Raw genomic sequence first — 288,358 nt, forward strand, 5'->3', positions numbered from 1 at the left:
TTTTGTAGCTTGTATGTATTTTAGTATTAATATATAGGCTAAAAAAATTTAATGATGATAAAACATACCCGAATATATATGTTATAAATCAGCTTTTAAGAATTGGAGGCCACTTCCAGTTTTTGGCTTAACTCATGTTTGCATAGAGCCTAGCCAGTTGCTTACTATTTTTCTCAGGTTCTTACAACATAATGTTAAATGATTCTTTATAATTTTTTTTTTTTAGCTGAGCTTTCTGAGCTAATCTGAGATCACTCTCAGCTATATTTCTGAGCTTAAAGAATTTTTAACATTGAGTGACAGCTCCGAAATTCTCATAGAATTATTTGCCTGGAAATAAAGCATCTGTATTCATTCTTCTACTGCTGGATAATAAATCACCACAAATATATCCTTAAACAATACACACTTATTATCACACATTTTCCATGGATCAGGAGTCTGGGCATGGTTTTCTGGGTCCTCTGATCTTTAGAATATTCCAGACATTGACTGGGCCCAGAGTATCCACGTGAAGCTCTGTCTTCTCCAGTCCATATAATGGTAGGCAATATTCATTGTGAAGCCATAATTCTCAGGGACGTCTATTTCTTCAAGATCCACAAAGAGTCTCTGGCTTCTGCTTCTGATCTTAGGACCCTCTTTGAAAGTGTTCACCTGGTTAAGTTAGGCCACCACGGATAATCTCCCTTTTTGATCAGCTCAGTGTAAACTAATCAGGCATGTTAATTACACCTGCAAAACCCCTTCAGCTTTGCCGTCTGGATTAAATACTTGAACCTCTTGTACTGCTTCAATTGGCTGTTGGGTTTGTCACTCGGTTCTGACTCAGCTTTTTCTTTTCTCGATAATAATTTAAGTTTGTGCATGTCAGAACACATAAAACTGTACAAGTAAAGACACTGTTACAACCTGTGTGCACTGTTGTGAAACAGCAGGCGAGTCTCAGGTGTGTCTGCTTTATGTGTATGTACCATGGAGCCGTGCAACTGGAGGAAATACACAGCCCCTGGACTTGTGGTACTTTTACATTAGGTGATTTTAACTTTTGTAAGTCTGCGGTGCTTTTTCCCTGCCTTTTTTCAGTAAGGAATGAAATCAGTTGTTAGATATTACTAGGGATACCACTAAGAGGCAAACCTTTATTAACATCCGCTTAATAACTGAAGAGTTTTCCATGGGCACTGATTAAAAAATACCACTTGAAATTCCTTGTCTGCATGAGTCTAGAATTTCTGAAAACTCTGCAATCCCAACAAGATATAAAAATGACTGCTGGGGTTGATCTCTGCTTACATTATACTTGTTGATATGGATTTTAAAAAGTAACCATAAAAAATAAACATATGGTCACAAGTTTCTGCTTTTATTTATAGCATGGGTAGTGATTGAGGTGGGTGTTTTAAGTGAAATTTTGCTTCACTGAAAAGTCTTTTGCTTTAAAAAATAGTTTGAACACCATAGAAGAGTTTGAACAGGATAGTACTGGAAAGGCTGGATCTTCAGTTAGTAAATGAATCTAGGAAATTCAAGAACCTAATCAAGGTAATAATTTAATTCAATTCTTTCTTAAATAGGACTTATAAAGCTTCTGTATACTTTGAACATTTGTAAATCCACCCAATCTGAATAAAGGACTACTGATATTACCTCCTCCATTAAGGTTTTTTGAACCTGACCAAGACCCCAGTGACGCTCTACTACAGAAATATACAATAGCCTTTCTTGTGTCTCTGGATAAGCCTTAAATCTGATATATAAGATCTATCCAGACACATTTTATCAGCCAAGGTTATTTTTTTCAACTGTCAGCTATAGCTTTAGTTATAGGCTGTACGCTGCCTAAAGTCTAGGACACAATTTTTAAGCACTGTATTCCTTGGTCTATGCCTCCTAAGATTTCCTCTCCTGGGATGGGGTCAGGAGAGACCTAAATCTAAATGTCCTAAAGTGTTAGCTTTCTCAAGGGTTTCCCTGACCCCTAATCTTATTGAGATATAATTGAAATGTACCAAACCACACACATCTGGAGAGTATAATTTGATCCATCTCAACAGACATGCACACCACAATCATGATAATGAACATTTCCATCCATCTCAAAGGTTTCCTTTGCTTCTTTGTAATCCCTCCCTACCTCCACCCCCTCCCCCAGAACCACTACTCTGCTTCCTGTTATCACAGATTAATATCTTCTGAAATTAAATGGTATCATCCACTCTGTCCTCTCCCTGTGCCTGGCTCCTATCACTCAGCTACTCATTTTAAAAGTCATCCTTTGAAATAAGTCAGAGAAACAAGTATCATATAATTAATACATATACATGGAACCTAGACAAATGGTATAGATGATCTTATTTGCAAAGCAGAAATAGAGACACGGACATAGAACATATGGATACCAACGGGGAAAGGGGAGGGGGTGAATTGGGAGATTCCAGCTGACGTATCTACACTACTGATATTATATATAAAGTAGATGACTAACTCAAACGTACTGGATAGCACAGGAAACTGTACTCAATGCTCCGTGGTGATCTAAATGGGAAGGAAATCCAATACAGAGGGAGTATGCATAAACATTAAACAAAAGCTAACACAACATTGTGAAGCAACTATACTCCAACAAAAGTTAGAAAGAAAAGATTCATCCTGTGGTGAACATCAATTTTCCATTCCTTTTTGTTGCAGAATAGTATTCCATTGAATAGACATGTCACATTTGTTTATCCATTCATTATTGATGGACATTAGGATTGTTTCCAATTGTTCACTCTTACAAATAAATCTGAATGAGCTTTCATTTACAGGTCTTTATGTGGGCATATGTTTTCATTTCTTTAGGGTGTACAGCTAGGAATGGAATTGGCATATAGTAGGTGTTACATTCGGAGAAGGCAATGGCAACCCACTCAGTACTCTTGCCTGGAGAATCCATGGACAGAGGAGCCTGGTAGGCTGCAGTCCATGGGGTCACTAGGAGTTGGACAGGACTGAGCGACTTCACTTTCACTTTTCACTTTCATGCACTGGAGAAGGAAATGGCAACCCATTCCAGTGTTTTTGCCTGGAGAATCCCAGGGACGGGGCAGCCTGGTGGGCTGCCGTCTATGGGATCACACAGAGTCAGACACGACTGAAGTGACTTAGCAGCAGCAGCAGCAGCAGGTGTTACATTTAATTTTTTAAGAAACTGCCACATTGCTTTCCAGAGGTATTGTACCATTTTGCATTCCCATGAAAAATGTATGAAGGCAGGAGAAGGTGACGACAGAGGATGAGATGGTTGGATGGCATCACCGACTTAATGGACATGAGTTTGAGCAAGCTCCAGGAGTTGGTGATGGATAGGGAGGCCTGGCGTGCTGCAGTCCATGGGGGTTGCAAAGAGTCGGACACAACTGAGCGGCGGAACTGAACTGAACTAATGAAAAATGTATGAGAGTCATAGTTGCTATATACCCTCATCCACATGTGGGACAGTTTTTATAAGATTAGTCTTTCTAATGGGTATGTAGCTGTGTTAACTTACATTTCCTCAGTGACAAATAACGTTAAGGATCTCTGTGTGTCTGTGTGTATATGTGAGGTCCTCAAATCTTTTGCCCATTTCCCCCCTACGTTATCCAGTGTTTTTTTTTTTAATGAGGATGTCTAGGAAAGATTTGGCATTCGAGTTACCCATTTCCTTATGTTGAATACTTTGGCTCAGAAAATGATAAGCTAACCTCTTTGATCTCTGCCAAACTTGAGGAGACTCATACTTTCTGTATAATAAGAATGTGTTCTGGACTACTCGATCCGATCATCTAGTATGTTAGAGGTCCTCTATCTCTATATGTGTATCTTTTCTGCTAGGACACGTGCTGTTCGTTAAAATTTTATGACAATTTGGTCGTTGTTGTTTAGTCACTAAGCTGTGTCTGACTATTTTTTGACCCTCTGGACTGTACCTGACAGGCTCCTCTGTCCCTGGGATTTCTCAGGCAAGAATACTGGAGTGGGCTGCCATTTCTTCCTCCAGGGAATCTTCATGATCCAAAGATTGAACCTACGTCTCTTGCATTGGCAGGTGGATTCTTTACCATAGAGCCACCTGGTACCATCTTTATATCACATATGTTGTAGTAGATACTATTAATGTTATTGGAGACATGAACACTAGAATTAGTGCAGGGGCTTTCAACAGAAAGTCCCCTTGCAACCAATGTAGAATGGAAGAAAGGTTTTTTGTGTGTTTTGTTTTTATGGAAATTTTATTAGGAGATCAGTCCTGGGTGTTCTTTGGAAGGAATGATGCTAAAGCTGAAACTCCTCATGCGAAGAGTTGACTCATTGGACAAGACCCTGATGCTGGGAGCGATTGGGGGCAGGAGGAGAAGGGGACGACAGAGGATGAGATGGCTGGATGGCATCACTGACTCGATGGACATGAGTCTGAGTGAACTCGGGGAGTTGGTGATGAACAGGGAGGCCTGGTGTGCTGCGATTCATGGGGTCGCAAAGAGTCGGACACGACTGAGTGACTGAACTGAACTGAACTGAAGGACAGAATGTCAACTTAGAAAATTTTCTCCAACTGCAACTATTAGTAAATGAGATATTGCCAGCATAAATCTAGAGGGTACTTTTTTTAGGGGGTACTTTTAAAAGTGGCTTCCCTGGTAGCTCAGATGGTGAAGAATCTGCCTGCAATGTGGGGGACCTGGGTTTGATCCTCCATGGGGAAGATCCCCTGGAGAAGGGAATGGCTACCCACTCCAGTATTGTTGCCTGAAGAATTCCATGGACAGAGGAGCCTGGCAGCTACAGTCCATGGGGTCATAGAGAGTCGGACAAGACTGAGTGAATAACATGTTTAAAATACTTTATATTTACACTTAGTTTTTAGAATTATCTATTTAAAACAAGAAAGGTAACTTGAAAAACAATTAAGCTCTCTTTTCTCATTCTCATCCTCAGGGTAGATTCTTTTTTTTTTTTTTACTGTGCTGCATGTTATGTGGACCAACAAGGGATGGAATCACCTGCACCCTTGCATTGGAACCATGGGGTCTTAATCACTGGACCACCAGGCAAGTCCTAGGGGAGAGTCTTTGGACCCTACAGACAGTGACCGATATCTCCTTCCTCTCAATCTTGAATAGCTGCCTCTGAGTTGTACACATAATTGGACTTTGAAATTAATGCGTGAGTGTCTGCTCAGTCATGTCCAACTCTTCCTGACCCCATGGACCGTAGCCCTCCAGGCTCCTCTGTCCATGGGATTTCCCAGGCAAGAACACTGGAGTAGGCTGCCCTTCCCTCCTCCAGGTTTGAAATCAATACTACCTGATAAAATCCAGAGGAAAAAGATGGGAGTCGCATCCAAAATAATAGTGATTATCTATTTTTCCAACTATTGCAGATGTCTGTGTGCGCATGTGTGTGTTGGGTGGGGGGTGGGTTGTTAAAGATTTGCCCTGAATAGTGGAGAGGATTTCTGCTCTCCCAGAGGCCGTGTATTTACTTCTTTTCTCTCTCATTTTCTTTCTTCATCCTCCCTTTCTCTTCCCCAAGGCAAGAACAGTTATTTACTTAATTAGGGAGGAGAGCCTGACAGTCCTAAAGCCAGGTGGGCTCAGCCCTGAGAATCCTTTTTAGACGGCCTCCCCCAGGGCGCTGCGGGTTCACTGTGAGTCCAGGTTCTCATCGGTGAGCTGGCAGGCGTGTCTGCCCTTCCACAGGCCCTGACAGGCCTCTGTTCTCTCAAAACCAGCTTCTTACCCTGTTCCCTGTTCCCGGGTGGAAAAGTCAGCTCGGCTGTTCACATGTGGCTACTTATCTTCAATTCACAGTGGGTGGGGCTCTGCCGGAGGTAGGCGGGGTAGGTCTCAGGAAAATGCTTTTCACTTTAAACCTAGCGTTAGTACTAATATAGTTTAGGATCCACATGTCTTCCGTCTACAGGGGATTTGAGCCATGGCCTTTGAGATTCAAAAAAAAGAAAAGAAAGCTTGGGGTGACGTCTGTGAAAGTGCGGCTCCATTCTGCTCCCCCGGGGAGGCGTGGCCCAGGTCACGTGTCCAGGGCCCGCTCTGTGCTTTTGCTCCACCCTCTCTGATAGGCGGTCAAAACCAGACTCCCTCCTCTCTCCCCTGACGCTTGAATAGTGAGATATCTTGTAAAAAGTCTAGGTGTTACGCAAGCATTTGCTGAGACTTGCAGAAAAACAAAGGAAAGCATAAGTAAAAAGGAAAGAAAGAAAGTAGATTTTAAGGTAGAGAAGGCTGATTCGAAAGCGTTAGAGTTATGAGTTATGGTTTGATAACATGCTGTTAACTTGAGTATCTACCTCAGCAATTTTTCCTAAAGAATGGATAAAGGTGACTCAAGAAAAGGGAGCAGATCTTTAAACCCAATAAATCTGTTTTTTTTTTTTTTCCTAAAGCAGATGCCTTCTGCTTTTATTTACTGAGTTAAAAACACATATCATATTTTTATGGCATGCATTTTTGGCCTCACGCTGTATTTTCTTCCTGTTTAGGATCGTAACCACAGTGGTTCTGCCAACCACAGTCCTTTTCAGGAATGTTGTTGTTGTTTAGCTGCTAAGCTGTGTCCAACTCTTTGCAGCCTCCTAGACTGTAGCATGCCAGGCTCTTCTGTCCTCTACTAGCTCCTGGAGTTTACTCAAATTCATATCCATTGAATCAGTGATGCTTTCTAACCATCTCGTCTTCTGCTGCCCTCTTCTCCTTTGGCCTTCAGTCTTTCCCAGCATCAGGGACTTACTGATCTTGAACTGAGGACTAATCTGTTCAAGCTTAACATAGATCCTAGTTGTTGATGCTTCTACAAAGCCTGAACCTCAGTGAGCAAGAATGATTTCTTAAGTTATTTCAAATAATGTCAAATGAAATTCTAAGTCACCTATAATCCTTGTGCATTTTCTTTAAGTTGTCTTTCTTTCTATACTTGTATTTTTTCAATACTCTGTGCAATGAGTACTTTAAAAATATTTGACACTTGGGGTTAAGCTGTTCACAACTTCAAAGCATGAGCTTGAGCAACCTGCGAGGCAGACTCTGTCTAGGAAGACAGCTTGCTGAGATTAAAAAACAATGATTAAAGAACTATAGAGAATAGATTTATGGACATAGGGAGGGGCAGGAGAGGGTGAGATGTAAGGAAAGAGTTAACAAGGTAACTTACATTACCATATGGAAAATAGATAGCCAATGGGCATTTGCTGTACGGCTCTGGAAACTCAAGCAGAGGCTTTGTATCAACCTAGAGGGGTGGGATGAGGAGGGAGATGGGAGGGAGCTTCAAAGGGGAGGAGATATATGTATACCTATGGCTGATTCATGTGGAGGTTTGACAGAAAACAACAAAATTCTGTAAAGCAATTATCCTTCAATAAAAAATAAATTAAAAAAAAAACTAGGAAACCTGATTCTGCCAAACAGCTTGACAATTGTGAATAATTTATTTAATCTCTGTAGTCATTCATTTACTAGAAGACTCTTGAGAGTCCCTTGGACTGCAAGGAGATCCAACCAGTCCATTCTGAAGGAGATCAGCCCTGGGATTTCTTTGGAAGGAATGATGCTAAAGCTGAAACTCCAGTACTTTGGCCACCTCATGCGAAGAGTTGACTCATTGGAAAACACTCTGATGCTGGAAGGGATTGGGGGCAGGAGGAGAAGGGGATGACAGAGGATAAGATGGCTGGATGGCATCAATGACTTGATGGATGTGAGTCTGAGTGAACTCCAGGAGTTGGTGATGGACAGGGAGGCCTGGCGTGCTGCGATTCATGGGGTTGCAAAGAGTCGGACACGACTGAGCGACTGGGAAAAAAAAAAAAAAAAATGACCCAGTCATTTCAGTCTCTATGATCCTTTCCAATTCAGAATATTTGAATAGATGCTGTTTTAAAATACTCTGGTGTTTCTCATGAAGCCCTTTCACATACACATATCATTTTGTCTTCAAGAGAATCATTAAAGTAGATAAGGCTGGTCTTTGGAGAATAGATAAAGAAGTTGGGTATCCTTTTAACTAAGATGATAACTAAGTGGTAACTAGGATTGTGGGAAATTAGGTGATTGGCAGTGATCACCTGTGTGATAAATGGCAGAACTGGAACAAGAACTCGGGTCTTCTGACTGCAGCAAATACCTGTGTAGGCCACAAAAAGATGCAAGAGAAAGCGTAACTATTTGGAATCACTAATTATCTGCAAGTAATTCTTCTGCTGGTGATAATGCCCTTTACTCAAACCACACTAACTCAAAGTAAAAGTAAATACCAGAAATAAAAGTAATAAAATGGCCAGTGCTTTATTGTAGTATGAGTATGGGGTAATTACAAGGGATTGAAAGAAAACAGCTGAGTTCCGGGTGGGTGAGTTTGAGGCTGCAGTGTGGAGGAAAGTTATGATTCAGTTATGGCCACTCCTTACCAGAAATGTAGTGATAAGGTATAAGCGGTAGGGGACAAAGCCATGAGGAAATGCCAAGAAGTAGGAAACTCTGACTACTTCTTGTTGTTGAGTCATTAAGTCGTGTCCTACTCTTTTGTGACCCCATGGACTGTAACCGGCCAGGCTCCTCTGTTCATGGGATTTCCCAGGCAAGCATACTGGAGTGGGTTGCCATTTCCTTCTCTGAGGGATCTTCCCAACCCAGGGATCAAACCGCATCTCTTGCATTGGCAGGCAGATTCTTTACTGCTGTGCCCCCTGGGAAGCCCTAAGGCTTGGTGAAAGTGAACATGAAGTCGCTCAGTCGTGTCCATGTGACCCCATGGACTGTAGCCTACCAGGCTCCTCCCTCCATGGGATTCTCCAGGCAAGAGTACTGGAGTGAGTTGCCATTTTCCTCCTCCAGGGGATCTTCCCGACCCAGAGATTGAACCTGGGTCTCCCGCATTCCAGGCGGATGCTTTAACCTCTAAGCCACCAGGGAAGCCACAAGGGCTGTATAGTCCATGGAATTCTCCAGGCCAGAATGCTGGAGTTGGGTAGCCTATCCCTTCTCCAGGGGATCTTCCCGACCCAGGGATCAAACTGCATCTCTTGCATTGGCAGGCAGATACTTTACCACTGAGCCCCCTGGGAAGCCCTAAAGCTAGGTAAAGGAGAAGAACTTGGAGACTAAAACTATTTGAAAAATAATAGCATATGAAAAACACAATTATGACCATGCTGAAAAGAATGAAGACTAGGGAGAGATAAAAACTTGGTGATTGGATTACAATAAAAATGTTTGTAACTACCAACTGCATGCCAAAATGTAGGGACTTCCCTGGTGGTCCAGTGGTTAAGACTCTACACTTCCGATGCAGGGCATGTGGGTTCAGTTCCTGGTTGGGGACCTAAGATCCTCCATGCCGAGGGCAACTAAGCCTACACACTGCAATGAAGACCCTGCACAGCCAAAAAAAAAAAAAAGTGATATGAAAAAAAAAATTTAAAAAAAAGTGATATGATTTAGGATGTGATACTTAAAAATTAAGGGGTAAAGGGTATGATGTATGAAACCTACTCCCAAATAGCTCAGAAAAAATACGTGTGCGTGCATGCATGCGTGTGTGTGTGTGTGTGTGTGTGTGTGTGTGTGTAGCTTGAACCAGAATACTTTCTGCTTTCTGCTGCTCTCTGACACAATCATTCTTGATTGGGGAATAAAACCCTTCCCAGTTCCTTAAAGATACGGAAAATCAGCAAAGGTTATAGAGAGAAAGTATTAGCAATGTTTATGTTGTGGTACGTGGCCCCACTCCTGAGAGTGATGAACTAAACTCCTATGTGGTTCAAGGTTTCCCTCAAGACCAACTGAGCTAATGAATGAGCAAGTACTTGGTAAAGACAATGGAACAATAAAAAATGAAAGTATTGCTGAACTGTGGTGATATAACTAACTATCAGGTATACACAGTTATTACTATTAAGCTAAAAGAAAGTCAAAGTTAGCATTGGAAAATAAATCATCAATAAATCATCAGATTTGTTTTTTTAATACTATAAGCGCATAATAGGCAATTTAGCTGCCCTAATCCTAATGGATACAAATCCACTGTTGTTTTCTCTTCACAATGACTCATGAAGTGTGCTTGCCAGAGCTGCTGTAACAAAGTATCACAAACCAGGTGGCTGACACAACAGAAATGTATTGTATCACAGTTTTGTCAAGCCCCAGATCAAAGTTCCAGTAAGGTTAGTTCCTCCTGTGAGGGAAGGATCTATTTCAGGCCTTTCTCCTTGACTTACGGATGCCTGGGTCGGGAAGATCCCCTGGAGGAGGGCATGGCAACCCACTCCAGTATTCTTGCCTGGAGAATCCCATGGAGAGAGAAGCCTGGTGGGCTACGGTCCATAAGGTCCCAAAGGTCAGACATGACTGAAGTGACTTAGCACACACGAAAGTCTTCTCCCTACGTCTCTTCACGTCATCTTTTTCTATGATGTCTGTGCCCAAATTCCCTCTCCTTATAAGAACACCAGTCATATTGGACTAAGGTCCACTCTAGTTATCTCATTTTAACTGGTCCACCTCTGTAAAGACCCTCTCTATATATTCTGGGATACTGGGGGTAAGAACTTCAACACATGAATTTGGGGGCAAAACCCACGATACGAAGAATAGTTTCTTTTGTGAGTATAGGTGCAAAGTCCTTTTCTTAAAGAACAAATTCTTTGATGAGCCATTGATTTTAGTGAAAGATGATTCTTCCTTTTTCACTCTTTCAATTTCAAGGCATGTCTCATTTCCACTGCTAGATCTATCTCACTGAAATGGGGAAAAAGAGAGGAGGTTGACCTCCAGAGTACTGGAAGGACTGATGCTGAAGCTGAAGCTCCAATACTTTGGCCTCCTGATACAAAAAGCCAACTCACTGCAACTCACTGATATTGAGGGTATCAGGAGAAGAGGGTGACAGAGGATGAGGTGGTTGGATGGCATCACCTACTCAATGAACATGAGTTTGAGCAAGCTCCAGGAGATAGTGGAGGACAATGACGTCTGGCATGCTGCAATCTATGGTGTCTCAAAGAGTAGCACGTGACTTAGTAGCTGAACAACAACCACCACCACGATATTACAGGATTGGCGGTGAATTCAAAACCTACCAAATGGTTTTCCAGGCATACCCAATAGGTATTCCAATATACCTATTGGAAAGGTATGTAATAATAGGTGAGAACTCATTTTACTGCTTTGTGTAAGAGTGTAAAAAATGGAAATGGTGTGGTTGTGGCTGAAGTCAGGCTGCTGGCTGAGCTACAAAACACAGTGCAATCAGGAGCCTCCAAGGCTGGGTCCCCATCAGTATAAAAAAGAAAATAAAAAATATTTTCATAACGAACATATCAGCGACAGAACACTTACAAATACGAGATATCAATACGTTCTGTTGGAGAGCACACTCTTTAAGAGACACATGTCATTGAAGAAACCTTTTTTGTGTGTGGCTGGATTATCTAGAAATCTGAGAATTATTCTAGTCATTTATCTTTCACCATTAAACTAAAACTTTTTTCGGTTTTAATAAGAGCGTTTCAGCTAAAATATTCATGGCAGCAACCAGCCTTTTCCATTGTTTGCTGAGTACACCCCCAAAGCTTAAAATATAGTCCTCATTTTCATCTGTCATGTATTAACATGTGCTCTCCGCCTTAACTGCGGGCAATTACTGAAAATGTCTTTGAGGCAGTAAGACAGGTTGTACCTAATTCTCTTCTTCTGACTCTGTAGAGTTTCATGATAAACCCTGGAAGTAAAAAGGGGTGGGAGGAAGGGAAGCCCCCAATCCTTTTTATGAAATCTTCCTCCCATTTTTTTTCAAATAGCAACCAGTTTAATTATAAGTTGTAAGCTTCTCCTGCTGCCAACAATTGCTAAATAATAATGACAGCACTCAGCGCTTCTCAGTGAAGCACACATGAGAGGCTCTGAAATAATCCTCAGAAAGGACTGGAGAGTGTGTGGTGCCAGCTTCACGCCCGTGGCCGTGCGTGGGAGCAGAGGCATGGAAGTCAAATCCTCAGAGTCGACCTTCTGCAGCAGCCTGATGCCAGCCCATGCACTTCTTTATTTAGGAAGGGCTTTCCACTGTGTGTTAGCCACTCAGGCGTGTCTGACTCTTTGCGACCCCATGGACTGTAGCCCACCAGGCTCCTCTGTCCATGGAATTCTCCAGGCAAGAATACTGGAGTGGGTTACCATTTCCTTCTCCAGAGGATCCTCCTGACCCAGGGATTGAACCTGGGTCTCCTGCACTGCAAGTGGGTTCCTTACCTTCTGAGCCACGTATAGTCCATGGAATTATCCAGGCCAGAATACTGGAGTGGGTTACCTTTCCCTTCTCCAGAGGATTTTCCCAACCCAGGGATTGAATCCAGGTCTCCTGCATTGCAGGCAGATTCTTTACCAGCTGAACCTTCCACTCTATAGGGCTTCCAGGATGGCTCAGATGCTAAAGAATCTGCCTGCAATGCAGGAGATTCAGGTTCGATTCCTGGGTCAGGAAGATCTCCTAGAGAAGGAAATGGCTACTCACCGTAGTATTCTTGCCTGGGAATTCCCATGGACAGAGGAACCTGGTCGGCTACACTCCAGGGGGTCACAGAGAGTCGGACACGACTGAGCGAGTAAAGCACACGCTTTCACTGTATAAGAGCTGAAAATGTACCGGTGGGCTTAAACCAACAATAAGCAACAGTAAGGTGGTGACAATCACTGAATCCTAGTTGAGTTGAATTATTGGTACAATAAATATAATGAGAAGGAAAGAATCTAGTATTTCCTGAACCCTTGCTTAGTGACAAGGTCAGCGCTTGGCCAACTTTAAAGTGTGTATGAATCACTCAAGGCATCTTTTTATTTTTTCAAGTCGTTTCTGATGTGTTTCAAGATTATTTTATTTAGTCATTTATTTAGCTGCACTGGGGTCTGTGGGATCCTTAGTTCCCTCGCCAGGGATCGAACCAGCACCCCCTGCAGTGGAAGCCAGGAGTCCTAACTACTGGACCGCCAGGCAAGCTCCAGCTAGGGCATTCTCTTAACAAGCATGTTCAGATTCAGCAGGCCTGGGGCAGGGCCTGAGATTTGCACTTTTACCAGATTCTCAGTGACTGCTACTTTCTGGTCCCCAGACCATAGTGTGTGCAGCAAAAGCCTAGATCCTTCATATTTAGTACCTACAATAAATTTGAGAGACTTAAAAATTAATAAATGAGGAAACCTGAAATTGATTTATAGCAAAGTTCCTATTCTTTCCAGTACTCTAATAATACCCAATAAGAGTAACAAATGCTTTAATTTTTTAAAAATAGTGTCTCAAAAATGCCTGGTCACCTGTGATATTTGTCTCAATTTCAGATCTTCAGGTCCTACCTCAGTCTATCATACTGAAATTTCTAGATGATGTGCCTAGGAAAATGTGTTTTAAACGGATACCTCGCTTGATTCTCACGATCAGGAAAGTTTAGGAAACAATGATTATCTAGGTGACACTGTAGTTTTGCAGCTTACGTGAGGAACTCTGGTATTCTATGGTTATTTCTGAGTTTAAGCAGAACCATACCCGCTGGGGACCTTTAATGCATTTCAACTTCACAGAGAAGGGCTGCCGGGACACACAGAGTGAAACTTGTCGGTTTCATGATGAAAGGGATAGGTTTGAACCTGTATCTTATAACAGGGTGCTAAAGTACAGTATCTAATTATGTCACTCTTAATTGTAAGGTGAAAGCAACAACAGCCACAACGTTTTCTTTGCCTCTTTATCAGGTGAATGATCTTTGCCACCAATCCAATTACAGAGGATCAGTATTCTAAAATAAAAGCTCACTGGGATAATATCTCCCATATCCAAAAGACATGGTTAACTTTTTTAGTAGCAACTCTCAGTGCGATCAGAATAAGGTTGGTTATTTATCTATGCTTTGAAAAGTTTACTTTGCACCAAGGAGATGACCCATAAATATTTCACTATAGCTCTGAGCAGGAAATGAAAGGCCAAAGTAGACTTTTTAAAGTAAACATTGAGTTACTTCTTTTAGATCACTGATAGTATTTCTAACTTAAAGAAAAACAAAACACATTCAATGTATGTTATTCAAAGGCACTTTAGAATCTTGGTATAGTTAATGTACTTATGAAATATAATTTATTAGCTTGATACATTCTGTTACTAATGGAACCTAATAATTTGATAACTGGAAGACCTTAGATTTTCTTACATATTTCTATATTTTCAGGAAAATCTAATTATATATGACCAACTTTCAAATGAAATATTACATTTTCTTTTTAAAATTAACAGGATATTTCAAATATGTCAGAAGACTTGTATACTGAAATCTTCCTATGACACAGTTCACTAAGCATAGAATTTGTTTCAGAGAAGTGCAACCAATATAAATATTAGTCATTTGGAGACACTCCACTTAGATTTGAAACCTAGATTGTGCCAGTTACATAACTTTTCTGAGCCTTCATTTCCTCATCTATGAAATAGGGACATTTCCTTGTTGAGTTGTATTAGACTAGAGGTACATGAAGAGACAATGGCAACCCACTCAGTACTCTTGCCTGGAAAATCTCATGGGCGGAGGAGCCTGGTAGGCTGCAGTCCATGGGGTCGCTAAGAGCTGGGCACGACTGAGCAACTTCACATTCAGTTTACACTTTCATGCATTGGAGAAGGAAATGGCAACCCACTCCAGTATTCTTGCTTGGAGAATCCCAGGGACAGAGGAGCCTAGTGGGCTGCTGTCTATGGGGTCTCACAGAATCGGACACGACTGAAGTAACTTAGCAGCAGCAGCGGCAGATGAAGAGGCAAGCACATGGTAGGTGATTAATGAATGGTAATAATAAAATAAGGCATCATTGCTAAACTACCAGAAGAACTTTTTTAAAGTGATAGGGGCTTCCCTGATGGCTCAGTGGTGAAGAATCTGCCTGCCAGTGCAGAGGACTGGAAGGAAAGTTATGACCAACCTAGACAGCATATTCGGAGAAGGCAATGGCACCCAACTCCAGTACTCTTGCCTGGAAAATCCCATGGACAGAGGAACCTGGTAGGCTTCAGTCCATGGGGTCGCTAAGAGTCAGACACGACTTAGCAACTTCACTTTCGCTTTTCACTTTCATGCATTGGAGAAGGAAATGGCAACCCACTCCAGTGTTCTTGCCTGGACAATCCCAGGGACGGGGGAGCCTGGTGGGCTGCCGTCTCTGGAGTCGCACAGAGTCGGACACAACTGAAGCGACTTAGCAGCAGCAGACAGTATATTAAAAAGCAGAGACATTACTTTGCCAACAAAGGTCCATCTAGTCAAAGCTGTGGTTTATTCCAGTACTCATGTATGGATGTGAGAACTGGATTATAAAGAAAGCTGAGCGCCAAAGAACTGATGCTTTTGAACTGTGGTGTTGGAGAAGACTCTTGGGAGTCCCTTGCACTTCAAGGAGATCCAACCAGTCCATCCTAAAGGAGATCAGTCCTGGGTGTTCATTGGAAGGACTGATGCTGAGGCTGAAATTCCAATACTTTTGCCATCTGACTAGAACTGACTCATTGGAAAAGACCCTGATGCTAGGAAAGATTGAGGGCAGGAGGAGAAGGGGACAACAGAGGATAAGATAGTTGGATGGCATCACCAACTCAATGGACATGAGTTTGAGCAAGCTCTGGGAGTTGGTGATGGACAGGCAGGCCTGGTGTGCTGAAGTCCATGGGGTCGCAAAGAGTCGGACAGGACTGAGCAACTCAACTGAACTGCACTCACTGGGAGGATCCCAAACGCCACAGGGCAGCGGGGCCTGTGCGCCACGACTACTGAGCCTGTACTCTGGAGCCCAGGGGCCGCAACTACTGAGCCTATGTGCTGCAGCTACTGAAGCCCTCGCGCCCTATGGCCCATGCTCCGCGACAAGAGAAGCCACCGCAATGAGAAGCTCGTTCACTGTACCTAGGAAGCAGAGCCCACAATTAGAGAGTAGCTCACCGCAACTAAAGAATAGCCTGTGTAGCAACAAAGACACAGCACACACAAAAGAAAATAAAATTATTTTGTAAAAAGTGATAATAATCTGTCTAGCAAAGTTCCTGCATAGGTATTTCCTCCACTGGATCATAGTGGAGTCACGTGATGTCTGTGTGTGCGTTCTAAGTCACTTCAGCCCGACTCTTGTTGATCGACTCTTTGTGACCCCATGGACTGTAACCTGCCAGGCTCCTCTGTTCATGGGATTTCCCAGGCAACCATATTGGAGTGGGTTGCCATTTCCTTCTCCAGGCGATCTTCCCAACCCAGGGATCTTATGTATATCTGTGTATCTGATGTCCTCTGCATTGGCAGATGGATTTTTTACCACTAGGGCCACCTGGTAATCCCCACATGATGTCTACATTTTACTTATTCAAATTCAACTCGATGTACTTGACAAATAAAGGAAAAAATGGAAAGATGGGGGAAAAACCTCCCAATTTAAAATTGTCTAGGCAATTTCAGCCCTATACTCCACTCAATGAGCATGAATATTCTCGTGTACATTGTAAAATGAGAATGTGAGTCTTTATTGGTTTTGCTTCCAACAGGCCTCTCAAAGCATGAACGTTTCACTGTCCAAAGTATAACTCTAGGAACTTGACATATAGCTTTCAGTACAAAATATTCCTAAAGTGCAGCCAATGCCTGCACTTTATCTGGTGTTCAACTGAAGAAACAATTCTCCATTTCAAAGCTGGAGGGAAGCCGACTTTATCGGAACTGTTGAGAAATACTGTCTGTCTTTGAAGTAACAACTTCCTGAGGCGTTTTCCAGTGTAATGTTTAAAAAATCTTTTGTTTTGAAATAATTTTAGACTTACAGAAGTTGCAAAAAGTTGAAATAATGCTTCAGAAAGATGGTCTCTGCTCTTCACCCAGTTTCTCTGTGTTAACAATTTTCATTTCCATAGCCTAATTATCAAAAGCAGGAGACACAAGTGGGTGTAAGACTCTTCACTAAACGACAAAGCTTATTCAGATTTCACCAGATTTTCTCCATTGTCCTTTTTCTGTCACAGAACCTCATCCGGGCTCCTACCTTTCTTTTATTTTTTCCGTTTTCTTGCTCTCCTCCAAACTAGGATGATTCCTCATTTCTCTTATCTTTTATGACTTTGGTCTGTGACTCCATGAAAGTAAAGTAAATGAATCAAGTCATTTTGAAAAATGTCTTAAGTAGGTATTGATGTCTTAGCTAATTCTGTGTAAATTCCAAACCAGGATATTTTATACAGCGGATTATTTATCAATTTGTCATTACACAAGTGCGTGTAATAGATGCTATTTACTGGAATGAATATAACTACCCAAGTGATAATGAAGTAACAAACTGTGCTTGCTTTTGGATAGTGACTATTTTAGAGTTGGAATCCTTTCAGATACTGGTGGAAGAATTTGTTGATGGTTCTACATTTCTAACACCTCAAATGAATTGGAGATTCAGCAATTCTGACTTTGGGTACTCATTACCCCTGATTTCTAAATAATCTTTCCTGCTTTATTCAAAAGAAAAATGAGGTAAAATGTTTAGTCAAGTAAGAATCATCTCATACAGAAACTTTTCTAAGCAGTGATCATTTTAACAGTAGTAATTCACTGTTTGGTGCCAGTCTATGCAAAAATATCCTTCAATTATAAACATTAAGTGGGCATAAACTGCAAAGATCAATTCCTTTAGGGAGTTTAAAATCTGGTAACAGAAATGGAAAATAATAGTTGAGACCTTCAGTCAGTTCAGTCGCTCAATCATGTCCGACTCTTTGTGACCCCATTAATTGCAGCACGCCAGGCCTCCCTGTCCATCACCAACTCCCAGAGTTCACTCAAACTCATGTCCATAGAGTCGGTGATGCCATCCAGCCATCTCATCCTCTGTCGTCCCCTTCTCCTCCTGCCCCCAATCCCTCCCAGCATCAGAGTCTTTTCCAATGAGTCAACTTTTCGCATGAGGTGGCCAAAGTACTGGAGTTTCAGCTTTAGTATCAGCCCTTCCAAAGAACCGAAGAAGGCAATGGCACCCTACTCCAGTACTCTTGCCTGGAAAATCCCATGGATGGAGGAGCCTGGTGGGCTGCAGTCCATGGGGTCGCTAAGAGTCAGACACCACTGAGCAATTTCACTTTCACTTGTCACTTTCATGCATTGGAGAAGGAAATGGCAACCCACTCCAGTGTTCTTGCCTGGAGAATCCCAGGGACGGGGGAGCCTGGTGGGCTACTGTCTATGGGGTCGCACAGGGTCAGACACGACTGAAGTGACTCAGCAGCAGCAGCAGCAGCTTCCAAAGAACACCCAGGACTGATCTCCTTTAGAATGGATTGGTTGGATCTCCTTGCAGTCCAAGGGACTCTCAAGAGTCTTCTCCAACACCACAGTTCAAAAGCATCAATTCTTTGGCACTCAGCTTTCTTCACAGTCCAACTCTCACATCCATACATGACTACTGGAAAAACCATAGCCTTGACTAGACGGATCTTTGTTGGCAAAGTAATGTCTTTGCTTTTTAATATGCTATCTAGGTTGGTCATAACCCTCCTTCCAAGGAGTAAGCATCTTTTAATTTCATGGCTACAATCACCATCTGCCATGATTTTGGAGCCCAAGAGGTTTAAAAAATTTATAAACAGAAGTCAAAGGACAGTAGTCATCAATCTATATATGTATATGTTAACTAATAAAAAGAGAAATTTTTTTATTGCATTTTTGAATATCATTAGCAAAATATAAGATTTTTTTCCCTCAACTTTTGTAAGGTAGGCATGTATGCATGCTAAGGCACTTGGTTGTGGCCGACCCTTTGTGACCCCATGGACTGTAACCCCCCAGGCTCCTCTTTCCATAGGATTCTCCAGGTGAGAATACTGGACTGTGTCACCATGCCCTCCCCCAGGGGATCTTCCCCATCCAGAGATCAAACCCATGTTTCTCACATCTTCTCCATTGGTAGGCAGTTTATTTACTGCTTGTGTTATGTGGGAAGCCCTTAGTGAGTTATACTGCAAAAAAAAATTGTATATATCTAGGTTGTAAAATGTGATAATTTAATAAATATACATATTTAAAATGATTACCACAATCAAGTTAATTAACACATCTATTGTCTCACATAGTTACGTGTGTGTATGTGTGTGTGTGTGTGTGTGTGTGTGTGTGTATGGTGAGTCTGGAGGACTTCCTGTTTTCAGTTTTTTTTTTTATTTCTATTATTAAGATTTGAAAAAAAAACATTGCTTTATTTAGAGTCTGTTTGTGATTACATATTTTTTTAAACTTTTTATTTTGGGATACATTTATGTTTACAGAAAAGTTGCAAAGATAATCAACAGATTTCTCGCATAACCCTCACCAGTTTCTGCTGTTGTTGGCATGTTACATTACCACTGTACTTTGGTTAAAACTAAGAAACTGGCAGGGATACATTTCTATAAATTTGAGATTTTATTTAGATTTCCCCAGTTTTCCCATTAATATCCTCTTTCTGTTATGGAATACAATTTAGGGAGCCACATGGCATTTAACTGCCATGGTTTTTTAGTCTCTTCCAACCTGTGACACTTCTTTCATCTTGTCTTTTCTGATCTTGTCACTTTTGATAGAAACTGGTTACTGTTTATATCTTGTTTGTAAAACAAGCCTCAGTTTGGGTTTGTCTGAGGCTTTCTTGCCATTACGTTGAGATGACCCATTTGGGGGCAAGAATTCCAGAGAAGTGTTGCTGTGCCTTTCTGAAGGCATCCTCTCAGGACGTGTAACATTCACATGGTCATTCGGTCAAGGTAACAACCGTCAGGCCTCTCCACTGTCAGGTTAGTGTCCCTCCCTTTCCATCTTCTGTTCTTTGGAAGCAAGTCACCTGTGCAGTCCACCTGCAAGAGTGGGGAGATTAACCTCCATCTCCTGTAGGGGTGGTTGTCTCCATATATTATTCGGACTTCTTCTACCAGGAAGGTTTGTCTATACAGGACTTTCAATATCTAATGTTACTAAATTATCTAACTGATGATGAAATAATACTATTCATTATTGCACACTTGTTTTGGATAGATACCTATTTAATAGATCCCTACCCTAGTAGGAAGTCTTCCCTGGTGGCTCAGATGGTAAAGCATCTGCTTACAATGCGGGAGGACCCAGGTTCAATCCCTGGGTCAGGAAGATCCTCTGGAGAAGGAAATGGCAACCCACTCCAGTACTCTTGCCTGGAAAATTCCATGGACAGAGGAGCGTGGTAGGCTACATGGGGTCGCAAAGAGTCAGGCACGACTGAGCAACTTCACTCACTCTACCCTAATATATCTTAGTAGGAGAGAGAGGTTAAAAATAAGTAAGCAAGTTTTCCCTGGTGGCTCGGTGGTTAAATAATCCAACACAGGGGACATGGGATCAATCCCTGGTCCGGGAAGATCCCACATGCCACGGAGCAACTAAGCCAGCATGCCGCAACTACCGGAGCCTGCGTACTCCAGGGCCCGTGGTCTGGCAGGAGAAGCCTCCACAACTGCAGACTGCAGCTAGAGAGTAGCCCCAACTAGAGAAAAGCCTGAGCAATAACGAAGACCCAGCAGAGCCAAAAACAAATCAAACATTTAAAAATCTGTTAAAAAATAAGTAAACAGCACCTGCGGTTCTCTTCCGCTCCCTGCTGCCTCCTGTCTTCAGCATGCCTGTCTTCAGTGGTACTAACGGGGCTCCTCAGGGCATTCTCTCACAAAGCAGGGGCCACCTGGGCAGCTGGATCCACAGTCCAGCAGACAAAAAGTGCTAGCTGGGGTGTGAGGGGCACAGGCCTCACGACTTCAGGAGGCACTCAGGGGGCTTCGGCAATTCTACCCAGAAGACTCACCGGGGCTAGAAGTTGGCCCTGTTCCAGCACTGGTTACGAGTCTTCTGTATTTACATTGCACATCTGGGGCAAGTACACACATTCATAGTTTTGGCTACATCCATCTGTCTGTCATCTTAAGAAGAAAAGGGAAAAACCCAGCATATCTTGAACTGAAAGCATAGTGATTTTCTGTTCATGAAATTTTCTGTAAGCTTGCTGTTTTACAAGGAACTTATGAGAATTGATTTTTAAGGAATCAATTTTTTCTCTGGCTAACTAAACTTTTTAATTCATTAAAAAACAAGCAAACAGCAAATGAAAACATTACATATTGACATAAGTGTTATAAATGATACTCAGTATGTCCTGAGAGAATGGAGTATTTCTGAGGGAGGCAACCTAAGAGAGTGCATTCTGGAATGGTCAAAGGTGTTGACATTTGGCTTCCATGAAAAACCTTTCCAACTATAGAGTGGTCTGGGGACAGGAAATTGTCTATGATGTTCCATGTCAAGTGCCAGCTTGATTGGGCCATAGGGTGCCCAGGGATTTGGTTAAATACTATTTTGAGTATGTCTGGGCTTCCCTGATAGCTCAGTTGGTAAAGAATCCTCCAGGAATGCAGGAGGCCCTGGTTCGATTCTTGGGTTGGGAAGATCCCCTAAGAAGAATAGGCTACCCACTCCAATATTCTTGGGCTTCCCTTGTGGCTCAGCTGGTAATGAATCTGCCTGCAATAAGGAAGACCTGGGTTCGATCCCTGGGTTGGGAAGATCCCCTGGAGAAGGGAAAGGCTACCCACTCCAGTATTCTGGCCTGGAGAATTCCAGGGACTGTATAGTCCATGGGGTCACAAAGAGTCGGACAAGACTGAGTGACTTTCAGTTTCACTTTTCACTGAGTGTGTCTATGAAGATGTGTCTGGATGACATTTACATTCCAATGGGGAGACTGAGTAACGCAGGTGCGAGTGGGTTTCATCCAATCTGTGGACAGCCTGAACAGAAACTGAAGGCTGAATGGGGGAGAATCGACTCTCTCTGACTCACTGTGTTAGAGCTGGGACATCCATCTTCTCTTGGACTTGAAGGCTCTCCTATATCTCCAGCTTGCCGACTGCAGTAAAATACATCTCCAGGACAGAAAGAGGGGTGGGGTGGCCCAAATACAAGGAGAAAAGGTAAACTACCATTAGAAGAAGTAGAAAGGAAAAATGATAAACTGCTGAGAAGCCCTGCCCCAGGGGAGTCTTGAGGACCATGACGAGAATGGGGTTTGAACTTTACTCTAAAGGTTATGGGAAGCCTTTAAAAGATTCTCAGCAGGAAACTGAAATTGCATATTACGTTATTAAAAGATCATTCGAGGACTCACGGGTGGTAAAGGGCAGATGCTCCGAGGCCCCTGATGTAGGCTGAGCTGGAGATGTCTGTGTGTGGTCAGCACTGTGTCGATATGAATGCAGAGAGCCGGAGGGATTCCAGAACCAACAGGCCCCCTGTACCACGGGGGGTACCGATGACTGATTCATGTTGACGTATGGCAGAAACCAACACAAGATTGTAATTATCCTTCAATTAAAAATAAATAAATTGTAGGGACTTCCCTGGATGTCCAGTGGCTAAAACTCTGTGCTCCCAATGCAGCAGGCCTGGGTTTGATCCCTGGTCGGGGAACTAGATCCCACATGCGACAACTAAGAGTTTGAATACCCCAACGAAGATCCCATGGGCGTAACTAAGACTCTATGAGACCAAAAAATAAATTAAAATGTAATAATAAATTTAAAAATAGAGACAAAAGTTAAAGATAACATTCTTATAGAATTTTAGGACGTTAGATTTGTCCTGGGGAAGGGCAGAATCAAACTCTAGAGGAAGGGCACAAAGACGTATGTACAAGGATGTTCACTGCAGCGAAAAATCAGAAATAAGTATCCATAAGTATGGAATTGGTAAAACAGAATATCCGTTAAAAAGAATGCAATATATTTTCATGCAAAGAAAAAGTGTTCAAGAGACACTAAGTGGAAAGAAAAAAAACATGGTGCAGAAGAGTCTCCATAGTACAATTCCACTAAGCTGAATTAGAAATGATTATTATTTATGTCTGTGCTGTGCTGTGCTTGGTCTCACAGTTGTGTCTGTCTCTTTTCGACCCCATGGACTGTACCCTGCCAGGCTCCTCTGTCCATGGGGAGTCTCCAGTCAAGAATACTGGAGTGGATTGCCATGCCCTCCTCCAGAGGATCTTCCCAACCCAGGGATTGAACTCAGGTCTCCTGCATTGCAGGTGCATTCTTTGCCAGCTGAGCTACCAGGGAAGCCCTCACTTATGTCTACCTTACATTAAATATTATAAGAGAAAGTCTGATGAAGTGTATCAATATATGGTAACGGTGTTTAACTGTTGACAGTGGGTATGTCAGTGCAGTGGAGATTGTGAAGGATTTTCACATTATACCTTATGCCTTTCTGTCTTACTACAATATCTCGAACAACGGATGAGAAAAATTAAAAAAAAAAAAACCAGAACAGTACGTTTAGGATTAACAGGTACTTTAATGAAATCTTTGAATCAACTCTATGAAATAAGTCCTATAAATATAAATATTATTTTCCTTTATAAAGAGTGCAGATTACATTCAAACCAGGGAAATGGAGAATATTATTTATTAAATCGAAATTATTAACATTTCACAAAATGACATTGAAAACACATTCACTTCATTCAAGTAACATCAAAAACAAATAAGTATACAAAGTTTTTTTACATCATTTATTAAGGCAATGGTTTTGTGGTTTAGTAAAGGAAGAGATACAGAAATTTATTTGTGAAATAAAACAAAAGCTTTCTTTTTAAGTTGTGCTTTATGAAAAGACTACTAAAGCTTGATCATCTCTGAGCACCAGATTATGGATTATTATGGATGACTACCATTTTCTTCTTAACTCCTTTCTATATTTTTCAAATTGCCATAAAAATCACAAATCACTTTTGCAATTAAAAAAATGTTTCATTGAAGTTAGGTGTCTATAAATTTAACACAGTGTACATGATCAATGTCAATCCGCTTGCACTCTCTCTACAGCATCAGGTAATGCTCTGGTTCCCAATGACCAAGTCTGAAGACTTTATTTACAAACTGGGACTTGGAACACGATCACCCCGGTCCCTACCTCTCTCTATCCAAAATGACAAGGAAACGTTGATTGAGCACACCCTGACAAGCAACTTTTAAAATGCCATTATTAAAATGACTACGCAGGCCTTTCATCGAATTTCTACACAACCACAAAGAAAGGTCAAAGCAAAGAGAAGCTGACTGTTAGAAAAACTCCAGCCTCTTACACCTTCTCTTAGCCACAATCACATGGTATGCGGCAAATATTTTTAGGTAACACTGAGAAAGCTTGAAACTGCAGCCTTGGTGTGTAATGTGATGTGCAAAAAAAAAGAGAGAGAGAAGACAGTTTTCTCATGACAATTGAAAAACTTACGCAAAGGGTGTGAGTCCTTGGATGAATGTTATTTAGTAAACACTGTCCACAGGCACATTGTACAACTGCATACCATAATTCTAGTTTGCTTCCAACCATCTGAAGCCTTTCTATGCTTTTTGGTGTTGGAGAAGACTCTTGAGAGTCCCTTGGACTGCAAGAAGATCCAACCAGTCCATTCGGGAGGCCTGGCGTGCTGTGATTCACGGAGTCGCAAAGAGACGGACACAACTGAGCGACTGAACTGAACTGAACTAAGCCCTGTAAATTATTTCTGACTCATTAACCTTTCACCCTGGGGGCAACTCACAAGCTTCATAAAGTGTGAATATTTTTCTTAAATCTCTTTTCTAGCCAATGCATTCATTTGTTTTTTAGCCTCTGAACATAAATCTCGACAATGAAAATCAACTAAATAATACTTGCTTCCCTCTCTTATATCTTCCTTTCTCTAAAACTATCCCATTTATAATTAAAAGCACATAACCAAAGACCAATTCTACATTATTTGTTTACAACTGGGGATCTTAAGATGAGGAAGGGGTTGGGAGCAGGATCATGTAAACACTACTAGGCCAGAGTTCCCTAAGCCTGGCCCAGCTGACACTTGAGGCTGATAATTCTTTATCATAAAGGGCTGTCCTGTGTATTGTAGGATATTCAACCATATCTCTGGTCTCTATCCACTAGACGCCAGTAATGCAGAGTTGGAACTTCCCAGATGTGACCACCAAAACTTTCTCCAACATACTGCCAAATAGTTTCTAGGGGACAAAACCATTGTCCCCACTTGAGAGCCACTGCACTGCACTAGGTCAAAGACTACAAAATCAAGGCCTTTGGCTCTCGCCAAGTCAAATTGTTTCTTGGCCCTATCGTTAACCTCTACTTACCTAGTCACCACCGGCATAAAATACAGACACTCATAAACGCCCTCACACGCTTCACGGCAAAGCCTTTGAACGTTGTCTGGAGTTCTTCCTCTGATTCATACGTGGCCGGTTTGGTTAGGAGGCGAGAAGCAGGCGCTGGTAATTTTCCCAGGCTTCCCCAATGTGGACTTTCATGCCTGTCACTTTTTTTTGGACTGTGCTGGATCTTTGCTTAGTCTCTAGTTGCTGTGCACAAGCTTCTCTGCGTGGTGGTGTCTCTTACTGTGGAGCACAAACTCTAGGCACGTGGGCTTGAGTAGTTGTGGCCTGAGGGTTCAGTAGCTGTGGTGTTCAGGCCTCATTGTCCTGTGGCACGTGGAATCTTCCTGGACCAGGGGTCGAACCTGTGTCCCCTGCATTGGCAGACAGATTCTTAACCACTGGACCACCAGGGAAGTCCACGTGCTCATCACTTTTAATGTCTGTAAATTCATAATGTCTTGACTCCAGAAGCTCGTGAATGACCCCAGTTTCTTTATCCATTATCCACACTCTGCAAAACCCATGGTCCCCCGTGAATACTGTTTCAAACATAATTTTAATTAAATGTTTATTCTGCTTTGCAATTGTTTTTTTTATTTGGCACTTGAATACACAGTTATGCTGCAGCTGCTGCTAAGTCGCTTCAGTCGTGTCCGACTCTGTGCGACCCCATAGACGGCAGCCCACCAGGCTCCCCCGTCCCTGGGGTTCTCCAGGCAAGAACACTGGAGTGGGTTGCTATTTCCTTCTCCCATGCATGAAAGTGAAAAGCGAAAGGGAAATTGCTCGGTTGTGTCCAACTCCTAGTGACCCCATGGACTGCAGCCTACCACACTCCTCTGTCCATGGGATTTTCCAGGCAAGAGCACTGGAGTGGGTTGCCATTGCCTTCTCCAAAATACACAGTTATGATTCATGCTCAAAATGTTTATTTCTGGAAATTATCTTAGAGCCAATGAATTAAAACTGGGGGAAGGGATTTATTGATTAAAAAAAAAGCTTTCCCTAATTCATCCCACAACAAAGTAACACATATTAGCTTAAGTAAATTTTATTTTGGGTTTTTCTTTTTAATGAGGCAGATGATTCAAACTTCTCTTATTGATGTTGAATTGATATGAAACAATTGCAATTTACTTAGTTGCAATTTCACTTCTCACTTTAAACAACTCTTTTTCTCAGTGATTGTCAGTACATAAAAGGACATTTGCTTATAAACAATGCAGCTTTAATACATAACAGGGCCTTGTTTATTCTTATTTAATGCCATGCTTTTGCACATACATGAATAGCACTAAATATATCTATGCACTTAGTGAAAACAGCCATATAAAAGTAACTGGAGAATTTCATTTTATATGAAATTCTAGAGGATGCAAAGTACAATGTTGACCAGCAGATGGCAAGTTGGGAAGGGATGGAAAAAAGAATACAAACTGTCCAAGGAAGCACCAAGAAAAATGGGCAGAAGAAAATGTTTCTTTGGTGGAAGAAACATTCTCATTGAATTCTTCTCTATGGAAAACTCTGGAAAGTGGATTTACCATTACTAGAAGCATAATCTTGAGTAAGCATCTTAGTCTCTGCTGGCCTGTTTCATCTTTGGTAAAATGAAAATGATGATACCCTCCCTCCAAGGCGTAGTGAATTTTATGCTATTATGCTGTTAGGCTTGTACCTGACACACAAGTGTTTTATAAGCATCGTTTTCTATGCTGCTTCCCTCCTTTGTTCCCAGCACTGCCTAAATAATTGAGGTCCAGTGCAACATGGAAATGAGGGCTCCCTTGTTCAAAAATTAAGAATTTCAAGACAGCAACAGCAGAACATTAAACCAAGTGATGGGCCCTTCTAAGAGTGGGGCTCTGTGTTATTATAAAGGTTGTACACTCACAAAGTGAGCCCAGCTCGCTCCCCTAGGCTTTTAAGTTTCCGTTTGTCTTTTCTTCTACTAAATTAAAAGTCACTCTTCCAGTTTCACAATTGAGAGGGATATATATTCAACTAACCAAAGAGGGCTTGATTACGGGTGTTGTTTTTCAATGCTGGTTCACAGTTGGTCAAGCTGTTGAGTGTTAAGTGAGCCTAGAGCTCTTATAAAGGAACTATTTTAATCTGGCATAGTATTTCTCTGGTTTGCATCGTTCTCAACATGGAGAAATTAAAACAAAATACTTTAGATGTTCAGGCTTCCTAGGTGGCTCAGTGGTAAAGAATCTGCCTGCCAATGCAGGAAGACATAGAGGACACAGGTTTGATCCCTGGGTCAGGAAGATCCCTTGGAGAAGGAAATGGCAACCTACTCCAGAATTCTTGCCTGGAGAATCCTACGGACAGAGGAGCCTGGTGGGCTCCTTTTAATAGGGTCTCAAAGAGTCAGAAACGACTGAGCTACTGAGCACACGTGTGCATTAGTTGCCTACAAGTAAGTAACTGGAGCCTTGATGATAGCCAAAGAGGCACTAAGCGGCCAAGAGCCACTCGACTCAAAAGCACGATATCTAGACTTAAGAAACGGTAACCACAAAGAAGGCAGCATAGTCTTAAATTGGTATATTTGATCGTATCCTGGAGACTTATAGGAAACTGGTCCAGATGTCTAAGAGTAAAACCCCCAAAAGGAAGACTGGGTCTTAATACTAAAACCACTGAGCCCCAGCTCTGCCCTTTATTCCTTCTTCTTTACAGATGCATCAGCATGTCCTTTAATGGGTTTCTCAAAGTTTTCACCTCCTATTTATAAGAGAGACTCCTGTAAAAAAAATCAAAGTAATTGTGTGAATATACATACATATGTACACACACACACACATACATAGAAATTTTCTCTACTGGAAGAAACACACACAGGAACACGAGGCATCTCAACAAAACGCACAGAGAATGCACATTTGTTGAGCACCTGCTATTGTTCCATGACCCAGCTGTTTTACATTCATTGGAATATTAAAGCATATGTTAGTTTTCACTTATTCGTTTAATCTCAATACACTCAAGACTTTTTTTTTAATGATGAAGAAGCAGGCTCAGAACAGTTATTTAACCTGCCCAATGTCACAGTTAGCAAGCTGGAGGGTCTGTATTTAAGATTGTGTGCGTGTGTGTGAGTCGCTCAGTCGTATTCCACTCTTTGTGACTCCATGGCCTTCAGCCCGCCAGGCTCCTCTGTACATGGGATTCTCCAAGTAAGAATACTAGAGTGGTTTACCATTCCTTTCTCCAGGGGATCTTCCCGACCCAGGGATTGAACACAGGTCTCCTGCATTGTAGGCAGATTCTTTACTGTCTCAGACACCAGGGACGCATTTAAGATTTTACCAGATGCCAAAGCTCGTGTATTAAATTCCTATTCCACATGATTAAAAATTCAGGTATACAAACTAACGGTATTTTTTTAAACATTTTATTTTGTACCACAGTATAGCCATTTAGGGCTTCTAACGTGGTGATAGTGGTCAAAAGCTATGGTTTTTCTAGTCAAACCTATGGTTTTTCCACTAGTCATGTATGGATGTGAGAGTTGGACTACAAAAAGCTGGCAATTCAGTCAGTTGAGTTGCTCAGTTGTGTCTGAATCTTTGTGACCCCACAGGTTGCAGCACGCCAGGCCTCCCTGTCCATCACCAACTCCTGGAGTTCACTCAAACTCATGTCCATTGAGTCGGTGATGCCATCCAACCATCTCATCCTCTGTCATCCACTTTTCCTCCTGCCTTCCATCTTTCCCAGCATCAGGGTCTTTTCAAATGAGTCAGTTCTTCTAGTCAGGTGGCCAAAGTATTGGAGTTTCAGCTTCAGCATCAGTCCTTCCAATGAATATTCAGGACTGATTTCCTTTAGGGTGGACTGGTTGGATCTCTTTGCAGTCCAAGGGACTCTCAAGAGTCTTCTCCAACACCACAGTTTAAAAGCATCAGTTCTTCGGTGCTCAGCTTTCTTTATAGTCCAACTCTCACATCCATACATGACTACTGGAAAAACCATAGCTTTGACTAGATGGACGTTTGTTGGCAAAGTAATGTCTCTGCTTTTGAATATGCTGTCTAGGTGGGTCATAATTTTTCTTCCAAGGAGCAAGCGTCTTTTAATGTCATACCTGCAGTCACCATCTGCAGTAATTTTGGAGCCCCCCAAAATAAAGTCTGTCACTGTTTCCACTGTTTCCGCATCTATCTGCCATGAAGTGATAGGACCAGATGCCATGATCTTAGTTTTTTTAATAAAAGCTGAGCGCTGATTAATTGATGTTTTTTAACCATGGTGTTGGAGAAGACTCTTGAGAGTTCCTTTGACTTCAAGGAGATCAAACCAGTCAATCCTAAGGGATATCAATCCTGAATATTCATTGGAAGGACTGATGCTGAAGCTAACACTCCAATACTATGGCCACCTGATGGGAAGAGCTGACTCACTGGAAAAGACCCTGATGCTGGGAAACACGGAAGGTAGGAGGAGACGGGGACGACAGAAGATGAGATGGTTGGATGGCATCACTGACTCTATGGACATGAGTTTGAGCAAGCTCTGGGAGTGGTGAAGGACAGGGAAGCCTGGCGTGCTGCAGTCCATGGGGTGGCAAAAAGAGTGGGACTCGACTGACCAAACTGAACTGAACTGAGTGGTACAGAACCTGCCTGCCCATGCACAAGACCTAAGAGATGTGGGTTTGATCCCTGGGTTGGGAAGATCCCCTGGAGAAGGAACTGGCAAACCGACTCCAGTATTCTTGCCTGGAGGATCACATGGACAGAGGAGCCTGGCCAGCTACAGTTCATAGGGCGGCAAAGAGTCAGCTGGCTGAAGGGACTTAGCACACAGGCACATAGACAATTACCAATGTTGCAACAGTTTCAGGTGAACAGTGAAGCAACTCAGCCACACCTATACACGAATTCTCCCCCAAACTCTCCTCCCATCCAGGCTGCCACTTAACAGTGAGCAGAGTTCCCTGTGTTATACTGTAGGTCCTTGTTAAGTTTTCCACTTTAAATACAGCAGTGTCACAGTATCTTTGAGTCAAACAACAAAACGCAAATATTAACATACTAGCTAATCATGTTAGTTGGAGAAGGAAATGGCAACCCACTCCAGTATTCTTGCCCGGAGAATCCCATGGACAGAGGAGCCTGGTGGGCTACAGTCCACGGGATTGCGCAGAGCCGTACACGATTGAGCAACTAACACAATCATATTAGTTTACAAGGTCGCCTGGCTCTCACCAAAATTTCCATCTATTCCCCCACCCCCATCAGCATAAAATTTCAGCATCTCCAGGTTAGCATTTCTAACAGTTGACCGGGAGAACAAGCTGCCTTCGACATAAAAATAAACATTTAAAACTTGTGATAAGAAAGTAACTCCGAAGACCAAAAGGGGGAAAAAAAAAAAAGAGCTGTTCGGGATGGTAAATCCTCCTTCAAGGCTACGCAGGAGAGAAGTCCCAGACGCCGGTCAGGAGGATTTGCAGCCCCGGTGGCCGTCCGGGCTGCTGCTGCTAAGTCACTTTAGTCGTGTCCGACTCTGTGCGACCTCATAGACGGCAGCCCACCAGGCTCCCCCGTCCCTGGGATTCTCCAGGCAAGAACCCTGGAGTAGGTTGCCATTTCCTTCTCCAATGCATGAAAGTGAAAAGTGGAAGTGAAGTCGCTCAGTCGTGTCTGACTCTTAGCGACCCCATGAACTGCAGCCTACTAGGACCCTCCATCCATGGGATTTTCCAGGCAAGAGTACTGGAGTGGGGTGCCATTGCCGTCCCGGTAGCCCGCGGCTAAGCGCACACTGCGCAGGTGCGAGCCCCGCTGTTCCCGCGGAGCGCGGGCAGCCGCGGCCGGAAGCTGTCTTTCGGTGGGCGGTCGCCGGGGGGGAATGGAGAAGCGGGGGGTGGAGCCTGAGGAGGCAGGCGGCGGCGACGAGGAAGCGGACGAGACTCGGGCCATGGAGCGGGCGGAGGCGGGGGCGCCCGGCGGCTGGCCCGGGGCGCTGGAGCCTGACGAGCTCGACGACCTCCCTTGGTGTAAATGAGCAGGCGGGGCGGGGCGACGAGGGCGGGCGCCCCGGGCGGCGGCGGCGGCTGCCGCCGTTGGAGAGCGACCGTCCCCTTCCCGCCCGCGTCCCGCCGTCTTCCCGGCTCCGCCGAGAGAGCGGCCCATCGCCGCCTGGTGTTCTGAGGCCAAGGTCCCCGAGAGGGGCGGCTTGGCCCAGAAGGGGAAGGTCAGGCGCGTCCAGTGGGGTAATGGAGGCTGCGCTCGTCTCCCTTCAAGCAGCCCCGCGAAAGCGGAAGGGGCCTCGGGTGTCTCAGGGTTGCGGAAGCGGGAACCTTGTCGCCCACTTGGCAGAGGTTGCGGCCCGGCCTCAGCGGAAGGGACCGCCCGGCTCGGAACCGAACCCGGCCGGGCCTGCAAGTGGCCGCCTCTGCTGACCCGCTTCCAGCCTCGGGGCCCAGCCCCCGTGGTTTGGGGCCAAGGCTCTCTCCTTCCCAGCCTCCCCGCCCTTCGTTTTTAAAAAGGTTTAAAATTTTTAAATACTTTTAGGTTTACAGAGAGATGCACAAATAACTTTTACCGACTTTAATGTCTTACGTCACCGTGATACATTTGTTAAAGTAAGGTTGGCATAGTAATTAATACTCTTAACGGAAGGACAAGCTTTATTCAGATTTTACGAGGGTTGATTTTTTTTTCCATTTAATTTGTTTCTGTTCCAAACTCCAAACCAGGATACCACATGGCATTTTAGCCTGCCACGTTTTTAACTGCTGTTAATAGCTGAAATCTGTCTTATCCCTCTGCCCCCTCCACCAAGATGTGAACTACTTTTTAAAATTCAGGAAATATTTACTCATTTAGCAAGTATTTAAATATTTAAATAGCAAATATTTAAATTTAGCAAGTATTTGTTGGTAGTCTAGGTATCGGCTATTCAGCATTGAACCGAATAATCCTGATCTCATGGGAGCTAAATATAGTCCACTGGGACCCAGAGATTCTGTCTTCTGTTTTGTGTTTCAGGTTATTTTTTTAAGGACACGCCACTTAGAATAATTTTTTGTTGTTTAGTCGCTAAGTCACGTCTGACTCTTTTATGACTGCATGGAATGGACTGTAGCCCACCGGGCTCCTCTGTCCATGGAATTCTCCAGTCAAGAATACTGGAGTGGGTTGCCATTTACTCCTCCAGGGGATCTTTCCCACCCGGGGTTTGATCCATGTCTCCTGCTGCTGCTGCTAAGTCACTTCAGTCTCCTGCATTGGCAGGTTAAATCTTACAAGGAGCCACCAGGGAAGGATAATTTTTAAGTTGGTTGGAAGATTTGTGTTTATAAACTTTTCAGCCCTTTCCAACTTACTGTAAATTTTCCTATAAACTTGAAAGTCCTAGGATTAACTCTTGCATCTTCCGTTATTGATAAAAGGTTTTTTTCCCTTAAAATTTATTACTATCCTGAGAAAAATGCAATACACAAAGAACTAGTAAACAGGACTGAGGACTCTATTGTGGGTGGAGTTTCTCTCATATCCTTGTAAGTTTTAGATTCTTTGACACATGTAATAAATCCAGGAAAAAAAACTTAAAAATCACTCTATATTCTTTCTTGGTTGCCATGTTTTAAGGGAGTGGCAGTTGCTCAGAGACGATAAACAAGCTGAATGTGTTTTTTTCATTTGGTTGCTTATTGTGCCACAGTACATGATGAGCTGGAACCAGCAGGAAGTTCTTCATGTAGAGTCATAGTACACGTGGATCTGGATTGCTTTTACGCACAAGTAGAAATGATCTCCAATCCAGAACTAAAGGACAAACCTTTAGGTAATTCTGGACTTTGATACTATTTTCATTGTATGATATGATTTGTTATTATTTATTCTGATTTATTAATCATATTAATGTTGGAAGCAGTTCTGTGATGCTTCATAGACAGTAATCTTTATTTCACTACTGGATGTAAACTTTATGAGCCTCATTTTCTAAATGGCAAATGTGAGAGAAGTAGTATAATTAATCAAATAGGAAGACCACAATAAACTTCTAGTCTTTTTCTCAATGTTTGAAATTTTACAGCCATTTTATCTCAAGAATAACCTTTAAAAAATTTTAATAGGCATTTTCAACTATTCTCCCACTTTTGAAATTAACTATTGAATTGTGTAACAAAATATTTGGATTTTGTGTGACAAAATAATTGGATTTTGAACAACCCAAAATATTAAGGCATGCATAGTACAAGCTTTTCATGAAAACATAAGTATGTTTTAAAATAAAAGGCAAAGACATTTTACATTGGGGAGTTAGTATTGTGTTGGCTTATTTTAATATTTTATTTTTACATTAGAAAAGTAAATTTCTAAAATTTTATGCATGTAGTAAGGATTTATCTTTGAGTAAAAGCATGCTGGGAGGGATTGGGGGCAGGAGGAGAGGGGATGACAGAGGATGAGATGGCTGGATGGCATCACTGACTCAATGCACATGAGTTTGGGTGAACTCCGGGAGTTGGTGATGGACAGGGAGGCCTGGCGTGCTGCGATTCGTGGGGTCGAAAAGAGTCGGACACGACTGAGCAACTGAACTGAACTAAACTGAAAAGCATAAACAGCAGTTTTGGTCACTTGCTGCTACCCCCTGGTGTCTACTTTGGTTTTGATAAAGCCCAATTCAGCTCAGCTTAGTTTACTAAGGAACAGGATGACTGATGAGTACATTTTGGCTTTCTAAGGTCTAGGGTCTTTAAAATTTCCTAAAGATGTCAAGGAGTTAGGATTAGGGAACCTGAATTTTCTTCATTAGGCATTTCTAATTAGTAGCATTGTAAGATGTTGTGTAAGTAAGTAAGATGCCAGCTTCCCTGTTGGCTCAGTGGTAAAGAATCCACTGCCTGCCAATGTGGGAGAAGTGGGTTTGATCCCTGGGTCTGGAAGATCCCTGGAGAAGGAAATGGCTACCACTCCCAATATTCTTGCCTGGGAAATCCCACGGACAGAGAAATCTGGTGGGCTATAGGCCACAGGGTCCTAAAAGAGGTGGACAGGACTTAATGACTAAACAACAACAACGACAATATTTGCTAATACAAATGAAAGCCTATGTTGTTTTCTCCTAGAAACCGTCAGCATAATATTCCTTATTTCCTGGTAATTATTCATTACTGCATTTTAATTTGTTTAGTCGATAAGTCATATCCGACTCTTTTGTGACCTCATGGACTGTAGCCTGCCAGGCTCCTCTGTCCATGGGATTCAACAGGCAAGAAGACTGGAGTAGGTTGCCTTTTTCAGGAGATCTTCCCAGCCCAGGGATCGAGCGCCAGTCTCCTGCATTGGAGGTGGATTCTTCACTGCTGAGCCACCATTAGCAAATATATGACTACTTAACTTGGGCTGGTGACACAATGGTGAGTCCGTATAATCCTGCCTTAAAAGACTGATTTTTTAGTTAAGGAAGTGACTAATCTGATTTTTTAATATAGTTTACTGATGAATCATGATTTATTACTTTTGACCCCGTGATTCTGTTTTGGGGCATCATCTGACATATCAAAAATAAGTGAAATGTTTCTTTGCCTGTTTATAATATGAGAATTTTAGGAAAAAAGCAAACAGTTTTAGCAATTATAAGTCACTGGTAAATTAGAAATTTTAAGCAGTGTGTAGATGATCATAATTTAATCTTTTTGATAAGGAGGGGGTTCATAATGCCACTTCACTGTCTAATCTTTTCTGTAGGTTACTGTGAAGAAAAGTTCAGTCATTAGAACATTTACTAGGGGAGATTACTAATAACTTTGTAGGTTGGCACTCGGAGAAGGCAATGGCAAGTACTCCAGTACTCTTGCCTGGAAAATCCCATGGATGGAGGAGCCTAGTAGGCTGCAGTCCATGGGGTTGCTAAGAGTCGGACACGACTGAGCGACTTCACTTTCACTTTTCACTTTCATGCATTGGAGAAGGAAATGGCAACCCACTCCAGTGTTCTTGCCTGGAGAATCCCAGGGATGGGGAAGCCTCGTGGGCTGCTGTCTATGGGGTCGCACAGAGTCGGACACAACTGAAGCGACATAGCAGCAGCAGCAGGAGGTTGGCACTTGTAATAGAACATAGCTTTATATTAATTGGGAAGTTATTCAGAAGACAAGTTAGATTTTCTAGTAGTTAATTATAGTCAGTTACTTTCATCCACCTTACTTTTGGTAAAACATGGCCTCAGTTCAGTTCAGTCGCTCAGTCGTGTACAACTCTTTGCGACCCCATGAATCACAGCACGCCAGGCCTCCCTGTCCATCACCAACTCCTGGAGTTCACTCAGACTCACATCCATCGAGTCAGTGATGCCATCCAGCCATCTCATCCTCCGTCATCCCCTTCTCCTCTTGCCCCCAATCCCTCCCAGCATCAGAGTCTTTTCCAACGAGTCAACTCTTCTCATGAGGTGGCCAAAGTACTGGAGTTTCAGCTTTAGCATCATTCCTTCCAAAGAAATCCCAGGGCCGATCTCCTTTAGAATGGACTGGTTGGATCTCCTTGCAGTCCAAGGGACTCTCAAGAGTCTTCTCCAATACCACAGTTCAAAAGCATCAATTCTTCAACGCTCAGCTTTCTTCACAGTCCAACTCTCACATCCAAACATGACCTAGAGTTATATATAAAGTTACATAGAGTTAATTCAATATAATTTGTTTTTTTATTGTTTGAAAAAAATCCTGGAAGGACTTTATTTGTATCTTTTTGCTGAAGACTTCATAGAATTGTTGATTTGTGGTAAAAGTGAAAGTATTATTTGCTCAGTCATATCTGTCTCTTTGTAACTGCATGGACTTTAGCCCGCTAGGCTTCTCTGTCCATGGAATTCTCCAGGCAAGAATACTGGAGTGGGTAGCCATTCTTTTCTCCAGATCATCTTCCCAACCCAGAGTTTGAACCTGGGTCTCCCACATTGCAGGCAGATTCTATGTTATCTGAGCCACCAGGGAAGCCCCTGATTGTTAAAATGTACTTCATAGACCTTTGATGGATGGAGGCTATATTTTTTAACTGAGATAGAGCTTTTTATTCTTATCAAAACATTGTATTATAACTTACAATTATAATATGGAATAAGTAAATTTTAATTTTCAATTTTCTCATAAAATGTTTGTTTTTTATAGGGGTTCAGCAGAAGTATTTGGTGGTTACCTGCAACTATGAAGCTAGGAAACTTGGAGTTAAGAAACTTATGAGTGTCAGAGATGCAAAAGAAAAGTGTCCACAGCTAGTATTAGTTAATGGAGAAGACCTGACTCGCTACAGAGAGATGTCATACAAGGTTACAGGTACAGATTTTGGGCAATATACTTTCAGCATTAAATTTTATATAGGATGCCTGTTAGCTACATGATTGTTCAGTAAGTGTAAAGTGCATAAGTCAGTTTTCTTATTTGGGGGCTTTCTCATTTAAAAAAAAATTATATGAGAATGACTTAATATGTCATGAGTAAATGGTGAAAGAAACGTATAGTTGGAAGGAATTGAACTCAGTCATGGGTCATGTTTATATAAATATGAGAAAATGTAAAAAAATTTAAAGTGAGAAAATGGAAGAAGATAAACCAAAGAAAACCAGATACTTAAATTTAAATGCAAGCTTGAATGAACTATGAAGAAATATGCTGTACTCTAATGTACTAATGGTAGTTGAGAGAGACCTCTGTAATGTTTAACATAATTAAAAAACAATTTGTTAGGAACTGTTAGCAAAGACAATGAGTATATTAGATTTTTTTTTTAGATTTTTATGTATTTGAAATATTTCTAAATATTTCTAATATGAAATATTTAGATATTTCAGTGTGGATAAACTCCCCCTTACTAAGGTTTGGATTTGAATCTTGCTGTTTTAGTAAATTATAGGAAGAATGAAACCATACGTGTACTGGAATATGGCAAATAGATATCATTTTAAAGTGTTTAAGAATCAGCTTTTTACTTGTTTGCTAGTATTTTTTATTTGTTCTTTTGTTATTTGTAGCAGTTTTCAGCTGAAAGGGTTAAATATACTATCCCAGAGCTCTTACAAATTAATAAGAGGAAACAAGCTTAAGCAAAATGGACAAAGGATATGAATAGGCAGTTGACAAAAAGCAAACTTGACAATGTGAAAATGGAATGCTTAAATTCATTCCTAAAAATAAGAATGTGAGAAAAAGTAGAAACAAAGAATTACAGTCTTAAAAAAAGCAATCTAGAAGCATCTTTTGAAATTAAAGATACATACTGTGTTCTTTAACCCAAAAATATAACTGCTAGGGATTTATCAAATAGAAATAAAATGATAACACATATGTACAAAAATGTCTCATAGCATGATTCATAAATGCTAAAAATATGGAATGAAAACATGTTCATCAGGATGAAAATGGCTAAATGAATTTAAGACTTCTCTATAATGGAATATTACATGGCCATTAAAAATAGCTCATTGGTATCATTTCATTTGATTCATAGAGGTATGCCTTGTTGAGTGGGTAAAAAGCAAGATGCAAAAACCTGTATCAGGTTTTTCCATATGTGTAAAACAGTGACCCAAACACCTTCCCCCACATATGTGTATGTGTCTATGTACGCTTAGGAAGAGAAAGAAGAGAGGGTTTGTACTAGGTATTACTGGGTAACTTCTGGAGGGGCAGCTAAGCTAAGTCACTTCAGTCGTGTCCGACTGTGCGACCCCATAGATGGCAGCCCACCAGGCTCCCCCATCCCTGGGATTCTCCAGGCAAGAACACTGGAGTGGGTTGCCATTTCCTTCTCCCTGGAGGGGCAGGGTGGTGCTGAAACAGGGGGATGAGGGAAGAAGGGATAGCCAAGCAAAAAAGACAAGACTGTGCTCCCAAAATACCACTTGTGTATCTGTGCACAATTGTATGTATATATCTGAATATTCAGAAAATAATTTTTTATGTACATAGAAGAGATGATGTAATACATACAGTTGTACATCTTTGTTTTTGGTGATCTTTCACATCATCCATATAGCTCTTTCTCATTCTTTTTAATGCCTGCACAATATTCTATTTTGTCCCAAACTTATTTAACCATTCCTTTACTGATTTGAAGACAGTATGTCTCATTTTACACCTGTTGTCCGTATGTAATCATTAATTGCATCTCCTTTAATTCAAAAGATATCTCATTTTGGATGATAAATTATGTAGTTTCTCTTATGCTGCTGCTGCTGCTAAGTCGCTTCAGTCGTGTCCAACTCTGTGCAACCCCAGAGATGGCAGCCCACCAGGCTCCCCCGTCCCTGGGATTGTCCAGGCAAGAACACTGGAGTGGGTTGCCATTTCCTTCTCCAAGTTACTCTTATAGTGAGGGGTTATTAGGCTCTTACCAACTTTTTGCTCCTAAAAAATATCAATATGTGCTTCAGTAGACATTTTCATATAGAAATTTTCATATACTTTGGTGAAGATATCCTTAGGTTTCGTGAAGATAACCTAAGTTCCTAAAGGGTAACTGCTTGATCGAAGATAATTTGCGTTAGGAAGTTTGAATACTGCTATGTGGTGTACTTCAGGTTTTCCTAGCACGTTGCTAGTATGTATGAGAGTATTAGATATTCATAAAGATTTTGCCTGATAGTCGAAAAAAATAGTAAATCATTGTTTTGATTTGCATTTCTCTATGAGAAGTTTGAGCATTTTTTTTGGTGTACTTTTGATCATTTATATACATGTTTTGTCTTTTTTGCTTTATAATGTCAGACTCATTGGTCTAAATGATTTCTGTACCACTGCAGCTCTTCACAGTGAAAAGTATACTAGAAAATCAATGCATAAATCTCAGTTTTTACACTGATTCTTAATTTATAAATTAGTATCTTGAAAGAATTAAAAATGCACTAATATAATAACAAGAAATATTCTAAGCATGATTTATACATTGATAAAAAGTTATTTTGTTGATTTTTTTCATGATATTTTTAGAGTTGAAATAGGAATGTAGCCTAATAGTCCTATACTGAATTTATCTCAGACCTATGTATGACATATAACCTTATTTACTTCATACCTTTATTCTACAGTATTCCATTTTTTTTCTCTAATTACAAACTCCTTTCTTTGGCCTTGTGTAATCATAAGGTTTAATAAATGCATCTTGTTTATGAAATTGACATATTGACAGCAAAAAAGATTAACTTCACAAATGGATAAGTGATTTATTCCTGTGACCTGGTAATAGAAATAATATAATCAATCCATGTTCAGCAGTTACCAGCTTTGTACATGATTCTGTATTTAACTTGCTTTTCTGCTTGGTAGTTAAAATTTGTCCTTTATTTTTCTTATTGTAGTATTGTTTTGATAAGCTTTTATTTTTTACTTGTTACTGCTAGGCATCAGATATATACTTTTGGGAGAAAAAAGGCAGAAATTGGTGAGGGAAATTCAAAAGAATTCTTTTATATGGGCAGACACATTGTCAGTTTTTCCCTCGGTTTTCTCTCAGTAGGTTGGAAGTGATTTTTGATGGTCACTAGATCATACTGTTTCTTTATTAACTGTTTTACCCTGCTGTTATCAGTGTTAGCACTAATAAAACAGAGCTTTCATATTATAGGACTTTAAGAACATAAGCCTTTTTGTATAATAAGTGACTAATAAGTTGTTTTCTGCCACCCAGCTGGTATCAGTAGATGATTCAGAGGGAAGTGAAAATTCTTCTTAATGGTTTCAAAGTTAAGTTTTAATCCTAAAAATGAGACCTGATAGTCTTTTTGAACTTATTTCAAATCTTGGTTCAGTTCAATTTAGGAAACATTTGACATAAGGACTGGCATTGCGCTAGAGGCTGGACATACATGTGAGTCACGATCCATCTCTGTCCTTATGGGATGAGTTGGAGGGTGACTAGTCAAAATATTGCATTGTGGTATATTTTGTATTAAGTAACTTTTCTTTTTGACTTAGTATTCATTGGAAATTTAAGTTTTATTTTGTTTTGCCTTTTTAAAATTCTAGTGAAAAATATAGCTTGAGTATATTATTACTTTACTTTTCTAAGCAGACTTTATGACCTACTGCTTCAAGATCATAATTAACTATTTTCATTGACATTTAATGTACTACAGATAAATTATTGGTATAGGAGATTGTGCTAAATATATTGCTATGAGTATCTGCCCAGGGAATGTTATTTTTGGACTTATTTTATTGGAAAATACTGCTTTTGTGCAGAATATGGCACAGAAAAAAAAATCCCAGTTAACTGACTTTATTCAAGATATTGTGTAATTGTGAATATACGTACAACCTTTATTTTGTTATTTTTTAAGCATAAAAGAGTTAAATCTATTCTAGTTATAACTTCAGTTACATCTGTGCTCCAATATTATTTTAATTTAGAGTTGTTGGAAGAATTTAGTCCAGTTGTTGAGAGACTTGGGTTTGATGAAAATTTTGTGGATCTAACAGAAATGGTTGAGAAGAGACTCGAGCAGCTTCAAAGTGATGAGCTCTCAGCACTGACTGTGTCGGGTCATGTATACAATAATCAACGTAAGTGGGTTCTTATGCACTCTATTTAGTAAATTAAAGTACCTGCATTTCTCAATGTTCAGTCAGTTCCGTGAGTTGACTGTGTCTTTCGAAAGTTTTATGGCTTTTGTTGCCATAGTTCAGCCATCTAAGGTGATTAAAATTAGATATTGTTATTCCATATTAAACAGGCAGAAAAAGGTATTTTGATGGCCTACAGCTCAGTGCTTTGTGCGCTTTTCATTTCTCTGACACAGTCCTGTGTAAACCATTTTTAAATGTCATACCTCTTTTAGGCCATCCTTAAGTTACAGGAGTTGGCTTCTTGGAGTAATTTTTGGTTTTCCTAAAACCATCTTAAGCAAAATTCTAGGTAGACTAAATTTGCCATTGTTGCCTCTTTGCTTGTTCGCTTCTATTCTCCCAGGGCACCAAGAGCCTCCCACGTTAGCCCTTGTGGGAGTTTATCCTGGCCTACCTACCGTCCTTTGCATGCTCATATTTAATCAGTTCAAATTCATCTCCTTCACAATTAAAGTGCCAATGACTGATGATATTCCCAGGGCAGTATTGTGTTTGAAAATAAGCTGTAGTCAGCTCCACTGAATATCTCCTTGGGCTGTCAAACATCTAGTGACTGCTGGTGACTTCTAGACCCTACCACGTAGAAGGCAAGCTCCTGTGTTCCTGTATAAGATTTGTCCTGACCTACTTGCTCCTGGGTCTCAGCCCGCCTGTGCTTCCTCTTACTCCCCTTTTCGAGAGCTGATGTGATCAATCTCCAGTCATGCTCCACCTGTCTGATATTAAAGAAGAAAAGAGGTGGAGCTTCAGTTCTCTTTTATAAGCAAATACGAAGCTTTCACGTGTCCTTTGTACTTGTGCTCTTTTGTCACTTACAAGGTCTTGGGTAACAAGAAGGTTCCAGGTGTGTTTCTGTATAATTTTTACAGCAAACTTGGAGTCTACTAGTTAGAACATATTATAGAGACCTAGGTTTTATGGCCTACAAAGTAATTCTTCATGATTCTTTTCTCTTTCGCATAAGATTTTGTTAATTTTTTTTTAACCTACAGAGAAGTTGATGGAACAGTGCAGTGAGAACAGTCATTATGCCCTTCCTTGTAGATACTCCTTTTGTATCATTTTACACATTTGCTTTATCTTACTGTTTATTGATCTGCTGATAGATCATTGAGCATTTGAAAGCAAGTTGTAGACATCATGGCACTTCAGACATAAATACTCCTGAGGATCAGGATATAACTCTAGTGTCATTTTCACGTCTAAGGAAGTTTGTTTCTATATGGCAATTTCCCTCTACTTTTAATAAAAGATGTCTTAAACTGTATACAAATCCAAAATTGTTTTTAGTAGCACATACCACTAGTGTGAAAACTTTAAATTCAAATCTTTGAATCTGAAATGTTAGCTGTATCATTAATGTAACATTTTTACTTTTATGCTTACTTCCCGGTAAACATGAGTAAAAGTTCTGGTAGTGCCAGTAGGAATTTTTTATGAGAGATCAATTTTTGTAATCTGTTAATCATTCAGCACTCTCAGTATGTATTTGCTATCACAGGCCCTTGGAATTCACTTGTGATAGTTATTTTACAGAATTGCTGTGAAGAGCCAAAAGAGATTAGTTAAGTGTGCAGCAGTGTGGTGGTGTTGAGGGGTAGGATTGGATATAGATTAAGCCCTTTATCTTTTAAAAACTCATTTGTTAAAAAACAAATAACGTTTTGATGATGACTTTTAACAACATCGGCTGTTTTCTATAGCTGTAAACCCACGTGACACGTTGCACATCAGACTCCTTGTTGGATCTCAGATTGTGGCCGAGATGCGGGAAGCCATGTACCAACAGCTGGGTCTCACTGGCTGTGCTGGAGTGGCATCTAATAAATTACTGGCAAAATTAGTTTCTGGCATCTTTAAACCAAATCAACAAACAGTCTTACTACCTGAAAGTTCTCAAGAGCTCATTCATAGTTTGAACCACATAAAGGAAATGCCTGGTAAGACAAATATATTTGAAAAACATATATTGGTTTTACTATATTTCTTTTAAGTTTAAATATTACAGTTATGCATAATTAATTCTTGTAGAGTCTGTGTTCTTGGCTCTTGTGTGTGTTAGTTGCTCAGTCAGGTCCAACTCTTTGCAACCCCGTGGAGTCCCACCAGGCTCCTCTGTCCCTGGGATTCTCCAGGCAAGGACACTGGAGTGGATTGCTATGCCCTTTTCCAAGAGATCTTCCCAACCCAGGGATTGAACCCGTCACTCCTGCACTGCGGGAGCCATCAGGGAAGTGTACTTGGCTCTTGGTGAAAACCAAAAGCCCCCCCAAAAACCTGACGTTTTCTGGAGAGGATCTTTATTAGGAATTTATATATATGAAAGTACTTTTCTAATTTTCCCTGCTTTTATATTGTTTGAATATGATCATGAAAGTTATAACCTGGAAACATATGGTCCTTTATTTTTAGTACCTGGTTCATACTTTAATACTGTACCTCCATCTAGAGAATGGAATTGGTCTTTCACTAACTCTATTTTGGGATTGTATATAAAATATTAGGGCCACAAAGGACCTTCGAAAGCAGCTAGGTCCAGTTTTTATTTTAAAGGTGAGGAAACTGATTTTCTTGAGGGGTTCAATGACCTATTCATATCATTGGGCAAATTTGTATTTCTGAAGATCAAATGCTTACATTTTTATAGACTATCAGTAATATGTGTATTAAAATTCATTTCTGTGGCATTAAATTTTAAGTTTGATCTCAACAAAAATACCAATGGTATCCAAAATTATGATATCAAAAGATGTGGTTGATATGTTTACAGTATTTTAACTAGCTAATTTTAAAGAGCAAAGCTACTGTAACACTACATGCACCTCTTTTCGCTTTAGGTATTGGCTATAAAACGACCAAACGTCTGGAAGCACTGGGCATCAGTAGTGTGCGTGATCTTCAGACCTTTCCATCCAAGATATTAGAAAAGGAATTAGGAATTTCAGTTGCTCAGCGTATCCAGAAGCTCAGTTTTGGAGAGGATGACTCTCCTGTGACTCCCTCAGGACCACCTCAGGTATGTGACGATGTTACTTATTTTAATGGAGTACTGGTGGTCACATTATTTGAGATAAAGATTTCCAGTTTTACTACTGTATTCTTACCGTTCCAATTTGCTTATTAGGTTAGTACGTGATCGTTTTCCTGTGAGAAGGCTATTATATTAAATTAATAAATATTCTTAAATTGAATCTAAGAATTAGTATTTAAATCTCAAGTTAGCCACTTTGACTATTGCTTAATTTTAATAGCCTGTATTGTATATAGGAGGCAAAATAATTTGTAAAAATATTGTTTTCAGAGTAGTCTAATGATTTAGGAAGTGGAGAAAGTTTATAATCACCCAGGTAACAGTGATTTTTTTTTCCTGTGAGATAATAATATATATATATTATCCCATAGTCATCATAAACCTTTCATGTAGGTAGTATTAACGTTTGTTCATACTTTTTCCTCCCTCCCTTACTCCCTTTTCCTCCCATAATTTTTTTTAAGATGAAGATACTGTATTTTAGAAAGGGTAAGTAACTTGCCCAAGATTAAACTGAGATTCAAGTCCTAGGAAATTAAGAGCCTCACTGTAATTACACATTAAAGCTTGGCATTGGTACTAGAGCTTTGTAATTTTCTTGATTTCCAATGCACTTTCTAGTGGAGTACAACTTGCAGATAAAAGATTTAGTATAAAAGTGAGCTAAATGGCTCAAATCAAGCATAAGAGGTAAAGAAAGTGTTGATTATTTATTTGACATATACACTGATAATTGGATATGCTTATTTGGGTTTATATTAATACTTATTTGTGCTTCTTTGGTAGTCCTTTAGTGAGGAAGATTCATTTAAAAAATGTTCATCAGAAGTTGAAGCTAAAACTAAGATTGAAGAACTACTTGCTAGTCTTTTGAACAGGTGATTTTTCCGTTTTACCATATCATCTTACAGATTCTGTGTATAGTACATGGAAATACTATATATTTACTATATATACTATGTATAGTGTATACTTGATGTTCTTTCTTGGAATTTGCAGATTAACTGGAGACTAAACATGTAAAGATCATCTCTCTGAACCTCTCCACATTATAAAGTATTACAAAGATAGTGACACATGTCCTTAACTAAATGTAATTCATCTACTTCCACTGGTCTTAATATTAGTAACATTGTGGTTTACTGTGGCTCTTAAGCTGCTGATCATACCTAAGGGAGTTTTGTGGGTATCTCTGGAATCGCTACACTTACAAATTTGTGATGATTGAGGATAGCAAATTGATGGAGAAAGCAGAAGAACCCTTTTATCTCCTGTGCCTCAGACTATAGAGTCAGACGAAGGAATAACTTAATGGGACTCTGTGTGAGCAGTGAGGGTGACTGTGTGTATGCTCAGGGTTACTGGCCTTTAAATACATGAAGAGTGTTAATTGGAATTATGAGTATACAAATAGCATAGCATAAACTAAAAGACATTTCGTTTTCTGATTCTCCTTTGCCGTCATATATCTATTTCTCAATACTCCATAGGAGAGTGTTACTTCCTTTCCTCCCATTTCTTTGATTTCTCAAAATGGGATGTTAGGGGTCTAACAGCTTTGGGTAAGTGTGCTTCCGTAATGATATTAGGATGGCCTCTGTGACTAAAAAAAATCGTTTTTGGATGACTAACTCTCAGAAAACGGATAAAGTGAAATGTCCTTCAACTTTGCTGCCACATGCATTGCAGTTCTTGTGTCTTGAGCAAGGCCATGCAACTCATCATTTGCTGCACGCAGCTGGCTGACTGTATGACGCAGCTTCAGGGATATGACTCAGGCCGAGCCTTTGAGAATGCTGGTGAAACTGGGTCATCTGCTTTGCTTCAGCTAAACAAGACTATTATGAAATGCCAAGCCACTGGAAACAGTTCTAGACAAAGGGAAACCACAAGAATTATACATTTTATAGGTTCCCTTATTTGAAGAATCAACCCAGAAATGAGTCTAGATGCCCTAAACCTATGAAACACTATTGACCGTATCTCCTTATCTTTGCTTAGCATGCCCTCTTCTATACAGTGGCTTCTTATTTCAGTGACTGAGGTATATAATGCCATCTAGCTGGCAAAAAAAAGTATCTGAGTATGCGTGACTGTTCTTGAGCATATGATTATTAATACGACAGATATGTAAGAGGTATAAAATCATACGTTGTTTAATCCTTTCTCCAGGCACTGGCCTTAAGATTCCTTAGAGTATAACCCCTTTTTTGTATGTCTTAATTAGTTACAGGAGCCAAATTATACTCTTTGAATTGCATATTAACTTAACAGAACAAGTTTAACTGGAAGATGTTTAAACTAGTAACATGTTTATAGGAACCAGTTGAGATATTTTATTATCTTAATAAAACAGCAGTCAAGAAGTTTTGTGATTAAGCAATAAGGAAAAAAATGCTTACTACAAAAATCTAAATATTCTAATTCAGAATCAATTTGATTATGCTTAATACTATTTGTATTTCATGTTTGTGATCTTTTAGTGCATTGGCATACATATAGAAAGGTAAATGTTATTCTTTGATGACATTTATTTTCTGTTAGTGATTAGATTTTCTACTTTTTAAGCAAATTTTCCATGGCATTAAAACTTTTGTTTTCAACAACAAAACCAAGATCATTTGGTGGATCACTTTTTAAGATTCGTGGACGAGTGTTTCCTTTCCTAAATATGTAATTGACCCTTCACGTTATTGTTCTAATATGCCATATAATGATGATATTACTGACTCCCTTGGATATATTTGAGAAGTGCTTTTTGACAAATAATTTCATTAAATATTTGTTTTCTCTTTGTAGTCTTTTTAATGTGTAAAAATTTTGTCATTTTTCATATATTTGCTTCTGTCAGTAAATGATTCTCAGTTTCTTAAATTTCCTGCTGATTTTAACATGTTACTTTTAGTTATGATTTGGATTTGGATAATAAAATGGCTTGTTACAGTTGTATCTTATTTCTGCTTTTTTCCTGATAGCACTCAATTCTGTGTGAGGCCTGAGAGCCTTACATTTAAAATTTCAAGAATTTTATTATGAAGACTTTATGAAATTTACTTGAGCTATTCAGGGACCTTTATTGCCTACTGCCTGATTATCAACTATATTTATAATTGTTACAGTTACTCAGTCTGGCACCTTTAAATAAATGAGGTATAGTCAATAATCCAAAAAAAAAAAAACCAACTTTTTCTAATTCCTTGTTTCCGGTTTCTCTTTATTTTTAGAGTCTGCCAAGATGGAAGGAAGCCACATACAATAAGGTTAATAATCCGTCGGTATTCATCTGAGAAGCACTACAACCGTGAGAGTCGTCAGTGCCCAATTCCATCCCACATAATTCAGAAGTTAGGAGCAGGTAATGGATAATTTAATTGGCATTCTGATCATTTAATTGGCAGGTTGAACTCTTAAAAAAACAAACTTTGAGTTAGAAAAATGACCCAAAAATGGGTAATCCTCACATGGAGTTAGTGAGCTATTAAGTACCTTTTTTCTACACGAAATTTTCATTAGAAAACTTTTCTTGTTTCAATAGATAATAAAAGTAAATGCCCTGTTGAGAATGCTTCCCAACTCCAAAGAAAACACCAAACTATGATAATTAACTATATGGCATGAGATAATTTCTTTATGAGCATTTAGATTGTTTCCATTTTTTGGCTGTTCTAAAAAACTGGGCTGTGGACATTTGGGTGCAAGTCATCAGGCAGATATATGCTTTTGTTCATCTTAGGTAGATTACAAAGCATGGAATTTCTGGGTTGTATGGTAGTTGAACTCTTAAGAAACTGCCAGATTTTTTTCCAGTAAGTATAACAAGGTAGATATTCAGCAACAGTATAGAGGCTTTCAGTTTTTTTCATATTCTCATTTATGTTTTATACTACCATTTTCTTGACTCATTCTCATGACTATGTAGTAGTCTTTCATTGTTTTTTCTTCTTTTATGGATATTACTTTTGATATCATATCTAAAAATTCTTTGCCTAATGAAAAGATTATAAATGTTTCCTATGCTTTTTTTTTTCAGAAATTTTATACTTTTAAGATTTATATTTAAATCCACTTTGAATCAATTTTTATGTGTTGTGTAAAATTAGAGTTTTAGTTTATTCTTTTGCATGTGAGTATCCACTTGTTCCATAGGATTTGTTAACAGACTGTTCTTTCCCTATTAAATTGCCGTGGCATCTTTGTCAAAAACTAACTGACCATAATAAATGTAAGGGTTTCTTTTTTGCCTTTCTTATCCCATTGATCTGTATGTTTATCCTTATTCCAGTTCCACCCTGTCTTGATACTTGTACGTTTTGAAATTAGGTGGTGTAAGTTCTTCAGCTTTGTTCTTTTATGAAGTTGTTTTGGCTATTCATGGTCCTTGGCTTTGTGGAAATATTTTTTTTTTAAAGGAATTTTATTTCTTTGCTTGTTATGAGTTTATTCTGATTTTCTATTCATTTTGAGTCAGTTTTGGTAATTTGTATCTTCTCAGAATGTATGCATTTCATCCAGGTTGTCTAAATTGTTATCATGAATTGTTAATATTCCCTTGTAATTCTTCTCATTTTTATAGGGTCTACAGTGATATCCTCTCTTTCATTCTTGATTTTGATGATTTTTTTTTCCTTTGTTATTCTAGTAGGGTTTATCAGTTTTGTTCATCTTTTCAAAGATTCAACTTTTGGTGTCATTAATTTCTCAGTTTTCTTTCTACTTTGTATTTCATTTATTTCTACTCTGATCTTTGTTATTTCCTTCTTTCTGCTTGCTTTAGGTTTAATATGCCTTTTCCTCCTGGGTTCTTAAGATGGGCAGCTTACTTTATTTATTTTATATTTACCTGTTTTCTAATAATTCAGGTTTAAAGTTACACATTTCCTTTTAAGCAGTGCTTTCTTTAGCTGTATTCCATAAGTTGTGTTGTGTTTCTTATTCATTAAGCTCAGAATAGTTTCTAATATCTGTTGTGATTTCCTCTTTGACCCCTAAACTTATTTAGAAATTTGCTGTTTAATTTACAAATATTTGATTATGTTTCATATAACCTTTTATTGTTGATTTCCAATTTGTCTTTATGTTGACCAGAGAAGATACTTTGAGTAATTTCAGTCCTCTTATGTTTATTGAGCCTTCTTTTGTTGCCTTGCTTATGGTCTGTCCTGGAGCGTGTTCCAGGATTTGCATTTGAAAAGAAGAGTTGAGCAACACTGTCATACCATTCTACTGAACTAAAATTTGTGGCCTCTTCCTCTAAAATAGCATTTTTTGAATGACAGTTCGTCTGGGTATGTAATTTTTGATTGGTTTCTTTGCATACTTTGAGTATGGTATTCCATTGCTTTGTGTTCCATTATTTTTGATGAAGAGGCAGCTGTTAAATAGTTTAATCAGGAGAGATTCCTGTTACTAGTTTCAATCAAGAAAGCATAACCACACAGAAATTTGAACACTGAAGGTTTCAAAAATTACTAAACTATGATAGGGAATAACTATCAAGATACAAAGATACCCTTAAGAGGTACCCTGGGGCTAAGGAAAAGTAGCCAAGGAAGAGCAGACTTGGAAAGAGAGTCTTCCTTCCCTCCAGGAGAAGATGTGGTTGCGGAACACTGGATGGTGAAGAAATCCTTTGAGTTACCTGGCCCAGAGCTGCTCCGTAGTTACTGGGCCAAGAGAAACCACCCCCTGACCCCCAGAGGAGCTGCAGCTGGTTGGTGGGCACATGGGCAGCCTTGGGATGATGGGAGTTTTCTCCCTGGCAGGGCAGCGCATGAGCTGGGGTACACAGGCGTCTGTGTTGGGAGGGCTTCTGTTGATAGTCCTCCAGGATGTGGGCAAGCTGAGATCAGTAGGTGTTCATACTGAAGAGATCTTCATTTTTCTGCTAGTACAAAGGTGGAGGGCATGGTGCCTGCATAGGAAGAGCTGGAGGAAACAACCCGCATAGGCAGGGCAAGCCTGTTAGGTGGGTGTGTGGAAGGACTCCAGGTGAGCCACAGGCCTGCTGTGTGCAGTGTTTGCGTTGGTAGTGCCATGGGAACACGGTCACCAGGCTTGACTGGGGCTGGGGTTGCTGAGGGACTGGGCCTTCCACTCACATGTGGTGTGGCAGAGCACTAGTAGATATTTCCACACGTATGTACTGTGCACAGACCAGGTTACAGAAGCAAGAAAAAGTAAAAAACAGTATACTGGAACAGGAAGAGAAGCCCCCTTTCTAATGTAGTGATCCTCCAGTTCTCTCCACTGACAAAGCTTAAGGATTATGTTTAATGTAAAAAGAGTTTCAGAGTCTACCCCATTATCACAGCAGGCAGTAAGTGTAATTTGGAGTTGAGAGGCAGTAAATTGTTACCAGGCATTGTCGTAGCCTTGTTCTCCTTTATATGACGAGTCACTTACCTCTTTTAGCAGTTTGACTATATGTGTGTTAGTCCCTCAGTCATGCCTGACTCTTTGTGACTCCATGGACTGAGTCTGCCAGACTTCTCTGTCCATGAAATTCTCCAGGCAAGAATGCTGGAGTGGGTAGCCATTCGCTTCTCCAGTGGTTTTTGTGTTTATCTTACTTGGAATTTATTGAGGTTCTTGATTCTGTAGACTAAATTTTTAAATGAAATTTGGGAAGTTTGGGGCTCTTGTTTCTTCAAATATTCTTTCCTTTTTCTTTCTCTTCCTTCTGAGACTCTCATTGCACATGTGCTTGATATTGTCCTATAGGCGTGTTAGCCGCAGGAAACAGGGATTCAATCCTTGGGTTGGGAAGATACCTGAAAGAGGGTGTGGAAACCCACTTTAGCATTCTTGCCTGGCAAATTCCTTGGACAGAAGAGCCTGGTGGGCTACAGTCCGTGGGGTAATGAGTGGGACAAGACTAAAGTGACTTAGTATGCATGCAGGCACACTGATAGTCCAGTAGTTAAGAATCCATCTGCCATTGCAGGGGACATGGGCTCGATCCCTAGTCTGAGCGGATCCCACATGTCATGAGGCCACTAAGCCCGTGCGCCCCAACTCCTGCATGCCCTAGAGCTGGCGGTCTGCAACAAGAGAAGCCACAGCAGTGAGAAGCCCGGACACCACCACTCGAGAGTAGCTTCCCACAACCAGAGGAAGCCCAAGCACAGCACTGAAGACCCAGTGCACCCGAAAATTTGAAAATGAAATTTAAAAAACTCATGAGAAAAATAATAGCAACTTTGAAGTCTTTGCTAAATCATACTTAAAGTCAGTTTCTATTGACCGGTCTCCCCACCTGAGTATGAATTACACTGCTGTTTTTTTGTATGTATTGTAATATCTTGTTGACGATTGGACATTTTAGATAATGTAAAACTCTCAATTTGGATTTTTTCCCCTGTGGGTGTGTTTTTTTCCTTTTCTTTGTTTGTAACTTGTCTGGACTTAAGCTGCATAATCTACCTCTCCTGTGATGGGTTGCCCTGATTTCTCTGCTTAGGTTCTTTTTGAAATTAAAAACATTTATTTTGGCTTCCTAGGAGGTTACCCTGTTGTCTGCATAGTTTGGTTAGGAAATAGTTGGTCAAAAGTTTGCTCAAATACCACAGGCTGGAAGGCTTTCATCTGTACAGGGAGATGTGCTTGGGTTGGAGGGCACTTTTGAGACGTAGGCTCTTTTCAGGACTGCCTCGGCTTTTGTCTTCCACTCCTCCCTCTTGCATCTCCCTGGTATGCTTGTCTATTCTAGGCAGAGACACGTGGCGCGCTTAGGCCTTCTCTGCTCTCAGTCAGCTGTGGTTCTCTCGTTTCCGATCTCCTGGTTGAATGTTATGTCTGGGCCACTGGTCATCACTCACCCTAGCCACAGTTGCTGTCCCAGCTCAAGAGCCACGTGATCTCATTGGTTTCCTGGCCAGTTTGCTCATTTTTCTGGCGTCATTGCCGGTTGCGGGCTCTTGCCCTCTTCCTCCAATCAGGTCAGTCTTTGCTGGCAGCAAAGCTGCTGGCTTTGATGGCCAGCCGCCTCCTGGTGAGACTGCTACCCAGCTGCCCTGTGAGTGGGGGATACAGACGACTCCAGCTGAGAAGCCCGCTGTCCCCGCTTTCGTACCTGAGTTCTGGCAGTTTTTCATAAGTCAGTGCTTCTCAATTTTTTCACCTTTGGTTCATTCCAGAATTTCAAAATGATTATTTTTGACCATTTTGTTCAGTTTTAATTTTATGCGGAGATTTTCCAACCTCTACATTCTCCCACAACTAAAAGTTCAACATTTCAAATCCTCTGGAAAGTTTTATTTGGCATTTGGTGTTAATGTTGAGAAGTCCCAGTTCAGTATGTAATGTCACGGTGTCCCAATGATATCTATCTAGGATTTTAATTTCTGAATCTAGGCAATATAAATTAGATTAAGCTCTTAACATTAATTTATGACATAGTATGTTTATTGTCTTCTTACACATTTTATTTAGGAAATTATGATGTGATGACCCCAATGGTTGATATCCTTATGAAACTTTTTCGAAATATGGTGAATGTGAAGGTGCCATTTCATCTTACCCTACTAAGTGTGTGCTTCTGCAACCTTAAATCCCTAAATACTGCGAAGAAAGGGACTATGGATTATTACTTAACACCTTCATTATCAACAACTTCACACGCTGGAAAGCGCAGTTTTGTAAGTACACTGTTACTGGATTTGTCTAGTTAAATTACAAATATAAATTTGTGTTTAACTGATATAATTTAGAGATTTTTTGGGGGATGAGATTTGAATGACTTATATATATTAGTAGTATCTGTCATATTATGGTTACTAGCCTTAAGTATATTGTAGTGTAGTCTAAAAATAAAACATAAGCATCACTGGATAAAAGAGAAAACCTTGATAGAGGTACTCTGTTTTGGAACTGTTAAAACATTTTTTAACAGTATATAGGAATATGACGGTGAGCACATATGAAAATGTTTTCAAATAACTAGAAATCGAATCTTGTTGTCAATTTATACACAAGCTACCAGCAGTTCCCCCACACCAATGTTTTTGTTCAAGTATTTAAATTTTCTTGGTTTTGAAATTATATTGAATTCTGGTAGCAATATTGATAGAGTATGAATGCTCACTTTATAATTGTAGGAATTAAGAGTATGGTAATAGAGAGGCAGAGGTCAGTCATAATTTCAAATGATTAAAGAAAATGCTATATAGATGGCCATTCTATAACTTTTGTTTACCAAATGTGGGATGCTTTATAAAATAATCTTTTACTAAATTATTTATGCCTACCATTAACTCTTAATTTAAATGTTTTTGTTATTTTCTTTTATTGTTAATATAATTTTAGTAGTATTTCTTATTACATTTAAGCCTATAGTGAGAACAGAATAGTGTTACGGAAATACTGAATTAGTGCCCTCTTCAAAGTACTTTTTTTCAGTGACGCTTTTTATTAACAGAAATTTTGAAAGATGTTTACTTTTTAAAATTAGTCCGTAGAATGAGGATTAAAGGTCTTTAATTCACGGTAGTGTTAGAGGGGTAAACGTAAGTGCAAGTACCTTGTTCACGTCTGGCACACAATAGGCGCTCAGTCAGTGCTCTGGCCCAAATCTCTTCTGCTCTTACTTTTTTGAAATTACTGTTGTGTTAATGTTTCTTGAATTATATTTGACTATCTATACACTTTTTATGGTGCTTAAAACTAGAGGGAGAATTATACACATTAAAATGGAGGATGTTTTAAAATTTTTATTTCAGGTACATATAAAAGAATGTTACATTTTATAAATGATATCGGATTTTTACTGTAGAAGTATTTTTTTTCTTTCTGTTAAATGTTACACTTCAAAGTAGAGAATTTTAGAAAACCAGTCCTTGATCCTATCTGTGCACATACGTGTTTTAGATTGAGTCATTGGTGAGTCATCATTTGCATAGGCCACCATTCTGTTATCCTCACAATTGGAAGTTTGAATACATGATTGTTAAGGTCCTTTCCAGGTCTCCAGATACATACCTACCTTCTGGCTCAGTGCTGTCTAGGAAGGAAGCCCTCTTCCTGGAATAGTGAGCAAAGGTCCACAGAGCAGTGTGACTAATCGTGGTAGATTAATCATTTCTAGTTATTTGGAACTGGCCGGAAGGACTGAAGTTATGGAGCAGGATAGAAGCATGTTGGTCCCATAATAGCTACAGTTAGACTTCAGCAGCATGAATATTTAAAAGATACCAGACACCTAAATTACTCTGTTATCCTTATGTTCTAGAAAATGAAAGACTGTCATATGGAGGATTTTTCTAAAGACAAGGAAACAAATCGGGATTTTCTACCAACTGGAAGGATTGAAAGTACAAGAACTGGGGAGTCTCCACCAGATCCCATAAATTCTTCTAAAGAAAAAGACAGTAATGAATTTCCCGTCTCCTTACTTCCCGAGGATATTGACCAAGAAGTCTTCAAGCAGCTTCCTGTAGATATTCAAGAAGAAATCCTTTCTGGAAAATCCCGAGAAAAAGTTCAAGGAAAAGGAAGTTTGAGTTGTCCATTACGTGCTTCTAGAGGAGTGTTGTCTTTCTTTTCTACGAAACAAAAGCAGGATAGTTCCTTAAATCCTAAAGATCATGTACCCAAAAGCAAACAGGTCTCCTCTGTATCTCCCTGTGAACCAGGAACATCAGGCGGGAGCAGTTCCTCGTATGTGTCTAGCCAAAAAGAGTATTCACATTATTTAGACAGTAGCTTAAAAGATGAACGAATGAGTCAAGGACCTAAAGAATCTCAAAGATTCCACTTTTCAAATACAAACCCTGCTGTATCTGTTTTCCATTCATTTCCAAATTTGCAGAGTGAACAACTTTTGTCCAAAAACCGCACTACAGACAGCCATAAGCAACCAGTGGCAACAGTCTCTCGTCATGAAGGACTTAAAGAAAATAGAGAGCAAGAGTCTCCCGATGAGAAAATTACTTTTCCTTCTGACATTGATCCTGAAGTTTTCTATGAACTGCCTGAAGAGGTACAAAAAGAACTGTTGGCTGATTGGAAGAGAACGGGATCAGATTTCCACACTACATAAATGAGCGCGCTCCAAAAAAGGGAAAGACCGTTGTTCCCAGATTAACAGTTTATTAAGCTCTCCTAAATTAAACACTAATACTTTCAATAATGTAGAAATGTAATATGAAATGTTCCAGATAAAGCAAACATAGTTATGGGAAGAAATTCTGGCATAAAGCATAAAAATATAACAGAAATAATGTAAAATATTACCTTCCTCTCATTCATAACATGTTTTATATTGCTTTTCAATAAAAAGAATATCATGATCAGCATTAGTTTATTTTCCATACATCATGGAAACACTGGGAGGAAGATATATATGACTGTGTATAAAAAATAAGAGTAGCTAAATCATTGCTATGCTAGAGCAAAGAACAGGGCTTTTTCCAATGAAGTACAGAGTTGCTCAAGAAATTTACCTCTTTAGGAAATAGCCATAAAAAATTCTATTGCCAGCTAAGCTGCTAAAAATGTATAGGTCTTGGTACTATGTACCATTTGATAAGTTGATTTTTAAAAAAATACCAAAGCAGTGTATATTCAATTAATGCTCCTTAGTATACCTAGAACCTACCACAATGCCTGGCACATGGAGGATGCTCAGTAAATATTGAAAGAAAGTTGTATGGCACAGGCCCCATGAGGAATTGGGTGGTGGAATATATATGTTGTAAAGAACTAGAAGGAACTCTCCATACGGGTTGATTAAGGGAAGGATGACACCAGAACTTCAAAGTGATCTGTCTTTAGGACTGTCAGATAATATAAGTCCACTTCCTCTGGCCCATCTGTAAGGTTTAAAAAAAGCAAGGGATTGGATGTGTTTGAATCTTCTCTACAATTTTGTAGATGAAGATTGAGAGATGAGATAAGATACACACGGTGACTACACTGATGGTGTCCGCTGTTCCCCATTGTCCCTTTTTACCTTCCAGATTAAAAACTGGATATAAGATTGTGGGCATTTTATAATTTGCAAGGCATAGAGGACACCAAAGTATGGCTCAGCACTGGTTTGGAGCAGTTCTGTGATTATGTAGGTTAACATCATATCAGTGTTAATCCACTGATTGAGATTTATTATGAGCATTTATTATCACATTTAGATTTGTTATGGGCATCTGAGTATTATTCATTTTCAAATATAGGTAAGCATTCTTTCTAGATGTCACCAAGTTCCATTAGTCAAAGTATGCATTTGTAATTATTGCAAAGTAAAGTGTTGCACTAATTGTTAATTATGAAAGCTATGTATTGGAGACAACAATTTTCAGTTATTGAGTAGGGAAAGGTATTGACAGTTAATACGAATGTTGAGGTGGTGCAAATACTCGATAACTTTATGGTAAACATTCTGCGTCAACAAAAAATGTGTGGTTATTTGTTTTTTGGCTTTATTTTGTTAATAGCTAACTACTACAAAATTCAAGAGGTGGGGAGTTGTCACCAACCAACAAATGCCTGAAAATGTGCTTTTGGCTTCAGTAGGGAGTTGAGAAAACTGTTAGCTGAGGCTGGAAGAATGATGAGGAAGTTGCTTTATTAAAAAGCTTTTATGAAACATTTGATAAAACAGCTACCTATGGAATCTTGGAAAACAAAACATACCTAATGAAAGGTCATCTCCAGGCAGAATCTCTGAAGCGCCACCTGGTGGCTTTCAGCTATATGGGTTAAAGTACTACATGCAGGAAAAGAGTGGCGCTTTAGAGACAGGAGAGATGGGTAGGCTGCAAGCAGAAATTAAAGGAAACACAGAGAACCAGAACTACTAAAGTGGAAAACTTGCCATCTTACTCTCCAGCCACCCTGGTTAACAAGGTGGCAAAGTGAGCGGTGAGCATATGTCAAACGTCAAGATTAACGGTCTCACTTCTGCACCTCTTGTATTCATGCTCCTTTACCACGTGACTTTGCAGTTTCACTAAAAAGGCAGGTTTTATTTCCTTATAGATTATGAGTTTAGCCAGGTGACATGCTTTGCCAGTGGGATGTTAGGATTGAAAAAGCACGTGAGGTTTTTTCCACTTCTTTCCTTGCTCCTTTGCCTTCGTTGTGAGAACAGCTCCATCCCCCACTGGAGGATGGAGACTCAGGAAGCAGAGCGACGCCACTCCAGTTGTTCCAGCCCAGGCCATCCTTTCTCAGATGACCCACAGCCAGTGCCAGACTTGGGATAAATAAAGTTAATTGTATGCCTCTGAGGTGTTGTGATTGTCTGTTATACATCATTATTGTGGCAATTGATATATGATAATTTACAGTAGTCAGAAGTAGTACAGAAGTCACCTTAATTTATGAAGAAGATAAAGTATGTGAAGAAAGCGTTAGTGAAAAAAAATGGCAGTGGAAAACATTTTATTCAGTTAAATCCCAAAACAACCTTCAAGTGGAGGACAAAGTTGCTCAAAGGACAAAGTTTGTTCAACAAAGTTGAAAGCAACTTATTAAAACAATTATTATAGACTGCCATTTTTTAAAAAGGATTTTTGATATTTGTCAAAGCTATAAACCCTAAATCAAAGTTCATTCTGAAGAAACTCATATAACTGAAAAAACTCCCAGATTTTATGTCCAAAGAAGTTCAGTTCAGTCACTCAGTCGTGTCCAACTCTTTGCGACCCCATGAATCGCAGCACGCCAGGCCTCCCTGTCTATCACTAACTCCCGGAGTTTACTCAAACTCATGTCCATCGAGTCGGTGATACCATCCAGCCATCTCATCCTCTGTCATCCCCTTCTCCTCCTGTCCCCTATCCCTCCCAGCATCAGGGTCTTTTCCAATGAGTCGACTCCGCATGAGGTGGACAAAGTACTGGAGTTTCAGCATCATTCCTTCCAATGAACACCCAGGACTGGTCTCCTTTAGGATGGACTGGTTGGATCTCCTTGCAGTCCAAGGGACTCGCAAGAGTCTTCTCCAGCACCACAGTTCAAAAGCATCAATTCTTCTGCGATTAGCTTTCTTCACAGTCCAACTCTCACATCCATACATGACCACTGGAAAAACCATAGCCTTGACTAGACAGATCTTTGTTGGTAAAGTAATATCTCTGCTTTTTAATATGCTATCTAGGTTGGTCATAATTTTCCTTCCAAGAAGCAAGCATCTTTTAATTTCATGGCTGCAATCACCATCTGCAATGATTTTGGAGCCCCCCAAAATAAAGTCTGACACTGTTTCCACTGTTTCCCCATCTGTTTGCCATGAAGTGATGGGACCAGATGCCATGATCTTAGTTTTCTGAATGTTGAGCTTTAAGCCAACTTTTTCACTCTCCTCTTTCATCAAAAGGCTTTTTAGTTCCTCTTCACTTTCTGCTGTAAGGGTGGTGTCATCTGCATATCTGAGGTTATTGATATTTCTCCTGGCAATCTTGATTCCAGCTTGTGCTCCTTCCAGCCCAGCGTTTCTCATGATGTACTCTGCATAGAAGTTAAATAAGCAGGGTGACAATATACAGCCTTGACGTATCACTGTATGTGCCACTTGAACCTGTGTAGTGAAGGTGTACAATATAGTGTCTGCAGGTATCATCTAGAAGCTGACAAAACTGAGAAATTATTTTTTCTTGCACCCTGTCAAACTTTAAAATATGGACTTCATAAAAATTTAAGCAAAATTATAATAAATATCTTTTGATAAAACTTCAGGTTTATCTATCCCAGTTCTTCCTATGATGGTGATAATAGGAGGGACCTTGATTTGGACAGATACTGATTTTAATACTCATCTATTTGATCAAAATGTAAATTTATTTCAATGTACTTATTTTTATAGAATTTAAAATTGTAAATTTATTCTGTTAAGTATCTCAAGACATGAAAGACATCTAGGATGAAACTCATTTTCGTTGATAGTGGATGCAATTTTATATTTCACAGAGTCTTGGTACTTTTTCTGGCTTGTGAGATTAACTGCATACACTGGTATTGTTTGCTTTCTGATGTTGCAGAGAGCTCACGTTAGTGAAACGTCAGCTCTGCTATATTGTTTTTGCTTTCATTATTTGCATTTTCAGTCCTTAGTTTCTTTGTAGAAATCTTTTAAACTCATTTCTCCATTTTCCAAGGATTTTTTTTTTCATTAAAACTCAATTTAAACGTACCCATAGAAAACCCAATTTTCAAAATATACTGAAAGCCAACAGTCACTTTCAGAACTTCCACATTGTGGAACTTATTCTTACTCCTCAGACTGTCATGTATGATGTATGTGTCTCAGGACTCTTTCATAAATGGCTAGGTGTGACACTGGAGTCAAAGTACACAGTATATATTAGTAATTAGCGATTTGCTTTTTTGAAAAATGTAAATAGAAGTGGTACTGTTTTATTTCTGCACTCCAGTGGAACCCCCACCCCCACCCCTTTTGCTTTTTCTACCTCAGGTGCTGGAATATCTTTAAATACCAAACAGGGCCATGTGTTCCACTCTTGGCTAATGAGATGTGAGCATCTTTGAATGAGGGGGTTTCCAAAAAAGCTACCGTAACAGGGTGAAATCAAGTAAAATGTCTTAGCTTTTACCCTTCTTTGTCCTGCCCGTAACACTGGGGCAGAAAGGAGCTGCAAGCAAAGCAGAATTGATGTAAAGAGCCTCTCCGGTCTCAATTACCATTAGTTTTGTACTGTGCATTCCCAGACTTCTTGTATGCGAGCAGTAAACTTCTCAACAGTATGTTCTCTGAAAGTCCTTTTTTTCTTTTTGCAGCCAAATATTTTCTTAATTGATATTATCATGTTCTGGTTCATTAACATATGTCCAGCATCATGGTTAGATAAGATCCAAGCTATGAAGGTGCATAGGGAATAAGCATTTATTCGATTCAATATAAACATTTTATTTTGGTAATTCCAGTAATGTCTGAGTATCTGAGATTATTAGGAGAGTTGCATGATTAGATTATTTAAAAGATTTAAAAATCAGTTTAGAATTATTTTTATTTTTCATATTATTTGGATGACAGTATTACCTTCAAACTTGTGTTATATGGGATTTTTGTTACTACAGATGACACCTTTCCTAATACTACTTCATAAGGCCTTTCTTAGAGCAAAACTTTTAATTTTGATGAAGATTAATTTATTACTTTTCCTTACATGAATCATACTTTTGGTATCCAGTGTAAGAACTCTGCCTAGCTGTAGGTTATGAAGATTTTTCTCCTAAAAGTTTTATAATTGAATGTTTTACATTTAAGCCCTTGTTCCATGTTAATTTTTGTATAAAGTGCAAGGTTAGGTCTTTGGATGTCAGTTACTTCAACACCATTTGCTGAAAGGTTGTCCTTCCTCCACTGAATTGCTTTCGCACCTTTGCCAACTATCAGATGGGGGCTTCCCAGGTGGCTCAGTGGTAAAGAATCCACCTGCCAATGCAATGGCACCCCACTCCAGTACTCTTGCCTGGAAAATCCCATGGATGGAGGAGCCTGGTGGGCTGCAGTCCATGGGGTCGCTAGAGTTGGACACGACTGAGTGACTTCACTTTCACTTTTCACTTCATGCATTGGAGAAGGAAATGGCAACCCACTCCAGTGTTCTTGCCTGGAGAATCCCAGGGACGGGGGAGCCTGCTGGGCTGCCATCTGTGGGGTCGCACAGAGTTGGACACGACTGAAGTGATGCAGCAGCAGCAGCAGCCAATGCAGGAGATGCAGGAGACACAGATTCGATCCCTGGCTCGGGAAGATCCCTTGGAGGAGGAAAAGACAACCCGCTATGGTATTTTCGCCTGAAAAATCTCATGGACAGAGGAACCTGGCGGGCTCCAGTCCATGGGGTCACAAAGAGTTGGACACGACTGAGCATGCATGCACAGCCATCAAATGTGCTTTAAAGTACTCCCGAGGATACACTAATGACGTTTGCCGTTTTCACCTCTTTTTACCCATTCTGGTCTTGCTTTCTGAAGGACCATGGATCCTTTAGAACGATCTGTATTGGCAGGCAGTCTCCTAGTTGTGTCACGGAGGGCTGGTGGAAGTGTGCACTCAGCTTCCCACCAGGCCCAGCTCTCACCACCCTGCTGAACGGAGACACTGACCGAGCCATAAGAGGGCAGAACAGCCCCCTTCCTGGCAGGAATGGGCCCTGATATGCATTATGTTGCTTCCAATTACAAATACAAGCTCAGCTCTGCACTTGGTCCCGAGGACACCGGGGCAGGACGGGGACGTGCAGTGCTGACCGGCCCTACGACCCACACCTGGTTTCGCCACCTAGGAGCAGAGGCCCAGATTCCCACTGAGCCCTGCTGACTGCAGCCAGGGTGCACCGGTTTCCTTAAGTGGTGCAGATGACCACAATTTTGGTGGTTTGGAGGAACAGATATTCTCCGTTGCGGCGGCTGGAAGTCTGAAATCCAGGCGTCTGCAGGGTCGAGCTCAGTCTGAAGGCTCTAGGGGAGAATCCTTGTTTCCTCTCAGCCTCTGCAGTTCCGGGTGTCCCTCGGCTTGTGGTCGCAGCATGTCATCCCCGCCTCTGTCTCCACACAGCCTCCTCTTCTTCACACGGCTCTCCCATGTGCAACTCTTCCTGCACTTGGGGTTGAATTGAGAGCCCACCCAGATGATCTAGGGTGACCTCATTCTGAGGTTCTTAATTACATCTGCCGCGATCGTTTTTCCAAATATGGCCACAGGGCTCCAGGGATTTGACAAGGACATACTTTTTGGGGTCACCAGTCCACTCACCACAGAGGGGAGGCCATCGCAGCTGGGTGGGGTGGGCGGCTTGGCATTTGCGGGGCGGCGATGACACTGGGGATCAGGGAGGCTGACTGGTGAGCAGTCCTTCCTTGAACTAGCTGGTTAATTCATGGTGCTGCCAGGCGGGGCTGGAAGCTCATTTTGCCACTGGCTCTCACTGCCACCACCCCAGCCGGGATACCAAGGCTCCGAACCTGCCTCTGGCGGTGAAGGTGGACAGGGAGCTCCTGCCTAACCTTGCAGACACCAGGAGGCGGGGCAGCTGAGGTTTTTAGGTTGCTGTTTGGCTACAGTTCTATGGACCAGCCTTCTGTGTGTGGACACTCCTACGTGAGGAGCAGGGGAACAGGCTCTTTCCTAAAGCCTCCCCCACCTCTTCTGATTTCTACCTGCCATTCAGCAGTGCCAGGTTGGAGTCCTCTGCAGCGCCCCGTCTTGAATATACAGATGGTAATAAGGGAACCCAGAGAACTCTCTGCTAGGACATTCCTCAGGTGTCCAGGTTCTTGTCCAGTTTGCCACCTTCTTTCCATCTAAGCTGGAGTCTTCCTATGCTTGTCTGGTGAGTGCACGGTCTTCTAGTTTTAGGAGGGAAGACTTGGGAGGAATGGGCTACTACATTCTGGCTAGACCAGAAATTGATTCATGATTCAGCTCCTGATGCCAGATTGTTGTTATTGTTTGGTCACTGTTGGGGTCCTTTAATGAACCGGGACCTGGCAGTCCGGAGGCAACGATAACAAAGTGAAAGAGACAAAGAGGCTGATACTCCCTGGTTTACGCAGAAAACCAACAAAGTCCTTGACACAGCACTTAAGTCTCTCACGAAGGCACCGGGTGCCCTCTCGAGGTGGGGTGAAGGCACAGGGCACTTTCTCGAGAGAGTCTTAGAAGCCCGGGCAGGAGAGTGAGCAAGACGGGTCTCTGCGCTCCAAGGAATCAGCCGAAGAGAGCGAGCGAGCGAGAGAGAGAGAAAGACACAGGGACCCAAGCTCTGATGGAGCAAAGGTGCTTTAATGATTTTTCTGTGAGTATATATAGTCTGTAGTACAAGAAGTTTCTTTCGTCAATGATAAAGATCAGAAAACCAAATGTACAGTAACCGTTACCAAGGGAACAAGGGATGATGATGATCACAAGGTCAGGAGACAATCCATATCTCAAGAAAGGGGATCAAGACTAAGCAGTTTTGTCGTAAAGAGAATGTTTACCAAAGGAGATTCAAGCCTGTCTCACACAATGACCCCAGTTCCCGGGAGCAGTGTGCTGTTCCGCTTAAAAAGAAACAAAGGACTTGTGAGAAACAGCACGTAGGAATCCTCCTGTTAACATTCCCCAACAGGTCACTAAGAGGTGTCCGAGACTTTTGTGACCCCATGAATAGCATCCTGCCAGGCTTTTCTGTCCATAGGATTTCCCAGGCAAGAAAACTGGAGTGGGTTGCTGTGCAATCCTCCAGGGGATCTACCTGACCCAGGGATCAAACCTGCATCTCCTGTATTGGTAGGCGGATTCTTTACCACTGATTCATTAGGGAAGCCTGCACATTCCAGACATCAACTGTCAGACATTCTAGCGGACTTCTTGTCAATTTTTATGTTCATGTTTCCTACAGTTGACGATTTAAACAGTAGGTAAAACAATTTAAAATATATTTTAATCTTTAATTAGTGCTGACTTCTGATTGTATATGCTTTCTTTTTGATGCTTTTTGCAGAGAATTTTCCAGGGGAAAAAGAAAAAGATAAAAGTGCATTAAGAACCCTTGTTATTTAACATTATTCTTATATGAGATTAAAAACTATATTTAATGCTGTTGTCTTGTACAACTGTGTGGTCTTATTTTCACGAAGTACCTTCAGTAATTTGTTCAAGAATACTGTTTAGAAGAGTGTCACGGTATTTATGCATATTGACTTAGAAGCAAAAGGCTGTAACTGCCACACGTGATTTTAAATGGCCTCATTTCTTCTTTAGGAATGATGAATGCCCATTATGATGATATCCACGTCTTGATGGAATTTTTTTGTGTCTTTATTCCATCTTCTACATTGATCATGAAGCTTACTAAATTGGAAGGCATGGTTGCTTCAATTATTGATGGGGCCAATTTTCCTCTCATTTCTGTCTGAACAAACATCACTAATTTGGAATATGCTGGATTCCTGTAAACAAAGGAAGAGTTAAAAAATATAAAGAATTTTTATCTATTGAATTTACAAGTTTATAAGAAGCAGGATTCTTAGTTACCATTGATTGCCAACACTGCTTATGACAGGGGAAATAGTGACTGAAGAAGGAAAAAACATGTGGAATGATTTACACACTCAAAATTATTTTACATAAAAATATTAAGTAGTCAGACTATATCTTAAAGTCTTCAGTTTTAGTTATCATTTCTTCTTGTCATTTTATCAACTTTTTAAAATTATAAAACTAATGTATGCTTATGAAAATTTAAACAGTAGAGCATTTTCATAATTCCTCTTCATTCTGTTCCCCAGAGACAGTCACTATTTATAGTGTTGACTGTATCTTTTCAGATTATCACCTATGGATATATGAAGATAACACGTGTGTACATATATGTTTATGTACCCTATATACATGCACATGTACATTCTTACTTTTGCAAAAATGAGACATATTTATTTTTCTGGAACTAGTTTCATTTTCCTCTTAGTACGGTACCATGCACCTCTGTGTCTATACAGATCAGCCTATTGTTTTTAATGATTGCATATGATATTTCATATTCTATTAACCAGTCCTCTATTGACTATCATGGAGTTATTTCTTACTTTTTGCCACAATAAATAAAGCTGCAATAAAACACCTTGTAATATATCCATTTGCACCTCTAGAAATATTGAGTTTCTAGGTCAATGTTTTTGTGTATTTAACATTTTGAAATGTTATCTCCAAACTACCTTCCAAGAAGACCATAGTAGTTTATATTTTAACCCAGTGAACTTCAAACTAGAGGATATGAAGACTTGCCAAGGGGTATGAGAGGCTGAATAACATTTAAGGGAATAAATTTTCAAATCTCTGACTCCCATGTACCTTTTCCTTAAACTGATCTGAGAATATATCTCTGACGGACATTCCAGCTTTTGTTCTACCAGCCTGATCACACCAGCCTTCTTTATAGAACCTTCTGCTTTATAGAACCAAGGGATGTCTGTCATCTCCCCCAAATAAGACTGAATAGTACTAAGGTGTTTTACCCTGGCATATAAACATGAGTTGCTAAAGGAAAAATTCAATCAATTGGAAGTGAGTTGAGAAAGTGAATGACGGATGACAGTAATAAAACCTTACCATGTCAATTCTTTGCTTTCAATAAAATTTAAGGATCTAATTGAATTGTCAGCTGATAAGTCATTAAAAACGATTTTTGATTATAGGTCACTATGTAACATGGAATATAACTCAGAAGAATGTCAAGGGATTGCGTGATGGCCCTAGAGTTCTACTCTCCATTTTAACCCACCCGTTCATGTGAACAAAGTTTCCTACAGTTACATTCATAAAAATGCAAAGTAGAAGTAGACCTGATGTCGTTCTATCTGATGGGATATCTAGAGTAGGCCTTTTGTCCCACGTTTTTTACAGGTAAGTGAGTGTAAGTGATAGAAGCATTTACTCTCGAACCAGAATGCATAGTTTGAAGCTGAGCTTTGCTGTTACCTAGGTGAAACCTTGAGAAAGTTACTTATTTCTCTGGGTTTCATTTTCTTTTCTGCAAAATGGGGATAGTAAGACGACTACTTTATGGGGTTCTTGTGAGGATCAAATAGTTGACATTTGGTATCTGTAAATTTTAACAGTGTCTGACACACAGTAAATGCTAAGTTTTGCTACTAAGAAGTGTTTCCAGTAACAATCTGCTTTTACATTTAACAATTATGTAATACATTTTTATTTTGATCAATGGGTAATAATAACAATTTAAACCAGTACAAATAAACTTATTTTAACATTTAGATACTTCAGTTCAGTTCAGTTACTCAGTCATGTCTGACTCTTTGTGACCCCATGAACTGTGGCATGCCAGGCTTCCCTGTCCATCACCAACTCCTGGAGTTTACCCTAACTTATGTCCATTGAGTCGGTGATGACATCCAACCATCTCATCCTCTGTTGTCCATTCTCCTCCTGCCCTCAATCTTTCCCAGCATCAGGGTCTTTTCAAATGAGTCAGGTCTTGGCATCAGGTGGCCAAAGTATTGGAGTTTCAGCTTCAACATCATTCCTTCCAGTGAACACCCAAGACTGATCTCCTTTAGGATGGACTGGTTGGATCTCCTTGAAGTTCATGGGACTCTCAAGAGTCTTCTCCAACACCACAGTTCAAAAGCATCAATTCTTCAGCACTCAGCTTTCTTTATAGTCCAGCTCTCATGTCCATATATGACTACTGGAAAAACCATAGCCTTGAATAGACGGACCTTTGTTGGCAAAGTAATGTCTCTGCTTTTCAATATGCTGTCTAGGTTAGTCATAACTTTCCTTCCAAGGAGTAAGTGTCTTTTAATTTCATGGCTGCAATCACCATCTGCAGTGATTTTGGAGCCCCCCAAAATAAAGTCTGACTGTTTCCACTGTTTCCCTATCTATTTCCCATGAAGTGATGGGACCAGATGCCATGATCTTCGTTTTCTGAATGTTGAGCTTTAAGCCAACTTTTTCACTCTCCTCTTTCACCTTCACCAAGAGGCTTTTGAGTTCCTCTTCACTTTCTGCCATAAGGGTGGTGTCATCTGCATATCTGAGATTATTGATATTTCACCCGGCAATCTTGATTCCAGCTTGTGCTTCCTCCAGCCTAGCGTTTCTCATGATGTACTCTGCATACAAGTTAAATAAGCAGGGTGACAATATACAGCCTTGACGTACTCCTTTTCCAATTTGGAACCAGTCTGTTGTTCCATGTCCAGTTCTAACTGTTGCCTCCTCACCTGCATACAGGTTTCTCAAGAGGCAGATCAGGTGGTCTGGTATTCCCATCTCCCTCAGAATTTTCCACAGTTTATTGTGATCCACACAGTCAAAGGCTTTGGCATAGTCAATAAAGCAGAAGTAGATGTTTTTCTGGAATTCTCTTGCTTTTTCAATCATCCAACAGATGTTGGCAATTTGATCTCAGGTTCCTCTGCCTTTTCTAAAACCAGCTTGAACATCTGGAAGTTCACGGTTCACATATTGCTGAAGCCTGGCTTGGAGAATTTTGAGCATTTCTTTACTAGCCTGTGAGATGAGTGCAATTGTGCGGTAGTTTGAGCATTCTTTGGCATTGTCTTTCTTTGGGATTGGAATGAAAACTGACCTTTTCTAGTCCTGTGGCAACTGCGGAGTTTTCCAAATTTGCTGGCATATTGAGTGCAGCACTTTCACAGCATCATCTTTTAGGATTTGAAATAGCTCAACTGGAATTCCATCACCTCCATTAGCTTTGTTCATAGTGATGGTTTCTAAGGCCCACTTGACTTCACATTCCAGAATATCTGGCTCTAGGTCAGTGATCACACCATCGTGATTATCTGGGTCGTGAAGATCTTTTTTGTACAGTTCTTCTGTGTATTCTTGCCACCTCTTCTTAATATCTTCTGCTTCTTTTAGGTCTTTGCTGTTTCTGTCCTTATTGTGCCCATATTTGCATGAAATGTTCCCATGGTATCTCTAATTTTCTCGAAGAGGTCTCTAGTCTTTCCCATTCTATTGTTTCCCTCTTTCTTTGCATTGATCGCTGAGGAAGGCTTTCTTATCTCTCCTTGCTATTCTTTGGAACTCTACATTCAAATGGGTATATCTTTACTTTTCTCCTTTGCTTTTCACTTGTCTTCTTCTCACAGCTATTTGTAAGGCCTCCTCAGACAGCCATTTTGCTTTTTTGCATTTCTTTTTCTTGAGGACGGTCTTGATCCCTGTCTCCTGTACAATGTCACGAACCTCAGTCCATAGTTCATCAGGCACTCTGTCTATCAGATCTAGTCCCTTAAATCTATTTCTCACTTCCACTGTATAATCATAAGGGATTTGATTTAGGTCATACCTAAATGGTCTAGTGGTTTTCCCTACTTCCTTCAATTTAAGTCTGAATTTGGGAATAAGGAGTTCATGATCCGAGCCACAGTCAGCTCCCGGTCATGTTTTTGCTGACTGTATAGAGCTTCTCCATCTTTGGCTGCAAAGAATACAATCAATCTGATTTCAGTGTTGACCATCTGGTGATGTCCATGTGTAGAGTCTTCTCTTGTGTTGTTGGAAGAGGGTGTTTGCTTTGACCAGTGCAGCCTCTTGGCAAAACTCTATTAGCCTTTGCCCTGCTTCATTCTGTACTCCAAGGCCAAATTTGACTTCCTACTTTTGCATTCCAGTCCCCTATAATGAGGGAGAAGGCAATGGCACCCCACTCCAGTACTGCTGCCTGGAAAATCCCATGGATGGAGGAGCCTGGTAGGCTGCAGTCCATGGGGTCAGGAAGAGTCAGACATGACTGAGCGACTTCACTTTCACTTTCCACTTTCATGCATTGGAGAAGGAAATGGCAACCCACTCCAGTGTTCTTGCCTGGCGAATCCCATGGATGGAGAAGCCTGGTGGGCTGCTGTCTCTGGGGTCGCACAGAGTCGGACATGACTGAAGCGACTTAGCAGCAGCAGCCCCTATAATGAAAAGGACATTGTTTTTGGGCTTTAGTTCTAAAAGGTCTTATAGGTCCTCATAGAACTGTTCAACTTCAGCTTCTTCAGCGTTAGATACTTAGGGTCACAGAAATTAAAAGAAATTTTAAAAATTAGGTACTTATTCTTATAGAGGTATGATAGAAAGTAAACAGTGATTGATAAAAGAACCCACAGCATAAACACTGATTGATAAAAGAACCTGAAGCATAAAATATATTTTATTTGGATAAAATTATGCAAGGGAAAAAGAGTAAAAATATCAGATCAAGGAGAAAAGAAATGATATAATATTTCTGACTGTTAAAGGTTATATGTATTTTGAAACTGATAATGTAGTGGTAGGTTTCAAGTTGTTACAGTATTTAGGTTCTGATGAATGCACTTAGAAGTGTGATACAAACATTTTTTTAAAGTGTCAAGATTTATAGTATGCTGGAAATTTCACCCTCTTGATATAATGCTATGCAAAATTTTAATATCAACTTAAAAATGTGCAAGGCAATATACGATTTTACAAAATTCTCTTAGAGGGGTTTGAAGACCACTGCTCCAACCAACCATATGAGCATCTATTTTCTTAAACCTTTTTCTATGCAGAGTTTAGACTATTTTTACATTGTCTCAAATGGCTGGACTCATTAGCAATTTGTATGGCCTTAAATCTCTATGTGAATTTACTAGGGCTTTACACACTTAACAAAGCTTTTCCAAGATTTACTGGAGAGTATGTTTACTGTAGATAATATGCTTTATAAATTTACTACAGGACTTGAGCTGCACAAAAGGAAAAGGTACAGAAGAATCACTTTTTTGTCAGCATCCTTCTCCAGCAGGTTGCTAGGCAGAGTTCCCACTCTGGGTAGAATATCTAAATTAGTGTTTTTCTGTCTCTCTTTTTTTTTTTTTTTTTTTTGCAGTGGAAAGGGAATGGTGACAAGGTGCAAGAAGGGGACTTTGCCTGTGAAGCACACTTTAGGTTGTGTAACTTCCCAACCAGGATCCCGACTAGCAGCTGATTCACCTACCTGATATGGAGTAATAATCTTTCCCTTGTTTTATCCTTTCCTGCTGTGGAGAATACAGTCTTGGCTATATAATCAAAATTGATAGATGGGGAGAAAGACTACACTGTCATCATCATCATCATCTGAACCAATGATCCTGTCCATCAATGTAAATATTTGTGGATTTCTTTTAGTTCTCTAATTCAGTAGAAAACATTAAGGAATATGGGTCTAAACATTAAGGAATATGGGCCTAAGTGTCATTTTATTTTGACTTCCTTCACATACGTATTTTTCTCCTACTGAGTGGTTTACATCTGACCAATATAAAGTTTTACATGTCGTTTTATGTGTCAGTATCTTATTTAATATAAAGTCATTTAGTAAATATGTAAGGAAATTGTAGAATGCTATATAGTGAATTAATATATATATGCATTTACAGAATATGTGTATTGGATGTCACCATCTTATCCAGTGGCTGGCCACCTGTGGGCAGAGGCTCATCTCTAATTTCTCCAGCTCTTCCCTCTCTGAATTTACCTACTGGGTGGCTTATTCTGCAGGTATCTGTTCATAGTAAGTAGTCCATTGGAAAGAATATATTCAAAGTAAAGCATGATTCATTGCTGATAAATGTAACTATTATAATTCTAGAGAAATTTATTTTTCATTTGCAAAAGTCCTTTAATAATTCACAGAAGTGACGAATGGAGAAACATAAAACATCAGGTCAAGGTTCACTGGAGGGCTGATGATGTCTGTGAACACATGACTAGTGCCAGAAAACTGTAAATTATACTTTAAGGGAATTATCTATTCTGATTCTACTTAAGATGAAAAATACTTGAAAAACTATTTTAAAAAATGTATTTAGGGGCATTTTTCCCCCCAACAGGATATACCAGAAAATATTTCTGGTGAGTTAGTTAGCAAGTTACAAACTGAACTAAAAAATGGTTAAACAATAAATATATGGAAATAACACTTACTCTTGCACAGGTAAACATATATAGCCACATGCATGGTTATAACCTCGGATGTAACTTGAGGATGGAGGATATGCTGGAAAATCCACACTAGTAGCTAAGTGATCAAAAGAAAAATTAAAATGAAACCTATGCCACAAAGATAAACAATTCTGTTTCCAGTAGCATATTTTCAAAAATGCATGACATAGCATTTGATTTAACACTGACATTAATTAACATAGGTATATATGTTTTCACACTTGAGTGTGTACACAGGCCAAAAATGAAAAAGTATCATACTACAAGTACTAGCATGAAAAAGTATCACTACTCTCCTCTCACACTTTTTCAGGCTAGTACTTCTAAAGACGCTGCTACCTTTTACATACAAGAAGAACTGTTACAAGTATAATTTATTTACTTTCTGAGGTCTGAAGCAGAAATTACAAAGAAACAGACTAATCTACTAGGATAAATTTTTTTGGTTTATCATTTTTAAAATAAAATATTTGATGTGTTATTTAGCCTGTCAATGGAGGCAGTTTAAATGCTCTTTTCTGCCAATTCCCTGTAGCTAACTTCAATGTATGATTAAAAATCAGTAGATTTTGTTTTAGGAATTATGCAGTGTAACTGCAAAACTGCATGTGAAGGTAGAAGGGAGGAGATCTGATTATCTTCACGTTTATGATAATTATAGATACTCTTCCTAAAAGCATTTTAAAATATGTATTTCTTTAGTCTGTGCAACTGAATCCTGCTCATCAGAGAATTTTCCTATATGATTTTAATATACATAATCACTTCAGTAGGAAATACAACATTAAGCTCTAGTTAGGAGACAAAATGTGGGAAATGTGTATGCATTTCCCATTTTCACTATCTGTTCCATCATATTAATAGAGCCAGTTGCGTTGGCAAAATGGTACTGCCAAAATTGATATTAACATCTTTTTTCTCTGTTTAAAATATGGAGATTATATTTGTCTTTATTTTTTTTAATTTTGTTACATTCCACAAACAAGTATGGGTCTTTTGTGAGGCACACAGTATGGTAGTTAGCACAGATTCTGGAAAATCAGAAAGACTTGAGCTGCTGCTTAGCTATGTAACTTGATTTCTGTGAACTTCAGTTTCCTTACTGGTGAGAAAATGCATGCAAAACATTTAGCTAAAAGCAAAGTACACAGTAAGCTAAACAACAGTGGAAACATTAAGAAGAAAACTATCAGTGTTCATCAAAAACTCATTCAAAGAAAATCACTTAAAAGCAAATTCAGTAGTGATCACTGAATGACTGATTATAACTATTCATGGATTTTATCTTCTATACTTCTTTTTGACCTTCCTTCTGACCATCAAAAATGAGACACAAATAGAATGGTTTCAAGATAGACAATAAGAGATCAATAAGAGATCTCTGATTCAAATGGACAGTATTTTGTGTTATAGGCAGTGAATAAGTGTTTATGTGCCCTCATTTGAAAATGAGATGACTAATGACAGTTGTATGAAAATATATGAGACAAATATGTGAAAGTGATGAACATCAGTCCCCAGTGGTATATACGGTCAACAGAGCTAATTGTGCGCGTGAGTGCTATTAGCAGAGCTATTACTCAGACTTGTACTCTGAAAATTAGAGTCCTACAAGCGGAAAAGAGTAATTAGCAACAGTTAACTGTCCCTGTCCCCAAGTAGTTACAGTAGGGGCAACTATTCACATAGGAATAGCGAGATTAAATTGAATTGCAGAGGAAAAAAACAGGCTCTAGGCTACTACTGTCCTACCAAAGTCCCTTCTCCGTAAATTATCTTGAGTTCTAGGAGTCCAAAGATCTCTGGAGTGTAAACTGGCATGTTTTAAGTGAATAATGCAAATAGGAAGTGGCTACACATTTGCATTTTACAGAGTGACACATTTTTGGCTGGGGGTGGGGGATAGGATAAGGACTGGAGAAATAAATGGCAACCCACTTCAGTATTCTTGCCTGGGAAATCCCACGGACAGAGGAGCCTGGTTGGCTACAGTCCATGGGATCATGAAGAGTTGGACACAACTTAGTGACTGAGCAACAAGCAATGGATAAGAGTATGTTAAAACTTTCAGTTTTTAAAAGAAATGTAAGCACATTTATGAAAAGAGCTATCTAGTGGAATTTTCTTCAGGATTTTTATCAGTTTTTAGATATACCCATTCTACATATTCAAATATAGAAGTATATATCCAAAGATCCATTTTGTTTCTTGGTAGTTTTGTGATGTACGCTGTGAAGGTTTAGCCTGCAAGTATCTATCTATATTCAGTGCTGCAGGGTATATGCTTCAAAAAGGCCAGGAGATGCCAGAGTCATTGACTATGATATAAATGGCACCTCCAGAATTAGGTTAAAAACTTCAGGCTTACCTACAGTACACATGTATTTATTGGACTCACCAAATAAATATGAGTAATTAATTGAAAATATTCTTTCAAACTGTGAGTTAAAAGAAAAAAAATTATTAATGACTCATAGTAATTCCCAAGTGTGGGCAAAATATTTCAACTTACAGCTGATAACATCCATATTCCCTTCATAGTGCTTCACAGAGACTAAGTTGATAAAGTCTCGGGGGGAAATTGAGCCCATGGCAAAACTTTCTGTAATGGTATGACACAGGAATGTATCCTGAAACAAATCAAATCATAAAAATTGCAACAATTATTTAATATCTGTTCTTTGTACTGTTCCCCAAAGAATTTCACTAAGTTTGGCCTGTTTTTGGAAAAAGCATGGCTTTGAGGTTTTAAGAATTTATCACCAAGTCAGCTTGCATTTTCAGTGTTAAAGAAATATTAGATGTGTAATTATAAGTGCAAGGCAACAAAAGCAAAAATAAAAGAGTGGGACTACATTAAACTAAAATGCCTCTGCACAGCAAAGGAAACCATTAACAAAATGAAAAGGCGACCCACAGAGTGGGAGAAAATATTTGCATATCATATATCTAACAAGGGGTTAATATAAATTACAAATACAATAAATTTAGAAAAGAATCTGGATATTATCTAATATTTGAATTTTTAGATGAAGAAATTGAAGCCTAACATTGGGGTCGTACAGAGTCGGACATGACTGAAGCGACTTAGCGATTAAGTTACATGTAGAACTAGAGAGATGTACAGAACTAGAACCTGGGTTTCCAGATTTCCAGTACAATGGTGTGTCTGCTACTCCACACTGACTAGGTAATATATTCAGAATAATATATTGACGTAGCAGCCTGTGGTGTAAAGCCTAGAATTAAAGACCAGTATATGTGCTGCTTTGACATCTGTTAAAATTGAGTCTTGAATGGCCAAACTGCAAGATCCTCTCTTCATTCTGTTCCCATAGGTAAGAGCCCTTAGTCCAACAATTCTCCTTATCAGCAGGATAAGACACAGTTCCTACTTACACCTGAGTAGTGGGTTTCAGTTCCCTGCTACCCTGTAGAGTTAGTCCAACAACCAATCAGATCCTCCTGCAAGAATCAGGGGTTACCTCAGCTTCTTGATACTACAAAACCTGCTGTGCACAACTCCTGGTTATTAACTCTGTTACTGAGTGCAACCCCCCTGTCACACTGCGGGGCATGGTGTGTCCTGGAGAGCCTAGCTGAGCTACTCCACGTACTGCTGCCTCAGCATCCATTTTGTTTGGCCAAGCAGCCTGCAGGGGCTTAAACTAACACCAGCTCTCTCACGTAAGCATAGCTTAGATAATAGCCTGAAGAGTCACAAGCAAATTTAAGTTCCTGATATGACTTCCCCAACAGCCCTTCTGATCAGCAGTCTCCCACACTTCCCAGGGCCTTCCCCTTGTGAGCCCCTTAAATCAGACCACCTGTGTAGTTTACTAAAATCCTGCCATGTTTGGTTCCAAATGATCAATCTGGCCTTAGCCTAGGAACCCCAAAGCACTCTACCCACAGACCCTAATAAAGGCACACGTCCACCTGTCTGCACCCTACCTTGACCTCCCCACACAGGGCCCTTAACGTGTGCTACGCACTTCCTCCAGGACTGTAATAAACTTCTCTATTTCAATTTCTTTTGTGGTCATTTGTTGAACCTGGCTCACCACTGGCATCCTGTGCCCCACCAACAAATGTTAATTTAACAAAGTCTTAACAGTCTTCCTTTCCTGGGCTGTGATTAGTCTTAATAAACTGCTGTAGATCTTATTTGTCTAAGTGCTGGTGTCAAAGTGTTTGTTTGACCAACGCCATAACCCTAGAGCAGGAATCCCTTCCTCACCAATGGAGTGAATGAGTCAATTAAAATGCACCCTTGCAAAATGAATGCTACAAACATTCATAAGAAGGCAGAAAAAGTCTTCTCATTGTGTAATGTGATTCAGAGATATTATGGTATACTGAAAAAGACATCAAATCTGAATCAGGAGATCAGTATAAGTCCTGGTTCTACCATACACTGTCTGTGTTGACCTTGGGCAAATCTAAATTTCTCTGGCCACCTGATGCAAAGAACTGACTCATTTGAAAAGACCCTGATGCTGGGAAAGATTGAAGGCAGGAGAAGGGGATGACAGAGGATGAGATGGTTGGGTGTCATCACTGACTCAATGGACATGAGTTTGAGTAAACTCCGGGAGTTGGTGATGGACAGGGAGGCCTGGTGTGCTGCAGTCCATGGGGTCGCAAAGAGTCAGACACGACTGAGTGACTGAACTGAACTGAAATTTCTCTGAATATGTTTTCAAGTCTTTTGATGCCAAATCTACTATACTTTCCATTATTGTAGCTGACTTGCAGCAAAAACAGAAATATCTGAAATGCTAACGAAACTGTATAATTAGTATCATACAATTATGAATGAAACAATACAATGTTTGCATTTTCATTTGTGATAGACCAAGTTCAAATCCCAAGAGGGTCACAGAACTGTGTTCTCTGTGGACAAGAACTCCAGAGCTTTTCTTCAAGATGAAACTACTTTACCTTCCCGGGCTTTTCTGCAACCTCATCCTCATCCCAGATTTTAAAATCAGTTTAACAGAAGGAGGTGCAGGTAACCTACAGAGTTCTAAATAACTGGTAAAGTGATGGCAGGTATGTGGGACATTTGTTTGATGAGTGAAATGGGCTTGGGGACTTAAAGAACCAGACTCAGTAATCTGGAATTTTACAAATGCAACTGTTTGTAAAAATCATAAAAGTTTGCATTCCGCCAACATTCTTCACCTTTACCATTTCCTTCTATTAAAATTATTATTAGCCAAAATATAGAAGTCATTTTTTAAAAACAGCCTGCTGCTGCTAAGTCACTTCAGTAGTATCTGACTCTGTGTGACCTCATAGATGGCAGCCCACCAGGCTCCCCCATCCCTGGGATTCTCCAGGCAAGAACACTGGAGTAGGTTGCCATTTCCTTCTCTAATGCATGAAAGTGAAAAGTGAAAGTGAAGTCGCTCAGTCATGTCTGACTCTTCGCAACCCCATGGACTGCAGCCTACCAGGCTCCTCCATCCAAGGGATTTTCCAGGCAAGAGTACTGGAGTGGGTTGCCATTGCCTTCTCTGAAAAACAGCCTGCTAAGGTGTAATTTACGTATCGTGACGTCTAACAGTCTTCGTAAGTACCAGAGTGACACGGTACTGCAGCAGAGTTCGGAGTCCCTCAGCCGACTCCCGTCTTCTGTTTCTCCCCCTTTCCGCTGCATCTCAGTCTCTCTCGTTTCACCCATTTCCTCTCCTCCTGAGCTCTCAGTGTGGCCTCGCCTCACCCTGCTCCTCTGCCCTTCTAAGCCCCATTTGCCTCTTGCATTCTGTCTTCCTTTCTCTCACCTCTAGGACTATAACTTCCTACTCCATCACCTCTATTTTTCTTTTCTCTGTTTTTATTCTTCCCCTTCATCTCTGAGATAATGTATTTGAAAGTGTTTCTAAAACCACAACCATCATAACGTAATTTCACACATGCGTTTAAAAAGTTACATGCTATTTGTTCTTAAGTCCTTAACAGTATCTACAATGTTATCTAGTGTGTTATGACTACGATAAATCTACTGACTTCCATCAACAAGGCATGCTTAATTTTTTTTCCCCTTGATAGAGGAGGAAAATCCATGAGTTCAGTCCTATCAATAACCAAAGGCACACATCTGCAGGAGAGCTGACCAGTTTCAGAATGTGGTATGCACTAAAAATAGAATAAAGCTAACTGGAATTGAACTCTCAATTAATAAAGAAAAAAGTTTTAAGCTTTTTATAAAGATTTCAACTTGATTTGAATATATAAAATACAGATGTAATAAACTGAAATCACTAAGATATAAAAGCTAAAACTGCATTAATACAGTAAAAGTCCAACATTAAACAATAAATTACCAAATCAATCTTTAGTACCATGTTGTACATTTTCAATGATTTGTCCCATGTGACTCTGTTTTCAGGTTTGAAGAGGAAATCAGATAGTTTAGATGTCGATTCTGGAATCATTGCTTCAACACGATATCTATGGTTAACAAAATAAAGAAAATTCAAAATTTAATTGAATTTAGCCTAAGTTGAAAATATGGTATCACAGTATAAAGCACACTAATTTAACAAATAATATAAAGAAAATTTGAAGGTAATATTAGCGATTTAAAATACTAATATTCAATTGTAAGTTGTTGCTTAGTTGCTAAGTCATGTCTGACTCTTTTGTGACCCCATGGACTGTAGCCGGTCAAACTCCTCTGTCCATGGAATTCTCCAGGCAAGAATACTGGAGCAGGTTGCCATTCCCTTCTCCAGGGGATCTTCCTGACCCAGAGATCAAGCCTGTGTCTCCTGCATTGGGAGGCAGATTCTTTACCACTGAGCCACCAGGGAAGCCAGTAACAGTTTTATTTAAATATGCATTGCAATAGTTAATATAAATTATTTAAAAATTCATTTTTCAACAAATTTTGTTTGTACTGTTTCTATAGTTGTCTTTTTTTTTTTTTTTTAATTATTTGGCTGCACCGTGTCTTAGGCGCAGAACCCAGGTGGGCCTTTGTTGCTGTGTGCGGGCTCCCCTCTGGGTCTGGCTTGTCTCCAGACTGCACATGCTCAGTAGTCAAGGGGAGTGGGTGTAGTTGCCCTATGGCTTGTGGGATCTCAGTTCCCCAAGCAGGGATTGAATCATGTCCCCTGTATAGGGCGGTGGATGCTTAACCACTGGACCATCAGGGAAGTCCCTATTGTTGTCTTTTTAAAAGGACTACTTTCATTTACAATTTTTCTAAATTCTTTCTCAAAAACTTTTACATGCTCTATTTATCATAAGCCTTAAGTAACTGATGAGATGCTTATGTGGTTGTGCAGCATCTTGTGGCCTTAATTCTTAAGAATGTAATATGATATAAGCAGAGGTCAGAAAACTTTTCAGTAAAGAGCCAGATGGTAAATAATCTGGCTTTGCTTCATGACATAGAACATAGACTTCATGTTCCATGTTGCAATTATTCAACTTTATTAGTGCAGCAGTGAAACAGCCATAGACAATATATAATAAATGGGTCTGTCTGTATTATAATTAAACTGTCAGTTTTCACTCCAATCCCAAAGAAAGGCAGTGCCAACGAATGTTCAAACCATACAACTGCACTCATTTCATGTGCTAGCAAGGTAATGCTCAAAACCCCTCAAACTAGGCTTCAACAGTACATGAACTGAGAACTTCAGATTTACAAGCTGGATTTAGAAAATGCAGGGTTTCGAAAACCAGAGATCAAATTGCCAACATCTGTTGTATCAAAGAAAAAGCAAGGGAATTCCAGAAAAACATTTATTTCTGCTTCACTGCTGTTGCTGCTAAGTCGCTGCAGTCGTGTCTGACTCTGTGCGACCCTATAGACAGCAGCCCACCAGGCTCCCCCGTCCCTGGGATTCTCCAGGCAAGAACACTGGAGTGGGTTGCCATTTCCTTCTCCAATTTTCTGCTTCACTGACTTCTGCTAAAGGCTTTGACTGTGTGGATCACAGCAAACTGTGGAAAATTCTTAAAGTGATGGGGATACCAGACTACCTTACCTGTCTCCTGAGAAATCTGTATTCAGGACAAGAAGCAACAGTTAGAACTGGACATGAAACAATGGACCGCTTTAAAGTTGGGAAAGGAATAGGCAAGGCTGTATGTATATTGTCACCCTGCTTATTTAACTTCTATGCAGAGTACATCATGTGAATTGCTGGGCTGGATGACTCATAAGCTCTAATCAAGATTGCTGGGAGAAATATCAACAACCTCAGATATGCAGATGATACCACTCTAGAGGAAATCAACCCTGATTATTCATTGGAAGGATTGATGCTGAAGCTGAAGTTCCAATACTTGGGCAACCTGATGGGAAGAACTGACTCACTAGAAAAGACCCTGATGCTGGGAAAGATTGAAAGCAGGAGAAGGGGGTGACAGAGGATGAGATGGTTGAATGCACTCAGTGACTCAATGGACATGAGTTTGAGCAAGCTCAGGGAGATGGTGAAGGACTGGGAAGCTTCTCGTGCTGCAGTCCATGGGGTCGGAAAGAGTCGGACACCGCTGAGCCACTGAACAACAACCCTCCCCCCTGCCCCCGCCACCAAAAGAAACTCAGTCAAATTTGGTTTTCTAAATAACACATAAACAACTCTTAAAAATATGGTTTAAAAAAGTCTGCACAATTTCCCTTAGTGTATTTGAATTTGAAACAACAGGTTCCTAAAAAATATCCTTAAAAAGCAGCTTACAGAAAAAATTATAAGAGAATCTGCCTGCCAATGCAAGAGAACTCAGAAGACATAAGTTCGATCCCTGGGTTGGGAAGATCCCCTGGAGGAGGAAATGGCAACCCACTTCAGTATTCTTGCCAGGAAAATTCCATGGACAGGGTAGCCCAGAGGGTTACAGTTCATGGGTTGCAAAGAGTCGGATACAACTGTGCAACTAAACACGCACACATGTGTACACACACACATACACAATATCCTTAAAAGCACTTACAGAAAAAATTATATATATTTGCAAGAGAAATATATTGGGGAAATAAACTTTATCTTTAAGTGGTTCACTTAATGGAAAGGTGAAATGTTGAAAAGACCACAAAATACTCTAAGAAAAAACCAATCTATTTTTACAGTTATTAGTTCTTGAAGTGGAAATTCCTAGTTTTGTGAAGTATTCACTAGAAGTGATTTTTTTTTCTGTCTTCAAGTTTGAAAATTCGATGGTACATATTACTCTATTTTTATTAATCCACGTTTCAACCAAGTGACTTTATAAGTAATTTCTATTTCCTGTTCACTATCAAATAATGTCTTATAGCTAATGAAGTAGCACTGAATTCTTGGAGAAGGCACTGGCAACTCACTCCAGTACTCTTGCCTGGAAAATCCCATGGATGGAGGAGCCTGGTAGGCTGCAGTCCATGGGGTCGCTAAGAGTTGGGCACGACTAAGCAACTTCACTTTCACTTTTCACTTTCATGCACTGGAGAAGGAAATGGCAACCCACTCCAGTGTTCTTGCCTGGAGAATCCCAGGGATGGGGGAGCCTGGTGGGCTGCCATCTATGGGGTTGCAGAGTCGGACACGACTGAAGCAACTTAGCAGCAGTAGCAGCAGCACTGAATTCTAGATAGATCAATGTCATTGAATTCAAAACCATGATTATAAATAGGAAATTGTACTCACAGATTTCCATGGAATTTTTTAGAAGCCTTGCTGGAAACAGTTATTTTTTTCTCAAAGAGGAATAAAAAATCCACAAATAAATTAGCTGTCAGATACAGAAAGAAATGAAATATAAAAAACAAACAAAAAAATGAAAGTAAAAACCTTTTTTGGTTTGTAAAAGAAAATATTAAAAAAAAAGTCTTTGCAATGATTTATTTTCCATTAAAAAACAAACTCTTGAAATATATTTGTTTTCTTACTGAATTCTTAACCACTTTCCAGCCTGATGTATCTTGATAGTAACCTAAAATTTCTTGAGCAGTTTGTTGGGCAAGTGCCTTATAGTCCATCTACCTGCAAATATGCAAAGTATTAAAAGCAAATGACTGGTGAGAAAGAAATCATACAAAGATTTTTTTAAATGCTCTATTTCATTTTAATACTATTTCTAAATGTCTGTCACATAGCAATGAACAATAATTCTGTTTTCAATGCATGCATGCATGGATCTCTTCTTTTTTATTCAGTATTTCAAATGAGAAAATGTGATACATCACAAAGAGCAGGCTTTAGCTTTGGAGTCAGAGACTGGAGTCAAATCCTGTCTCTGCCACTGACAAATTGTAAACCACATTATTTAATATTTCTCTTTCCCCATTTTATCAAACTGTAAAACTGGGATAATACCTAAGTCAGTATAACTGATGTGAGGATTAACTGAAACAGTACACTAAACATCTTACCCCTTTCCCTGGCACATATTATTTCTAACAGCTCAGTCTTGCTTCCTTTCTCCTGTGAAGCAACGTAATCTGCTGATCAGGGGTTACTGGGGCTTCGTCTCTTTCACAGTGAGTGGCAGTGGCGCTGAGGACCTGAGCCCGGCTTCCTCTGTAAAGTCAACGTCTTCCTGTTTCCTTCTCTCCCTCTTAGCGCCAATCACATTGAGCTTCCTGGTTGTTCCTCAGATACAATCAGCAACTTCCTACCTCAGGGTCTTTGTACTTGCTGTTCCCTGTGCTTGTAACGTTCTTCCTCAGTGTGCCCACAACTGACTCCTCCTCATTGGTGTCTTGGCTTAAATATTCTCTTCAGAGAGGATCAAGTTCATATCAATTCAGATCAAACAGACGTATTAAACTCTTGCTAAGGGCTAAATATTGTGGTATCTGTGGCAAAAGCAGTTGAGTATGATCCTGTTCCTGCTTTGAATGAGCTCAGGAAGGTGGTGTCTCATTGGTCCTTTGGCCTATCACCCATAAGGGAAGCTGGCTGGTGTGGTGGAAAGAATGACAACACAGAACTGGATTCAAATCTTGGCTTTGCCATTTACCACCAGCTTTATAATTTAGGGTAAACTGCTTAGCCTTTGGACTTCGATTTTCATTTCTATAGACAGGGGATAGTAATACCTGTCTCATGGGGTTATTATGAGGATTAAGTGATTTAATATATGTAGAAGTGACTGAAACAGTGTCAGGCCCTTCTTGGTGATCAAAGGTTAGTTTTTGCTTTTTCTTTAAATGGACATATTTAAATCTAGCTAAAAACAAACAAACAACCAAAAACTCTCCTAAAAGCTGCCTGAATAAACCTCAGAGTTTAATTATCAGCATATGTCTTCCTGCTCTCACCTAAATGCCTTTAGGTTGGATCATAAATCTACTTTTTTCTTGTTTTAGTTCTTCGGCAAGGTGTAGCACCTAATTGACATATATATTTGAAAAATGTTTGGTAAACTGTTATAATTCCTTCTTCTTAGGAGACTCTTGGTTTCTTTACCTTTCCTAGTAGATCTAAGCCAGAATTTTAATAACTACTGGGACTCTTCTCCAAATCCTGATGGATATCTCCATATCTTTTAACCTGTGAAGGAACAAAAGTGGAAGCAGAATTATTTTGATCCATGAATTAGAAAATATATTTGATAATTTCCTTAATATTTTTTCAGTGTCTTTGATTTGTACTTTATGTACTCATTCGGAAACATGTACTATATGTTTCCTCAATGTAAGAAAAAGGTAGTAAGAACATAAAGATAATGTTTATGAAAAGAATCTTTGAGAAATTACCTTTTAAAAGGATAGGTTTAAAAGACACTTAAGTGTGAAATGTGGATTAAAATGTCTAAGTTTTTAAGCTCATGCCACTAACAATCCTTGGTTGGTCCCTGACCTGGGCTTCTCCCAGCGTTTTTAACACAGTCCTTTATTTCCTACCAACAACATACTTGATACTGAAGGATCAGGAAATTGCAGATTTTTTGCAACATATCACTAGAATATAAACTTTCTGCAAGGACTTTGTCTTATTCATTTTCAAATCGCTAGCACTGCTTACTGCCACAACAAACATGTGCTTAACTGAACCACTCAACTAAATTTTATAGCTTCTGGACCTTTTCGTTTGCCAAGAAAAAAAAAAAAGGTATGGTTAAGCCTAGTGGGCTAGAGAGGGTGACGAGATGAAAAGAGCCAACGGCAAGACTCCAGTTGGACAGTATTACCTGGTGATGTAACACTGGTTGTGCAGGAACATGTTCAGATGGGATAATGATCAAGGATATCTTCACCCACAGGGTCAGTGGAAAATAAACACAAACCAATATTGAGATGGCATCTTTTTCTGATAACACCACTCGGTTGAAACTGGTTTCTTCGCACCTCACATCCTGTCCCAGCCTTGTAAACAGGTTCCCATATGTTGTTAAGTGGCTCTTTACATCTGTTTGTATAATCTCCCTCTTTCTGGGCTGCCTGAGTGGGTCCCCAATCCGTGCTGGGTCACTGCCATTCTTCCCTGGGAATCAAGGTCCCCAAGGACTTTGTTAAGTGTCATCGCGGGCCCAACTCCCTCCTCCAATTCCGCGTCTGCTTTGAACTCGAGGGGGCTGGTGGGGAGACCAGGGAAGCCGGGTTCACGGAAGGGAAGGGGAAGGCGCAGAGGGAGGGAGGGAAGAACGTGGTCTGGGGAGCGGCCCCCCGGGCCCAGTGGCTGTTTTATCCTGGGAGCGGGTTTCTGAAAGCAGGGAGGCCGAGCGTGTGGGGAGGACTGGAATGGAGGGGCTAGCTCTCAAAAGACTGAAACGGAAGCCGCCAGGGTTCCAGGTCCCCCTTTCTGCCCAGTCCCCTCTTGAAGCCTCGGGAAACTGGCCGAAGGAAGCTCAGCCTGTCATCCGTGGAGACCGGCCGCACGGAGCCGTAACCAAGACCGGGAGGACGTAGCGCGTGCCGGTCAACAACGCCGAGGTAGCCTGGGATCTCCGCACCCCGGAAGACCCGGAAGGAAAAACTACACTTCCCAGCGGCGACCGCGACCCAGCCCCGTTCTCTCCGTCCCGCCCCCTCGCCCCGCCCTCTTCCGAGCACCACGCATGCGCACCGCAAGTCAGCGCCATGTTGGGTCAGTTTGAAAGCTAGCGCGGGCGTAGCCCTGGGATGTGACGGCGCAGGTAGATGCGAGCAAGCTGAGGCGGAGGCGGGGCGGCTACCCGGTCGGGATGCTTTGTCGCGTCTCCCATCCGGTGACAGCCCAAGGCTTTCAGTGGAGAGTTGTGGACGTGTGCGCTTTTCTCGTTTTTTTAAATTTTTTTGGGCCTTCGTCGGTGAGTTCGGCCCGAACGGTGGGTGTATTTCCGAGGGGCGTCCCATTCCTTGACAGCCTGAGAGAGGGGAGGGCTAAGGGAAAGATGGCGGGGTGGGAGAGGGACGGCGTTTCCCGAGGCAAGGCGTGGGCTGACAGGCCGGGTGGGAAGCGAGCAGCTTCAAGAGGAGGGGCTCGGAATGGGATGGAGGGGGCCTGACCTAGCCCTCGGGCGCTTCCGGAGGCTGAAGCGGGCGGGGAGGGAGGCTCTCGGGCTTCGGGGGCCGCCGCCTCGCAAAGACTCAGCCCGCCCAGTCCTGTTGTCTGATAACGGTTTAGAGAAGCTGTGTCTGTGACCGCGGCGTTGGGTGGGCTGGCGGGGGATGCTGGAATCCCCGAGGGAGGTGGGTCCTAGTTCATTCAGGGGGCAGGCTTTGAACCCGAAGATGCCCCTCAGCAGGGGCGCCAGCGATCTTCGCTTTCCAGGGTCATTAAGTCTTGTTTTTGCGGCAACCACAAACACGTTCATTTTCCTAACATAAATCACAGAGCCGTTGAGTCGTCTGTTTATTATTTCCTGTGAGCTATTACCATATTGGTTGGTTAACGCTGTACGTTCTGCGTTTGAATCAGAGGTAGTTGAAACCACTGGCCACTCGTTTCAGCATTATATTCGTCGGAATGATGGATTTCCTTTTGGAGCGGCATGCTGAAGTGTTTACGGAAGAAACGGTAAGAGACAGCGAATTTGCTTCAAAATAATTCTGTGGCGAACGTGAGGAGAAGTGGGTGGATAAAGAGTGTGGTTGTGTTGGTTATTGATGCAGAATGAGGGTGCCCAGGAGTTGACTTAAATTTTCTTCTTCTGTGTACTTTTGGAAACTGCCCAGTAATAATTCAGTCGTGGGTTTTCTTTTTGCTTCTTGTGAATTAAGATAAATGTTATTACCCACTTACTGAGAACTGTAACTTAACAGCTTTCCCTTTTAGGGTTTTGTTTTTGTTTTTAAGATTTTGTAAAATAAAATATAAAATTGGTAACCTGTGCTGTGTTGGAGTAAGGGAAGAAGTGTTTGGTCAGGTTTGTCATCCAAGCAATATTTACTTGAGAAGATTTAAAATCATTAGAAAGGTGAAGAAAGGGCAAAGCTGACTTGGTCTAGCCATATCAGAACATTCAGGGAAATAACAATTATCTTACATTCTACTGATGCTTCGGTTGACTACTGTCAGCTCTGACCTTTTTCTCTTCTTAAACTGAAGACTTTCTCACTGTTCTAAAATCAAATTTGACAGCTATTGAAATTACATTAAATATTGTTATAACTTAAACATTCCCAAAATTATAACCCCCGATTGAGGGCGGGAGGAGAAGGGGACGACAGAGGATGATGGTTGGATGAATTTGAGTAAACTCAAGGAGTTGATGATGGAAGGTGAAGCCTGGCCTGCTGCAGTCCGTGGGATAGCAAAGAGTCGGACATGACTGAGTGAGTGAACTGAACTGAAACATGTTATAATACCATAGCATATGATAAGTCCTAGACATTAAGCTTTCATTTTTACTTCAGAAAATCCATGATTTGATTCTTAAAAAGAATGTCATATTATTTACTGAAGTTGTCCCTGTTCATTTGTTGCTGTTGCTGCTGCTAAGTCGCGTCAGTCGTGTCCGACTCTGTGTGACCGCATAGACGGCAGCCCACCAGACTTCCCCGTCCCTGGGATTCTCCAGGCAAGAACACTGGAGTGGGTTGCCATTTCCTTCTCCAATGCATGAAAGTGAAAAGTGAAAGTGAAGTCGCTCAGTTGTGTCCGACTTTTAGCCCTAGGGACCCCATGGACTGCAGCCCACCAGGCTCCTCCGTCCATGGGATTTTCCAGGCAAGAGTACTGGAGTGGGGTGCCAATTGCCTTCTCCGGTTCATTCTGTTACTTCTTAGGTTTTCAAATATACTGTTGTTGCTATATTAATGTAGACTGAAATTCTCTCAATTTTAATAATGGAAAAAAAGATGAGTGCATTGAGGCAATTTTTCCATACTGTTAAGTCTCCTTCGAGAGGAGGGCTGAATCTGTTTTACATGAGAATTGAAAATAGGGTAGTATCAAAAAACGAATGTCAGAAAAGGATTGTTAAAACTGCATTATTTTAGGAAAAGAACATTTTGCCAGCTTATTTCATGGTAAGACTTGCAGTTTATTTATTGATGAATATTGTAAATTGTTTGCTCAAATCTTTGGGGAAAAGGTTGCCTAAAGTTACATATTGGCATTTAAAATGTTGAAAGTGGATAATTAGTCTCCATTTTTCCTTCTTGTTTCAACTATGTCATTTGATGCCTTTTAAAAATTTATCAGGCTCCTACTGTGTGTAGTGTATGGTGGGCTTATGAGTTCAACAGTATTTTGTATAGGGGAATGTTATGTATTATGATGTCATAGAGTGTATGAGCATAAGAAAAGACTACGTCAGTAGTTTACAGGACTTTAAAAAAAGTGAGTATTCTTCCCTTGACACTTTCTATATAGTCTTAGATGATTTTTTAAAAAATGTATTTGTTTTTAGTTGGAGGATAATTACAATATTGTGTTGGTTTCTGCCATATCAACATGAATCAGCCATACATATGTCCCCTCCTTCTTAAATCCCCTCCCACCTTCCACCCCACCCCATCCCATACCTCTAGGTTATCACAGAGCAGCAGATCTGAGCTCCCTGCATCATTCATCAGATAATTTTTGTATATATAATTCCTAGCATATATTAGGTGCTCAATACATGGAGAAGGAAATGGCAGCCCACTCCAGTATTCTTGACTGGAGAATCCCATAGACGGAGGAGTTTGGTGGGCTACAGTGCATGGGTCCCAAAGAGTCGGACACGACTGAGCGACTTCACTTCACATGTTTTCTAAATCGACGATGAAAGAATTTACAGTAATTAAAATGGAAAATATATAATGTGCATTGCCTAAAAATAATGTATAGATAATGAGTTTTGTTTTGTAATGTTGTAAAAAGTTTATACAAATTTAGTAGTTTCTCTGTGTGTGGCCTATTATTTTAATTGGAACTTTAATCTTTTCTTTTTGTATTATAGTTGCTTTTAGGAGAAATGAATAGAAATCACCAATTTTGAGGAAGCCATGGCAAAATCAGATACAAAACACAGAGTTTGTTCTCGGCAATCTTCAGTATCTTCTCTGTTAAGCTGCAACCTGAGTGGCAGTAATTCCTCTAACTCTGGCTCTTTTCAGTATAAGGATAAACTGTACAGTTCTGCATCTCAGGCTCTACAGGCCTATATTGATGATTTTGATCTAAGCCAAATGTGTCTTGGTGCAAGCACTGGAAAGATTAACATTGATAAATGTTCTGCTAATATGCCGGAATTCTCCAACTACATTTGTAAACCAAACAATGGTATGCTTTTATCCTTTGTTTTCTTTTTACCTATTAATTTAAAGAATTTTGAGAGATGTATAGTAGTCTTAGAAAATTAGATGCTTTATTTTGTTCTTTTGGAATAAAAAATGACTTGTAATGTTGAGATCTGTATATATTTCTTAAATGATTCTGTGATTTTTGGTTCTCTGGAGTTTTGGGGTAAAGATCCTCTTTTAACTTTGGAGTAGAAGCTCATAAAATGCAACTAGTAATAGCAGATGGCTGATTCTAAACCCTTAAGCCATTCTGTTACAGTGTAATGGACAGAGCATTGACTTGGTGGTTCTAGCTTTCATTACCTAGCTTAATGACTTTAAGCAAATCTCAGCCTTTCAGAATTTATACTTGATCAGTTCAGTTGAGAGGATAGGGCTGTATTAGTCTTCTTATCTGTATTCTGTGGGGCAGTAACATTCACAGGATGTTAAGGATTTTTCCTTGGTCAGAGGTCCATTGGGGCTTCCCTGGTGGATCAGTTGGTAAAGATTCCACCTGCAATGCGCGAGACTTGGGTTCCATCCCTTGCTTGAGAAGATCCCCTGGAAGAGGACATGGCAACCCACTCCACTGTTCTTGCCTAGAGAATCCCCGTGGACAGAGGAGCCTGGCAGGCTGCAGTCCATGGGGTTGCTAAGAGTCGGACACAACTGAGTGACTAAGCACAGCACAGCACGGTATCGAGGTCCGTGAAGACAAGTTTGGAAAATGCATCTGTTGATAACCCAGTTAACACTTGACTGACCCCTAGGGTGAAAAAAGTTTACATCAACTGTTAGAAAAAAGTGGGCAGTATATTCCAGAAGAGGAGAATTAGAACAGCTGTTCTGTGCGTGTGAATGCTATTTCAGGGTTAGCAAGCAAGAAAGCAAATTATTTTTTCACCTAGTTGAATGACTTGTTTTTTTTCCTGTGTTGAAGCCAGTTGAGTGACCAGTATTCATGTGAGTGTATTAGTGCATTGGGTGTGTCTAGATGAAGAAACTGTAAATTAAAGAATATGAAAATATTTAGGAGGCTGGAAAGCAAAAAGTGTAGCAAGTAGTTAAATTGAAGACATATGAAGGAAAAAAATCATATCCAGTTACATCAACCTATACCTTTCAGGCTTTTAATCAAAGCTTGAGTAAAGATTAAGGAAAAACAGCAAACATGATTCTTAATTCTTAATTCTCATTTACTGTTGAATGTTATGAAGTATTTTTATATGTGATACAGGAAGATAAACAGAATTCTTCTTTGTTTTTCAGCTTTTGAAAATCTTGATGACAAAAGACATTTATCCTTATCCTATAGAGGACAAACTCTTAATGACATAGACTCCATTAGTCTAACAACTGATGATCTATTAAAGCTTCCAGCAGATGGATCATTTTCTTTCACTTATTTTGGATCAGGTCACGGAAGTAGCAAGAAAAACAGGAAACATATTGGAAGACTGAGTTCATCTGACAGAGAAAAGAAGCAGAATTTTCAAGAACCAGCTGCTCTCCAGGGCAAGGATAACTTAGTTACCCCACTTGTATACACAAATATAAAAGGAAGGCAATGTGGTAGGCTAAAAAACCCAAAACTCATGAATAAGGCTAATAAAAGCGTTTCTGTACCATCTTTATCTTTTTCCAAAAAATTATCTTTTAGGGAGAGTTCAGAACACAATCTTGAAAAGAATTACCCAAGATGGCTCACTAGCCAGAAGTCTGACCTTAATATTTCAGGGATAACTAGTATACCGGACTTCAAGTACCCAGTCTGGCTCTACAATCAAGACTTGTTACCTGATACAGATAGTCAAAGAATACATCAAATGTCTAAAGAAGATCAATGTTCTCCGAGGCATAGTTACCAGGCACAAAGAACTTCTCGGCTAATGAATAAATTAGATTGTTTTGAATATTCTTTTGAACCTTCATGCATTTCACATTCCTTGAGTGAGGATAAAGGATTACTGAATGAATATAAATGTGGTCCTGAACCTAGCCGTTGTCTGTGTGAGAATCTGCTTCTTCCAGGATCCAAAAAGCCATTCAGTGGTAATTGTTTTGTTTTTTGTGTTTTTACTGTTTTTAAGAACCAAAGAAAGTGCTGTAAATTTGATGTAGTATCTAGGATCTGTTATATTCTTGATGGAATGCTCAAGTGATATTTTTGTTTTGAACTCTTATCACCTTTATTTATGTAGTATTCTGTGACTAGAAAAATGTCTTATTTTTTTCTTTGTGTCACAACAAATGTTACATTTTAACATAGCTTGCTATTGTGGATATGTTTATATTCCAAATAATGTAAATTCTTGTTGCCTTTATAAGATTTTACTATGCTTTGCATTTATTTCTTTTCTTGAATAATTAATGTAATCTTTTAAATTAGGTGACAAAATTGAATTGCTTATCCTGAAGGCCAAGAGAAATCTAGAGCATTGTACTGAAGAGTTACCAAAGACTATGAAAAAGGATGACAGTCCTTGTTCATTAGATAAACTTGAAGCGGAAAGATCATGGGAAAATATTCCTGTTACTTTGTAAGTTAAAATGCAGCATTCAGTTTTCCAAATGAAGAATGCCATGTGCACATCTGGTTTCATCTTTAAGTAACTTAATGATAATTAACAATGGTAGTATCATGGTATTTTTATAGAGCATAACTTTCAGTGTTGTTTGCTTTAGATCGCATTTTTCATTAGTTACCACAAGAAGGTGGTAACTTTAGGTACCTTATATAACTTTTGTTTTTGTTACATGATCCTTTCGTTGCACTATCAAATATTGATATATGTTTAATAGGGATTAGAACCAAAAGCAACTCTTTTGCAAATGGAGAAGGCTATTAAAATTTTACTACTTTCTTTTTTCACTTTTAAGTTTTATCTCCCTCTATATTCTCTATATTTTAGAATATTCATTTCTCTTCATTTACATTTTAATATTTTTCAATCATTATTTTCCATAAATGATGGTAGAATTTTTGTATAGTAAATGTTTGAAGTTTCTAAGAGTGTTTTCATTTGTGTGCTAAACCTCTCTGTGATATAGTTGCTCAGAATAATTTAAAAAGTGTTTACCCATGAATGTGAGCGTAGAGGAAGAATCTAGGAAAGCTTCTTTTCTCAGTGATATTAATTCCATGTCAGAAATGCATTCTTTGTAATCCTAAATCCTGTCCTAGGCTCTGATAATTTAATATCTTCAATTGTCTAAACCTTCATTCTGTTCAGAGTTTATTTTCTGACTCCTTTAATTACTTCTCAGTTGAGCATCTTATTTTCTTAAATGTGGACGTTGACTGTAATTGCAGTTTAGAATCTTGATTCTGTCATTTCCTTGCTGAGATTTTGTACAGGTTGCTTCTACTTTGGGGTTCTGAGGATTCAGTTGACTAGAAAATAAATATAAGGTACTTAGGACAGTTTCTGATTTATGACGCTCCCTTGTAAATTGTAATAGTGGTGGTGATCATCCAGAATATTTTTTGTTTGTTCAGCTTCATTTCTCAACTGTTGGTTCATTAATGTGTTTAAAAAAAAACACACAAAAAAACTAGGATTAATAATTAGTTCACTTAATTCTTACAGTTCTCTTATTTTTCATATTTACTAATTTCTTATTTTCTTATCAGTTGGTTGTATTGTGTCTGTATTTGTAAAATCCTATAGGGTGAGCAAATATCAGAGGTGTTTAAATTGAGTAAAATTTTTGAATATACTAAATGTATTTTGTAATTAGATACTATGACTTCTGACTTGTATAATTATCATTAATGGTTTGCCCTAGTTCACTTTCATGCATTGGAGAAGGAAATGGCAACCCACTCCAGTGTTCTTGCCTGGAGAATCCCAGACGCGGGGGAGCCTGGTGGGCTGCTGTCTATGGGGTCGCACAGAGTCGGATACGACTGAAGCGACTTAGCAGCAGCAGCAGTACCATCATATTATGATGGATATGTTTTACATAAAATTATTGATGGTGTGATAAGATATAGATCTGACTTCATTGTGATATTGATAAATTATTAATCTGTCATTAAAAACAAAATTGACTAGGTAATAGTGTGCTAAAAGAATAACCACAGCCAGAAAATTGTTTTTGTTTTTTTGGTTTAACTTTCTGTAATAGAAAATGTCAAACACATACAAAAGTAGAGGAATAGTATGATAAATCCATATGTCCAGCACTCATTTTTTTATAATCAGATAAATGCTTTTTTGATGATAGTTGGTGGATGTACAAACTCTTTGGTAAAGAATGGGAGGAAAAACTACTTGGGAACAAGAAAAAGTTCGTAGTAAATTACAAATCAGATGAGTGAATAATGAAGAACTGCTAATTACTGAGAAAAAAATTTGCATTATGATGTTTAAGTGTTTTAAGAGTCTTAGATATGTGACACTTGAGTTAGAAACACATACTGATATATAAATGAGAGAGATAGAATGAGTTTATTCTCTGCAGCTAATGGAATTTTGTTTTGAGAAAATATTTACTTTTGCTAGGGATGTACTTTTCTTCCCCTTGAACAGTAAGAAAAAAACTTTTATTTATTGAACTTCTTTTAAATGTCCCAGGTATGGAGAGTTAAATTTATGTAGTGTATGAGATAAGAAGGACTGCAAATGTAGAAACTGAAGTGAAGGTAAAGTTTTGTGAAGTTATACAATGATTGGGATTGGGATTTGAACTCAGGAATTTTAATTTCAGAATTAATCCTTCTCCCACTTTAATCTGTCCTTAGTGCCAGTTTTAGAGAAGTCTTTCCTGTTGCTTTGATGTAGGAGCATGTAGTTCCATCTTAATAGAAACCTATAAATTTGTGGGGGCTTTGTGTATTAATATTGAGTGACCAAAAATGTTTAGTTGGAAAAATGTACTGCTTGTTTCAAACAAATGCGCTTTTGGAGGATACCTATATTTGAAGGCTCATTTATTTAAATAAAGACTAGTGTCTTCAGTTTCTTTATCTTTTTTCTTAAAGCTTTACAGGAGAAGCAAGGAGATAGGGCGTGATGAAGGAAGAAGTTTAGGGAGAAGATGAAGGAATTATCAAGCAACATCCATAGGAATCCTATCTATAATGGTTACTTCATGGTGACCATTTAAAATGATCACGGTCAGTTATATACTGTCTAATTTTTATCAATTGGGAACTTATATACTGTCTTGTATCCTTAAATCCTAGCAAATCTCCTGTTCCTGTTAACACTGATGATAGTCCTCAAGAAATTCCAAAGACAAAGTATGCTAATGAATTCCTTGAAGATTTTTTAAATGATGATAATCAGGTGGGTGACGTTAAATCTTTTTATCTTATTAAAGGAATATTTATGACTAATTTATAGATATTATTTTCTAAGTTACTTGGATATTATAAAACAAAAAATGGCTCAAATCCTTTCTTCCCCAGCACATATCCATGAGACCATCACTCCTAGAATTACCGATAATTTTAGTATTCTGAAGTAGAGGGACCTGGGATTGAACTCTCTGGGGAGCCTAAATTGTCATTACAGTGATTTCTTTTTTTTTTTTTTCCTGGAAAACATGTAAAACAGCACCTTACAGAGTAAATTATATTTTCCCATAGGGCAGTTGCTTATTGAGAGTTGTGTTTCTAAGATACAGTTATACATCTGTTTAATTTAAAATGAGAAATTTATCACTCAGCTTTATAAAATCAGCACATGTACATCTTGCAAGTAATCCTGAAACAAAGTGTAAATGTTTATATATGTACGTAAGGAATGATTATAATATGATTTATAATTTTAATTCATGGCTGTTGAATATTAAATACACTTTTGAGATACTGACATCTGGAAGATTTGAGAGATTGAACATTCCAGACAAAAATTAGCTAAAAATTTTAATATATATCTTTTCCTTCAGTGACATTTACTATAGAAAGTAGAGGTTGTCAGAATATGTCTGACCTTAGTGCTCTAATAAGATACTATAGTAAATGCTGGGTAAATGAAACTTAATTATCAAATATTTATTTGCCAGATAAATTTGAGTACCAAACACTTTTCTAGGAATTGTATTCCTAATGGTGAATAAGAGAAGAATCCTTGCCTCTTGGATTTTTTATTCCAAGTTGGACAGAGGAGCTATATCAAAATGAAATAGGTAATGGTGACTGAATAACAACAACAAACAGTAATGTATAAGTGCTGTGCTCAGTCATGTCTGACTCTTTGCAGCCCCATGAACTACAGCCCACCGTCTCCTCTGTTCATGGGATTTCTCAGGCAAGAATACTGGAGTGGGTTGCCATTTCCTACTCCAGGGGATCTTCCCAACCCAGGGATTGAACCTGTGTCTCCTGCATTGGCAGATGGATTCTTTACACCATTGTGCCACCTGGGAAGCCCGTGTATAAAGGAGAGTCTTACACATGTTGTTAAGAAAAACTGATTGAGATAGAGAAACGAGGGCAGAGAAATTTTAGCTGGAGTGGGCGGGAACGGCCTCTCTTGTGAGGTGATGTTTGCATCAAAACCTAAAATGTGTGGAATAGAACTGTCTTATGATCCAGCAATCCCACTGCTGGGCATACACACTGAGGAAACCAGAAGGGAAAGAGACACGTGTACCCCATGTTCATCACAGCACTGTTTATAATAGCCAGGACATGGAAGCAACCTAGATGTCCATCAGCAGATGAATGGATAAGAAAGCTGTGGTACATATACACAATGGAATATTACTCAGCCATTAAAAAGAATACATTTGAATCAGTTCTAATGAGGTGGATGAAACTGGAGCCTATTATAGAGAGTGAAGTAAGCCAGAAGGAAAAACACCAATACAGTATACTAACGCATATATATGGAAGTTAGAAAGATGGTAACAATAACCCTGTGTACGAGAGAGCAAAAGAGACACTGATGTATAGAACAGTCTTATGGACTCTGTGGGAGAGGGAGAGGGAGAGGGTGGGAAGATTTGGGAGAATGGCATTGAAACATGTAAAATATCATGTATGAAACGAGATGCCAGTCCAGGTTCAATGCACGATACTGGATGCTTGGGGCTAGTGCACTGGGACGACCCAGAGGGATGGTATGGGGAGGGAGGAGGGAGGAGGGTTCAGGATGGGGAACACATGTATACCTGTGGTGGATTCATTTTGATATTTGGCAAAACTAATACAATTATGTAAAGTTTAAAAATAAAATAAAATTTAAAAAAACCTAAAATGAGTGAGTAAGTCACACATGTACTTGTAGGGAAATAACTTTTCATTTAGAGGGAATCGTTAAGTGCAGAAACCCCAAGGCAGAAAAATGTTCAAGGAAAATCAGAGTCCAGTCAGTGTAGCTCAGTCAGAATGAGCAAGGAAGAATGGTTAAGAGATAAGATGGTAACCAGGAGTCAGATCGTGTAGGTATGTAAGCAATGGAATGAAAATTTTACATTGTAAATGTGATGAAAAGTGCGTGGAGTACTGTGGAGGAATGAAATGATCAGATCTACATTTTAAAATATAAAGTGGCAGTGGTATGGAACATAGACTTGAGAGGAGCTGGGGAAGGACAAGGAACACAGTTAGGAGGCTTTAGCCATCTTCCATAATAGGGACTGTAAAGGCTTGGGTTAGGTGGGAGCGTTAGAAGTGGTCAGAAATAGTTAGACTTGTGATGTGTTCTTAAGGTGACTGGGTAGGGTGGAGACAGAAGATTCAAAGGGTGAGTCCCAGATGTTTGAGCCAAACAACTAAAGCAGTGGGTGGTGCAGTTTACTTAGTTGAAGTGAACCCTGGTAAAGGAACAGATCTGCGTAAATTTTGTAAAGTTTGAGATGGGTGACCATTAAATACTAACCAGCCAATTCCTTTTCTTCTGCCTTTACACACACACCACCTCACTACCACTGTGTTTTTTAATTTTTAAATAGTTTTAAATTTATAGAAGGTTGCAAAAATAATACAGATAGTTCCTGTCACCCTTCTTTCAGCTTCCCTAATGTTAACATCTCACTGACCATAGTGTAATTTTCACATTGGCATAATACTGTTACTAAAACCACAGACCATATTCTGATTTCACCACTTTTCCTGCCAGTGTCCTGTTGCAAGATGTAGCATTGCATTTAGTTGCCGTATCTCCTCAGTCTGCTTCAGTCTTGACAATTCCTCAGTCTTGTCTGTCATGATCTTGATACTTTTGAAGACTTAATGGTCAGTTGGTTTTTTCCTGTAGATTGTTCCTCAGTGGGGTTTATCTGACGTTTTCTCATGATGAGAATGGGGTCATGAATTTTTAGCAAGAATGCAACAGAAATCATGCTGTGCCCTTCTCAGTGCATCATATCAGAGGGGTCATGATGTCATTGATAATATTGATAATGTGTCTTAATTCAGGCTGCTGTAGCAAATATGCCATAGACCAGATGGCTTAACAGCAGACATTTGTTTCTCACGTTTGTGGAGGCTGAGAAGTTCAGATGAAGGTGTCTGGTGAGATCCTGCTTCCTTGTTTTCAGGTGGCCATCTTCTTGTATCCTCATGTGGAGAGAGCAGAGAGGGAACAAGCTTTCTGTGTCTTTTCTGTAAGTGCACTAATCCTGCTCGTGAGAATTCCACCTTCGTGACGTAGTTACTTCATAGAAGCCCCTCCAAGTGCCGTTATGTTGGGATTAATTCAAATTGCACATTTGAATTGTAGGGGGCACACACATTCAGTCCAGAGCAGTATACTGATATGATAATATGTAATTATCGTTGAAATTTATTTTTTATATTTATTTATAGATAATTTATATTTATTATAGATAAAACTATAATAATATGTTAGTACTGGTGATATTAGTCTTGAACATATGGTGCCTACTGGCTTTCTCTAGTAAAATTAGAGTTTCCCCTTGTAATTAATAAATATCTTAGGGGAGATGCTGTGAGACTGTGCAAGTATTAATAGTCTCAAGCTTCCATCCACTGTTTTTAGCATCATTGGTGGATCTTGTTTTTTGTCTGAATTATTAGTTGAAATTCTTGTGTAATGAGCTCTTCCTCCCCATTTATTAAACTGTTTTTATTGGGACTCAGATTTTTTTAAAACTTTTTATTTTATATTGGGGTATAGCTGATTAACAATTTTGTGAAAGTTTCAGGTGAACGGCAAAGGGACTCAGCCATATATATACGTATCCATTCTCCCCCAAATTCCCCTCCCAGCAGAGTTCTATGTGCTGTACAGTAGGTCCTTGTTGGTTATCTATTTTAAATAGATAGTGTGTACATGTCCATCCAAACTCCCTAACTATCCTTTCCCCCCAACATCCTCTCCCTCAACCCCCCTAGCAATCATAAGTTCATTCTCTAAATCTGGGGACTCACAGATACTTAATTCTAGGTTTGAAAGAAAGAAAAGTGAAAGTGAAGTTGCTCAGTCGTGTCCAACTCTTTGTTATCCCATGGACTATAACCTGCCAGGCTCCTTTGTCCGTGGGATTTTCCAAGCAAGAAAATTGGAATGGGTTGCCATTTCCTTCTCCAGGGGATCTTCCCTACCCAGGGATCAAACCTGGATCTCCCACACTGCAGGCAGACTCTTTACTGTCTGAGCTACCAGGGAAGCCTGGTATTATTTTCTAGGTTTACAATATAATAATATTATTTTGCTGCTTAAATTGTTCCAGTTTAGGCCGTAAGAGTTGCTTCAGGTTGGCTCTTGTATCCTTTCGACATGTCCCTATCATTTTTTGAGGACTTCTTTGAGGAGCCATGGTTTCTTTTTATTTGGAAACTGTGTTTAGAAACTAAGATCTAGGCACGAGTTGTGCTTATTGCTCCTGGGTTCTTTATGCTAGATTTTCTCAGCAGGCAGACTTAGAAAACATGTTTACTAACCCACATTCATGTATATATGTTTCTATATCTATTTACATATGTATTAATATATTTTATGTCTAGGTATAAAATCATGAGTTTATACTAATACTAATTCCAGTTCAATACCACAGTATTAGTTTTAGCCCTTTCTGTTCTTTATTTATAACTTCTTTCTCCTCTGGTAAGAATCTTTGCTCTTATTATCTATAATAGATTTACTTGTTTTTTTCAGTCTTAGCATATGCATAGTTTCAGAATTGCTGTAAGAAATAGATTTACTAGCTAAGTTATATTGGAGAAGGCAATGGCGCCCCACTCCAGTACTCTTGCCTGGAAAATCCCATGGATGGAGGAGCCTGGTGGGCTGCGGTCCATGGGGTCACTAGGAGTCGGACACGACTGAGCAACTTCACTTTCACTTTTCACTTTCATGCGTTGGAGAAGGAAATGGCAACCCACTCCAGTGTTCTTGCCTGGAGAATCCCAGGGACAGGGGAGCCTGGTGGGCTGCCGTTTATGGGGTCGCACAGAGTTGGACACGACTGATGCAACTTAGCAACAGCAGCAGCTAAGTTATATTGTTTATGTGTGATTCTCTTTGTCTTTGGGGCTTCCTTAGTAGCTCAGACAGTAAAGCGTCTGCCTGCAATGGAGGAGACCTCGGTTTGATTCCTGGGTCGGGAAAATCGCCTGGAGAAGGAAATGGCAACCCACTCCAGTATTCTTGCCTGGAGAATTCCATGGACAGAGGAGCCTGGTGGGCTGTAGTTCATGGGGTCTCAAAGAGTTGGACACGACTGAGCGACTAACACACACACACTTTTTGTCTTTAGCCCTATGATATCGAAAGTATTCTTTAACAAAGTTACCTTGGTTAATTATTTTCTGCTCAACTCCTTTCAGTGTGGTCATGTTGTTCATTTGTAATATTGTTAGGTCATTTTTTAATTGTGTAAATTGGGTTATTCCCACATTTTGTGTGGTTTAAATGGTTGTTTCTTGAATATGTGAAACAGTACTACAGTTCTAAGAGTCAAAGCTATACCAAAAGACGTACTCAGAGGCATTCACTCCCAGGATTTAATGCCAAGTCTCAGAACAAATTCTGTCAAACGTACTGAACAGCATTTATTAAACATTCATTCATGAATGACACACAACAGTTCATATAATCTGTTTTTTTAGTTTTCTTGTTTTTGGTACTCTGACTACAGTTTTGCCTGAAAAGTTCACTCAAGGCAGACACCAAATTTCAGAGGCAAGCCTTTGTAACTTTTATGGTTAGCATTAGGCAGCTAGAATTTCTTCTAAACCAGTGACTGGATGCAGATCATTTAGCGATAACGCCTCAAGTGCTGTCTCCAGGGTTGTAGGAGTATAAACCAAACTGAATCCTTATGCTGTTTCTTTTTCTTCTTTTTTAAAATTTTGCTAAAGTATTCATAATATTTTGACCATTTTTAAGGGTATAGTATATAGTTCTGTGCAGTAAGTATCTTTACATTGTTGTGTACCCATCAGCTCTATCTGTTGCTAGGACTTTTTCATCTTTACCCACTGAAACTGTACTCATTAAACACTTAACTACCCATGCCTGTTTACCCCCATGCCTGTTTACTACCCTCTGCTGGCACCGTTCTACTTTCTCTTGATAAAGTTGATTATTCTGGAAACCACGTATGTTTTAGTCTGCTGAGGCTGCCATAACAAAATGCCATAGGCTAGGTGGCTTAAACAATAGATACTCAGTTCTCACGGTTTTGGAGGCGAAATTATCTCAGATCAAGATGCTAACTTATTATTTTACTGGTAAAGGCCCTTTCCCTAACTTGCAGACAAACCACCTTCCCACTGTGTCCTCACATGGCCTTTCCTTGGTCTCTTCATCCTATGGTTATCAGGATCCCACCTTTATGACCTCGCTTAACTTAATTACCTCCTTATAGCCCTGTCTCTCAATACAGCCACATTCAGTTAGGTTTCATCATGAATTTCGGGGGTGGGGTGGGGTGGTGGGTGTGGGAAAGGACACAAATTCAATCCATAGCATAGTATAAGATGATCATATTTTTCTTTTTGTTATCGACTTATTTCATTTAGTGTAATGTCCTCAAGGTTCACCCATGTTGTATCAGAATTTCCTTTCTTTCTTAGAATGAAGAGTACACCATTGTGTATTTGAAATGCTAGTTCTTGTTCAGTTGATATGAGCTTCATTTACACAGTTGAAAGTAGCATGTTGGCTTACCTGCTTCTAAGGCCCTTTCACTTGTAAAAATCTATGATTTTAAATGTGGTAAATGAATGTGTTGCAAATGTAAACATGCACCATTCATTGTAAAAGAACAAGGACTACAAAGAATTTGCCAGCATTTTAATGATTGTCTTTAAGTGACTCCGTCTGGGTACTGGGTAAGAGGAGGTTGAGTTACAGTTTTGATTTGGTAAAACACTTTATTGACATGTATTATTTGGATTTTGCATTAATTTTATATTGTGGTGAAATAAGGCAGAATATAACTTTTCCCCTTAAGACTTTGAGTGGTTTATCATTCATGTGTTTTAACTTTAGAGCTGTACCCTTTCTGGAGGGAAACATCATGGACCTGTTGAAGCCCTGAAGCAAATGTTATTTAATCTTCAGGCAGTGCAAGAAAGTTTCAATCAGAATAAAACTGCAGAGCCAAAAGGAGAAATTAAACAAGTAAGCATAAACTTAATTTATGAATTGAAATTTATGAATGTGAATTGAGATCTGTGAAGGATACGATTTCCTCCTAGATCTTTTTGTAGTTTTTCCCTCTAGTTTTATGTTAATAAGCATGGTATATAGTGAACAAACATTTAGAGGCATACTTTAGGACCGTTGCAAAATAAAGTTATATTTTTAGAATTAAAAGTATATATATTTAAGCTTTACTGAAAATTATTTACTAGATTTATTTCCTTGGGAATACAGATGATATTTTTAATGTGTTCTTATTAATCACATATTAAATAGCATTTGTTTGTAATTATATAATATTTTTACTATTTCATTATATTTGGTGTTTTCAATAATAGATCTCAGAGGATGATCTCTCTAAAGTACAGTTGAAGGAAAGTATGGCTCCTATTACTAGGTCACTTCAAAAGTAAGTGTTCTCTGTTAATTTCTGAGTATGTTATGAATACAAATCTGTTTTAGTCATTGCTTTGATTTAAATCAGAAGGTTACAGGATGGAATTAAGTAGCTCTAAGAAGGAAGACATGTACTAGGTATATTTAAGCTTCCTGGAGCATGTTGTTTAATCCTGAGACTTTTCTCTTAAATGTGTGCTATTTTCTATTTAAAATATTCTTATGGCTTAATGAGATAACTGTGGACACTTAAAATACAATAGATGTGAATGGCTTGGAGAAGTTTTCTTTTTCCCTTCTGAGTAACATCAACAGTTTGAGAGAGCGTTGGTGTTGGCATTCTGGACGAACAGCTTGTGCTTGAAACGTGTTGTCCTGTGTTCTCTCTAGAAGAGATAAGTAATCGTATCGTTGTTTGATATGTTTCTGCAGAAATCTAAAGGGAATATAATGCTCTGGATGTAAAGATAGGTCCAGATGCCCTAAGGTGTTAATCTACTTATTTTCTTAGTTACATTATCTTAAAAGCTGGAAAGAATGCAGTTCTTTCCTATAGTCATGGTATTGATAGATGAGAAGGTTATATTTTATGGATTTGGTTGTGTGAATATGCTGCTGCTGCTGCTAAGTCACTTCAGTCGTGTCCGACTCTGTGCGACCCCATAGACGGCAGCCCACTAGGCTCCTCTGTCCCTGGGATTCTCCAGGCAAGAATACTAGAGTATGAATATGAAGTGCCCTCAAAAGATGGAATATGCAGCTTAGTAAACACTAAGATTAAAATTTTTTACTTTGTAACATTATTTTGCTTGACTATAAGTGGGCTAGACAAATACTGACTACCTTTTGTCCTTTCAGAATTGCTTAGGATTCTCTTATGTAAGGAAGCAGTGAAAAAGTGAAACCCTAGACATGTAAATTTGTAATTGTCATGAGAAAGATATGTATATCATTTTTGTTTGCATACTTTAAAAAATATGTATGAATTTCTGCCTCTATTCTGGGAAGAAATAATCCCTCTTTCTTTGTTGCTTGCCATAGTCTTGGCTGTAATGTTTCATATCTAATAGGATTCAGTGAGTAATGATACTAATAACTAACCTTTATTGAACATTTACCAAATATCAGTGTTCTTAGTGCTTTTGTATGTAATTCATGTGATTTTTACAACCCCGTGAGGTAAGTACTATTATTTGTTTCATAATACAGATCAAGTAATAAAGTAACTTGCCCAAAGCTGCCTGGCTAGTAAACAGCACTGGAATTCAAACCAGACAGATTCTACAGTCTGTGTTCCTAATACTACTCTCATTAATGATAGTGGTGCATTATCCTTTTAGTCTCCGTGCAGTGCCTCAATTGATTATCTTGGATAAAGACCTCGTTCTGCTTTAAAATTTAAAGTAGATGACCTCAAGCTTTCCACAGTTCTTAAAAACATTGATATTGAACTTGTGTCACAAGACTTAAGTGTATTTTCTGAGTTAAAGTACATAGCCCAGAAGATGTTTTTCTTGGTGGAAATGAACTCTGAACCATATGTAATTAACCACAAAAATTGATACTGATTGTACAGGTGCTTTTACCATTTTCTATAATTTTTTTTTTATAGTAATAACTTTTTTCTAGCTTAGACCATTAGTAATCTTGTCTGCTGCTGCTGCTGCTAAGACACTTCAGTCGTGTCCGACTCTGTGCGACCCCAGAGACGGCAGCCCACCAGGCTCCCCCGTCCCTGGGATTCTCCAGGCAAGAACACTGGAGTGAGTTGCCATTTCCTTCTCCAATGCATGAAAGTGAAAGTGAAGTCGCTCAGTCATGTCTGACTCTTAGCGACCCCATGGACTGCAGCCTACCAGGCTCCTCCGTCCATGGGATTTTCCAGGCAAGAGTACTGGAGTGGGGTGCCATTGCCTTATCTAGTAATCTTGTCTACAGAAGGCCAATTTTAGAGAGTAAGAGTCCAGTTTTGTTAGATGGGTCTTAGCTGTTGATTGTTTTGGATTAGCTGAAGCAACCTCAATTTGGCTTTTATTTTACATTTTGAAAGAATTATCAGTAAGGCATTTGTAGTATTATGAAGTAAGTTTAGATTTATGAAGAAAGCATGTCATTTCCCCTCTCCCCCTTATTTTCAGTCTTTAGATAAGACTGATTTAGGGACAAGTTAAAATTAATTCAGTCTCAGAATTCCTCTTACTAGACTGCAAAATATTCTGTTTAGGATTATGGTCATCTTTTCATACTTAAAAGGACCCAACTTTTGCCTAAGTTATAGGTTGTATTTTAGGTGCTTTAATTACTTTTCTAGGGTGTTTCTCCCCAATCCTCAAATAACTGGATTTTCTTTCTAACAGTTTGGATTGCTAATCAGTTCATTAAAATATCTTTTTTAGCTTTAGGAAATTCCAAGATCTTAGTATGGGTTCTGTTTACTCCCCTGGACACAGTTTTCTTAGGTTCTCCTATTAGAAATAACAGAGATAAAGGTTCATTGGACCTGAAGTATAAATGGCTGATACAGCTTAAGATATTATTTTTTCCAGAAAGATTTTGCTTTTAGTAGGAATCAGAGTTATATTTGTTTTGTATCCCTATAATACTTAGTTTTGTCTTATACATTTGCATATTAAAATTATCATCTTTAAGCAAATGAAAGAATTGGTTTTTGAGCCAGTACCTTTTCTAGGATCTTTTATTATGTCGTATAAGCTTAGGTTGGTTGTAAAAAATGAGCAGTTGCATATTGTTCTCACGCTATAAAGGTCAGCAATGGTGGATGATTGCAAAATTATCAGTCCTCCAAAAATAATTTGGTTTTGGCCTCAGGACATGTAGTTTTGTATATAAATTGGAGATGAATGTGTAAGAATTCTCAATAATAAAGGTCATGCTGTGAAGACCATGCTTAATGATAGCTGGAAAATTGTCTTGTTTCTCAGATCTCCTTTCCTGCTCAGTTTTCTGGTGTTCGTTCTATACTAGGGATAGACAGAATTAGCTCTCAGACTTGTAAAACATGACCCTAAAGCAAAGATTTTTCTTTATTCTAATGTGCTCGTATGTTACTTAGATCTAGAAAATAGTAGGCAGTTTGTCTTGAAAAGCTTTTTGTTCAGTTCCTGCTGAATACTAAGCTGAATATTGGTCAGTAAACATAGTATTTAAGAGAACAGCCAATGTAGTTGTACTAATAGAAAAGCAAATGCGAGATATCAATAAGTAAATTAAAGTATAGCTGAATTGTCATCATATAATCAGTGTTGCTGAGTTTCTGGGAGTTGATTTGTATGTATTTGAATGGTCATTGGTAGATGCATTGTCACAATGAGAAATGAGTTTTTAAATTTCAGTTTTTAAGGTGAATGATTACTAAGTGTTGTAATATAATCCTTAAGTTGATATTTTCCCCATTAACCTGCTTTTTCACTTTTTGACAGAAGAAAATCAAGAAAAATTTCCTTCTGCAATTTTATCCTTCCCTTCTCCCTTACTTACCTTTGAAATACCAATCACTTTTGATAGTCTAAGTAGATGGCTTTATTCTCAAAAGAGTTAGATGAAAGGAACTGCCAACTGATTGTATAACTGAGGTAGAGCGACTAAACGTTTCATATTTCTACTTAGCTTTTTTATTCCTTTCCATTATTACCCACCCACCCCCCCTTTCCACCTGACATAGTTTTTTAAAGGCATAAAATATACGACATGGGATTAGAAAGGAAACCAGTTATACTGAATTAATTATGAAAATATTTAAATACATTTCTGATTAGTAATATATGCTTCTCTATTGCATTTAAAATAAGACAATACATTTAAAATACAGGTAAGTTAAAATTCATTTTGTAAAAACGTATTATTGTGAAGGTCTTTTGCAAAACTTGAATAAAAGCATTAAACAATTGTGTGGTCTTTTACTTAACCTTTCACATGTTGATCAGCAAACGGTTAAAGAGAATGTTGGAAGACTGATGTCTGGGTCACCACTGAGACTTCACTGTTTGGTGGATGAACAACTAGACTTAAAATTTTCTAATAGTTATCTAGTTATGTCATATGAACTTTTGGACTGAGACAGAAAGAATGAGAGTACCTGTGTTATAGCAGTGGATTTAATAACTTGTAAGTTTGTAACTATTATATAACTTGTAATTTTGGAATAGTCATGAGTATAGAACATACTTGCAATGACTATGTGATATGAAAATATCTCTGACTTCTGTAGCATATGAGATCACTTTAGTCTGTTGCTTACATTCATAATGGAAGGAAATGCTAATTTAGAGATAGCATTTAGTGAAAATAAAGATAATTCCCCCCCATCCCATTGTATAGATCCTTAAAATCTAAAGAATCTGTGGTCCTCCAATTTTGTAAACAATGAGATTGGATTCTAGCCGCTTGTCTTTCTGTCTCTTGAATCACAGCCTGAAAAGAAAAAGGAAGATAAGCCCCAAGTATTATATTTACAGATTATATTCTTCCTCATAAATGTGTGTCTAGGAAGAAGAAAATTCTTTAAGTAGAGAGAGATTACTATAGGATGTAGAAATAATAAAGTCTAGTTTTACCTGTAATTGCTTAGTAACCCTGGGTGAATTATTGTCATTTAGTTAATGAAGATGACAATCTCAAAAATTAACAGAAGCTGTTGAATGGGTGCCAGAATTCAGATTATTACATTTGAGTGTCTGAGAAGTAGAGCATGGGGAAATAGATGTGATATAATATAGTAATTAACACTACTAGTTTTCTCCATCTTACTCTTGGTAAAGTGGAGGATGTATTTTATTTATTATACATCATTACAACTTTTCACTAATTTCTCACCTTAAAGATTACTGCACATCATAATTGTTAACATTATTTCTGTTTTTCTTAGTCTCTTGTTTATCAGAGACATATTTTTGTATGGTTGATTAACTTATATTTTCTGAGTGATCCTCAAGGATCTAAAGGGTAGGGGAGAGGGAAAACTGGAAGAATACTTTCAGAGGAAGACTGGAAAGGGTCCCTGTCTTCTTGGTTTGTCTGAGGAATGATTGGGAAGACTAGGTTGCTGGTATACTAACATTATTCAATGTAATTGTCATTTGTTTTCCCCATGCTCAATAAAAATGAGTTTTCCTCAATTGTAACTGATTCTTTAGTGCTATTTTTAAAATTTTAGCTGCCTTGAATGTATATGTTAAAAATGAATTATGTCCTTTATTCTTAAATGATATACATAGTATATCAAAAGGCATCATCTCACTCTGAAAATCACATGGAAAAGATGTTTTAAGTGTGATACAAATAGTACCTGTTATTGTTTTTTATTAGGCTACTTGGTACACTTAAAAAGAATATCTTTAGATGTCAAACATAAGTTTTTATGTGTTTATAGAATTTTAGGTGAATTATTTTAGCCTTGAGTTACTCAGATTGCAAGGTTTTGTAAAGAAAAATTTTCATAGTTTTGATGCTAAACATATTCCGTAAGTTTATCTCTCATACTGATTTTGAAGTTAATAAACAATGTAATGACCCTTTCTTACTGTCTGCATTACCTATTCAGTCCTTGATGTTGGTTGATAATGTGTTTTATACTTTTTAATGAAGGGCTTTGCACCATTTATCTCGCCTGAGAGACCTGGTTGATGATACCAGTGGGAAACAGTCACCGAAAATATGAAGAGGAAAATAAAAGTTTAACCAATAAATAGTCACCACAGAACAAAATGTATTTTTTTCACATCGCTTAAACTGACAGTTAACTATAAGCCATACGTTATTCTGTGATTGGTTCAAGTATTACATATTTTTTAAAAATCAGACTTGAAAACGTCCGTATATTTTTTTGTGGCCTCTCCTCATTTTGTGCCAAAACACGAGAGGTGAATTGGGAGGACCCATAGTCCTAGTCTGACTTTGGTCTTCAGGCTATCATAAGTCGAATAGTCAAAGATGGATGATTTCTGTTCTTGAAGCTTACATGGACTTACACCTTCTTCAGCATCCTCATGATTTTATCTGATTCTGGATCATTTAGAAGCTTTTCTTGGTTTCTATCCAAAATCTCTTAAGTTAAATAGACTTATAAAGGTAGCATCCAATGTAAGGAGCTTAAGGAATATCAAAATTGTTGATGTATCTTATCTATATGGAAGTATGTTACTTTCAAGTTGCATAAAGCAAACATTTAAGAATATGTTGTATTTGCAAATAACATTAATTGATGCAGTGCTAAAAGGAATATTGTTTTATATTGTGAATTCCAGAAAAACCTCATTTAATTAATGCTTTTATTTTATGTGAGAATATTTGACAGTATTTCACAGTTTTTAAAACATTTTGCGGGGAAGAATTTAACATTTTGATATTTCTTAGATTTAAATTTTGAGGTTAGCTCAAACTAGTTAAAAACCATATTTGACCGATTGCTTTATGAAATTTGGTAACTGAAATGACTATGGAAAATCAGTAACTATATTAAAGCTATTTTGTAAATGCTGAACTTTATTTAAAGCAGTCTGTAGAAGATTTGTCACTAGCTAGAACTAAACAGAGTTCTCTAATTTTGGAACTTCTATCAAGTGAACTTCTGATAAGCAGGAAGCATGTTTACTAACAAAATGAAGAAATAAGTCATAATACGTGGCAAAGTATATTTAAAAAGCCTGATGAAATTAAAGAGTATGTTTGTATGTATACAAATTAACACTACTCAAATTTTGGAGCATTTTTTGCTAGTACCTTTACTGTCAAATAAGAATTTCTAAGCACATTGGGTGAAAGAATTCCTGCCCCCCGCCCCCACCACCTCAATTTAAAACACCACATAAGACCTTTGTTGCAGAAATTACATGTCAAAGACTGTAGAGTGAATCTTGTCTTTTTTCCCTTGCCTAGTGAATCAGAGTCACTACTGTTCTTTTTGCCCAGTTTGAGAGTCACTTGCTAGTAAGTTTGTTTACTCTGGATGTGTTTTTGCCACCTACATTCAATTTTCTGATTATGGTCTTCTGCTTCACAGCGAATAGTTTGCATACAATGAAACAAGACATTACTTTGATGATTGCAATGTGGTTGGCTGTTAAGTGTGGATGGGTTGATTTTAAGTTGGATGAATTGAGCTTTTTAAGTGGATGAATGAATGGATCTGAGCTGAGCATGTTTCAGGGAAATCCAGGATTTGACGAATTCTAAAGGCACAGCACATACCGGATAATTATGTATTACATGTTGATCAGACATGATATATTTAGTGTACATAGAAGGAATCTGCAAAGGGACTGTGCTTAATGACTCTGTAACACTGATTTGGTTAGTGCTTCATTTGCAAAAACATAGCTCCAATACTAAATAACATAAACTTGTTCTAGAATTTTAACTAATATTTTAAGAAACTTGATGATACTTATCCCAAAGTTTTTTTTGTATTAAATATGGAAGTTTTTAGCAAAAAAGAGAAAACTTTACATGATTAATTGTAACCTTTAAAAAATATATCAGTGATTCAATAAGAAAAATGTAAATGATAAGTGTTCAATAAATTATTTAAGGAATTTAATTAAATATTTTAGCATTTATTATTTTGAGATTTCCAAAGGAAAAAAGACAACAGTATTGAGACAACTGAGTTAGGAATTTAAGGCAATTAGATTTTAAAAATAGCATTGTGAACATAAGGCTTTATCAACCTTTTTCTCTTTTAGGTGTATTGAAAAATACTGAATAGAAAAAGTGATAAAACTTTAATGACATTTCAGGTTTTTAGTTGAGTATGAAAAAATTGAACAAACCTAAGTACAAAAATTATCTGAGATCCAGGGATAAAACTGTGATGAATATGTGAAGACTTGAACTTAACTACATTTTCCTTATTATCAGTAGGAACTCTTCAGTTTTTTCTGGGATAATTTAGTTCAGATTCATAGAGATTTCTGACCACATTGAGGAACTCTGTGTTGGGTTCATTTGTGTTATGTGTTTCTCTCTCTAGTTTTGTTATTTCTTGTTGAAGTTTATAAATGTGGGTTTTGGGGGGTATTTTGTATATTTAATATTTGGGATAATGTTAAATCATATGTAATTATACCAAAATATTGCCCGAAGTTAAGTCATGGCAAGATTTTCTTACCCCGATGTTTTGAATATGTGGAATCACTCATAGTTTTGATTTTATGTTTCCTCTTTTTCTGTCCCACTTTTCACAATGTTTAAAAATCTCTTTGGTAGAAGTGCTCTCGGAAGTAAACTTGCCAAGGGGGTGGGCTGAACTGGGGGATTGGGATTGACCTGTGTAATACATTGTGCTGTGCTGTGCTCTGCTCAGTCGCTCAGTCATGTCTGACTCTTTGTGGCTCCATGGACTGTAGCCTGCCAGGCTTCTCTGTCCATGGGGATTCTCCTGACAAGAATATTGGATGGATTGTCATGCCCTCCTCCACGGGATCTTCCCAACCCAGGGATCAAACCCAGGTCTTGTGTACTGCAGGTGGATTCAGTACCTTCAGAGCTACCAGGGAAGCCCAGGAATAGTGGAGTGGGTAGTCTGTCTCGTCTTCAAGGGATCTTCTGACCCAGGAATGGAATGAGAGTCTTCTGCATTGCAGGCAGATTCCTTACCAGCTGAGCTACCAGGGAAACCCATATAATACACTACGATGTATAAAATAGGTAACTAATGAGAACCTACTGTACAGCACAGGGAAACAAACTACTCAGTGCTCTGTGGTGACCTAATGGGAAGGAAATCCAAGAAGAGGGGATACGTACAGTTGATTCACTTTGCTGTTCTGCAGAATCTTATACAACATTGTAAAGCAACTTTTCCAATACTAAAATGGCTAAAAGGCAAGTAGCATGAAAGGGAGCAAAACTGATCTATGGCTAAGATCTTTTTTGAACAACTAGTTTTTTATCTTCCCAGTTTATTCTACATTGTCCTTACTGTAGACCAGACCTGACCAATTCAGTGTCGCAGCCTCTTTACTGAGACTAGTCCACTTGCCTCCTAATACCTGTTTCAACCTTATCCATTCTTCCCCTCATTTTTGGTTCAAAGATATCCTGACTAGTCTTTGCAAGACACTGTTACACATACCACTACTGTAATCTTACTGATTTATTTCAGCAAGTTTGCTGTAGCTAAATTGCTTTACTCAGATTCTGCCAAACTTCATATGTATGTTTTCATTTTCACCTTTGTACATATTGTTTCCATACTTGAAATACTGTGCCATTTCTTTAAAGCTCTGACAGAGCTTATCCTTTATTGCCCAAACACTTTAACCTTCCAAACTCTGGTAGATTGGCTCTCCTTTTTCTTTCCCCATCATGTGTTTAACTGTTAGATTTCTTATTTTAAGTATTGGATGTACCTCTTGTAGCAAGATTTGTATCCCTAGGGGATAAAATGTCTTAAAAAATATTAGAAGATTGATTTTGTTTTGTCTCCTTGATAGTGTCCCTTACATAGTGATGTAATAACCAGAGACATGTTAATCGATTAGTTTAAGGCAGGTTTCCTGTATAAGATTGTAAATTCATGATGGAAACCACATCCTTTATGTGATGTCCTACAAATCCTTTTTAAAATGAGGTAAATTAAACCTATTTTGGAAGACTTTTCTTTTTTGATATTGCAGTTTATCAAGCAAGATTAACATTTATGTATTTTGGATGACTTGGCTGTAAGCTTTCTAACGTCTTGAGCCTTCAAGACTTTTATGGTTTTGGGGTTTTTCTATATTCTGCATTTCATCACGTACATGACCTATGTTACAAATCCGTTCCCCAGACTAAGTCTAGGGAAACTTTCAGTGGCTGGTTTTCACTGTGTTGCTTCTGTGAGCCTGGCTAGACGGGAACCTGTTAGTCTGGGTCCAGTCTAGAAACAAACCACACAGTGGTTTTAAACAGGAGCAACTCAATATACAAAAGTTTTAAACTGGTCAGACCCACTGGAGTTCAGTGTTTGCAGCAGCTGATGAAGCGATGTTTCCCTGGACCAGGCTGCCTGCCTGCCTCCCAGGTTCCGCAGAGTGGGGGGAAAAGTTCTAAATTATGACAAAATAAGTCTTATCTGGTACCCCAGAGCTAAGAGAGAGGACTCAAGTAGGGACAAGCTTGCAAGTACTCAAGGACAAGGGATCTCAGATGGGAGTCTGATCTTGTTGAAGGGGCAGCCCACTGAATGGCAGAGTTTACAGGCTTGCCCAGACCGGAGTCTGTTTGCAGTCACTGGGCAAGAAGGAAGCCACCCTCCAAGATTTAGGGAAGCTGCAGCTAGTGACCAAGTGTGGGCCTGGAGAGAGAGTGAGGGAACCTTCCGCATGCTGGACGGTGCTGGCTGGATGCCAGGAGCAAAAGGGGTTTGTATTGGGAAAGTTGAAAGAAGGTGATCACCGGCCTGGGCCAGGTCTGTGTGGTGCCAGGGAGAACCATGCATTCTGGGACTGTGACTGGGACAGAGAACCACTGGGTTTCTTCATATCCTTCGAGTTAACTGATGCTGGAGCTGCTGGAAAGCTGCGAGTGAGCCCCTTTGGGGTGAATTTGGAGCTGAGAGACTGAATTGATGACTGGCTCGGAAACTTGTCAGGTACTTGAAAGGTTTTGGTGGGAAAAAACATCACAAGGGGAAATCAAAAATTGCTTCACCTGTCCACCTCTGATACCCTGTTTTGCAATATAGCCTGTCCAAACCAATAACCTGGCATAAAGGTAAAATAACAAAAATGTCAGCTCATTTAGGAAACAGGCCCAATAAGAAATCTTGGGTCAATATTTTCAAAATTAATAAATTTGATAATTTTATAGAAAAAAAACTGAACTAGAAATCTGGGACTATTATAAACATTCTGGAATACAAATGAAGATCAGAATTTCAGAGGAGTAGATTGCATTCAATTTTTCATCGTGATAGCCACATAGGTTTTATATGAGTGTTTCTGGAAATGGAGCATTTCTTGCAACTGGAATGCTTTGCATTGTAGTATATTGCTTCAATTAAGCCACGATTTGTTTTTGTCTCCCACATATTACCCTTATTTAATTTTGCCATTCAAGGCAATCTCATATACACATTTTGGTCTTAAAATACTGAAACCAGCAAAAATAATGCTACTTCCATCTTTCAGGCTGTTTTTAATTTCCAAATACTTAGGACACAATTTTATGTTCATAATTGCCTCACTTGTAATAGTGCCATCTGGCTTTCCTTTTATTGTTTAAATGTCTAAATTGTACAGGTGATCCAGAGCCCTACTTAACAAGGTGCTAGAGTATGCATTTATTTTGCACATTGATAAGATTAGCATATATTAGTTTCAGGTGTATGACATGATTGAACGTTTATGTGTAAGTCTAGTTAATATCCACCCATTTTATTTTTTCTTATTGCCATCCATAGCTAATTTTTATACCTCAGCTTTGTTGAGGTATAATTGACAAATTGTAAAGATATTTAAAGTGTATGTTATGTATACACATTGTGAAAAGATTCTCCCATCTTGTTAATATGTTCATCACCAATTACTATCTTTTTTTGGACAGTTAATTTTTAAAAAATATGGCATCGAATGTCCAAGATGTGTAGAATAGGTGCATGAAAAGTCTATGATTCTTCGATGATTTATTATTCCATTCAGCTAGCATGCATTTGACTTCCCTGGTGGCTCAGACGGTAAAGTGCCTACAATGCGGGAGACTCAGGTTCAGTCCCTGGGTTGGGAATATCCTCTGGAGAAGTAAATGGCAACCCACTCCAGTACCCTTGCCTGGAAAATCCCATGGACGGAGGAGCGTGGTAGGCTTCAGTTGATGGGGTCACATAGAGTTGGGCACGACTGAGCGACTTCACTTTCACTTTTCAGCATGCATTTGGCTTTGTGGAGGTGGGAAGGAGGAGAGGAGAGGGTAGGGGTAGGAGAGATGATGGCAAATAAGGTATGACTTATCACGAGGAACTCGATGGAAATATATAAACGGATACAGTTATATACCACCAAGTAAGTATTGTTTCAGAGAAATGAAGCTGGAGTAATAGCTATTAAGGCACAGACGATGGAGCAGCTAAGTGGCCGGAAGGATCAGGAACAAATTCACTTAGGAGGGGATGCTTGAATTGATCTCCAAAATGAACAAGTTTTTCATCAAAGAAATTGGACTGAAGGATGTTTAGACAGAGTAAGACATTCAAAGGGTCTTCCTTGGTGGCTCAGTGGTAAAGAATCTGCCCGCTAATGCAGGGGATGTGAGTTCAATCCCTGGGTCAGGAGATCCCCTGTAAATGGCAGCCCACTCCAGTATTCGTGCCTGGGAAATTCTGTGGACAGAGGAACCTGGCAGGCTACAGTCCATGGGGTTGGAAAAGAGCCGGACATAACGACTAAAAGGCAACAGCAACAAGACGTGCAAAGACTTGAGTTGTTAAAAAAGGCCGGATACAAAATTTTTTATAGAGTTGGGTATACTGTGTGTCATAGTGGAGGAAACCTGTGCTTTAACATCAGGCAGATGTGTTTTATGATTCTACCATTTATTAACTCTTGTGAACAAGCTCCTTGATCCTGCCTGAGGCTTCATTTAAAATTTCCTTTTCATTTGTAACAGCTGCTTCGAAGTTTTGTTTCAAGGATTGAATGATAATGCCTGGCATCTGTGATCTTAGTAAACACTAGCTGCTAATAATGCTAGTACACCTAGGTAAGGGAGGTGCCAGGAATAAGGCATAGGCTGATTCTACCCTTGTGGTTCCCCCTTCTACTCTACATTATTGTTAAGTTGCACAGTTGTGTCCAACTCTGCGACCGCATGGACTGCAGCACTCGAGGCTTCCCTGTCATTAGCCATCTCCCAGAGTTGGAGTCGGTGATGCCATCCAGCCATTTCATCCTTGCTGTCGTCCCCTTCTGCCTTTAATCTTTTTCCAGCATCAGGGTCTTTTCCAATGAGTTGGGTCTTCGCAGCAAGTGCCAAAGTATTGGAGCTTCAGCTTCAGCATCAGTCTTCCCAGTGAATATTCAGGGTTGATTTCCTTTAGGATTGACTGGTTTGATCTCCTTGCTGTCCCAGGGACTCTCAAGAGTCTTCAGCAGCACAGTTGGAAGGCAGTTTTTCAGAGCTCTGCCTCCTTTATGGTGGAGCTATATGCTCTACATTACAGGAAGAATTATTATTGAAAAACGTGTCTGATGATGTACCTCTTAAGCTTTCCAGTGGCTACCTGCTGGAAAAGTAGTTGTGAAGTTCCCACCGTACCCTGAAAAGCCCTAGATGATGTGCCAACACCCCTCCCGTCACTCCTCAAGGCCGAAACCTTTGCTACCACTCTGCTCTGATTCAGCCACGTTGGTTTGGCTGTTAACCAAATAACCACAAATATGCCTCTGTGTCCAGGCCTTTGCAGTGTCCTCCATCTTGTCAGTCTTTACACAAACGCCTCTTAATTCCCTCCCTTACTTCAGGTGTCTGCTCAAATGCCACTTTATCAGACAAGCCTACCCTCCTCCCTGCCCCGCTATTCTACTTTACTCTTTGGTGGTGGTGGTGGTTTAGTCACTTAAGTCATGTCTTTGCAACCCCATGGACTAGCCTGCGAGGCTCCTCTGTCCATGGGATTTCCCAGGCAAGAATACTGGGATGGGTTGCCACTTCCTTCTGGGGATCTTCCTGATCCAGGGATTGAACCCACATCTCTTGTGTATCCTGCTTTGGCAGGTGGATTCTTTATCAACTGAGCCACCAGGGAAACTCAGACCTAATTTTTCTTCACTGAAACGTGAGGGCGGGAACTTTGTATTATTCACTATTTCAGTTCAGTTCAGTCGCTCAGTCGTGTCTCTTTGCGACCCCATGAATCGCAGCACGCCAGGGCTCCCTGTCCATCACCAACTCCCGGAGTTCACTATTTACTCCTCAACAACTAGGATAGTGCCTAGTAGTAATTTAAAGAGCTACGTAAGTAGTTCTCTGAATGAGGACCAGAGAGTGGCTTGGGGACCCTTCTGAGGCAGGTGGTGTGCTCAGCTGAGAATTGGATTTTATTCCCTAGGCAAAAGGGACCTATGTTTTTGATGCAGCCTTGAGTGAATATTAATTTTTGTTAGTCCCTACATTGATTTATGGCTGCAGTCAGACTGAACTGTTTTCCAAATACTAAAACCAACAGTTTTTCTTCCTTCTGATAGTTAAGTCTTTAAAATCTGATACCACAGCATAAATGCATTATGTTAGTAATTTTTCTTAGGAAGTAAAACTATAAAGCAGGCCGTATTTAGTTTTTTTGCTCAGAATTAGTTTTACTGATGTTCCTATGATGTTTTATTGTAAAATAAGTCCCTAGAATATAGGTGTTTTTTTTTTTTTTTAATAATGTTTAGAGGACTATTTATTTGTCTCAGGTTGAAGTACTAGATGCTATTTGATTTACTGAATGATTTATGTGGGATTTTGGATACGAGTATAAGAAGACAATAGAAGCACAAAGAAGTCTCTTGGAGTGGGATTCAGAAGTCCTCATGACAGGAGCCCTGGAAGGACCTTGATAATGCCCCCGACAAATGAACCACTCAGCACTCCTTCAAATCATTTCAGTCTTCATTTTTTTTTAGACCTGAGGGACATATGAAAAATTTTATTTAGATTTATTTCATCATCTTCGGTTAAAGAGGTATCAATTTTCTATTAAAAATGGCCAAAGTTTAGCAAACATTTTCCTACTTTCTGCTGTAGTTCTCATTCATTGTGTGTGTGTTTCTGAGATTTCTTACGAGGGTTTAAACTTTAAATATCTTATTCCCTCCTGCCCCTTCTTAGTTGGGGTGCCTTGAGCAAGTTAGAGCTGTAAGATTGAATTTATAAAGCAGAGCTAGTGGGGCTGCTTCAGAACACAGTTGAAGGGATTGAGAGAATGCCTGTAAAACAGTTCCTTAACACAGTGCCTCACCGTAGGGAAGTGCCCAGTGTAAACTATTATTGCTAAATACAGTTATGTCAGTGCTTGTTTTCAGAATTTCAGCTAGTCATAATTGTTGCCATTTAGCTGTCTGTGTATGGTTATTTTGTAGAAGCCAATCCAAGTCTTAGTAAGGACTGTTTAATTTTTTTTTTCCCCACTAGAGGGCACTGCCTGCTTTGGCAGTAACAACATTAAGAAATTTTGTCATTGGCCTTGTTCAGTCGCTGAGTCGTGTCCAGCTCTTTGTGACCCCATGGACTGCAGCACACCAGGCTTCCCTGTCGTTCACTATTTCCCAGAGATTGCTCAAACTCCTGTCTGTTGAGTCAATGATGCCATCCAAACATCTCATCCTCTGTCATCCCCTTCTGCCCTCAATCTTTGCCAGCATCAGGGTCTTTTCCGATGAGTCCTACTACTCCTTAATCTGGTTTTGAGCTTGTGAAAGTCACTCAGTTGTGTCTGACTCTCTGAAACACCATGGACTATACACAGTCCATGGAATTCTCCAGGTCAGAATACTGGAGTGGGTGGCCTTTCCTGTCTCCAGGGTTTTGAGCTTAGCGCCTGGCATTCATTCTCCGTTACAGCTCTTGAAAGCTGATGGGGTGTGTTAGGAGATGATCTTATCTCCCTCTTCCTTCTCACATCAAGTTACAACCTTTTAGAAAGAAGCATCTCTCCCCATTCTGTAAACCAGATGTATTCTTTAGACTGTAGTCATTATGATTAGGAGCCCTATTCTCTTCTCCCTCTTCAGGAGGCTTCAGTCCAGAAGTGGTTCCTGTTAGACCACTAATGTCCTTTGTGTTCTCTCTCTCCTTAGTTACTGTCCCAACACTCACATAATGGAAAGGTGTTTTAGCTTAGGCACATGTGTTTGCCTTTGTAAAGTGGTGGCCATTAAAAGGAACACCTGGCTTTGGGTTTTCAACAAGATACAGGCTTGACATCTTGAGTTGGGAGTGGAGGTTCAGGGGAAGTACCCTTGTCACTTACCCTTCAGTCCTCTTTCCCATACGTAAAGCAAGTTTAGTTGGTAGACAAAGCCAGTGGCCAGAGCCTCCCCAACAGTCTTAATTTCAAGTCAGAGAAAAGGTGTGAGATGGGGAAGGAGTGTGTGTGTGCTCAGTTGCTTCAGTCATGTCTGACTCTGCGACCCTATGGACTGTGGCCCACAATGCTCTTCTGTCCACGGGATTTTTCAGGGAAGAATACTGGAGTGGGTTGCCGTGCCCACTTCCAGGTAATTTTCCTGACGCAGGGATCAAACCCACGTTTCCTCTGTCTCCTGCATTGCAGGCTGATTCTTTACCCATTCAGCCACTTGGGAAGCCCTGGGGAAGGACAGAAAGCAAAAAAACGCAGAAAGGTGAAATATACACTGAGGAAACCAGAATTGAAAGAGACACGTGTACCCCAATGTTCATCGCAGCACTGTTTTATAATAGCTAGGACATGGAAGCAACCTAGATGTCCATCAGCAGATGAATGGATAAGAAAGCTATGGTACATATACACAATGGAGTATTACTCAGCCATTTAAAAGAATACATTTGAATCAGTTCTAATGAGGTGGATGAAACTGGAGCCTATTATACAGAGTGAAGTAAGCCAGAAAGAAAAACACCAATACAGTATACTAACACATAATATGGAATTTAGAAAGATCGTAACAATAACCCTGTATACGAGACAGCAAAAGAGACACTGATGTATAGAACAGTCTTTTGGACTCTGTGGGAGACGGAGAGGGTGGGATGATTTGGGAGAATGGCATTGAAATACGTACAATATCATATATGAAACGAGTCGCCAGTCCAGGTTTGATGCACAATACTGGATGCTTGGGGCTGGTGCACTGGGACGACCCAGAGGGATGGTATGGGGAGGGAGGAGGGTTCAGGATGGGGAACACATGTATACCTGTGGTGGATTCATTTTGATATTTGGCAAAACCAATACAATATTGTAAAGTTTAAAAATAAAATTAAAATATGAACAAACGTTGATAACACCACTATTTTGAACTCACAGACCTTGCTTAGGTTAATCTTTTCATGGATTAGTAGAAATTTCAGTTTGCTAACTAGTGACCATGCCTACAATGTAACCTTACACACGGGAGGTTATAACCTAGTTTGCTTGTGACTTAGGATTTGTTTTCTGTATACAATGGAATGTCAAATTTGAGGGTCCCGATTTCTATGTCAGGGCTCTACTTGGCCATGGCCACAAAGAGGAACCCCCAAACATGAAAGAGTGAGTAAGGTATACAGGTGAGGGGTGAGGAGAAGAGGGGAGGATCTTCCAGGATGTTCAAAAGGTGGGGGTTTCTGTTGTCCAGTAGGGATAGATGGGGAGCTCCCCTTTGAGTCACGTTTGTAGAGTTCTGAATTGTAAAACTGGAGTCTCTGTATCCTAGTTCTAGATTCTAAAAATGTCTAGATTTTATAGCATGAAATTTTTATAGCATTCTCCATGACCCAGAGTCTCAGATTCACTAACACTGGTTTGCCATCTCCTTCTCCAGGGCATCTTCCTGACCCAGGGATCGAACCCGTGTCTCCTGCATTGGCAGGTGGCTTCTGGTTACCACTGAACCACCAGGGAAGCCTGTTGTCTAGAGTAGGGATGGGCAAATTATGGCTCATTTTTGGAATTTAGCCTGCCGCTGGTTTTCTGTACAGTCCACGATTAAGAATGTATGTTTTTAAATGATTGAATAAAATTTAAAAGATGAATATTTTATGACACATAAAGAATACAGTCTCTGTCAACATTACTAGACCAAGCACTCAATATTTCCAACTTACACAGAAAAGCAAATTAGAAACAATTTTTTTAAATCACAGCATAATTTCTTCAAAAATATAAAAAAATAAAAACGAGGCTGAAGTCACAGTAAGTTTAGAATGGCTTGTTTGTTAGCCAAATAAGGAAAACTGCTTACGGACAGTGGGTTTATTAAATTCTGCTTAATTGAAACACCTGAAGAAATTGTCCAGAGGAGATAAACTTGTTTAATACTATTAACTTCTTAGGGAGAACAATTGACCAAAGAGTTGATGATTTGGGGGAGCAACATTGATAGTTAAAAATTGGTCTAGTGATATTGATAGAGATTCTTTGGTTTTTCTTATCTCTTGATGAGTCCAAAAGGTATTATTGATACTATTAAGTTGCTTTCTTTTTTATTCCAGGGGTCAAAGATGAGTTTAAAGTGTCAAAGAATTAGCCTCTATGAATAGTCTGCATGTTACAAGTAAAAAGGGAATAGTTCAAAGAATTTTAGAAAAACTAATCAGTAAACATGAAGTGGAATCTGCTGAGACATATTACAACTTACAGTGACAAAAACATGCATCAAGCAGAGGAAAAAAGCTTAGTTGTACAAATTGACAAGCGTTGTGAAATGTAAAATGTTCATAGCTTGCCTGTGGTAATATTCGTTAGCAGGTACTTTGCAGAAAATATTTGAGTCTACCACGTGTAACTGAACCAGTAGCGTCAGTGGTGAACTTCATTTGCCCTTGTGGACTTAACCTTTATCAGTTCTGTGAACTTTTATCAGGAATAGAAGCGGATTGTTCTTTCTTGACCTATCACACTTCAATTTGATGACTCAGCAGTGGTAAAGTTTTACTGTGAATTTTTTTTTAAATCTTAGGGCCCAAATCGAAATTTGTTAATTGAGAAGAGCCTGTGTTCCTCTACTGTAAGTACTGAACGGCTTTGGAAATTAGCTTTTGAGACAGTTAAGCTTCTTAATGAGTTCAACCTAAAGTTGCAAGGTAAAACATCAGCTATATGCTTATCTTATATGTGATATCATCATTTTGATGGCAACTAATGTGGTTTGCATTTTAATATCAAATACTGCTCGTGCTTTCAAATGTTAACACAAGAAAGAGTTCTACTCCACAAATTTAATAGACAGATTTTAAGGCAGTAGCATTTTTTGGACCTCTCTGCAAGTACAAAGATTTCCAAAATTTTTTTTGGTACGTTCTTAAAATGTATTTTATTTTCATTTTTTAAAGCTTTCCATTTTGTATTGGGGTATAGCCAATTAACAGTATTGTGATAGTTTCAGGTGAACATCAAAGGGATTCAGCCATATGTATACATGTATCTGTTCTCCCCCAAAGTCCTTTCCTATCCAGGCTGCCACATAACGTTGAGTAAAGTTCCATGTGCTATAAACAGGTCCTTGTTGGTTATCCATTAAAATATAGCAGTGTGCACATGTCCATCCCAAACTCCCTAACTATCCCTTTCCCCTAGTCCTTCCCTACTCCAACCCCTCCAACCATAGGTTCATTCTCTGAGTCTGTTTTGTGAGTTCATTTGTATCATTTCTTCTTAGATTCCACATATAAGGGATGTCATACAGTATTTCTCCTTCTCTGTTTGACTTAAGAGGACTTGGAAATTTAAAAACCTATTTAATTGTACAGCTGAAGAGCTTTCACCTGGTCTTCAATTGAAGGTGATCTCACACGCTAGTAAAGTAATGCTCAAAATTCTCCAAGCCAGGCTTCAGCAATATGTGAACTGTGAACTTCCAGATGTTCAAGTTGGTTTTAGAAAAGGCAGAGGAACCAGAGATCAAATTGCCAACATCCGCTGGATCATCGAAAAAGCAAGAGAGTTCCAGAAAGACATCTATTTCTGCTTTATTGACTATGCCAAAGCCTTTGACTGTGTGGATCACAATAAACTGGAAAATTCTGAAAGAGGTGGGCATACCAGACCACCTGACCTGCCTCTTGAGAAACCTATATGCAGGTCAGGAAGCAACAGTTAGAACTGGACATGGAACAACAGACTGGTTCCAAATAGGAAAAGGAGTACGTCAAGGCTGTATATTGTCACCCTGCTTATTTAACTTATATGCAGAGTACATCATGAAAAACGCCGGGCTGGAGGAAGCACAAGCTGGAATCAAGATTTCCGGGAGAAATCAATAACCTCAGATATGCAGATGACACCATCATTATGGCAGAAAGTGAAGAGGAACTAAAAAGCCTCTTGATGAAAGTGAAAGAGGAGAGTGAAAAAGTTGGCTTAAAGCTCAACATTCAGAAAACGAAGATCATGGCATCTGGTCCCGTCACTTCATGGGAAATAGATGGGGAAACAGTGGAAACAGTGTCAGACTTTATTTTTGGGGGCTCCAAAATCACTGCAGATGGTGATTGCAGCCATGAAATTAAGACACTTACTCCTTGGAAGGAAAGGTATGACCAACCTAGACAGCATCTTCAAAAGCAGAGACATTACTTTGCCAACAAAGGTCCGTCTAGTTAAGACTATGGTTTTTCCAATGGTCATGTATGGATGTGAGAGTTGGACTGTAAAGAAAGCTGAGTGCTGAAGAATTGATGCTTTTGAACTGTGGTGTTGGAGCAGACTCTTGAGAGTCCCTTGGACTGCAAAGAGATCCAACCAGTCCATTCTAAAGGAGATCAGTCTTGGGTGTTCATTGGAAGGACTGATGCTAAAGCTGAAACTCCAATACTTGGCCACCTCATGTAAAGAGTTGACTCATTGGAAAAGACCCTGATGCTGGGAGGGATTGGGGGCAGGAGGAGAAGGGGATGACAGAGGATGAGATAGCTGGATGACATCACCGACTTGATGGACATGAGTTTGAGTGAACTCCAGGAGTTGGTGATGGACAGAGAGGCCTGGCGTGCTGTGATTCATGGGGTCACGAAGAGTCAGACACAACTGAGTGACTGAACTGAATGTATTTTAAAAAGGCAACTAGCAGGAAAAGAACCTAATAGAATTCTCTACTTGCTTTCCAAATGGTGAATATTCTCAATTAAAATAGTGTGCTTGGTATCAGTGTTTGTCAGTAACTATCTATGTGAAAAGACATGTTTAAAGATGAAAGATGTAAAATCTCAAATAGGTCAGCATTAACAAATGAACGTTTGTAATTGATTTTGCTGATAAGGAGCAATGACTTTGGATCCTAATGAAGCAAAATGTTGTAGGAACTGAGTATCAGCAGTCAGTTATTGGTTGTGATAATGGGCCTGCTTATAGGAGCGTTAGAAGGAGTCCTCTTGTTTTTTTTTTTTTTTTAAAATGGTTACATAGGGCTTCCCTGGTAGCTCAGTTGATCAAGAATCTGCCTGCAATGCAGGAGACCCTGGTTTGAGTCCTGGGTAAGGAAGATCCCCTGGAGAAGGGATAGGCTACCCACTCCAGTATTCTGGCCTAGAAAATTCCATGGACGGTAGAGTCCATGGGGTCCCAAAGAGTTGGACATGACTGAGTAACTTCACTTTTCATGAGTTTTGCCTGTTATATTATGAGACCTTAAAGTATTTGTTTTTCCATACAGATTTAACTTGTGAAACTTGGTATTTATCCCAGAAATAATTCAGTCTTTAAATTTCCCTTGGCGAGCAGTACCTGAACCATTGTCCTGTTATATTTTGTTGACCTAGTGTGTTGACATTTTGAAAACATACATTTCTCAAATAATTTGATTGTGATTAGTAGGGCCATCTAGGGATTTTTCTTCTCCTAGTAGGTGAGGATTGGCCCTGTAATTATCTATTCTCTTCAGAAATTTAGCTAACAAATACTTTTGGAACACACAATTGGAACCCTTCTTTTGACAAGTGTGTAATGATAGGTGCTGATTATCTGTTGAACCCTCCTCCTTCTACTTATTATGTAACCATTGATGCCTCTCAGCCCTTCCTGACTTGGATACAGTATCTGTTTGTCTCAGGATTCCTCCTCTCATTCATTGTTCTTTTCTTTATGTTTATTTCAGTATCTTCCTAGAAGTAATATACCTGTAACTTATAAACTGATATATCATTTTAAGATTATGTTGTATTAATTCAGTTTTCTTTCATATAAGTTGATACTGAAGAACATGGTGAAATTTTTTTAACATGAGTCTTGCATGAGAGAAATGTGGCAAAAATCTTTGAATATACATCTTGTTTAAAAGTCTTTTAGAGCCACAAGCAAGATTTGGGTAGAGCCATAAGTAGTATTTGAGCTTCCATGGCTCAGATGGCAAAGAATCTGCCTGCAGTGGTGGGAGACCCAGGTTTGATTCCTGGGTTGGGAACATCCCCTGGAGAAGGGAATGGCACCACTCCAGTATTCTTGCCTGGGAAAGGAGCCTGGTGGGCTGCAGTCAATGGGATGGCAAAGAGTTGGACACGACTGAGCGACTGACACTTTCACTTTCATAAGTAGTATTGCTCACAAATAAAGAGACGGGCGTGTATACTGTGGAATTCTCAAGATAGGTGTATCAGGATTGGTGGGTGGTCTTCCTTCGTCAACTCCATCACTGGGTTGTGAGGAAGGATCATATGTGGCACGTGTCAGTCTCTGGAGACAAAAAGAAGTTGACACCGCCTTTTATGCTGTAAATTTTCATCCTTTAATGCTGACCAATGAGATCTTCATAGTTACATATGTTTCAGAAAACCAGGGTTGTGTGTAACAAGAAATGTTGGGGATTTCTTTGTTTCTAAGGGCTAGGTGGGGACTCTGGAGTCAGACCTGTCTTTGTTTGAGGCTCTACCACATGCTAGCTATATGACCTTGTTTAGTTAACTTCTGTACACTTTGCCTTTCACATCTGTACAGTGGGACTAGTGGTTGTAGCTACCGCCTAGGATTGTTCATAAATATCTCATGGAACAGTAAAATAGATCATAAAGGAAGCCTCAATAAATGTTAACTAGTACATTATTATTCAATACTACTATTGTTATTAGTAGCTAGGTATAGTGTTTCTATGTCTCTTTTGCATTGGAGCAATAGAGTGTTGATCATACTTAACTAAGATCATTGTTATTCCTCATGAGTTTTCTGTTGTCTGCTTCTTGGAGATGTTTACCATGCCCTTCTAAACAGATATATCATTAATAGAAGAAACAAGGTTCCTTGTTTCCTAATATATAATATTAATATATTAATCTTCTTCTTCTTATTACAGTGGGCTTTCCAGGTGGCACTAGTGGTAAAGAACCTACCTGCCAGTGCAGGAGACATGAGAGATGTGAGTTTGATCCCTCAGTTGGGAAGATTCCCCCAGAGAAGGGAATGGCAACCCCCTCCGATATTTTTGCCTGGAGAATTCCATGGACAGAGGAGCCTGGTGGGCTACAGTCCACCGGGTCGCAAAAAGTCAGACATGACTGAAGCAACTTAGCACTCTTATTACAATATAGAAATATATTCTATTATTATTATCAACAGTTTATATTACCTTTTATCTTTTAAGCATCGTTATGACCTTAGAACCTTCTATAGGTGTAATATAGTCTAATTAACCCCAATAGACTATTATTGAAGTTCCAGTTATCACAGTCTGGCCTGTGAGGTCCCTTGAAAGCCTCCTTCGTGTTGACATTCTTGACATCATCACTGCTTTCTGGAAACAGCTGGATATTCAAGACCTTCCTGATTTTTTCCTGCCATAGGACGTATTTATAACCTCCTCCCAAGGAACCAGGAGTTCTTGCTCCTCATAGCAGGGAATTACATTAGAGATCAGAGTCTGGACACTTGAGAAGCAGAAGAGAGTGGGTGGAGGGCAAAAGCACAGCGACTGACGGTGCTGCTGGGCTGCTTTGGTGATGAAGAGCCGGAACCGCTGACAGGAATTCACGTTTGTACTTCTTGTTTAGCTCCTCGTATTTCTATACTGTGGGCTTCCCAGGTGGCGCTAAGTGGTAAAGAACCTGCCTGCCAGTGCAGGAGGCATAATAAGAGACGTGGATTCAGTCCCTGGGTCAGGAAGATCCCCTGGAGGAGAGATGGCAACCCATTCCAGGATTCTTGCCTGGAGAATCCCATGGACAGAGGAGCCTGGTAGGCAATGGTACATAGAATTCCAAAGAGTTGGACATGGCTGAAGCAACTTGGAACACGTGCATTCCTGTACTCTGTTTTTTAAAAAACAGTTCTATAATATGATTTCACTGATCCTTTAGATGTTATCCTATTTAACAACATTGTAGAGGGTAAAGATAAAGGATGACAGATAAAGCCTAGTCACTAGTTGCTGATGGTTTGGGGGAAAGAGATGTGATTATGTTGAATGTAAAGATCATGTAAGAGTTAAGCATTTATTCGTTGAAGCCTACTAAGTGTCAGATCTAGTGGTCAACTTTAATGATGATGCCTCTGCTCTTTATAATCTGGCAGTGGAGCTATTCATGCTACAAATAATTTTACATATAACTGAAATGAGACTGTCAACACATAGGTGTTCTGAGAGCATATAGGAGTGCTTAACCCAGTTGGGGTAGTAGAGTTTAGATAGATGGGAGAAAGGAAAAGGCGCTCGGCAGGTGGATGTAAGGTCCAAAGAACTTGCTGTATTTGGAGACATTATAAGGCCCACACAGACAGGAAATAAAATTGTAGCTACTGAAGACTCATAATGTCTTGGTTTTTAAAAACTTTTTTATTTGTTTGTTTTTGACTGTGCTGGGTCCTCATAGCTGCGTGGACTTTTCTGTAGTTGGGGCGAGCAGTGGCTACTCCAGGTGCAGTGTGCGAGCTGCTCACGGCGGTGACTTCCCTTGTGGAGCATGGGCTCCAGGGTGTGGGGGCTTCAGCAGTTGTGGCTCCTGGGCTCTAGAGCACAGGCACAGTAGTTGCGGCGAACAGGCTTAGTTGCTCTGTGGCATGTGGATCTTCCAGATCAGGGGTCAAACCCATGTCTCCTGCATTGGCAGGCAGATGCTATAGCCCTGGACCACTAGGGAGATCCCCTCTCAGTTTTTAAAGAAATAGTTTATTACATTTTGTTCCAAATCTTTGTGAATTAAAATAAAAAAGGATCAAAGTTTACAGACTGTGTTAGACTAAGGATGCAAAAGAGTTGAGGATGCGCCACTGTAGTGACTGGCAATCATAGTGTCAGTGTTTGTCAGCAAACACGGTCTGCCGTTGTTTAAAACAAGCTCCCCAAGTGAGTGTAGGGTTGCCTCAGAGATGTTGCCTTCCTTACCCGTGGTCTCATGGTAGGTACTTGAATCACTAGTCGGCAGGTCTTTAGAATGAAGCACACATTTTTTGGGGTATGTTTCTTTTTTCCCCAGGTCAGCTGTTATGAAAATGAAAAATTTCAGTTTCTTTCTTCTTTATTTATTTAACTTTTATTGGCATATAGTTGATGTACAGTCTTGTGTTAGTTTCAGGTGTATGGCTATCAGGAATCATGGTGCATGTTTTCCGGTACTCTTCTCAGCCCCTCAGCACACTGTTTGTATAAGACAAGTGCTTGATGCATTATCAGTTGATCTGTTAGTTGGCTGTAATGGTTTCTGGCTGAGGGTGTCCATGGACTGATCCTTGTACACAGTAATTTGCTTCATTCTTAACACTGCGGGTCTTTGGCTTTTGTCTAATAAAAAAAATGCAGTCTGTGGTACACAAGTTCAGGAAACAGTGTCAGAGGCAGAGACCATTCCAGGTGTGTGGTACCAAATGAAATGTAAAGTATGACATGTCTGCAAATTAACCTGGCTTAGAGATCATCTGTCAGAAGGATCACCTAAAACCTCTCTCCAATTTATTTGAAGGATTGATCATAACACATCTCTCTGGAGTAGACAGAAAGCAGATAGGACAGGTGAAATTTGAAGGAAAAGTGATGTGGAAGCACTGTAAGGGAAGTGAGAAACCTAGATGTATGTTTATTTCTCTCTGAAGGGGGAGGACAGGTAACTGCGAATCCCTTTAGTTTTATGGTGAGTGTAAAAGTTTCCAAAACATTTTCTTCTACAGGTCGTTGAATTTTTGTCATAAACTTCTGAAGTGTATTGTTGGAAAGGTCTTATGATCTTACCCATTTACCTGAAGAGTAAGACACAAAGAATTTGTATTTCTTATCCATGGGCACGTGGCTAGTCACCGATGAAGCTGAGACTAGCATAAAACTCTGTTTTCTAGGAAATTTTACCCAACTCCAGACAAAACCTGTTCTCATCACTCTGTTAAACTTGCTCCCTCTTACCCCACACCCTCCTGCCTACTCCTGTTTAGTCTGTTCTCGTAGTCCTTATCACTTTCTAATACAGTATGTATGTCACCTCTTTTTGTTTATTGGTTTATTTGTCCTGACTCCTCTAATAAAATGTAAGCTGCACATCGGGCAGGGAATTACTGTCTGGTGTGCTGATCTATCTCAGGCACTTAAAACACTGCCTGGGCATTGTGAGCATTCAGTCAGTATTCGTTGCATGAATTCATGTGAGCTGTAATAGGTTCTAGAGTTGGACTCAGCTGATTTTGTTGTTCATATCAACACCCAGTGGCCTTCTCTTTTAATGTTGGATTGACACTAAAAATTACAGATAAAGCACTTATTTGGGGGGAACAAACAAACAAAAGCTGAACTGTAGAATATCTTGAATTATGTCAATAGAATCTTGAAAAAATGGGAGTGTTGGGAATCTAGGAATATTATTTCTCAAGATAATTTTACCTCCAATTCAAGTAGGTAGAGCTAGACGGTATTAAGGGTTATTTAATCCAGCCTTAATTTTATGCATATGAGGAAAACTGACTTAGCAAGGCTAAGGAGCTAGGCCAAGATCAGATCATCATGTAGAGCTGCATGAATAGAATGTTTTCGTTTTCTGTACAAGTTCAGAGCTCCTGCCCTGCTCCTTCCCTTTGCTGACACTTATTTTAGGGGCCCGTACCCACCAAACACCTGTAGTGTTTGAGTTCTTGAGAATATTCTGGAATAGGTAGCAGTGGGAGCAATGGGAACATGTATTGAGCCTTTCCCCACAAATATCTGAAATTTACATGTATGGTATTGATTTTGAGGTGACAAAATATTTAAAATGTTTTATCTGTGGGGCTAGTGAGGTGATGTCCCTGTCTTGTTATTGTGTGTGCGTGTGTGCGTGCTCAGTCACTAAGTTGTGTCCAACTCTTTGTGACCCTCTAGGCTCCTCTGTCCATGGTATTTCCCAGGCAAGGATATTGGAGCAGGTAGCCATGTCCTCCCCCAGGGGATCTTTCTGATTCGGGGAACCTGTGTCTCTTGCATCTCCCACACTGGCAGGTGGATTCTTTACCACTGTGCTACCTGGGAAGCTCATCTTGTTATCAGGATACTATACAACATCATTTTCTTGTTGTTTAATTTTCCTGGTGCATTTGTTAGCTGGTGTGAATCATTACTCTGTTGTCTTTGAGGCGAGGGTCTATATCTTCTATGACGCTGGTAACTGTCTCCAGTGTCTGGATATCTGAAAGCTGAGAAATAGATAAGAAACATTTGCATAGTAAGAGCATTGATCCATCTTGTTACTGGTAGACATTTCAAAGGAAGTAATCAAAACTGATTGCCCAACTTCGTCTTATCAGCTTTCTCCACCTGAATCATTATATAATTCAGATAACTTGGAGGTGGTGAAGCTGGGGAAATGTTCTTACTGGAACATAGAAGCACCTCCTTTTCTTATCCACCAACATGGCATAAAGGAAGAACCTACTTGACTCAGACAAACAGCATTTTTTGATTGAATGTGTTCTAGGAAAATAAACTCCAGTCATCTAATGAAGAGTTATATCTTAATATGTATTCATTTGATAGATATTGCAATCAGCAGTTAATTCAGTTCAGTTGCTCAGTCGTGTCTGACTCTTTGAGACCCCATGGACTGCAGCATGCCAGACCTCCCTGTCCATCACCAATTCACAGAGCTTACTCTAACTCATGTCCATCAAGTTGGTGATGCCATCCAACCATTTCATCCTCTGTCATCCCCTTCTCCTTCTGCCTTCAGTCTTTTGCAGCATCAGGGTCTCCTAATGAGTCAGTTCTTTGCACTTCCCAAGTGTATTTTTAGCATGCCCCTAGCAGCAGCAGCCCTTGTGATAGAGATAAACATTCAAAGAATAAACCTAGCGGCATACTTTAGTGGAACTAGGACTAGAGATATAACTTTATAGGGATACAAGTTTGTTTGAGTATGTGGTAAAAAAAAAATAGATTGCCCAAATGTAGAATATTTCAATATGTCAGAAATTTATTATTTGTTTATGCAAGAGTTTGAGATGAGTGTTCTTGGTTGGCAGGTGGGTTTCTTCTACATAGTGAATCAGAGAAGTAGGCTCTTCCCCTTCTAGTGGCTCTGCCCCCTCCCCCTGCCCCCCACCCCAGTGCATAACTGTATCCAGCTGGTCTAGATAGAAGGCTCATTGTATTGGCAATAAGAAAACCTGGGTTTTAGTTATAATTCTGTTATCTTAATGTAAGCAGGTTTTTTACTATGATTTTCTAATTTGTAGAATAAGGACAGTTCTATAAATCATTCAAGGTAATGGATGAAGATGTAGCACTTTGACTTACTAGGAGGGGCAATAGGTGATTTATGAATTCAGATGTACTTCTGCCATTTTAAAATAAGCAAATTATTAAAGTAGTGAGTCTACTTGGCTTATTAAAAAGGATTCATTGGGCATTTATTATGTGCAGGCTCTGTATGAAACATTTATGTTAACTGGCTCAATCTTTTCAAACCTTTATGAGGGCAACATTATTATCTCCATTGTAAAGATGAAGAGGATTTCCCAAGTGGCTCAGTGGTAAAGAATATGCCTGCCAATGCAGGAAACATGGGTTTGATCCCTGGGTTGGGAAGATCCCCTGGAAAAGGAAATGGCAACCCACTCCAGTATTGTTGCCTGCAGAATCCTTTGACTAGAGGAGCCTGATGGGTTATACAGTCCATGGGGTCACAGAAGAGTCAGATACAACTTAGTGACTAAATAACAAACAACAAAAAAATGAAGAGCTTGAGGCACAGTAGGTTAAATAACTCGCCCTGGGTCACACAACTAAGTAGCAGAATTAGGATTCAAACCTTGATGGTCTGGCTCCAGAATTTTCACTCTGAATCATACACTATAAGATTGTGCCCTGGTTTTAGCCACTGGCAGGACTGATACTCATCTAGTATATACTGGTGAGGCCACACCAACTGTATTTCCTTTGAATCTTATTGATCACTCATTGTAAAGCACATCCCCTTTTTAGAGATGTTAAAATGTAGAATTCTAAAAATGTAGAATTTTCTGTTTGACAAATGCACCAGGAAAATTGAACAGGAAAATATGTTTTATGGTACTGTAATAGCACAATGAGAAAATCACCTTGCTAGCGCCACAGATAAATTATTTTGAACATTTTATTATCTCAAAATTCAAATGCCATACATTTAAATTCCAGGTCTTTATGGGAAAAGGCTAATTTGATATGAGTCACTGACAAGTTTTAGATTTGACAAGATATGGTAGGAAAGTCACAAAGTCACTCCCCATCATTTGAGCACAGGTTAACCTTCAGCCTCGTCAGAGTCAGAGCTGCCTGACCCAGATAGGATCTATATTTTTACTACATCCTCTCTTAATAAGCTACTTCTCGGCAGCCAGACATATAAAATAGAATGGAAGTAAGAATGCCTAACAAGTGAAATTGTGTCAGGACTCGAAATCTTAGCTCAAAATTATGTTTTCAGATTGGCCCTGTCTTTTCTTTCTCTCTTAGACAGAGTTACTCTAACTCTGTCCTCCCAAGATCTCGTGCATACTTCTATCATAACTCAGCACATTGTTGGGGGAAACTATTTGCTTTCCTTTTTGTTTTTCCTACTAGATTACACGGTAATAAAAGCCTTCTTAATGTGTAGAGTGGTATACAGCCTGAAATAGAGTAGGCATTCAGTCCTGTTTATTGAAGGTATAAAGGGACAAAGTAGATAATTAAATAGTTAATTCCTCTAGAGAATGGTAGATAAAGAATATAGTATAGGAGACACCTGTAAGTTAATGGTTACTCAAGAAAGTAGGTTTGCTTAACCACAAAACTAAGCAGGCTTGCTTAGCAACAAACCATGCCACAGAAGCACAAGATATGCCTCAAAACAATAAAATAATGGTGGCCTGAGACCCACATTCTGCTCAGTGAGCTCAGTAAGGAGATGACCCCTATGACACGCTCTCTGCACACTTAAAATTCAATAATTTATGGAAAGGTGACAGTTGAAAGACGCTCATTTTACTGAGACCTGAAATAATTTTTCTATGGAGCCCTGATAGTCCTGGCTTGACCACGTAGGGACAAGAAAACTCCTGTGCCCAGCCTGGAGAAGGAGCTGATGATGGAAGCATGTCCACTCAAGAATGAGGGAGGAGGCGGCCTATTCCCCCTGCCCACTTTCCCTTTGATGAAAAGAAGGTAGCCCACCAAGTTCCCGGGGTGGCACCTTCTCACCCAGCTGTGTGTAAGCCTCACAAATGTCCTATTCTAATAAATAATTTATCCTTTAAAAATATTTATTTTTGGCTGTTCTGGGTCTTGGTTGCTGCTCACAGACTTTCTCTAGTCACTTTGCCCTTCGCTGAATTCTTTTTGTGCTGAGACATGAAAGACCAGAGCTCCTTAGAACCCTCAAAACACCACCTACTGGATGCAGATGGTTGATTGTTTTGTGGGTTATAGTAGTAGATTTTTAGCTTACTCAGGCCACAACTCATCACCAGGAAAGATGACGTAAAACGAATTTTAAAGATTTAACTTTAACAGCATTATCCAATAAACAAACCACATAGAACAATCAATCACACTGTCAAGAGACAGGGATTCCTAGATGGCACCGGGGGTTAAGAATCCACCTGCCAGTGCAGCAGACACAAGAGACATGGGTTCAGTCCCTGGGTTTGGAAGCTCCCCTGGAGGAGGAAATGGCAACACAATCCAGTATTCTTGTCTGGCAGGACTGATACGGGTGAAAAAACATTTGTACTCACATCAAACTCTTCAGAGAACCCAATGTTATGAGAGCATCTTTTGATAAAGGGTATCTTTGCTCCTACTCTAAAACTAGGTGTGTGATTTGGGGCAGGTGTCACACCTCTTGGTGCCTAGGTTCCTAATTTACAAAATGGGAATAAATCACCGGAATACCTGACAGGATTGCTGTAAGAATTAAATCCCATGGTGTATGGAAAGCACTTAGTACTGTGCTCGGTACTTAGTGGAAGGGAGGAAATAAACGTTAGTAGCTACTGTTATTATCTGTTGTATGTGTCATCAGTGAGCAAAGAGTAGTGGACCAGAAGTGTTTATTGGTCTCTAATTTGGCAATTCTTTCTATGGGTTTTTTTTTTTTTTTTTCCTAACCAAGATTATTGTTTGAGAAACAGCTTCCTTATTTCATTTCCTTGACTTTCAGCTTTATATAAGCACTTCCTTACTTAAGAATGATCATCCTTCTCAGGGGTTTCTGCATTTGCTGAAGCTGCGTCCCTCCCCTGTTGTTCTTTTTCAGTGGATTGCTTACCCTCTTAGCCAATGGACAACTTAGCATTTGAAACGCATGAAGATGCAAAGCAGAAGGTTGTGTCTGAGGGGAAGGTGAACACCTCCAGAATGGTAAGAATGTACATGGGGATTTACATCTTGAGATTACTTGCCTCAAAACCTTTATGCAGATCTCAGGAAAGAGCCCCTCCTTAGGCCAGTTTTCTTCAAGTGACCTTCTAAAGAAAGGTAGCATGTCCTATTCTGAAAATCTCCTGACCTGCCTTTTCTCTCCTAAACTGTTAACTCCTGTAGCTGTTTAGGGGCCCAGCTTTCCATGAATTGTTGTTCCTGGCATTAATGAGTTATTTATTGTTCAATATAATACCCTCACACAATGTTAAACTGAATATGTTGGTAAATGATTATGCTATACCAAACATATCATTAACTAATTTAAAACATTAAAAATTTTTTTGCACATTAACAAAACTACATTCAAGTATTACAAAATATTGGCAATATTCTCTCTGTTGTATAATAATACGTCCTTGTTGCCTGTCTTACACCAGCAGTTTGTACTCTTATTCCCCAGTCCATTGCTCTTCCCCTGCCTACCCACTGGTAATCATTAATTTGCTCTTTATGTGGTGAGTATGCTTCTTTTTTTGTTACATTCACTAGTTTGTTGTATTTTTTAGATTCCACATATAAGTGATATCATTCAGTATTTGTCTTTCTTTGTCTGGCTTATTTCACTTAGCACAGTGCCCTCCCCGTCCATCCATGTTGCTACAAATGGCGGGAATCTTGTTCCTTTCTTATGACTGAGTAGTATTCCATTGTATATATACCACATCTTCTTTATCCAGCCATCTGTTAATGGACACTTAGGTTGCTTCCATACCTTGGAGATTGTAAATAATGTTGCTATGAACATTGAGGTGCATGTATCCCTTTGATTTAGTGTTTTTGTTTTAAATATATACTTGGGAGTGAAATCTCCAGGTCATGTAGTAGTTCCATCATTAGTTTTTTGAGAAACCTCCGTATTGTTCTCCACAGTGACTACCAACAGTGTACAGGGTTCCCTTTTCCCCACATCCTTGCCAACCTTTGTTATTTGTGTTCTTTTGGATATTTATGAGTGTTAAAGTAAGGCTTCCCTGGTGGCTCAGAGGTTAAAACATCTGCCTCCAATGCAGGAGACCTGGGTTCGATCCCTGGGTCGGGAAGATCCCCTGGAGAAGGAAATGGCAACCCACTCCAGTATTCTTGCCTGGAGAATCCCATGGATGGAGGAGTCTGGTAGGCTACAGTCCGCAGGGTCCCAAAGAGTTGGACATGACTGAGCGACTTCACTTTCACTTTCAAAGTAAGACTATCTATGTTAGAATTATTAGTGATCAAAAATGTACTTGCTCAGAGAGCAAGACCAGGAACTCAGAGAGCAGTGGAAAAGGACTCCTTGCCGTCATTGATGATAATCGTCATTTTAGTGGTCAGAGGAGTAAGGGCAAGTTGGTTCAAAGGTTGGGGTGAGTATTTTCTTGGCAGCTTTCAGTAATGTGGATTGTAACTCAGAAATAATACTGTTGTTTATAGCATATATTTGTGACATGAAACCAGGAAGTAGTAACATAGATATACATGGAAATACTGTGACTTAGAGTTGAGTGATGACTTAGGACCTCATATAGGTAATACACATGATAATATGTATTATTATTGAAGGGAATTTACTGAAGCTATTTAAATGAAGGAGGGAGGGAGAGACAGAGACTTGTCAGGTCAGGCCCATTGATTGGTTACTGATATGTTACTTATTCCGATGCATGTACCTGTACACATAAATGCATTTGTACATTCTGGAACCAAAACATTCTTAGAAAATAGCCCCTTAAAACCTCATTGATTTTCAGGTGAAGAAACTGGTAAATAGGGGCTAATTGACTGACTTGGAAGTACTTAGCTGGGTACTTAATTTCCTAGTACTTAATTTCCTTAATTTATTCTGTGCCCCAGTCCTCAAATGTTTATTTTTATTCTTGTTTATTTGGGTGTCATCTGATGTATGGGCTATGTGTGAATGTCCTACAGTCCTTGCACTTGCCCAGCTGCTAGACTGAAGAGAGAACCCGAGTCAGCAGCAGACACATCAGTGGTGCACTGGACAGGGCGTCTTACAGGTCAGAGGCTGAGGGCCTGGAAGGACACCCGCTGGGTGCTGCCGAGGGCAGGCAGACACAGCCTCGATTTTCCCTGCACAGGGGAGGAGGGGCTGTCAGTTATAAGGGGCATGATGTCAGAAGGGCTCCTGGGTTGCAGGGAGACTGTTGGAATGCATCTCCCCACAGCTCTGGGTTAGCAACCATTGCAAGGGCCACTGTTCCTCCGTGGTGACTGAACATACCGGAGCTGATGTGGTCCAAGGGCTGGAACGATCATTAGTGGGGGTCAGGCCGATCATGCATGTGGTTACTGATTAGTTTCCCTTTAGGAGGGGAGGAAGTCGTGCGCATCAGGGAAGGGTGAGGCAGAGTGGGGCAAGGGCTGTACGGAAAGCAGGAGAGCAGCCATCTTATGGGGCCTGACCATACTGTGAGTGTGTGTGTGTGTGTATGTGTGTGTGTGTGTGTGTGTACTGATTTACACATCTCTCATTTTACTCGGTATGTTTATCCCATAAATGTGCTTTTTTTTTTTTTCATAAAAGGAAATAAACCAAACTCAGACAGTTGGCAATGTTTCTGATGCCTCAAGAGTGGAGAATAATTTCTAATTTCTTCCAGGAAAAGACGAAGCAGTGGTCACTGATGAGCATTTTCCTGGTGTGTCTTTTGGCTTGCACCATTACCACGGTGATCGGAGTCCTGATTGTCTCCTTGGTTTATGTCAACAACCCTCAGCCTCATTCAGAACCCGGAGCCCAATCTCTGCAAACAGCAATTCCCATGGTGCCAAAGGCTGTTGATCCAAAATTTCAGTTTCTTAATCATTTATCTAAATCCAAGGTATGCTGCTAAGTCACTTCAGTCGTGTCTGACTCTGTGCGACCCCATAGACGGCAGCCCACAAGGCTCCCCCGTTCCTGGGATTCTCTAGGCAAGAAGACTGGAGTGGGTTGCCATTTCCTTCTCCAGTGCATGAAAATGAAAAGTAAAAGTGAAGTCGCTCAGTTGTGTCTGCCTCTTAGCGACCCCATGGACTGCAGCCTACCAGGCTCCTCTGTCCATGGGATTTTCCAGGCAAGAGTACTGGAGTGGGGTGCCATTGCCTTCTCTGTGGTATGGATCACATGTATTAAGAAAAAGAATCATCTATTATAAATGATGATTTCAAAGTTTCTTTTTTTTTTTTTTTCTAATTTTATTTTATTTTTAAACTTTACATAATTGTATTAGTTTTGCCAAATATCAAAATGAATCCGCCACAGGTATACATGTGTTCCCCATCCTGAACCCTCCTCCCTCCTCCTTCCCCATACCATCCCTCTGGGTCGTCCCAGTGCACCCATTGCTTGTTTCTAAGCTGTGTTCTCTCTTCATTGGAAAGAAGTAGCCATGGGCTGTTTGGATGAAGGGAAGTGAGGGATGGAAAAGGGGAAAGGTGGGTGGATGTTGGCTCTGGGCTGAACTTTGCTTTAGTAGCTGGTTCTCTGGCTGGAGGGGGGAGGTGCAGGCGGACAGATGGAAAGCCCTGTGTTCTCTTGTCAAGATAGGTGTTCGTTTTTCTGTCTAACAGGGACTGATGGCACTGTTGTCTCCTGGAGCTTGCAGACCTGTTCTTTCTCTTCTTTTCTGGGGGGACCTCCCATATCCACTCACCCCCGTATCCACTCACCCCTGTTTCTTTTTCCCCTGTGCTGCCCTCTCACTCTGGGGGCCATGGTGGCCTCACATTCCTCAGGAAATGACCTCCATGCTGATGGTTCACCTATGACTTTTCAGGTGTTTGAGTTCCCTGGTGGCGCAATCCAGTGGGCCCGGTACAGGAACAATGCCAACGACTACCTCAGCATTGAAGAGGAGGCCTTTGGAAGCAGCTTGAACAGCCAGAGATCACAGATGAGCTTCGGGACCCTGAGAATAAAAAGCAGTGGCCTCCGGGCTCCTCACTGGCACTTCAATGCCAACGAACATGGCTATCTTGTACAGGTGTAACTGGTTTGCCCACATTCTGTGCTTGAGCATTTGTGCTGTGTGTCCTCAGGCTATTATTTAGACCTACTTAAATAATAGGATGATAGACAACATCTAGGCTTTGGCTGAGTACCCAATTAGACCAGTTAGCAGTGCCTTGGAACATTAGACTGTTTGTTTTAATTATTCATGGCATCACTTTGAACTTCATTCTTCAGTATGAAATCATTTTTCATACATTGTTAAGCTCAGATCACTGTTCCATCCTTTGAGCCAAAGCTAAACCTGGTAGCTCTGATCTAATGATCAAAGAGACTACAGTTTCCCTTTAGGGAAAAAAGCAGGGACTGGAATAACGAACTAGTTTGCTGATGTTCAACCTGGAGTCCCTGAGATCAGCCAATGATATGCCCTTTTGTGGCTTTTATTTTTCAGAATTCTTTGGAAGTAAAGTGAAATAGAGCTGGAAGTGAAATGAGTGTACTTCCCTGAATTGCAAATAATTCATTAATTCTGAAATGTATTTATGGCTTCTGTGTTCCAGACACTGGGGAAATTGGAGTGATTAAGCTTTCATAGAACTTTCAGAGTTTGGTCTTACCCTGGTAATCTTGTTAATAGATCAGCCAGTTTTTATGTGTGACATATTTCTGATTGCTAATAAAATTCCTTTTTTATACTTGGACAATTCACTTGATTTTAGAATTTACAAGAAGAGAGATTAGAGCTTCATCTATGAGGTTAAACCCTCCTTAGAAGAATACTTGGACATAACAGTAAATGCACTATGTTATTACTATTATTATTATTAAAATTATATGTAGGCTTTTTCTTACCTGGTAAATACATACACATCTGTTTGCAAACACACAAACATACACAAGCATACACATGCATGTCTGTGCAACCATCTATGAACACACACATGTGCTTGCAGTCTTTGCAAACTAGCATGATCTTAGAGCTCTAAATGTTCAGTGGGGTGGTATTGCCCCAAAGAGGGCAAAAACTGGTTGTTAGCAGGGTGAAAGTATCACTCTTTTCATGTCCACAGCATAGATGTGTGTGTAGTACATGAGCAGTACGTGTATGCCGTATACAGGTCTCATACGCCAGTACCTCTGTAATGGTAACATTTCATAGGGTGGGGATTAGAAAAACAGTCTAGCATGGTACCTTAGAAGGCAGGTAATGAAGAAAGGTTGAAGAGCACTGCTCTAAATTGATGTTGGGATATGCTCTTCCATTTCCATTTCAGGGGACGGCATGGGTAGGGGTGGTTGATGATGGTGCTGTCATTACCACGTACAATGTTACAGCTGGCCAAGTGATCTTCTTCCCGAAAAACACAGTGCACTGGATAAAGAATGTGGGGAGTGAAGACTGTTTTTTCTTGCTCTTCTTTTCTACACATGAGGAACTTCAGACCCTGGATGTTGATGATGTATTTTTTTCTACACCTGAGGATATTGCTTCCAGGTCACTTAAGGTCTGTATCACTGCTGAGAATACTTCCAGGTCACTTAAAGGTGTGAACCACTGCTGAGAACAGATCCTGAGAGCGTGTGCATTCCATGGGCACCAAGAGGGCATGGCTATTTGAGTTTCTAAGGTGGCAGTCAACAAAGTAACAGTTGGGTAACGGGCTCAAGAACATGACTTGCTTCCTATTTAACACATAAACCTCCTTGAGGTTGAATTGCTCTTTATTTTCCCCTGTGAAGGGCTTCTATAGGAAAGTATTTTTTAAAAATACTTTGTTTTAATATTTATTTCTTTGGCTGCATCGGGTCTTAGTTGTGGCATGCAAAGACGTTGCATTACACAGGCTTCTCTAGTTGTGCGTGTGCTCCAGAGCATATGGGCTCAGTAGTTACTCCGTGGCATGTAGTTACTCAGTAGTTACTCTGTGAGTAGTTACTCCGTGGCATGTAGTTACTCAGTAGTTACTCTGTGGTGTGTGGGATCTTAGTGCCTCTCAGTTCAGTTCAGTTCAGTCACTCAGTCGTGTCCGACTCTTTGGGACCCCATGAATTGCAGCATGCCAGGCCTCCCTGTCCATCACCAACTCCTGGATACTCAAACTCATGTCCATTGAGTTGGTGATGCCATTCAGCCATCTCATCCTCTGTCGTCCCCTTCTCCTCCTGCTCCCAATCCCTCCCAACATCAGAGTCTTTTCCAATGAGTCAACTCTTCGCATGAGGTGGCCAGAGTACTGGAGTTTCAGCTTTAGCATCATTCCTTCCAAAGAAATCCCAGGGCTGATCTCCTTCAGAATGGACTGGTTTGATCTCCTTGCAGTTCAAGGGACTCTCAAAAGTCTTCTCCAACACCACAGTTCAAAAGCATTAATTCTTCTGCACTCGGCTTTCTTCACAGTCCAATTCTCACATCCATACATGACCACTGGAAAAACCATAGCCTTGACTAGATGGACCTTTGTTGGCAAAGTAATGTCTCTGCTTTTGAAGATGCTATCTAGGTTGGTCATAACTTTTCCTTCCAAGGAGTAAGTGTCTTTTAATTTCATGGCTGCAGTCACCATCTGCAGTGATTTTGGAGCCCAGAAAAATGAAGTCTGACACTGTTTCCACTGTTTCCCCATCTATTTCCCATGAAGTGATGGGACCAGATGCCATGATCTTCGTTTTCTGAATGTTGAGCTTTAAGCCAACTTTTTCACTCTCCTCTTTCACTTTCATCAAGAGGCTTTTGAGTTCCTCTTCACTTTCTGCCATAAGGGTGGTATCTCTACCAGGGATCAAATTGAGTCTCTTCCAATCCCATTGGAAGGCAAATTCTTAACCCCTGGACCACTAGGGAAGTCCCGGAAACTACTGATATAATGAATTGGTATAAAGGTTATGATAGTAAAAATTACTATAATTTTTCATCTCTGGAAAACCATAAACTCATCTAGGGAGAACTTTGCTACAGATGATGTGATTGTGTTTTCTTAATCTAATGCAGAGGAGCCCACAGTTTTTCCTGAGGAATAGCTGCTTTTGATCTCACTCAGTATCACTGGAGAAACTGCTGATAGTGCTGGGTTTAGAGGGTCACATGTAGATGCTGAAAGTGCAGATCGGTGATCAGAACTGGAGATGGTCCAGGCATGGCAATCTGGAGGGGTTCTGTGGTAAATTTCGGGACTTCAATAGTGGGATTCTGAGATTTATCTTGCATTAGATCTGCTCTAACGTTTTAGGGAGAAGTAGAAGAAATGAGTCGTTAGAGTGAGAGTATTGTTAAGCATGGGAACCAGTGTATATTTTTACAGGAGTTTATATTGAACACAAAATACCAGTGCCAATCCATTGAACACTTGGAACATTTTCATAAAGATCACAAATCTTGGGGTGGTTGAGGTCAGCTGTTTTGACTGGGCCATTGAAAACCACACTGGTGTCAGTGCTACCCTATCCTCAGCTGTCCTCTTCTGTTGCTAAAATTTGTAGAATGTTTCACAAATACCTTTTTTTTTGGACATTTTTTTTTTTTTTTGCAGGTTAACCAACTTTAATGGGATCAAAACATTATACAATGAAATTTATATACATTCACTTTAAAATATAACAACTTTGTTGAGATGTAATCCATGTACTGTAAAATCCATCCTTTTTAAAGTATATAGTTTCAAAGCTTTTAGTGTGTTTTCAGATCTGTGCAACAGTCTCCACTGTCTGGTTTTAGAGTACTTTCATTCCCTCAAAAAGAAATGAAATATCATTCCCTCGTTCCCCATTCTCTCCTACCCCCAGGCCCTGGCAACTACTAGTTGGCCTTCTCTGTGGATTTGCCTGTTCTGTCTATTTCATATAAATGAAAACATATGATATGTGGCCTTTTGTGTCTGGCTTCTTTTGCTTAGCATAAAGTTTTCAGTGTTTAGTCATGTTGTAGCATGTATCAGTACTTTGTTCCTTTTTAAAATTTAAAATATTTATTCAGCTGTGCTGAGTCTTAGTTTACAGATATCTTATATGGTCTCTTAGGCTTCCCTTGTGGCTCAGCTGGTAAAGAATTTGCCTATAATGTGGGAGACCTGGGTTCAATCCCTGTGTTGGGAAGATCCCCTGGAGAAGGAAAAGGCTACCCACTCCAGTATTCTGGCCTGAAGAATTCCATGGACTATACAGTCCATGGGATCGCAAAGAGCTGGACACGACTGAGCGAATTTCACTCACTTTCACTCATTTGGTCTCTTATGTGTTTCAGCCTGAAGGTGGAATTAATTTCATTAGAACATTCCATAAGCAAGAGGAGGATCAGGGGGTCAATCTTCCTCCCAACTTGGCAGAACTGGTTGTCAATGCTAATTACTCACAGTCTCCAGATAACTTTGTGTGGAGGTACTTCTATGACTTGAAAGGTATAGTATGTTATTTTGTGAAGGCTTTTTACTTTTTGGTTAAGTATTTATATATGTATGATTACATGGGTGTATTGAATTAAGATGTAATGTGTTTTTGTTTTACTTATTTTTTTTACAGTAAGGCATAGTCAAGAGAACTTTGAAAAAACACATTTCTCAACAGAGTAGGAAATGAGAGAAAAGGCCTGGAAGCAAATGAGAATGTAGGAAAAAATTCAGAGCATGAGGGGGTGTGTGTTGGGGCTGGGCAATGCTGTAGCAGAAGAGCCTGATGAGAGAGGAGGGGTCCAACCATGTAGCAATTAAGGCGTTTATTTTTATTTATTTTAAAATTAATAATTGATTAATTTGGCTACATGGGATCTTTGTGCAGTGAAGGTCCTGTGAAGGTCTGCACGCAGGATTTTTGTTGAGGCACATGGTCTCTCCAGTTGTGATGCACAGGCTTAGTAGTGAAGGTGCTCAGGCTTAGTTGCTTTGCAGTGTGTGGGATCTTAGTTCCTCCATCAGAGATTGAACCTGCAATGCAAGTTGGGTTCTTAACTGTTGGACGACCAGGGAAGTCCCAATTAAGGGGTTTTAAATAGGAGAGTGATACAGTGAGGTTTTTAATTTACCTATTTTTATTATTTATTTTATATTATCTTATTGAGGTGTAATTGACATACAACATTACGCTAGTCTCAGGTATAAAACAGTGATTCAATATTTGTATATATTATGAAATGATCACCACAATAAGTCCAGTTATTAGTAACATCACCACTGTACATATCAGTAGTTGCAATTTTTTTTCTTAGGAGAACTTACAAGATCTTAGTAACTCTAATGTATGCATTGTGAAGTGAAAGTCACTCAGTCGTGTCCGACTTTTTGCGACCCCAATGGACTATAGGGTCCATGGAATTCTCCAGGCCTGAATACTGGAGTGGGTAGCCTTTTGCTTCTCCAGGGGATCTTCCCAACCCAGGGATCGAGTCCAGGTCTCCTGCACTGCAGGTGGATTCTTTACCAGCTGACCCACAGGGAAGCCAGTGTATGCTTTACAGTGTTATTAACTATGGTACCTTGTTCTGCATCATGTCCCCATGACCTGTTTATTTTATAACTGGAAATTTGTGTCTTTTGACTTTCTTCACCCACTTCAACCACCCCCATTGCCTGCCTCTGGCAGCTACCACTCTGTTCCCTGTACCTGTGAGCTTGGGCACATAGATTGTTTCCGTATCTTGGCTATTGTAAATAATGCTGCAGTGAACGAGGGCACAGCTGTCTCTCTGAGCTGGTGTTAGTTTTTGTTTTTGAAGTGATGACCAGCAGAATTGTGGAGAATGATTGAAAGTGGCCAGCTGAGAAGCAGGGAGATGAGTCAGGGACTCTTGCAGTCTTTCAGGTAGGAGATGATGGTGGCCTCACTCTGTGAGACAGAAAGAATTGTTGAGAAGCAGGGGATTTAGAGTTGCCTAACTGACAGGACTTCATTGACTGATCGAGGAGAGAGGTAGAGATTGGTATTTAGGATGAGTCTCACATTTTCCATGGCTTCCCTGGTGGCTCAGACAGTAAAGAATCGACCTACAATGCAGGAGACAGGGTTAGATCCCTGGGTCAGGAAGATCGTCTGGAGAAGGGAATGGCAACCCACTCCAGTATTCTTGCCTGGAGAATCCCCATGGACACAGGTGCCTGGCAGGCTACAATCCATAGGGTTGCAAAGAGTTGGACACAACTGAATGGCTAGTTGTACAACGAGGTCCCCTGAGTTGAACGTCCTAAAAGAGGTCACTGTATGTTAGAAATTTCAGGAGAACTATCTGGCGGGATCAGGTCAATATCTTGGCAGCACACAGAATGTGCTATAGCACTTCCTACCACAGAAACTTCTGTGACTATAGAAGGGCTGTTCCTGGGACTGCATTTGGCTCTCCGTTTGTGGTACCATTTTGAAGTAGTTTTGTCTTATTTTGTTTTTTAAATTTCATCTGATTCAGGCTCAAAAGAACATCGATTTCCTGGAGGAATAATACAGTTGGCACAATATTGGAAAAATAGAAGTGAACTGAGCCACAATGAAAAAATTTTTAGTGAGTTCCTGAATCAGGTAATTGAGAAAAATGTTTTGATGATTATCAAAATGGATGAAATATGAGCTTTAGGTTGGGTCAGTTTTTTTGGACAAAGCAAAAGGAAAGAGCTAGTCAAACACTCGTTGACTTGATCAGCGCAAACTATGGATTGAGGCCTCATTGTGAATTTGGAAGCTTAACTTCTTGGCATGGATGGTTACATTAATAAAGAGACTGGAGGCTTGTGAGATTTCTCTTTTCATGTGTTTTAAATGCTCACCTGGCGGTATTGTTTAATGACTAAGAGCACCGCTCTGGCATCAAATCCCGTGATTCAAACCCCAGTTCTGCCACGGTGTGTCCCTAGTTTACTCAGGCAACCTAGACTTTATTTTCATCTCATATGGTTAGTGGCAATCTTACAAGAGTGTTATAAGGGATAAGTGACATGATAACTGTAAAGGATATAAAAAATTGCCTGTTCTCAGTGAGGGCTTTATAAATATTAGTTACTACGATGATAATATGAATTGCTAAATTGCTGAGTTGAATGTTGGCTAAATGTTGGAATTCATTTTTCTTTTTCTTAAGCATCAAAAAGCCCTCACTTTGAGTACACTCAGGATTTATAACAATGGATTACGACAGCCACACTTTCATTTTAATGCAAATGAAATGGGATACGTAATAAGTGGATGTGCAAAGGTAATTTCTCTGTGAACAATTTTTTTTCCTTTTCAGTGCAGAAGGAAGCGAACAAGGAGGTATTTCTTTGTTTTGGTTCATTTGTTGGTAATAGAATAGGACTTTGTGCACATGGCTTTCTGGGCATGGTTTCCTTAGAGGATACCATGCATGTCCTATGAGGTAACTTCCAAATTTGCTCTTAGCATGAGAAGGGTTCTAAGAACATTTCAGAACTGATAGAGAGGCTTATCACTAATGGTGAAGGGCTGGAATACCTGCTTACATTTTCTGAGTTTTGCATTCTCTGGTAACGTAAGCATTTAATGTGCTCTGCTTTGGGGACCATGAAATTGGCTGTTTGCCTCTCAGTGTAATATGAATGGGGGTGGTGGGGAGGTGTGGAGCCCCAGTAGGGTGGCCATATGTCCCATTGGTGAAATTATTAATAGCACCCCTTTTGACTCTACAGAGAGTCCTGGTTTGGGTCATCAATTAATTATATGATTACCATAAGAAAAGCCACACAGAGTATCATCTTACTACAGTGATTTGACAGAAGCTCCTCTGGGCTTTCATAGGGATCCTGGGAAGATCTGCAGGTAAAAATGGGCTTCTCTAGCATATATCTGCCTCAGTCGTGACAGAATCAGACCAGACTGAAATTCACCTTTTATGTCATCTGGAGCAAAAGTTTTAAGTTTTTAGAGGCAACAGCTTTACCAAACTGGAAGAGGGCATTGTCATTAATCCTCCACAGATTTCCTTTCAAGGATCGGATGTTCTTTGTGAGGTGCTTTGTGCACATGTGTGTGCGTTTATGTGCATTCAGTCTCCAGCCCTCTTAAAGGAAGACCCTTAGGATGCTGCTCTCCCAGAAGGCTGAATTTTCCCAAATGAGTGGAAAGGAGGGTGTAGGGGCAGTAAAACACTGGAATTTAAATCCTCTGCCTAATTAGTGAATGAATGTCATTGACACCCTTAATTAGAACATGGCAGTTAATGCTTTTTTTGTATGAAGTTCTGCAGTATTGATTTCACTAATGCATTTTGAGGGACATTTACTTCAATAGAGTATCTTCTGAGTTTTGTGGAACTCTGTCTCAGAAACAGGAGTGTGAACGTGAAGGATTGCCTCTTTTTTACTGTTTACCTTCTCTAAGAAGTCCCTTTATAACTACGTGCTTTTATTGATCTGTTCACTATGAATACTTATCCTTATTGAATATATGATTTTATGTGCTTCAGTTCAGCATAGTTTTTTCCCCCCTCCTTAGGTGGGCATTATCAATGCTCAGAGTTTCACAGAGTTTAACATTCACATTGGAGATGTGATATTTTTCCCCACTGGAACCCAGCATTACATTAAGAGCACATGCGATGAGGATTTGCTTCTCATTCTTGCCTTCAGCACTGGAGACCAGGTGAGAATAAGCCAGTGGCAGAGATGTTGGTGAGTGCCAGTGATGTGCAGAGTCCTCTGCTAAGCAGTGTATCTGGGTCATAGAGGGGACTCAGCACATGAATATTGAGTCGATGACTGGTTTAATGAACTGGCTGAACCGATGTGTGAAGAGGAGAATTGGAGGTCAAATAATCTTTTCATTTGGTTATAAAGGGATCCAATACATCACATTTCTCTCTCAATTCCCCGAATTCTCAACCAACTGAGAAAAAAGATGAAAGAGTAGCATGTGCGTACTCAGTTGCTTCAGTCTCGTCTGACTCCTTGCAACCCCATGGACTGTAGCCCTTCAGGCTCCTCTGTCCCTGGAATTTTCCAGGGAAGAATACTGGAGTGAGTTGCCATGGCCTTCTTCAGGGGATCTTCCCAACCCAGGGATCGAACCTGTGTCTCTTAAGTCTCCTGCATTGGCAGGTGGATTCTTCACCAGTAGTGCCACCTGGGAAGCCCAAAGAGCAGCATACAGAGACTTAGAAAATCCTTTCTATTACTAATCATGAAGATATTTGGGAATATGATTAGCATCTGTGGGTAGGTGGGTTTCCTAATATCTACTGGGTTGGCCAGGATTGGTGTTGAGGTGAGCTCTTACATACTTTATGGCATAGAGAAACAGAAACACAGCCTGAATTTTGAAGCTTTGCCAGCTCCCAAACAGAGAGGGAGGAGGTGAAGTAAGCATGGCCAAATTATTCTTCTGAAATTTTGGTAGAGAGATAAGGGAGAAAGAGAAAGAGGAAGAGGGAGGAAGGAAAAGAAAGTCTCTTGTATATGAAAAGAAACTATAGGAGACACGAAGTAGCATGAAGTATGACTCAGCAGTGCTCCTGAGGAGGAGTAGCATTCCCTCCCATCATTGTTTGAAGCAAATCTGATATACCATGATCTGTATTATAAAACCCATATTAAGAGAAATTATTTATTATATTAAATAGTTGTTTGCTTTCAAAAATTCACCCCAGTGTTCCTTAATTAGCTGGAATAATGTGTTTGAAGAATAAGAATAAATAGTAGAACTTAGATTTTAGAAAAAGATCTTAGGACTAGATTCCCTGCCGAGACAGGGTGAGAATTATGAGTCTGGGGACCCCTGGGGCAGGTCCAGAAACAGACAGGCCATGGTTCTTCCCACGTGGAGACCCAGCAAGATCTCCAGTGGGGAGCACAGTGTGGATTCAGCAGTTTCATCAACAAGACCTACACCAAGAGGCGAGCCTGTCCTGCTGGGTGATGCTCATTTCTATGATGACACTTCCCCTCTTTAAGGGAGACTGGAAAACTCCAGAGTCTGCTTCTCTGAGTCTCCAAACCTTTCTGGTGGTACCTGGGGTGAGGTTTATGGAGAGCTCTTTGAGAAAGATACGTACTAGAAAACTATTAACAGCTGTAGACTTGCTCGGGGGAAGGTGAGGGATAGGATTCTGGTGTCCCATACTTTTGGAGTCGGTCATGACTGAGTGACTTTCATTTTCACTTTTCACAAGATACAAATTTCCAGTTATAAAATAAACAAGTCATGGGGACATGATGCAAAACAAGGTATACACTGGCTTCCCTGGTAGCTCAGCTGGTACTTGCACTGCTACTGCCCCCCGCCTTGGTCTTTATTCTCTACAGTTATTATAAGAACAAATCACGAAGCAAAATCAAATCCAATATAAATAGGAAAAGAAGGGAAAAACATCAAAAGAGAGGAGGGAGAGAGGATGAGAGACAGTCTGAGAGATGGAAACACACACCCAGAAGGAAACAGAGGATGAGAGATGGGAGCACAGAGGAGACATACGTGCCCAGAAACACACACACACACAGACAGAGACATGCACAGACATAGAGATGGAGAACCACAAGGAGAGTGACACAGACAGAGAAGCAACGCAGAGACATATGGACAGAAGGAAACACACAAACACAGACAGAGACCCATAGGGAGAGGCACAGGAGGAGAGACACACGGACACATACATACCCACACACAAACAGACCTGTACACACAGGAGAGGGAAAGGCAGACAGACCTAGAGAGAAACACACACGGAGAGATTCAAAGACATACAAGCTCAGAGACACACGCAGACAGAGAAGCACAGTGAGCGACACAGAGAGACCCACATACATGCAGAAATTGAGAGGCTGGCTGAGAAAGGAGGTGGTGTCAGAGCGGGAGGGGAGCAGAGAGAAGGACAGGAAGATAGTGATGGAGAGAGGGCGGACAGAGTCAAACCAGCTGGACACCCTGCCCCAGAGGCAGAGACAAACGACTGTCTCTGGCTACGGAGAAGGAGGGCCGCTTACAGGGCCTCCCGGTGAGCCTCCATCATGTGCCTCTGGGCGTGGAGCCTGGGGAGGCCCTTTGGGCAATAATCCCTGCTTCTAGGTGGGCAGAAGCTCGTGCTCCCTCTTTAAAGAGAACCAGCTCAGTGGGATGGAGGTCCCTTCTAAAGAGATGCCTTGGCATCTCTAGCCATCAGTCACTTTCCTTATTCCTGGAGTTGAAAAGGTGAGCTCCCCCTGGCAAGAGAAGATAAGCACAAGGGGACCATTTGCAGGATTTCACAGCTCCTGGTGTTACATAGCCATGCAGCTAATGTCCTGAAAATGCCCTGCTGGCTGTAGGATATATGTGGCCGTACTTTGGCGCTGACACCTCTTCTCTTGGTTTCCACTATCAGTTGCAAACCCTTGACATGGACGATTATCTCCAGGCCACCGCAGACCACATCCTGGCTCAGCTTTTCTTCAAGAAGCAAAGTGAGTTTAAGAAGATCCCCCAATTTAAGGAAGACCAGGCAGTCAACCTGCCTTAGATTTGCTGACGTGTTCATACCTATTTTTTTTTTCTTCATATGTTATTACTGTTTTTAAAGAAGGTCCACTTGGCTCATGAACTTGGAGCTCCTTACAGAGAGACATTGGTCAAGCAGGTATGAAAGCAGCCCCACGGGCTCATTTAGCTAAGCTCATAGGCAACTCGTGCTAAGCGAACATTTCCGTATACTCTGCAGCTTATCTACAGAGGGGCTCTGCTCAATTAAATTACTATTTTTTTAATGGATTTTAGTATGCATGTATATATTTATTTTGCTTTTGTTGCATCAGATTTATTACTCCAAATGAAAATCCATTCTTTTTTTTGCACATGAGTGAAACTTAGTGTCATCCTTGTATTTTTGCTATTCATCACTGTGGAAGAAGTATGGAGATCAGCCTACTTATGTATGTACATACAGACGCAGCCAGAAGAAGCCAGGTGCATCTAACCTTGTCTGGAGAGTTTAGGGTAGAATCTTAGGTTAGCCACTCTCAATGCTTTTGTCGACATGAAGATACTTTTTATAAGGCTCCAAATTTCAAGGACTCACACGAGTAGTTTACATATTGTATATTAGCTGAGAAAATACTTAATGGCAAACTAATTATAAATTCAGTATTTTCTTTGAATGTATTTGAATTTTATTAATCACATCACAGACTATTTACTTTTGAGGAACAGTCATCTGTATATTTGAGAAGCAAGTGTTTCTTTAGTCTATTGGGTGGGTGTGTATGTGGATTTGAAGACTACTTTTCATCACTTGGAAACTGGTAGGAGCTGGTGGTCTCTAAGTTGGGGGTCATTGTCTTAAGTAGAAAAGAGTTTGTTCAAATCTAATCAGTGCTTGATTTTTCTTTGTTGTTTTGTCACTAAGTCGTTCTAACTCTTTGCGACCCCGTGGACTGTAGTCTACCAGGTTCATCTGTCCAGTTTTCCTGGAAAGAATACTGGAGTGGTTTGCCATTTCCTCCTGCAGGGGATCTTCTCAACCCAGGGATCGAACCTGTGCTCCCTGCATTGGCAGGCAGATTCCTTACCACTGAGCCGCCAGGGAAGCCCTGAGTTTTCTTTATAGTTTATCTTAATAGGTATCTGGTACCTCTGCGTTTTGCTTGGGTACCACTGTCAATTCTGGGCTATACTATATACAGCTCTAGTCAGTATAGACACTTGTTAATGCTTTCAGCCAGCACCCTCTTTCAGTTATATTTCCCTGACTCATAATGAAATTTTTAGATATTTTAAGGATGTTTGTTCTTAGCCGAAGAAGGAATCTGTTTATATGTTCCTTTCTCTCTCTCTCTCTGTGTTTCTCTCTTTAGATAACTAGCTCTGTTGACCTTATAGAAGACAGAGAATCAGGAATGACCCCCTTTGATGGAGGAGTAGTCGTTTGCATATTATATATGATCAGGTCATGAAAGGCCTGTCATCCCTTGCTACCAAGGTGTATTTACCTTATTGCCATTTTCCAGGAGAGCCAGCTGAGATTAGAGCTTGGTAGCACAGGGGATTTTGTGGTGGTAGTCTTGCTTTGAAGAGACTTTGTAGGGAGTTCGTCACCATCCAGGAGGAGGCGCATGGTTGAGAAGATGCAGGGAGGAGCATAGGACAGTAGGTGTGTGGAAGGTGGATGTCCAAAGAGAGGGGGAGTATTCATAAAAGGAGACGGCGGTGTGTGTGGACAGAGCTTACCTGCAAATCTTGTTTTACTTTGGGACTTTTTAAAAATATATTATAAACCAGGTGATAATCCCTTTTCTTGAATCAGGAAGTGTATCTGATTACTATGTGATCATTTAATAAAGATTTTGTGTATCTGCATATTATTTTGTCATTTAATTTTTTCTTCTTTTCTTAATTTATTTTTAATTGAAGGATAATTACAATATTGTGTTGGTTTTTGCCATACATCAGCATGGATCAGTCATAGGTGTACGTATATCCCCTTCCTCCTAAGCCTCCCTCCCACCTCCCACCCCATCCCACAGCTCTAGGTTGTCACACAGCACCGGTTTGAGTTCTGTGAGTCATACAGCAAATTCCCACTGTTTTGTCATTTAATTTTAAATGAAACCTGTTCTTGCAGTTTTATGAATTTGGCACATTACTGGATTCCTTCTATGCATCCTTGAAATATGCTATATCATCATCTAAAGACAAAATACTATGGTGTTGGAACTCTCTGGGTTTCCTGACTTAGGTTTCCAGCCTATTATGTATTTAAAAAAGAAAAATAGTAAAAATAAAATTGAATGATCTAATGAAGACATATTAATTGGATGTTGTTGGTATATTATTTTATGGGGGGATTTTTTCTTTTTGACCACACTGCTCAGCTTCAGGGATCTTGGTTCCCTGACCAGGAACTGGACTTGGGGTCATGGCAGTGAAAGTGCAAAGTCCTAACCACTGGGCCGCCAGGAAATTCCCTGGGGAGGATATATTCTTAGTTTTCACTTGGTGGTTCTAATTTCAGTCCTTTTTCCCTGTTTGGAAAGCTGATGTCTAACTTTAATACCATTTTATTCCTTAGGGTAATTTCATCCATTACTACTCAAGTGCTTTTAAGCTTTTTGGTATACCTACTTTATTTATTATCAAATCAATAGATTGAAGAGTGAATTGCTCAGTCAGACTGATTATTTGTCATCATTTAGGCAAAACCCAGGCATTTGACTGAAAAGCTCCTTTAAAACTGAACCTACCTTACTCACTTTACATAGCCAGTCTATAATACAGCTACATTTGATTCATTTGAAATGGTTTGAATTGTACATAAAAAGTTCTTAAATCTTTAGAACTTTTTAACAGCAGCTTTGAATAACTGAATGGAGCGAATTGATTTGCCTAGAGGAGCTACAAGGTTAGGTAAACACCACTGAGTGTTCCTTACTGCTTATAAATAGTGCAAGGTGGTTATAAAAAGTTTCTTTGTTCATATTCTTATGCTTTCCTATTAAAGAGTAATCAGGCTGCTTTTTACCACCAAACCAATTTAGAAAAAGGAAAATAGTTACTTTTACTATATAACTTGATTCTTAATGACCGTAATTTACCAACGGTTGCAAGTGATTTTCAGTTATATAGCATTACTACTGTAAAAAAAAACTAAGAAAAGAAAGTGGAAAAAAAAAAGCCACAGTGACTTTGTGCTATAATCAGAAGTGATAAGTGGTATTTCTTCCACTCTCTGCACTCACCATAGCTTCATGAAACTCGTATGTTCACTTTGGAGCACTGTTCCTTTATACAGAACAGTAGGACACTGGAGAGTCCAGAAAAGAAAATTGATGCTAAAGAGATGAAAACCTATGTTTTCTTCAGTGTACTTAAGTTGGAACTGTCGGGAAAAAAGTTAAGGGATGACGTAGAAACAATGAAGTTGTACAGCTGGTAGAGGCCATGTATCATGTGATCTCAGTGCTTCAGTTTGCAGAGAGACAAAGTGATACCTGACAAGGGTAGGGTGCCCAGATTGTAAGTAAGATATTTGAGACAAAGTCTGGATCTTTTGAGGTGCTTTGCACCTCCCCTGGGGAGTTTATTTTTTTAAAGGGTCCGCTAGTAAATGTTTTATTTATTTACTTTTATTTATTGTATGTTTGGTTGCACTGGGTCTTGGTTGCTGCATGTGGGCTCTCTCCAGTTGCAGGGAGCATGGCTGCTGTCTAGTCGCCGAGCTCAGGCTCGTCATCGTGGTAGTTTCTCCTGTTGTGGAGCTCAGGCTGCAGTCGTTACGGCTCACGGGGTTAGTTGCTCCGTGGTATCCTTGTAGAGTTTTTTGATGACTGTTTTCAAGTATATACAAGATTCCTCCACCTGAAGCAGAACTCTACACTAGGAAATGGACCGTCTTCAAGTGGGAGAGGTGGCTTCTGCCACCTGCACTTCAGCAGCCCCAGTGCCAACACCGCTTCTCCTTTTCTGAGCCTGGAACGTGCCCGGTGTCCAACCCCCTGGTAAAGAGGTGACCAGAGCCCCCTGAGATCACTGTCCCTATGTAGCCAAGTATTCCCTGCTTGAGTTTTCATTTTAAAGTTTTATTAAACAATTTTTATATTGTGGCTCAGATGGTAAAGAATCTGCCTGCAATGCAGGAGGCCCGGGTTCGACCCCTGGGTCAGGAAGATGCCCTGGAGAAGGGCATGGCGACGCACTGCAGTGTTCTAGCCTGGAGAATTCCATGGACAGAGGAGCCTGGCGGACTACAGTCCATGGAGTCGCAGAGTCAGACGTGACTGAGAGACTAACACACTTACACTGATAAAATGAACATAACATAAAAGTCACCATTTTAAGGTGTACAGTTCAGTGGCATTAAGTATATTCGCCTTGTTGCGTAGTCACCAGCACTGTCCATTCCCAGAACTCTCCAGCATCCCAAGCAGGAATATAATACCCATTAAACACTAGCTCCCCATTCCCTTCTCCTCCCCAGCTCCTGGTAACCTTTATTTTCTGTCTTTATAAATTTGTCTATTTTAGGTCCCTCATATAAGTGGAGTCATACAATGTTACTCAGGCCTTATTTTTATGAATTTTTTTACTCATTTTCAATAATTATGCCTTTACTATATTCTTATCATTGTGCTGGGATACACAAGAGACATGAAGATGTGGTCTCTACAAATTTATAATTTAAATATTTCTTATTTAGTTCTATATTTCTCTTCCCTCCCCACCCCTGTATGAACCCAGCCCTTATCATGAGTATTCAAAAGAATGTTTATTCATTTAGATCACGTTAAGGGGCTACCCAGGTGGCACAGTGGTAAAGAATCCACCTGCCGATGCAGGAGATGCAAGGGTTTGATCCCTGGATTAGGAAGATCCCCTGGAGGAGGAAATGGCAACCACTCCAGTATTCTTGCCTGGGAAATCTCATGGACAGAGAAACCTGGCGGGCTACAGTCCATGGGGTCACAGAGACATGACTGAACACACACACACACACAAGGAGTACATAGTAGCAGAATTGAAAAAAATTAAAGACGTGAGTCTATATTAAGCATTTGTATTTCCAGAGAAGGCAACACTCAGTCTTTTTGGTGGTTCCCATTCCAGAGACTGTCATAACAGTTCTTGGTCCTCAAATTTTTCATAACTCTCATAAAATTGCTTTTCCTCTACTTTTTTTTTGAAGGCACCTCATTCTAGTCCCTGAAGTTTAGTCATCCAGAGTGTTTGACTTCTGTTCTTTAAACATTAACAAGAAACCCCATGTAGCCTCAGCAGGTGTCCCTTACATCTCTTACCTTGATTGAGGAATGCCCAACTTCATCCTACTGGCAGTATACCTATTGTTTTATTATGTTAGCCTGTTGAATTCCATCTTCCTTTGTTCAGAATGTGGAGTAGCTCTCAATGAAAGGGAGCAGGCTTTGATGTGCAGGCTAAATGGATGTTGTACCAGAAGGGCCAGCTGTAGTGAGGGGGAGCCTGGACTCATGAACTTCAGTGAAGGCATTAGCCCACATCCCAAAAGACCACTTTGGATGTAGGGTCAATGAAGATTTTAAGATATTTAAATCATCACCTAGGAAAAATTTGCAAAGGAAAGAGTATCTGTGTTTTTTTTTTTTTTTGGTCTTTTCAGGAAATTGGACAATTAAGAGGCAGTGTTTTTTAATTTGTTTTTGTTTTGGTGTTAAGCATGCAGTACGCTGCAGCTGTTAGTACGTGTTGAGAATAAATTAAATAAAAATAGAACAGTTACTCCTAAGGTTGGTCTCAAGTGATTCATGTAAAGCCTTTAAATGTCTCCAGTACCTAGATAACTTTTCCTCCAGAATCAGCACTGCTCAGAGGATTGCTGTCGTGGGAGATAATTTTGTCTCTCTTTGTAAGGCGTTTTAGATAGTAAAAGCCAAGAAGAAGAAATTTCTGTCAACCAGGATGGATTGTCCTTTCAAATGTACTTTCTCTAATGTAAAATAAACCATTGGAGATGAGTTTACAAGTTTATATAGTTCTGAGTTCCCACCTCGCCTGGGTATGGGAAGGCTTTCTTAAATACACAGATAGCTCCAGAACAGAGAGAAGCAGGAACACGTACAAGAAAAGGGAAAGCTGTGGTTTTAAGGGCTGGAGTAGAAATCTTGAATTTCCTTTCCATGAGACATGTTCAGTTTTCTTTTAAAATATTTGCTTTTGACTGGAAAACTTTTCTAGCCAGATATAATCTACTTTGGCCTATATGTTTAGCTACTACCCCTTAGGTCTTTTAACTTTCAGTTCCTCCTTTAGATAAAGCATACAGGAGCAAAATGTCCAATTGCAAATGTACAGCTTGGTGATTTCTGCAAACAGAACATGTGCATTCATCTAGCACTTTGATCAAGAAATATTATATTACCTGCAAGTCCTCTTGTGGGGCCAGCTTCAGTCACCACCCCCAATATGATAAGCAGTTTTTGAACTTTGTATGCATGGGATCATAGTCTGTGTGCTTTTTGGGACTTGATTTATTTTCCATAACATTATGTTTTCAAAACTCATTCATGTTGTTGCTCCTCCTCTTCACTTAGTTTTTTTTTTTTTTTTTTCCTTTTTCTTCAGATAGACATGTTGCTTTCATGTGTCACCTCCTTGATTCAGTGTAGGGAGCCATGACATGTGTATAAGTGGAGTGACTCGAAGTCAGGTCCTCTTGGTGGCCTTCATCGCTAGGGCTGTCCCTGCTTTTTTTTTCTTCTACATGGTTGTTATCTGGGCAGAACTGAGATCTAAGAAGAGAGAAGTGCTAAAAACTTAGCACTTTCTGTCTGAAGTTTCTTTTCCTTTAACACTCTCCTTACTCCAACTCTTTCCACCCCAGTCCATCAGGTGGGAGGAATGTGATCAATGCTGACTACTCCAGCCAGGTTCAATTCCATGGCAACACTTTCCCCCAAACAGAAGTCCTTTTTCTTTAATTAGGGAGGCAGAAGTAAAGGAAGGTGACCTAGAAGTAAAGGAAGGTGACCTATTACCAGCTTTCATAAAAAAAAAAAAAATAAAAAAACATCATTCTTGTTTGGTTGGCAAGTTGTTCATAACTGTTTTCCCTCTCCTGGTTTCCTTGTCCATGAGAAATGAGCTAGTACTTCATAAAAATAAATTTAACAGCAGCTATTTTTAAGAGAGAGAGATTTAAACTTCACAAACATATAGCTTAGATGAAATAACCCTTTCAAGTTTGAGCAATTGATTTTATCAAGAGTTTTTCCCCTGGGCTCTTTGCAGAATGAAATTTATAATAGTAGCTCTGTAGTTTTGAAGGTCCTCTTTTTACTAAGTATGTGTCAGTTCATTCATTTTAATGCACAGTGCAGAAGTAAAGCCAATAGCTGTCTGAATGTGTCTACTTCAATTACTAATGCAGTATCAAGAAAATCAATAGATATTTGAACACTACTCCAACTTATTCTTCTGACCTAAAAGGCAGAGGATGATGCTGAAGCTGAAGCCCCAGTACTTTGGCCACCTGATGGGAAGAACTAACTCATTTGAAAAGACCCTGATGCTGGGAAAGATTGAAGGCAGGAGAAGAAGGGGACGACAGAGGATGAGATGGTTGGATGGCGTCACTGACTCGATGGACATGAGTTTGAGCAAGCTCTGAGAGTTGGTGATGGACAGGGAGGCCTGGTGTGCTGCAGTCCATGGGGTCGAAAAGAGTCAGACATGACTAAACGACTGAACTGAACTGATTCACTGGAATGAAATCAACTTAGATTCTTAGGTTGCAGTCAAAGTGGTTATATAACAAAGACAAAAGAATTGTGCATTTGTCATCTGATATTTCTTTTTATATTTATTATCAGTGTTTGCAGGACAGGGAGAAATGGAGGAGGAAGTGGGAGGAAGAGTGTAATGGTTGCTGTGGTTTTAGACGCTAAGGGAGATACAGACCCTCCTGTAACTCTGCAGTGACTGCGAGAAGGACTGTCCGGGAGGTGGATTATGGTGCAGGGGCTGCTGAAGCCTTCTGGCAAGTCCCTCCTCACAGTCCTTGACCCTGGCTGCCTGATTGGAAAAGTAGACTGCAGAGGCAGAGCTCATCTGGAGAGGTCTCTCCACGTGCCTCTGCTTGGGGCATGAGAACCATTTCCATTTGTAAAATGAAATGTTGAGAATCCTGCATCTGTGGGCACTAAAAATTCCCCAAACCCAAGATGTGAAGGTCAAATAGAATAGAGAGTTACCTTTTGAGGCCTTGCTATAAAATATGTGTAGAAAATTTGAATTTATTTTGTACGACGGGTTTAGGGACAGTTGCTAGTAAGAATATTATGATCTGAACGATGGATTAGATGTAGGGCTGAGGTCCAAACACCAGTCACACATCCACAATAGGCATCTAAGAAATCAATATGAACTCAAATTAGTATCTGAAGCCTTTCCCCAAAGTACCTTTGTTTAACGGAGTGAAAATCCCCATCCATTAAGTGTCATGGGTCAGATTACTCTGTCACCTGCAATGACATCACCACAACTGTCTGGAATGCCACATGGCTTATACTGTGTTTTGGAAAATTCTTGCTTGTGGTGACCCCACTTCCTTCATCAAAGCCCCTTCCCATGTGCTGCTTGTTGGGAAGCCCAGTACAAAATAGCCGGTTGGAGGAAGTCCTTGGGAAAATGGCGAAGGGCCAGAAGTACCCCAGCTTGGTGCTGTGGGCAGAAAAACATCTCCTGCCTTTGGTTATGCCCGGTGCCAAGATTTAATAATAAATATTAAGGATGTTGCTTGAGAAAACGGGTTATGGGATAAGCACATGGATCACTTAGAGCGCGCTGTCCTTGAAATAGTTTTACTGATTAGGTGTTAACCCCGTATGCGCTCTGCTGGCTGTATACCCTAAGCTCTTTGTTCCTGCTTCTATAAAAAGGTTTGACTGCAGAAATAAACTTGTCAGTCCTTGCAAGAGACTGTCCCAGTGTCATTCTTTCAGGTTCGTCGCTTCTAAGTTCCGGGGAGAAAATCCCCAACAAGTGGCGCCACAAACAGGGACTTGAAAGGAAGGCTGAACAAAGCGACGAGCCCCTGCAGAAAGAGGTAGGCAGGATGGGACAACATAGCAGTAAAATTCCTTTCATTTCTATAATGCATCATTTTTTGAAACAAAATGGTGTTAATGTTTCAAGAGATCAGTTGAACGACTGCTATCATATTTTACTGGAACAATTCATGGTTCCCAGAAGAGGGGACACTCAATCTAGACATATAGAAAAGGGTTAAAAATAATGTTTTGCGAGCATATCGGCAAGGGTTACATGGTCACTCATACGGGCTATCATAGAACAAATTGAAGGGCATAACGTTGATTTGGAAGTAAAAAACTATTCAATCTTTACATGAATATGAGCATAAGGAACAAGATATACAAGGTGCTTTGAAATATACGAATGTTATGCTCAATCAGACACAATCCTTAGAAAAACAACTTAGAGACATATATATAGGATGTGTCAAAACTGAAGCCACTTAGAACAGAGGTCATTTCATTCAATGGACAGCCCAAATCTGAGGTTTTTCCTTCTGCTCCGCCTGTAACAGCAATTGCTAACTTTCCTCGTACTAATCATTTCACTCCTCCTCGGGAGATGCCTGCTTGCGCTTTCGCTTTCCCAATGCAATTTAATCAACCTGCCCAAGGCCAAAATACTTGGGCTAATCTAGATTTTGGCATGTTGTCTAGCTTTAAGAAAGCATGCACTCTGTATGGACCTACTTCTCCTTACTGTATGGAATTTCTCGGAGGATGGGCTGACCATTGGATGTCATATGATTTTTTTCAAATAGCAAAGATAATTCAAAATCCTCAGCAATTATTTCAGTGGCAAATATGGGTTAATGATGAGGCCCAACAAATGCTGATTGACCAGCAATCTCATGGTAACCCTGCCAATTTAACCTATGATAGACTCACCGGAACAAGAGCCATGGCCAATCTGATTGCACAATTAGCTAATATTACCTCTCAGATGTTACATTTTATTAAAGAAACTGCCTGCAGGGCATGGGCAAAAGTTAATAGCGCTAACTTTGATGGTTCATTTGTTAAGATTATTCAAGGACATGAGGAGGAATATTCTCAATTTATAGGAAAATTAAAGGATGCAGTTGAGAAATCTATTAAGGATGTGACTTTACAAAATATTATTTTAAAACAACTTGCTTTTGAAAATACTAATGAGGAATGTCGATCCGTGCTCAGACCAATTCGAGAGACTGGCTCTCTCATGGAATATTTGAAAGCATGTAGGGATATTGGATCTATGTCCCATAGAGCAAAATTGGCAGCATTGGAAACCTTTAATGTACAGAAAGCTGCTAATGCCAAATGTTTTAACTGTGGGAAGCCCGGCCATATGAAAAAACAATGTCGCATGCCAACACAGGCCGGAAAAAATACTACTACTTCTAATAAGAAGAGGCCCCCAGGAGTATGTCCAGGATGTAAAAAGGGGTTCCATTGGCTGAATGAATGTCATCCTAAATTTGATAAGGATGGAAACACTTTGAACCCCGGTGCACAACAAAAACAACAGGGAAACTGATAAAGGGTCATCCTCTAGCCCCACTACAAAAGGAGGACCTAACGTTATGACGCCACAAGCAGCTACATCTAAGAGTGATATACCTAGTCCTTATGATATGGAACTAATAGAATTATACAACCCCCACAAAGTTCCCACTGGATATTATGGCCCGATTCCACCCGGGACAGTGGGACTGATTTTGGGACGTAGTAGCTGCACAATGAGAGGTTTAGTGGTATTGACTGGTGTTGTGGATGAAGATTATGAAGGGGAAATACATGTTATGGTAAATGTTGTGAAAATGGGAAATGTATACTTACAAAAAGGGGAACGTTTTGCACAATTATTACTTTTGCCATATGTCAAACCAATGAAGGCATCTGATAAAGTTCGGCAGGGAGGCTTTGGCAGTACCAACCTTACAGCTGCACTATCCACCTTATTAAAGGAACATCAGAAACCCATGCTTACTTTATGCATATGGGGAAAAAATTTCACAGGCATGTTAGATACCGGAGCTAACATTTCAATCATTAGAGCTGCAGAGTGGCCCCTTGATTGGGGTAAGGTTGTGGCTCCTTCTAGACTATTAGGAGTGGGTGAAGCTGATGCCACACAAACTTTTGTCAATGCATCCTATTTACAAGTGTATGGCCCTGATCAAATTGTAGTTTATCTTGAACCATATATTACTAATATCCCTATCAATTTATGGGGACAGGATTTTCTTGAACAAACGAAAGCCACAATTTCTTTAAATGAACCTTTTTAATGGGGGCCATTGAGTTAACACCACTGCCTCTCGATTGGGAATCTGATACCCCAGTATGGACACCTCAATGGCCCCTAACTAAAGAAAAATTGGCAGCTCTTACGCAATTAGTAAGTGAACAATTACAAAAAGCTCATATAGAACCTTCATTTTCCCCGTGGAATTCCCCTGTTTTTGTAATAAAAAAGAAATCAGGAAAATGGCAAATGTTCATAGATTTAAGAAATGTTAATAATACCATGTTACCTATGGGGCCCTTACAACCCGGATTGCCCTCCCCTTCTATGGTACCAAAAGGATGGTCTGTAGTTATCATTGACTTACAAGACTGCTTTTTTACTATACCTCTGCACCCTAAAGATAGAAAACGTTTTGCCTTTTCAGTTCCTTCTATAAATCACATGGCTCCTGTTAAAAGATTTCAATAGAAGGTGCTACCTCAGGGAATGATGAACTCTCCTACTGTTTGCCAATATCTCATATCTGTTTTATTACAACCTATTAGACATAAATGTCCTATTGCATTTATAATTCATTACATGGATGATATACTTCTTTCTATGGAATCTGAACTCTGTTTGCAACAGTTATACAATGAAGTTACTACTACTCTTCAAAATCATGGCCTGCTTGTTGTGCCAGATAAAATTCAATGGAAAGCATCCTTTAATTATTTAGGACATGTTATGGAAGAATCTAAAATCAAACCTCAAAAAATTCAAGTTTCTGTGCAATCTCTACACATGCTGAATGATTTTCAAAAATTGCTAGGAGATATTAATTGGCTGCGGCCATCTATTGGCATCCCCACCTATGCCTTACAAAATCTATTTAAAATTTTAGAGGGATCCCCTGACCCTAATAGTCCTAGGCAACTAACAAAAGAGGCCAAAGAAGAACTGGCCTTAGTGAAGAAACGCATTCAACAATCTTTTTCAACTCGGCTAGATTATGATCAACCAGTTTCTTTATATATATTCCCCACTGAACATTCGCCCACTGCAATTATAGCTCAACATAGCCCAATAGAATGGGTATATTTACACACTAAACAGTCTAAAAAAATTGTATCATATATTGAGAAAATAGGGCACTTAATTGTGTCAGGAAGACGCCATGTACAAACTTTGACTGGATTTGATCCATATGCAATACACATTCCCTTGACAAAAAAGGAATTGCAAATTGCCTTACAATATAACTTGACCATGCAAATGGCATTAAATGATTTTCAAAATGTTATCTCATTTCATTTGCCAAAAGGAAAATTATGGGACTTTCTACAATGTACTGAATTCATTGTAACTAATATCATTGCATCCCAGCCTATTTCCAATGCACCCACCTATTTCATTGATGGCAACAAGAAAGGCATAGCAGGGACTGTCGGCCCTGATATCAAAGAGAAATTACCCACTACCTATTCTTCAGTACAAAGAGTTGAGTTGTATGCTTTATATGCTCTTTTGTCGCTTCAACAGTTATCCTTCAACGTATATACTGATTCCAAATACCTTGCTTCCCTTTTTCCTGATTTTGTTACTGCCTTTTTATACAACCTAGATGAACTACAACTCTCTTTTCACAGACTCAAGCTTTAATTCGCTCACGTACGGAACCTTTCTTTATTGCACATATACGTGCTCATTCAGGTTTACCTGGCCCTCTGGTTACAGGAAATGATGCTATTGACAGGCTTATAGCTCCCATTTTTACATCTGCCAGTGACGAACATGCTAATCTTCATACCAATGCTAACAGATTGCACTCTAAATACCATATTCCTCTCGCTGAAGCATGGCATATTATTAAAACCTGTGATGTCTGTGCCCCTCTGCATTTATGGACTACGATTTCAAGAATTAATCCCCGGGGGCAACTAGGGGGCAACTGATTTCCTTCAGCAATCTGACTTCATCACTGCTCCTTAGGAAAGTTTTCTTTGCTTTTTGTCTCAGTTGATACATTTTCCGACTTTATCTGGACAATACCTATCTCTTCAGAATCCAGCAAACACGCCATTTCTGCACTCTTACTCACCTTCCCCGTTATGGGGATTCCTTCAGTCCTGAAAACAGACAATGGGCCTGCATTTACCTCGCACTCGTTTCGTTCATTTTTATCAGAATGGAACATAACACACATTACAGGAATACCCTATAATCCTCAGGGTCAAGCCATTATTGAAAGAGCCTACCGCACCCTAAAAACTCATTTATTAAAACAGAAAGGGGGAATATGGAAGAGGAGATACACTTCTTATCCTATGAACCCTCAATTATTATTATCTTTAACTCTTTATTCCCTAAATTTGTTAAACTTAACAAAAAATAATTCTGACACTCGTGCAGATAGACATTTTGCAGAAGACAAAAACAGCAAATTAGAAATCAATACACCAATATGGTATAAGCAATTTAATCAGTGGCTGCCAGGAATCTTATGACTCCTAGGCAAGGGTTATGGTCTTGTCATTGCAGATGGAGAAGAAATCTGGGTTCCCCTTCGCCATGTCCATTACGGAGAGGGACCCCAAGACCGGACTCCCTTGGGAAGTGACGAAGTTGACGCGAAGGGTCTCGTCGATGACCCTGGAGGAGCCAATGAGGAAACGCCATCGTCTGAATCCTTACCTGACATGGGCTCAAGGGAAAAACATGACTCGTCAGGCTGAGCAGACACTGAAGAGTACTGGAACTTCTATGACTCCAGATAAGCTGTTTCTGCCAATGTTAGCTATTCTTTCCTCTTCCTCTGGGTAAGTGCAGAATATGTTTATTGGGCATACATACCCAACCCACCACTTCTCTCCATAGTGGATTGGGTAGATAAAGCCCCTATGATCTTTACTAATGATAGCATGCATTTTCCAAGTCCCTGGTCCATAAAGCAACCAATTCATGAAGAAGATGAGGGAAAACCAATCAACATTTCCGTGGAATTCAAAACCTTGCCTATCTGTTTCGGATCTCACCCCCTTTGCATGATTATTTTCACACAATGGTGGGCATACTCTGCCAACAGTGGGACTGCTTTGCGTCTGGGAATGTTTGCTACGGCATCTTTCTTACTTAATGGCTCCGAGCAACATTGTCCAGGCCAGATAGCCAACTATTCGAACTCGCTTTTTCAACCAGAGGAACCTTCATGTCATACTGTATCTTGGAGAAGAAAACAGGAGATACAACTGTTACATTGGTCTGATTGTTGAGGCCAGTTTGGGAAAGTTTCTATAATTCAGCAAAATCATACTAATCATACATTCAAATTTGTTGACTGGGGACCTCATGGGTTGTTTGTAAACTATCCTGAAGAACAGGAGGAACATCATAACTGCTCCTGGTTTAATAGATCAAGCATTGGAGGTTTTCATAAATCTAAGACAAATTTCTGGACTAATAAGGACATATTGCTGAATTGGTATAATGGGGGCTTATCATCCCCATGACCCAGGATTGTCATCCCCATTGTGGGGCCAGAGCGATGGCACATTTGGAAAATTCCAGCAGCCTTAGAGCACTTCACTAGTGTTTATGGGACTGTGGGTGTGTTTCGTCCTTCTAATTATACCTTCCTATACAATAGTACTGGCTATATTCAATCATGTGTTCACCTTCCATATTTGTTTATTGTAGGGCATTTTGATATTGACTTATCGACCAAGATTGTCAATTGTACTGCATGTGTATTGTATACCTGCCTTAATCACACCATTTCATATCACAATGCTAGCATTGCGCTAGTTAAACAAAAATCTGAGTTATGGCTTCCCGTAAACTTAACTGAGCCTTGGACTGATCCTGTATTTCTTTCTGTATTGTTGAAAACTGGACTTAGGCGATCTAAACGCATCATTGGGTGGATTGTTGCAGGCATCTTAAGCCTTATCTCCATTGTGACTGTAGGAACTTTGTCCGGTATGGCTTTACATAATTCTATACAAAATCATGATTTTATCACTGCTTGGCACAAAGACTCTCATGATCTTTGGACTTGACAAGCTCAAATAGATCAGCAATTACAAACATGAATTAATGAGTTACGAACTGTGATTATCCACTTAGGAGATCAAATGCAGCAACTGACCTTCCAAACACGTATACGTTGTCACTGGAATTTTACTTCTTTTTGTCTGACTAACATGCCCTATAATAGCACTGAATATCCTTGGGATAAAGTTAAAGCGCATTTGCAGGATCTCACAGATAACTCAAGTTTAGACATCAATTTGTTGAAACAACAAGTTGCTAATTTTCAAGTTAAGGTACCTAAGGAATTGTACAGCACTCAATTTTATGATACTTTAACCAAAACCCAATCGTCTCTAGACCCTAAAACTTGGTTTTCAGGAAGCAACATTTTTATATATGTATTAATCACCCTGCTTTTTTTGTCATTGCTTATAGGATATAGATGTCTCTACTCAAGACTCCATGCCTCTCACAACGGAGTCTAACTAGCAGCTGCCATGCTTAAATTAAAAACAAAAGGAGGATATGTTGGGAAGCCCAGTACAAAAGCGCGGTTGGAGGAAGTCCTTGGGAAAATGGCAAAGGGCCAGAAGTACCCCGGCTTGGTGCTGCGGGCAGAAAAACATCTCCTGCCTCTGGTTATGTCTGGCGCCAAGATTTAATAATAAATATTAAGGATGTTGCTTGAGAAAATGGGTTATGGGATAAGCACATGGGTCACTTAGAGCGCGCTGTCCTTGAAATAGTTTTACTGATTAGATGTTAACCCCGTACGTGCTCTGCTGGCTCTATACCCTAAGCTGTTTGTTCCTGCTTCTATAAAAAGGCTTGACTGCAGAAATAAACTTGTCAGTCCTTGCAAGAGACTGTCCGAGTGTCATTCTTTCAGGTTCGTCGCTTCCAAGTCCCGGGGAGAAAATCCCAAACACTGCTATACTCTCTGCCTTCCTGATTCTCACTATTGCTTGACTTCACCCTACAGCCATATTCAGGAAGGTTGTAAGAGAGAAAGAGACCTTCAGAGCTGGGAAGGGACCAGCTAGTCCAGTAATTCCAAGCTGTGCTCCTGTGGTGCCTAAGCATCTGCACAGAGTTGGGACTCAGAGCAGAGGTGAACCAAACTGGGGTCTGCTCAAAGCCCTTACCAGCTTTCACCTGCCCTGCTTCAAACAAATCAGTAAAAGGTTTGAAACTCAGTGACCTAGGCCAGTTGCTTTCCTTTCCAAGTAAGGAAATTAGAGCTTGAAGAGCTGACTTCCTAGATATAAAGTGCTTGAGTGTGGTAGTGACAGAACTGTTTTAGAAATGGGTAATTTCTAGGAACCAGAAGTTCAACCCTCGCTAATGAAGGAGTGAGTTAAAAGGTAACTTTGTAAAGTTTTGGTTTCCTCTGGAGATTTTAACCTTTGGTGTGGACCTAACAGAATCAGAAGATATTAAGAAGAGGTGACAAGAATACACAGAAGAACTGTACAAAAAAGATCTTCACGACCCAGATAATCACGATGGTGTGATCACTGACCTAGAGCCAGATATTCTGGAATGTGAAGTCAAGTGGGCCTTAGAAACCATCACTATGAACAAAGCTAGTGGAGGTGATGGAATTCCAGTTGAGCTATTTCAAATCCTGAAAGATGATGCTGTGAAAGTGCTGCACTCAATATGCCAGCAAATTTGGAAAACTCTGCAGTGGCCACAGGACTGGAAAAGGTCAGTTTTCATTCCAATCCTAAAGAAAGGCAATGCCAAAGAATGCTCAAACTACCACACAATTGCACTCATCTTACACGCTAGCAAAGTAATGCTCAAAATTCTCCAAGCCAGGCTTCAGCAATACGTGAACCGTGAACTTCCAGATATTCAAGCTGGTTTTAGAAAAGGCAGAGGAACCAGAGACCAAATTGCCAAACATCCACTGGATCATCGAAAAAGTAAGAGGGTTCCAGAAAAACATCTATTTCTGCTTTATTGACTATGCCAAAGCCTTTGACCTTGTGGATCACAATAAACTGTGGAAAATTCTGAGGGAGATGGGAATACCAGACCACCTGATCTGCCTCTTGAGAAACCTATATGCAGGTCAGGAAGCAACAGTTAGAACTGGGCATGGAACAACAAACTGGTTCCAAATAGGAAAAGGACTACGTCAAGGCTGTATATTGTCACCCTGCTTATTTAACTTCTATGCAGAGTATATCATGAGAAACGCTGGACTGGAAGAAACACAAGCTGGAATCAAGATTGCCGGGAGAAATATCAATCACTTCAGATATGCAGATGACACCACCCTTATGGCAGAAAGTGAAGAGGAACTACAAAGCCTCTTGATGAACGTGAAAGAGGAGAGTGAAAAAGTTGGCTTAAAGCTCAACATTCAGAAAACGAAGATCATGGCATCTGGTCCCATCACTTCATGGGAAATAGATGGGGAAACAGTGGAAACAGTGTCAGACTTTATTTTTTTGGGCTCCAAAATCACTGCAGATGGTGACTGCAGCCATGAAATTAAAAGACGCTTACTCCTTGGAAGGAAAGTTATGACCAACCTAGATAGCATATTCAAAAGCAGAGACATTACTTTGCCAGCAAAGGTCCATCTAGTCAAGGCTATGGTTTTTCCAGTGGTCATGCATGGATGTGAGAGTTGGACTGTGAAGAAAGCTGAGCGCCGAAGAACAGATGCTTTTGAACTGTGGTGTTGGAGAAGACTCTTGAGAGTCCCTTGAACTGCAAGGAGATCCAACCAGTCCATTCTAAAGGAAATCAGTCCTGGGTGTTCATTGGAAGGACTGATGCTGAAACTGAAACTCCAATACTTTGGCAACCTGATGTGAAGAGCTGACTCACCTGAAAAGACTCTGATGCTGGGAGGGATTGGGGGCAGGAGGAAAAGGGGATGACAGAGGATGAGATGGCTGAATGGCATCACTGACTCGATGGACGTGAGTCTGGGTGAACTCCGGGAGTTGGTGATGGACAGGGAGGCCTGGCGTGCTGCAATTCTTGGGGTCGCAAAGAGTCAGACACGACTGAGTGACTGAACTGAACTGAACTGAAGGATATGCTTGCCACCTTCTTTGGATTCTCTGTTTTGGGAACACAACCTTAGAGAATTGTACATGCTCTTTCAGGAAAAAATTCAATAGCAACTTTAAACTAGTGCTTCTCCTGGCAATGTGAGGCTAAACATGGGCTACTATGGCAAAGACTGTGACTTTAGGCCTATCTTTAGTGTAAAGCTCCTTTTTCACACTTTAGAGAAGGCTGTGATGAAATGATATTGACATTTTTTTTTGACAGTGAAGTTGCTCAGTCTTGTCCAACTCTTTGCGACCCCATGGACTGTAGCCTACAAGGCCCTTTCATCCATGGAATTTTCCAGGCAAGAGTACTGGAGTGGGTTGCCGTTTCCTTCAACAGAAGATCTTCCCAACCCAGGGATCAAACCCGGGTCTCCCACATTTTAGGCAGACGCTTTACCGTCTGAGCCACCAGGGAAGTCCGATGAAATGATAAGCATGCCTAATCCACATCCCTAGTTCCCAGATGGCAGCTTGACTTGTGATGGTGCTGGAAATCTGCTGTCACCCCTCCCCCTGCCTAAACTCATCTCTCCTTTAGACCCTCCCTCTCCAACCCTAGACTTATCAACAGTCTGCCTGACATTTGCATTTGCTTGTCTAGGAAACATCTCAAATTCACATGACAAAAGGTGAATTTCTGGTCTTCTCTCCCAAGTCAATTCCATTTGAACATTTTTCATCTTGGTTAATGGCAACTTTTCCAGGCTTCCCAAGTAGCGCTCATGGTAAAGAACATGCTTGCCAATGCAGGAGACTCAAGAGACCCAGGTTTGATCCCTTGGTCAGGAAGATCCCCTAAAGTAGGAAATGGCACCCCACTCCAGTATTCTTGCCTGGAAAAGTCCATGGGCAGAGGAGCCTGGCAGGCTGTGGTCCATGGGGCTGCAAAGAGTCCAACACAACTGAGCGACTGAGCACATGTCATACATCATGCCACAGTGGCAACTCTGTCCTTCTGCTTACTCAGGCCAAGATGCTCAGAGTCATCTTGCTCCTGTCTCACATCCTCTGTCCACTCTATATCTGACGAGTTCTCACTCCCTCCACTGCTATCACCTCGGACTAAGCCACTATCATTTCCTGTCCTGTTTAGTTTGAGTTTCTTAACTTGGCTTTCTTTCTGCCTATAACTCTTGCTTTCAGTCTATTCTTGGAGTGGTCAGAGAGGTCCTTTTTATAAGTAAGGCAGGTCATGTCATCCTTTCTTCAAGACACTCCCCATCTCACTCAGAAGTTAAAAGATCTTCCTCCTCCAACCCCTACCCTCTTCCATATCCCACTTCTCCAAGCCACACCTGTCCAAGCTGCCCCCAAGTCCCTCCATACCCTTCCTTTTCCATGGTCACTGCTTCTGTGCCTCATCCCCGTAACTTCTCTGGCCTTAAGGCTCCACTACTCTTGTTCCTCCTGGTCACTCCACTCTAGCCACACCAGCCTCTGGGCTGAGCCTCAAACACTCTTGGCATGCTTCAGAATTAGACCATTTACTGGTGGTCCCCTCTGCATGGGTCGCTCCAGTCAGATTTCTAACTCCCTCACAATTTCAGGGCTTTGTTCCAATGTCCCTTTCTCAATAATCATCCTTGCTAAATCATCAGGGAACTGCAAATAAAAACCACAATGAGATATCACCTCATACCTGTCAGAATGGCTATCGCCAAAAAGGACACAACAAATGTTGGTGAAGATGTGGAGAAAAGGGAACCCTCTACACTGTTGGTGAGTGTAAATTGGTGCAGCCACTGTGAAAAACAGTATGGAGATTTCCCAAAAAACTAAAAATGAAACTACCGTATCACTTGGAAATGTCCCCCCCCCCCCCCCCCGCCAAAACAAAACACTAACTTGAAAAGATACTACCCCAATGTGTTCATCAGTTCAGGTCAGTTCAGTCGCTCAGTCGTGTCTGACTCTTTGTGACTCCATGAACCTCGGCACACCAGGCCTCCCTGTCCATCACCAGCTCCCGGAGTTTACTCAAACTCATGTCCATGGAGTTGGTGATCCATCCAACCATCTCATCCTCTGTCGTCCCCTTCTCCTCTCGTCTTCAATCTTTCCCAGCATCAGAGTCTTTTCCAATGAGTCAGCCCTTTGCATCAGGTGGCCAAATGTTCATAGCAGCCTGATTTACAACTGCCAAGATTTGGAAGCAAACTAAGAGTCCATCAACAGATGAGTGTACAAAGAAGATATGGTATATATTCAAAGGAATACTACTCAACCATAAAAAGGAACAAAAATATGCGGTTTGCAGCAACATAAATGGACTCAGAGGGCACTATGCCAAGTGAAGTAGGTCATACAGAGGAGACCCAATACTGTACACTATCACTTTTATAGAGAATCAAAAAAATACAGCTAACTAATGAATATTAACAAAGAAGCAGACACAGATATAGACAACTAGTGATTACTAGTGGGGAGAAGAAAGGAGAGTAAGAGAGAAAAGCTATTAGGTATAAAATAATCTATGAGGATATATTGTACATTGCAGGGAATACAGCCAACATTCATATAACTAAAAATGGGATATAACCAATTGGAACGATACAGAGAAGATTAGCATGGCCCCTGCGCAAGCATGACATGCAAATTCGTGAAGCGTTCCATATTTAAAATTAAAAAAAATTGTGACTCATATTATTTGTTGTTGTTCAGTTGCTCAGTCATGTCCGACTCTTTGAGAACCCATGGACTGCAGCTTGCCAGGCTTCCCTGTCCATCACGATCTCCCAGGGTTGCTCAAACTCATGTCCATTGAGTCAGTGATGCCATCCAACCATCTCATCCTCTGTTGCCTCCTTCTCCTCCTGCCCTCCATCTTTCACAGCATCAAGGTCTTTTCTAAGGAGTCGGCTCTTTGCATCAGGTGGCCAAAGTATTGGAGCTTCAGTTTCAGCATCAGTCCTTCCAATGAATGTTCAAGGTTGATTTCCTTTAAGATTGACTGCTTTGATCTCCTTGCTGTTCAAGGCACTATCAGGAGTTTTCTCCAATACCACATTACATTATACCCCTGTGATATATATATTCAACAGCAGTTATCAGTTCAGTTCAGTTCATTTGCTCAGTCCAGTCCGACTCTTTTGCCATACTTCAATTAAAAAATAATTTTAAAAGTTTAAAAAGAAAATAAATAATTCTAGCTAAACAGGAAAAATCCTGCCACCCACAAATGTCTCTCCCTACCCATTCCTGTCTGTGGATAAGCACAGCGGTGTGTCCAGAGAGAGACCAGCGGTAGAACACGGGGAACTCTCTTGAGACCCCCGATGCCCGGAAGCTGCATGGGAAACGCTGTCGCTCCCGGTGCCCTGGCAGGGGGCGAAGGCAGCTAGAAGCCAAGTGATGGAGAGAGGCCCCTGGGAGTCTGTCAGCGCCCGGCAGCCTTGCTTAGAGGATCTGAGAGGCCGAAATCACTGAACGGGTAGGCACTGTTAGCTGGCTGGCTTCAAGCACTTGCTCTGAACCATGAGAACCAGTTTTACACCTGTCCCTGGGCTGGCGCTGGAGAGGCTTAGTGACTGAGATGGAGCGGCGCACAGGGACCCGGCATCCTGCCTCCTCAGTGCAGGCGGGAGCGTGGGGTCCTCTGAAAATGGCGGGAAAGCTCTGAGAGGGGCCCACAGGCTGACACCTCACAGAGGGAGGGTCCAGACAGCATCTCCAGACAGGTGATGGTTGACAGCAAGGAGCGTTTGAGCAAGTGATGCTGGGTTAGTAAATTGCCTCACTTGTTAAATTTAAAAAAAAAAAGAATTTATTTTTTTAAAAAAGGAAAAAAGGAACAACTGGGTTCAAATCAGTTCAGTTCAGTTCAGTTGCTCAGTCGTGTCCGACTCTGCAACCCCATGAATTGCAGCATGCCAGGCCTCCCTATCCATCACCAAGTCCCAGAGTTCACTCAAACTCATGTCCATTGAGTCGGTGATGCCCTCCAGCCATCTCATCCTCTGTCGTCCCCTTCTCCTCCTGCCCCCAATCCCTCCCAGCATCAGAGTCTTTTCCAATGAGTCAACTCTTCGCATGAAGTGGCCAAAGTACTGGAGTTTCAGCTTTAGCACCAGTCCTTCCAAAGAACACCCAGGACTGATCTCCTTTAGAATGGACTGGTTGGATCTCCTTGCAGTCCAAGGGACTCTCAAGAGTCTTCTCCAACACCACAGTTCAAAAGCATCTGTTCTTCAGCACTCAGCTTTCTTCACAGTCCAACTCTCACATCCATGCATGACCACTGGAAAAACCATAGCCTTGACTAGATGGACCTTTGTTGGCAAAGTAATGCCTCTGCTTTTGAATATGCTATCTAGGTTGGTCATAACTTTCCTTCCAAGGAATAAGCGTCTTTTAATTTCATGGCTGCATTCACCATCTGCAGTGATTTTGGAGCCCAAAAAAATAAAGTCTGACACTGTTTCCACTGTTTCCCCATCTATTTCCCATGAAGTGATGGGACCGGATGCCATGATCTTAGTTTTCTGAATGTTGAGCTTTAAGCCAACTTTTTCACTCTCTTCTTTCACTTTAATCAAGAGGCTTTGTAGTTCCTCTTCACTTTCTGCCATAAGGGTGGTGTCATCTGCATATCTGAGGTGATTGATATTTCTCCCGGCAATCTTGATTCCAGCTTGTGTTTCTTCCAGCCCAGTGTTTCTCATGATGTACTCTGCATAGAAGTTAAATAAGCAGGGTGACAACATACAGCCGTTACATACTCCTTTTCCTATTTGGAACCAGTCTGTTCCATGTCCAGTTATAACTATTGCTTCCTGACCTGCGTATAGGTTTCTTAAGAGGCAGGTCAGGTAGTCTGGTATTCCCATCTACCTCAGAATTGTCCACAGTTTATTGTGATCCACACAGTCAAAGGCTTTGGCATAGTCAATAAAGCAGAAATAGATGTTTTTCTGAAACTCTCTTGCTTTTTTGATGATCCAGCAGATGTTGGCAATTTGGTCTCTGGTTCCTCTGCCTTTTCTAAAACCAGCTTGAACAGCTGGAAGTTCACGGTTCACGTATTGCTGAAGCCTGGCTTGGAGAATTTTGAGCATTACTTTACTAGCGTGTGAGATGAGTGCAATTGTGTGGTAGTTTGAGCATTCTTTGGCATTGCCTTTCTTTGGGATTGGAATGAAAACTGACCTTTTCCAGTCCTATGGCCACTGCTGAGTTTTCCAAATTAGCTGACATATCGAGTGGAGCACTTTCACAGCATCAGCTTCCAGGATTTGAAATAGCTCAACTGGAATTCCATCACCTCCACTAGCTTTGTTCGTAGAGATGCTTTCTAAGGCCCAATTGACTTCACATTCCAGGATATCTGGCTCTAGGTGAGTGATCACACCATCGTGATTATCTGGGTCGTGAAGATTTTTTTTGTACAGTTCTGTGTATTCTTGCCACCTCTTCTTAATATCAAATATATGTCCTTAATTTTTTGCCAGCTATTGCCAAACCACTATCCAGATTCTTCTACTTCACATTTTCATCAACTGTGTGTTCATTCCTTGCTCCAAACCTTTGATAACACCGTCTTATTAGAAAGAAACATCTTTGCTGATTCTTATTGTTTAAGTCACTAAGTCGTGTCTGACTCTTTGGGACCCCATGGCCCTCCAGACTCCTCTGTTCATTGAATTTCCAGGCAAGAATACTGGAGTGGGTTGCTATTTCCTTCTCCAGGGGATCTTTCTGATCCAGGGAAGGATCGAACCTGCTTCTCCTGCATTGGCAGGCGGATTCTTTACTGCGATACAGGCCAACAATTGTATGTTATTACCGGTTTAGTTTACATACCTTTGGTTACTATTGAGGGTGGACATTTTTTAAATCATTATTGATAATTTACAGTTTTTACTTTTATGTATGTTTTTTAACATTGGAAAATTATGAAAACTCTTTATGCATTAACCCTTTCCTAGCATTTTAATTTTTCTCTCCTCATTTACTTTTTATATTTTTATGGTGTTTTTCTCAAAATGTTAAATGCTTAGAGAATTAACCATCCATCTTTTCTTTTATGGGATCTAGTTTTGTTGTTTTGCTTAAAAACTGTCTCTCACTTCTCTTCCCATCAATATTTCTCCGTATTTTCATCTAAGTTTTCTGTGATTTTATTGTTTCACCAAAATCATTATATGTTCTATGTTTATTAGGTTTAATAGTTGTGACAGGTTGCAAAAATGGCTACAATCTTCAATTCATCCTTCTCAGGACCACTCCTTTCTGCAGTGTCAGGGTGCAGCTCTACCCATGAAGAGGTGGAATCTGTTTACCCACCGCTTAAGTCTGGCCTTGTGACTTGCTTTGACCAATAGAATCAGTGGCAATGACAGCTTGTGGTTCCAATGCTATAACTTATGAGACCCTTGGTGCTTCTCCTAGCTCTCGGGGAACTCTCCAGGGCCACCAGGTGATCAAGCCTGCTGGGTGAGCATGTGGCCTTATTGCTCTCCATCACTCCAGGTGACAGCAAGTCAACTTCCAGAATGTCAGTGAGGTTCTCTTAGACCAGTTGGTTCCTAGCCAAGGTATCAGCTGAGCAGTAGCTGACAGCAGAAGCATCAAGACTTGAAGAAGAGCTGCTCTGCTGGGTCTAGCCCAAATTGCTGTCCCACAGAAAAGTGAACTAAATAATTGGAAGCTGTTTTTAAGCCCCTAAGCTTTGGAGTTTTCCTGGTTGTATAGCAAAAGGTAGCTGATGTATGAAGTAGGGAATTCTATTTTATTTATCCAAGAATTAGCCTGTGGCCTAATAGCATTACTTAATAGTTCATCTTCTCCCAAATATATTGTCTTGATTCTGCCTCTAAGTTATCCATTAAATTCTATTGATTTGTCTGTCCTTTGTGTAATAGATTCACTCAATGATACGCTTCAGTATCTGGAAGGATAGGTCTCTCTTATCTCCTACAATTCTTAACTACTCTTATATTTTTATTCTTCCAGATGAATTTGGTTTTATTGTTTCATATTGCAAAAATACATATGTTGGGCTTTTGAATGGAGTGTTATGAAACATAAACTTTGAAAAGTATTGACTTAAAAATATTGAGCTATCTAGAAATATATTTTGAATACTTGTCATATTTTATATATTTCAGAAGAACTTTATAGTTTTCCTTATGTAGATTTCTCATAGTTCTTGTTAAATTGATGCTTGGGTATTTGTATTTTACAGTAAAAGGAAGATTTTTTTTCATTATATTTTATATGATTACTTTAGATTTTTAAGAAAACTATCCATCTCAATATATTAATTTTGTAACTGACCACCTTACTGAACTCTCTGTTTCTAGAAAATTGTTTAAAATTGTTTTTTTTTTTTTTAAACTGGATTTTTCAGCTATTCACATCATATCATTGCAAGTACTGGTGACTTTTTCTCCTTTCCAGTGTTTTCCTCTTTATTTTACTGTTGCATCTTATTATTTTGGTTAGCACTTTCAGAGTAATGTTAAAGAATAGTGGTGATGGGTCACCCTTTTCTGAATCTTGCCTGTATTGTTTTGTTTAAACAAGAAAATAACTCTTTGAGAGCAGGTTCCATGTCTTGTTCTTTTATTCTTTCTCCCTTGATTCTTAGCACAATGCTCACTTATATTTGGCAATAAAGAAATATTTAGTAATTTAAGGGCCAGATACTTATTGTAGACCTTCTTTGTGTTGGACACTGTAAAGGGAACTGTGGTGCAAAGATTAAGATAAGGTTCCCCTTATCTTAATTAAGGGGAACGTTAATTACTGTTATTATTAATAACAATAATAAGCTTTGTTATTGTTGTTCATGTTTTAGTCACTACGTGGTGTCTGACTCTTTTGCCCTGATGTCAGCAATTAGAAGGTCTTGGGTGCTCTCTGAGGAGAGGCTCCACCACTGGAGGGCGAGAGAGGAGGGCTGATTGCTGGGCCAGTGGTAGGTGAGAAGGCAGAGAGCAGCTCTGCAGGGAGGATAGAGCTGAACACCGTTCTCTCTGTTGACTTGGTGGGTGGTTCATAGCTCAAACCCACACAGTATCCATGTTCAGATATATCTCTGGGAAACTCTCCTCCGGGTGACCACATCTTAGCCTACTTCTGTTGGGGGATGAGGCACTTCCTGGCAGGCAGAGTATAACCCCCAGCAAGGATCTCCCCAGTTGGACATGGAATGCAAGGTGGCATCGGCACACTGAAGATTCCAAAGAATGCAGAGTAGTTTTGGCTTCTCAGTCGTTCCAGAACATCAGCACAGTGGACAAGGTGTTTATCAGGCTGCAGTGCTTGGCAAATGGGGCAGTAGCTGGCAGAAGAAACAGGCGTGGTTATGATGCTCAGGGACAGCCTGGAGGGGATGACACCGGTGCCTTCCAGAGAAGGCAGGTTCTGCAGGGTGCGGTGGTATCTTATGTCACCAGAGGAGATGGCCGGGGGGCTCCACCTGATACCTGACCAGGCTTTCCTGTGATTATGTTTAAGACGGGGCTTGGGGGATTCTCAGAAATACACAAAGGGGCCTCGAGGGGTTTAAGGTCTTGCGTGGCAGTTAAATGTAAGAGCCAGCAAAATGTGGGTGGTGAGTATTCCTATGTTCCCTTGTGCACCCAAGAGCTAGGCTGTACCTGTGGCAACATGTGTTACCAGGTGAAGAAACTGTCTCTAGATAGGTCTAATAAGACAACCATTTGCCACTGTTGCTGGGATTGTCTCTGCAGGAAAAGTGTCTTAGCAGGACACACACACACGAGTTCTAGGGTGAAATACTCAGGAAAACATTGGGTTAAAGAACATTGCCGAGGTTTTCGTATATATACCCTTTTATTAAGGGCCTCTGGTACCCTGATCCATTCGCATCATATTCACTGGGTGCCTACTTGGTCTCCGTGAAGTAGGCACAGTGGTGAGCACCATAGACATGGCCCCTGCAGCCTAGACGGGGAGACAGAGCTGCTGTGCATTATGACTCTCTAGGAGAGAGGGGAGTGTTCAGCGTTCCCCAGACTCATGCCATGAATCCTTTCTGGAGGAATACCTTTAACACCTTTCATGCTTGGGATACTGAAATATCAAAGGAAAAGAAGTGGAAGGACAGCTGGGGAGGGTGAGGTATGGCTATTTGGTCTCTGACTAAAGGACATTAAACAAGTTGAAACAAAGAAACAATACACATCATAGAAAAGGTTCCTAATTGAGCAATAAAGCCCAAATAGGGACTTGCATGGTGGTCTGTGGTTAAGAACCCACCTTTGAACCCAGGGGACGTGGGTTCAATCCCTGGTCGGGAAACTAATGTCCCACGTTCCTTGGGGTAACTAAGCCCTTGAATGCAACTGGAGAACCTGCCTGCTACAGCTACTGAGCCCGCCCACTATAGAGCCCTTGCGATGCAATGAAGACCCAGAGCAGCCAATAAAAAAAAAAAAAAAAAAAAAATCCCAAATAGGGGTGAGGTGAGCGGAAAGAGATTCTGAATTGCTCCTACCCTCCAGAGCCCTTGTCTTTCTCTCTTCTTCCTTTCCCCTTCCTTTCTTTTTGATTTCATTGCCTCCAAATTATGTGAAAATCTGTATCTCCCCTCTGACATACATACTTGATATTTAAACATAAGCTCGGTAGTTATAAATATGCAGTTACCAGATTATTGCGTGTGTGCTTCAAATGTCTTTCTGAAGCTACTGCTTTGAGTTATCTGGTCATAAAATATGCCCACCATGTAATCAATGGACAAAACTCTTCCTCATTTTCACCCCACGCAGCCAAATCTTTGTAACACACAGTGGTTTTCTTTCTCAGTCCCATTCAAGTGCATTCCTTTGACAGCATTCCACGTCTAAATTCTTGTCATAGAGTGGAGGGAACATGCACGCAGCCATAGAAGACAAAATCCTTCAGGATTTCCTGCCTCACTCGCTCTGCTTTGCCCTCAGGGGAGGTGCTTTCTCACGTTGTCCACCAGTCTGGTAACCTGGGGCAGTGCTCCAGTCCGCCGGGCTGAAGGCCGCATCTCTCCTTTGTGAGGGGGTAGGACTGTGGGAGGGGAGGTCGGGGTGACCCTGCTCCAGCCCGGAGCCTGTGCAGGGCAGTCACTCTTAGGGAAGCACACGGAAATTGAGGGTCTAGTGTCCATGCCCGCGTGTCCCCTGAAAGCCTTTCTAGGTCCTAGCGTACTTGTATGCAGTTAAAACCCCACTGGTGAGCTCACCAGAGGGTAGTGAAAAGAAGGCGCATTTGATTAAGTTCAGGCTCCACGCAGTGGCTCCTGACCTTTGTTCTTTCTCGGGAGGCACTCCTGAATTCAAAGCCCACGTTCAGTGGTCTCAGCCAACCTGGGGGGTGGGAATCAATCTGCTGGATGTTGAGTCCAGAGCTGAGGGCCATAGGCATTTGGATTGGCAGGGAACGGGTTGTCAGTAGCACCTGAGCTTTCTTCCTGTGCCCAAGGCACACTCTCCTGCTTTACCCTTGCGTCTGTTATCAGGAGTCCCTCCACCCCTCAGCCCCAGGGTTCAGTGTAGTGGGCTGATCTATACCTGCCACAGTTCTCCCCTGGCCGAGCCCACCAGGGTCTCAAGGAGAGGAATGCCCCCTACCACAGGGCAGCACTCACCCCAAACGATCTCATACCCACCTTTCAAAAAACCTCCCCAGACCCTCTCAGCCTCTCAGCTACAAGAGAGTGGATCATTGTCTGAGTGTTCCCCGAGCTTCCTTCAATTCCCTCTCATAACACTGGTAATATTGCTTTTTCCTCCTAAGTTGTCAAGATGTTTTATCTCCTTTGCAAGCAGGGAAACTCCTAGGGGCAAGGTTTTTTCCTCCTTATTCATTTGTGTTTCCTCGAAGTACCAAGAAAGGGTGTCTCACATAGTAGGTACTTAGCAAGTTAGTTCAATCAGTGAAATTGGAGGTGATATAATATACATAGACGTATATGATCTATATCTTAATAAGACTCAGGCCACAAGTATAGCATAAAATTGATATAAAGAAAAATACGGGGGAACCTCCCTGGCTGTCTAGTAGTTAAGACTTCACCTTCCAATGCAAGGGAGCAGGTTTCATCCTTAGTCAGGGAACTGAGATCTCACATGCTTCGTGGCCAAAAAATCAAAACATAGAGCAGAAGCAATATTATAATAAATTCAATAAAGACTTAAAAAGAAAAATATGAACACCCCACTTACAACCGAGGTTTCTAGCAGTCATAATGGCTGCTACTAGCTATGCATTATTGACAAGAAAATTGACAAGAAAATTCATGGATCTTAGAGCGTGGCTCCTTATTTTGATAACCACATTCTGTGGTTAGTATGTTGAGCCTGAAACTAGAGACTGAAGCCACCCCTGCCTCTGGGCATCAGATGGCGCTCACACACCATTAGAGAAGTTTTTACAAACTGCCTCAGTCTGGTTTCTTTTACCAAAGCGGAGAGCTGTGGTTGTCTGCACAATTCTACGGCAAACTGATTTCCTTCAGACGTCTGGGCCAGAGCTCAGGTTCTCCAAAGGCAGGCTTAATACACACACACACACACACACACAAACCTGATGGTAAAGCACCCAGCTCAGGCTGTGTTGAAGGTCAAATCCTGTTTCTGTCAACGTAGTGACACTGTCTCTTCTTGCTTGGTCTTTGTGCCTTTTAAACAGCTTTATTACAGAGAAGGAAAAGACCAGCAGAAAAGCAGAGAAAGAGAGCTAGAGAAAGAGGGTATTATCTGGGCACGAGAATCAGTGCTGACCTATAGGGAAACCCAGAGTGCAAGTACTTTGGACAGATCACTTGCCCTGAGCAAACCTGGGTTTCTTTTTAGAGGGAGAGAACATAGCCTCAGTGCTTTCAGATCTCGGTTGTGTCCCACTCTTTGTGACCCCATGGGCTGTGGCCTGCCAGGCTCCTCTGTCCAGGGAATTCTCCAGGCAAGAATCCTGGAGTGGGTTGCCATTTCCTCCTCCAGGGGATCTTCCTGACCCAGGGATCAAACCCGGGTTTCCTGCATTGCAGACAGATTCTTTACCGTCTGAGCCACAAGGGAAGCCCATAGTAGGTACCCAATAAATGTTTGTTGCATGAATAAATGGTTGCAACAGTCCCCCACCCAGCGTAGGCACAGCAGGGCTTCCTGCTCCATTTCAGAGATGTTGAATGACATGTCCTTGGCCTTAGGGTTCAGAAAGTAATGGAACTAGAACTAGAATCCTGACTTTTGCCCCCAAAATTTTTAAAATATTTCAGTCTTTAAAATTAAAGTCTTTACTCCATTGTGTATATGTACATTTGAATCAGTTCTAATGAGGTGGATGAAACTGGAGCCTATTATACAGAGTGAAGTAAGCCAGAAGGAAAAACATAAATACAGTATACTAATGCATATATATGGAATTTAGAAAGATGGTAACAATAACCTGGTGTACGAGACAGCAAAAGAGACACTGATGTATAGAACAGTCTTATGGACTCTGTGGGAGAGGGAGAGGGTGGGAAGATTTGGGAGAGTGACATTGAAACATGTAGAATATCATGTAAGAAACGAGTTGCCAGTCCAGGTTCGATGTGCGATACTGGATGCTTGGGGCTGGTGCACTGGGACGACCCAGAGGGATGGTGTGGGGAGGGAGGAGGGAGGAGGGTTCAGGATGGGGAACACATGTATGCCTTTGGCGGATTCATTTTGATATTTGGCAAAACTAATACAATTATGTAAAGTTTAAAAATAAAATAAAATTTAAAAGTAAAAAAAAAAAAAGAATAAAAATAAAATAAAATAAAAATAAAATAAAATTAAAGTCTCATCTTTATGTTTATAAAAGTTCTCTTCAATATGTTGGAGAGTTTAGGTGAGATACAGTCCATATGTCTGATGGAAAACCAGTGCAGTCTTGTGGGGAATAAGCTGTTTTTCGATAACTCTGGCGTTAATCCAAGTGAAGTTACCCATACCACCTATTTTCCACCCATAAAATCTTGGACAGGTCTACACCTGCCAGTTGCTGGTTCTTGGGTGTGTTTCACAAGCCAGTGATTAGCTCCAAAATTCTAATGCTTCTGTGAATTGTTATGAAAGGACGAGTCCAGAATTTCAGGAAGGGTGTGGCAGCAGCATTGTGCACATTATAGGAGGTCCACATTTCGGGAATCGGAGTGCAGCTCTTCCTGTTCCCGTTCATATTCACCCCTCCCCTGCAGGAAGTGAAGTTCAGGGAGCTCTCAAGGGTATCTCCTGTGTTGGTGCCTGAACAGGACTTCTTGAAGATAAGATCTCTGGTCAAAAAAAATCTCTCAGGGGGACCTGGAATTCCACCCCATCAATGGCTTTGTTTCTTCATTTTATGTAGAATCTTTGCCTTGAAGCCTTTCTTTGAACACAGATCTACTCATCGCTGTGCTAGGTTTTGGGAGAGATGCAAAGAGAAATACAAGTTTTTTCTACTCAGTAAAAAAATTTTTTCCTTCCTGTCTTCCTCCTTCCTTCCTTTTCTTTCTTCTTTCCTTCCTTCCTTCCAGTAGTATTTCCTGAGCACACGTTATATGCCAGACCCTGTGTTAGGCTCTGGGTCAATCAAACAGTTAACATTTTGAATGTTCACTATAAGCATGCACTAACTATCTAAAGTGCTTTTAATGAGTTAACTTATAGACTCACAATCTCTGTTGATAAATCAGAAAAGTGAGGTTCAGAGAAGTTGGGTGATTTAACCTGAGGTCACACTGCTAGAGAATAGCAGTGACAGGATTCAAATTTGGGCATTCTGACTCCGGAACCTGGGTCTTAACAGGGGCCCTGACCTAAGCTCCTCACCTAGTAGGAGGGGTGGGGGCGGAGGGGGGAACACAAATGTAAAAAGATGAACTAGAGTCCAATAGGCCTGCGATGGAAGGGGAAATACGGAGAGGGCTCCTGGAGCCGACTGCCTGGAGGAGCTGGGAACCCATCACCAGGCGTGAGGCAGGAACTCTGGAACCATAGCTTAGTCACCAACAATCAGAACATGAAAAAACACCTCTTTTCTTACTCAACGACTTTCTTTGCTGTTAAGGTATGTCGTGCCACTGAGGCTACTTTGGTAATACAGTTTTTAATTCTTTTAAAAGTAATTTAATAATAAAGCACTGATTGAAGCAATGAGCACCGTTTGCATTTGTAAAACTTGGCAGGATCCCACGTGTACAGTCTCACTTTATGCTCTTGCTTTTCTCTCTCAGCCTCTGTTGTTCTCTGGGTCGATGGCAGGGGTTGAGGCAGGGTGGAAATCTCCAGACACTAGTACGTCTCCCAGGACCGCATGGACCTGATTACAGCCACTAGAATTGGAAAAGGAATTGGAAAGGGGTGGATAAATTCAGCCACCCCTGTGAGCTTTCATCTGTTAATTCTCTGCCTGCTCACTGTCCCTCAAAGTCTTGCGTCTTCCACCTCCTTTCCTGCCCCTCTGTCGTCCTTCAGGACGTGGCTCACAGCCTGCCTCTAAAAAGCCTCCCCTGCCACTAGCCCCGCCGCCTTCATGTCAGACTCCTGTAGTGCTTAAGATCTGCACCGCTCATTTCACTAGTGAGCAGACGTTGCTTTTTGAATAGCTGATGGTTTCATATTATGACATCATATTTTATATCTCTTCAAATTCAACTCAGTACCCCTTTTCTCGAACAGAAGAGTCTAGTTAACTATACATTTAGGGTAGGGCTTCCTTTTAAAGCCAAGGAAATCTTGATCGTGCACCTGTAAATCTCTCTCCTTTCAAACTTGTCAGCAAGTCATTCTTCCTAATGCCATTTTGCTTAAAAATTAGTTCCTCTTCTGATGGACTCCTAACACTTTTTCATAAATGTAGTTTATCTAGAAGTTACAAAATTTCAAAGTATCAGCATGGTTGTTGCTACTTTTAAGAATATTGCATTGTTTTATGTACACTTAAAATTTTTTTCTCATGAAATATGTATAACATATAATTTACCATCCTAACCATTTGTCTATTTAAAAAAATCTCCAAGACTTTGAGATAAATAAACTGAGTACATTTATTTCCTTTTACATTTGTACTATTTCATAAATGTATAAGTTCCATAGATTTTTCATTAAATGTGTCCTGTTGGAACACTGTTGTTTCCTTTTTGCTCTTTTGTGATAACAGTGAAAATACGGATAAGGAATATATTTACATAATAAATTCATTACACTTTAATTTTTGCATTCCTCATTAATGCTCCTGAAAGTTTAATTGATAAATTCCCAGTTATGAACAACTCACCAAGTTCATCACACTCTGCTTTTTACCTCCACACTCATCTAGGTTTCAAATGTTGTCAATACTTACAGCTGGGATTGAATTTTTTTTGACATTACCTTGAATATTATGATTTTATATGTAAATAATATGAATAATACTACTAATAGTAGCTAACACTTTTCAAATACTTACTGTGTTGCTGGGGATTTTTCTAAGTGATTTACACAGATTGACTCAGGCACTCAAAACATTCATTCTATGGTCAATTCTTGTGCTGAGTGACACTTCATACCTTCTCATGAAGTTAGACGCATAACAGAATCAGATGTCTTTTGTCCTCTCTTGGATTTGTTCTTGGGATGTAGGGCACAAATATTAAAGTTCACCTAGTAGGTGAACCATCTAACTAAACTAGACTGGAAATTCCTAGAATTATTTATTTGTGATACTCCAGGTTATCATTTAGCATACAAATGTTTGAAAAATAATGAATATTATTTCAATGAAGCCCAATAAAATACAGGATTATGATGGGCTTTGAAATGGCAGGGGAAACAGCTGTGCGGGGACCTGAGTTTGCAGCTAGAACTTACTTATTGTTAGCGAGGTGAGTCAAGAGAAACATCTATTGCTGTCAAGGCAAAATTTAAAGTACATGATGTTGGCTTCGTGCATGATTGCAAATGTCAAAATTCCATTAATTTGATTTTTAAAGTTTAAGGTATTCTGCCATTTGGTTACTCAGTGTATGAATAGAATGACATTTATTCTGCTTGGCTTTCTGTAAGCTGCACATGCACACTTATTTGAAGGGTATCATTTATCCCTTTAATGAGTATTTTAGGAGCACACCATGTTGGGCCAAATAGGATGTGTGAACTAAAAGAAAAGAACTCTGGTATTTAGACTCTAATGGAAGGCAGGCCTGATAAACTTGGAAGTCTTGTGTTATAATGAAAAATAGTGTGGGACTAAGTGGCAGGGAGTGATATAGACGAGATGGTACGTCTACAGAGTTCAGAGAAAGGAGAGGATGATCAACTAAGGCCTGATGAGGAAGATGGGATTCTGTTTGGGCTTGAACTGCAGGGAGGGGAAGAAGAGATTCCTTCAGGAGTGGAGATATTTTGTGACCCAAAGCAGGAACTAATGATATCTGTTTTTTGAGGTAATGTAATGATTTTTTTTTTTCCTGGAGTGTTTTTTTTTTTTAAGAGACATCATTTAATTTAATCTATCATATGGCCAGCTGAAACTCAAAGGTTCTATTCCTATGAGAAGAGGAGAATGAATATTGAGGAAGAGTTAGCAATCTCTGCCACAGAGGGAATGATTAAAAAAGGAGACAAAGTGTGAGAAGACCAAACTGTTAAAATCCTTGGCTTGGAAAGGGAGGCAGTCCTCTAATAGATGTTGTCTAGGGACACTCTTGGCTCTCAGCTGTGCCTTATTTAGATAGAGACAGAGAGAGAGAGGTCCTAACGCACCTTCGTTCCTTTAAGGATTCTGGGTGCTCCTCCTTCCAAGAAGTAGATCTCACCCTTGCACCTCCGCCACCATCATCCTTAGACACGACAACCTGCAGCCATACCTTTGCCAAATTCTGGGTTTTTCTATCTAGAGTTACCCATATGCCGCATAAGCAGAACACCCCAGATGTTCTAGAAGAGTGTTGCAAATGCAGCCACGTGTAGCTTTTTGCTTCACATCATTGGTGTTTTGTTTTGTTTGTTTTTTCCCCAGAAACAAAGTAGAAGTGAATGTCTACCTTGCTCAACTTCTGCCGGCAGGTTCTGAGTCTCCACACAGAAGTCATTGATTGGGAACCCCAGGGGGATGTTTAGCGATGTCAGTGCCTGAGTGTCTCTTCCAAGGCTTCTAAGTTAATTGGTCCTGATCATGGCCTGGGCCCCAGGATTTAATAGGTGGTTTTAGTGCAGAGCTGCTGTTGGAAATCTGCTCTCCATCTTTTCACAGGGATATTTCCCAGAGGATGCAATTCGGAGTTAGTGACTTATTTTAAAATGGTTCTAAGAGCACTTAGACTTGGCTGGTAGAGAGAACAAACTGGTGAGCAGCATTGAGGATTGGGTAGAATTAGAAATAAAGTTGAGATGCCGAGTCCTCTGGATCCAGAGTGAAGTGTGACACAGGTGTGCTCTGGGTGGGAGGCAAGGTGGCTGACCCTGGCAAGATAAGAGCGAGGACACACGTCAGGGAGGCAGACACAGGAGGGAAAGGGTGAAGGGCTGGGTTCCGCTTCTCCAGCCTTCGGAGATGAATTCTAAACTGGAGGATTTAGATTGACTCTGGACTTGGGAACAGTGCAGAGGCAAGCAGGAATCCCAGGGGCGAGAGTGGAATTAGAGTTCCCCTCTGTCAAGCACCCCTCTTTCAGAGCTGCTGGGCTGGTCCTGTGTGCACTGAGGGGCTGAGAAAATGAAGGTTGGACACACCCACCTCTCCCGTCCCTTCTCTCCAGGCTTTTCCGCCAGGGGACCGTGGGCAATTCCTACTGAGAGCAGGAGGTAACGGACAGTTCCTACTCAGACAAGCTTTGACTTGGAATTGGAAAATCTCCTAAATCCCTATTTACTGTTTTGCCCAGTCATTCATCTCTGCAATCCAGGAGTTTTAAAGGGAGCTTTTAAAAATGGGACAGGTAGAAGAAGTTGAGGAATAGGAGAGAAAATTCAAATTGGTCACTTTTCACATGTTAACGTTTGAAGACCTGGAGCTAGCTGGTAATGCCTGGATGAACAGTAATAGCCTGGCTTCACTTTACTCCCCAACGTCATTTTTGCTCTTTGTAGACATTTGCTTGGTGTTTTTCTGCATCTAGTTGCTCTTCAATAGAGGGTAAGATCTGATTATGGCCAGATAGGAGGATAATATTAAGTGACTATGTTTTGCCTCATATCATATTTCTGTGTTATAATAGTCTGCTTTCCTAGGACATTAGATTTTTCATTTAAGTGCAGTACAAGCATTGAGTTTGGCTTTTCTCCAGTTTTTTCTGGTGGACACTAGAGGAAACAGTGTGTAAAATTTATTCTTGTCTTGGATCCCTGTAATTAGGGGTTCAAATCATCAAAGAGTTTATCAAAGAGTTAGGGGTTAACTGTCAAATTTATCAAAGAGTTAGGGGTTAACTCTTTGATAAATTAGTTAAGATTTCTGAGCCTCAGTTTCTGTTTTGTGAAGTGGGGATAATAATAGTCTTTATTTTATAGGGTTGCCTTCTTTATTGCTGCTTTAAAAATTACTAATATTATTTGGTTTTTACAAAAACCTGTTTTACAATGCTGGAACAATTTGGGCAACAACATATAAAATAATACTGCACTAAAACTCAAAGTATAAAATAAGTAAAATATCAATACTGACATAAATATTGATACATGATTTGTTAATAAATGGAGGGAGACTAAGCAAATCTGTGCAGAAGAATTGCAAATAATTCCCAAGGCCAATGCATTTTTCAGCCCCAGGTCTGAAGTGTCTGATGGTAAACAAAACAAACATTCATTTGAAAGACAAACAAACCTTGGAATGGCCTCCAGAAATCTTAACACCTAATGAAAACAAGTTAAACACGGAAAAGTCAGGAATGTTGGAGGGGAAACATTCTCTCTTCAAATACTATAAAAACAATGTCGATAATTTTATGTTTTGCAAGACCCAAAGTTTTTTCCACGTTAGAGTGATTTCTTACAAAACCCGAAATTTTTCACGTTTAAGTGACTTTTAAATTTGCATTCCTGTAATACAGTGTTGGCTAATCCTTTAGAGTCTTTATTTTTCCTTTTCATTTAGAAAAATGAGGCTGGAGTAGTTCTGTTTTCTGATGTCAAAGAGAGTAGACTTTGACAACGTCATCCCTCCCCTTTCTCTCCATCCCCCACCCTCTCCTGCCCAGCCAGAATATTATTTTATGGCTATTCATCAACTCTTCCTGTAGCTAAAGAAAATCTTTTTGGAAAAATGAAAAGTATGTGTTACCTATTCTCCAGAGTTTGTGTCTGTTTCCCTTTCGGACAGCCCTAGAAGAGATGAGTGTATTTGAAGGCGTGAAAGGGATCAGGAGAGGATCTGGGAGAAGAAGGCGGTAGGTGTGTCAGGGATTTTGTTAAGCAAGGCTTCAGCCAGCACCACCTGCAACCTGCCTCCTTCCCAACAGAGACCTAGCAGCTTTGCACCATGTCTGCAGGGCCTGTTGGAAGTTTGTATTTGCATAATGCTTCTTAATGAGTGCTTTCAACAGAGCTCACCTTCATACTTTTGAGGAACCAGTCTTGTTAAATCTTGTTTCATGAGAAATAGTTTAGCATCCATCCCTTCTTTATGTCAAAGACCCAGGAGCAAAAAAGTGTGATGGGATAGATTAGTGAAATATGAGTTGATGATTTTCTCTGGTTATTTTCCATTTTTCTCTACTTGAGGAATATAGCCTGGTCTAGTTTTTTTTCTTTTTAATTGGTTCAGAGATTTTTGTTGGATGGAAAGGAGAAGCAATCCTTCCTTCTTTCCTTTCCCCTTCCTTCTTTTCTTTTTTAGCTAATTGCCAGAACAGGGAAGTATGGCCATTATTTTGTAGTAGTGCCAAATGGAGTATAATCTATAAAAATACTGAATCGTTATGTTGTATACCTGAAACTAATATAATATTATAAATCAACTATATTTCAGTTAAAAAAGAAAGAGCTAATGGTAATGTCCTCTGAGGAAAAGGGAGATAAATAAAAGCCTTTAATGGCTTGGGGAAATTGAGGCTGAAGATTCTCCCCAAATTCGTAAGTAAGAGGTTTGAGGTATCATGGGGAGAATAAACACATTGCTTAGGGGCAATAGCTGAGGAGTTGAGAAGACCCCAGGAAAGTGGCACTTAGGGGAGAAGAGACTGAACGTGAGGGTTGCCAGTTCAGGGGGAGATCCCTGCAGCCCGTGCATAACAAGGGGCCAAGTCTCCTGCCCTTACAGAACCTCTCTGGGCTGGGAGGGTGTTCACCCAGAGCGCCTCCTGCCTTTGCTGCATTCCCAGTGACCCCACTGATCTGTGCCACCTGGGAACGAAGGGGATGCTCATCATGACTGGGATGAAATGTGGGCTTAGTGCCATATTAAGTTGATTAAAAGGCAATAAAACTGCAATATTTCTTGAACACCTGAGCTTGTGGACTGAGATTCATATCTGCTACACTAGAATTAGTACATGGCTAATTGATTCGAGGGGAAAATATTGATCTTTCACACCAAAGGCAAACATTTGAGTAAGCCCCACAAAAGTAGGAACTGCGTTAATTTCACGTATTAAGGGAGAAGGAAAATGCATAAGTGTATAGGGTTTGTTTTTCTATAAAAACTCAGGTTCAAAAACCCTAGTCAGAGTTTCTTTTACAGAATATATACATTTTAAATTCTAGGACTTTGCAGTCATTTGGGGCAAGTTTTAGGTGTGACTGGAGAGGGAGTCATTGACTTATTTCTCAGGTGGTTGTCCTTTCCTTTTCCTGTCCAACTAATGCACTTTCTCATCTGTGAAAAGAACGCTGGACTGGGAACCAGGACCCTGAATTCCAAAGCTTGACCTTGGGTGAGCCATTTTACTCCTAAATAGTGAAACCAAGGGGCTTGGCGTACACAAGAGTCCCCAGTTGCGATGGTCGAGGACGGGGAGTTGCTTGTGGGGAAATGTGTGGAGTGAGGAACAACAGACTTTCTCTGAGGACCAAAACTCAAAGTTTGACTTTTAATACTTACTAGTTTCTATGACTTTTGGCAAATTATTTGATTTTTCTCAGTGTGTGTGTGTGTGTGAGAGAGAGAGAGAGAGAGAGAGATACGGAGAGAGAGAGAGAGATACGGAGAGAGAGGATGAAATGAAATAGTGTATGCTGGAGTGCTTTGTAAATTGTAAAGTATTGTGCAAATTGCCTTGTTAGCAATCAATCAATATAGATTTTTGAGGCCTGAAATATGGTGCTTGGATCTAGAAGAGAGATGAGAGGAGCCAAAGATGATTCTGGGTCTCAGTGGACTTTTTGTTCAGTTGAGGACAAAAAGCGATCAGCAAACACTGAGCAAAAGAGAACTTTCAAACAACAAGTCTTACTGGGGCAGGACAGAAAAAAAAAGAGCTGGGGCGTAGTATTAAAAAATTATGACATTAAATAAATTATTTGCCAAGCCTTCTAAAATCTGCCACAATAAACCCAGATGATCTTCCATTTTTAAAAATTTTATTTTTTTTTTCCCCTGGAACTTTATATATCATCATAGCAGGAAACAGTTCCCATCCTAGTCAGAAAACGCATATAACTTCTCTGAGTGAGAATCTCCACGTGTGTTAAATCCTTGATCAGTTAGGATTCTTAGCTTTTTGATTTCTTGAAAGTGAGTGTTTCTGAAAGGAATAATAGTAAACGCTAGAAGTCATCATTCTTGGCATAAATCAGCCTATTTAAGCCTCACAGCAGTCCGGTGAGTTAGGCCCCATCAGGACCACCAGTATCCCTGCTCTGTAGAGAGGAGGCTGAGGCACAGAGCAATTCGAAACAGTTGAGCCTGAACCTGTGAACCTGGACAGCCTGATTCCAGGGCCAGTATTCTGTATTAACCAGTATTCTATGCTGCTGCTGAAACAGAAACATCTCTGATTTCTAAACTTTTTTGCTAACAATGAAATTTGTATCCAGTAGAGTGTGGAATACCGAAAGTTCTCAAAGAGAGTTTTTCGGGAAACATTGTCTTATTTCATTTAAAGTGAGAGTATCTGTGACGGTCAGTTTGTTCATTGTTGGCGCCATCGGTGAAGACAATATCCCAGGAAGATCAATACTTTCCTTTGTGCTAGGGATTCTATAGAGTGATGATACTGGAACTGTGAGTCCTACACTCACACAAAAGTGGCAGAAGATAAAAAGAAAAAAAAAAAAAACAAAAAACGGAGACAAAGAGGGAAACAGAATGAGGTCTTGAAAAGACAGAGTGGAAAAACAACATATGTCAGATTTATTTTAATACGACTCACTTGAATTCAGTGCATATTGTGAACAGTTTTGATTGGGATTTTTGAATTCCCAGAGAATATTTTGGTACATCCTTTAATTTTAATTTAAAACTATGTATCTGCATGTCCAGATGCTTACCTTTAGGACCAAATTAGTTACGTGTGTCCTTAAGAAATCATTTGTATTGCAAATGTTGTTGAATAAAAATATTAGGTCTCCAGACAGAGGGGTCTGTTCATGCTTAATATTTATTAACAAATGCACATGTAAAATTATATAAATCATCTTTTAAAAATACGGACAGCTATAGTAAAGCTATTATATGAGAAACAATAATAAGACTTTACAATTGTGATGGAAAATTGGTTTGGGTGTTTTATTTCCACATTAAGCCTTACATACCTTCAGACACTTAGGGCACTTCTGAGGAATGAGGAAGAAATCAGGAAACAATTTAATACAATTAATGATAATTGCATTAAATCACCAACACCTATTTGATTGTAGTACTGAAAAAAACACACATGATACTAGGTGGCAAGATTAAATGGAGAAACTGGAACTTAAGAAGAATGAGACGGACATTCAGAAAATTTGAGAAATCAGGCAGTAAAAATTCCCAGAATTCCCAAAATTATTGCTTTGTAATATTACTTTGTAAACACACATGTAAAAAAGATTTTATCTCCTTTCCTTTCTCCTCCTTTCCTTCAAAGGCCTCCCTTTTTTTCTTCTTTAATTCTTTCTCACATATTTATTGGGTGTCTACTGTATTCCAGTCATTTTTCCTGCTCAGAGTGTTTCAGACTTTGTTCCCACTCCGGTATTCTTGCCTGGTAAATCCCACGGACAGAGGAGCCTGTCAGGCTACAGTGCATAGCATCTCAAAATTAAGTTGAACATGACTTAGCGATTAAACAACAATAGCTACTATATTCCAGACGTTGTTCCCACTCAGAGTGCAGCAAGACAGATGTGATCAGGAGAGATGAGGTTCCTGCCCTCCTGGGACTTACAGTATCTCTTCCATGCTGTTCGCATTTTTTTCATTTTCACTGCCATCCCTCATTAATAAATGCGGGCTATTGTAGCCAGATGTATTTCCTAGTTTCAACTTTCTTTCCTTATTCTGTTTGGCAAATTGCAAACAAATAAATCTTTGTATTAATAGTATGTTGCTTATTTGAATTTTTTTCACAGAGTGAAGAGCAGAATATGATAATATGGTTAAACGCAGGTAAAGACTTAGCACAGTAAGTTCCTGTTCAATGTTGGTTAAGTTCCCATTAAATATTGGATCCTGCTGTTATTCTAGCGCCTCCACTGGCTTCTCCCTATCCATGAGGAAAAAGTTAGTTTCTCATCCATCAATTGCACGCCTTCAAGATTTTGTTTAGAGTCTGACATATAACACATTAGGCAGGTCTGTTTGGTTCACAGTTTGTGGGATAGTGAGGGTCAGGTTAGTTTTGTGACACACACTAAAAAGTGATTCAGTTCCCAAAGTGATGATCACTGGCGTAACAATAGGAAGAAAATCTTTGTCCAGATCACCTTTGAGTATTTCAAATTCTACTGTTAGCCAGTGCTCACCCTTTATAACAATATAGGATATTGTTCCAAACAACTTAACAGGGAGAAACCAAACAGCAACGCAGGATATTGTTCTTTTTACTAAATTGCATGCTAACTTTACCTGCCTAAAAACAACTTATGATTTCTCCTCCCTATTGTCTCCCCTCACCCCCACTGGTAAATGACACTGCCAGGCACCTGCTAGCGGAGTTTAGAGACCTTGGCATCGTCCTTGACTTCTTTCTTTCGCTGTTACCCATACTGAGTTCCTAAATAAAGCCCAGGGGCTCTCATTTCAAAACGTATTCCTGTCACACCTATCTCTCCTAATCTCTGGTCCGAACATCACCTTCTGTGGCCGGGGTTTCCCCCAGGAGCCTTGTTCCCTGACATTTTGCTTCTCTTGCCTGCTATAGTCGATTTCCACACAGCAGAGTGATTCTTCTGAAACATTAAGTGACATTAAGAACCTAAGTCCTTGGCTTCTCCAGTGATCTATCTTCTTTAGAATCAAGGCAAACACCTTGCAGGGGCCCCTCCCTGCCCCGGCTCCTGGCGTGTGTTTAGCCTCATTTTCTACCCTGTCACCTCTTGCTCACAACTCTCTAGCACGCTGGCCTTCTTACTGCCCCTCTGACTCACTGTCTCCCAAGCAACTTAACCTCCTGGAGCTGCTTTGGTTCCATTGTTTGAAGGGGATATTTGTGTAGTTGAGAGTTTCTGTCTCACATTGCTTGCGGAGATTATAATGGATTAAGGCTTGTATTGTGCCTTGTGCCTAGCCTATAGCAATTCATTAATTTTTTTAACATTGTTTGTCTCTTATTACTACTCTCAATTCTCCACATGTCCTTCATGTCTCCCTGGCAGATTGAATTTGGTATTTCCAATCTGAACTCATAAATGCTTACCAACAAACCACTTATTTTTCTTGGCACTCCTACTCAGGTGAAGGACATCACCAGTTTTCTGTTTTTTAAAAACCCCAGTGGGAGGATAATCTATTTCCCTCCCCAAGTAGTAACCCTTTATTTATTTTTGGCTGCCCTGGGTTTTCCTTGTTGTGTGGGCTTTTCTCTAGTTCCTGTGAGCAGGGGCAATCTTTGTTGCGATGCTCAGGCTTCTCATTGCAGTGGCGTCTCTTGTTGGGGAGCACGGGCGCTAGGGTGGGCGGCCTTCAGTAGCTGCAGCGCGCAAGTTCAGCACTTGAGGCATAGAGGCTTAAATGCTTCTTGTCACGTGGATTCTTCCTGGACCAGGGATCGAACCTGTGTCCCCTGCGTTGACAGGTAGACTCTTATCCGCAGCACCACCAGGGAAGTCTGGCGTCACCATTTTTCAAGATCCATGTCAAATCTATGCCCTCACTCTTGCTCAGATGTCACCTCTAATTAGCCACCAAGTTCTGAGAGGCTTCTCTAGTGGCTCAGATGATAAAGAGTCTGCCTGCAATGCAGGAGACCTGGGTTCGATCCTGGATTGGTAACATCCCCTGGAGAAGGAAATGGCAACCCACTCCAGTATTCTTGCCTAGAGAATCCTATGGACAGAGGAGCCTGGTAGGCTACAGTCCATGAGGTCACAAAGAGGCAGACACAACTGAGCGACCAACATTCTGTTGACTCTATTTTTGAAAATTTCCATCTATCTCTTAATGTCACCACTCAAACTCTCATAGTAACTTCCTAACTGATCATTCTTTTCTGGTCTCTTCTTTCTAAAGGATCCTGTTTTCTGCTCTCAGATTCCTACAGTTCAGTTTGGCCCTGGTCACGCCACACCTGGCTCAGAATTCTTCAAAGTTTTCCTGTCACCTACAAAAGAAAAGTTCTGTGACCTGGCTTGTTACTTAAGGCCTCTGTACTTGTCAGGATTCTCCAGAGATACAGAACTAATAGGATATGTGAGTGTGTATACTCACATATGTGTGTATAGAAATCAGTTGTGGGCCTCACCAAGAGGAGTTCATTGCCAAGTGAAGAACTCACTTCTCAAATGGGCAGATAAGGGATAGCTCACAATAGAGAGGGCTTGAAATGATTATAAAAGAGTGTCCTGAGCTGAAGAGCAGTTGAGAAGTAGACTTAACTAGGTTACCTAGATATGTTAGGATTCCGCGTTCCTGCCAAGAGAGAACCCAGTATCAACTCAGATCTCACCTGCAGGAGATCTGGGAGGGACTCTTTCCCCAGTCCACAAAAGACGCCCACACAGGGAGGATTCATTGTTTTCTGTTTAAAGAGAGAACGGTCCACCTTGGCTCTGAATAAGCAGTGGGAGGTATCTGAGTGTGATTCCTGGAGGATGTAAACTTTCCCCCAGATCAACTACAAATAGTGCCTCCAAATGAGCCTTGAGCAAATTCATGAAAAGCTAAGTGGTTTTTGCCTGTTGTAAGAAGCGTTCCAATACAAGATCAAAATGCCCATGTTCAGAACTGAGCCACACAGCAGGAAAACATTTACAGAACCAAGGAAAGGGGGGAGCCAGAGGCCCAGAAGCAAAGATGTCTTAGTTCTCACCAGAAACTTGACACTCTGAATCACTTTAATAATATACGTATGTCTATTATGTGTACTACTTTGTAAATGTGTGTATTTAGTATTCTAGAATAGTATATTTTCTAATTATTTCTATATAATCATTTGTGGTCCTCAGAAGCTTTGAGTTTGAGTTCCTTCAAGTATTTGAAGGATTGAGTGAGTCAACATAAAAATGGAGTGGGGTGCCATCGCCTTCTCCGATACAAAAAATACAAAAGTAAAAATGCCTTATTAATAATTACTTCACTTTATTTTTAAAAGCACAGAGGAAAAGTTATCGCCTAAAGTAGGCTTTTTAAATACTGAAAGCAGAAAACTGAAGGGGAGTATAAAATATAAAAGCAAATTTCAAGTTTATCTATAGCAATGATGTAAATTGCATCCTAAGTAATGCGATCTCCCATTTTAGGTCAGTCAGTATATATTTTCAATTTCTAAAGCGAATGTTACCTATTTGAAGTTATAAAATATGCATCAACTTATTTAAAACAAAAGCAGGATGACAGATTCTACTCATGAGAATTTTTAGCAATACCACAGAATTCTAACACTACTTTTTGCATATCAAAGATTTTTTTGGCAACAAAGAGCACCATGAGATAGGAACATATTAAGGAATTCATTTATAAACTGACTGTAGTCTTGCAAATGTCAAACACTAACTTAAGGTGTTTGATATTTCACAGAGCTGGAGAAAGGATGAGCTTTCTTCCTTTCTTTCATTTCCTTCCCTCTATTCCTGCACTAGGCCAGCTCCTCTCAAATAAAAAATCAGAACCTTTTGTCTCAATTTCCAGAAACGCTGTTCCTGCATTAATAAATAGTTAATGCAATATTGTCTCTCTCTCTTTTATTTTTTTTAAAAGGAAGGCAGATAAAAAATACTCATTTGAAGAATGACTCAGAATTACAAAACTTTAGTCAAAGATATTTTATTTTATGCCGTAAGCCTATTAAGGGTTGAAATAATGTTTGTTCTTCTTAAAAGGAAATATACGTATTCTGCCAAGTTCAGGGCCTAGCATAGAGTGAACACTAACTAAATGGTAGTAATTAAAACAATCTCTTCTAAGATTTATTGTCAAAAAAATATTTGACTCTTCTAGGAAACTTGTTCCTTTTTAATAAAATGAATGATGAGAATTACATATTCTCAGTTGTTTACTTGTTGTATATAACTGATAGAAACTCAAAGATAAATTTAGTGCTTAGCTTCAGTAATCATCTTATTCTAGATACTTAACACACCTATTTCCAGTCATTGTACAATGGTAAAAAATTAGATGTCTTGCTTTATTTGGGTTTTAGCATTCTGATCACCTTCAAGTGGTTTTTAGAAGGAGATGAGGATAATGAAAACAAAACAAGAAAGAATGCTGTAAGCCTTCAACTCCTGAGATTAGAATGCTTCCAAACAAAGTGACTTTATTTTTATGTCATAAAAATAAAATCAGACGAGATGCCAATAATAGGTATACTTTCTGTTTTTTATTGTAGTGTTGAGTATTTAAAATATCACAGGAAAAATAGCCTAGATGACTAATTCATGCCCCACTTAAACTGGTGTTTTATAAAATTTAGAACTTGTCTATTTTCTAAAGAGAATTCTGAGAGAAGCAAAATATTAATTTATTCTGTGTTATAACGCTTTAAAGCATCATGGATATATGGATAGGATTCCACACATTTGTGCTCTCATCCAGTTGCTGCTGCTTCCTGCTGGGTGATCTTTGCAGAGTTAATCAACCCTCTGTGCCTCTTTCCTGTCTGTAAAATTAAAAAAAAAAAAACCTACCATACATAGTTGTAAGATTTATGACAGTATGCAGCTAGCCTGAGACAAAATCTGGGACCCATTAAATATTCTGTAAATGGTGGCTGTTGTATTAATAGCAAAACCAATAATATATGCCTCTGCTAGCCTAAAAGTGTGCAGAACATGAATCCTCAAAGGACCTTTGGTAAACTGCACTGAGCAAGCAGAGTAATACTGACAGCAAACCAGGCTGGCTCTTTCTTCTAAGGTGATTCTTGGTTGACTGACTTTTTCTCTTCTTGATGAAGTTGGATGTATTTATCCATTCTGAAGGAGATCAGCCCTGGGATTTCTTTGGAAGGTGTGATGCTAAAGCTGAAACTCCGGTACTTTGGCCACCTCATGCGATGAGTTGACTCATTGGAAAAGACTCTGATGCTGGGAGGGTTTGGGGGCAGGAGTAGAAGGGGACGACAGAGGATGAGATGGCTGGATGGCATCACTGACTTGATGGACGTGAGTCTCAGTGAACTCTGGGAGCTGGTGATAGAAAGGGAGGCCTGGCATGCTGCGATTCATGGGGTCGCAAAGAGTTGGACACGACTGAGCAACTGAACTGAACTGAACTCTATTTTTAATAGCAAGAGTTATTAACTATTGTTTTTTGCTTATATCAAGCATCAAAAGTAAGTTAACATTAAGAAAATAACATTGTATAAGGAAGAGAAAAAAATATCTTAATCACTTATAATAATCGTGATGAACATGTTTTTCAGGCCATAGGCTTGTTTCCTGTAACACCCTGAATTAATTACTTACTTTTGCCCCAAATCTGTTTTTGGTTAATTGCATACAATTTCTGTTGATTACGTTAGAGGTGTGCTTAGATTCCAAAAGGCTGAATTTTCCCCATAACATAATATCCCAGCTGAATCTGGAAATTGTACCTGTTGGAAAATAGATGCTGACTCAGATGGTGAACTATAACACAACTACAGGCAGTCATTTTGTCATCTAGAGCTCCTGATCCCATAATTAAACACATTTTTTTGCTCTGGAAGAAACTGATTATATGATTATCAATTTGTCAAAGCTGTAGAGGTCCACTAATATAACAATTTGGCTTTGGTATTTAACATTTTTGCAGCTTTTTCTATTGGCAAAATTGAACTAAGCAGAGAATCATGAATTAAATGTATATCAGGTTTGAACCTTTAACTTTGTTCTCTCTTGTTGTTGTTCGGTCACTCAGTTGTGTCCCACTGTTCATGACCCCGTGGACTGCAGCACGCCAGGCCTCCATCACCAACTCCTGGAACTTGCTCAGACTCCTGTCTATCAAGTCAGTGATGCCATCCAACCATCTTATCCTCTGTCATCCCCTTCTCCTCCTGCCTTCAATCTTTCCCAGCATCAGGTTCTTTTCCAATGAGTTGGCTCTTAATATAAAAACAAACAAAAACTTTACCTGCCAATCGTAAACTTTTTAGTGTAGCTATGAAGTTTAGAAACACTTCATGGACTCTGGCAAGACACCCAGTAATGACTGCATTGACCTGCTGGGGGAAGTTCCCTGGAGTGTTTAAGGGACTGGTGAGACGAAGTCTATCAAACTGTACTGGACTGTGTGACTGTGGAGTGTGATAAATGCTTCTCAGACAGGAAGCCCATGCTTATTTCTTCCCAGGTAGGCTAAAAGCACAGCTTTATATAGAGAACACTAGAGGTACAGATCACCTGAGGCAGTGCATCACAGATGTGTGTTTTTGTCTGCAGGGATCGATGGAAATGCTGAATTTAATGTACTACTTTTGCTGCTGTTTTCCCTACTGTAGTGAAATATGCATTAAACTTTCATGTATGCATTAAGCACCTCATGTGCTTCTATGCCGTATCATCAAATAAATATATATTTGGCTGTGTTTTCAAAATAAATGGTCACCCTGTATAGCTCTCTGATCCCTGAACAGCACAGTGACTTGGGTGACCAACCATCCTTGTTTGCCCGAGCCTAAGTAGTTTCCCAAGATCAGGACTTCCAGTCTTTTTTTTGTTTGTTTTAATAGTATAATGATTAAATATTTGTTTGTATTTTTTTATATGATATTATACATGTTTCAATGCCATTCTCCCGAATCATCCCACCCTGGACTTCAAGTCTTAAGATCAAGAAAGTTCCAGAAAAGCTCGACGAGTCGGCCATCTTACTGGTGACATAACGAGATGTGAAAAAGTTGGTGAGTATGTTCCACCTTCAATACTAGTATGGGAAGTGTGAAATCAACTGAATGTTAAATACTAATGTTAATTTAAACAAAAGAACAGTAGCTATGCTCTCTACCATAACCTGTGGTTGCCCTAGGTCTCAGGACTATTTTCATTATTATCCTCTGCCTGGTATTTATAACATACAACAGTGAGTGCTAACCAAGTCTGCCTGGTATTAATAACATACAACAGTGAGTGCTAACCAAGTCTGCCTGGTGTTTATAACATACAACAGTGAGTGCTAACCAAGTCTGCCTGGTGTTTATAACATACAACAGTGAGTGCTAACCAAGTCTGCCTGGTATTTATAACATACAACAGTGAGTGCTAACCAAGTCTGCCTGGTATTTATAACATACAACAGTGAGTGCTAAGCAAGTCTGCCTGGTATTTATAACATACAACAGTGAGTGCTAAGCAAGACTTTGTGGGCCACCTCTGCTGCCACATCAGATTCCAGCATGGAGCCAGAAAGGTGCAACATCTAAGCAAAAGCAGTTAATTAATACTGCAAGGATTTGTAAACCTTTTCCTCAAACTTAGAGGGACGTTTTAAGGAAATATTAAACTAGAAAAGGCTGGAAGAAAAGGAAGTATAATCTACTGCAAAGCATCTTCCTGGTTTTGTGACTGCCTCTTGTTTCTTGTGCAGTTGTCTTAATGAGTGCGAGAGAAACAGGGCAAAGAGTCAGGATTCTGGAGTCAGACAGGACTGGGAAGGAATCCTTGGCTGTGTAACCTCGATCAAGTTGCTTAATCTCTATGGTCTCACCTCTGAAATGAGAGATGTTTAGTCGAAATCATTTTCCTTTGTCATACACTCTCAGTGAATTAAATTTCTCTTCATGAGAGCACGGAGCTTAATGGTGATTATCTGCTGTGCCAATCTCCCTGTGAGCTCTACGAGAGGAGGGGCCATCTCTCTTTTTATTTTAACTGCATTGCCATAGTGGGCATTCAGTCATTTTCTGTTGAATGGAAGAGTGAAGGATTTTTGTGAGGATTATGTGAAACAACTTACATGTTGGATTCTAGGAACCTTCTTTACTTCCTGTCTCCCCCATCAAACACACTGGAAAAGTTGTAGTTACAGTCTTGCTTCTGTATTTGTAGAAAAAGATTTAGTTAGTAGATATGTTGTAAATGTATAGAGAAACTGAAAATCCGAAGATCAGATAGTGTATCTTCACGTTCATCAAATCTGCATATTTAGTCAAAACATTGATTCCTCTCCAATTATTTGGGGGTCATGTACTTGCAAATTTAGGTTATGGCTAAGTATTGTGACTACAGAGAACTGCTGGTTTATTTTGTTATGACTAGTGGTACTACTTCTATAGTGAGGATGAACTGATTACCAACAATTTAGATGGATTGCATACATTTTCAAATATCTGTTTATGCCAATTTTGAGCCCAGTTATTGCATTCCAGATAAGAATTGTGTCTGAGCAGGCAGTAAAAAGTGAGGACTGGCAGGAAGTTTATTTTATTTTACCCAGTCAACTCAATATTTCAGCTGTATGTGATTTTCCATCCAAATTATGTAGTTGATTGCTTCCATTTTTTTTTTACTTCCTTCTGCATGTCTAGACACATCATTAGAACTGACAAAGAAAATGACAGAATTTAAGTGGCATGCCTATCTCTACAGCACAGGGCCTTATGAGAAGGATAATCCTTGGAATTACTCCTTCTAAAGCAATTCGTATAAGACAGGCCATACTATTTATTTGTACAGGGAACACTGTTCAGCTCACCAATACGTTGATATGGAGTGGATAGAAAAAATTCAGTTGTATCCTGTTTTTATAGCAAACTTATTTTACTATAAAATTCCAATACCCTTTCAAGGAGTCCTTCAATTTTGTGTGTGTTTTTGAAGAGTTATCTAGCTATAACAATTCAAGCATTTTAATGGCTGTTCCATGACTTGATCCCAAAAATCAACAGTGGATGGTGGAAAAATCTAACAGTGGATGGTGGACTGTCACTGTTTTTGTCCAGAGTAGTCTTCTTATTGTTATTTTCTTACCTTCCCACATACTCTGTTCTTCCCGAGCATATTACTCTTAGCTGTACTTTCTTTATTTAAAACAATATTTATTTATTGACTGTGCTGGGTCTTCGTTGCTGTGCGAGGGGCTGCTCTCTAGTTGCAGCGCACTGGCCTCTCATTGCAATGGATTTTCTTACAGAGAATGGGTTCTAAGATGAGCGGGCTGCAGTAGTTGTGGCTCATGGGCCAGTTGCTCTGCAGCACATGAAATCTTCTGGGACCAGGGATCCAACCCATGTCTCCTGCATTGACAGGCAGATTCTTTACCACTGGACCACCAGGGAAGTCCCCAGCCATACTGTCTTAATGATTGAAAGTGAGGATTAAATTGAAAACATACAAACCAAACAAAAAAAAACTTGTGAATAATTATTTTATGCATAAACCTAATAAGAATGCAAAATATCAGTTGTAACTGACACAAAAACACTGGGGGTTTGCCACAAATTCCATTTTAATTTCTACATAGTTGATGTAAATAGAGAAGGAAAAATCTCTTCTTCTACCCATCTCGGGTTCTCCAGCTAAGACTTACAATTACACTGACCAAAGGCAGATTAGCCAGGGAAAGACACACTATGTTTATTAACATGGGTGCCATGCATGTATCACATGGAGTACTAGAGATGAAGAACTTGCAGGTTTTGGTAGTATTTTAGCAGAGGAACTAAACATTTTTAGAGAAGTGACAAGACAAAGGAAAAGGGCCTTGAGTTTCTAGGGACAGCATATTGTGGAACAGCAAATACATGAGAAACTAATGGAAGACAAGAACTAGTTAGCAAAGTTTGTTACATAGATTCAGATTGAAATCTGAAGAAGGAAATAACTTCCTTCACAAAAAGCAGTAGACACTGTATGAAGAATAATGATTCCTTATTTTCTGTCTTCTCCATGAGAAGAAACATATTAATTCTATAGGAGGCGGAACGCAAGTAAAAGTTCTTGGAGAATAACATCCTCTCAGTTCAGTTCCGTCGCTCAGTTGTGTCTGACTCTTTGTGACCACATAGACTGCAGCACGCCAGGCTTCCTTGTCCATCACCATCTCCTGGAGTTTACTCAAGCTCATGTCCATAGAGTCGGTGAGCCATCCAACCATCTCATCCTCTGTTGTCCCCTTCTCCTCCCACCTTCAATCTTTCTCATCATCAGGGTCTTTTCCAGTGAGTCAGTTCTTTGCATCAGGTAGCCAAAGTATTAGAGCTTCAGCTTCAACATCAGTCCTTCCAATGAATATCCAGGACTGATTTCCTTTAGGGTTGACTGGTTTGATTTTTTTGCAGTTCAAGGGACTCGCAAGTGTCTTTGGAAGGAATGACGCTAAAGCTGAAACTCCAGTACTTTGGCCACCTCATGAGAAGAGTTGACTCATTGGAAAAGACTCTGATGCTGGGAGGGATTGGGGGCGGGAGGAGAAGGGGACGACAGAGGACAAGATGGCTGGATGGCATCACTGACTCAATGGACGTGAGTCTGGGTGAACTCCGGGAGTTGGTGATGGATAGGGAGGCCTGGCATGCTGCGATTCATGGGGTCGCGAAGAGTCGGACACAACCGAGTGACTGAACTGAACTGAACTGAACTGTTCAAAAGCATCAATTCTTGGGCGCTCAGCTCTCTTCATGGTCCAACTCTCACACCCATACATGACTACTGGAAAAACCATAGCTTTGACTATATGGACCTTTGTCAGTAAAGTAATGTCTCTGCCTTTTAATATGCTGTCTAGGTTTGTCACAGCTTTCCTTCCAAAGAGCAAGCATCTTTTAATTTCATGGCTGCAGTCACCATCTGCAGTGATTTTGGAGCCCAAGAAAATAAAGTCTATCACTGTTTCCATTGTTTCCCAATCTATTTGCCATGAAGTGATGGGACCAGATGCCATGATCTTCATTTTATAAATGTTGAGTTTTAAGCCAGGTTTTTCACACTCCTCTTTCACTTTCATCAAGAGACTCTTTAGTTTCTTTTTGCTTTCTGACATAAGGGTAGTGTCATCTGCGTATCTGAGCTTATTGATATTTCTTCCTGCAATCTTGATTCCAGCTTGTGCTTCATCCAGCCTGGCATTTCGCATGATGTACTCTGGATATAAGTTAAATAAGTAGGGTGAAAATACACAGCCTTGATGTACTCCTTTCCCAATTTGGAACTAGTCCATTGTTCCATGTCCGGTTCTAATTGTTGCTTCTTGACCTGCATATAAATTTCTCAGGAGGCAGATCAGGTGGTCTGGTATTCCTATCTCTTTAAGAATTTTCCACAGTTTGTTGTGATCCATACAGTCAAAGGCTTTACTGTAGCCAATGAAGCAGAAGTAGATGTTTTTGTGGAACTCTCTTGCTTTTTCTTTGATCCAACAGATGTTGGCAATTTGATCTCTGATTCCTCTGCCTTTTCTAAATCTAACTTGAACATCTGGAAGTTCTCGGTTCACGTACTGTTAAAGCCTAGCTTGGAGAATTTTGAGCATTACTTTGCTAGCGTGTAAGATGAGTGCAATTGTGTGGTAGTTTGAACATTCTTTGGTATTGCCTTTCTTTGGGATTGGAATGAAAACTGACCTTTTCCAGTCTGTGGCCACTGATGAGTTTTCCAAATTTGCTGGCATATTGAGGGCAGCACTTTCACAGGATCATCTTTGAGAATTTGAAATAGCTCAACTGGAATTCCATCACCTCCACTAGCTGTGTTCATAGTGATGCTTCCTAAGGCCCACTTGACTTTACACTCCAGGATGTCTGGCTCTAGGTGAGTGATCACACCATTGTGGTTATCTGGGTCATTAAGATCTTTTTTGTATAATTCTTCTGTGTATTCTTGCCACCTCTTCTTAATATCTTCTACTTCTGTTTGATCCATGTCATTTCTGCCCTTATTGTACCCATTTTGGGGCACAAGATGAAATGTTCATACCAAGGGATGAAATGGTCCCTTGGTATCTCTAATTTTCTTGAAGAGATCTCTAGTCTTTCCCATTCTATTGTTTTCCTTTATTTCTTTGCATTGATCACTGAGGAAGACTTTCTTATTGCTCCTTGCTATTCTTTGGAACTCTGCATTCAGATGAGTATATCTTTCCTTTTCTCCTTTGCCTTTAACCTCTCTTCTTTTCTCAGCTATTTGTGAGGCCTCCTCGGACAACCATTTTGCCTTTTCGCATTTCTTCTTCTTGGGGATGGTTTTGATCACTGCATTCTGTACAATGTTGTGAACCTCCATCCATAGTTTTTCAGGCACTCTATCTATCAGATCTAATCTGTTGAATCTATTTGTCCCTTCCACTGTATAATCATAAGGGATTTGATTTAGGTCATAATAACGTCCTCCAGAATGTTTAAATACAGTGGAATTGGTCAAGACGGAAATTTCCATAACTTCCTTTTTGATTGTTCAGAGAAGGCTTCTAGGCACTAGGAAAACAGCGGTAAGTGAGGCAGTCACGTCACTGCTCTGGTTTTGGGCTGGGGTATTTTTTGTGGGGCCCGTGCAAGTGGCAGCAGATGCCCCCTCTGCCCGTCATTCTTTTATGTTCAGACTTAATAACATAAAGGCCTGTCTGGCAGTGTCTGTTCTACACACATCCTGTTATTTCTGCCCTATCAAATGTTAAGGTGGTATTTTATGCTGGCTCATGTTTAAACACTTTTTTTTTTTTTACTTCAGATTTCAAGCATGAATGTTTGTGATCTCTCGTCAAAGGAAGCTAGGCTGCTGCTCTTGTTGGGGTCACACAGGGACGTGGGCAGCACTTTGGCTACAAGTCATCCCCAACAGCCAGAAAGATGGAGCCAAAAGACAAAACCATATTTGAAGAAGACATCTAGTATCGAAACTAGATTTGCCAATTTGGTTGTCAGAGGAGTGGGATGGTGGAGAGGGGGACAAATGTGGGGAACTTTCTAGAGTTCTGTAACTAGAAGAAAAACATAAAACAGAAATGAGATGACAGGTCAAGACATGGATCATAAGTAGAGTTGGGTGTTGACCGCGTGATGTATGTGTGTGTCATTTGGGTCAGAAGGCACAGGGTTAGTTTGGTATTAACATGTACACACTACTGTATATGAAATGGGTAAACAGGACCTACTGTAGAACGCAGGAAACTATTTAATATCTTGTAATAACCTTTAATGGAAAAGAATCTGAAAGAGTATACACACATACGCGTGCACACACACACACACACCCCCACACACACGGTGGTGATGGTTTAGTTGTTTAGTTGTGTCTGACTCATGCTACCCCATGAACTGTTGCCCTCCTGACTCCTCTGTCCATGGAATTTTCCAAGCAAGAATACTTGAGTGGGTTGCCATTTCCTCGCATATCCTTTACCACTGAGCCACCAGGGAAGCCTAATATATATATATATACATATGTACACTTTGGCCACTGATGCAAAGAGCCAACTCATTGGAAGAGACCCTGATGCTGGGAAAGATTGAAGGCAACAGGAGACAAGGGGCAGCAGAGGATGAGGTAGTTATCTCTGACTCAATGGACGTGAATTTGAGCAAACTCTGGAGATCGTGAAGAACAGGGAAATCTGGCATGCTGCAGTCCGTGGATTGCAGAGTCGGACATGACTTAGCTACTGAACACACACACACACACACACACACACACACACACTCACACACACATGTAACTGAATCACTTTGCTGTACACCTGAAACTAATACAACGTTGTAAATTAACTATAGTTGAATAAAAAATGAGTAAAAAATAATAAAAAGGAGGTGCATTGTTTAAGGACCTGAATAAGGGATTTAAGGGGCTTCCCAGGTGGCACTAGTGGTAAGAAAACATCTGCCAGTGCAGGAGGCATAAGAACCTTGGTTTTGATCCCTGGTCAGGAAGATCCCCTGGAGGAGGGCATGGCAACCCACTCCAGTATTCTTGCCTGGAGAATCCCATGTGCAGAGGAGCCTGATGGGCTATAGTCCATAGGGTTGCAAAGAGTCGGTCACCACTGAAGCAACTTAGCACCTGCACACAAGGGATTTAAAGTATGTGTCAAATTTTATACCTGCTGAGTAATTAAAGCTATTCATCCTAATCTAGTGATGAAGTCAGTTCCTTCTGTGTCTTCTACTTTTGAAAATTTGCCAGTCAGGATATGACTTCTTTTTTAAAAAAGGAATCTTCTCTTAAATATTCAGTTCCATTTATCATAATAGATGAAACAGACTGGAAATGAGAAAGAGTATAAGAAGAAAAGGGGGGATATAAATGACAAATATTAAAATATGTGCATTATAAAATGTGTCACAAAAATATAAAACATGTATTGGGAGAATATCCCCCAGATAACTAAAGTGACTTAAGTATCTTACATTTATAGTGTTTGTGGTACTTAAAAGACAGGAATTAAATTTCTACTACTTTAATCGGGATGAAGAACTAGAAAAAATTCAGTGTCTTTCAGCATCTGTAAAATTTTGAAATGTATAGGTGATAAATATAAAAAAGGAATTTCTTCCCCAATTAGTTTTGATTTCAGTTCATCAGGACATGAGTGGAATACTCACAGTTTCACATGACACACCATCCTGGGCTTTGTTTTCTGCAAAGACTAAGGTGAAGCTATAGGAAAGCCTCAGCTCTTGTACCACACCATCATATTGTTCCTCCACAGACTTGTCAACATGAAGAGTCTATGTTATGGCTGATGGTTATGTTTGAGCCATGTATTAATACAGTCTTTTCTCAGAACTGAGACATACATGGAGTCTTTTTAGTGGAAAAAAATCCCAATCCTTTGAATGTTGAAAAAATATTTTTATTATAATGTTACTTGAAATGTATAGATATGTAAGGATTATTATACAATATGGGGAATATAGCCAGTATTTTGTAATAACTCTAAATGCTGCTGCTGCTGCTAAGTCACTTCAGTCATGTCCGACTCTGTGGGACCCCATAAACTGCAGCCCACAAGGCTCCCCCCCATCCCTGAGATTCTTCAGGCAAGAATACTGGAGTGGGTTGCCGTTTCCTTCTCCAGTGCATGAAAGTGAAAAGTGAAAGTGAAGTCGCTCAGTCATGTCCGACTCTTAGTGACCCCATGGACTGTAGCCCACCAGGCTCCTCCATCCATGGGATTTTCCAGGCAAGAGTACTGGAGTGGGGTGCCATTTCCTTCTCCAATGCATGAAAGTGAAAAGTGAAAAGGGAAGTGTATCCTTTAAAAACTTTATAAAAATGTATAAGTATGACACTATTATATTCTCTTTATACTCTTAGCTATTAAAACAAGTATAAAACCAAAAGAGATTTACAAATTAAATAAAACCAGTACTTTAAAACCAACAAAATCCAAATTAGCATGATTGATTTCATGTAGTGGATAATGTATTACTGAAATTAAATTGCCTCTTGCAACAGGAACTTTCAACCCCGGGTGCATAGATCTTGGCTGAGGAATGCTCTACAATAATGCTGTGACCCTCTGTATGTCATCCTAAGGAGGAGTGTGGTCTAGTGGATACCATGTGGGATTTAGGGGCAATCAAACCTCAGTCTAAATACCTGCTCTGATTTTTTTTTTTGCCCTGTAAGCACTGTGACCTTAGACAAGTTAATTTTTTAAGCCTTATTTTTCTCATCTGTAAAATGGGTAGGTGGGTAATACCACCCTCCCAGATGTTTTGAGGATTAGTGAGATCATTTAGGATACCTGGCACATAGAAGGTATTCTATAACTATTAGTTCCTTCCCTCTCCCTCATTAACCTAGTTTTTTTGGTAAAGTTACTCACAATCTTGGATTTCCAAAAAGAACTGCAGCTATCAGACTATACTAAAAACCAACTAGCTCAGACTTAATTTGGAGTCACAGAATAATAAAAGCTCATCACCACCCCCTACTTTTTTTTCCCACTGTGGTTCCTTATGCTTTCTTCCTCCATCCATATGTTCTAGACATTATCACATGTCCAAATTGAACTCAGAATGTAAGGTCCAGGAATGCAAGGGATTTCTGTGTGTTGATTTTATATCCTGCAACTTTACTATAGTCATTGATTAGTTCTAGTAATTTTCTGGTGGAGTCTTTAGGGTTTTCTATGTAGAGGATCATGTCATCTGCAAACAGTGAGAGTTTTACTTCTTCTTTTCCAATTTGGATTCCTTTGATTTCTTTTTCTGCTCTGATTGCTGTGGCCAAAACTTCCAAAACCATGTTGAATAGTAATGGTGAAAGTGGGCACCCTTGTCTTGTTCCTGTCTTTAGAGGAAATGCTTTCAATTTTTCACCATTGAGGATAATGTTTGCTGTGGGTTTGTCATATATAGCTTTTATTATGTTGAGGTATGTTCCTTCTATTCCTGCTTTCTGGAGAGTTTTTATCATAAATGGATGTTGAATTTTGTCAAAGGCCTTCTCTGCATCTATTGAGATAATCATATGGTTTTTATTTTTCAATTTGTTAATGTGGTGTATTACATTGATTGATTTGTGGATATTGAAGAATCCTTGTATCCCTGGGATAAAGCCCACTTGGTCATGGTGTATGATCTTTTTAATGTGTTGTTGGATTCGGATTGCTAGAATTTTGTTAAGGATTTTTGCATCTATGTTCATCAGTGATATTGGCCTGTAGTTTTCTTTTTTTGTGGGATCTTTGTCAGGTTTTGGTATTAGGGTGATGGTGGCCTCATAGAATGAGTTTGGAAGTTTACCTTCCTCTGCAATTTTCTGGAAGAGTTTGAGCAGGATAGGTGTTAGCTCTTCTCTAAATTTTTGGTAGAATTCAGCTGTGAAGCCGTCTGGACCTGGGCTTTTGTTTGCTGGAAGATAACACTAGTGAAAGAAATAAAAGAGGACACTAATAGATGGAGAAATATACCATGTTCATGGATTGGAAGAATCAATATAGTGAAAATGAGTATACTACCCAAAGCAATTTATAGATTCAATGCAATCCCTATCAAGCTACCAACAGTATTCTTCACAGAGCTAGAACAAATAATTTCACAATTTGTATGGAAATACAAAAAACCTCGAATAGCCAAAGCAATCTTGAGAAAGAAGAATGGAACTGGAGGAATCAACCTACCTGACTTCAGGCTCTACTACAAAGCCACAGTTATCAAGACAGTATGGTACTGGCACAAAGACAGAAATATTGATCAATGGAACAAAATAGAAAGCCCAGAGATAAATCCACGCACATATGGACACCTTATCTTTGACAAAGGGGGCAAGAATATACAATGGATTAAAGACAATCTCTTTAACAAGTGGTGCTGGGAAATCTGGCCAACCACTTGTAAAAGAATGAAACTAGAACACTTTCTAACACCATACACAAAAATAAACTCAAAATGGATTAAAGATCTCAACGTAAGACCAGAAACTATAAAACTCCTAGAGAAGAACATAGGCAAAACACTCTCTGACATACATCACAGCAGGATCCTCTATGACCCACCTCCCAGAATATTGGAAATAAAAGCAAAAATAATCAAATGGGACCTAATTAACCTTAAAAGCTTCTGCACATCAAAGGAAACTATTAGCAAGGTGAAAAGACAGCCTTCAGAACGGGAGAAAATAATAGCAAATGAAGCAACTGACAAACAACTAATCTCAAAAATATAGAAGCAACTCCTACAGCTCAACTCCAGAAAAATAAATGACCCAATCAAAAAATGGGCCAAAGAACTAAATAGACATTTCTCCAAAGAAGACATACAGATGGCTAACAAACACATGAAAAGATGCTCAACATCACTCATTATCAGAGAAATGCAAATCAAAACCACTATGAGGTACCATTTCACACCAGTCAGAATGGCTGCGATCCAAAAGTCTACAAATAATAAATGCTGGAGAGGGTGTGGAGAAAAGGGAACCCTCTTACACTGTTGGTGGGAATGCAAACTAGTACAGCCACTATGGAGAACAGTGTGGAGATTCCTTAAAAAACTGGAAATAGAACTGCCTTATGATCCAGCAATCCCATTGCTGGGCATACACACTGAGGAAACCAGAAGGGAAAGAGACACGTGTACCCCAATGTTCATCGCAGCACTGTTTATAATAGCCAGGACATGGAAGCAACCTAGATGCCCATCAGCAGAGGAATGGATAAGAAAGCTGTGGTACATATACACAATGGAGTATTACACAGCCGTTAAAAAGAAAACATTTGAATCAGTTCTAATGAGGTGGATGAAACTGGAGCCTATTATACAGAGTGAAGTAAGCCAGAAAGAAAAACACCAATACAGTATACTAATGCATATATATGGAATTTAGAAAGATGGTAACTATAACCCTGTGTACGAGACAGCAAAAGAGACACTGATGTATAGAACAGTCTTATGGACTCTGTGGGAGAGGGAGAGGGTGGGAAGATTTGGGAGAATGGAATTGAAACATGTAAAATATCATATATGAAACGAGTTGCCAGTCCAGGTTTGATGCACGATACTGGATGCTTGGGGCTAGTGCACTGGGACGACCCAGAGGGATGGTATGGGGAGGGAGGAGGGAGGAGGGTTCAGGATGGGGAACACATGTATACCTGTGGTGGATTCATTTTGATATTTGGCAAAACTAATACAATTATGTAAAGTTTAAAAAAAAAAAAAAAAAGAATGTAAGGTCCAGATCAAATGCAACCAAGGTAGCTTTTGTAAAGTCTTGAGTAGAGTGAATCGCTCCCTCTTGTAACGTCCAAGGCACTTAGTCTGTGCCTCTCGCGAGCTCCTCAGATTTGTGAAGCAGCTGGGTATGACTGACACCATGGTGGAGCCTTGAGGATGGGCCCGGACAGCTTTCCCACAACACAGCTGGTCAAGGACTGCTGGGAAACGACTTCAGACGACCTGCCCCGCCAGGCAGTCACGGCGAGGCCCCTTGACACTCCAGTGGGTAGGCTGCATCAGAGCCCTGAGGGGGTCTTTCCTTCCGCGGATTACTGGCCTCCCATTAGCCCTTTCAGCCAGTCACGCACAGTCCGCAATCCTGTCAACAGCTTCATTGGTATTTTTTTTTCAAACTGGAATATAGTTTTGCTTTATCATGTTGTGTTAGTTTCTGCTGAACAGCATAGTGAATGAGTTATATGTGTGCATGAGTGAGTGCTAAGTCACTTCAGTCGTGTCCGACTCTTTGTGGCCCCATGGACCGTAACCCACCAGGCTCCTCTGTCCATGGGATTCTCCAGGCAAGAATATTGGAGTGGGTTGCCATTTCCTTCTCCTGGGGATCTTCCCGACCCAGGGATTGAACCAGGGTCTCTTACGTTTCCTGCCTTGGCAGGCAGGTTCTTCACTACTAGCGCCACCTGGGAAGCCTTTGTATACACATACTCCCTCTTTTTGGATTTCCTTCCCGTTTAGCTCACCACAGAGCACTGAGTAGAGTTCCCTGTGCTGTACACTTGGTTCTCATTAGTTATTTTGTACGTAGACTTAGCAGCAGCAGCAGCAGCAGCAGAGTATACATGTCAATCCCAGTCTCCCAAGCCATCCCCCACCCGCTGGTGTCCATACATTTGTTCTCTACATCTGTGTCTCTATGCGGGAGACCCAGGTTCAATCCCCGGGTCAGGAAGATCTCCTGGAGAAGGAAATGGCAACCCACTCCAGTATTCTTGCCTGGAAAACCCCGTGGACAGAGAAGCCTGGTGGGCTACAGTGGGGTCGCAATGAGTCCGGCACGACTGAGTGATTTCACTTTAACTTTCTGCGTCTCTATTTCTGCTTTGCAGATAAGTTCATCTCTACCATTTTTCTAGATTCCACATATATGTATTAATATATGATATTTGTTTTTCTCTTTCTGACTTCACTCTGTGTGACAGTCTCTAGGTTCTTCCATGTTTTTGCAAATGGCACAGTTTCTTTCCTTTTTCTGGCTGAGTAATATTCCACTGTACATGCGTACCACATCTTCTTTATCCATTCCTCTGTTGATGGACATTTAGGGTGCTTCCATGTCCTGGTGCAGCCTCATTTCTTTAGAAGAAAGGAAGTAGTAACTCAGTGTGTGGTGAGGTGGGGCTCAGGTCATGAAACCTCAGTTGTAAGAAAGCTGCTCTCCTGGCAAGGAGACACTGCTCAGTGGCTAAACTGTTGCGATCTGGACAGGAAGCTGAGTCAGCTTGTGGATTAGCCTCTGAGGAAAAGGTGGTGAGGGAGTCATTCATACACTAGAGTCCCAGGAGAGACGGAAGAGACCAGAAAATGAGGCCAGTGCATAAAGCAGACTCAACCACAGGGGAGGGGAGATCCGCTGAGAAAGGGACGCTGTCAGGACAAAGATGTGATTTCTGCTGCTTTTGGTGAGGACAGTCGAATAGAGGTAGTCAAATGTACACCAAAAAAATGTCCAAGGAAACCCACGTTTGGAGTAGAATAGACCACTCCCCAGGCAGAAGCCCTGCCCTTGGTTCATCTTAGTATCTGAGTAGTGACTGAGAATAAATATTTCTCTCTGTAAGGGATGTGTGCAATAGTGTAGCATTCCTCAACCTGACCAGGGGAGGTTTCTATAAAGATCCAAATTTCCAGGCTACATCTCAGACAGGCCTGCAGGATCAGAATCATCAGGGAAAAGGCTGATCTGAAGTTTAGAATTTTTTTTCTAAGCTTCTCTGGGGATTCTTAAAATCAGTCCAGCTTAGGATGCCCTGTTGTGCCTCGAAGGGCTCACAGCTGGAAATGAGAAAGTCTCAGTCTGAATCAGGGCTTCAGTGCTCACTCATTGAGAGGTACTGTGTGAGCAGCATAACTTCTAGGAACCTCAGTTTCCTCAAATGAAAAAAGGGTATCCTTTTCCTCCCTACCTCACTGGCTTGTGAGGCTCAAATGCCTGTATGTGTATGACAGTGCAGAGTAAATTCAACCTGTTTTCCCCCAACTATCAATAAATTATAATATGTTACCAAAATTTCTCATTGATTTGCAATAATTTTGGAAGAAGTATACATTTAGGTAAAGTCAATTACAGGATAACAGCGGAAGCCTTGTCTTCTCTATCTGGCTTGCTCATCCTCCCGTGCAGCATGTGTTGGGTGAACCAGTTATGTTTCTTTGGGAGATGTTTGGGTTATCGTTGCTGCTTTCATTGCCTTCTCGGGGGTTTGTGAAACATGTCAGGTCAGCCCCAGACTCCGAGGAGAATATCTGTGTTTGTCTTCCTCTGAAGGTGGGATGGAAGCAGACTCTGGGATGCAGACTGGAGTGGGACCACAGGGTGGTCAGCTGTGTGTCATCCGGAAGCAAGACGGGAAGATGAATATCAGAAAATTGAGCATATAGGTTTGTATGTGAGTATACTACTCATACACACACATATATGTAGACATATACATATATAACTATACACATAAATGGGGTTTCCAGGGGTAAAGAATCCACCTGCCAGTGCAGGAGACATGGGTTTGATCCCTGAGTCAGGAAGATCCCCTGGAGAAGGAAATGGCAACCCACTCCAGTATTCTTGCCTGGAAAATTCCATGGACAGAGGACCCTTGTGGGCTACAGCCCATGGTGTCACGAAGAGTCAGACATGACTGAGCACTCATGCACACACACACATACACATAAATATATAGGTATTAAAAAATAAAAAAGTAAGATTGGGATTAAAAAAACTCATTTGTTTTTCAGTAAATACAGCTGTGATAGCTTTTCAGCTTAATAAATACAGACTCATAACTTTATATTTAATGGCTGACTACTAATACTTATATTAATGGATATGTTGTAACTTACTTAACCATTTGTGAGTGATTGGAATGTTTTTCAGATGTTTGCTAACATAAATGTTGTCTCATACATATATCTTTGGTTACTTGTCAGATATTTCCATAGGAGAAATACCTAGAAGTTGAATTGCTGGGTCAAAGATTACACACCTTTAAAAGAGACTTTTGATCTATTATTTCAAGTGACTTTCCAGAAAATTTGTATCAATTTGTATTCACACTAATACCATCTATGTGTCTACCCTCAAGGAAACCTTAGTCTTCCTTTTTATACTTTAGGATATTAACTCTTGGTCTACCTTATATATTTGGAAGTATTTTCGAGTGTTTTAAACTGTCTTTTTCTCTGATTGGACTGTGTAAATCCTTGATGTTTGCTGAGACTTCATAGTGTACTTCACAGTTTGAAAAGAGATTAAAGACTGTTCCTCTCACTTTGATCAAACATTAGTAGAGAGCTACAACTCCTAGTTAAGAAGAGCTCAACATATTTAAGAGGCAAATATTGATATAAGATCTTGAACTTGTTGCATTGCCTCTTGAAAGTTTCAAATAGTCCAAATGACCGAGTTTTTTATATGATTTAGAATAGAACTATCAACTAATACATGTATTAGAACTCCAGGTAATACATTTTTTTCATGAACAAGGTGCTGTTTAGAGGATTAGAGCTTTGTGGCTAATTAATCCATTACACATCTTTATGATAAAGTTTTTTTATAATTTAGTTAATTTATATAGTAGAATTTGGGCTTCACAAGTGGCGCTAGTGGTAAAGAACCCACCTGCCAATTCAGGAGACTTAAGAGATGTGGGTTTGATCCCTGGGTTGGGAAGATTCCCTGGAGAAGGAAATGGCAACCCACTCCAGTGTTCTTGCCTGGGAAATCCCTTGGACAGAGGAGCCTGGTGGGCTACAGTTCATAGTGTCACAAAGAGTTGGACACAACTGAAGCGACTTAGCATGCACTCACGCATAGTAGAATTAATAGTTTAAATTCTACATTGTAAACCCATGCAAAATATTCCCCCTTCCTGGCTTTAGGAGACATTCTTTTGGATGACTTTTACCACCTCAAGTATTTTTGGTTTCTTGTGTGTAACAGCTAAATGTACAGCGGTTGTCCCTGTTCCTGGGCCAACATGGGAGACAAAACACAGAAAAAAGTGCAAAAAAAGGTAAGATACATGTGTGATGATAGACACTGAGAGGGGAGAAGAGCAAAGAGACTTACAGATTGAAGGTCTCGGTAAGAGCCTGACTGAGGACTAGTAAATGAGTGGGAGGAAGGAATAACTGAACTCCATACTGATGGAGAGGATGAGTGTCTCCTGAATTTATGATCCAAACTCCAGGAAGAGGCATCCTTGAGAAAACTTCATGAGAAGAGCAAGAAAACAGGGAGCCTGGACAGGGCTGTGTGGGCCGCTGTGTGCAGACCCTGTGGGCAGCCCTTTGAGAGCGCTCGGGTTCCTTCCGTAGCTGTTCCCTGGATGAACAGCTATACTTGGTGTCTGTCCTCTGTGCTCTCTTATCCCAGATCTCCAGGAATTTGCTCTTCAGGCCCAGTTGAGGAAAGCCTTTTTAGATTGTGCGAGACCCAGTCAGCCAGACAATCAGGAAAGATGTTCTTTTTATTCTGGTAAGCCCTTGCACTTAGAACGGTGATTTACACAGGTGTGGTGTGAATTGTTCTCTGAACCAGTAAACTAAGAAAGGATTATTGTTTCCTGTTCATCGGTGATGGGTTATGTTACTTTAGAAAAATGGAATGATTTTCAAGGACTATAAAATTATCTGAACCCACAGGGACAAAGAAGTATCTGATTTGTAGCCAAACTCTGAATGAAAATTTACTTTTTGCATCGTATAATATAAAAGAATACTGACTCTTCAGATAGCTATTGCTTAGAGTGTAACTTCTATTGCAGTTATCCAGAAATTCAGAAAAATAATAACATCTTGGTGTTCGATGTTACTTCAGTTTAAAGAATTCAAAGACTTTTATTTTTCAGCTTTATTTTGATAAATATACAGTTTTAGAATATTTATTTTATTTGATAATGCACATTAGAATTTTATAAAATATGCAATTAAAATATCTGCACTATTTAAATAAGGGTCTTCAAAGGTCAACTTGACTTTGTATCATTAAGTGAAATCAGTAGACATGCTGTTATACCATCACTTCAAATTGGCTGGATGATCCTGGATTTTATGATGTTAGGTGAGTAAGATATCAGAATTCCAAGGATGCAAGCAACAAAAAGATAATAAGAGCATATATGTCATTAATAATTGAGAAATGTTTGAAGTAATTTCTCAAGTAAATTGCTTAACCTGTTATGAAGGTGAATTAAGTTGGATACATCTAGTTATAGGATCCAGATCTCAGAATACTTCATATATTATTTTACCAAATAGTCCAGCTAATTACCTATTTTTCTTAGCTGAAGAAAATCCATACAAATTGAAGTACTTTAATGAGAGAACAGTTTAAAAACACACAGCACTCAAATAAGTGTAAAATGTAAGTTGATGTAGTTTTCCAAGATTTACAAAATGATCTTAGTGAAATTTTAGTAGGTACCCAAGTAGAGAGAAGAAAACACTCTGGATTCCGGCTTTTGAACTATCTTAAATTCAGCAGTGAATGCAAGTTAATTCAGATTTAATTCAATGAAAACTTGGTAAAGTTGTTTGCCTGGATGAAATGGTTATTAATAAACATAAAATTGGAGAACAGTTATTTAAACTACCCTTGATTGAGCCACAGTTATTTTATTTCATAGAAGACGTTTTTGTTTCCTTTCTTTTATCTCTTTGCTGAAAGAGTGCTGGAAACCATTTGGGAGTGTTTATTTGAAATAAAATGTTGTTGTTCAGTCGCTCAGTTGTGTCCAACTCTTTGTGATCCCATGGGCTATAGTACGCCAGGCTTCCCTGTTCTTCACCATCTCTTGGACTTTGCTCAAACACATGTTCATTGAGTCCATGATGCCATCCAACCCTCTCATCCTCTGTTGCTCCCTACTTCTCCTGCCCTCAGTCTTTCCCAGCATCTGTGTTTTTCCAGTGAGATGGCTCTTTGCATCAGGTGGCCGAAATTTTGGAGCTTCAGCTTCAGCTTCAGTCCTTCCAATGAATATTCAGGACTGATTTCCTTTAGGGTTGACTGTTTTCATCTCTTTGCAGTCCAGGGATTCTCAAGAGTCTTCTCCAGCACCACAGTTTGAAGGCATCAGTTTTTCAGCACTCAGCCTTTTTTATTGTCCAGCTTTAACATCTGTACATGACTGTCGGAAAAACCATAGCTTTGACTATATGGACCTTTGTAGGCAAAGAATTATCTCTGTTTTTTAATACACTGTCTAGGTTTGTCATTGCTTTTCTTCCACGGAGCAAGTGCATTTTAGTTTCATGGCTACAGTCATTAATACAGATGTATTAATAATCATCTGCAGTGATTTTGGAGCCCAAGAAAATAAAGTCTGTCACTGTTTCCATTGTTCCCCCATGTATTTGCCATGAAGTGATGGGATCAGATGCCATGATCTTTGTTTTTTGACTATTGAGTTTTAAGCTAGCTTTTTTTACTCTCCTTTTTCACACTCATCAAGTGGCTGTTTAGTTACTCTTTACTTTTTGTCATTATACAGTGGTATCATCTGTATATCTGAGGTTGTTGATATTTCTCCTGGTAATCTTGATTCCAGCTTGTGATTCATCCAGCCCAGCATATAAGTTAAATAAGCAGGGTGATAATATACAGCCTTGATGGACTCCTTTCCCAATTTGGAACTATTCTGTTTTTCCATGTCTGGTTCTAACTGTTACTTCTTGACTTGCATACAGGTTTCTCAGGTAAGGTGGTCTGGTATTCCCATCTCTTTAAGAGTTTTCCATAGATTGTTGTGATACACATAGCCAAAGGCTTTAGCGTAGTCAATGAAGCAGAAATAGATGTTTTTTGGAATTCCCTTCCTTTTTCTATAATCCAATGGATGTTGGCAGTTTGATCTCTGGTCAGATAAATATATTGTTTAATTTCATGGTTTTTAATTATCTTTTTTAAAATGTGGTTACTAAAACATCTAAGATTGTTTATTGGGCTTGGGTTATATCTCTGTTGAACAGTGCTGACCCAAGGTGACTCCTTTAGTGCATAAATTTCCTCTTCAATAAAATAAGACAAATAATTTCTATAGCATGTCCCTTTTATATTGCCTCCACATAAAGGTATTATAAAAGGCTGGAAACAAATTTGCATTCATTTATTCATTCATCAAAGTATGCCATATATTTACTGTGTCCCAGAAATTAAACTAGACACTCCTGAATAATCCCCAATCCTTGCCTTTGCCAACTTATAGACAGACAGACTTAAAAGGTGGTTTGTTTGGTAAGCATACAAAACTACTTAAACCTGAGAAAATTTCATGGGAAAATCCTCTTGCGGCCTAAGTCTCAGAGATGTATTAATAATGAATCACGTCTCTACAAAAAGTAAAACCAGCACCAAAAATATCTGAAAATTCGCCTTAAGAAGATCTTAGTGTCACATTTCAGTTCTGATTTTTTTCCCACTTACGTGCTGTGCGACCTTGTTAAGCCCCTGAACCTTATGGGTGTCACAATCTCCTCCCCCATAAACTGGATTTACTTTATGAGATTGCTCTGAGGATCAAGCAAGAGAATATATGTGAATATATGTGAAATATAAGTATGAAGGATAATTATAGTTATCATTAGAAACAATTATGACCATTTAGGTTAAAATGAAAGTGCTGAGAATAGAGCAATTTGGGGACCCACAAAATAATTTTTAGCTTATATAGATTCTAACAGGAGTAGAAGAAACCATAAAGAAGTTTCTTTATGCTTACTTTAAATAAAGAAGCATAAATCAAAGCATAGTACATGATATTAAGATCTAACTCTTCATATGCTTCCAAATCATTTTAAAAATTGCCTTCAAGAATGAAATGAACAGAAGGCTCTCAGGAGGAAACTGCTTCAGGGCTGCATTTTTGATTAAAGGTCTGGCCTAAGGCCTTATTCTTTGTGGGAATCTAAATGAAAGAAAAGAAGAGGAAGAAAAGAAAGTCAGTGCTCCTTGTTAACTCTGGTGGCCTTTTGATAAATTTTAATTCTGTCTCTTCACCTATCCTTATAAAGATAATAACATCCTTGGCTCTATCACTGGATCACAAAAGGAGGGATGTAAATGACTAGTCTGGGTTTCCCAGGTGTGTTCGTCACTTAGTCATGTCTGATTCTTTGCAACCCTGTGGACTGTAGCCTGCCAGGCTTCTCTGTCTGTGAGATTTTCCAGGCAAGAATACTGGAGTGGGTTGCTATTTCCTGCTCTAGGGGATCTTCTAACCCAGGGATCGAACCCATGTCTCCTGTGTCTCCTGCATTGCAGGCAGATTCTTTACTCTCTGAGCCAGGATTCCCAGGTGGCTCAGTAGTAAAGAATCCACCTGCCAAAACAGGAGAGTCAAGAGATGAAGGAAAGATCCCCGGCAGGAGGAAATGGCAACCCACTCCAGTATTCTCGCCTGGAAAATTCCCTGGTCAAAGGAGCCTGGCTGGCTATACAGTCCATGGGGCTGCAAAGAGTCAGACACAATTGGGTGACTGAGCGTGCCCACACCCACTGGAACATATAAGCTAAGTGATTATTTTACAGATAATACTTTTTAGTTAGCTTAACCCAGAGTCACCAGGTAGTAGAGAAGTTTTGCAAGGATGTAAAATGGGTTTTCTGCACCTTCTGTTTAATTGTAAAGTGTTGGTTTTGTTTAGTGTAAAGATTAGAAGGAATAGAGGAGGAGGGAAGGGCATGGCAGGGAAGGAAATATCACCTTTGGTTGATGTGGCTTCTAAATCCAACTTTCACTATCTAATTTTAGTCCTGCTGCTGCTGCTGCCAAGTCACTTCAGTCGTGTCTGACTCTGTGTGACCCCATAGACGGCAGCCCACCAGGCTGCCCCGTCCCTGGGATTCTCCAGGCAAGAACGCTGGAGTGGGTTGCCATTTCCTTCTCCAGTGCAGGAAAGCGAAAAGTAAAAGTGAAGTCGCTCAGTCGTGTCTGACTCTTAGTGACCGCATGGACTGCAGCCCACCAAAGCAGCTTTTAAATAATATATGTGACTGATACTAATATTGCAGTCTCTTCTTTTCCCTCTCTTTTTCGTGGGGGAGAAGGGGAACTGTGGAAGTGTCTGAGCAGTCATCAGTCTGGGCAGCTGACCCCGGAATTATAAAGAATTCACTATTGCCAGGGTTTTAGTATCTAGGGTGATGAGCTTGTGACTGTTCTTTAGTAGTGCACCAGTGACAGCCATCTTCATAAGAGAATAGGCTTTTGGTCAAATGATTCAATTATAGATTTGATGTTGATAACCAATGGAGGCCTTCTGGTAGTTAATATGATAGAAGTTGTTTTTTTGGAAATGATTGTGTGTGTGACTGATTTTTAACTCATGAATGAGGCTTGTAGGGCCCCTCTGCGGCAGCTTATGACATGCCCCAGGCTGTCCAGGAGTGTTCTGAAGTACCAAATACTCACCCTTTTGTTGTTTTACTCTCAGACAATAACCACGAGGCTATGCTCCTTCACTCCATCCCAGAAGTGCAGCTGCTGATGGGGAACGTGTCTGTTGTTCCGTTGAAGGTTATTCTATGGTCCTACATTGTGTTTGACATTAAAGGGAATATTATTGTTCTGTCCCTTGTATAAGAGAAATGCAAAGTGTTTAAACTTCATCCTCCACTGACCCCACCTTAGTTACTCTTACTTATTCATAAGAAGGTGGCAAGACGCTTAAAACAGAAAGATTTTCGGGAGAAAAAAAACATTATCCTCTTACTGTACTGGAGAATGAAGGAAAGTGGAAGGATCAAGTTGAAGATCCTTTCTTTGCTCTTTTAGATCTCGTCAGTTCTTTAGAACCTGTTTGCCGTCGTCTCCCCCACCCCGCTGGCGTTTTCCTTGGCTTCCCCACTCAGGTGTGTCTCCTCTCCTCTGACACTCACAGCATTCAGTTCCAGGGATTCATCAGGCATAGGGGCCACAGTAGATCCTCATTTTTCCTGGGCTCTATATTTTCAAACTTACCTACTCAGCAGTGTCAGTACCGGCAGCATTTCTTGCAGTCATCTGTGAACATGAGCAGAATGGTAAGTAAGTGTTAGTCACTCAGTGGTGCCCGACTCTTTGTGACCCCATGGACTACAGCCCACCAGGCTCCTCTGTCCATGAGATTTTCTAGGCAAGGATACTGGAGTGGGTTGCCTTTTCCTTCTCCAGGGGATCTTCCTGACCCAGGGATTGAACCTGGGTCTCCTGCATTGCAGGCAGATTCTTTACCGACTGAGCTAGTTGAGTCTGTCATCATGCATATTTGTAGCTGAGATTGGACAAAGAGACACCTCTCCTTCCTGTTTCATCTCTCATACTTTCTGTGCTTTTCATAGTCTATTTAGTGCCATGCTCTTTTTTTGCACTTTTGTGCTTTTTTCGCACTTTGGTTTACAGTGTTTAAAATAACCCCCAGTACAGTGCTGAAGTGCTATCTAGTGTTCTTAAGCTCAAGAAGGCTGTGATGTGCTTTATGGAGAAAATACATGTGTTAGATATGCTTTGTTTAGGCATGGGTGCCATTGGCTGCAAATTCAATGTTAATGAATCTACAATATATATTATGTAAGATATGCAGATGACACCGCCCTTATGGCAGAAAGTGAAGAGGAACTAAAAAGCCTCTTGATGAAAGTGAAAGTGGAGAGTGAAAAAGTTGGTTTAAAGCTCAACATTCAGAAAACGAAGATCATGGCATCCGGTCCCATCACTTCATGGGAAATAGATGGGGAAACAGTGGAAACAGTGTCAGACTTTATTTTTCTGGTCTCCAAAATCACTGCAGATGGTGACTGCAGCCATGAAATTAAAAGACGCTTACTCCTTGGAAGGAAAGTTATGACCAATCTAGATAGCATATTCAAAAGCAGAGACATTACTTTGCCAACAAAGGTCCATCTAGTTAAGGCTATGGTTTTTCCAGTGGTCATGTATGGATGTGAGAGTTGGACTGTGAAGAAGGCTGAGTGCCGAAGAATTGATGCTTTTGAACTGTGGTGTTGGAGAAGACTCTTGAGAGTCCCTTGGACTGCAAGGAGATCCAACTAGTCCATCCTAAAGGAGATCAGTCCTGGGTGTTCTTTGGAGGGACTGATGCTGAAGCTGAAACTCCAATACTTTGGCCACCTCATGTGAAGAGCTGACTCACTGGAAAAGACTCCGATGCTGGGAGGGATTGAGGGCAGGAGGAGAAGGGGACGACAGAGGATGAGATGGCTGGGTGGCATCACTGACTCGATGGACGTGAGTCTGGGTGAACTCCGGGAGTTGGTGATGGACAGGGAGGCCTGGCGTGCTGCGATTCATGGGGTTGCAAAGAGTCGGACACGACTGAGTGACTGAACTGAACTGAACTGAAGATATCTTTAAACAGAAATACACATAAAACAAAGTTACGTATTGATAGGTTGATGAAAATGTTGTGGCCAGAGACTTGTAGAAACCTAACCCTTTATTTCTTCTAGGAGCAGTGGTTCAGTATTTTCTAATTCCGTGATTGCAGTGACTTTATGCTGCTACTGCTGCTAAGTCGCTTCAGTTGTGTCCGACTCTGTGTGACCCCATAGACGGCAGCCCACCAGGCTCCCCCGTCCCTGGGATTCTCCAGGAAAGAACACTGGAGCAGGTTGCCATTTCCTTCTCCAATGCATGAAAGTGAAAAGTGAAAGTGAAGTTGCTCAGTTGTGCCTGACTCTTAGCGACCCCAAGGACTGCAGCCCACCAGTCTCCTCTGTCCATGGGATTTTCCAGGCAAGAGTACTGGAGTGGGGTGCCATTGCCTTTTCCGCAGTGACTTTATAGGCCATTATTACTGTGAATAACAATAATTAACTGTATATTATTGTTTTTCCGGGACCTGAAGAATGTAAATCTCAATGTATGCTTATTTAGTGGAATAGTCAATCAGTCAGTTCAGTCGCTCAGTTGTGTCTGACTCTTTGTGACCTCATGGACTGCAGCATGCCAGGCTTCCCTGTTCATCTCCAACTCCTGGAGCTTGCTCAGACTCACGTCCATTGAATGGGTGATGACATCCAACCATCTCATCCTCTGTTGTCTCCCTCTCCTCCTGCCTTCAATCTTTCCCAGTGTCAGGGTCTTTTCCAATGAGTTCCAATGAGTTTCAGTTCTTCGCATCAGGTGGCCAAAAGTATTGGAGCTTCAGCTTTAGCATCAGTCCTTCCAATGAATATTGAGGACTGATTTTCTTTAGGATGGACTGCTTTGATCTCCTTGCTGTCCAAGGGACTCTCAAGAGTCTTCTCTAACACCACAGTTCAGAGCATCATTTCTTCAGTGCTTAGCTTTCTATATGGCCCAACTTTCACATCTGTACATGACTACTGGAAAAACCATAGCTTTGACGAGTTGGACCTTTGTTGGCAAAGTGATGTCTCTGCTTTTTAATATGCTGTCTAGGTTTGTCATAGCTTTTCTTCCGAGGAGCAAGTGCATTTTAATTTTATGGCTGCAGTCACCGTCCACAGTGATTTTGGAGCCCAAGAAAATAAAGTCTGTCACTGTTTCCACTGTTTCCCCATCTATTTACCATAAAGTGATGGGACCAGATGCCATGATCTTTGTTTTTTGAATGTTCAGTTTTAAGCCAGCTTTTTCACTCTCCTCTTTCACTTTCATCAAGAGGCTCTTTAATTCCTCTTTGCTTTCTGCCATAAAGGTGATGTCATCTACCTATCTGAGATTATTGGAATAGTCAGTAGTTTCCAAATATTTGCCAAGTCACTGAAATCTAGGGATATGGGACAAGGCACAGAACAGGGAAGAGCCCTGTTTGGCCACAGCCTGGGGATCCATTTGTTAGTTGGAGCAATCACTGCATGTCAGGGTGGCCCTGTGCCACTAGCCGGGTGACTCCTCCCTGGTGAGGCAAGGAGCCAAGCCTTGCCTGGCTACTCAGGGAAGGTACTCTGGGTACTCAGGTGGAAATGGGTCAGGAATGAAGAGGTGGGGCTCTTGGCTGGGTTGTACTGCTTGAAGTGTGTAACTCAGAATAAGTTATCATTCTATCTCAGTTTTCTTAAAAGTAAAGTGAGGTCGTTGGGCTAGGTTACTGTTTCATGTCCAGTGGATTTGGAATATGAAGAGAGGGAGATGGCACTGGAATGCAATGAAAGCTTAAACCCCACCTCATGGTCTTTCCATAATGCCCAAATGCAGAAATACAGATAATCACAGATGTTTCAGCGTCTGAATTCTGCCTTCAACCAAATGCACTTGTTCTGACAATCCGGTTGACAAGTTCTGTAGAACATGAGTTCCGATCGCACCTTCTGACACAGGAAGAATCGCTTCTTCAGACCTCTTGACAAGATCTGCGTGCTGCTTTCAGTCATATTCAACTTGAAGCTTGGAGTTCAGGTCAAATGAAGTATTTTCAAGGCTCAATATGTATTCCCCAAACAGCAATAAATCACTCAGAAAGTTATGTGCTCATTTGCACATGCTTCAAATTACTGAGTTAGCCAGCTGAGGGCATGTATTACGGTTTTTCAGCATATGATTTTTTTATTTCTGGTGTTCTGATCATCCAGTAATTAGTGGATACAGTTGAAATTACAAGCTGCTGCCATTGCCTCAGATGGTCAGGTTTTCAGGATGCCAACTCCCAGCTCCTCTGGAGTTGACATAAATATTATGGAAGCAAAAAATTATAGTCATTTGCAGGGAAATCATGTGTTTAATTGCCAAGTGAAGCACAGGAAAAACAGCAGAAGCACACATCATGTATCAGTTAATGTGAGTGCATTATTGCATGTTGCAAAGGGGTCTAAAAGGACTTTTCAATAGCAAAATGAAAACAAAACTATTCTAAAAAATGCCATCTGTGAAGCCTCCAGATATGTCTGACTGGCTCATTTCCTTTCAAAAATAGTCCCTGCATCCCAAAAGCTGTTAATAATGAATGGAAACAACTGCAGAGTACAAATGCACTATGACTGATGGAGGGAGACTTAACGTTAAGGTCTTAGCTGCTATTGAAATCAACATGGAGAGGAACGTTCCGCAGACACGTTTTGTGTAGATATTTCAATGTTTGCTGCAGATGGCACTTTAACACAACATAAGACTCCTCAGATCCTACACACAGGCGGATTATTTTGATAATTCATTTCAAATGCAGAATTTACTTGTAAAAATTGATTTATAAATAAATACGAATTATATGAAATTTTTTGATTTCCTATTTTCCATTTTTGTTTTTTGGTAGACTAGTCATCATGGGAAAGATAATTGATAGCCATGTAAGATTTTATAATGGGCCTCAAATTAATGGAAATAGAAATAGAAAATACGGTTGTTATATTTCTGTATTGGAAACCAATCACCACAGAAAACTTAAACCTAGTAATATGTCACATGTTTTACTCCTCTTTTTAAATTACATATAAAATTGGAGACCTCATCTATTATTCTAAGTGAAAGTCGCTCAGTTGTAGACTCTTTGCGACCCCTTGGACTATACAGTCCTTGGAATTCTCCAGGCCAGAATAGTAGAGTTGATAACCTTTCCCTTCTCCAGGGGATCTTCCCAACACAATTATTTCCCAATTATTCTAAAAGCAAAGGTAAAAAACTGTCCTGGGTTCTATCACTGCCAAGTAGTCAACACAGTATAGTGGTAAAGGTCATGAACTCTGGAATCAGATTATCCAGTATTTCTTTTCTGCCACTTACCAACATGTGACCTTAGGCAAGTTTTACATTTATACATGTCTCAGTATCTTCCTCTATAAAATAGACATAATATCAGTACTTGCCTAATATGTGTTGAGAATTACATGAGACCATATGCCTGAAGCAGTTAATTTGATCTCTGGGACATATGAAATGTTCAAGAAGTATAAGTCCACACCATTATTTAAGTTGTTGTTCAGTCTCTAAGTCATGTCTGACTCTTTTGACTTGATGAACCCAGCATGCCAGGCTTCCCTGTCCTTCACCATCTCCCAAAGTTTGCTCAAACTCAAGTTCATTGAGTTGGTGATGCCATCCAACTGCCTCATCCTCTGTTGTCCCTTTCTCCTCCTGCCCTCAGTCTTTCCCAGCATCAGGGTCTTTTCTGATGAGTCGGCTCTTCGCATCAGGTGGCCAAAGTATTGGAGCTTCAACTTCAGTGTCAGTCCTTCCAATGAATATTCACGTTTGATCTCCTTTAGGATTGACTGGTTTGATCTCCTTGTAGTCCAAGGGACTCTCAGGAGTCTTCTCCAACACCACAGTTCAAAAGCATCAGTTCTTTGGCACTCAACTTTTTTGTAGTCCAACTCTCACGTCCATAAATGACTAGTGGAAAAACCATAGCTTTGACTAGACAGACTTTTGTTGGCAAAGTGATGTCTCTTCTTTTTAATATTCTGTCTGCGTTCATCATAGCTTTTCTTCCAAGGAGCAAGCATATTTTAATTTTGTGGCTGCAGTCACTGATGCAGTGATTTTGGAGCCTCCCAAAATAAAATCTGTCACTATTTCCACATTTTCCCCATCTATTTACCATGAAATGATGGGACTGGATGGCATGATCTTAGTTTTTTGAATGTTGAGTTTTAAGTCAGCTTTTTCATTCTCCTCTTTCACTTTCATCAAGATTCTCTTTGGTTCCTCTTCACTTTCTGCCACCATTATTTAAGCAGCAGCTGCAAATACATCCAGCCAGACACTGTGTTGTGACATTCTCTTGTTATTTAACAATTTTAGGCAAGATGATTAAAAGAACTGTTTTATATTATGAGGGTCTATTACTGTCCTAAACCCATTATTTTATGTAATTTCTACAGTAAAGCAGGAATGTAGATTTCATCATCTCATTTTATAGATGAGGAAACAGATTTAATTGAGACTCACAATCATGCCCTTTAAAACAAAATGATAACTAGTGCTTATTGATGGTTGTGTGCCCACTGTTCAATCATTGTAAACTGTAGTCTCTCAGTTCTCACAACATTCTAGGAGGTGGGTAGTCTTCCTATCAGTATTTGCATAGGAAGGAACATAGGTACACGAAGATTAAGTAACTTGTATAAGAGTGCGTCATTAAAAAGTGTCAGAAGTCAGGGTTTATTCCATCAGTTTAATTCCAGGATCCTTGTTCTCAAGTACTATGCTGAAAGAAAACAAGGGATTCACAGCCATGTAAAAAGGTTACTTATAATAAGTAATGAAAGAAATAAGTGACAGACATGTAGGCGAAATATATAAACAGAGAATTTACAGTGGAAGAAATAACAAATGGCCAATATATCCATATGATATTCCTGTTGCCAGTTTCCTAAAAAAGATACACAAATTAACATTACAATGATGTATAATTTTTTACCTATCAGATTTGAAAAATATGAAAAGATTGATACTGCTGTTGATATAACCTCTATAGAAGTCAATTCAGTGGTACCTATTAAAGATGAGAAATGCACATACCCTTTGGTCTAGCAATTGAGCTTATAGAAATATATTTTACAGAATTATTCACACAAATATATATGTATACATATATATTTGTGCAGAGATGTTCATTGTATCATTATTTGTACAAAAGTGAAAAATTGAAAACAACCAAAAAAGAGGAATGTTTTTGATAAATTATAGATTTTTAATGCTGTTGAATATTTTGTAACACTTGAAATACAGGAATGAAGTAGATCTTTATAACACGTTATATAGAGAAGTCTGTTCATGGTGAAAATCAAGTTGCATTATATTATGTATTTGGTAGAATTTTTTTGGTAAAAATACATTTATTTACCTTTTGTATTTGTGTATTTATAGAAAAAAGACAGGAAAGAAATACATAAATTATTAACAGTTATTTTTAGGAGTATTCATGGATAGAAATTTATAACGAGAAAAATTTTGATTCTACTTAATAACACCTTGATATTATTTAATATAGAATGATATAATATTTATGTTGTTCAGTTGCTAAGTCATGTCCAACTCTTTGTGACCCCGTGGACTGCAGCACACCAGGCTCCTCTGTCCTCAGTTGTCTCCTGGAGTTTGCTCAAATTCATGTCCATTGAGTCAGTGATGCTATCTAACCATCTTATCCTCTGCCGTACCCTTCTCCTTTTGCCTTTAGTCTTTCCCAGCATCAGGGTCTTTTCCAGTGAGTCAGTTCTTCGCATCAGGTGGCCAAAGTATTGGAGCTTCAGCTTTAGCAACAGTCCTTCCAATGAATATTCAGGGTTGATTTCCTTTAGGAGTGAATGGTTTGTTCTCCTTGCTGCCCAAGGGACTCTAAAGAGTCTTCTCCAGTGCCAGAATTGGAAAGCCTCAGTTCTTTGGCACTCAGCCTTCTTTATGGTCCAACTTTCACATCACTTATATAAAATAATGATCACATCCCATAATAATGTACATAATAAAGTAAAAGTATAATGTAAAACTAAAATGGAAAGTAAGAACTATGCCAAAGTTACAGAGCTCATAAATGGCAGAAGTATAATTTAGTTCAAGCTCTGTTTGACTCCAGAGTTGTCTTCTCCACTACTTCACCCTCTAGGATAACAGCATTATTGAACATGGGTCCTGTTTTTCCATATACTGCGTATAATTACATATAATTAGGTTTCCTAGAGAGTTATATGTTACAACTTGTCAGGAAGGAGAAGAGACAATAAAATAAACTTTATTGTAAGTTTATTCCAATAAATAGTAAATGAAGAAACCTGCCCAACTAATTTTATTGGAACCTTAAATTTGAAACCAAGTAAAGATGATATCTGCAAGATAAATTATTTGACAATCTCACTTACAAACATAGATGCTAAAACCTTGATGTTTGTTAGAAACCAACACAATTTGATAGATCAGATCAGTCGCTCAGTCGTGTCCGACTCTTTGCAACCCCATGAATTGCAGCACACCAGGCCTCCCTGTCCATCACCAACTCCCGGAGTTCACTAAGACTCATGTCCATCGAGTCGGTGATGCCATCCAGCCATCTCATCCTCTGTTGTCCCCTTCTCCTCCTGCCCCCAATCCCTCCCAGCATCAGAGTCTTTTCCAATGAGTCAACTCTTCACATGAGGTGGCCAAAGTACTGGAGTTTCAGCTTTAGCATCATTCCTTCCAAAGAAATCCCAGGGCTGATCTCCTTCAGAATGGACTGGTTGGATCTCCTTGCAGTCCAAGGGACTCTCAAGAGTCTTCTCCAACACCACAGTTCAAAAGCATCAATTCTTCGGTGCTCAGCCTTCTTCACAGTCCAGCTCTCACGTCCATACATGACCACAGGAAAAACCATAGCCTTGACTAGACGAAACTTTGTTGGCAAAGTAATGTCTCTGCTTTTGAATATGCTATCTAGGTTGGTCATAACTTTCCTTCCAAGGAGTAAGTGTCTTTTAATTTCATGGCTGCAGTCACCATCTGCACTGATTTTGGAGACCAGAAAAATCAAGTCTGACACTGTTTCCACTGTTTCCCATCTATTTCCCATGAAGTGATGGGACCAGATGCCATGATCTTCGTTTTCTGAATGTTGAGCTTTAAGCCAACTTTTTCACTGTCCACTTTCACTTTCATCAAGAGGCTTTTGAGTTCCTCTTCACTTTCTGCCATAAGGGTGGTGTCATCTGCATATCTGAGGTGATTGATATTTCTCCCAGCAATCTTGATTCCAGCTTGTGTTTCTTCCAGTCCAGCGTTTCTCATGATGTACTCTGCATATAAGTTAAATAAGCAGGGTGACAATACACAGCCTTGACGTACTCCTTTTCCTATTTGGAACTAGTCTGTTGTTCCATGTCCAGTTCTAACTTTTGCTTCCTGACCTGAATACAAATTTCTCAAGAGGCAGGTCAGGTGGTCTGGTATTCCCATCTCTTTCAGAATTTTCCGCAGTTTATTGTGATCCACACAGTCAAAGGCTTTGGCATAGTCAATAAAGCAGAAATATATGTTTTTCTGGAACTCTCTTGCGTTTTCCAATGATGCTTTAGCATCCAACATTATATTAATTTATATTATTGGGCTAAAGGGAAAAATAACCTATAGTTGTAACAATAGATGTACACAAAGCACTGGATGGAATTCACCATCTATTTTGATTGAAAAGTAGCTCTCATAAAATCAGAAATATAAGGTGTAGGGAGGCGCTTTTGTGTCCTATCTAAACCTCTACAGTATTAACTGTTCCCCTACATTTCAATAGTTTCTTAGTATATGCAACGAGGCTCTACCTGAGGGCTACCTCTGGTTCCTGGAATATGTGTGGGGCAGACTGGAAGTGCTGGGGAGAGTATGGTTTCAATAATAGCTCCCAGTAAAGGATGGACAAGCTTTGATGAGTAATATCCCAGCTTCCTCAGTCCTTGTTTTGGCAGAGGGCAGTCTTATACAAGAGGTAGGTAAACTTTTTTGGTAAGAGGGCGATAGTAAATAGCTTAGGTTTTATGTTCAATGTGGTCTCTGTTGCAACTACTCAACTCTGCTGTTGCAGTGCAAATATAGCCATAGATGGCACCTAAAAGATAAGTGCACCCGTATTCCAATAAAACTTATTTATAAAAATAAACTGTGGTTGATTTTGGCCCTTAGCTGTAGTTTGTAGAGCTCTTTCTACATAGTTCCCCAGAAATTTTTGACAGTATTAGGACCCAGGTGCCCACAATATAGGCTGTCCTGGTGACTCAGCGGTACAGAATCTGCCTACAATGCAGGATACGTGGGTTTAATGCTTGGGTCGTGAAGATCCCCTGGAGAAGAAAATGGCAACCCACTCCAGTATTCTTGCCTGGGAAATCTCCCGGACAGAGGAGCTTGGCTATAGCCCATGAAATCGCAAAAGTGTTGGACACAACTTAGCAACCGAACAAGAAGAAGCCCACAATATACGGTAACTTGCTCACTTTATGCATCATATATTTTTTTTCCCCTTTCTAACTTCACTCTCTCACACTCTATTGTTGCCACTTGCAATAGCTTCCTACATAGGCTGCTTGTGAAATTCTTATCTCAGTGTCTACTTCTGCGGAAACCCAAGCTAGGATAGTTGATATCAGAAGTGATTCTATCAAGCGGAACCTCAGGATGGGATTCTGAAAAGAAGGCCAACAGCAAGGACCTAGAAGGCCACGAGGACCTCATCGCTGTCCGTGTGGCGGTGACACCCCCAGCACTCGGTAGCGTCAGAAGTACTAGGAGTCTCACCTCCAGTGAATTGTAATGGGATGTAGGTGGGATGGGATGTGCTGGCAGTGACACCCCCAGCACTCTGTAGCGTCAGAAGTACTAGGAGTCTCACCTCCAGTGAATTGTAATGGGATGTAGGTGGGATGGGATGTGCTGGCAGTGACACCCCCAGCACTCTGTAGCGTCAGAAGTACTAGGAGTCTCACCTCCAGTGAATTGTAATGGGATGTAGGTGGGATGGGATGTGCTGGCAGTGACATCCCCCAGCACTCGGTAGCGTCATAAGTACTAGGAGTCTCACCTCCAGTGAATTGTAATGGGATGTAGGTGGGATGGGATGTGCTGGCAGTGACACCCCCAGCACTCTGTAGCATCATAAGTACTAGGAGTCTCACCTCCAGTGAATTGTAATGGGATGTAGGTGGGATGGGATGCGCTGACTTATATAAACTCTTATGCTTGAAATATATTAAGACAATGATAACTCTAAAGCATATGAAGATGGTTAGTTGTTATGAAAAGCCACAGTAGCCTTAAAGAAAGAAAATGACAGAGTCGGGAAAGCCACATATCAATTTGGGATACTCTGTGAAAACCAGAAGGCCTCCATGGCTCTGTTTTAACAGACATTCATCTCCTGAACACAATAGATTTTGCTGAATATTTGGTTCCAACAGTAGCCTTCAGTTAGTGATCTGATGTCAGTCAGATTTCAATATGAGAGGGGTAGAGTTATAAAGGAGGCTGAAACAATCTCCTATTGAAAGTCAGGGATCTGAGACACAAGGACTCTTAGATTTGGAAGGGACCCACTCCAGTAGTTTTGCCCGGAGAATCCCAGGGACGGGGGGAGCCTGGTGGGCTGCCGTCTATGGGGTTGCACAGAGTCGGACACGACTTAAGCGACTTAGCAGCAGTAGCAGCAGCAGCAATCTGAGGATGTACTTAGAAACATCAAACTCCAGATTTCACTGAATTTCAAGGGCTGGCTTGCTAGAGGAAGCAGCCTTCCATTTCCCAAAGACTGTGCAAAGGCCTTGTTGAGGTAATGGCCTCGTAAAGCGATACTTTTCCTCCGCAAGGTCAGTTCTAACCATCTGTCACTACTTATGGGTCAATAACCACGGTCAAGTCTCAGCATGGCCCAGTTGAGTAACTCGTGTCCCTGTATTGGATAGAAGGGATTATTCACTCAACGAGCTGCAGGGCCTGGCTAACAGGTGTCAGCAGAACTGGGAGAACATGTTTGGGAACGGAACCTGAGGGTGCTGGACCAGGGAGAGCAGGCTACGAGACAAGATGTTGGATGCAAGGACATTCTCGAATGACTCAGGATTTAACATCTTGTCAACAATGCCTAGAGCCAGTCCTAACACCCTTCTGGAATATCTCCTTGAGAAAATTAAAGTGTCATCAATGTTTTGTAAATTTGTATGCAGGTCAATCTAAATATTCATCAGCATAGAAATAGTTTAGTAAGTATTTTTATGGACAGTATTAGAAAGTTGTCTGTTATATTATTTAAGGTGAAATAAATAAGCTCGGAGAAGGCAATGGCACCCCACTCCAGTACTTTTGCCTGGAAAATCCCATGGACGGAGGAGCCTGGTGGGCTGCAGTCCATGGGGTTGCTAGAGTCAGACAAGACTGAGCGACTTCACTTTCACTTTTCACTTTCATGCATTGGAGAAGGAAATGGCAACCCATTCCAGTGTCCTTGCCTGGAGAATCCCAGGGATGTGGAAGCCTGGTGGGCTGCCGTCTATGGGGTCGCACAGAGTCGGACACAACTGAAGTGACTTAGCAGCAGCAGCAGCAGCAAATAAGCTATTTGCGAAGTCTCCTTACCTTTCTCTCTGTGACCTCATGAGCATACAGAGATGTTTGGAAAGATATCTCTGAAACTATTATCAGTGGTTATTAAAAGGAGGAAAAAAATAAGTAAAAAAAAGAGTGACTTTCAATTTCTATATTCTTCAGTAAACAAATGAAAAGAAAATAAAGCAGATTTAGAAGAATCATTTTGGTTGTTGTCTTTTTTCTCATTTCCCAATTTTATATAACAAACATATTCTTTTCATAATAAAGGATAAAAAGAAACAGAGCTAATATCACTACTGAGATCAATGCTTTTGTATTTTAAGTGCACTTAGGATACGTATAATATGTGATACCTTCTTGAGGCCAGTTTGGCATTGCTTTTGAAATGAAAATAGTATGTCACCTTTGAACCCAGAAAATCCATTTTATAGACAGTTAACCTAATATCTCATGCGTGCTTCCAAAGATACATGCTTAACTAATTTTCATTATACTACTGCTTTCTTATAACAGCAAAAATCTAGAAAGACTCAACTATATACTATTCCAATAATGAAATCCTATGAACTACTAGGATTCAAGGCTTGCCCATGCTTCTCTTTTGCTCCAACAAATACAAGATTTATGCTGTGAGAGCTCCCTGGCGATCTAGAGGTTAGGATCCACTTTTTTTCCTGCAGTGGTCCGGTTTCAATCCCTACTTAGGGAACTTGGGGTTGTGGTTTAGTCACTAAGTTGTGTGCGACTCCTGCAACCCCATGGACTGTAGATCTCCAGGTTCCTCTGTCCGTGGGATTTTCCAAGCAAGAATACTGGAGTCAGTTTGAGCTAAAACCCCACAAACCAGCCTGTGGGGCAAAGAAAAACTTAGGCTGGTTCTCCGACTTATAAATCACAGTTTATGTCAGTTCCAGCCAGATTCTTAATTTAAAGCACTATGATCTGACGTACTATGACCATTTATTGAAATAACAACCCACACATCAGAACAGTTAGGTGATAAACTGAAGCATATTATAATTTTTAAAAGTTATCTGTGGCGGATTCATTTTGATATTTGGCAAAACTAGTACAATTACGTAAAGTTTAAAAATAAAATAAAATTAAAAAAAAAAAAAGAACAAAACACATTAAAAAAAAAAAACAAAAAACAAAAACCAATTCCAACTGGGCAGCACCAAAGCAGAAGTAGTTAGGAGCCCTCTGCAGACAGGAGGCAGGGTAGACTGTGGTAGAAAAAGTGCAGAAACAAAAGAAGAAATCATTTGATTGGCTACAGCTGGAAGCCTAGCTGACGGCTGTTGGTTGGTTGTCCTTAGCAGTTTTGATATGTTGAGAAGGCAATGGCACCCCACTCCAGTACTCTTGCCTGGAAAATCCCGTGGACGGAGGAGCCTGGAAGGCTGCAGTCCATGGGGTCGCTGAGGGTCGGACATGACTGAGTGACTTCACTTTCACTTTTCACTTTCATGCATTGGAGAAGGAAATGGCAACCCATTCCAGTAGTCTTGCCTGGAGAATCCCAGGGATGGGGAAGCCTGGTGGGCTGCCATCTATGGGGTCGCACAGAGTTGGACACGACTAAAGTGACTTAGCAGCATGAACTACTAGAGAGAATGAAGTAGACATATATTCTATTACAGGGAATTGTTCTAGCTCTATTAAGAGACATAATTGAGGTAATGGCCTTTTGAGGTAAGATGCTTCTGGGTAAATAGCATCAGTATACTGAGATTCAGAGAAGGAAATGGCAACCCACTCCAGTGTTCTTGCCTGGAGAATCCCAAGGACGGGGGAGCCTGGTGGGCTGCTGTCTATGGGGTCCCGCAGAGTCAGACACGACTGAAGCGACTTAGCAGCAGTAGCATACTGAGATTCAGTTCAGTTCAGTCGCTCAGTCGTGTCCGACTCTTTGCGACCCCATGAATCACAGCACACCAGGCCTCCCTGTCCATCACCAACTCCCAGAGTTCACTCAGGCTCACGTCCATTGAGTCGGTGATGCCATCCAGCCATCTCATCCTCTCTCGTCCCCTTCTCCTCCTGCCCCCAATCCCTCCCAGCATCAGAGTCTTTTCCAATGAGTCAACCCTTCACATGAGGTGGCTAAAGTACTGGAATTTCAGCTTTAGCATCATTCCTTCCATAGAAATCCCAGGGCTGATCTCCTTCAGAATGGACTGGTTGGATCTCCTTGCAGTCCAAGGGACTCTCAAGAGTCTTCTCTCCAACACCACAGTTCAAAAGCATCAATTCTTCAGCGCTCAGCCTTCTTCACAGTCCAACTCTCACATCCATACATGACCACAGGAAAAACGATAGCCTTGACTACATTAACCTTTGTTGGCAAAGTAATGTCTCTGCTTTTGAATATGCTATCTAGGTTGGTCATAACTTTCCTTCCAAGGAGTAAGCGTCTTTTAATTTCATGGCTGCAGTCACCATCTCTAGTGATTTTGGAGTCTGAAAAAATAAAGTCTGACACTGTTTCCACTGTTTCCCCACCTAATTCCCATGAAGTGATGGGACCAGATGCCATGATCTTAGTTTTCTGAATGTTGAGCTTTAAGCCAACTTTTTCACTCTCCACTTTCACTTTCATCAAGAGGCTTTTGAGTTCCTCTTCACTTTCTGCCATAAGGATGGTGTCATCTGCATATCTGAGGTGATTGATATTTCTCCCAGCAATCTTGATTCCAGCTTGTGTTTCTTCCAGTCCAGCATTTCTCATGATGTACTCTGCATAGAAGTTAAATAAGCAGGGTGACAATATACAGCCTTGACGAACTCCTTTTCCTATTTGGAACCAGTGTGTTGTTCCATGTCCAGTTCTAACTGTTGCTTCCTGACCTGCATACAAATTTCTTAAGAGGCAGGTCAGGTGGTCTGGTATTCCCATCTCTTTCAGAATTTTCCACAATTTATTGTGATCCACACAGTCAAAGGCTTTGGCATAGTCAATAAAGCAGAAGTAGATGTTTTTTCTGGAACTCTCTTGCTGTTTCCATGATCCAGCAGATGTTGGCAATTTGATCTCTGGTTCCTCTACTTTTTCTAAAACCAGCTTGAACATCAGGAAGTTCACAGTTCACATATTGCTGAAGCCTGGCTTGGAGAATTTTGAGCATTACTTTACTAGCATGTGAGATGAGTGCAATTGTGCGGTAGTTTGAGCATTCCTTGGCATTGTCTTTCTTTGGGATTGGAATGAAAACTGACCTTTTCCAGTCCTGTGGCCATTGCTGAGTTTTCCAGATTTGCTGGCATATTAAGTGCAGCACTTTCACAGCATCATCTTTCAGGACTTGAAATAGCTCACCTGGAATTCCATCACCTCCACTAGCTTTGTTTGTAGTGATGCTTTCTAAGGCCCACTTGACTTCACATTCTAGGATGTCTGGCTCTAGGTCAGTGATCACACCATCATGATTATCTGGGTTGTGAAGATCTTTTTTGTACAGTTCTTCTGTGTATTCTTGCCACCTCTTCTTAATATCTTCTGTTTCTGTTAGGTCCATACCATTTCTGTCCTTTATCGAGCCCATCTTTGCATGAAATGTTCCCTTGATATCTCTAATTTCTTGAAGAGATCTCTAGTCTTTCCCATTCTGTTGTTTTCCTCTATTTCTTTGCATTGATCACTGAGGAAGGCTTTCATATCTCTCCTTGCCATTCTTTGGAACTCTGCATTCACATGCTTATATCTTTCCTTTTCTCCTTTGCTTTTTGCTTCTCTCCTTTTCACAGCTATTTGTAAGGCCTCCCCAGACAGCCATCTTGCTTTTTTGCATTTCTTTTCCATGGGGATGGTCTCGATCCCTGTCTCCTGTACAATGTCACAAACCTCATTCTGTAGTTCATCAGGTACTCTATCTATCAGATGTAGGCCCTTAAATCTATTTCTCACTTCCACTGTATAATCATAAGAGATTTGATTTAGGTCATACCTGAATGGTCTAGTGGTTTTCCCTACTTTCTTCCATTTAAGTCTGAATTTGGCAATAAGGAGTTCATGATCTGAGCCACAGTGAGCTCCTGGTCTTGTTTTTGTTGACTGTATGGAGCTTCTCCATCTTTGGTTGCAAAGAATATAATCAGATTTCGGTGTTGACCATCTGGTGATGTCCAAGTGTAGAGTCTTCTCTTGTGTTGTTGGAAGAGGGTGTTTGTTATGACCAGTGTGTTTTCTTGGCAAAGCTCTATTAGTCTTTGCTCTGCTTCATTCCATACTCCAAGGCCAAATTTGCCTGTTACTCCAGGTGTTTCTTGACTTCCTACTTTTGCATTCCAGTCCCCTATAATGAAAAGGACATCTTTTTGGGTGTTAGTTCTAAAAGGTCTTGTAGGTCTTCATAGAACCTTCAACTTCAGCTTCTTCAGTGTTACTGGTTGGGGCATAGACTTGGATTACTGTGATATTGAATGGTTTGCCTTGGAAACGAACAGAGATCATTCTGTCGTTTTTGAGATTGCATCCAAGTACTGCATTTCAGACTCTTTTGTTGACCATGATGGCTATTCCATTTCTTCTGAGGGATTCCTGATACTGAGGTTGTATTATTATAATTGTGCAAAAATCTCCAACGGCATATTTGATAAGCAGATCAGGAAGCAACAATTAGAACTGGACATGGAATAACAGACTGGTTCCAAATAGGAAAAGGAGTACGTCAAGGCTGTATATTGTCACCCTGCTTATTTAACTTCTATGCAGAGTACATCATGAGAAACGCTGGTCTGGAAGAAACACAAGCTGGAATCAAGATTGCCGGGAGAAATATCAATAACCTCAGATATGCAGATGACACCACCCTTATGGCAGAAAGTGAAGAGGAACTACAAAGCCTCTTGATGAAGGTGAAAGAGGAGAGTTGTCTTAAAGCTCAACATTCAGAAGACGAAGATCATGGCATCTGGTCCCATCACTTCATGGGAAATAGATGGGGAAACAGTGGAAACAGTGTCAGACTTTATTTTTTGGGACTCCAAAATCAGTGCAGATGGTGACTGCAGCCATGAAATTAAAAGACGCTTACTCCTTGGAAGGAAAGTTATGACCAACCTAGATAGCATATTCAAAAGCACATTACTTTGCCAACAAAGGTTCGTCTAGTCAAGGCTATGGTTTTTCCAGTGGTCATGTATGGATGTGAGAGTTGGACTGTGAAGAAAGCTGAGTGCTGAAGAATCGATGCTTTTGAACTGTGGTGTTGGAGAGAAGACTCTTGAGAGTCCCTTGGACTGCAAGGAGATCCAACCAGTCCATTGTGAAGGAGATCAGCCCTGGGATTTCTTTGGAAGGAATGATGCTAAAGCTGAAACTCCAGTACTTTGGCCACCTGATGCGAAGTGTTGACTCATTGGAAAAGACTCTGATGCTGGGAGGGATTGGGGGCAGGAGGAGAAGGGGACGAGAGAGGATGAGATGGCTGGATGGCATCACTGACTCGATGGATGTGAGTCTGAGTGAACTCTGGGAGTTGGTGATGGACAGGGAGGCCTGGTGTGCTGTGATTCATGGGGTTGCAAAGAGTCGCACACGACTGAGTGACTGAACTGAACTGAACTGAACTGAAATATGCTATTGCCACAGTTGGGATCAGAGCAAGATTTTCACCTTCTGTGTGACATCTTCACACCCAGCACATTTTTCTTTTATAACTGAAGAACAAATAAAAAAGAAAAAAGTTAAAGAAGATTTGGGAGAGGAAATAATAAAGGAATATATTAATTGCTAGGAAATTAAACAGAATTACCCCCAAAGTCCTAGAATTAGATGAAGCAGGACAAGTGAATTGACAAGGAGTAATAGTAGGAAAATAATAATAATATAATGGCTGAACATTTATTCATTTCTTTCTTTTTAAAAAATTTCTTTGTTTGCACCATGTTGCATGAGGAATCCTAGTTCCCCAACCAGGGATCGAACCCCTGCCCCCTGCATTGAAATGTGGAATCCTTACCTCTAGACTGCCAGGGAAGTTCCTATTAATTACTTTCTATCATCAAGCATTTACTGAATACTTTTCATGTGTTGCCTTATTCGATACTTGAAAACTATGACACAGATAAAAATAAACAGAATACTCCCTATTCACTAAACCTGAGGCTCCAATACTTTGGCCATTTAATGTGAAGAGCTGATTCATTGGAAAAGACCCTGATGCTGGGATAGATTGAAGGCAGGAGGAGAAGGGGGTGGCAGAGGATGAGATGGTTGGATGGCATCACCAACTCAATGGACATGAATCTGAGCAAACTCTGGTACATAGTGGAGGACAGAGGAGCCTCGTGTGCTGCAGTCAATGGTGTTGCAAAGAGCTGGACATGACTTAGCGACTGAACAACAACAAATTTTACTGATAAATCCAGAGCTTTAGGACACCCAGAAGTGTGTAGGCCATTTAAATAAAGACAAATCCATACCTACACACATTATAGTGAAACTATCAAAATTCAAAGGTGAGGTGAGAATCTTAAAAGCAGTCAGAGGGAAAAATATGGCAAAATAACAACACTGAAGAGAGACTAAAACTAAAAGAATCGGTCACTCACAGAACCTCATAAAAGCAAACTCTGAAGGATATTCTTCAGGCAGAAGGAACGTGATTCTACAGGGAAAGTTTGAGGTACAAGAATGAATAAGAAAGAAAGTGGTAAACAGAGAAGCAAATGTAAATAAATATTAATTGTGTAAAACCAGTGACAGTAATATACAGTGAGATTAAGAAACACCTCAACAGAAAAGAATGAAAATACTGGGAAACAATAGAACACATGCCAAGAGGAGGTGAAATGGAATTAATGGGTTCAACATTCTTGCCTTTTCTTAGAGAATGGTAAGTGTTTGAATAAGCTTAGGTTTTAAAAAGTTGTAAATTCCAGGATAAATATTAAAATTTCAAACTTGTGGAAAGAAAAATTGGAGGGATAAAGTTGTTTAGACTTGCATATGCATGTATACGGAGAAGGCAATGTCACCCCACTCCAGTACTCTTGCCTGGAAAATCCCATGGACAGAGGGGCCTGGTAGGCTACAGTCCATGGGGTTGCGAAGAGTCAGACACGACTGAGCGACTTCACTTTCACTTTTCACTTTCATGCATTGGAGAAGGAAATGGCAACCCTCTCCAGTGTTCTTGCCTGGAGAATCCTAGGGACAGAGGAGACTGGTGGGGTGCCGTCTATGGGGTCACACAGAGTCAGACATGACAAGTTATTTAGCAGCAGCAGCAGCATGCATGTATAAAGCTACAAAGAAAAGCAGGGAAATGGTTACTATAAAAATGAGAATGCGGGACCATCACGCTGATACTAAAACCAGACAAAGATATCAAAAAAGAGAATTACAGGCCAATATCACTGATGATACTGTCAATCATCAGTCAATCCTAAAAGTCAATCCTAAAGGAAATCAGTCCTGAATATTCATTGGAAGGACTGATGATGAAGCTGAAACTCCAATCCTTTGGCCACCTGATGTGAAGAACTGACTCATTGGAGAAGACCCTGATGCTGGGAAAGTTTGAAGGCAGGAGGAGAAGGGGACAACAGAGGATGAGGTGGTTGGATGGCATCACCAACTTGATGGACATGAGTTTGAGTAAGCTCCAGGAGTTGGTGATGGACAGGGAAGCCTAGTGTGCTGCAGTCCATGGGGTTGCAGAGTCAGATGTGACTGAGCGACTGAACTGAACAGAACTGATCACTGAGGAACATAGTTGCAAGAAGATTCAGCAAAACACTAGCAAACAAAATCCAACAATACATTAAAAGGATCATACACTAGGATCGAGTGGGATTATTCCCAGGGATGCCAAAATTATTCACTATTCACAAACTGATTAGTGCATAGTGTGTACTCAGTTGCATCTGACTCTGACCCCATGAACTATACCTGCCAGGTTCCCCTGTTCATGGGCTTTTACAGGCCAGAGTGCTGGAATGGGTTGCCATTTCCTTCTGCAGGGGATCTTCCCAACCCAGGGCTCGAGTCTGCATCTCCTGCATTGACAGGCAGATTCTTTATCACTGAGCCACCTGGGAAGTCCCAACAGTGTATACACCTCACCACTGGAGCGGTGAGTGGCGAGTGGCCGAGAGGAGGTACTCTACGTCCAACATAAGAGAAATCCCAGTAAGACGGTAGGCGCTGAGAGAGGGCATCAGAGGGCAGACAGACTGAAACCATGATCACAGAAGGCTAACCAGTCTTATCACATGAACCATAGCCTTGTCTAACTCAGTGAAACTAAGCCATGCTGTGTAGGGCCACCCAAGACAGATGGGTCACGATGGAGACTTCTGACAAAATGTGGTCCACTGGAGAAGGGAATGGCAAACCACTCCAGTATTCTTGCCTTGAGAACCCCATGAACAGTATGAAAAGGCAAAAAGAAAGGACACTGAAAGATGAACTCCCCAGGTCAGTAGGTGACCAATATGCTATTGGAGATCAGTGGAGAAATAACTCCAGAAACAATGAAGAGACAGAGCCAAAGCAAAAACAACGCCCAGTTGTGGATGTGACTTGTGATAAAAGCAAGGTCCGAATGCTGTAAAGAGCAATATTGCATAGGAACCTGGAATGTCAGGTCCATGAATCAAGGCAAATTGGAAGTGGTCAAACAGAAGATGGCAAGAGTGAACGTTGACGTTTTAGGAATCAGCGAACTAAAATGGACTGGAATGGATGAATTTAACTCAGATGACCATTATATCTACTACTGTGGGCAAGAATCCCTTAGAAGAAATGGAGTAGCCATCATAGTCAACAAAAGAGTCTGAAATGCAGTACTTGGAAGCAATCTTGAAAACGACAGAATGATCTCTGTTCGTTCCCAAGGCAAACCATTCAGTATCACGGTAATCCAAATCTATGCCCCGACCAGTAATGCTGAAGAAGCTGAAGTTGAATGGTTTCATGAAGACCTACAAGATCTTCTAGAACTAACACCCAAAAAAGATGTCCTTTTCATTATAGGGGACTGGAATACAAAAGTAGGAAGTCAAGAAACACCTGAAGTAACAGGCAAATTTGGCCTTGGAGTACAGAATGAAGCAGGGCAAAGGCTAATAGAGTTTTGCCAAGAGAACCCACTGATCATAACAAACACCTTCTTCCAACAACACAAGAGAAGACTCTACACATGGACATCACCAGATGGTCAATACCAAAATCAGATTGATAATATTCTTTGCAGCCAAATATGGAGAACCTCTATACAATCAGCAAAAATAAGATTGTGAGCTGACTATGGCTCAGATCATGAACTCATTATTGCCAAATTCAGACTTAAATGGAAGAAAGTAGGGAAAACCACTAGACCATTCAGGTATGACCTAAATCATTTCCCTTATGATTATACAGTAGAAGTAACAGAGATTTAAGGGACTAGATCTGATAGACAGAGTTCCTGATGAACTATGGACGGAGGTTCATTACATTGTATAGGAGACACGGATCAAAACCATCCCCAAGAAAAAGAAATGCAAAAAAGCAAAATGGCTGTCTGAGGAGGCCTTACAAATAGCTGTGACAAGAAGAGAAGTGAAAATCAAAGAAGGAAAGGAAACATATACCCATTTGAATGCAGAGTTCCAAAGAATAGCAAGGAGAGGTAAGAAAGCATTCCTCAGTGATCAGTGCAAAGAAATAGAGGAAAACAATAGACTAGGAAAGACAAGAAATTTCTTCAAGAAAATTAGAGATACCAAGGGAATATTTCATGCAAAGATGAGGTCAATAAAGGACAGAAATGGTATGGACCTAAAAGAAGCAGAAGATATTAAGAAGAGGTGGCAAGAATACACAGATCAGATCAGATCAGTCGCTCAGTTGTGTCCGACTCTTTGTGACCCCATGAATCGCAGCACGCCAGGCCTCCCTATCCATCACCAACTCCCGGAGTTCACTGAGACTCACATCCATCGAGTCGGTGATGCCATCCAGCCATCTCATCCTCTGTTGTCCCCTTCTCCTCTTGTCCCCAATCCCTCCCAGCATCAGAGTCTTTTCCAATGAGTCAACCCTTCACATGAGGTGGCTAAAGTACTGGAGTTTCAGCTTTAGCATCATTCCTTCCAAAGAAATCCCAGGGCTGATCTCCTTCAGAATGGACTGGTTGGATCTCCTTGCAGTCCGAGGGACTCTCAAGAGTCTTCTCCAACACCACAGTTCAAAAGCATCAATTCTTCAGCACTCAGCTTTCTTCACAGTCCAACTCTCACATCCATACATGACCACAGGAAAAACCATAGCCTTGACTAGATGAACCTTTGTTGGCAAAGTAATGTCTCTGCTTTTGAATATGCTATCTAGGTTGGTCATAACTTTCCTTCCAAGGAGTAAGAGTCTTTTAATTTCATGGCTGCAGTCACCATCTGCACTGATTTTGGAGACCAGAAAAATCAAGTCTGACACTGTTTCCACTGTTTCCCCATCTATTTCCCATGAAGTGATGGGACCAGATGCCATGATCTTAGCTTTCTGAATGTTGAGCTTTAAGCCAACTTTTTCACTCTCCACTTTCACTTTCATCAAGAGGCTTTTGAGTTCCTCTTCAGTTTCTGCCATAAGGGTGGTGTCATCTGCATATCTGAGGTGATTGATATTTCTCCCAGCAATCTTAATTCCAGCTTGTGTTTCTTCCAGTCCAGCATTTCTCATGATGTACTCTGCATAGAAGTTAAATAAACAGGGTGACAGTATACAGCCTTGACGAACTCCTTTTCCTATTTGGAACCAGTGTGTTGTTCCATGTCCAGTTCTAACTGTTGCTTCCTGACCTGCATACAGATTTCTCAAGAGGCAGGTCTGAAAGGATACACGCACCCTAGTGCTCGTTGCAGCACTGTTTCAGCACTGTTTACCGCAGCTGAGACAGGGAAGCAACCTAAATGTCCATCTGCTGAAGAATAGATAGAGAAGATGCAGTACAGAGATATACAGTGGAACACTACTTAGCCATAAAAATGAATAATGCTATTTGCAGCAACATGGACAGACCTACTAGAGATTATCATAGTAAGTAAAATAAGTCAGTCAGAGAGTAATACCATATGATATTGCTTATATGTGAAATATAAAAATATGGTATAAATGAACTCATTTAAAAAACAGAAATAGAGTCGCAGATGTAAAATATAAACTTATGGTTTGTTATTGTTGTTCAGTCGCTGAGTTGTATCCGTCTCTGCCACCCGAGGGACTGCAGCACGCCAGACTTCCCTGTCCTTCATTATCTCCCAAAGTTTGCTCAACTCATGTCCATTGAGGCAGTGATTTCATCCAACCATGTCATCCTCTGTCATCCCCTTCTCCTGCTCTCAATTTTCCCCAGCATCAGGGTCTTTTCCATTGAATTGGCTCTTCACATAAGGTGGCCCTTTGGAGCTTGAGCTTCAGGATCAGTCCTTCCAGTGAATATTCAGGGTTGATTTCCTTTAGGATTGACTGGTTTGACCTCCTTGCTGTCCAAGGGACTCTCGAGTCTTCTCCAGCACCGCAGTTTGAAAGCATCAATTTTTTGGCACTCAGGCTTCTTTATGGTCCAACTCTCACATCTGTACATGACTACCAGAAAAACCATAGCTTTGACTATATGAGCCTTTATCAGCAAAGTGATGTCTCTGTTTTATAATGCACTGTCTAGGCTGGTGTCCAGCAGTCCTTGGGGTTGCAAAGAGTCAGACACAACTGGGCAACTGAAAAACAGCAACAGCAACAACAACTAGGTCTGTCATAACTTTTTTCCCAAGGAGCAAGTGTCTTTTAATATCATGGCTGCAGTCATCGTCCCCAGTAATTTTGGAGCCCAAGAAAATAGAATCTGTCACCGTGTCCACTTTTTCTCCATCTGTTTGCCATGAAGTGATGGGACTGGATGCCATGATCTTGGCTTTTTGAATGTCGAGTTTTAAGCCAGCTTTTTCACTCTCCTATTTCACCCTCATCAAGAGACTCTTTAGTTCCTCTTCACTTTCTGCCATTAAAGTGGTATCATTTGCATATTTGAGGTTGTTGATATTTCTCCTGGCAGTCTTGATTCCAGTTTGCGCTTCATCCTGCCCGGCATTTTGTGTGATGTACTCTGCATATAAGTTAAATAAGCAGAGTGACAATATACAGCCTTGATGGACTCCTTTCCCGATTTTGAACAAGTGTGTTGTTCCATGTCCAGTTCTAACTGGTGCTTCTTGTCCTGCATACAGGCTTCTCAGGAGACTGGTAAGGTGAAGTTAAGAACATGCAAAGAGAGAACAAGGAAGGTGTTCTCAAAATTAGCACTTCTCACTGTTCGTCATATACTGATTCTCTGAGCCACCTCCAGAGATACTCACATAACTGGGGTGGCAGGGAGCACCAGCAGCGGGCTTTTAGAAGCTCTCCAGGTGCTTCAGATGTGCAGCCCGGCTGAGACCCATGCTGGCTTACAGGACAGGTGCTATTAAAATACATTTTACACCATCTGTTTAGTTGACATATTGCGTTCCGGAGACATAGAAAAGTTGGTGCCTAAGTGTCACTCTTGGAGAAGGCAATGGCACCCCACTCCAGTACTCTTGCCTGGAAAATCCCATGGACAGAGGAGCCTGGTAGGCTGCAGTCCATGGGGTCGCTACGAGTCAGACACGACTTTTCACTTTCACTTTTAACTTTTATGCATTGGAGAAGGAAATGGCAACCCACTCCAGTGTTCTTCCTTGGAGAATCCCAGGGAAGGGGGAGCCTGGTGGGCTGCCGTCTATGAGGTCGCACAGAGTTGGACACGACTGAAGCGACTTAGCAGCAGCAGCAAGTGTCACTCTGATACCTTCTTAGGTTTCTAGGACCATTTTCAGACCTTTATATCCCAGAGGCATTCATGCTCTTGACGTTCCCACCCAACCTCATATTACATTAAAATATAGTCACACCCCACATTCACTGTAATTGATACAGAATTACATGAGTCCTACTGTAGTTTGAATTATTACTTTAAAAGATGTTAGAGTCATTTGGGGGCCAGGTCTCAGACATTACCTTAGACCCTTGCAGTTTCTTGGCTTTGAGGGGTTACAGACCCAGAGCCCTTAGTATATTTCCTCCCTAAGAGTCCAGATGAACAACACTGAATCTCACCTACCTGCACTGCCTCCATGCTGCACAGTGACTCTGCATCCTGAGTCTGAGTCTTTGCGCATGTCCCCAGCCCAGTCTCAGGTGTTGCGTGCATTCAAAGCCCCAGGCTATCTGGCTTAGCTGCTGGCAGCATGGGTGAAGATAATAACTTTACCAGCTCACTTGAGTCCTTTGCCGCCAAGCTGGCCCAGCAGCTACTCACAGAGCATGCCTGGGCGTGGACAGTAACTGTTTTACATCAACTGCCAGTCAGTGATGACACCAGTCAGAGCTTCTACCATAACTGCCGTGAAGGGCATCTCCCAGCAGCTGGCCCTGGTCGGTCAGTGAGGGTAGACTGCTGGCCAAGAAAGCCCCATCGGAGGGTACCACCTGTCCAAGCCTGTACCTGAACATCAGTTAAATCTACTTTGAACCATGCAAATGTGCCAGAGAGCAATTTCCTAAAGAAGAACCTGCAAAGGTTAACAAGTATATGAAAAGATACTCAAAATCATGAGTAAGCAGAGAAAAAGGTAAATTAAAATAATACAAGAGCCCTTTATACCAGAGATTCCCAATCCTGACTACTTTAGAATCACCTGGAAAGATCTAAAACAAAAACAGAGACACCACCCAGGCCCTACCCTAAGAGATTTGGATCCACATGTTCTGGGTGGGGCTTGGACATTTTTGTTTTGTTTTTGTATTATTTCAAAGTTTCTCGAGGTGTTTCTTTGGAATTAAAGGCCTATTGCACTGGCAGTAAGTACAAAGCTGGGGAAGTGCTGGCAGGGGTGGCAGAGATTCTAGAGAGAACTGGGCACTGTTTGTTTGCGTTAAGGGCTTGCACATCTCTGCCTCAGCAGTTCTGCTCCTAAGTGTATGTGTTCCAAGAAAATTTTCCTCAGCTCCGTCAAGGGACTTGTACAAGGTATTGATTGTGGCATTATTTGTAATGACCAGAAGCTGGAGAGAACCTGAGTATCCACCTGGGAGAGTGGATGTTTCAGTGGGGAGGCTGCAAAAACAGCAGTTAAATTGATGTACCGAGTGCACTATCCCTGGGTCTTAAAAGCATAGCGAAAGCAGGGAGAATCTAAAACAACCATACTCATTTTGCCCAACCATTACTGTATAAGATGGAGGAGAATGAGATGGAGATGCAGAGATAAAGGTGAATAAAATGAGAGCCGTGAGAGGACCAGTGATGACGTGATATGAACTGATGAGTAAGGCTGACCTGATCCTCCGCAGCTGCGATAGAAGAGAAGGCAAGGACGCACGTGGGGACAGCACGGAGGAGTAAAGAGAGCAAAGGGACTGAGAAGGAGCACACAGGAGACAGGGCCTCCGGACAATCTGTCTCAGGACGTGTAGATGTATGGAGACAAGAAGTGGAGTGAGCATCCAAGTCAGAGTTCGTTTGTGCTTAGTTGAAAACCGACCCAGTTCGGAGGAGTAATCTGGCTGCAAGGAAAACTCCAAGAGCTGTGGCTTCTGGGGAAGTTCCCATGGGGTGGGCTCTACACACTGAGAGATGGGCTTGACTTGGCTAAAAGGTCATGAGGAACAGATGAGAGATGGGACCACTGGGCTTTGAAAGCTGGACAGGAGGAGTCAGAACTGTTATCTATATAAAATAGATGACTAAAAATAACGTGCTGTATAGCACAGGAAACTCTACTCAATACTCTGAATCGGGAAAAGAATCTAAAAAGAGAGTGAATATAGGTATTGGGTCAGCCAAAAGTTTGTTCAGGTTTTTTTGTAAGATGTTATGGAAAAACCCAAGTGAACTTTTCGGACAATCCAATGTATGTGTAACTTTGCTGCACACCTGCATCTAGCACAACTTTGTAAACTAGCCCTATTCCAATACAATTTCAAAAAAGAACATAAACAAATACGATTTTAAAATATAAGGTAGCATACTGTGGTGATTAAAAGAATCAATTCTAAAACCAGATTGCTTAGGTATATATTTTGGCTTCACTGATTCCTAGTTGTGATCTCGACCACCTGTTGTGACCTCTGTATGCCTCAAAAATGGTGCCTTGTCTGTAAAATCAGGAAAATGTCTGCTAGAATTATTCTGAGAATGAAATGAGCTAATGTTCATAAAGTGCATAGAATATTTGTGTGGGATTCCTTAAGTATTATTTAGGTGTTTGTTAAATAAATACAAATGACTCTCTTCCTAGGTTTGGGAGATTGATGATGCCTTTTCTTCCTGCTTAAGGAATGGTACCGAAGGGCTTCCTTGATGGAAAGATGTTAGTCTGCAATCATCCTGTGACAGGGATGGTTTTGTGGTCTGCATTTTGGATCTAGGGCCCGGAAGGCACTGACAACCTGAATATCCAAACCTGTGGGGCTTCTTATGTCCTGGATTTTCATCTCTCCACAGCTGCTCCCTTAATCCCTGGAACAAGCCTTTTTGTGTGGCTTACCTGAATTTTATGGCAAGTGCACTTACCTGGAGATAGTGTGAAGACAGAAGGCATCTCTTGCCAGTGGGGCCTGGACTGGGAGGCGCTGGATGGCCTGGCCCTTGGGTGGTGTGGACGTGGAGCCAGGCAGCACCTGCACAGGGGCTGACCCCCAGCAAAGGGAAGGCCTGACCTGGGGTCATTCAGCACGAGCCAGGTGAGGAACACTTGCTATCTAATTTTAGCTATTACTTTTCACATGCCATTTAAATTGTTATTATCAAGAAGGAAAGAGAGGAAAAAATCCTCCATTATACTTTCTGGCCTTGTGGAGGTCAAGCGTTTATACATTCATCTTTAACTTCCTAGTTTCTTAGCTAAGAGATAATGATGGGAAAAAAACATTTCTGCATCAATCTTTTCTTTGAGGAGCTCAAATGTTAGAAAGAGAAATAGGAAGACAGTTACAAATCTCTTATTTGAGAGTCACTTAGAGGCGAGACTGAGGGGCTGGAGCAAGCAGAGGCCATGTGAAGAGGCTGCGTCTCAGGGGTGGCCGTCTACCTGGGTTTTGAAAGAAGGATAGTTTTCAGAAAGCTCAGTTACTCACTGGTTGTGTGACTTTGGGCAAGTTACTTGCACTTCAGAAGCTGTTTTCTTGTGGGTGAAAAGGGGTCGCTAAGTACTGCCTGCTAGTAAATGTAGTCATGAGGATTAAATGTAGAATGTTTATGAAGTGCTTAACATAGGCTTGGCACAGAATAAAGCTCAGTCAATGCTTACTGGATGCATGAATGAATGAATGGATTAGCATGCATTGGTACAGTCCTGAAAGGTCATGGCGAAGCTGGTAATAAGACATCACTGCCTAATTGTTGTCTAGTTGATTGATTCTTACCCAAAACCCTTAATTTAAAAATAGAAATGATGATTTAAGGACATATGTAACTCAAGTCATTATGCTGTATACCTTAAACTTATACAGTGTTGTATGTCAATTATGTCTTAATAAAACTGGAAGAAAAAAGAAAAATACAAATTTTATTTTCTTTTAGATTTTTTTCTATTTAAAAGATTATTTTATATTGAACTATAGTTGATTTACAATGTATTAGTTTCAGGTATACAGAAAAGTGACTCATTTATACATATATATGTGTATATCCATACGTACATATATATATAGATTCTCTTTCAAATTCTTTTTCAATTTAGGTTATTACAGAATTTGAGTAGAGTTCCTTGTGCTATATAGTAGGTCTGTGTTGTAGTATACACTACTTACGTGTAGTAGTGTATACATGTTAATCCGAAACTCCTAATTTATCCCTCCCCCGTCTGTTCTCATTGGTAACCATTAATTTGTCTATGAGTCTGTTTCTGTCTTGTAAATTCATTTGTACTGTTTTTTTTTTAAGATCCCACGTATAAGTGGTGTCATATATTTGTTTTTTCTCTGTTTGAATTACTTCACTTAATATGATAATCTCTAGGTCCATCTATGTTGCTGCCAATAGCATTATTTCGTTCTTTTTGATGGCTGAGTAATACTCCATTGATAAGTACTGCATCTTCTTTATCCATTCCCCGTCAATGTACATTTAGAATGCTTCCTTGTCTCGGCTGTTGTAAACGGTGCCGCAATGAACACTGGAGTGCATGTGTCTGTTCAGATTATGGTTTTCTCTGGATATATGCCCAGGAGTGGAATTGCTGGATTGTATGGTAGCCCTATTTTCAGCTTTTTAAGTAACCTCTATACTACTCTCCATAGTAGTTGTACCAATTTACATTCCCACCAACAGTGTAGAAAGTTTCCCTTTTCTGCAGACCCTCTCCAGCATTTATTATTTGTAGACTTTTTGATGATGGCCTTTCTCACTGGTGTGAGGTGATATCTCATTGTAATTTTGATTTGCAAAGAAATGCAGATTTAAAAAATGAGCAAAAGACTTGAATGGATGTTTCTCTGAAGAAGACATACAGATGCTCAAGTACATGAAAACTAATTATCAAGGAAATACAAATGAACCACAGTGAAATATCACCTCGTACCTGTTAGAATGAATACTATCAAAAAGACAAAGCAATAGTAAAGTGCTGGGAAGGATGTGGAGGAAAGGGAACCCTGATGCACTGTTATAGGAATGTAAATTGGTACAGCCATTATTGAAAACAGTTCCTCAAAATAAAATTAAAAATAGAACTACCACATGATCCAGTAGTTCCACTTCTAGGTATATGCCCAAAGGAAATGAAATCACTGTCTTGAAGAGATATTTGGAGTTCTATATGCATTGCAGCCTTGCTCACTATAGCTCAGATATGAAAGCAAATTAAGAGCTCATCAATAAAGAAAATGGGGGGTGTGTATGAAAGGTGGGAAAGTGAAAGTGTTAGTTGCTCAGCTGTGTCCTACTCTTGCTACTCCATGGACTGTAGCCCTCCAGGCTCCTGTCTGTGGAATTCTCCAGGCAAGAATACTGGAGTGGGTTGCCATTCCCTTCTCCAGAGGATCTTCCTGACCTAGGTATCGAACCCGGGTCTCCGGCATTGCAGGCAGATTCTTTACCAACTGAGCCACCAGGGAAATATATATATATATATATATATATATATATATATATATATATATATACACTTAATAATATATATGTATGATGAAATATTATTTAGCGATAAAAAGAAGGAAATCCTGCTGTTTGTAACAGCATGGGCAGACCTTGAGGACGTTACGCTAAGTAAAATAAGTCAGAGACAAATACTGTCTGATTTCACTTATATGTAGAATCTAAAAATTTCAGGCTCATAGAAACAGAAAATAGAATGATGGTCGTCAGGGCCTGAGGATGGAAAAATGGGGAGTAGTTGCTCAAAGGGAAAAAACTTTAAGTTATAAAGTGAATACACCGTTTTTGTGTTTCCTGTCTAGAGAATATCCTTTAGTATTTGTTGGAGAGCTGGTCTGGTGGTGCTGAATTCTCTCAGCTTTTGCTTGTCTGAGAAGCTTTTGATTTCTCCTTCATACTTGAATGAAATCCTTGCTGGGTACAATAATATAGGTTATTTTGTAGGTTATTTTCTTTCATCATTTTAAGTATGTCTTGCCATTCCCTCCTGGCTTGAAGAGTTTCTATTGAAAGATCAGCTGTTATCCTTATGGGAATTTCCTTGTGTGTTATTTGTTGTTTTTCCCTTGCTGCTTTTAATATTTGTTCTTTGTGTTTGATCTTTGTTAGTTTGGTTAATATGTGTCTTGGGGTGTTTTGCCTTGGGTTTATCCTGTTTGGGACTCTCTGGGTTTCTTGGACTTGGGTGATTATTTCCTTCCCCATGTTAGGGAAGTTTTCAACTATTATCTCCTCAAGTATTTTCTCATGGTCTTTCTTTTTGTCTTCTTCTTCTGGAACCCCTATGATTCGAATGTTGTAGTGTTTAATATTGTCCTGGAGGTCTCTGAGATTGTCCTCATTTCTTTTAATTCGTTTTTCTTTTATCCTCTCTGATTCATTTATTTCTACCATTCTATCTTCTAATTCACTAATCCTATCTTCTGCCTCTGTTAGTGTACTATTTGTTGCCTCCAGAGTGTTTTTAATTTCATTTATTGCATTATTCATTGAAGGGCTGGAAAAAGATTTTCCATGCAAATAGGGACGAAAAGAAAGCAGGAGTAGCAATACTTATATCAGATAAAATAGACTTTAAAACAAAGGCTGTGAAAAGAGACAAAGATGGTCACTACACAATGACCAAAGGATCAATCCAAGAAGAAGATATAACAATTATAAATATATATGCACCCAACATGGGAGCGCCGCAATATGTAAAACAACTGCTAACAAGTATGAAAGGAGAAATTAACAATAACACAGTAATAGTGGGAGACTTTAATACCCTACTCACATCTATGGATAGATCAACTAAACAGAAAATTAACAAGGAAACACAAACTCTAAACTATACAATACACCCGTTAGACCTAATTGATATCTATAGGACATTTCATCCCAAAACAATGAATTTCACCTTTTTCTCAAGCGCACATGGAACCTTCTCCAGGATAGATCACATCCTGGGCCATAAATCTAGCCTTGGTAAATTCAAAAAAATAGAAATCATTCCAAGCATCTTTTCTGACCACAAAGCAGTAAGATTAGATCTCAATTACAGGAGAAAAACTATTAAAAATTCCAACATATGGAGGCTGAACAACATGCTGCTGAATAACCAACAAATCACAGAAGAAATCAAAAAAGAAATCAAAATTTGCATAGAAACTAATGAAAATGAAAACACAACAACCCAAAACCTATGGGACACTGTAAAAGCAGTCCTAAGGGGAAAGTTCATAGCAATACAGGCATACCTCAAGAAACAAGAAAAAAGCCAAATAAATAACCTAACCCTACACCTAAAGCAACTAGAAAAGGAAGAAATGAAGAACCCCAGGGTTAGTAGAAGGAAAGAAATCTTAAAAATTAGGGCAGAAATAAATGCAAAAGAAACAAAAGAGACCATAGCAAAAATCAACAAAGCCAAAAGCTGGTTCTTTGAAAGGATAAATAAAATTGACAAACCATTAGCCAGACTCATCAAGAAACAAAGGGAGAAAAATCAAATCAATAAAATTAGAAATGAAAATGGAGAGATCACAACAGACAACACAGAAATACAAAGGATCATAAGAGACTACTATCAACAATTATATGCCAATGAAATGGACAACGTGGAAGAAATGGACAAATTCTTAGAAAAGTACAACTTTCCAAAACTCGACCAGGAAGAAATAGAAAATCTTAACAGACCCATCACAAGCATGGAAATTGAAACTGTAATCAAAAATCTTCCAGCAAACAAAAGCCCAGGTCCAGACGGCTTCACAGCCGAATTCTACCAAAAATTTAGAGAAGAGCTAACACCTATCCTGCTCAAACTCTTCCAGAAAATTGCAGAGGAAGGTAAACTTCCAAACTCATTCTATGAGGCCACCATCACCCTAATACCAAAACCTGACAAAGATCCCACAAAAAAAGAAAACTACAGGCCAATATCACTGATGAACATAGATGCAAAAATCCCTAACAAAATTCTAGCAATCTGAATCCAACAACACATTAAAAAGATCATACACCATGACCAAGTGGGCTTTATCCCAGGGATGCAAGGATTCTTCAATATCCGCAAATCAATCAATGTAATACACCACATTAACAAATTGAAAAATAAAAACCGTATGATTCTCTCAATAGATGCAGAGAAAGCCTTTGACAAAATTCAACATCCATTTATGATAAAAACTCTCCAGAAAGCAGGAATAGAAGGAACATACCTCAACATAATAAAAGCTATATATGACAAACCCACAGCAAACATTATCCTCAATGGTGAAAAATTGAAAGCATTTCCTCTAAAGTGGGCACACAAGGGTGCCCACTTTCACCATTACTATTCAACATAGTTTTGGAAGTTTTGGCCACAGCAATCAGAGCAGAAAAAGAAATCAAAGGAATCCAAATTGGAAAAGAAGAAGTAAAACTCTCACTGTTTGCAGATGACATGATCCTCTACATAGAAAACCCTAAAGACTCCACCAGAAAATTACTAGAACTAATCAATGATTATAGTAAAGTTGCAGGATATAAAATCAACACACAGAAATCCCTTGCATTCCTATACACTAATAATGAGAAAACAGAGAGAGAAATTAAGGAAACAATTCCATTCACCATTGCAACGGAAAGAATAAAATACTTAGGAATATATCTACCTAAAGAAACTAAAGACCTATATATAGAAAACTATAAAACACTGGTGAAAGAAATCAAAGAGGACACTAATAGATGGAGAAATATACCATGTTCATGGATTGGAAGAATCAATATAGTGAAAATGAGTATACTACCCAAAGCAATTTATAGATTCAATACAATCCCTATCAAGCTACCAACGGTATTCTTCACAGAGCTAGAACAAGTAATTTCACAATTTGTATGGAAATACAAAAAACCTCGAATAGCCAAAGCTATCTTAAGAAAGAAGAATGGAACTGGAGGAATCAGCCTACCTGACTTCAGGCTCTACTACAAAGCCACAGTTATCAAGACAGTATGGTACTGGCACAAAGACAGAAATGTTGATCAATGGAACAAAATAGAAAGCCCAGAGATAAATCCATGCACATATGGACATCTTATCTTTGACAAAGGGGGCAAGAATATACAATGGATTAAAGACAATCTCTTTAACAAGTGGTGCTGGGAAAACTGGTCAACCACTTGTAAAAGAATGCAACTAGAACACTTTCTAACACCATACACAAAAATAAACTCAAAATGGATTAAAGATCTCAACCTAAGACCAGAAACTGTGAAACTCCTAGAGGAGAACATAGGCAAAACACTCTCCGACATACATCACAGCAGGATCCTCTATGACCCACCTCCCAGAATATTGGAAATAAAAGCAAAAATAAACAAATGGGACCTAATTAAACTTAAAAGCTTCTGCACAACAAAGGAAACTATTAACAAGGTGAAAAGGCAGCCTTCAGAATGGGAGAAAATAATAGCAAATTAAGCAACTGAAAAACAACTAATCTCAAAAATATAGAAGCAACTCCTACAGCTCAACTCTAGAAAAATAAATGACCCAATCAAAAAATGGGCCAAAGAACTAAACAGACATTTCTCCAAAGAAGACATACAGATGGCTAACAAACACATGAAAAGATGCTCAACATCACTCATTATCAGAGAAATGCAAATCAAAACCACTATGAGGTACCATTTCACGCCAGTCAGAATGGCTGCAATCCAAAAGTCTACAAGCAATAAATGCTGGAGAGGGTGTGGAGAAAAGGGAACCCTCTTACACTGTTGGTGGGAATGCAAACTAGTACAGCCACTATGGAGAACAGCGTGGAGATTCCTTAAAAAACTGGAAATAGAACTGCCTTATGATCCAGCAATCCCATTGCTGGGCATACACACTGAGGAAACCAGAAGGGAAAGAGACACCTGTACCCCAATGTTCATCGCAGCAATGTTTATAATAGCCAGGACATGGAAGCAGCCTAGATGTCCATCAGCAGATGAATGGATAAGAAAGCTATGGTACATATACACAATGGAGTATTACTCAGCCATTAAAAAGACTACTTTCTTGCTTTATCCAGCTTCTGGAGTCCACCTGCATTCCTTGGCTTGTGGCCGCTCCCCCTCCTCCTCAAAGCCACCAAAATTTACTTTCTCTGACCATTATTTCCATTGTCACATCCCTTTCTCTGACTCACTTCTGTATTTTTCTTCTGCTTTTAGAGACCCTGTGATTACACTGGACCCACTTGGATAATCTCTCGATTTTAAGTTTAGCCGACTAGCTGTCTCAGTTGCATCTATGACCTTATTTCCCCTTTGCTCGTGTAAACTAACATATTCATGGAGATGAGGGTGTGGACCTCTCTGGTGGGTCTTTATTTCATCTGCCACAAATGGGTAGAAATGAGCCTGGGGAAGGGGTTCTGGAGTCGGGGGATGCCTTTCCAAGGAGAAGAACACAGGTGGACAAAGACTTTGAGACAGGCTTCTATTAAATTAGTGGAAAAGAAGAACATGTTTGAATGGTGGAGAAAGTAGGAAATAGTGGTGAAGGTGATGTTCTGGAGTATATGGAGCTAGACTTTGCAGGGCCATTTTTACTTTGGTCAAGACTTGTGATTTTTTTTTCCTGCATGCAATGGAAATCCTTAAAAGTACTGGGTGGGGTATGTTTGATGTGATTGGCGTTTAAAGATCATTCTGTCCTTGGAGGAGAGTAGACTGGGGAAGCTAGTGATGAGGCTACTGTATTTACCAGAAGAAGAGATTTATGAGAGTCTTTAAAACCGAGCCTACCAATCAGTAAGGAGTCTCACGTCCCAGGCTGCTCTCTGGCATCTTCCTGACAGCACATATTCCTTTCTCCTACTCTACTTCTTCTCTTTATTCATGGTGCCCACATTCACTTCTTTTGGCCAACCTCCAGTATCCTTTAAGATCTGGCTCAAGATTCTCCAAGAAGCCTTCAGTGACTGCTTTGTTCTGTATTACTCACCACGTTTGCTTTATGTTGTATTTTGAACAACATTACTGTCTGTGTAGTTACTGTTAAGTTTCACCACATTGCTTTTGTTGCATCTGCTCCAGCATCTATTTTTTTTAATTTAAATTTACTTATTTTAATTGGAGGCTAATTACTTTACAATATTGTATTGGTTCCACCACACATCAATATGAATCCACCACAGGCGTACACGTGTTCCCCATCCTGAACCCCCTTCCCACCTCCCTCCCCGTACCATCCCTCTGGGTCATCCCAGTGCACCAGCCCCAAGGATCCTGTATCAAACCGGACTGGTGATTCGTTTCTTATATGATATTATACATGTTTCTTCCAGCATCTCACAGTAGCTTTTGTCCTGCCCGAATTCCAGTGCCACTAAGACTGAGACAGACCAGATTGTTAAAGCCCAATTTTAAACATTCAGTTCAGTTACTCAGTCGTGTCCGACTCTTTGTGACCCCATGAACTGCAGCACGCCAGGCCTCCCTGTCCATCACCAACTCTCGGAGTCCACCCAAACCCATGTCCACTGAGTCAGTGATGCCATCCAGCCATCTCATCCTCTGTCGTCCCTGTCTCCTCCTGCCTTCAATCTTTCCCAGCATCAAGGACTTTTCAAACAAGTCAGCTCTTCGCATCAGGTGGCCAAAGTATTGGAGTTTCAGCTTCAACATCAGTCCTTCCAGTGAACACCCAGGACTGGTCTCCTTTAAGATGGACTGGTTGGATCTCCTTGCAGTCCAAGGGACTCTCAAGAGTCTTCTCCAACACCACAGTTCAAAAGCATCAATTCTTCAGTGCTCAGCTTTCTTTATAGTCCAACTCTCATATCCATATGTGACCACTGGAAAAACCATAGCCTTGACTAGACAGACCTTTGTGGGCAAAGTAACGTCTCTGCTTTTTAATATGCTGTCTAGGTTGGTCATAACTTTCCTTCCAAGGAATAAGCGTCTTTTAATTTCATGGCTGCAATCACCATCCTCAGTGATTTTGGAGCACAAAAAAATAAAGTCAGCCACTGTTTCCCCATCTCATTAGGGTTCAAATCATCTGCTGTGCCCCAGAGACAGAGGATGAGATGGTTGGATGGCATCACCGACTCAATGGACATGAGTTTGAGCAAGCTCTGGGAGATAGCAAAAGACAGGGAAGCCTGGTGTGTTGCAGTCCATGGGGTCGCAAAGAGTTGGATATGACTTAGCAATTGAACAACAACAACAATGCCCTGATATCTAATGTTTAGTTTAGAGATGAGGTATAACAGCCCATTGCTGAGCACTTGGAGCCATGTTTTAGTCAGGATAGATTAGGTTTTGCTGCAGTAACAAACAGCACATATATTGTAGTGGCTTCTGACAAGAAAAGTTTATTTATTGGTCACACTACTTACCTATTACTGGTCATCTATGGGCTTTGCTCCAATATCATTTTCTGAAACTCAAACTAATGGAACCTGGCCCTTTGTGGAACATTGCCATTGACCATAACTTTTGACTTGTCTCAACATTAAATGCTCTAGCCTCAGAGTAATACACCTCTCTACTACTGACAACTCTGGCCAGAATAAGCCTGACCTCAAGGAGTCTGAGGAGAAATCGAGGAGGGTAAAAAGTACAATTCTATTGTATATTGTAAAGACTTGAATGACTAGTACAACTTCCATTGTGATTGGGGATCAGTGCTCATTCCAGTATTTAGATCAGATCAGATCAGTCACTCAGCTGTGTCTGACTCTTTGCGACCCCATGAATCGCAGCACACCAGGCCTCCCTGTCCATCACCAACTCCCGGAGTCCACCCAAACCCATGTCCATTGAGTCAGTGATGCCATCCAGCCATCTCATCCTCTGTCGACCCCTTCTCCTCTTGCCCCCAGTTCCTCCCAGCATCAGAGTCTTTTCCAATGAGTCAACTCTTTGCATGAGGTGGCCAAAGTACTGGAGTTTCAGCTTTAGCATCATTCCTTCCAAAGAAATCCCAGGGCTGATCTCCTTCAGAATGGACTGGTTGGATCTCCTTGCAGTCCAAGGGACTCTCAAGAGTCTTCTCCAACACCACAGTTCAAAACCATCAGTTCTTCGGTGCTCAGCCTTCTTCACAGTCCAGCTCTCACATCCATACATGACCACAGGAAAAACCATAGCCTTGATTAGAGGAACCTTTGTTGGCAAAGTAATGTCTCTGCTTTTGAATATGCTATCTAGGTTGGTCATAACTTTCCTTCTAAGGAGTAAGCGTCTTTTAATTTCATGGCTGCAGTCACCATCTGTAGTGATTTTGGAGCCCACAAAAATCAAGTCTGACACTGTTTCCACTGTTTCCCCATCTATTTCCCATGAAGTGATGGGACCAGATGCCATGATCTTCGTTTTCTGAATGTTGAGCTTTAAGCCAACTTTTTCACTGTCCACTTTCACTTTCATCAAGAGGCTTTTTAGTTCCTCTTCACTTTCTGCCATAAGGGTGGTGTCATCTGCATATCTGAGGTGATTGATATTTCTACCAGCAATCTTGATTCCAGCTTGTGTTTCTTCCAGTCCAGCATTTCTCATGATGTACTCTGCATATAAGTTAAATAAACAGGGTGACAATATACAGCTTTGACGTACTCCTTTTCCTATTTGGAACCAGTCTGTTGTTCCATGCCCAGTTCTTTTTTTTTTTTTTTCCATGCCCAGTTCTAACTGTTGCTTCCTGACCTGCATACAAATTTCTTAAGAGGCAGGTCAGGTGGTCTGGTATTCGCATCTCTTTCAGAATTTTCCACAATTTATTGTGATCCACACAGTAAAAGGCTTTGGCATAGTCAATAAAGCAGAAATAGATGCTTTTCTGGAACTCTCTTGCTGTTTCCATGATCCAGCGGATGTTGGCAATTTGATCTCTGGTTCCTCTACCTTTTCTAAAACCAGCTTGAACATCAGGAAGTTCACGGTTCATGTATTGCTGAAGCCTGGCTTGGAGAATTTTGAGCATTACTTTACTAGCGTGTGAGATGAGTGCAATTGTGTGGTAGTTTGAGCATTCTTTGGCATTGCCTTTCTTTGGGATTGGAATGAAAACTGACCTTTTCCAGTCCTGTGGCCACTGCTGAGTTTTCCAAATTTGCTGGCATATTGAGTGCAGCACTTTCACAGCATCATCTTTCAGGATTTGGAATAGCTCAACTCGAATTCCATCACCTCCACTAGCTTTGTTCATAGTGATGCTTTCTAAGGCCCATTTGACTTCACATTCCAGGATGTCTGGCTCTAGGTCAGTGATCACACCATCGTGATTATCTGGGTCGTGAAGATCTTTTTTGTACAGTTCTTCTGTGTATTCTTGCCATCTCTTCTTAATATCTTCTGCTTCTGTTAGGTCCATACCATTTCTGTCCTTTATCGAGCCCATCTTTGCATGAAATGTTCCTTTGGTATCTCTGATTTTCTTGAAGAGATCCCTAGTCTTTCCCATTCTGTTGTTTTCCTCTATTTCTTTTCACTGATCGCTGAAGAAGGCTTTCTTATCTCTCCTTGTTATTCTTTGGAACTCTACATTCAGATGTTTATATCTTTCCTTTTCTCCTTTGCTTTTCACTTCTCTTCTTTTCACAGCTATTTGTAAGGCCTCTTAAGACAGCCATTTTGCTTTTTTGCATTTCTTTTCCATGGGGATGGTCTTGATCCCTGTCTCCTGTACAATGTCACGAACCTCATTCCATAGTTCATCAGGCATTCTATCTATCAGATGTAGGCCCTTAAATCTATTTCTCACTTCCACTGTATAATCATAAGGGATTTGATTTAGGTCATACCTGAATGGTCTAGTGGTTTTCCCTACTTTCTTCAATTTAAGTCTGAATTTGGCAATAAGGAGTTCATGATCTGAGCCACAGTCAGCTCCTGGTCTTGTTTTTGCTGACTGTATAGAGCTTCTCCATTTTTGGCTGCAAAGAATATAATTAATGTGATTTCGATGTTGACCATCTGGTGATGTCCATGTGTAAAGTCTTCTCTTGTGTTGTTGGAAGAGGGTGTTTGTTATGACCTATATTTGCAAAGAATATAATCAATCTGATTTCAGTGTAGACCATCTGGTGATGTCCATGTATAGAGTCTTCTCTTGTGTTGTTGTAAGAGGGTATTTGTTATGACCAGTGCATTTTCTTGGCAAAACTCTATTAGTCTTTACCCTCCTTCATTCTGTATTCCAAGGCCAAATTTGCCTGTTACTCCAGGTGTTTCTTGACTTCCGATTTTTGCATTCCAGTCCACTATAATGAAAAGGACATCTTTTTTGGGTGTTAGTTCTAAAAAGGTCTTGTAGGTCTTCATAGAACCGTTCAACTTCAGCTTCTTCAGTGTTACTGGTTGGGGCATAGACTTGGATTACTGTAATATTGAATGGTTTGCTTTGGAAACGAACAGAGATCATTCTGTCGTTTTTGAGATTGCATCCAAGTACTGCATTTTGGACTCTTTTGTTGACCATCATGGCTACTCCATTTCTTCTGAGGGATTCCTGCCCGCAGTAGTAGATATAATGGTCATCTGAGTTAAATTCACCCATTCCAGTCCATTTCAGTTCACTGATTCCTAGAATGTCGACGTTCACTCTTGCCATCTCTTGTTTGACCACTTCCAATTTGCCTTGATTCATGGACCTGACATTCCAGGTTCCTATGCAATATTGCTCTTTACAGCATCGGACCTTGCTTTTATCACCAGTCACATCCACAGCTGGGTATTGTTTTTGCTCCATCCCTTCATTCTTTCTGGAGTTATTTCTCCACTGATCTCCAGTAGCATATTGGGCACCTACTGACCTGGGGAGTTCCTCTTTCAGTATCCTATCATTTTGCCTTTTCATACTGTTCATGGGGTTCTCAAGGCAAGAATACTGAAGTGGTTTGCCATTCCCTTCTCCAGTGGACCACATTCTGTCAGATCTCTCCACCATGACCCGCTCATCTTGGGTTGCCCCACGGGCATGGCTTAGTTTCATTGAATTAGACAAGGCTGTGGTCCTAGAGTGATTAGATTGACTAGTTTTCTGTGAGTATGGTTTCAGTGTGTCTGCCCTCTGATGCCCTGTTGCAACACCTACCATCTTACTCGGGTTTCTCTTACCTTGGGCATGGGGTATCTCTTCATGGCTGTTCCAGCAAAGTGCAGCCATTGCTCCTTACCTTGGACAAGGGGTATCTCCTCACTGCCGCCCTTCCTGACCGTCAACGTGGGATAGCTCCTTTAGGCCCTCCTGAGAACTAAGTATGCTATTGGAATTTACAAGTCCGAGTCCTATCTCTATGACTCATTCTGTAGGCCTAAGATTCTCCTGGATCTCCTTTCTGAAGTCCTGTTCTAGCAATCAGCTTATTTTCCAGGATTTCACCAACAGGACTGGAAGCCTCATCTCCATCCCTTAGGACTGGAGTCTCATCTATCTAGGTGCTACTGCACTGATACCTGTAGGCAAATCATGACATAGATGGCAATGAATACTCAAACTCAGGATCATTCTCCAATTGAATTGAACATGTTGAAAAATCTTAATATTTTTCTTTGATTTCTCTCATGCTGATCATTTTCTTGAACCCCAGACAGAGATCCAGTCTGCAAAACTTGTAAGTCTTACCTTCTGCCCAGGAATTTCTAAGCCTGTACTATAAACGAGGTCTAAATTCCAGCATCCTCTCCCTAGAAGGCAAGTCTGCTCCAAGCATTAATGACACTCCCTTCCTTCTGCTAGTAAACAACTGTGCTGCCTCCATATATCTGAGGCCTGTCACAAGACTCTCTCGTTGTTTTTAAATTTTTCTTTCTATCCATAAGCGATTAAGCTTATAAATACTTTTCCCTTTCCTCCATCTCCCAGATTTTCTCAGCATCTAAAGTGACTCAGTGAGTGCAGTAAGTATTTAATAATTACTTCTTGGGTTGAATGAATGCAGAGCCACAGACCTATCTTGAACCTTATTAAATATCACTAAAAGCTTTGGTATTTCATCATGAAAATGGGGTAATGATATTTAATTCAGGAAGGTATTAGGAGGATTAGATATGATCAGTGAGGTATGTACTGGAAGAGGCACCCCTTCACAAGAAATGTCAATAATATTAATAACAAGATGTGGTTGAGTCAGAAACCACCTAGGTGTAGAGCAGCACTCATTTAGTGTGCCCTAGTGACATTCTTCAACAAGGGATGAAACTTTTGTTTGCTTATCTCTCATCTATACTTGAACTGCCCTCCTGTAGTTTTCTATTTATGGAAGGAAAAATAATCTCTTAATTTATTTAAGCTTTTGTTTTTTGTTGGGAGGGGCAAGAGAGGTAGTTTCTCGAACAAATGGGCAGATAGTTTTAATTTTTTCACTTTCCCACTTTGATCACTTTTTTCACATAGTCATTGTATGGCGGGAAGGGGAACCCTTTCCAGGGCCCTAGAGTGGTCTCTTGTCTAAGGCTCAGAAATGAATTGTCCAAGGAGACGCATGTGCTGACAAAGCAAGAGGCTTTATTGGGAAGAGGAACCCAGATGGAGAGCAGCAGCATAAGGGAACCCAGGAGAACTGTTTTGTTGCACTGCTTTTTTATGATGATGGAATTAGTTTCTCGGTTGTTTCTGGCCAATCATTCTGACTCACAGTTAATCCTTGTGGCACACACAGTCCTCAGCCAAGATGGATTCCAGTGAGAAGGATTCTGGGAGGTGGTAGGACCCATGGTTTCTCCTTTTGACCTTTCCCAGATTCTTCCAGTTGCTGGTGGCTTGTTAGTTCCATGTTCCTTACCAGGACCTTCTATTGTAAGATAACTCATGCAAATAGTTACTGTGGTGCCTGGCCAGGTTGGGTGGTTTCAGTCAGCATTTTCCCTAATAATTGCATTGGTTTGATTTTGACTTAATACCTAAAAACTCCTTTTACAACTTTTTTTTTGTGTGTTTGAATGATTTCCTTGTCAAGTTTAAATTAATAGGAAATACAAATCTAAATAAAATATTCTACTGAAGCATTTGAAATCTGTTCTCTGTTATTATTTTAGTCACTCAACACAGCAAAATAAACTATACCAATGTCCTGGTCTAAAAAAAAAATTGCTAAAGATGACAGAGTTGGATCTGTTAAATTAGTTGTCATCATACTGAAAGACCAAAGCAGAAATACAAAGGCATTTTGATTAGTATCTGATCATGGTGAAATTTCAGTCATGGAAGTATTTGACATGAGTGACCTGATCAATAAATTAATTTTGTTGTAATCTTTAAGACTACAGTGTGGTTCATTTTATAACAGATGACATTTTAATAGGCTCTGCATTCTTTGGGCTAAAAAAATTACCAGTTGCTAGAGGACTGTCAACTGCTCTCAATTAATATAGACTTTCAAAAAATTTTTTGGCTTAAAATGCTACAGATATTAGAGAGATTTTCTAGGAGATATTTGGCATACCAATGAGAGTTACCTGTATTGCATGTCGTGGTAATCCAGGTGTGTTCCACTTTAGCTGTTGGTCTGTGATGTGAAAAAAGCACAGAAAGTATTCTTTGGAAAAATAAAGTTCTAATTTTATGCTGAAACTTTAAGTTCATAGCGATTTCTTTGGGCTCATGTAACAGTTCATCAGCTAATGACAATCCGGGTGGAATTTTGATATTATTTTATTGGTGACATACACTCTGGAATTTTACCTTCTCGGTCATTCTGGAGAACTTAAATATGTGTAAATGTGTTAGTGGGGGCTTCCCAAGTGGCTCATATGATAAAGAATCTGCTTGTAATATAGGAAACCTGAGTTTGATCTCTGGGTTGGGAAGATCCCTTCCAGGATGAGTGGCCAACCACTCCAGTATTCTTGCCTGGGAAATCCCGTGGACAGAGGAGGCTGGTGGGCTACAGTCTGTGGTGTTGCAACGAGTCAGATAAGACTGAGCACACATGCATGTATGTGTTAGTACTGCAAGGCCATACTAGATTTTTTTTAAGTTCAAGTAAACTGTGTATTCTAATCAAATTATTGTTTGTTCACTAGATGTATTAAATCGATTCACTAAATGTATTAAATCGATTTTTAAATTCATCGACTTATCCAGTGGTCATGATTAGTACTAGTGAATCTCTTAACTTGCATGGATTCCGTATTGCTAAGTGACCATATATTCTGGCTTATAGGGGATAGTACTGTCTTTGTAAAATTAAATTATTAACACTGCCTCCTTTTGCTTTCAGAAGTATTTTGGTTTGAAGTGATAAACTACATGATCACTCTACTTATACTGTCATAGAAGCCATAGTTTCATTGCCTTAATTTCATTGGGGAGGGGTAAAGCATTGTCTTTCTCTCCTCCCTAGAATAAATCCCTTTCATAGTTTTTTTTCACACCTTTTACATTCTCTACATCCAAAGGCCATTTTACTTTGTTACTGTGGATTCCAATGGAAGCTTGTATCTAAAGAATGCATTTATAAGAGAACTTTATAGAGATGATCAAAAATATTTTAAGACATAGTCAGTATATATTTTACTCTATTCCAGTGGAGCAGGAATCTTGACTCTTGTTCACCGTTGAATATTCAGCCTCTTGCACATGCTTGCTTATAACAGAGATTCAGTAGTGCTATTGAAGGAATATGCAATTTAAAACTTACCCATTTTTTAATTTGAGAAAACTGAAGTTTCTTCATACATACAATTTTCTTCCATAAAGATATGAAGACACTCCATGCACCTGCTTGGAATCATTGGTTAGGAAAATATTTCTCAAACATTGTTCAAATAAAGATTACTTGACCTTTGGCCAAAAACTCAGGCTCCCAGCCTCTGCCCCTGAAAGTCTGGTTCAGTAAGTCTCAGGTGGCTTCAGGTATACAACAGGCATCATATCTAGAATCCTTTCCAAGTCCACATGTTTGAGATCTTTGTTTCATTTTATTGTCAAAAGGACATTTGCTTGAATTCCTACTAGGCTGTCCATCTTTCTACAAAGTCTCTATTAATAAACTAATTATATAGAGAGTATTAGACTGAAAAGAAACTGGGTTCCACCGCATAACTGGTCTTATCACTTCCTCTCTTTGGATACAAGTTTTCTCAACCTTAGAGTGACAAGGCTGAATGACAAGATCCCCTAGCCCTCTTCCAGCTCTATTATCAGGTAATTCTTGTTGTTGAAGCCTGATAGATACCTGGCCAGGTAAAAAGTGCTCCATGAGACATTTTCAACAAAAAAGTGTAAGTACTTTGTCTTTGTTGCTTCATTTATAAGAAATTAACTATGGACTAATTACAAACTGAAGAGATATTTTTAAACTTTTAGGTTATTTAAGCACCATTCTTCATAAACAAACTTCTATACTAGTTTATTTGGGATTCCCTAAAAACATGTTTTGGGAACTGATTGATAACTTTTTATTTGAGGTTAAAAATGATTTCTTAACTCTTGATAATTGTATAGAGCCCTCCACAGATAAGAAAAAAGTCCATTGCATTTGAGTAAATTTGCAGAAGTTAGAAAAGCCTCCCTACCCAAGTGTCCCTATTACTAAATTGTAAGCAAAATCAGAATTAATCTTTTTGGTAACTATGCCAAATATTGAATAGATTTCACAAAAAGGGGAGAGAAGGAGACTCTGGTGAATATACTCACAGAGATTTGTTCATCAAATTAGCCATATATGTCAGACCGGTATAAGCCAAATTATATATTTTTTTCCAGGAGTATAAATCAGATTAGATTAACTTTTTCTAGAATCAGAGGAAGAGAATAGATTGGGAAAGTTTTAAAGCTGGGAAGAAACCCGAGAAGGTCAAGACTTGATGAGAAGAAGGTTCCGAATACCTAAAGGTTATTGCCAGTAAAAGTGGAAAGATGTTCGTGTCTGGTTGGTAAAGAAGCAACAGCAACATTCACTTATTTCAGAATTCTATCTTGGGCTGTTCCAGAAGTCAGATGGAAGAGTTCTGTGAAATAATGTGATAGGAGAAAGAAGGAAGAATTGTATAATTGCAGTTTCTTTATACCAGACGAGCTTTCTGGTGGCATAGTGTTGAAGGTGACATCACAGAGGTGGGATTGATTTTCCTGTATCCTCATATAATTGCCTGACACCCTACTTCTTCCTGTAAGGTGGATTCCACGTAAAGAATAATTATTATTGGTTTAATCCACATTAGCACCGATGTCTCATAGTGGATATTAATCAACTCAATTATCTCTTCAAGTCCAGGTATAAAGAGCAATGAGCAGGCTGCAAAATGTTTCTGGAGATAAGCTTGTGATTTTGACACTTCAGGAATGGACAGAAAACGTGGGAAATACGTAGTGAATATTGAAGACTCTGGAAACCAGCCAGTGAGTATTGATGGCACCACTGTGGTGTGTCCTGATAGTTCACAGTCTTGTTGCCAACAATAATACAACTCTAACTTTTTTTATTACAACCTAGTTCTTCCCCAAAAGGAATTCTTAATCAAAATCCTACATGAAAAACAGTTTTTAGCTATTCTATTACTACTTGTTAATTAGGAAACCTGTATTTTTTCTGTATATCAATATATGAATTATTAAGAAATTTATTTTAATTCTCACTAATCTAAGGTATTAGCAACTTGGGGGGTAACAATTTATTAAACTGTTCAAATAATTCTCTATAGTTATTGTAACTCAAATATAAGATGATGAATCTGTGGTTGATTGCATTAACAAATTATGTTTTTAAAATGTGATATATAGATTATTTTTGTATTAATTGCCTGGACTTTTAGTGTAATATGTAGATTTGTCAGAGCTCAAAAATTTCGTATATTAGAACATGATCCTTTGAAAGTTAGAACATGATTCTTTAAGTGAAGTCTTGGTGCAGGAAGCAAATCATCTAGCAAGTCCTTTAGTTAAAGACTTGCCTCTAGTTAACTACTTGTGAATTAATTTTTTAGTAGAGAATTATATTCGAGGGAAATAGTAGAATTCAATTATATACAATATTATTTGACTATTGCTTATGTTTTTAGAGAAATAACTTAGGACTGTATGTTTTGGGATTGCCTTTTATGAAACTTTGCCTCTGACTCGACTCCAGTGTTCTTGCCTGGAGAATCCCAGGGATGGGGGAGCCTGGTGGGCTGCCATCTATGGGGTTGCACAGAGTCGGACACGACTGAAGCGACTTAGCAGCAGCAGCAGCAGAGAGCCCTTGATACTGGAGACATATGGCAATGTGTTGAATGAAATCAATATAAGTTTGAATGGACAGTTTTATTCTTTGAGGAAAAGTATCTTTGTCCACCTGCACTAACAAGGAAGTTACAAGGCAGGGAAATTGTTCTCTGGATTCTAGATCAGCACTCTTCCCCTAAAGATGTTCTTCATGGCTCTTTGAGCCTTGCAACTATGTTATTAGGTCTTCACGGTGTCAAGATACTCAGATAAAAAGTTCCCTTTCCTAAGGAATTAATCATCTTGAAGATTTCTCTAGACAGTGATGAAATTTTTGAATAAAGAGAACGCATTTTCACCACCGAGTATCTCACATTACATCTGGATATTTGTACATAATGGTAGAGAAATTTTTTTCAATTGAGGTCCATTTTCACCAATGGATCAAAGGAGCAACTGATATCTACATAAAAAAATAGAAATTTTGGAGTTTGTTTTTCCCTCTTAGGGAACATGAAATGGTGACCTCTTTTAAGTTTTGAGCATAGAATTTAAAATTTTTTTCCATGAACATAGCTAATGCATTTTAGGTATGTGTACCGGAGATTATTGACTTCTACCAGGAGCTAATTTATAGCTTCCCAACTGCTCAAAATTTTAACTTTACTCTGCTGTCAGTGCACTTACCCCTCAATTTCCTTCTCTTAAATATTTTCGATTCTGATAAACTGGTCTGGCCAATGAATTTTTATTTAATTATAATAGTTCCAAAAATATTCAAATTCATCAGTCACAAACTGAATATCTGCAGAATAGTGATAGTAATAATATAGAGAAACACAAACTTTTACAAAATATAAATCTTTGTGATTTTCTCAAAATTGCATATTTAAAATTGCATATTTAAAAGCAGATAGGAATTTGTTAAGGTGCTTGTGTATATCATATCTTCTCTTACTCTGTGTCACTGCATTGCTATTCTCTTTATTTCTTTGGCACGATGTTGTACCTTTAGAAAAACAGAACTTGACTAATTTTTTTTATGTTCAAGTGTATTCCTTCTTGACTCTAGCTAATCATAATAATACCCCATTTTATTCTTATAGCTGCTCAATGGCCAGTGTCTGCACACATACATATCTTGATTGTTTTAATGGAAATTAGAGATTGATTGAACTAGCAACATCAGTAACATTTTAAATAACAATTTAGGATTAGTTAGGTAATCAATATAATTAGAGAGCATATTTAAATAATACTCTTGTTATCCTGTGAGAAAAAATTAAATAATTCTATAATATTTTCCAGCTATTACAAATTTATACAAACAATTTATACTCCCATAAGAATGTAACACAGATTGCTCTCCTTCTTTTTCTTAAAACCGTATCTGGAGTTATTTTTCTCTTAAACTCACTTCAAGAAAAACCTAACCACCAAAACCTTTCTTATTTGAACCCATCCTTTTAATTCATTTATTTAAAATAATTCAACATGTATTTAAAGGCTTAAAGAATGATATAATAAGCATGCATGTACCAAACACCAAATTTAAGAAATAAGCCATTACAGATACAGTTGAAGTCTTTTGTTTTTATAGTCTTTGAATGTATTTGACACATAGCATTGTAAGTTTAAGCTGAGCAGTGTGCTACTTTGATACTATACTGTATATGATCAACTATAGTTATCACTAAAGTAATATTTATCACATTACGTAATTATAGTACAAGCATATTGTTCGTACGCATTATTGTGTGTTTTAGATCACTACTTGTTGAAGGCTTGTGAAATCTTCTGTTTATGTCTTCCCAACACCCTTCCCTTCCTCCTTTGTACTACCTGCCCCATGAAGACTCAGGTGAATATGCTTGTACCAAGCATTTTCCAGCTTCTAATCCTTATCATATTTATCTGCATATATATTTCTCAAATTCAAGTCTATTGTGCTTCATCAAAGAAGCATAAGATCTGGTAAGAGTAAAACAATCATATAGAAACTAAAAAATGCATATTGAGAGATTCCTAAATGATTTGTCTTTCGTGGACTGCTAGTTCTGTTCAAAAAAGAGGATGGCATTAGTAATGTTAAGGCTATAGGACCCATTCTGGTATGAGGAATTTTAGTTAGTAGGTTGTGGATAGATGGGTACTGGTCTTACTAGACTTAGAAATCTTGGGTGCTAGAAACTGAATAATGTAGCTGTGATATTGTTACATTATTATTAAAATGAAAATTTCATTTTAGAAAATAGTTATAGCTTTACAGAAAACTGCAAGCATAGCACAGTTTTAAATAAAATGAATAGAGCAGTTTTCTAAACACAGAAAACTGCAGAGAGAATTCCCACATACCTAGGACCCAATTTCCTCTGTTTTTTCTTCCAGCTTTATTCAGATACAATTGACATACAGCACCACAGAAGTTTAAGTTGTATGGCATAATGATTTTACCTACATGCGTGATTAAATGATTATTACAATTTGTTTAGTGATTATCCATCATCTCATATAGACAATTATATTTTTTTGTGATGAGATCTCTTAGGATTTGCTTTTTAACTTTCATATATAACATAGAGCAGAGTTAATTATATTAATCATATTGTATGTCGCATCCCTAGTACTTATTTATCTTACAACTAGAAGTTTGTTCCTTTTTACTGCCTTCATCCAATTCTCCCTTCTCTCCATGGACCCCACCTCTGATAACCATAAATCTGACCTCTTTTTATTATGAGTTTTTCTGTTTGTTTTTGAAGTATAATTGACCTACATTACTATATTATTTCCTGTTATACAACATAGTGATTTGGTATTTCTATACATTTCAAAGTGACCACCCCTGACGATGTTGCTCTATATACTGTGTATTTAATGACTCTATTCCCTATACTGCACTTTTCATACCTGTGACTCATTTATTTTGCACCTGGAAGTTTGTACCTCGTCATTCCCCTCCCCTGTTGCCTTCAACAGTGTCTCCTATTATTAATATCTTACATTAATATGATACATTGGTTACAATTAGTGAACCAATGTTGATACACTGTTATTTTTTAAAGTCCATATTTTATTCAGACTTTTTAGTTTTTTTTAACTGCCCCCTTTCTGTTCTTCTGCATTATTTATTTGTTCAATCATTTATATCAGTATGGACTCTCAGAGGTTTATTTTCTACTTTGGGTTATAATCCAGTACTACTGTACGTTTTTTTGCTCCAAATAGCTTTGGCCATTGAGAGCTCTTTCTGTTGATTCCTGTGTTACTTTGACATACTGACATACACCTGTCATCACCATCATTATTATTTTTTGGTGAAGCATGGGAGGATTTCCTTAATCTCTGGTATTAAAAGATGCTCCAGGCTCATCTTGTAAATTTCCACCCCAGCCCTATCATTAGCCATTTCTCCAGAGATTCCTCATTTCTTTTACTAGGTAAGAGTATGGGATCGAAACCAAGATCTGGGCGCTTGTTCCTGCAAGTGTGTTGTTGCTTCTAGGTCCCCTCAGCTGACAAAGGAAGGAAATGTATGCGTATATAGTAACCTGTGTATACAGACATATCTATAAATACTTCTCTATGTAATCATCTATATTTGTATTTTATGAACATGAGTTTATACTGATAGCTCCAACTTTTTTTATTTTTGTATACTTATCTTATATTTACTGACCTCATTAATTCACTTATTCTAACACTCTGCCTGTAGATTCTTTTGGATTTTCTATAAACACAATCATATCATTATTATTTTTTCAAATTTATAACTTTATTTTTGTTTTGCCAACAATTCACTGGCTAAGACCGCCAATGTTACATTGAATGGAAGTGGTGAAAGTGAATATCTTGTGTTATTCCCAAACTCAGGGGGAAAGCTTGAAATATTTCACAATTAATTATGATGTTAACTTGGGTTTTATGGAGCTACCCTTTGTTAATTATGGAAAAGTCTCTTCTATTACTAGTTTGCTCAGATATTTTGTAATTAATGTCAAAGATTGTATAAAATAATTGAATGAAATCTTGTTTTGAGAGGTATAATATATTTATTTATTCCTCAGTCAGCTTTCAAATGATCTTCTTTGACCACATATGTCATAATATGTCACAACCTAACTTACGTTTGTCAGAATTGTATTACTTTGGACATAAGATATAGTAGCATCTTATTTCTCCCCATTCTTTTCTGTATACAGCCATTACCGAACCTTACAAACTACGAAGCTCACAGTTCAGCATGTGGGCTTACAACATCAATTGATGTAACTGGTGATGCTGGTCCCGGTTTAACTGATGTCTGCACCAACACAGCGACCCTTGGATATTCAGAATTTCCAAACAGAGTATCTCCATATTGTCAGGTAATGTTTGGGGTGACACTGTTTCTCTGGGTTATGATATAATCCACATAGAAGTGCTCTTGATTAAATATTAGAGAAAAAAATTCAGTCAATTAACATTGTTCTTTTGCAAATCTACAACGTCCTCTGAACGTGTCTTCACTGAGAAGAAATGAAATAGAGGTAGATTTATGGGGCTCTTAATTTAAAGAGCTAATGATCTTAATGGAAAGAAAAAACATATATAGAATTTAGGGAAAATATATGGGGCTTCCATGGTGATTCTGACAGTAAAGAATCTGCCTGCAGTGCAGGAGACTCGGTTTGATCCCTGGGTGGGGGAGACCCCCTGGAGCAGGCAATGACTACCCACTCCAGTATTCTTGCCTGGAGAATCTCATGGACAGAGGAGCCTGGTAGGCTGTACAGTCCACGGGGTCACAAAGAGTTGGACACTAACTGAGTGACTAACACGTTCATTTCACCTTTAGGGAAAACATATGTGTCAAAAAAAAAAAAAAAAGCGAAGTTTCGGGTTCCTTTGTTTGGAGGACTGACTGGGTGATGACAGCAGGGCACTGACAGTGAATGATGTCGCAACCCTTGCTCGGCAGAAAGTGAAGGCATGTGCTGAGGCCCTGGGGGCCTAGTCTGTGGGTGATCTGCCTTACTCTCCTTCCCGTCCTGCTTCTGGGCCTAACTGTGGTCCTTCTGTCAGCCTCCTGACTCTGACCTCATGTATTACCAACTTTGACTTAGAAACTATTTAGTACCACCTTGGTTTGGTGCCCAGAGGTGGATTTCCTGTATTCTTCACACTGTTTCTCATGATTCTATTTTCTTCACCTAAAATCTGATGGCCCAAGTCTTCCTTGATTCTACCCCTGACTCCAGGTGAAAACTTGATTTTTGACTGATTGATAACGCCGCCTGGCAGTTTGGCTCAATTCTTCTGACTCTGGATTATACCACTCCTCTAATTAACCCCGCTTTAGAAACAGTTTAGAAAGACTTTGATAAAATAAGAGGGTAAACTCTTGATGACAAGAGACATTGTGGAAGAAAGTTTCTGATAGGAATTATTTAGAGAATGGGCTTCCCTGATGGCTCAAGGGTAAAGAATCAGCCTGCAATGCAGGCAACACAGGAGATAGGGGTTCAATCCCTGGGCTAGAAGATTCCCTGGAGGAAATGGCAACATACTCCAGTATTCTTGCCTGGAAGTCCCATGGACAGAGGAGCCTGGCAGGCTACAGTCCATGGGGCTGCAAAGAGGTGGCTATGACTGAACGACTAAACACTCATTTAGAGAATATATCTCTGATGACCTCAAACAAAGCAGTCCAATCAGAGAGCTGAAAATTATTTTAGATGCCTTTTCTTAACCACAGATGGAAAAACACTGTAGTCTAGGCAGTTGAGATTGTTTGTAAGAATTCACCCAGCCAGACAGTAGCAGTAAGAGCACTTGAACATAGGTCTGGGATTGAGTTTCGATTAATCTTGCTCCTCTTTTTAAAAATTCGAGCAAAAAATGAGGATAATTTTGCCTCTGAAATATAAATATTGTCCTTCCTCTCTTTCCCTTTTGATTTCCTTCTAAGGCCTAGATGACATGGGGCAGGAGGTTCTTTTAGTCATTGGACTCTCTTAGTTGGTGCCCCAGATTTCCTTAGCCTTGGTACCCAGTGCCCTTGAGCTGTTTCTGACTGCCTAGTGGGTGTCACTCTCAACACTCAAATTGTGGTTTATTGCTTGACACAGTGTCTCATATTTTGGGACACTGAAGGGCTACCCTACATGCGCCAAAGACGTATGCACTCTGTTTCCTTTAGTGATCGTTTTCAGTCAAAAGGAAATGGATCAGAATGAGTTCATTAGTGAAACCAGAAGTATTTAAGTACTTAAGAGAGTGTTAGGAAAATGTTACTCATACTGTTTTTTATTTACTATTTACAACAACCCTATTAAAGGGAATGAGGCTTTACATGTAAAGGGAAATTTCCAAATACCACCATCTATCCAGTAAAAGATTTATTAATATAATATACAACTAAATCTGTTAGAGACCAATGGCTATGCCCTTAATTATTATAATACACTGCCTTGTGCAAAAATCTTATTTGGAGGATGTTTCTTATTTTAATTTTCTCAATAACATTTGGAGGTAGATATTGTTATCCCCACTTTTGATATAAGGCAAATTGAAAATTAGGCAAGTTAAGAAATTTGCTCAGAATATTAATAGCATGGAATTCAAAATTAAGACCTCCTTATCTCAAGGCTTACATATTGTATTCTATGCAGTATTTTCTCTACAATAACAAAGAGAGAGAGTGATTACAAAGTATTTTACAGACATTAATCCCAATTCTAATGTTATTACATAGATTTTTATGGATGAAAGAATGTCAAAGAGGTAAGCATCTTACCCAATGAAAATAGCTGATGTCAGCACAAGCTGGATTTCAAGAAATGTTTTCAACTCTGAATTTCATGTTGCTATTACTAACCTGTATGAAGTTAGCTAGAATATTTGAAAAGCAATTAATTAATTCCTTTAAAATGGAAGGCTGCAAAGCAGACCTGTTTCTGACATCTGATTGGCCAAAGATGGGAGAAATTTTTATCAGGTGCTCTTTTGGGTCCTTCAGATTACTGAGCAGTCAGCTACATAACTGTAGATACTTCTCTTGCTAGAGGGAGGAATAAAGTGTTTCTAAGATGACATTCATTATTTCTTTTAGTTTTAAGTATAGATGATGAAAAGGAAGCAGAGAGATCAGTGGATATTCCTTTATTCCTATTACAAAGACCAAGCCTTTCCTAAGTGAAACCTTAAGCTTGAGCCAATATTTATAATATTACAGGCTACAAAGGTATTTTTTTTGTTTATACATTCTTCCACTGAAGTAATCTATATATGAAAAGATTATCAATGGCATAAATTTATCTTGCAACATTTGGTTTCAACTTCAGTAATGTTATTTAAATTCTTTCCAGATGACAAGGAATTTCTTCAGTGATTGGTCTCTGTGGAAAATATTCCTGGCTTCTCTCTTAGCTTCTGTGATAACAACAGCAATTGGAGTATTGATAGTGAGTCTGGTATATAATGGGAAAAATAATAATCCCCAAATTATTATACAACTACCTCAAAACCAGGGGACAGTGTCAACGACAACTGACTCAACCTCATCTACGAGTTCTGACACTACTGTTGGCACTAGTACAGTAGATTCTGCCACAACATCCACTTCCACTACTGTGACAACAACCACTGTGCCCACATCAACAGAAACTACCAGTATGACAGCCACTGACTCAACAGACAGCACAATAGCGACAGCCACCACTTCCTCTGAACCAGTCACAACAGTGACTGCTAGTATTACCACTGAGGCTCCAACCACAACCACCACTGCATCGGCCGCATCTACTGAAACAACAACCGTAACAGTTGTAACTACAACAGCTGAACCAACTACCACAACTAGTCCCACCACAACCACTGAGACTACAACCACAACAACCTCCACTGCTGCTCCCACATCAACTGAAGCTACAACAAGCACAGTTGCCACCACTTCAGCGGAACCAACTACCGCAACAACCACCACCACGACTACTGCTGCTACAACCACAACCACCACCACTGCTGATCCCACATCTACTGAAAGTACCACCACCACAGTTGCCACCACTTCAGCTGAACCAACTACCACAACTGCCATGATTACCACTGAGGCTACAACCACAACCACCACCACTGCTGCTCCCACATCTACTGAAACTACAACCACCACAGTTGCCACCACTTCAGCTGAATCAACTACCACAACAACTGCCACCACTACCACTGAGGCTACAACCACAACCACTACCACTGTTGCTCCCACATCTACTGAAAGTACGACGACCACAGTTGCCACCACTTCATCTGAACCATCTACAACAACTGAAACCACTACCACCGAGGCTACAACCACAACCACCACCACTGTTCCTCCCACATCTACACAAGGTACAACCACCACAGTTGCCACCACTTCAGCTGAACCAACTACCACAACTGCCACGATTACCACTGAGGCTACAACCACAACCACCACCACTGCTGCTCCCACATCTACTGAAACTACAACCACCACAGTTGCCACCACTTCAGCTGAACCAACTACCACAACAACTGCCACCACTACCACTGAGGCTACAACCACAACCACTACCACTGTTGCTCCCACATCTACTGAAAGTACGACCACCACAGTTGCCACCACTTCATCTGAACCATCTACAACAACTGAAACCACTACCACCGAGGCTACAACCACAACCACCACCACTGTTCCTCCCACATCTACAGAAGGTACAACCACAACAGTTGCCACCACTTCAGATGAACCAACTACCACAGCAACTGACACCACTACCACTGAGGCTACAACCACAGCAACCACCACTGCCGCTCCCACATCTACTGAAAGTACCACCACCACAGTTGTGACAACTTCAGCTGAACCAACTACCACAACAACTGCCACCACTACCACTGAGGCTACAACCACAACCACCACTACTACTGCTCCCACATCTACTCAAACTACCACCACCACAGTTGCCACCACTTCAGCTGAACCAACTACCACAACAACTGCCACCACTACCACTGAGGCTACAACCACAATCACCACCACTGCCACTCCCACGTCTACTGAAAGTACCACCACCACAGTTGCGACAACTTCAGCTAAACCAACTACCACAATAACTGCCACCACTACCACTGAGGATACAACCACAATCACCACCACTGTTGCTCCCACATCTACTGAAAGTACCACCACCACAGTAGCGACAACTTCAGCTGAACCAACTACCACAATAACTGCCACCACTACCACTGAGGATACAACCACAATCACCACCACTGTTGCTCCCACATCTACTGAAAGTACCACCACCACAGTTGCCACCACTTCAGCTGAACCAACTACCACAACTGCCACGATTACCACTGAGGCTACAACCACAGCAACCACCACTGCTGCTCCCACATCTACTGAAAGTACCACCACCACAGTTGCCACCACCTCAGATGAACCAACTACCACAGCAACTGACACCCCTACCACTGAGGCTACAACCACAGCAACCACCACTGCCACTCCCACTTCTCCTGAAAGTACCACCACCACAGTTGCCACCACTTCAACTGAACCAACTACCACAACAACTGCCACCACTACCACTGAGGCTACAACCACAACCACTACCACTGCTGCTCCCACATCTACTGAAAGTACCACCACCACAGTTGCCACCACTTCAGCTGAACCAACTACCACAACAACTGCCACCACTACCACTGAGGCTACAACATCAGCAACCACCACTGCCGCTCCCACTTCTCCTGAAAGTACCACCACCACAGTTGCCACCCCTTCAGATGAACCAACTACCACAGCAACTGACACCCCTACCACTGAGGCTACAACCACAGCAACCACCACTGCCGCTCCCACTTCTCCTGAAAGTACCACCACCACAGTTGCCACCCCTTCAGATGAACCAACTACCACAGCAACTGACACCCCTACCACTGAGGCTACAACCACAATCACCACCACTGCCACTCCCACATCTACTGAAAGTACCACCACCACAGTTGTGACAACTTCAGCTGAACCAACTACCACAACAACTGCCACCACTACCACTGAGGCTACAACCACAATCACCACCACTGCCGCTCCCACATCTACTGAAAGTACCACCACCACAGTTGCCACCCCTTCAGATGAACCAACTACCACAGTAACTGACACCCCTACCACTGAGGCTGCAACCACAGCAACCACCACTGCCGCTCCCACTTCTCCTGAAAGTACCACCACCACAGTTGCCACCCCTTCAGATGAACCAACTACCACAGCAACTGACACCACTACCACTGAGGCTACAACCACAGCAACCACCACTGCCGCTCCCACATCTACTGAAAGTACCACCACCACAGTTGTGACAACTTCAGCTGAACCAACTACCACAACAACTGCCACCACTACCACTGAGGCTACAACCACAATCACCACCACTGCCGCTCCCATGTCTACTGAAAGTACCACCACCACAGCTGCCACCACTTCAGCTGAACCAACTACCACGACAACTGCCACCACTACCACTGAGGCTACAACCACAATCACCACCACTGCCGCTCCCACATCTACTGAAAGTACCACCACCACAGTTGCCACCCCTTCAGATGAACCAACTACTACAGTAACTGACACCCCTACCACTGAGGCTACAACCACAGCAACCACCACTGCCGCTCCCACATCTACTGAAAGTACCACCACCACAGTTGCCACCCCTTCAGATGAACCAACTACCACAGTAACTGACACCCCTACCACTGAGGCTACAACATCAGCAACCACCACTGCCGCTCCCACTTCTCCTGAAAGTACCACCACCACAGTTGCCACCACTTCAGATGAACCAACTACCACAGCAACTGACACCCCTACCACTGAGGCTACAACCACAGCAACCACCACTGCCGCTCCCACATCTACTGAAAGTACCACCACCACAGTTGCCACCCCTTCAGATGAACCAACTACCACAGCAACTGACACCCCTACCACCGAGGCTACAACCACAACCACCACCACTGTTCCTCCCACATCTACAGAAGGTACAACCACCACAGTTACCACCACTTCATCTGAACCAACTACAGCAACTGACACCACTACCACTGAGGCTACAATCACAGCAACCACCACTGCCGCTCCCACTTCTCCTTAAAGTACCACCACCACAATTGCCACCACTTCAGATGAACCAACTACCACAGCAACTGACACCCCTACCACTGAGGCTACAACCACAGCAACCACCACTGCCACTCCCACATCTACTGAAAGTACCACCACCACAGTTGCGACAACTTCAGATGAACCAGCTACCACAACTGCCACCACTACCATCGAGGCTACAACCACAACCACCACCACTGTTCCTCCCACATCTACAGAAGGTACAACCACCACAGTTACCACCACTTCATCTGAACCAACTACAGCAACTGACACCCCTACCACTGAGGCTACAACCACAGCAACCACCACTGCCACTCCCACATCTACTGAAAGTACCACCGCCACAGTTGCCACCACTTCAGATGAACCAACTACTGCAACAGTGTCCAGCACCACCAATGAGTTTCAACCACAACAGACACCACTGGGACCTCCACCTAATCCACAGCTATGGTAGCATCTGCCATTTAAACTTAGTGTACTACCACAACACCTACCAGTACTACCACTGAGGCTACAACCACAACCACCACCAACCAGTATCCTTGTCCAACTTCTGCTGAAAACACAGCCACAGCAACAACCACCTTCTCTTTTGAACCCACCAGGAAAACTCTTAGCACCATCTTTAAACTTACCCTGTCACCCTATCTCCAAGCATTTCCCTTACTGAGGGCATTACCACAGCTGCAATTAGTATATTAATTGCACTCAGTGTCCGTGAGTACCTGATTCATATTAACCAGATATGTGACCAGTTAAGATCCAGAGTTCTGTACCTCTTTCTGAATCTTCTCTTATTATAATACTTTACCATTTCAGCCCTTTCTGTTCACAATAGTATACCCTCCTACTCAGCTGAAGCTACAACGGCACAAATCATTCAAAAATTTCAACTCAAGTTGAACTGTTTTCATTTGAAATGAACCTACACTATCAGCTTACCAGAATCTCTAGACACTGTTCTTTGCTATTCCATGATTTTACCCTACCACAATTGCTACCTCTGTCTCAGCAAGTGAATCTAGTCTGCTTTCTGACATAATGTAAGCATTATATTGAATTCTCTTTGCCACCTCCTCAATTAAAATAAAGTCAACACAGATGTTACCAACTCAGCTGACTTTCTAATTACAGCACCATAATGACCTCAGCTGAAATAATAATCTCCATAACCTTGTAATATAAACAATACCTGTTAATAGAAAATGTAACCACAGTTAAGTGATTTACTATCATAGTAGAGTTAGCAATTTTACTGCCCCTTCAAATGAGTTCATAGCCACAACATCGCATCAACAATATATGCTGGCTACAATGTCTACTGAACTTTTGCTGTAGGGACCAGCACATCAATTAACCCTACAGTCATACTATCATTTCTTCATACAGTCACTTCATCATTTCTACAACAGCGCCATTTATAGTGTATGTATTACTACAACATATGATTCTCACTAAACCCTTTATTACCCTACTGGCTGAATCTATAAGCACTGTAACTTCTACTGATATTGCACTCAAAGCTATCCACTACTTATTCATCTGAACCAATGCTGCCTCTATTTATAGTAAATCTACTAATTCACATCACATCCACTTGACATAAATGGAAAATTCATAATGACCCCTTCCATTGGAACTCTAATTAGGATGCTTGGAAATGAAATCCTAATGTCTACTGTCATTGTTCTCATACCAGAAACTATAGTATTAGTACCATAGATGATTCTAATGTCAGTAACTGCCTGCATATAACTACAGTGGCCAAAACAACCACTTCTAAAACAAGATTACTTAATGACAAATTCAACTGTTATTAAAATGATAGTGAATTTTATCCTGAAAACATTTAGATTTAACAATGCTATATATTAGACCTGACCATTTAATGTGGATAGCCTCTACTTTGTGAGGTTTTAGATAACACAATGTTCATACAAAGTAAATCCAATCCATTTATTTCTGTTGGTAAACTGTTATGATTAAATAAAAATTTGCCAAATGTGAATAGAGTCTTTTATTATTCTGAAGTTTTAGTCTTTAACACACAAATTCCATATATAATAGGGAAAACACAGACTATATTGTAAGGGTGTAATAAATATACATTTACACATTACAACATTTTTTTAGATTGTGCCAACACTGTTTTCATTTCATTTTCTCTTTAAATCATTTTGATGTATAAGCAATATTTTAAATGTGTCATCACTAATTTTACTTAATAATTTTGTTTTCTACTACTTTTTTGCAGTAATTTTATAAAGGCATTCAATTAAATACTTAGAATAAATATTTACTTATGCTTGATATCCACTGAAATACCAGAAAAAGTTTAGAAAAAGAATATAGAATGTCGATAGTAATACACTTGTAAATTTGGATCCTTTACTTAGAATTCCTGGTAATTGACAGGTTTAAACCAATGTTGATGGTATATGCACTCTTCAGAAGCCTCAAGGGTGGCCCAGAAATCTATATTTTTCAAGACATAAGCAGACAGGACTGATAACCACGATTTGAAGCAGTGAATTCAGAAGGGAATCTTTGTGTCTTTGATGTTAGTGCTGCTGCTGCTGCTAAGTCACTTCAGTCGTGTCCGACTCTGTGCGACCCCAGAGACGGCAGCCCACCAGGCTCCCCCGTCCCTGGGATTCTCCAGGCAAGAACACTGGAGTGGGTTGCCATTTCCTTCTCCAATGCATGAAGGTGAAAAATGAAAGTGAAGTCGCTCAGTCGTGTCCGACTCTAAGCGACCCCACGGACTGCAGCCTACCAGGCTCCTCCGTCCATGGGATTTTCCAGGCAAGAGTACTGGAGTGGGGTGCCATCGCCTTCTCCGCAGTAATAGTCCTAGAAAGGACTTAAGCAGGTGTTAAGCCCCATTTAGGAGGCTGCAGTGACATATTGCAACACCAGGTGGTGCTATGGTGCTATTTTCTTTCTCTTTCTCTCCCACCGCTCCCTCCCTGCCTCCCTTCCTTTTTTCCACCCATTAAAAATACTAATGGGACTTAGGTATAACTCAAGTGAGTAACTTTTGTCTTTTAAGAAGTAGATTTTTAAAAAAATCTTGAATAATGAGACACATGATTGTAGAGCAAAAATAATTAAGACCTGCTGCTTGAGAGTGGAATTTTATTTATTTCATGTATCTTTCTAGAAAACAGAACCTAGGTCGATGGGTTGAAGTTACTGAGATGAAGTTTTGACTCAACATAGGGAAGAATGATCTAGCAAGAGAGTCAACCCAGAAAGGAATACTGAACCCCAGAAAACAGATGCGCTCCCAGTGCATGGCACAGAGAGGCTGGAGTAAGAGTTCCCTTCATTTGCTGGCATTTGGCCTGAATATCTAGAATCCTCTTAACTCAAACATTAATTACATACATTTATAAAGTAGAGCTTTCCCCACAAAACCCACAACTACTATTTAAACAAACGTTATATTTGTAGTTGAAGGTAAAATATTACATGCACTGTGAACTGTAATAAGGTTGGAAGTAAATTCTGACAGATCAAGTGCTTGCCTATTTTATTAATTGCTGCCGCCCAGAAGAATATCTGATATGTAGTACGTTCTCAGTAATTCAATTTATTTGATGACTGAATAAAAAACTTCAATATTCTATCAATAAAAACACATTTGACGTTTTCAAGTAGACTAAGAATGGAATCTAGTGTAAAGTGAAATGAGAAAAAAAAACCACTGATACAGATCAAGCAGTTGTTTGTTTCCGTTTTGAGCAGTACTCATTATTGTTGGTCCAAGATGTCACCTAAATAATATTTCATTATTTTAAATTTGTTGAAATAACATTCTATCATAGATTTGGGGAACTGAATTGAGTAAAAAAAAATCCATCCTTTTATGAAAATCACATAAGAAAATATGAAATTTTCCTTTTTATAACTTCTACATTTAATGATTTTATGCAAAACACTGATGGAATAAATGCCAGTTCTGAAAGGGCTTTTGAAAATTTCTTTGCCTGTTTGTGTGTTTTATAATGATTTTTCATGCATTTAAATTAATGGAATAATACAAATTATCACTAACCACTATATTTTTAAACCTCTTGTCTGGCTTGCTAGTTTCCATGTTAAACAATAAAAATGATGAACTAAAATAATACCTTTAGCTAAAAATTGCCTCAAATCCGAGATCAGGAGCAGTCCTACTGGTCTCAGTAATATAGTGGGCCGAACATAATCTAATTGTAAGACTATGGTGTTATTTAATCCAAAGCGTTTTTTATGTGTGGGTAAAAATATAAAATAATTTGACAGAGCATCAATAGGTGAATTTGAAAGAGACCAATTAGGTTGTTTCCCTGTCCTGACTGTTGTTAATAATGTTTCAGTGAACATTGGGGTGCATGTGTCTTTCTGAATTTCGGTTTTCTCTGGATGTATGCCCAGTATTGCTGAATTGCTGAGTCATATGGTAGCTCTATTTTTAGATTTTTAAGGAACCCCCTACTGTTCTCCTTAGTGGCTGTATCAGTTTACATTCCCACCAACAGAGCAAAAGGGTTGGGAAAAATCCAGTTAGAACTTAACCTAAAAATGGTGAACGCATTTAAAAGAAGACTTTCGAAAGGGTTAAACTGTGTGCACGTGTATGTTCACACACGTACACACACATTTTTTTTCCCTAAATATTTCAGGGAATTCCATCACTTTTTTTTTTTTTTTTTAACGACATTGTCTAAGTTAGTGCTTCTCAGACTTTGGTATGCATTAAAGTCATCTCAGAGTACAATCCCCCCCTTTAGATTTAGTCAGTCGGGTGTGAGGCCTGGGAGTAAGCATTCCCAAGAAGTCTTCCCGTTCCTTCGCAACTCTGGAACTTGGTTTATTTTTTTCTTTTTGTTCTCAAAAGGAGAGAGATACAGACTCTCTAGTGGACTGTCTGCCTTTCTTCATCCTGAGCTGGGACATATGAGTGGCTACTAGCCTGAAAGATAGTAGGAGGCTCTGACCAGGATGATTAAACTGGTTTTGTCAGTTCTCCTCTTGGGGACTGAATTTTTTTCAATTGAAAATTGATAGGGTTAGAATAGATGGCCTACATGTTATTGAGATTTATTAAATTAGATGAATCTCTAGCTAGTCAATTAGTACAAGTGATATATTTGTCATCAGTTCAGTCACTCAGTCGTATTCGATTGTTTGCGACCCTATGGACTGCAGCATGCCAGGCTTCCCTGTCCATCACCAACCCCCAGAGCCTACTCAAACTCATGTCCGTCGTGTTGGTGATGCCATCCAACCATCTCATCCTCTGTCGTCCCCTTCTCTTCCCGCCTTCAATTTTTCCCAGCATCAGGGTCTTTTCAAATGAATCAGTTCTTTGCATCAGGTGGCCAAAGTATTGGAGTTTCAGCTTCAGCATCAGCCCTTCCAATGAATATTCAGGACTGGTTTCCTTTAGGATGGACTGGTTGGATCTCCTTGCAGTTCAAGGGACTCTCAGAATCTTCACCAACACCACAGTTCAAAAGCATCAATTCTTCGGTGCTCAGCTTTCTTTATAGTCCAACTCTCAAATCCATACATGATGACTGGAAAAACCATAGCTTTGACTAGATGTCACAAAAGAACAAAGTTTTTGAATTATTTTTTGATTACTTACTGTATGAGTCATTAAAAAAAAAAAAAAAAAAAAAACTTGTGCTATTCAAATACCATTCTTCACCAAGAACTTTCTGTGCCACTTTTGTGAAGATCTCTTGGTATGTATGTGTTGGATACTAATTGTTAACTTCTAAATTGAGTTATTTCTAGACTCCAGCCTACTGCCATTTAGATTTTGCTGAGTCACAGTGACATTTCTACCTATGTAAAGCAGAGGCAGCCTCAGCCATTAAACATGAAGATTTTGGAAGATCCTTGTTTAATCAAGTTCCCTTTAACTAAATTTCCTAGTGCCCCCCTGAAAGAAGGAAGATTTCAGTGAATACACTAGCAATTATTTGTATATCATCTTTGGCAGTTCTCAGGGAAAGAGTGTTCAGGAGAGACACATTTTTCTGGAAGCTGAGGGAGGAGGATTGGAAAGTTTTAGAGCAAGGGAGGAGAGTCTGAAAAGGCCAAAGTCTAGGGAGCAGAGAGTTATGCACCTATAAGAGGAGGTGCCCCCAAGGGGAGGAAGATGGCCATGCTCAGTTGGAAAGAAAGCAATGGCAAATACCAAATATTTTATCCTGGCCCTGAAGTCAGAAGAAAGGGTAAATGAGGGATGGTGCTAAAAGTGAAGGGAATGTAACATGACCTATAATTTGAGAACCGTTTTTTCCTCTTTGTGGGGCCAGAAGGAAGTAGCTCCCAAAGGTTTCCTGTATTAACTACTACCTTACTTTTTCATCTAAGGTGGATCCCATACTGGGGAAAGTGAAAGTGAAAGTCACTCAGTCATGTCTGACTCTTTGTGATCCCATGGACTACACAGTCCTTGGAATTCTCCAGGCCAGAATACTGGAGTGGGTAGCCTTTCCCTTCTTTAGGGGATCTTCGTAACCCAGAGATTGAACCTATGTCTCCCACATCACAGGCAGATTCTTTACCAACTGAGCCACGAGGGAAACCCCCATCCTGGGGAATGATAGTTTATTACTTAATTCAGTTCATAGTGGCACAGATCCATCATAGTTGATAACATGGTTGCATCAGTCAACTTGATTATTTCTCAAAATTCCAGATATAAATACCACTGTTCAAATTGAAAAATTGTTCGTGGAGTTAAGTGTGTGGTGATCAATGTTTGAGAATGGATAAAGAGCATACAAAAATATACCATGACCATTGAACCCCCTGGAAAACAACCAGGGAGTATTTTTCCATTTTGACAGCTTGCTTATGTGAGTCTTATCCTCAGTCATTACAGAAAATTCTACTAGCTTTTGTAATCTTCGAAAAAAAAAAAGAATGAATACTTCTAGTTATTTCAAAGTCAATTTATTAACTTTCAGCCACTCACTGTCAATCACAAGTCTGGTGTTTTTATTCATACAGTATGTATGAAACAAAATGATAAAGTATCAACTTGGGAGAGCTGAGGCCATGTGTAAGTAGGGGTGGTTTTTAAAGGGGAGAAGCAAGAGGATTTTCTCCTTGCTTACAAAAGTAAAATAAAATATTTCTTTTTCCGAGATGAAAGTGATTATAGATACCATTTAATCCTATCCAATCTCTTCATTTATTGACTGAGAAAATTATTCAGGGAAGTTGAAACTTTTGCTGGAATTTATATGGAGAATCCAAGGGACGGGGGAGCCTGGTGGGCTGCCGTCTATGGGGTCACACAGAATTGGACACGACTGAAGCGACTTAGCAGCAACAGCAGCAGCAGGGCTTCCCAGATGGCTTAAAGTGGTAAAGAATTTGTCTGCCAATGCAGGAGACACAGGAGACATGGGTTTGATCCTGAGTTGGGAAAATTCCCTGGAGGAGGAAATGGCGACCCACCCCAGTGGTCTTGCCTGGGAAATCCCATGGACAGAGGAGCCTGGTGGTCTACAGTCCATGAGGTAACAAAGAGTTGAACATGACTGAGCACGCACACATACAGCTGCTAATTGTCTAATATGGGACTAGTACTAGGCAAAGTAAGAAATGTCTACTAAAAAGAATTTAAAAAGAAACTTCTACTAGATCTCATGATTTTGAGACTAATACCCAAGAGTGCTAAATACAAAATCCTATTCTTTTTGTGCTATCATGTTGTTTGTCTACTAAATAATAACAAAAAAGATTAGTTGCAGCATCCCATGGATGGAGGAGCCTGATAGGCTGCAGTCCATGGGATCGCTAAGAGTCGGACACGACTGAGCGACTTTTCTTTCACTTTTCACTTTCATGCATTGGAGAAGGAAATGGCAACTCACTCCAGTGTTCTTGCCTGGAGAATCCCAGGGACGGGGAAGCCTGGTGGGCTGCTGTCTATGGGGTCGCACAGAGTCGGACACGACTGAAGTGACTTAGCAGCAGCAGCAGCATGATAATCATCAGTGTAAACATGAACACAAGCATTTTATAGCAAGTGACATTTACTAAGTGCCAGGAGTGAGGGAAGCACTTTACGCATGCTATCTCATTTGGGCTCCACGGTAACCCTGTGAGACAAGTATTGTCATTATTCCTATTTTATAGATGAAGACTGCGAGAAGCAGAGTTGAGGTAACTTCTCCAGGACCACAGGATAAGGGGCGAAACCAGGTTGGAACCCATGGTGCTTCTGGCTTCAGACTGTGCCATCCAGCGCCGTGTATTCAGCCTGTCACTTGCACAGCGCTTTATAGTTTATATAGTTTCACCTCCATTAGTCCTTATGCCAGTACTCTAAGTCATGTGTGCCTACTACTGTCCTTTTACAGTTGAGAATGTGACCTCAGAGAGGATAAGCAATTTTCCAAGTGGAAACAGCTGGTAGCTTACAGAAGCTGGTCTGTCTGAAAATTTTCATGCTGATGAATTCTATCTGAGCTGAAGATTAGCAGAAGGATGTACAATAATTAAAGTTCACATTCCTGGAAGGTTTCCAGGGACTCTGATTACTGGGGAGAATTTAGGGTATTAATGGGCTTCCCTGGTGGCTCAGAGGTTAAAGAATCTGCCTGCAATGTGGGAGACCTGGGTTCAATCCCTGGGTTGGGAAGATCCTCTGGAGAGGGGAACAGCTACCTACTCCAGTATTCTTGCCTGGAGAAATCCATGGACAGAGGAGCCTGGCGGGCTACAGTCCACAGGATCACAAAGAGTTGGACATGACTGAACAACTTTCATTTCACTGGGGTATTAACGGGTTCAGAAAGGAGGAAATTCTAACCAGAAGAATTTTAGGGGTACTTACATGTCAAGGCTGTATATTGTCACCCTGCTTATTTAACTTGTATGTAGGGTACATCATGAGAAATACTGGGCTGGAAGAAGCACAAGCTGGAATCAAGATTGCCGGGAGAAATATCAATAACCTCAGATATGCAGATGACACCACCCTTATGGCAGAAAGTGAAGAGGAACTAAAAAGCCTCTTGATGAAAGTGAAAGAGGAGAGTGAAAAAGTTGGCTTAAAACTCAACATTTAGAAAATGAAGATCATGGCATCTGGTCCCATCACTTCATGGCAAATAGATGGGGAAACAGTGTCAGACTTTATTTTTGTGGGCTCCAAAATCATTGCAGATGGTGACTGCAGCTATGAAATTAAAAGACGCTTACTCCTTGGAAGAAAAGTTATGACCAACCTAGATAGCATATTGAAAAACAGAGACGTTACTTTGCCAACAAAGGTCTGTCTAGTCAAGGCTATGGTTTTTCCTGTGGTCACGTATGGATGTGAGAGTTGGACTGTGAAGAAAGCTGAGCGCCGAAGAATTGATGCTTTTAACTGTGGTGTTGAAGAAGACTCTTGAGAGTCCCTTGGATTGCAAGGAGATCCAACCAGTCCATTCTGAAGGAGATCAGCCCTGGGATTTCTTTGGAAGGAATGATGCTAAAGCTGAAACTCCAGTACTTTGGCCACCTCATGTGAAGAGTTGACTCATTGGAAAAGACTCTGATGCTGGGAGGGATTGGGGGCAGGAGGAGAAGGGGACGACAGAGGATGAGATGGCTGGATGGCATCACTGATTCGATGGACGTGAGTTTGAGTGAACTCCAGGAGCTGGTGATGGACAGGGAGGTGTGGCGTGCTACGATTCATGGGGTCACAAAGAGTCGGACACGACTGAGCCACTGAACTGAACTGAACTGAACTCTAGCCAAGATCAGTACTTCACTGGAAGTTCATCACCCTCTCAAGGACAAAAGACGACCATTTAGCCCATTACTATTCCATTGCTGTAATTACATAAAAACCCACATTGTCTTCCACACTTAATAGATCACCATTTTTTAATAACTGAACTTTTAATTGAAAAAGCTTATCAATTTTCCTAAAAGCTTTAGATCATATATATTTGCATAAAATTGAACCTAATTTGTTGTTGTAAAAGCCTTCTCTAAGAAATGTATGATAAAAATCTCATAATAAAATTACTATTAATATCTGTTGTTAAATACCAATGTATGTAAAGGATGAACATTAAATGTAGATGTTAAATAAACCTATATAGGATAATTTTAATTATTATATTTTGTTTCCTATGTATGCAATACAAAAATGTGGTTATTTTTCTCCTCAAATGGTTTTGTCTTTAGCATATTGGCTGCTATTAACATTACTTTGCTTTTGCTCTTCCAAATGGAAACACTACCTAAATACTGAAGAAGATCCCAAGGAAGAAAATAACTATGCAGGAGTATTAATGAAATTATTAATTTGGACTTTGTTTATAATTTCTAATTGATGAAATTTAGATTGATGCTTACAATGACCAGGCTCCACTGGAAATTTCTGAAGCAAAATCAGTGAGGGAGCCGGAATGTATCTTTTACAAATCAGTAGACATTGAAAAATTATTTTAATAGTTAGTTATTAAGAGCATCTTAGTCTGGTCAGGCTTGCATTAACGTAACACCATAGACCGAGTGGCTTATAAACAACAGAAATTTATTTCTCGTAGTGGGAAGTCTGAGAAGGCCAAGATTAAGAGTCGGCAGATTTAGTATCTAGTGAGAGTTTCCTGGTTCATCAACAACTGCCTTTTCTATGTGGCTTCATAAAGTGAGAGAGGAAGGCAGCTTTGGGTCTCTTTTATAAGGACACTCACCCTATTCATGAGGGCTTCACCATTATAACCTAATTACCTTACAAAGGCTTTGCCTCCAAATTCCACAATATGCAGGTTAATATTTAACATATAAATTTGGGGGACACAAATATTCAGTCTGTTGTACCCACTATAAAAAATGGCAAAAAAAGCAGCTTTATTCAAACCCGTAAAGAATGGACTGCTATTTATTATATGATTACATTCTGGCAGGGGTGAGGAAGGAATATTTTGCTTACCAAATAGGAAAGAAAGGATGTATGTTTAAGCAAAAAGTTCTAAATAAAAATTTCAATATGGCCCATGCTAATTAGAAATAATTGTTAAATTACTGCAATAGAAATATTATTTCTACCATAAATTCTACATACTTGAAATAACTGCATTTGAATACTTTAATCTGGATTTTACTTACACGAATTGAAATTTCTTTCTCTTCAAGTCATTTCAGTTAAACATACACATACATACACACACACTTACTTTTTAAAATGGTAGTAAGATTTTTTTTTCCAGTTTGTAGTATAGTAGGTGCACAATGAATATCTGTTGCATAAATACCTCCTACATAAATAGATGTATAGGGCTTCCCTGGCAGCTCAGATGGTAAATGATCCACCGGCAATGCAGGAGACCCGAGTTTGGTCGCTGGATTGGGAAGATCCCTTGGAGAAGAATACCCACTCCAGTATTCTTGCCTGGAGAATTCCACGGCAGAGAAGCCTGACGGGCTTCAGTCCATTTATGCATAAATGTTAATTGACTTGTGTGTTAGTTTTCTAGTACTGCCAAGTTGCCAAAAACTTAAAGACTTAAAATGCAATTTTACTATTTTACAAATAAAATAGAGATAATAACAATCATTATCTCTGAGGAGAGTCTGTTTTTTTTTTTTTGTCTTAGCTTCTCGAGGATGCCAGCAGTCCTTGGCCCATGGCTCCTTTTACAACACTTCAACCCCGCTTTTGTCATCACTGATGACATCAGAGTGTCATCACTCTCTCTTTTACTGATCTTCTTGCTTTTATAAGTGACACTTAAAAAGTTACTTTTATAAGTAACTTGTGGTTACATTTGGTTCATCTTGATTATTCAAGATGATTTCCCATCTCAAGGTTTTTAATTTAATTCCATCTGCAAATTCTCTTTTGCCAAGTAAGATAACATGGGGATTAAGATGTATACATTTGGGAGGGTATTATTCAGCCTAACATTGTTCATTTGCTGGCCCCGCCCCCAAAGATTCTTATCCATCCAAATATAAAATACATTCCCTCCATCCCAAACTTTCAGTCTCAACCCCTTAAAGCATCAGCTCAAGTCCAAAATATCATCTAAGCTTCATGAACCTAAAAATCCCCAATTTCATAATCTAAGTCATCTTAAAATAAATCACGGATAAAGCTCTGAATATAATCCATTCTGAGACAAAATAGCTTTTCATCTGTGGACCTGTTAAACCAGAAGACAAGTTTTCTGCTTCCAAAGTACAATGGTGAGCCGGGCATAAAGATAGCATTTATAGATAGTCCCATTCCAAAAAGGGGAAAATGAAAGAAAAAAGTAGCCACTGATTCCAAGCAATTTGGAGATCCAGACAGAAAAACATCATTAGACCTCAAGGCCTGGAAATACCCCTTTGGCTTGAGGCTCCGCCTTCTGGACCTGCTGTCTCACTCTTTTGCTTAAAAAGCAGTCATTTCCCTTTTTCTTGAAGAGCCGCGCATGTTTGCAGCTGAATGGTGTTGTCAGCCTGCTTCCTGCCTGAAGAACGCTGAGAGTCCAAGGAACTTCTTTTATATCATCCTGTCTCTTTCCCTTCATTCCAAGCTGGCAGTGCTTCTGCTGGTATAGAATTCTCATGGTCCTCTGTGTATGTCACTTCATTAGACAAGCGATTCCGCCACAGATCTTTCCTGAAAAAATTCCCGTCTCTATTCTTGGCTTCTGCTGAGATGATTGAGAGAATCCATGCATTGCAAGCTCTTCAGAGAGCTGTCTCTATGATTGAATACTCTTTCTCTCCTTCCAAGGCACTAGTAAAGGGTGGTCCAACTATACCCCTGGCTCTTTCTAGCATGCTTTCCTAACAGTTACTCCCTATTTTTAGCATCGTCTGCAATCTGGACAGGCTGAGAATTTCCCAATCATCAACTCCTCATTTTTTCTTTTTTAATGCTTAACAGTTCTTCCCTAAATTTCTGTTTCCTCTTGCATTTTACTATAAATAATAAAGACAAACCAGTTCACACCTTCAACATTCTGCTTGG

The 288,358-nt window shown here is 40.2% G+C and overlaps 6 protein-coding genes, 1 long non-coding RNA gene and 1 other non-coding gene across 15 annotated transcripts; 6 read left to right on the top strand and 2 right to left on the bottom strand.

The window, feature by feature from the left end:
- Positions 1-7,458: 7,458 nt before the first annotated feature.
- LOC139179358 (uncharacterized) lies at positions 7,459-20,942 on the bottom strand. The gene is made up of 3 exons (XR_011563729.1): positions 20,671-20,942; positions 8,108-8,166; positions 7,459-7,835 (listed from the first exon to the last, which is right to left on the bottom strand). It is a non-coding gene; the product is annotated as an uncharacterized lncRNA (long non-coding RNA).
- Positions 20,943-31,155: 10,213 nt separating this feature from the next.
- Positions 31,156-57,133, top strand: POLI (DNA polymerase iota). 5 transcript variants are annotated; one of them, XM_019986813.2, is made up of 10 exons: positions 31,156-31,303; positions 32,974-33,096; positions 36,428-36,592; positions 40,664-40,816; positions 42,583-42,819; positions 43,717-43,895; positions 44,697-44,788; positions 47,135-47,265; positions 52,341-52,546; positions 54,136-57,133. In XM_019986813.2, the coding sequence occupies exons 1-10, from the start codon at positions 31,156-31,158 to the stop codon at positions 54,943-54,945; spliced, it is 2,244 nt and encodes a 747-aa protein (XP_019842372.2). In that variant the 3' UTR covers positions 54,946-57,133. The 5 variants fall into 5 exon arrangements, with proteins under 5 accessions (XP_019842372.2, XP_019842375.2, XP_019842374.2 ...); XM_019986816.2 differs by lacking the exon at positions 31,156-31,303 and adding an exon at positions 31,362-31,500; XM_019986815.2 differs by lacking the exon at positions 31,156-31,303 and adding an exon at positions 31,387-31,519.
- A 5,501-nt stretch (positions 57,134-62,634) lies between these two features.
- Positions 62,635-83,246, bottom strand: STARD6 (StAR related lipid transfer domain containing 6). 2 transcript variants are annotated; one of them, XM_070779098.1, is made up of 8 exons: positions 82,483-83,246; positions 81,759-81,842; positions 80,237-80,330; positions 79,995-80,044; positions 76,680-76,806; positions 72,860-72,977; positions 70,330-70,423; positions 62,635-63,806 (listed from the first exon to the last, which is right to left on the bottom strand). In XM_070779098.1, the coding sequence occupies exons 3-8, from the start codon at positions 80,324-80,326 to the stop codon at positions 63,635-63,637; spliced, it is 651 nt and encodes a 216-aa protein (XP_070635199.1). In that variant the 5' UTR covers positions 80,327-80,330; positions 81,759-81,842; positions 82,483-83,246; the 3' UTR covers positions 62,635-63,634. The 2 variants fall into 2 exon arrangements, with proteins under 2 accessions (XP_070635199.1, XP_019841956.2); XM_019986397.2 differs by having other exon boundaries at positions 80,720-81,842.
- Positions 83,247-83,341: 95 nt separating this feature from the next.
- On the top strand, positions 83,342-105,662 carry C24H18orf54 (chromosome 24 C18orf54 homolog). Of its 3 annotated transcripts, none has more exons than XM_019986932.2 (9): positions 83,346-83,598; positions 84,194-84,290; positions 86,662-86,984; positions 88,256-89,038; positions 89,376-89,526; positions 92,178-92,280; positions 99,403-99,534; positions 99,894-99,964; positions 105,556-105,662. In XM_019986932.2, the coding sequence occupies exons 3-9, from the start codon at positions 86,708-86,710 to the stop codon at positions 105,626-105,628; spliced, it is 1,590 nt and encodes a 529-aa protein (XP_019842491.2). In that variant the 5' UTR covers positions 83,346-83,598; positions 84,194-84,290; positions 86,662-86,707; the 3' UTR covers positions 105,629-105,662. The 3 variants fall into 3 exon arrangements, with proteins under 3 accessions (XP_070635197.1, XP_019842491.2, XP_019842490.2); XM_019986931.2 differs by having other exon boundaries at positions 83,346-83,580; XM_070779096.1 differs by lacking the exons at positions 99,403-99,534; positions 99,894-99,964; positions 105,556-105,662 and adding an exon at positions 95,483-99,396 and having other exon boundaries at positions 83,342-83,580.
- A 28,590-nt stretch (positions 105,663-134,252) lies between these two features.
- On the top strand, positions 134,253-163,288 carry LOC139176046 (oxalate decarboxylase OxdC-like). Its single transcript, XM_070779097.1, has 9 exons — positions 134,253-135,388; positions 136,632-136,862; positions 139,595-139,748; positions 141,743-141,852; positions 142,409-142,522; positions 143,779-143,925; positions 146,639-155,824; positions 160,564-160,841; positions 162,490-163,288. Exons 1-7 carry the CDS (start codon positions 134,921-134,923, stop codon positions 146,771-146,773), a joined length of 1,359 nt encoding a protein of 452 aa, XP_070635198.1. The 5' UTR covers positions 134,253-134,920; the 3' UTR covers positions 146,774-155,824; positions 160,564-160,841; positions 162,490-163,288.
- A 4,361-nt stretch (positions 163,289-167,649) lies between these two features.
- Positions 167,650-167,756, top strand: LOC139179539 (U6 spliceosomal RNA). The gene has a single exon (XR_011563907.1). It is a non-coding gene; the product is annotated as a U6 spliceosomal RNA (small nuclear RNA).
- Positions 167,757-263,330: 95,574 nt separating this feature from the next.
- On the top strand, positions 263,331-271,693 carry LOC139179355 (dynactin-associated protein-like; the record flags this gene model as incomplete). The annotated part of the gene is made up of 3 exons (XM_070778600.1): positions 263,331-263,387; positions 268,394-268,558; positions 271,541-271,693. Coding segments are annotated over exons 1-3 (375 nt in total), but the record flags the coding sequence as incomplete, so codon positions are not given.
- A 2,952-nt stretch (positions 271,694-274,645) lies between these two features.
- Positions 274,646-275,356, top strand: LOC139179356 (salivary glue protein Sgs-3-like). Its single transcript, XM_070778601.1, has one exon. It carries the CDS (start codon positions 274,646-274,648, stop codon positions 275,354-275,356), a length of 711 nt encoding a protein of 236 aa, XP_070634702.1.
- Positions 275,357-288,358: the final 13,002 nt, after the last annotated feature.

The sequence above is a fragment of the Bos indicus genome, chromosome 24, assembly GCF_029378745.1.
Source record: "Bos indicus isolate NIAB-ARS_2022 breed Sahiwal x Tharparkar chromosome 24, NIAB-ARS_B.indTharparkar_mat_pri_1.0, whole genome shotgun sequence".
In the NCBI taxonomy this organism is placed as follows: Eukaryota; Metazoa; Chordata; class Mammalia; order Artiodactyla; family Bovidae; genus Bos; species Bos indicus.

What these genes read in the sequence shown, in the direction of transcription:
- LOC139179356 (XM_070778601.1), top strand. Translation starts at nt 274,646, where the DNA reads ATGTCTACTGAAAGTACCACCACCACAGCTGCCACCACTTCAGCTGAA.
- POLI (XM_019986813.2), top strand. Translation starts at nt 31,156, where the DNA reads ATGGAGAAGCGGGGGGTGGAGCCTGAGGAGGCAGGCGGCGGCGACGAG. An exon ending in GCTCGACGACCTCCCTTGGT is followed by an intron (nt 31,304 to 32,973) that starts GTAAATGAGCAG and finishes ATTGTGCCACAG; the next exon opens with TACATGATGAGCTGGAACCA. An exon ending in CTCCCTCAGGACCACCTCAG is followed by an intron (nt 43,896 to 44,696) that starts GTATGTGACGAT and finishes CTTCTTTGGTAG; the next exon opens with TCCTTTAGTGAGGAAGATTC.
- C24H18orf54 (XM_019986932.2), top strand. Translation starts at nt 86,708, where the DNA reads ATGGCAAAATCAGATACAAAACACAGAGTTTGTTCTCGGCAATCTTCA. An exon ending in CATTTGTAAACCAAACAATG is followed by an intron (nt 86,985 to 88,255) that starts GTATGCTTTTAT and finishes TTTGTTTTTCAG; the next exon opens with CTTTTGAAAATCTTGATGAC. An exon ending in GAAAATATTCCTGTTACTTT is followed by an intron (nt 89,527 to 92,177) that starts GTAAGTTAAAAT and finishes CTTAAATCCTAG; the next exon opens with CAAATCTCCTGTTCCTGTTA.
- LOC139176046 (XM_070779097.1), top strand. Translation starts at nt 134,921, where the DNA reads ATGGAAAGCCCTGTGTTCTCTTGTCAAGATAGGTGTTCGTTTTTCTGT. An exon ending in GTACTTCTATGACTTGAAAG is followed by an intron (nt 139,749 to 141,742) that starts GTATAGTATGTT and finishes CATCTGATTCAG; the next exon opens with GCTCAAAAGAACATCGATTT. An exon ending in CCTTCAGCACTGGAGACCAG is followed by an intron (nt 143,926 to 146,638) that starts GTGAGAATAAGC and finishes TTCCACTATCAG; the next exon opens with TTGCAAACCCTTGACATGGA.
- STARD6 (XM_070779098.1), bottom strand. Translation starts at nt 80,326, where the DNA reads ATGGACTATAAGGCACTTGCCCAACAAACTGCTCAAGAAATTTTAGGT. An exon ending in AAAAAATTCCATGGAAATCT is followed by an intron (nt 76,807 to 79,994) that starts GTGAGTACAATT and finishes TGTTAACCATAG; the next exon opens with ATATCGTGTTGAAGCAATGA. An exon ending in ATATGTTTACCTGTGCAAGA is followed by an intron (nt 63,807 to 70,329) that starts GTAAGTGTTATT and finishes CTTTGTTTACAG; the next exon opens with GAATCCAGCATATTCCAAAT.